At 45.8% G+C, this 281,601-nt stretch overlaps 21 protein-coding genes, 4 long non-coding RNA genes, 1 other non-coding gene and 1 pseudogene across 33 annotated transcripts in view; 14 read left to right on the top strand and 13 right to left on the bottom strand.

Annotated features, from left to right (window-relative positions):
- The first annotated feature begins 33,235 nt into the window (after positions 1-33,235).
- On the top strand, positions 33,236-35,190 carry LOC117836138 (BOI-related E3 ubiquitin-protein ligase 1). 2 transcript variants are annotated; one of them, XM_034715514.2, is made up of 4 exons: positions 33,236-33,619; positions 33,715-33,827; positions 33,958-34,244; positions 34,330-35,190. In XM_034715514.2, exons 1-4 carry the CDS (start codon positions 33,567-33,569, stop codon positions 34,900-34,902), a joined length of 1,026 nt encoding a protein of 341 aa, XP_034571405.1. In that variant the 5' UTR covers positions 33,236-33,566; the 3' UTR covers positions 34,903-35,190. The 2 variants fall into 2 exon arrangements, with proteins under 2 accessions (XP_034571405.1, XP_034571404.1); XM_034715513.2 differs by having other exon boundaries at positions 33,237-33,619; positions 33,712-33,827.
- A 10,668-nt stretch (positions 35,191-45,858) lies between these two features.
- Positions 45,859-79,228, top strand: LOC117836430 (uncharacterized). Its single transcript, XM_072291285.1, has 63 exons — positions 45,859-46,186; positions 49,051-49,154; positions 49,272-49,406; positions 49,490-49,540; positions 49,730-49,824; positions 49,893-50,010; positions 50,472-50,573; positions 50,804-50,986; positions 51,061-51,221; positions 53,226-53,396; positions 54,209-54,298; positions 54,376-54,691; positions 54,784-54,888; positions 54,964-55,059; positions 55,144-55,211; positions 55,753-55,873; positions 55,953-56,129; positions 56,237-56,446; positions 56,522-56,631; positions 57,064-57,158; positions 57,261-57,361; positions 57,495-57,644; positions 57,716-57,790; positions 57,865-58,359; positions 58,525-58,857; positions 58,947-59,078; positions 59,238-59,351; positions 59,423-59,607; positions 59,689-59,797; positions 60,091-60,234; positions 60,347-60,631; positions 62,216-62,869; positions 62,977-63,165; positions 63,828-63,931; positions 64,303-64,592; positions 64,670-64,754; positions 64,846-65,163; positions 65,259-65,603; positions 65,688-66,174; positions 66,301-66,464; positions 66,925-67,084; positions 67,227-67,487; positions 69,333-69,521; positions 69,651-69,693; positions 69,773-69,897; positions 70,028-70,954; positions 71,031-71,104; positions 71,203-71,542; positions 71,622-71,720; positions 71,792-71,944; positions 72,459-72,640; positions 72,721-73,236; positions 73,574-73,751; positions 73,838-73,974; positions 74,995-75,121; positions 75,794-76,015; positions 76,092-76,451; positions 77,269-77,427; positions 77,504-77,779; positions 77,872-78,072; positions 78,158-78,210; positions 78,295-78,403; positions 78,567-79,228. Exons 1-63 carry the CDS (start codon positions 46,090-46,092, stop codon positions 78,924-78,926), a joined length of 12,615 nt encoding a protein of 4,204 aa, XP_072147386.1. The 5' UTR covers positions 45,859-46,089; the 3' UTR covers positions 78,927-79,228.
- Positions 79,229-83,031: 3,803 nt separating this feature from the next.
- LOC117837162 (beta-amylase 3, chloroplastic) lies at positions 83,032-86,099 on the top strand. Its single transcript, XM_034716749.2, has 4 exons — positions 83,032-83,725; positions 84,454-84,664; positions 84,775-84,885; positions 84,986-86,099. Exons 1-4 carry the CDS (start codon positions 83,175-83,177, stop codon positions 85,784-85,786), a joined length of 1,674 nt encoding a protein of 557 aa, XP_034572640.1. The 5' UTR covers positions 83,032-83,174; the 3' UTR covers positions 85,787-86,099.
- A 150-nt stretch (positions 86,100-86,249) lies between these two features.
- On the top strand, positions 86,250-88,460 carry LOC117835593 (probable CCR4-associated factor 1 homolog 11). Its single transcript, XM_034714949.2, has one exon. The coding sequence runs from the start codon at positions 86,322-86,324 to the stop codon at positions 87,540-87,542; it is 1,221 nt and encodes a 406-aa protein (XP_034570840.2). The 5' UTR covers positions 86,250-86,321; the 3' UTR covers positions 87,543-88,460.
- LOC117837163 (metacaspase-1) lies at positions 87,804-91,373 on the bottom strand. Its single transcript, XM_034716750.2, has 5 exons — positions 90,817-91,373; positions 89,339-89,669; positions 88,577-88,697; positions 88,130-88,345; positions 87,804-88,040 (listed from the first exon to the last, which is right to left on the bottom strand). Exons 1-5 carry the CDS (start codon positions 91,142-91,144, stop codon positions 87,981-87,983), a joined length of 1,056 nt encoding a protein of 351 aa, XP_034572641.1. The 5' UTR covers positions 91,145-91,373; the 3' UTR covers positions 87,804-87,980.
- Positions 91,374-98,926: 7,553 nt separating this feature from the next.
- On the bottom strand, positions 98,927-101,772 carry LOC117840297 (uncharacterized). 3 transcript variants are annotated; one of them, XR_004636985.2, is made up of 4 exons: positions 101,204-101,772; positions 100,075-100,439; positions 99,669-99,965; positions 98,927-99,590 (listed from the first exon to the last, which is right to left on the bottom strand). It is a non-coding gene; the product is annotated as an uncharacterized lncRNA (long non-coding RNA). The 3 variants fall into 3 exon arrangements; XR_004636986.2 differs by having other exon boundaries at positions 98,927-99,375; positions 99,515-99,590; positions 100,075-101,772; XR_004636984.2 differs by having other exon boundaries at positions 100,075-101,772.
- A 3,784-nt stretch (positions 101,773-105,556) lies between these two features.
- LOC117839415 (uncharacterized) lies at positions 105,557-109,665 on the bottom strand. The gene is made up of 3 exons (XM_034719741.2): positions 108,608-109,665; positions 106,340-106,598; positions 105,557-106,247 (listed from the first exon to the last, which is right to left on the bottom strand). Exons 1-3 carry the CDS (start codon positions 109,546-109,548, stop codon positions 106,074-106,076), a joined length of 1,374 nt encoding a protein of 457 aa, XP_034575632.1. The 5' UTR covers positions 109,549-109,665; the 3' UTR covers positions 105,557-106,073.
- Positions 109,666-118,431: 8,766 nt separating this feature from the next.
- On the bottom strand, positions 118,432-122,809 carry LOC117838096 (putative casein kinase II subunit beta-4). Its single transcript, XM_034717977.2, has 5 exons — positions 122,509-122,809; positions 119,764-119,982; positions 119,378-119,487; positions 119,117-119,282; positions 118,432-118,808 (listed from the first exon to the last, which is right to left on the bottom strand). Exons 1-5 carry the CDS (start codon positions 122,660-122,662, stop codon positions 118,675-118,677), a joined length of 783 nt encoding a protein of 260 aa, XP_034573868.1. The 5' UTR covers positions 122,663-122,809; the 3' UTR covers positions 118,432-118,674.
- Positions 122,810-123,888: 1,079 nt separating this feature from the next.
- On the bottom strand, positions 123,889-127,176 carry LOC117838095 (calcineurin B-like protein 1). Of its 2 annotated transcripts, XM_034717975.2 has the most exons (8): positions 126,585-127,170; positions 126,224-126,306; positions 125,450-125,509; positions 125,237-125,345; positions 125,110-125,162; positions 124,820-124,900; positions 124,601-124,713; positions 123,889-124,263 (listed from the first exon to the last, which is right to left on the bottom strand). In XM_034717975.2, exons 1-8 carry the CDS (start codon positions 126,661-126,663, stop codon positions 124,200-124,202), a joined length of 642 nt encoding a protein of 213 aa, XP_034573866.1. In that variant the 5' UTR covers positions 126,664-127,170; the 3' UTR covers positions 123,889-124,199. The 2 variants fall into 2 exon arrangements, with proteins under 2 accessions (XP_034573866.1, XP_034573867.1); XM_034717976.2 differs by lacking the exon at positions 125,450-125,509 and having other exon boundaries at positions 126,585-127,176.
- Positions 127,177-129,368: 2,192 nt separating this feature from the next.
- LOC117840674 (serine/threonine-protein kinase SAPK3) lies at positions 129,369-132,561 on the top strand. Its single transcript, XM_034721193.2, has 9 exons — positions 129,369-129,750; positions 129,973-130,047; positions 130,454-130,555; positions 130,656-130,709; positions 130,790-130,882; positions 130,993-131,085; positions 131,660-131,764; positions 131,892-131,990; positions 132,082-132,561. The coding sequence occupies exons 1-9, from the start codon at positions 129,628-129,630 to the stop codon at positions 132,337-132,339; spliced, it is 1,002 nt and encodes a 333-aa protein (XP_034577084.1). The 5' UTR covers positions 129,369-129,627; the 3' UTR covers positions 132,340-132,561.
- Positions 132,562-132,898: 337 nt separating this feature from the next.
- Positions 132,899-135,910, top strand: LOC117840673 (phospho-2-dehydro-3-deoxyheptonate aldolase 2, chloroplastic-like; annotated as a pseudogene).
- A 1,842-nt stretch (positions 135,911-137,752) lies between these two features.
- LOC117840675 (polyadenylate-binding protein 1) lies at positions 137,753-141,601 on the top strand. Its single transcript, XM_034721194.2, has 6 exons — positions 137,753-138,445; positions 138,609-138,684; positions 140,150-140,229; positions 140,460-140,651; positions 140,736-140,809; positions 141,260-141,601. Exons 1-6 carry the CDS (start codon positions 138,296-138,298, stop codon positions 141,312-141,314), a joined length of 627 nt encoding a protein of 208 aa, XP_034577085.1. The 5' UTR covers positions 137,753-138,295; the 3' UTR covers positions 141,315-141,601.
- A 1,227-nt stretch (positions 141,602-142,828) lies between these two features.
- LOC117840892 (uncharacterized) lies at positions 142,829-144,612 on the bottom strand. Its single transcript, XM_034721428.2, has one exon. It carries the CDS (start codon positions 144,147-144,149, stop codon positions 143,196-143,198), a length of 954 nt encoding a protein of 317 aa, XP_034577319.1. The 5' UTR covers positions 144,150-144,612; the 3' UTR covers positions 142,829-143,195.
- A 28,370-nt stretch (positions 144,613-172,982) lies between these two features.
- Positions 172,983-175,677, top strand: LOC117838586 (uncharacterized). The gene is made up of 5 exons (XM_034718669.2): positions 172,983-173,390; positions 173,905-174,001; positions 174,078-174,156; positions 174,512-174,816; positions 175,386-175,677. Exons 1-5 carry the CDS (start codon positions 173,252-173,254, stop codon positions 175,393-175,395), a joined length of 630 nt encoding a protein of 209 aa, XP_034574560.1. The 5' UTR covers positions 172,983-173,251; the 3' UTR covers positions 175,396-175,677.
- A 149-nt stretch (positions 175,678-175,826) lies between these two features.
- On the bottom strand, positions 175,827-179,154 carry LOC117838585 (RNA-binding KH domain-containing protein PEPPER). The gene is made up of 6 exons (XM_034718667.2): positions 178,743-179,154; positions 177,777-178,032; positions 177,101-177,255; positions 176,749-177,012; positions 176,335-176,529; positions 175,827-176,257 (listed from the first exon to the last, which is right to left on the bottom strand). The coding sequence occupies exons 1-6, from the start codon at positions 179,031-179,033 to the stop codon at positions 176,060-176,062; spliced, it is 1,359 nt and encodes a 452-aa protein (XP_034574558.1). The 5' UTR covers positions 179,034-179,154; the 3' UTR covers positions 175,827-176,059.
- A 3,762-nt stretch (positions 179,155-182,916) lies between these two features.
- Positions 182,917-184,980, bottom strand: LOC117836380 (cyclin-P4-1). Its single transcript, XM_034715788.2, has 2 exons — positions 184,282-184,980; positions 182,917-183,512 (listed from the first exon to the last, which is right to left on the bottom strand). The coding sequence occupies exons 1-2, from the start codon at positions 184,653-184,655 to the stop codon at positions 183,203-183,205; spliced, it is 684 nt and encodes a 227-aa protein (XP_034571679.1). The 5' UTR covers positions 184,656-184,980; the 3' UTR covers positions 182,917-183,202.
- An 8,016-nt stretch (positions 184,981-192,996) lies between these two features.
- Positions 192,997-194,155, top strand: LOC117835594 (TPD1 protein homolog 1B). The gene is made up of 2 exons (XM_034714950.2): positions 192,997-193,669; positions 193,770-194,155. Exons 1-2 carry the CDS (start codon positions 193,630-193,632, stop codon positions 194,153-194,155), a joined length of 426 nt encoding a protein of 141 aa, XP_034570841.1. The 5' UTR covers positions 192,997-193,629.
- Positions 194,156-210,160: 16,005 nt separating this feature from the next.
- LOC117840904 (uncharacterized) lies at positions 210,161-211,254 on the top strand. The gene has a single exon (XM_034721445.2). The coding sequence runs from the start codon at positions 210,328-210,330 to the stop codon at positions 210,952-210,954; it is 627 nt and encodes a 208-aa protein (XP_034577336.1). The 5' UTR covers positions 210,161-210,327; the 3' UTR covers positions 210,955-211,254.
- Positions 211,255-212,397: 1,143 nt separating this feature from the next.
- Positions 212,398-214,695, top strand: LOC117840905 (nucleoside diphosphate kinase 1). Its single transcript, XM_034721446.2, has 4 exons — positions 212,398-212,558; positions 212,685-212,733; positions 213,000-213,231; positions 214,384-214,695. Exons 1-4 carry the CDS (start codon positions 212,508-212,510, stop codon positions 214,499-214,501), a joined length of 450 nt encoding a protein of 149 aa, XP_034577337.1. The 5' UTR covers positions 212,398-212,507; the 3' UTR covers positions 214,502-214,695.
- A 314-nt stretch (positions 214,696-215,009) lies between these two features.
- Positions 215,010-217,156, bottom strand: LOC117840903 (peptide methionine sulfoxide reductase A3). The gene is made up of 2 exons (XM_034721444.2): positions 216,444-217,156; positions 215,010-215,460 (listed from the first exon to the last, which is right to left on the bottom strand). The coding sequence occupies exons 1-2, from the start codon at positions 216,978-216,980 to the stop codon at positions 215,209-215,211; spliced, it is 789 nt and encodes a 262-aa protein (XP_034577335.1). The 5' UTR covers positions 216,981-217,156; the 3' UTR covers positions 215,010-215,208.
- Positions 216,174-216,255, top strand: TRNAS-GCU (transfer RNA serine (anticodon GCU)). The gene has a single exon. It is a non-coding gene; the product is annotated as a tRNA-Ser (tRNA).
- Positions 217,157-243,979: 26,823 nt separating the features above from the next.
- On the bottom strand, positions 243,980-249,891 carry LOC117840902 (uncharacterized). Of its 3 annotated transcripts, none has more exons than XM_034721442.2 (15): positions 249,289-249,889; positions 249,101-249,174; positions 247,755-248,741; positions 247,545-247,611; positions 247,393-247,455; positions 247,233-247,296; positions 247,046-247,139; positions 246,868-246,951; positions 246,687-246,776; positions 246,538-246,565; positions 245,141-245,611; positions 244,985-245,052; positions 244,794-244,903; positions 244,620-244,707; positions 243,980-244,537 (listed from the first exon to the last, which is right to left on the bottom strand). In XM_034721442.2, the coding sequence occupies exons 1-15, from the start codon at positions 249,734-249,736 to the stop codon at positions 244,241-244,243; spliced, it is 3,033 nt and encodes a 1,010-aa protein (XP_034577333.1). In that variant the 5' UTR covers positions 249,737-249,889; the 3' UTR covers positions 243,980-244,240. The 3 variants fall into 3 exon arrangements, with proteins under 3 accessions (XP_034577333.1, XP_034577334.1, XP_072147196.1); XM_034721443.2 differs by having other exon boundaries at positions 244,985-245,046; positions 249,289-249,887; XM_072291095.1 differs by lacking the exon at positions 246,868-246,951 and having other exon boundaries at positions 249,289-249,891.
- A 1,561-nt stretch (positions 249,892-251,452) lies between these two features.
- On the bottom strand, positions 251,453-258,608 carry LOC117835049 (uncharacterized). Of its 2 annotated transcripts, none has more exons than XM_072290664.1 (7): positions 258,292-258,608; positions 254,134-254,222; positions 253,943-254,018; positions 252,747-252,796; positions 252,357-252,653; positions 252,181-252,219; positions 251,453-251,905 (listed from the first exon to the last, which is right to left on the bottom strand). In XM_072290664.1, the coding sequence occupies exons 2-7, from the start codon at positions 254,218-254,220 to the stop codon at positions 251,720-251,722; spliced, it is 735 nt and encodes a 244-aa protein (XP_072146765.1). In that variant the 5' UTR covers positions 254,221-254,222; positions 258,292-258,608; the 3' UTR covers positions 251,453-251,719. The 2 variants fall into 2 exon arrangements, with proteins under 2 accessions (XP_072146765.1, XP_034570289.1); XM_034714398.2 differs by lacking the exon at positions 258,292-258,608 and adding an exon at positions 254,624-255,296.
- Positions 258,609-259,662: 1,054 nt separating this feature from the next.
- LOC117840699 (transcription factor MYBS2) lies at positions 259,663-262,187 on the bottom strand. The gene is made up of 5 exons (XM_034721220.2): positions 261,694-262,187; positions 261,203-261,426; positions 261,049-261,126; positions 260,557-260,604; positions 259,663-260,475 (listed from the first exon to the last, which is right to left on the bottom strand). Exons 1-5 carry the CDS (start codon positions 261,974-261,976, stop codon positions 260,275-260,277), a joined length of 834 nt encoding a protein of 277 aa, XP_034577111.1. The 5' UTR covers positions 261,977-262,187; the 3' UTR covers positions 259,663-260,274.
- Positions 262,188-274,274: 12,087 nt separating this feature from the next.
- Positions 274,275-275,184, top strand: LOC117840183 (uncharacterized). The gene is made up of 2 exons (XR_004636955.2): positions 274,275-274,752; positions 274,871-275,184. It is a non-coding gene; the product is annotated as an uncharacterized lncRNA (long non-coding RNA).
- A 2,549-nt stretch (positions 275,185-277,733) lies between these two features.
- Positions 277,734-280,836, top strand: LOC117835853 (uncharacterized). Its single transcript, XR_004635975.2, has 2 exons — positions 277,734-280,262; positions 280,335-280,836. It is a non-coding gene; the product is annotated as an uncharacterized lncRNA (long non-coding RNA).
- Positions 280,837-280,913: 77 nt separating this feature from the next.
- The window catches only part of LOC117835854 (uncharacterized), a 1,894-nt gene continuing 1,206 nt past the window's right edge, over positions 280,914-281,601 (bottom strand). Inside the window, exon 2 of the long non-coding RNA XR_004635976.2 lies at positions 280,914-281,102. This is a non-coding gene — a long non-coding RNA (uncharacterized lncRNA). The remainder of the gene's footprint in view (positions 281,103-281,601) is intronic.

A 281,601-nucleotide genomic window follows, 5' to 3' on the forward strand; every position in this document is an offset into this window, starting at 1 on the left:
AAAATGAAAGTTCCGAACTTATTGTACAAGCAAAGGCCAAATGGCTGTATGCCTATGTACAATGGGCGAAAAAAATGATTTGGTTTCGGCATTATAGGTAATTTCATCGAGAATTATGTTTTCAAGAAAAAATTACTTCATGACTAAGTGCGCCTACTCCTTCAACATCAGCAAGATATGGTGCGTGCATATAGTTACAATACTTATTTAACCTGATCGTTATGGTCATCATAATATAATGTGCGAGTGTTGATTTTTCTCATGAGTTGTCCCATATTTGAAATTTGCCGAGGAAGAAAGATGACAGGCTTTGTTACATATGCTTGTGGTTATATCCAATTATTTTTTTGAAAAGTTGTTATATACAATTACAAACTAAACAAATTCAACATAGCTCGTACATGTTTGTAGCGAGTTATGGTACCTGTACAAGCACCGACGGAGCTAGGAAGACAAAAATGAGGGGGCAAGGGGCAAGTGGTAGGAAATACATTGTAGTAGGGTTTATTTGAAGAAATTTACTGAATTTCTATGGTAAAAATAAGTGTATATACATGGGGTACATCAAAATGTATGGGGGCAGCCCCCTAGCCCTCATCCTTGGTCACTTCTTTCTCTTTTTATTGTGATTTCACCGCTCTAATTGAGCACCATTAGCAACTGGTTATGGCTAATGATTGCTAAGGTGGATGTCGTTTTGGTTTTACATAAGGCTACAATATGTTTAAGACTTTGAGTTGTCCGTGGTTATCTTTCGGTGAACACAAGACTATGGTGAGCGGCGAGCAAGTAATGTAAGAACATGTGAATCGCAAAAAACACACGTGCCTACTGAAAATACAGCAGGCCTGAATCCGCGTCCTTGTATTCTAAGAACAAGTGTTACTGTTATCTTCCAATGCACGTATCTTCTGAAAATTACAATGTGCCGCGCCCCGCTGCCAACCAAAGCTGGTCACGCATCATACGTGGCGAAGACCACGTCTCCGTCAGCGTACAGCTGGTAAGTAGCGTCTCTGTGTGGGAACCAAGGCTGGTCATACAATCCAGTGGCGTGATCGAAAACCACACTTGGAGCTGCATCGTTTACCTGTGCGGTTCGGTTTCGCCTCAAAGGAGAGTCTCTGATCCGTTCGTGTGTAATTTTGGCTTGAGTTTCCGTTCTTTTATTACTTGCGCTTGACTTTTCCTTGGTGCTTGCGCGACGCGAGTGTGTGAATTTGTGACTCGTGGAGGGCTGGCAGTGCGCGCGCGTGGGCCTCCTATAGCGGCTGCCGTGCCGGGGGCCCACGGAACTGCGGCCGAGGACGATCGAGTGGCTGGCTGGGTTGGTTGGCCGCAGTCCGGAATGGAATAGGATCCGATTCTAACGCTGTCGCCTCCCTTGCCTTTTCCGTGGGCAAAGCAATCGACTGTCCCGGCCGGTCGTTCTACTTGCACTTGCACGCACGCAAAAACCGGAGTAGCTGAGCATGTAACCATGTACGTCTCTACTTCCTGTACACTCATGTTTCAGTTTAACAGAGTAATACTCTTGTGTCATGATCGAGAGCCTAATGAATGTAGTCTCCTCTCTCGGTCTCGGATGCCATGCCAATTGCCAAAGCCTAGAGCGTGCGAGCAGGAATCATTGGTCTAGTCACTAGGCTTCTCCAGGAGCAAAAGAGCTCGGGGTAAAAGAAAGCTGCCGCTGTGGCCTGTATCTCCCCAACCCCGATGCACATCCTTCAGCGGGTTCATGATGAGGCCCATGAGCATTGTGGTCAGATGGACCATCGATGCATAATTGTATGGCGCCGCGAAGATACACACACACACACACTGCGAGTCTGCGCATGCACTAGGGCGCATTGCCTGGTGGAGCATAGCGGAGCAGAGGACTTGGACTAGTGATCCACTGATCCTTCCCTTCCCTCCCGGCCGGCCACGGCCAGCGGCCAGTTCCTGCGGCCTCTGAGCGGCTGCTGCTGCTGCTGCTTCCTCGGCCGATGATGGAGACAGACGGAGGGGCCGGGCTATAGTCACGTGCAACGCCTCCTGCCGGCCTAGATCCATCTCAGGCCAAGCACTCTGCTGTCTGCTCCCTCGAGACTGGAGTGCGCGCGCGCCCCCACACCGCATTACTCTACCGGCTCGGCGCCTAGTGTAACTGACATGAGGGTGAGGCAGTGAGGCCCGGCCGGCGTGGCTCGCATGATGCGTCAACAGTGTTAGTTCAGTCCAGTGTGTAGCCGCAGAGGAATCAGCTCGGTCGAAATCGATCGCTCGGCATGCATGCATATGGTGTGGGCTGTGATTTCCGTTTCGGTTCCCTCTCCCGTGTTGCTGCTAGCACCCATTTGTTCACAGCTCATTATGCTCCTACCAGCATCAGGGTTCTACTTCTAGATGAAAGCACGCTCTAACAAACTTGGGATCGTGCCCGATCCGATTCGCGATAATGGCCGCGCATCATGAGGATTACTACGCATATCTTTGGTTAAGGTTGCTTGCGCTTTAATCCTCCTGCGGTGCCGTGAATGATAACCGCTATATAAAATTATAAATTACTCGCAATGCGTGTAACAGTAATGCTGTTCCATATCCCTTTTTGAGGTGCTCCGAATCCCCGTCGCTTAATATCACTGTCAACGCTGCTTTATCGTTCAGCTGATGCGGGGACTGACCGACAGACGCTGCTTTTGTCTCGAGCTACCGAGAACCCTAGAACAGGATCGGCACACACACTGCGAGCGAACCTGAACATCGATCATGAGGAATCAGATCCTCTGCGTAGTACTAAAACCATGGACCTAAAGATTGAGAAAAGTAGCTGAGGCAGATGAACTAATGGGGTGCTGCATCTGAAACCCATAATGAACTAATGAAGTATGACGCACATGATTTTTTTTTTTGAAATAACTGACTCGGAAAATCACCAGCGGATCTGTCGGCGTGAATTAATTTCCCCAGCAAACCTTTCGTCGATCATCGGCTGGGGGATCGGACAACGGGAAGGGCCAGGGGAAGAAGCGAGATTCAGAGATGACGCGACGTCGACAGCAAAACCCTGTTCCTCGATCGGTGTTAGTTACGCCGTGAGAGGCCGTCCTTTCATTGCCGTTTTCTTCATCTGAATTATTAGTTTACCACTGACTAAACTCTGTCTTTATTTTCTTTCAGTCATTATGCATCTCGTGCCTCTGGTCGTTAGCACTTAGCAGCAGTGATGACGGTTTCAGTTTCAGACAGTGATGGATAGGATAGATACAGGTTCTGGAACCGAGGAACAGAACAGCTGTAGTACCATCAGTAACTTCAGAAGCGAAGGCGCACTGATTTTCTGACGTCTACTGTCCATGCAGCAGCAGAAGAATCTCGTGTCTGAAAATGCTCGCAAGATCTGGTGCCAACCACTTGGCCATCCACCAAATGCCCTGCTAATCTAAAGAACATCGAAATGAATTGGACAAAGTTTCAGTAAACTCTGGGATAGAAGTGACATGACACACACCACTGGACCAGTACATTTTGTTTGCCCGGTTTTGGAGAACGCCATGGAACCAGAAAGAAAAAGGCAAGATCGATAGGCGGAATCGAATAAACCTTCATGCCAAACGTTTGGTTTTTGCACTAGCCACCCCACAAACAAAGCATAAGCTAGCATTGCTAGCTAGAAGCTAGTCTGTTAAAGAGCTACCAGAAGCTAGTCCGGTATTATTGCAAACGTACAGTATCGACGTGTCGTAGGGTGACACTATAACAGCATCACCACACACTGCGTGAAACGCTGACGGCACTACCGAACCTGAACATCAAGAGGGAATCAGATCCTCCATGCTATGACTGAATTCCTGATGCTACAGGCATCCTATTGGATCGGAGAAAATTAGGTGCACACAAATTCACTCTGTTCTTGCCGAATCGATTGCTGGTATGCACCTGAAATTTATGGTACTGAATTACTGATGCATACAAAGGATCACCAGCTGATCAAGCAGAGGTAAACCAATTTCCCCAGTTGACCCTTTTTTTTGGATGGAACAGGAGGGGTAGCCCCTCACTGGTAATATATTAAAAGAAAAAAGTTTTTACATCAGAGTCAAGAACAAGAAGAAAGAAAAAGAAAAATTACAAAACAGCGTGTAACCATGAGTCTATCGCCAAATGATATTTTGCCTTTGCCTTGTATAAAACTCTGGAGAATTCCTCTCTGAAAATTTCTTTACATCTTTGTATTGTGGCTGCTTGATCTTCAAAGATTAAATCATTTCTTGTTGTCCATATACTCCAAGACATGATGACTATCACCTCCATGAAGAAGGGTTGTGCTAATTGAAGTTTAAAGGATTCCAAGAGTTTGATATTTAGTCATATTGTCATCAACCTGCAGACCAATCAAATTCCAACACTATTTGGAAAAGGAGCAGTATAGAAACAGATGCAAGACAGATTCCTCTATATTATTCTGACACAATACACATGTGTAACAGGGTAGTTGTATAGATTTTCTCTTAAGCAACTCCCTTTATTAAGCCTGTCTTTCAAAAGAAGCTAGAAAAGAAAACTGCATTTCTACTGCCATTTGTATGCTGGGTGGATTTGCATATGAACCTTCATTGCTCTGTATGCCTCACTGGCAATATATAGACCATTTCCCCAGTTGACCTTTAGTTACTTCATCGAAGGGTTGGGGATCAAACAACGGAAAAGAGGCCAGGGGGAAAAGAGATTCAGAGATGACGCGAAGTGGACAGCTAGGCTCTGTTCCTGGATCGGTGTTACTCCCTCCGTCGCATAATAAGTGCACTTCTAGAGTTTAAAATTTATCCCAAAATAAGTGCACATTTAGAAATTGGACCACATAATTCTAGTTGTCTTTTTTAATTTATCTCCTTCCAAAGTGCAATGATTACATCTTTATAGGATATATATATGTAATTTCTCACTAACATTAATTTCTTCACCCAAACTCTAGAGTGTATTTATTTTGGGACGGAGGGAGTACGCCGTAAGAGAGGAGAGAACGTCCTTCCCGGTTTGATTCTTGGTCTGAATCAGTTTACCACTGACTATCTCGTCTTTCTTTTCGCCAATCATACGATGCCTTCTTGCCTCTGGTCGTTGCTGCATTCATTATTGACTTATTGTTTCAGGAAAGAAAGGCGAAAATAAGTTCATTTTGCAATCCCGGCGAGGTGATATTTGGCAAATAAACAAATATAAATCACTGACGCTGAACATATGGCATACCGGTATGAGATGCAGTGATACAGGTTCTGGTCTTCTAGAACTGAGCCATACATCCCATGCTGCCATGCATGCAGAAGCAGAAGCTAATGGAAAGGCTCGCTAGATTTGGTGTCGACCAGTGAGCCAAGCCCCAAGCCACAGGCCACAGCCATCCCCTATCCATGTAGGGGGTGTTTGGGAGGAGGGGGCTAAATTTTAGCCCCCGTCACATCGAATGTTTGGACACTAATTAGGAGTATTAAATTTAGACTAATTACAAAACTAATTACACAACCCCTAGGCTAAATCGCGAGACGAATCCATTAAGCCTAATAAGTTCATGATTTGACAATGTGGTGCTACAGTAACCATTCACTAATGATGGATTAATTAGGCTTAATAGATTCGTCTCGTGATTTAGCCTAGGGGTTCTGCAATTAGTTTTGTAATTAGTTTATGTTTAGTCCTCCTAATTAGTACCCGAACATTCGATGTGACAGGGCTAAAGTTTAGCCCCCTCCTTCCAAACACCCCCGTAGTCATGTAGAGATGCTGTGCTAGTCTAGTTGAGCCATAGCCATACTGCCCACGCATGCAGTGTGACTATGGGAGTGACAACACAACAGTAGAGCACTGCATTTTGTTTAGCTGTTTGTAGAGCACAGGATGGAACGGGAAAAGGTCAAGATCGAGCGGAATCGAATAAAACTTCACGTCAACACCTTTGCTCTGACCGGCCATAGGCAAAGCTCTATTTGGTGGCTAGTACGGTAGCGCTACTCAGATTCGTGGTTGCCGAGAGCTGAGAGCAGGTGGCTGGACAAAAAGGAGAAGAGACTGTTGATCGGATGACCCGAACGAACTCTCTTCTTCAGCAGCAGCCGCATCATAGCGTCACGCAGCTGCGCACCTCAGCGAGCTCCGCTTCTTCGACACACAGCTGCAGCCTGCAGCCTGCGGATAGCAAATATACAAGCGCAAGTGCGCTGATCTGAAAGCTGAGACGTGTCCCTGGCATGGTTTTCCTTCCCTGACCTTTTCGTCTTTAGGACGCCGAGGAGCCGCCTCAAGTGGCCGGCCGGCCGGCCTGCCGTCTTTAGAGGCCTGGCTTCTTTGCCAATGCATCGATTCCCTGATTCTCTCTATCTTTGTCGCTTTTGATCGATCGGTCGATGCAAAAGTGCGCTTCGAGCTTCCATTCCCTCGCACCAAGTAATGCAGGGACCGGTGGTGTATGTGATAGGAAAATGGCGCAACTTCTACGGTTCTTTTATTAATCGGTGACCCCTTTTACCAAAAAAAGAAGAGAGCTAAGCAAGAACCAAAGGCATTGTTGCTAGCTGTGAAGGACAGAAGGGGCGACCAGAGGGGGTGAATGGAAGCCTATAAAAATTCTCAACGAAAACAAGGCCTATGTCCCAAACGCAACCCCAAAGCATACGGTGCGTCAATCGTCAAGATGACGCAAGTCAACGCGTGACTGGCTCACCCTAGGAACGATAAGAGACGCACAAATTACAGCGGAAATATAGCATAAATCGATTCTATCAAATTTGCACGGATGAGACAAAACAAGAACACTACTAATCACTTACTTAAGTAGGCATGGAAGGATTAGCAATTGATAAACTAAGAATGATTAACGCAAGAGACAGAATTAATTAATTAACCACTAGACATTGTTAGCAAAAGACAAACGTGATTAAAGTGCTAAACAACTTTACTGGCAGTTGCATGAATTAAATAAGACAAGATAAAGTAAAAAGACTCACAATGCTTGGCGCATGTCTGTAGGCCTGGTGCATGCGTTGGCCTGCCTTCCTTCATGCATGGGCCTGCAGGTCTGCTTTGCTCGAATGCCCAGATGGCCTGCTAGCTGGCCTGCTTCGCGTCCTGGGCTGCTACCTGGCGAAGCTGGGCCTAGTGCACTGCTGCACCTATCTACCTGCTGGGCCGCCTTACTGGGCCTGCTGTAGCTGGCCCGCGTGCACGTGCTACTCGCTGCTCTGGCTCGCTCGCTGCCTCGCTTCCCTGTTCCTGCGCACGAACAGACAGAGGGAAAACAAGAACTCCAAGAACACCACTCAAGCTTCAAACTAAAAATACTCCCTCAAAATTCCATGAATCGAGACAAAACTTGAGCTATAGATGCGCAACCACAAGTGCGAATAGATCCATGAAAAAGATCTCAAAAAGCTCAAGTATCCATCACAGATTTTGGAGAAAACCGAAACCCTAACTCAAGAACGCGATTTGGGAAAAACTCAAAATCAAACCGGATTCGTGAGGGATTTGATTCGTGAGGGATTTGAAAGGGGATCATATCACGAATGCTCTCCAAGGTCCTAGCAACATTTCCCTTCAACCAATCTCACGAGATTCGAGCTCAAACATGATGAACGAAAATTCCCCAAAAATAGTTCCGAAAATAGGGAAAAAGAAAAATGCTCGGGAATTAAAGATTTAGTACGATTTGAGACAACAAATAAAGCTAAATCACAAGAACCTCTTCTATACAAGATGAGGACTAGCCTCCTCCCTTCATCCACCCACTAAAGATGAAGAAATCAAGAGAAAAGAGTAATCACTCCCTAATCCCCCTCTCTCCTCTCACTTTAAGCACATGACTAGCCTCTAAGCAAATAGATAATGAGTTGCTAAGCAAAGAGGTGCTGAAATAACTAGCCCCCCATCCCTATTTATAGTCCAGGACGAAAGACTATACTACCCCTACAGCTACAACTAAGATAACTACCCACGCAGGGGCATTTTGGTCCAAGTTTTTATCCGCGCATCGGACGGACACGCCGCCTTCACGACTTTGCTTCGCCTCGACGCAAGCTTCGCGATGACGCCACGTGCCCTCCTTCTCGAAGCTCCGGCCGCACCGGGCTCGCCCCCGGTTTTGAGGCCCAAACCGGGAAACCTGCCTGCGCGGTTGTTTTGAGGCCCAAATCACCCAAACCGTCCATTGACGCGTGTCCGGCCTCCGCCAAGCCTCCCGCTTGACTCGACCGACGCCGTCTCCAACCTGTCATGCCCTCTCGCCATTCCGTGCACCATGTGGATCGCCGTGACTTCGCCCGGACTCCTCGGGTCCATCGGTCCAAGCCTACTCGCGTTCATCCTTCACCGCCCTTGGTCCATCGACATGAACCTTTCGCTTGACCTTCACCGCACGCCGTCGACCGTCACGTCGCATCCTACACCTGCACATCACAAGCCAAGAGAAACATCAAACCAACACAACGTTGTCAATCACTCATCATCCAAGGGTGACCACCATTGGTCCTCAATCTCCCCCTTGATGAGTGCATTGACAACACCCCACAAATTCATAGTATTGAAATAGAAAAATAAGAAACTCAAAATAGAAAAATCTCAGTCCCCTAAGATAAGGGCAACGGCTCTACACAACTGAGACAAAATCATGTGATCCCTCAAGAAGAGGCAGAAAACGGGCTCAACACCAATCATATGAAAATCCAAACTCAAATCAAAACCGGCTCCTCAAGAAGAGGTAAACAGCTCAACGCGACCGGTACAAGGGCATAAGAGCATAACAAGAGTATAACAACTCATAAATACTCCCCATGAACATACGCACTCCCCCTGAAATCATGCATACATGCAAAGTCTCCCCTTGATAGATGAAAGAGTTTGTGTAGATTTCTCTCCCCCTTGTTGACAATGCAACCATCAAGAAAAGCATGAAAGCACAAGGTGCATGCCATGGAAATGCAGAACCTAACAAGCTTCTCAAATATATCACAATGCACTCTCAAAGGCTACTAGAGAGATAAAGCTTGATAGATCATAAGAAACAATAGCATCGCCAACAAGATGATATCAAGTTACAACAGTGGAGGTGAAGCAAATATCAAGTTTTAGCAATGTATAAAAAGATCACCACATGAGCATTCACCTAGTTAAGAATCACCCAAGCAAGAATAGACTAGTCCATCAAGAGCTCGTACTAGGAAAATCCATTCTCAACAAGAGATCATTGCAAACACCCACATATGCATCACAAGTCATGTTTAAAGCTTGTTGAAATCAAGTGTCTACTTCTTTTGGTAGACATCTTGTAACAACTAAGCAAGCAATAATATCACATTAAGCACAAAAACTTGGTGAATTTATGAAGTTTTCAGCATATTTCTTTTCAGTATTCACACAAAGCAAAATACATGAAGTGCCTTTACGGCACAAAGAAGCCATGCTTCCCCAAGAGGTGCATCATGGGCTAAACATTTGCAATGATACCTAGATCTTTGACCCAATTGAAAAGAACATGGATTCCAAACATAAGCTAGATATGGAACCAGTATTCAACCAAGGGCAAACCATAACCAAGCATCTACTCATGGGTGATAAGCAAGTTAATAGAGTAGAATTTAGCATTGAATTTTCAAAAACAGTTATCTCAAGAAGTGTACAATATCATCAAGAGCATAACTGCACATTGCATCAAAATCACCTACCACAGCACTAGCTCACAAGTAGCATAAGGGAGTACACAAGATATATAGGAGAAGCTCATCTAGTGCAACATGATACAAAATGCAATATGATACAAAATGCATGGAAACTAAGCTAAAATGATACAGATGAACAACATGCCATACCCAAATGTGAACTAAGGTAAAGCATGACATGATGTTCATATCTATCATCCACCACAATATATCACAAAAATAGCATGATAAGATATACATGAAGAACTCAAAGCTATCATGAAAAAGTGGCTATCCTACCATGTTTTGTACAAAAATGATACAAGTATAATACAAGAGAAGCTCCAAAAACTCAACTCAGAATGGAAAGCAAACACCCAACTCCCCCCGCAAACGAGCAAAAGTGGCTTGATCCAGGGGTTTGGTGAAAATGTCCGCGAGTTCGTTTTGGGTAGCAACATAGCCAAGGTCAATATCCCCTTTCTCAACATGATCTCTCAGAAAATAATATCTCACATCAATGTGTTTAGTTTTTGAGTGGAGAACGGGGTTCTTGGCTACACTAATGGCACTCGTGCTGTCACAAAGAAGGGTACACGAGTAAAATCCAAACCAAAATCTTTCAAAGTGGAAATCATCCAAAGCAGCTGAGAACAACAGCTAGCAGCAGCAACATACTCAGCTTCGGTGGTAGACTGAGCAACACTAGATTGTTTGCGAGAAGACCAAGAGACCAAAGACGAACCGAGAAACTGGCAAGTGCCCGAGGTAGACTTGCGATCCAAGCGACACCCAGCAAAGTCCGCATCGGAGTATCCCCGGAACGTGAGTGTCGAGGAGGCAGAATACCACAAACCAAACTCAGCGGTAGAGCGGAGATACCTCATGATCCTCTTCACTGCCTGACGGTGAGATGTCCTTGGTGAAGCCTGAAAACGAGCGCACAGACACACGGAGAAGTGTAGGTCCGGCCTCGTCGCCGTCAGGTACAAGAGGGAGCCGATCATGCTTCTGTACTCCTTCTGGTCCACCGGTTCACCATCTTCATCCGCATCTAGTGCCGTCGTCGTACCCATGGGTGTGGAGAGTGACTTAGCATCAGCCATGTCAAACTTCCTCAACACGTCCTTCGTGTACTTCCCTTGGTGCACGAAGGTTCCTTCCTCGCTTTGCTTGATCTGTAGTCCGAGGAAAAAAGTCAACTCACCCATCATCGACATCTCGAACTCCCTGCTCATGTCATCTGCAAATTTGGCAACCAAAGCATGAGAAGAACCACCAAAGATAATATCATCCACGTATATCTGAATAATCAATAAGTCATTGCCTTGCCTGAGGAGAAAGAGTGTTTTATCAACTGATCCCATTTCAAACCCATTCCCAAACAAAAAGGATTTCAATCTAGCATACCACGCTCGAGGTGCTTGTTTTAGGCCATAGAGAGCTTTCTGGAATTTGAAAACACGATCAGGATATTTAGGACTCTCAAAATCAGGAGGTTGTTTCACATACACTTCCTCCTCTATGAAACCATTTAGGAAGGCACTTTTCACATCCATTTGGAAGAGCTTAAAACCTTTAGCCACAGAGAAGGCTAGAAGGATTCTAATTGCTTCCAAACGGGCAACAGGGGCAAAGGTTTCCTCATAATCTATCCCCTCTTTTTGGCTAAAACCTTGGGCAACCAACCTCGCTTTGTTTCTCACAATCAACCCATCCTCACCTTGTTTGTTTTTGAAAACCCATTTTGTTCCTATAGGATGGCAATTTGGAGGTGGTTCAACTAAAACCCAAACCCTATTTCGCTCAAAGTTCTCCAACTCCTCATGCATGGCATTAACCCAATTTGAATCAGATAAAGCATGTCCAATATCTCGGGGTTCGAAGGAGGCAACAAATGCAGAATGTGCAAAGTGTGAAATATGCCTAGAGCTGTGCCTAGTGGTGGGTTCATGTAAGTTACCGATCATCTGTTGTGGAGGATGACGACGCTGAATGTGCCGTGGAGCCTCTCGCTCTGAAGTCGCCTCCCCCTCAACAGCAGCTGGATCACTCCGATCTTCTTCTTCTTCATCCTGTAGTGGTACTGGTTGATGGCTTGAAGTAGTGGAAGTAGAGGTAGGGCCATCAACTCTCGTAGTAGAAGTAGAAGGTACAGGTGCAACAGCTGGAGCTCGGTCAATCTCATCATCCTCTTCCTCACCACCATCTACACGCTCTTCCTCTTCCTCAAATATGCTTTGTCCCATTTCATGTTCACCTGCAACTTCAAAGACAGGAGTTGTGCAAGGCATAGTTTCATCGAATGTAATCTCACAAGTTTCCACGATCCGATTAGTTTCAAGGTTAAGCACACGATAAGCACGACTATGAGAAGCATAACCAAGAAAAATCCCATCCATAGAACGAGACTCAAATTTATCCAAATTTCCTTGCTTGAGAATGAAACACTTGCAGCCAAACACCCTCAGGTGACTCACTTTGGGGGAACGTCGATGTATCAGCTCATAAGAAGTTTTCTTCAGGAAAGCTCGCAAAAAGATTCGATTGGACACATAGCAAGCAGTGTTGACGGCTTCGGCCCAATATTTTCTAGGAGTCCTATGCTCATCAAGCATCGTCCTAACCATTTCACAAAAGGTCCGATTCTTCCATTCAACAACACCATTCTGAGGAGGGACATAAGGCGATGAAAACTGGTGTTCAAGACCAAAATCATTGCAAAAGGCTTTAAAATGAGCGTTCTTGAATTCTGTGCCATTGTCACTGCAGATAGCTCTCATGGCATCTTTTGGTCGCTCGTTTCTCAACCTCAAGATCAAATCTCGAACAAAAGGAAATGCCTCATCCTTAGATTCCATGAAGAAAACCCATGAATACCTCGAAAAATCATCAATGATCACAAGCAATACCACTTCCCACCGACTGAACAAACACGAGCTGGACCAACAGTGTCCATATGCAACAGCTCGCCTGGATGTTCAGTCATCACCTGATTCACAGATGGATGGGAAGCAGCAACCATCTTCCCATGTCGACAGGGAGCACAAACAAGATCTTTCTCAAACTTTAATTTGGGCAAACCACGAATAAGATCCAAAATACTCAAGCGGGAAAGCAAATCAAAGCTCAAATGACCCAATCTCCTATGCCATTTCCAAAGTTCAGAAGATGAGCTAGCCACTAAACACCGAGAGAGACCAAATGACTTGGAAAAATCAACTCGAAACACTTGACCCTCAGGGACGATCATACACACAAGATCACCTCGAGAGTCTAAAATCCTTGAGGTCCCTTGCTTAAAACGGACCTCAAAACCATCATCAAGCAGTTGCCACACAGAGAGCAAATTGAAACCAAGAGAATCAACTAGAGCAACTCGCTTGAGCATGAAATTCTCACTCACCTTGATAACACCTTCAAACAACACCTTACCTTTGCTATTATCCCCGAAAGTGATGTACTCCTTGGTCATCACGGGGGTGAGGCTGGAGAACCATCTGTGATCACCGGTCATGTGTCGAGAGCAACCGGAATCAATAAGCCACGTGTTCTCCAGGCCTCCGACCTGCTCAAACAAAGGGAGACCAAGGATGAGCAAATGACTCAACACTGGGGTTAGAAAAACAAGTAGAATACCAGTGTCGAACCATTTGCTCAAGAGTGGGGTTATCAAAATCAACCATCTCTCGTCTCACAGGAGGACTACGGCCAACGCTAGGGGGAAAACGTGGTCCGTTGTAGCTCCGAGACTCAAAGCCACGGCCATATTGTCCTGGGCCATATTGATCATGGCGAGGAGCATGCCTAGCAAAAACACGCGAAGGAGCAAAACGCACACTATCCACACGACGAGGTGGAGGAGCTGCTCTAGGCGCATGTACACCATGAGAAGGGTGGTACATGTCCCTGTTGCCCCACTCACACTCATGCCTCAAAGCCTTCTTCTTGCGAAAGCAAAACTCCTCATGGCTCTTGCAATACTCACAGTGGAATCTAGCAGGCTGTTTTGGCTGAGGATTCACTCTAGGTTGTGGCTTGTCTTGGGGTTTTGGTGGAGGTTTCTTAGGAGCAATTTCTGGAAGTGTGTCAAGTTTGTTCTTAAGGTGGTTTGACTTTTCAACCCAAATGGCTTTCTTGGGTGCTTTAGGTGGTGTCTCAATGAAAATTCCATCTCTCACACACTCAGACAAGTTTTGCTCACAAACTGGATTGGGTTGCTCTCTATTTTTAGTGAATGACTCTCGAGGGGTGTAGTCAATTGGTGGCTCACACTGATTGTAGCTTGGTTTCTTTCTCTCACCACTGTTTTGACCCACCTTCTCACACAACCCATCAAAGAACTTGTGCAACCCATTAAAAAGACATCCCTTCATAACCGACCCAAGCCCAAAACCATCAGCCCTTTTGAACTCCTGAATCATCATGCCTAGCTGACATTCCCTACTTGACACCCAACTAAGAACAGTGCGCAAGTAGGAGTTTTCATCCTCAACATGTTGCAAATTAAGCTTGAGTTCAGGACAAATAGTGCATTCAGGAAGTTTAGATCTAGCAATAAACTCAGACTTCTCTAAAGCACTAAGCTTAGCACATGCATCATTCAACTAAACTTGCAAAGCAGGGCAAGACTTACATGCACCAAGCAAAATAGGCCTAGTCTTGACCTCATCTAAAGCAGCCCTAGTCAAATCCAATTCATCTACCAACAAAGCATGCTTAGATTGTAAAGATGCAAGACTAGCCATATGAACACCACATTCATCACACTCAACAACATCAGAAATAGCAGAAGCAGATTTAAGCATATCTATCTCAATTAAGGCACTTTCTAACTTAGCCTTAAGCTCAACTCGCTCTTTAGCAGCCTTCTTAAGCAGTTTATCTTGAGTGATTAGGCAATCATTAAGTTCTTCTACTTCTAGAGCAAGTTGTTCGGGAGTAGACTTTATCTCAGTTTCTGTGTCGGAGTCACTTTCCTTGTCATCCTTCTTGGAGTTGAGAGCCATGACACAGTACCCGTCACGGTTCTTGTCGGAGTAGAAGCAGAGGCCATTGAAGTTCTTGCCGTCCTTCTTCTTTGCCTTGCGGTCGTCGTCCTCCTCGCTTGAGCTTGAGTCGGTGTGGTTGTCGGTGTCGGAGTCGACGTCGCTGAGGGAGGCGATGAAGGCACGTGCTTTGGCCTTCTTGCGATACTCCTTCTTCTCGCGGTCGGTGTACTTCTTCTTCTTCTTGGTGCCGTCCTTGTTCTTGTGCTTGTTGTAGTCGTACTTGCTCTTGGTTTTGTTCTTGTCGGGGCAGTCGGCGGCGAAGTGGCCTGGCTTGCCACAATCGAAGCAGTTGTTGTTGTTCCTTCGCCTGTTCTTGCGGTTGTCGTTGAAGCGCATCAATCGCCTCGTGATCAAGGTGAGCTCATCATCATCAAGAACCTCCAGCTACTCCTCTTAAACAGAAACCAAAGAAGACAAGGCAAACGACATAGAAGAAGAGTTACTCAAAGACTTAGGCTGTCCAGAGCCTGACATGAGAGCCATACTATTTGGATCAGTAGGGCCTCCTTGTTTTGCTCGGAGCCTCTTGTCAACCTCCGTGGATTTCAACTTAGCAAAGAGTTCATCAGTGGAAAGTGTTTCATAATTCGGTGACTCGATGATAGCATCAACCTTCGTACCCCACACTTCGTGATCCAAGGCATGCAGGAGCTTTAAAGCTCTATCATGATCAGTGTAGGGTAAGATGGTGATATTTGCTTTCATCTTGTTCACAATAGCCAAGAAACGCTGAAACAAAGCATCGGCAGACTCACCAGGCAAATGAACAAAGTTCTCATACTCACGCCTATAAGTCTCAAAGAGTCTAGCCTTCACCTGATTGTTTCCCTCGTGGAAACTCTGAAGTCGAGACCAAATCTCATGAGCAAGAGAGAGATCTTCGACTCGATCGAACTCAGCACGACTCAGACTCGCAAATAGAATATCAACCGCCTTGCTGTTGGCGTGATACTTATCCCTTTCATCCTGAGTCACACGAATAGCAGGAATCACATAAGTCACATCCTGAGTGATTTCCCAAACCCCTGCTCCCCTACTATTTAGATGGGCTCTCATCCGAGTTTTCCAATACCGATAATCAGAGCCATCAAAGTAGGGTGCAGCGGTCGAGGAAGAACGCTCAGAGGTCGCCATAATAGGTTTCGAAACCGATTAGGGTATGGAGAAACCTTAACCGGCTCTGATACCAATTGAAGGACCGAAGGGGCGACCAGAGGGGGGGTGAATGGGAGCCTATAAAAATTCTCAACGAAAACAAGGCCTATGTCCCAAACGCAACCCCAAAGCACACGGTGTGTTCAATCGTCAAGATGACGCAAGTCAACTCGTGACTGGCTCACCCTAGGAACGATAAGAGACGCACAAATTACAGTGGAAATATAGCATGAATCGATTCTATCAAATTTGCACGGATGAGACAAAACAAGAACACTACTAATCACTTACTTAAGTAGGCATGGAAGGATTAGCAATTGATAAACTAAGAATGATTAACGCAAGAGACAGAATTAATTAATTAACCACTAGACATTGTTAGCAAAAGACAAACGTGATTAAAGTGCTAAACAACTTTACTGGCAGTTGCATGAATTAAATAAGATAAGATAAAGTAAAAAGACTCACAATGCTTGGCGCATGTCTGTAGGCCTGGTGCATGCGTTGGCCTGCCTTCCTTCATGCATGGGCCTGCAGGTCTGCTTTGCTCGAATGCCCAGATGGCCTGCTAGCTGGCCTGCTTCGCGTCCTAGGCTGCTACCTGGCGAAGCTGGGCCTAGTGCACTGCTGCACCTATCTACCTGCTGGGCTGCCTTGCTGGGCCTGCTATAGCTGGCCCGCGTGCATGTAACATCCGCGGATATCACCAACTAAAATCACCTGTTAAAAATCATCTTTAAAATCTTTTTACCGCTGAGCTCCCGGAATTCCAAAATCTTCCCGACGATTTAGCCATCCCGGCATCCGAGCCGACCCCTATCTTTTCCCTGTACCCGTAAATCTCGCCGCGTGCCGTCGTCAGACCGCCGCGCGCGTGCTCCGACCGCGTGCCGCAATCGCCGCCGGTTTCCCCCGTTTTCTTTTCCTTTTTCCCCTCCCTTTTCTTTTTCTTTTTCTCCTTTCTTTCTCCTTCTTCTTTCTTCTTTCTTCTTCCTCCTTCTCTCTCCTTCTCCTTCTTCTTCCTGGTGCCGCACGTCCGGTCCCAGCTCCTTAACTCCCCCCGGCGCCACCTCTACCGGCGCCACGCCGCTCGACCTCCGCGCGCCTTGGGCCCGCCGCCCGGCCCGGTGCCAACCACGCCATCGCCTCCCTCGGGCCGCGTGCCCGATCCGGCCCCCGGTCGCTGCACCGCCCGCTCCGGCGTCCGGCCGTTCCGACCCCGCACGCCGCCCCTCCCACGCCGACCGCCTCGGCCCCGCGCCACACCTCCAGCTGCCGGCCCCTACCTCCTCTCTCGCCCGCCACGGCACGGTGCCGTGCCGGCCACCGCCGGCCGCCCGGACCCCTACCGTCGGCCCCTCCCTCGCCGGCCTATAAAAGGGCCCCTCGCCGGCTCCTCTCCTCACCCATCAACAAGCCGCCCAACTCGCCACCGCCGCCAGAGCACCGCCACCTCCCGTCGCCGCTTGTGCGCCGCCGTCCCCGCCGCCACCTAGCGCCGCACCACCCGAGCCCCTCCGCCCGGACGCCGCCTCCACAAGACCACCGCCGGCCGCCCCACTTCCCGTTCCGAAACCCCAAGGTAAGGGGCCAAACGGAGCTCCCTTCCACCGCCGCCCCCGGCCCGTGGCTCGCCGCCGGCGAAGCCCCGCCGGCCGGCCGCCGCCGGACCCCCAACTCCCCACTCTCTCTCTCTCCCTTCCTGGAAGAAGAAGAGATAAAAGTTCTCCAATTCCGATCCGACCCCCAAATTTCCCCAATTTACACATAGGTCCTTCCACCTCTCTCAAAGGCTATTTCACAGATCGACCCCTCCACCTCCGAAAGTATTTACAAATAGGTCCCTGGTTTATTACAAATCAGTCCTAAACCTCCTGTTTAAGCCCCTAATTCATGCTTAACCCGTCATTTCATTCGCCAAACTTCCTCCAATTAATCCCAAATTTCACCACGTCATCCTCCAGAATACTTTCACCGATCCATATCCAAATTTCCCAAAAATAATCTTTCTACCTACTTTCCGTTCACGTTTTCTGTTCGGAGCTCACGGTTAAAAACCGAGTTGCTTTTATTTATTTGTGTGTCCGTTTGTGTGTGCCGTAGATCGCGGATTGCCTGAGGAGGATCCCGAGGAGGAGTTTGACCGCGAGCCCGAGCCTGAGGACCAGCAGTACGAGCCGGAACTCCCGAAAGGCTTTGAAGACGGCAAGTCCAATCTCACCCTTTGATGCATACTTAATACCTAGTTTTTCAAACACAACCTATTGGCCTGTTTTATAAACTGCATATTGTTTTATTGCAAGACATGGTTGGATAGCCACCCCTTGATTGTTATGAACATTCCTTGTTATCCTATGGTTGTCTCTAAATATGACATGCTCTATTTAGTCGATAGCCACCGCTAGAATGCTTAGGAAATTACTACTTAACTGCAATCATTATTACAATGGTGTATTCGGAAAATAATTATGCCGATTTTACTCGTGTCAAAATCTGGCGTCAACAGTGTGCAAGTGAGAAAAATGGCTTTTTGGGTTCAAGGGAAAGGATGTGTAGACTGGATGGATGGGTATTCCTTGTGTGGGATGCCAGGGTGTTGTGCTCATACCTTGGTGGTTAAGCAATGTCGGGAGATATCCATCTTGTCGTGATTAAGGACCGAGTTGATGTGTCATCTTGCCTAATTCCACCATCGTGCAACCACTCGACCGTTGTATGGGCAACGGCTTAGCATAAATCCCACTAGCTGAACTGTTAGCCGTCAGGGGTGCTGGTGAGCAACGGGAGCCCATGGAAAGTAATAAGATCTTGGTGACTTAGGTCCCGGTTACGGTCTCGTGGACGAGTCGTGAACCCCTTGGGTGCTTCCGTGAGGGCTAGCCAGTCTTAGCTAAGGTGGGTAATGGCTTTGTTAGGATCCGCACCGGCACTAAGGTGATCGTGCTGCGGTACCCTACTTGTGGGAAAAGTGTACAACCTCTGCAGAGTTAAAACCTATCCGGGTAGCCGTGTCCACGGCATTGGATGAGTTACGGCTTGGTCACATAACTAGCACTTGGGCATGGATGGTGTGTGTGTGGGTGTGGGTGTGGGTGTGAGTTGAGTTTTTGGAAGAGTCCGGCAGTTGTGCCGTGCGCTATGGCGGACGGGGAGTCTGATAGCGATAAAAACTTGGATCCTTTGTGTAGGATCAACCCCACTCCTTGCTCGGTTACTAAAGAAAAGTTTTACAAAAATGTATTTGAAAACGAGCCTATGCATGTGTTGAAAATTTAGCTTTATCGCAAATAAACTCTAGCCTATCCTTGTTGCAACCTGTGCATATACTTGTTTGTATCCTCCTCCGTGGATGGGGTTGGACTTGTTGAGTACGTTCGTACTCACCCTTGCTTCGTTACTACAGAGGAAGACCCTGACTTCATCGCTGAAGACCTTGAGTAGAGGTTGTGTCCGCACCCGACGCTGCCTGTGGTGTTGCCCTTTCCAAGATGCTGCTGCTGCCGTGTAGTCCCGAGTGCTGTCTTTTGGCAGTAGCTTGGTTAGCCGCTGTTGTTTATTTACTTCTTATCGCTGCGTGGCTTTCACGCCCGCTCCCTCGGGAGTTGTACGGTAACTGAATTATCTGTCGAATAAATGTGTTATCAGCCTCCTGGCACTGATATTTGTACCACATTTAGTATCTACTTATGTGGGGACGCTTCAGTGCATGTGCTACTCGCTGCTCTGGCTCGCTCGCTGCCTCGCTTCCCTGTTCCTGCGCACGAACAGACAGAGGGAAAACAAGAACTCCAAGAACACCACTCAAGCTTCAAACTAAAAATACTCCCTCAAAATTCCATGAATCGAGACAAAACTTGAGCTATAGATGCACAACCACAAGTGCGAATAGATCCATGAAAAAGATCTCAAAAAGCTCAAGTATCCATCACGGATTTTGGAGAAAACCGAAACCCTAACTCAAGAACGCGATTTGGGAAAAACTCAAAATCAAACCGGATTCGTGAGGGATTTGAAAGGGGATCATATCACGAATGCTCTCCAAGATCCTAGCAACATTTCCCTTCAACCAATCTCACGAGATTCGGGCTCAAACATGATGAACGACAATTCCCCAAAAATAGTTCCGAAAATAGGGAAAAAGAAAAACGCTCGGGAATTAAAGATTTAGTACGATTTGAGACAACAAATAAAGCCAAATCACGAGAACCTCTTCTATACAAGATGAGGACTAGCCTCCTGCCTTCATCCACCCACTAAAGATGAAGAAATCAAGAGAAAAGAGTAATCACTCCCTAATCCCCCTCTCTCCTCTCACTTTAAGCACATGACTAGCCTCTAAGCAAATAGATAATGAGTTGCTAAGCAAAGAGGTGCTGAAATAACTAGCCCCCCATCCATATTTATAGTCCAGGACGAAAGACTATACTACCCCTACAGCTACAACTAAGATAACTACCCACGCAGGGGCATTTTGGTCCAAGTTTTTATCCGCGCATCGGACGGACACGCCGCCTTCACGACTTTGCTTCGCCTCGACGCAAGCTTCGCGATGACGCCACGTGCCCTCCTTCTCGAAGCTCCGGCCGCACCGGGCTCGCCCCCGGTTTTGAGGCCCAAACCGGGAAACCTGCCTGCGCGGTGGTTTTGAGGCCCAAACCACCCAAACCGTCCATTGACGCGTGTCCGGCCTCCGCCAAGCCTCCCGCTTGACTCGACCGACGCCGTCTCCAACCTGTCATGCCCTCTCGCCATTCCGTGCACCATGTGGATCGCCGTGACTTCGCTCGGACTCCTCGGGTCCATCGGTCCAAGCCTACTCGCGTTCATCCTTCACCGCCCTTGGTCCATCGGCATGAACCTTTCGCTTGACCTTCACCGCACGCCGTCGACCGTCACGTCGCATCCTACACCTGCACATCACAAGCTAAGAGAAACATCAAACCAACACAACGTTGTCAATCACTCATCATCCAAGGGTGACCACCATTGGTCCTCAAGCTGGAGCCTGGAGACAGGAGAGTGCAGACCAGACTAGTGCCTTCGAGGTTCACCGCACCAGTCTAGCAGGGAATTGAATTCAGGCAGCTTCACTTCTTCGCTTTTCTACGGCATCGGCATGACGCCTTTCGTGTATGCTACACGTGAACCAGAAATGCACAGTGCTCGAAGAAAAACACCAGATGGTTCAGGCAGTCAAGTACTCTACTACCATATGGAATAAATATTTTGAAAAACACTGACGGTCAAAGTTTCAAAAGTTTTATTGGTATTTTGGTCAAATAGTCAAGTTGTAGATATTTTTTTGAGGGAATTTTTTTTTTTTTGGGAAACAAGTTGTAGATATGGCTGGCCATGCCTCCAACTCTCCACCATATGGAGGAGGCGCCAACTTCGGTCAAATTAATTTCATACCGCAAACTGCTGTATGGGCATAATTTTAACGCGCTCTTCCACATAGTGGTTTCTTCTTTCTAGTATTACTAAGAAACTGGCCCAGCGGACTAATGGCAAGAATGGCGAGGCCCAAACCGTCCGTGGTGGCTCTGAGAGTCTGAGGTTTAGCCCACTCAACAAGGCAGCCTATATCTTGGGCCATGAGACCATGAGACCTAACAGGCTTCTAGAGGGCTCTACTTGATGCACGCAGAACATGTTGCGGATCTTCGGCCAGTACTAGAGAATTAGTACTAGACAACCATTCAACCCCTCTAAAAGAAAAGACAACCATTCAACCTGATCTGATATCCATTGTACTGTTCTGAATATAGACATGTGGAATGACTAACGAGTCAATCTCAGCTCATAATAAACAAAGGTGGCGTTTGGTTCCCTTTGCTTATTTTTAGCACGTGTCACATCGAATGTTTAGATACTAATTAGGGGTATTAAACGTAGACTATTTACAAAACTCATTACATAAGTAGAGGTTAAACGGCGAGACGAATCTATTAAGCCTAATTAATCCATCATTAGCAAATGTTTACTGTAGCAACACATTGTCAAATCATGGACTAATTAGGCTTAATAGATTCGTCTCGCCGTTTAGCCTCCACTTATGTAATCGGTTTTGTAAATAGTCTACGTTTAATACTCCGAATTAGTATCTAAACATTCGATATGACGGGTGCTTAAAAATAAGTGAGTGAACCAAACCAGCCCGGGACAAGTCACACCTCTTCTCCATGACTGGATATTCAGAATCGCTGAATTTCTTGGAGGAATCAGAACATTTCGGACAGTACTGGTGAAGGAAGGGGGTGTTTGGTTAGAAACTCCTAAAATTTCTATCACATCGAATGTTTAAATACTAATTAGGAGTATTAAACATAGACTAATTATAAAACTAATTGCACAGATGGAGACTAATTTGCGAGACGAATATATTAAGCCTAATTAGTCCATGATTTGACAATTTGGTGATGGATTAATTAGGCTTAATAGATTCATCTTATGAATTAGCCTCCATATGTGTAATTAGTTTTATAATTAGCTCATATTTAGTTATTCTAATTAACATACGAATATTCGATGTGACATGAATTTTAATCCGGACTAAAGAACCAAACACCCTCTAAATCTGCTTTAGCCACTAGCAAGCATCGTTCATAGGAATTTGGTCCCTCCATCATCTTTTCCAGCCTCCTCCCTCCATGAAAAAGATCTAAACCATTACCGCAGCCATAGCCTCAAAGTTGTGCTAGCTAGCTAGGCCACATACCTTTGTTGATTTTGGTGCTGGTATGTGCTCGCTTTTATTTTCACCACAAAGATTGTTAGGACTCTCGAATAGCAGTGGCACCAAGGACAGAATTATTCCGAATGAGTAAAGCTAGGCTGATCCATTCCCAGCTTTGTTAAGCACTCCTGATGGCTTTAGTTCTCTCTTCTCTTGCATGCATATGCATGGGTCTGTCATGTCTCACTTTGATTCTCCCGTTGCTCGAGTCCTTTATAGTGCTTTAATTTACCCCTGATTTGCTTGTGGATGCCTCTTGGTCCTGATCTTCCTTCGGGTGAGGTGCACCGTGCACATCATCCACAGATGTCATGTACTCATATGAACACATCTGCCATCATGATATTCTCATTCAGGGTTTTGTACGAGAACCTGCTTTACTGGATGCTTTTCTTCTATTGGCAAGGCTAGTTCAAATAAGTCTACACCATATTGCTATGTCCCAGTGAAACAATCATGAGACACGAGGGAACACTTTAGCTATACCTTCAGGCTCTTTTCGAAAAATATTAGTTTATTTGCAAAATGAAAAATCTCATGTTCTTCACCTCCTTCCTCTCCAAGATCTCTTTTTTTTCCCGGGCAGCTATCGTCACCGCCTTCGGTTGTTAGGTCTGATCTGGAAGACATGCAGTAATAAATCATTCACGCGATTGAGCTGAACTGGTGGCTCTTCTCTATGTCACGCTTAAGGAATGGATGTACTCCTCCTCCTACGTCTACGTCCCACCAAAGGCTTGCACCAATAAACTGCTCCGCGAGTAAGGAACGAAGAAAGGAACCTTTATTTGTTCCTCAATGTTTTGGTTGCTTCATCAGTTGCAAGAATTGCTGGTGATGACATCCAACCCATTCCCGATGGATCATGCATGAGACCGCATTACGCGACTATCAATTTGTGGCAGTTGATAGATCGAGCTAACGCTAATTAATATTTCAATTTTTTTTCAATTACCAGGTCCATAATACGTCACATTGCATTGTGTTGCATGCTGTAGAGGACTTGCCCTCCTTTATTTTTTTACCTGCAGTACCATGGGGTGAAAACCACGTGCATGACCTGGAAATAGCATCAGAACCTGAAAGTAAACTCGTTGCAAAGTTGCTTGTGTTTCTTGTTGGATGGGTCGGAATTTTTTGTTTTTGAAACGAAATGGGTCGGAATTTAGTGCTCTCTGCAAAGTATTTCCTTTTTGGGCCTGGCAGGCTGATACACACAGCACGTTTTTTTTTTTTTGATAAAGCACAGCACGGTTATTTGAGTACTGACGGTACACGCAAGTAATGTTTGCCTGCTCAATTGATCGTTTCTCTTGCATTTGTGGATTGGACCTTTGGACCGTGAGTATTCGGTTGGCTACTTGGCTTGCCTATGGCGATTAGCAAATGCTTTTTATTGCGGATGGGTGCAAAAAGGAAGAGAGCAAGGGACGAAGGGAACGGCGAAACGGTGCTTCTGCTTCGAGGTGCGGGCGTCCTCTGAAAAAAGCAAGCGAGAGTACGAGACTGCGACGGCGTGACGCTGCGGCAGGCCGGGCCGACAGGCGACGAGATGGCTGATGCGGCGCTGGCTCTTCCAGGGCTCTCGTGAGCTTGACCGGAGAGCAGGGAGGAGGACGAATGATGACGGCGGGAATGGGGCGCTGGGTGGTCTCATCGCTGTCACGGAGTTGGGCTCCGCGCACCAGCGGCCCATTCAGATCTCAGAGATCAGAGGATTCAGATGTTCAGAGATGGACTGCGCCCATCCTAGTACTCCGTTCCTTCTTTTCCCTTTCCTTATCCGCTGCTCATGCTCTGTACCACGTCAGTAATTTACTATCCACCATTGTTTGCTCCGTCTTTTAAGTGTTTTACCGCTAGCTTGGAGGTGGACTATACGTAATGCATGGGGGTTGCTGTTGCTGATCTTCGGAACATGAAGATGCACGTTGCAGCGGGCGAGGAGATGGCGAAGGTAAAGCATGAATGATCGTTTGATCGAGGAGGGACAGACAGGGGCTAGTGGCGGTGACTCGAGAGTTCGGGGGAAAGGAGAGGTAGGGTAAGCAGGTGGAGCGGCGTCGAGGTCGAACAGTGGCAATGTGGTTGCGGTGGACCGGCGGCAAAGCGAAAGGGAAATCCGATGGGAGAGAGGAGAACGCTTGGGTGGGAGCCTGGGAGGTGAAGCGTGTGTTTGGAATCAATGAAATGGGGCGAGTGGCTAGCGGCACCTGTACCTGGTGTGTGGATCCGATCGGGGTGATCGCTTGCGCCTTGGTGTTGTTGGTGGGATCGGATCGATCGACCATTCGACCTAGTTATTCACGAGCGCTTCGAATTGTGCTCCCTGCAGGGTGCCGGCGGTCAGCACCTGCTATTGCTGGCACATGAATATGGCGTGGGTTATCGGGAGCGGCACTTGCGCGGTTGCGCCTTGGTACCTTGTAGGGAGTGTTGGTGCCGACGTGAGCTGCAAAGTAGCACTAGAGGAAACTGTGCCGGAAAAGTTGAAAATCAAGCAAGCAAGCAAAGCAAAGCAGAGGAGTACCGGGCAGCAGCGCACGTCTCCGTGGTCCGTACGTTTGCTAGTTGCTGCGGACTCGGGTGGAGTGTCTGTGACTGGCGCAAGCGTAGCGGAGCAGTCGAGTCGGGTCCTGACTTGTGCAGCCTCGGCCGTTGTAACGAGGGCCCACTTGACACTTTGGCAGTGGCAGGAGAGGGCAGTGCATGGTGCGCTCCATGCATCGCCGGGCACCCAACAGTGCGCGCTGCTCACGCTGTTCGCGTGACACTGATGAGCACGGAGCATGAAGCGTGATCGCAGACTCGCGAGCAGTGACCCGATGAACTCAAATAAATACCGCGCGCGGGGACACTTTTGTGTGTTTATTAGTGGTTCGAACCAAAGGAACCATCTCGAATTAGAGAGGCCAAGAAGCAGAGCGTGGCACCTGCACACAAGCACAGCACAGCACATGCAGTTGCAGCGATGGATGCGGCACCAACAACTTACCTGCCCGCCTGCCTCCTCTTGGCTGTAGGCTTCGCTTCGCTTTTCATGATGTAGTCGGCTGCTCCGTTCTAGACAAGCTGGCTCCACGGCATCGATCTGACACGCACTCTCTCGTCGGGGTCTCGGCTGCTCAGAATATACAACGCGGTGTGCGGACAACCACCTGGTCCCTGAAGGTGGAAGCGCAACCGAATCAAATTTTATTGAGATTTGATATAGCTCAAATGATTGATTTTTATGTGAGTTGTCTCACCCAGCTCCGGCAACGGCGGCGGCGAGCTTCGGCAATGGCGGCAACGAGCTTTAGTGTTCAGGTTCTGGGTTTAGGGTTGGGGGTGAGGTTACCTGTGGTTTGCGGGTTTAGAGGAGGCTTTAGGGTGGTTCGTCAGCCAGCGGTGGTGGCGGTAAGATGGCGGGAGAGCGGAAGCGGTGCGGGCACCGCCGGAGCTGAGTTGCGAAGGATTCCGGCTGGACGGTGGAGGCGGCAGGAGCGAGCGCCAGGTTAGCACGGGAGCGGTCGAGATGACGGCGGTGGTGAGCGGCCATTAGCAGAGGAGGAAGAAGAGGAAGAGCAGTGAGGGGAAAGTGATTGAGAGATAATACATATCTCAGTCGATTGAGATATAGGCCTCGTTTGGTTACTTTGACTTATTTTTAGCACCCATCACGTTGAATGTTTAGATACTAATTAGAAGTATTAAGCGTAAACTATTTATAAAACCCATTACATAAGTGGAGGCTAAACGGCGAGATGAATCTATTAAGCCTAATTAGTCCATGATTTGATAATATGTTGCTACAGTAAACATTTGCTAATGATGGATTAATTAGGCTTAATAAATTCATCTCGCCGTTTAGCCTCCATTTGTGCAATTAGTTTTATAATTAACTCATATTTAGTCCTCCTAATTAGTCTTCGAATCTTCGATATGACACGAACTAAAAATAAGCAAGTTGAACAAACGCCCCGTAGAAACTCCCGTAGACACTCCCAATTTTATTTGGTGCTGTGGGGTGCCGTGGCGTGACCACCATCCAGGTCAAGAAATTTCCGTTGATGAAAAATGGAAACGCTAGCCAGCAGTTCATTCCTCAACAATCTCATCATGTTTGGTGTTGGTCAGACTCAACCATGCTTTCCTTTCCCGTCGTAGTACGTGCTCCACCTTCCATATACACCAGTTTCCGAGCAAAGTTGGTTGACCACGAGACTGGGGCAGCGAAAGCCAGCTTCACACGTACAGTACGAAAATCCGCTGAAACGGAAAATGCTCCGCGGTCCTCGCTCGCCAGAAACACGCGTCGTTGAGCTCATCCCTCTGCCGACACGACAGGAGCCCTGGGCAGAAAAAAGAAAAGAAAACTGCTTGCCGATGCCCGATGGACGAGTTCGAGTTGGTCGCAGCTGACTTGTCTGAGATGCAGGATGCATGCACGTTGTGCCGAGCAGCGCTGTTTCTCTGCCCCGCCACGTACGCCTCCAACGGCCGGCGCAAAAATGAGAGGAACGCCATTCCGCAGCTCCCCAGTCCCAAGCCAAGGTTAGGTTCCTTTCCTTCCTTTCACCGGGCTCGGCGTGCCGCCGTCCTCGTGCAGGCCCTCGCCGGGACGCGAATCCTGCAGGAATCCAATCCATCCCTTGTGCTCTTTCGCTCTGCATTGCCTTTCCTTTCTTTTCTTTTCGCGTATCTCGATGACGAGACAGAGACGGGGCCGCCGATAACCCGGCTCCAGCCTCCCCGCACGCCACTGCAGGTCTGCATCTCAAATTCCTGACCAACTCAAGCATCAGTCACGTTTTGCCCACAGCAGCGACCCAACCGAGCGGCGAGCGGCTCGCCCGTCTCCTACTCCGATCGAGGAAGTGACGGCTCACTAACGAGTCGATCTGCGCGACCAACGCAATCGCCGATCGAGATCCGGACCAGATCGAGTGCCCAGTTGAAGGCGTGCGAGGCAAATGGGCACGCCACCTTTCTGCCGTGCCGATCCGAATGGTGAGACATCACGGGCAGCATTACTGCAGGGCCGGGCACTAAATTCGGCCTGCACGTACTACGCGCGTAGGCGATCCACGCACATCTTGTCCGAGTGAATGTACAGGTACAGCAGCAGCACGGAGATCTCGTCTTCATGAGCTTTTACTCCTACATACCAGTATTATGATGCAGGAGTACATGGATCTATGAATCAGTGAGGGATCAGCGGCGGTAATGTGGTATGGCATAGGAGTGTCCATGTCTATGTGGTACAATGAGCACTTCTAGGGTGAGGAATGCATCCAGTTTTAACCAGTTCCATGGCAGAAAACTTGGTGTTTGCTGCTGGGTCATCGCGCTTTGGCACCATGGAGCACTAAAGGCGTGATTGGTTGGTTAGACGTCCCGGCCTGGCTGAACATCAGAGCCAGGCCAGCCACAGCCAGGTCTGGTGCGTGCGGCATGCACTTGTTTAGACCTGTTTGGATATAGTATGATAGTATCCTAAAGAATCTTTAGGACTCCACTTCTAAAAATTAGGGATTCTACTTTTAAGATACTTTTAAACATATGTATCCAAATATGAGTCCTAAAAGTGGAGTACTAAAGTTTAGGAGGGTTATTTTCATTAGGAGGTCAAGGGGTACTAGTGGATCCTTTTTCTTCTAAAAGTGATCCCCAAACCCCATTTACCCCTGTTGCCCTCCCCAAGCATTTAATGATGTGAACAATGCATAGGCATTTAGAGAAGTAACTGGGGGTAAAAAAACATTTCCCTCTAACATCCGAAAGATTAGCATTCCATCCAAGTAGCCCTCTTCTAAATTTAGGACTACCAATTTCTAGATCTAGGATAATCCTAAGGAATTTGTATCAAACATGGCCTTAGTCTGCTGATCACGTTGAGCCAGGTGCGGAAGGGATGCTGATTGGTTGCATAAATTCTATCGCGAGAAAAGAATCAAAATTTCGTTTCTGCGAAGCCAGGCTCCGAGGGACCTTTTGCATCTACAGCGACAGGCTCAGACTGTTGTGCAGGAAATCGAACGCCGAGATGTTGCACCCCGCGAGCCTGTCTCACCCATATGCAATCATCCGATCACGCCCTACGCCCTAACTCGCAGTCTCGCTCGGTGACTCACTCGCAACCCCTTCCAGCACCAGAGTGGTGGTACAATTATTAGGTGTTTTTTGATCTACTGAGAATTGCACTGCAGTTTAGCAAGAATAATACAGTAAAATCCAAACACCTTGGATTCTACTATGGATTTTAACGTGGTGTTTGGTTCTTTAGGACCTCCTAAAATTCATGTCACGTCGAATATTCGGATGTTAATTAGGAGGACTAAACATGAGCTAATTATAAAACTAATTACACAGATGGAGGTTAATTCACGATACGAATCTATTAAACCTAATTAATCCATCATTAGCACATGTTTACTGTAGCATCATATTGTCAAAACATGGACTAATTAGGCTTAATAGATTCGTCTCGCAAATTAGTCTCCATCTGTACAATTGGTTTTATAATTAGTCTATGTTTAATACTCCTAATTAGTATTTAAACATTCGATGTGACAGGAATTTTAGGAGGTGCTAAAGAAACAAACACCCCCTAAGAATACCACCCATAATCCCACAAATCTCATTCAACCTAGTAATTTGAAGATTATAGGTTGAAAAGGACATTTGATATTCACAATCAATTAATTAACTATATCGTAATCCGTGAATCTAAACAGATTAAATTATTAGTATTTAGATTCGCAAAAAAAATTATTAGTATTTAGAATCTAAATCCTCGTAATCCTTGGTAATTCAAACGGGGTGGTAAGAACGTACGGGCGACGAGGTCGACGGCAGCTGCGACTCCTATGCATATTAGTGTTCGAAAAGAACTAGTATAAAAACATCCAACGGTAAAGATTAATTGCATATTATTGAAATCTTCATACGTGGTTCACATGTGGTATGGGTATTATACATGAGTAATATAGGTAGTATAAGAATATCATGGTAAAAGAACACAAATGATGTCACTGTAATTTTATTTTTGATACTAGATCATTCCATTTGAAACATCACTTTTTACAATGTAATAATTACTAAATTATCCAATTAGATCTTATGTATACTGTATACTACATAGTACTGTGTATCGTAAAAGATCATCCGCTCCCCTATTTTTTGTGCTTTCTACCTCGTTGAATTGATAATGTAGTCGGGTATCATTTGTAGAAAGGAATGGCAAAACGTGTTGTCATTCATACGGCCGGAAATCTCCACCCGGTGATATGGCGTGCATGCACGCGTCATTGGTTCATACACGGAGAGGAGCCCGTCCAGTCGGGCACCGTGTCTGGGCATATCAGTGAGTGCATGCACCTTGCATGACAGCACGAGGCTGCAGGCTGGCTGTTGTGTGACACTACAATAGAAAGAGGTTAAAAAACATGGCTGTTTCACTGCTACAATACTGCTACTCCACACCACACTACAGGTCGGAAGAAAAGAGGGGGACAGTGCGCGGCCCGCTGCACGACTCAACGGCTTTGTATTGTCCCTTCGCTTCGGTTCAATTGATATTTGCTGATGGAAAGGATGGTGCATGCATGCAAATGGGGCAAGAGGTGCAATGCAACTGGTTCTGGGTGCCAACCAAGACCAGCAGCGGTCAACTCGTTTTGGCTTGGAAACTGCATCTCCTGACGCACAAAGCACTAGCGTTAGAGTACTAAACAGCCAGCTAGCTATCAATAAATCAACGCGAGTGTTTTGAATTAGTATAGTTTAACCATAGTTCTAGTGTCAAGCGCGGGGAAGATGGTCGACTGGTCGTCGTAGCAGGCGCTACTCGTTTCTTCAGAGGGACTGCACTTCACTGGACGGATCGTAGATGTAAAGGTAAAGTAAAAAAGATTGCCTGCCGGCCGACGGCCGTGCGTCCAGGACATTTGACTGTTTCACTTTGGAGAAAGCGCACCGGTCCTTTCACTAATCACCTCCAGTAACTTCCTTTGCATCGACCATCCAATCCAAGTGGTAACCTTCGAGGCCCCGTTGTCCGGAACAGGGGTATCGCATCGATGCATGCTGCTCGAAAGAGTTGCGGAGGAATCACGCTGCTTCACCCCCCGCCCGAATTCCTGCGAAACCTTGCCGGCGGAGGCGCCCTCTCGGCCACTCGTCGCGCCACCGCTGGCTCCCACAGGTCATCGACCACCGGCCCGGTCCGACGACCGACCAGACCAAGCATGTCACCGAGCCACCGAGGAGACCGTGGGACGGCCGAGCCGGGGGAAGAAATTCAGAAACGAACTGTAGCAGCAGCAGCAGCAGCTCCAACGGCATCTTGACCCGATCGGCGAAAGTGACGGCGAAGTTACCAGCAGCTGCTGGTGGCTGGGTAGGGTAGCCCGTTCCCCGTAATTTCGCCGTTCCAGGACTCGAGACGCAGGAGCAGACGCATTTTACTAAAGGAGAAGCGTCTTCTTGTAGTTTGCCTGGTTGTAAAGCGGGGTGCCCCGGCATGCACGGAACGTCCGCCGCCCGCTGCGTCACCGGCTGCGCTGCGTCCTGCACTCTGCTCCACCGTGGGCTCCTGCCCACCGCAGCAGCAAAGGAAGCCTTTGGGGTGAGGCGGCCGCCGTGCCTTTCGCGTTGCTCGTCGCGGGAACCCGACGCAGCCCTCGCTGAAGAAAAGCTTTTGTCAATTTGTGTGACGCTGTGCTTTGTTTTCGCCCTCCGTTCGCGGCCAACCCAGCTCCAAAAATTCTGAATTCTTCCCGGCCCGGCTGCCACGCCCGCATCCTGCAAACGCAACGTCTTTGTCCCGCCCACCTACCCGGTGCTGATTCCTGAATGAATAATGCGTGCCTTGGTAACGTAGCGCTACGACGCGCCTAGCACCTCCAACGAAAAAGCTACGAGAGGAAAACGAACAAGGCTACGAAAGAGTCCACCTCTGCCTGTCTGGCCCTGCCGTGCCGTGCTCCCGTCTCGAATTTTTCAACGCGAACCGATGCCACAATAGAAAATGCCGCATGCTTATCTAGCAACGCGAGCATCATGGAGAGAACAAAGGAATCGCGAATAGACAGGCAGCGGCTCGCCGGCTCTTGTGCACCTCAATCAAGACTTGAAATCGCGACGGTCCTGCTGGGCGCCCGTTGATCTCGATCTTAAGTTCGTCGGTAGAGCGTGTAAGAAATGGAAGGGCGGCTCAACGCAACTTGCAGAGGACTCCGGCTAGGTGCTCTGTCCGATACTCGATCGGCGTAGTATGAATCGGAACTGATCAACTGCACACTCCAACGTCTGAAACTCTGAATTGAACACCCCAACGCTCCATTCATTCTCCCAATGCAGATAAAGACTGCAGCAAACGTAAAGTTAAGAAACTGACGATGGTGTGAATGCAAAGGAGCACCACCAAACACAAGTTGTTGGTTTTTCTTCAACTTTTTTTTTTCAGTTCCTGAATTCTGAGGGCTACTACCTAACACGAGTTGAGAAACTGCAGGCGGGGCCAGGTCAGGGAGGCTCTATCCTTTCGGGGTCAGTTTTAATTGTGCAGCCCCGACGTCGCGTTCGTCGTCTCCGGATTAGCAGATTTTTGACGTTTTGCTTTTTCTCTCCCCATGCCTCTCTTCCCAAGAAAGATTGATTTCCTTGCCTTGCGGTGGATGCCACGAGCCCAACCATTTCTGATCACGCCGAAAATGCGCGTCATGGTTCGGATGGCAGGGCACAACCGCGGACGCGGACGCGAACGAAAGAACCCTCTCCATCATCGACAACAATGTGAAAACTCCGGATTGGCATTACGGTCTGGAGCGACCACTCATCAATCCAATTTGATTTCACAACCGAAACTAGTTGCAGTACTAAAGATTTAAGATTGGTGAGGGATGAGAGGCTGGTGCATGCATCGGCATGACGTCGACCCGAGAAGGATTTTGGGACAGCAGAACGGCTCCAGTGCTTAGTAATCAATCAATGTGTCTTCTTTTCTCAATCACTTTTTGTGGGTTTTGGGTTAGTACCAGCATGATAAAAGGCGGACACGTTCTTTTCAAATCTTTTTTTTTTCTCGGGAGGATTCCGTATGGGGCCTCGGATATTTCACCCACCCATAGCCGTTCATAAAACAAACATGATTTGCTTACAAAAGGATATGGCTCCAACAGTCCTGTGACATGATCAAATATGTCATCCATCCGCAGCACCAACCATGCCCACCGTTTTTTGTAAGCGTTTTCGCCCCCATTTCTCACTAATAATTAGTGCTTGCCACTAAGGAACAAATACCATCACAAAGAAGGAAAAGAAAGAGAGGGAAGTCGTCTAGCAAAATATGGATCAAGTGTCGCATGTCAGTGTCAGAACAAGTCTGCCACGAAAAGCTAATGTTGAATACAGGCGCTGAATACTGCCGGTTCAGTTTTCTTGAGGGTGAACAGAGCAGTTTTTCGTACAGTTTTAAATGCAGAAAGTTCCAAATTCCTCTTCACATTGGAAAGAGAGATTGAGAAATCAATCGTGTCCGGTTAAAACAGAAATTACCAGTCAGTTTTCACATTAGGCCGGCGGTAACGCTAAGCATCTCCTTAAATTAAATATAAAAAAGGGGCGCTTAAAAGGAAAATGAAAAGGCACAAACGCCGGTGCGCCACCCTCTCCTCATCAACCGAGCCAGCCACGCCACGCCTCCCCGCCTGCCACCCGTGCTCTCCCTGCATGCGCGAGGCAGGTGGGACTTGACAGAGAGGGGGAGAGATACAGAGGCACAGAGCAGGCAGCCACGCTGCCCATGGCGCCCTCATAAGACGAGGAGGCGGTGGACCAGTTCGTTCGCGTTGCCCGCGACTCTCTCGGTCTCTCCTCCTTCCCTCCCACCCGACTCCCACACGCTTAGCGCGCGCGTGCTTCCACCCGTTCGTTGCCTCGTTGATTGGTTTGGTTGGCCCGGCTCCAGCAATGGCGGTGCAGGCGCATTATCACCACCACCGCGAGTCCCCGTTCCTGGCCAGGTACCCGTCGCTGCTGTCCATCTATTCGTTTCTTCCGTAGTGATCGTCAGTCGGTTGGATCGGATGGCTGATTTGAGCGTCTGGGTTCTCAGCAGAGGCGGCGGCGGCGGCGCGCCGGAGAGCAGCCCGATGGAACTGCAGCAGGGGCAGAAGGAGGCGATGGCGCCGCAGCAGGCTCCGCCGCTCTTCCTGGACTTCGCGCATGGAGGTAATCCGAGCGAAGCGCCGACTTGGCTCTGCTTTTGCAAGATTTCGTGTTCTTGTGCTTCTCTGTTCTGCTTTCGGATGGCGAGATTGATAGATAGGACTGATTTGTTTCCGTTGCCATCGGCACGCAGATTGCGGCGCCGGAAGGAAGCGGCAGCGCGAGGCGGAGACGGCGGCGCCTTCCATGTCGCCGCACCTCTTCTCGTTGCAACCGCAACCGCAGGCGCAGGGGCCCAAGGTGATAAGCCTGGCGCAACTGCACAAGCGGCCGGCCATGGGGCTCAGGCTCGACTTCGACGAGGGCTCGGAGCACGTGTCGTCCACATCCTCGGCCTCGGCGTCGTGCCTCCTCTCCGACGAGCTCGCCGCGCAGCGCGATCAGCACAGGAACGAGATGGACCGGCTGATCCAAGAACACGTGAGGGCCGCTTGATTGATTCCGTCGTTGCCGCCACCGACATAGACAGGCCTCTGTTGCTGACGGGCTTCCTTGTCGCTTGCAGGCGGAGAGGCTCCGGCGCGCGCTGGCTGACACTCGGCGGCGGCAGTACCGGTCGCTGCTCGTCGCGGCTGAGGCGGCGGTGTCTCAGCGGATAAGGGAGAAAGAAACGGAGGCCTCGGAGGCCGCGCGGCGCGGCGCCGACCTGGAGGACCGTGTCGCGCGGCTGCGAGCGGAGGCAGCGGCGTGGCAGGCGAAGGCGCTCGCGGACCATTCCACGGCCGCGGCGCTCCACGCGCAGCTGCAGCAGGCGGCCGCCGCGGCGCAGGCGAGGGGCAAGGCCGAGGATGAGGACAACGCGGGCGCCGCGGCGGACGACGCCGGGTCGTGCTTCGTGGACCCGGACAGGGTGGTGGAGATCGCCCCGCCGCCGCCGCCGCCGCCAGCCAGGCCGTGCCGGACGTGCCGGCGGGCGCCGGCCTCCGTCGTGTTGCTCCCGTGCCGCCACCTCTGCGTCTGCGCCGACTGCGAGCCCGCCGTCCTCGCCACTGCCCCCTTCGCCGCCGGCGCCGTCGCGCCTGCCTGCCCCATGTGCCGCGGCGCTGTCACCGGCACGGTGCAAGTGTTCTTCTCGTAGCGGCGGCCATTAGGAAAAGGAGAGAAAAAATGGGTACTCCTGCCAAAAGGCGAACTTGAAATTGCCGATGAAAATCAAGTTAGAACGATGAAAAATTGTGTAGAGTGCAAGTGCATTACTCTTTTCCTTTTTTTTATTTTCTTACATTTGTTCATTATTAATCCCTTTATTAGGAATAGTTTTAGTCAGTCTCTTCTAGCACTAGTGTCCTGCCGTCTTTTGCCTCGGTTCTTGTGGATTTCTGGAAGGCAAACGATCGATCATTGACCAGCACATTTTGGAATGCAATGATGCTGTCAGCGCGCAAATTTTCACTTTTTACTGCCTGATTAATGACATCTCCAGTACAAATCTGCAGTTGCTCTACGTGATACACAGTGCGACGCTAAAACTGCAGCAGCCAGCCACCACCACCAGCGCCTTGGGGGCGATGCGGTTAAAGGCGCGGCGCGGATTCGCGTGATGCGGAGTGGCGGGAGACGCGGCCGGTCACGTGACGGGGACGAGAGCCTCGCCCGCCCGGCCGCCGTCCGTACGCGGCCGCGGTCGCCGGCCGCGTCGGCGTGCGATCCCGATCGGGCGCGTGTAGCGGCGGCCCTGTCGGTTGTTCGCCGCGCAACGTCAGTCGTAGAGGGTGGTGGGGATGGGGATCGCCAGATCAGGGGCAGCGCGGCGGCGTGCGGTGCGCAGGCAGCGGACGTGCGGTTGCAGCCTTCGACAATTCAATTCGGCCGCAACCGCGCATCGCTCATCGCATCGCATGATCGATCGGGAACCAACCGATCACGGGATCTCGGGCTTTGGGTGGGGAGTTGGGCCGCGTAGGGCCCACCCGCACTGATGGGCTGAAACCGAAGTTAGTACTGGGGTCTTCCTTGCTGCCTGGTGGGGCTCGCCGCCCGGGGGGTGCGCGACCGTTGGTTCCCGCGCATTCTCCCTCGCCTCTGTCCGCAGCAGCACAGCAGCGCCGGTTGCTGTGCTGTTTACAGTTTCCTGCCGATGCGTGTGCGGTCACTGCCTTCGCTGGTACCCGACTACCCGTGAATTAGATGCTGATGGTAAGAAAGGCATGGGCACCGAGAGAGACCGCACGCTTCTTCACCTCCCGATCACACGGCACTGTACTAGAAAATGGTGCCTGCCGATCGCAATTTCATACGGAAAATAAAGGGAAAAGGCTAGGGAGGAGTACATGCCAACGGCAGTGACATCACGCATGGCACCACACCACGGCTGGTTTGCACTTGATAGATGTATTGTAGCCAGTAGTCGTGGCCGGTGGGACGGAAGCATCAGGCCGAAATATCCGAAGAGATATCATTTGCGGGGCTGCAGGTGGGCCTACGATCGCGGCTAGAATTCGGCCGTGGTTGCCACCATTCAAGCGCCGCCGGGATGCACGAGAACAAAAAGCTAAGGCTATAGCTACACCGCACTCGCTGTTCCTCTCTGGCCCTGCGGTATGGCACCGTCAACATCTGACTCGTCTTCAGCGGGAGCGGCTCGTGGTTGGAATGATGCGAACCCGTGCGCGCACGCACTGGTTGCGCCACCGAGCGGTGCCGGCCGGCCTCGTTTCGCTGCTTATATTCCTGTGTCTAGTGGTACTCCGTTGCACACGACACGCTCATCCTTTTTTTTTTTTCACCTTTCAGCAGGCTGCTGATTGCGTAAGAGGTAAGAAGTAATTATACCGCCGGTGAGAGCGAGACAAACACTGTCAGTAACTGACAGTATCTGCTCATCTCGACATCTGTCTCCCCCCCTCGTGTCTTTGTCTCGAGACGCTTGGGAGTGTATGGCACGGCAAAGATCTGATCCGGCCGGCGAGCGGCATGGACACGAAGCCTCCAACAGGTTACCCAGCATTGGTGTGGTACTGTTGGTGGATGCATCTCTGTCGCACGGCGTTGGACATGCCAACACGAGGCCCGTACAAAAGACATTGCTATCGGCCGCGCGAGGACCAGTACCGTTCCACAAGACGGAAACGATACGGTGGTACGCGCGTGACCGCGACCACGAGACTACGATAGGAGCATATGCAGCCGGGCTTGGTCAGGCTCAGGCGGGCATATATGCTGGACGCCTCAGGAGTGTACCGAGCCACCGCAACCCGGCCGATCGCTTGCGTACGGCACCGTGCGAGCGAAGCTGCTGTGCAATACACGACACGCAAAGCAAACACACCCAAGGATTCCCCCAGTGGTATTGCATCATGGCGTTCGGCGGTGGACGGTTGGGACTTGAGGAGGCGCGCTCGACTCGAGAGCAGCTAGCGGTCGCGATCGGCGGACGGATGCACCCGCAGGCAAGCAAGGCACGGCAAAAATGGTGCGTCATGGATGCAGGAGTAAGGAGAAAGGAGTTAATAATGGGTAGCAGGAGATACATGCGCCAAGCGGGAGGGACTGAGGGATTTCGAATCGCGCAACTGCGTGACAGCGTGAGAAGTGCCTGCTGGCGTGCCGCGCGATCTCGCCATCGACAGGTGGGCCTGCCTGCCTGTGGCCACCACGTGGATGCTGACTGACTGGTGGGCCATCACGCGCGCCTCTCCTGTGGGTCTCGAGGTTAGACGGATGACGACTATCGACTCCCTGGTCGCATCTAGACAGCGATTATAGATTGGTAGTAGATGAGATCCAAGCGAGCCTAGAGGAAGTTGAAGAGTAAAGAATCGTTTACCCGGGCCATGGTCGCTTGTGTACACGTCGTCGATCTCTGCAGGGAGCGCGCTTTGAGGTGTCAACAAGACACCACCACCTAGCGTGCCAGTCCGCGCGCGGATCTTTCATTTGTTTTGGCTGATGATCCGTCAGATAAGCATGTACCACCGCTACTTGCCCAACTAATGCAATGGAGGTCGGCAACCCAACAAACTCTCACCTACAAAGCACACAGGAGTTGCGCTCAAGCTCAGCCGTGCGGTACGTGCCAAAGAGCAGCGTCATTAATTGTCGCTCAGCTTCTACCTGGTGCTCTCTGCTCGTGCTGCCAGCGAGAGCCCAGCTCCAATAATCAATTCTTTTTTGATCTTGAAGCCACGGCGATCGATAGGCGCAGCTCGTCTGTATCCCGACGAGTCTGCAGAGGCCTTTCTTGGCTAGACACACGCTGATGTGTGCGGTCTCTTCGTACACATGCGAGGCAGATCCGCGGATGAGCACCTAACCCATTACTGCCGCGATCCAGGTCGATCCCGCTACCTTTACTGCTGAACCCGTACCCTGAAACGAACGCAATCCCAGGCCGAATCGATCGAGTTAACGTGCAGTGCTTTGACACGAGGATGATGCAGGTGTAGTTAGTAAGTTACAGTAACAACTACTAACAATACTTGATCAAGAGGAACTGGCCTTGTGAGCCGACTTGTAGTTTGTTTGATACAGCATCCTAAAACACAGTTCACCTTTGCCTAGAGGTGTGTCTTTGCCAGGAAGTTTGGATACTCATATCATCGTGGCCTTGGGGTCTGATTCAGATGCTGGAACAAGGTAAAGGGATCGAATGGAACATTTAGAAAGAGAGAAAACGGCGCATCTTTGAGGGGAAATCGACAACGCCTCTGCAATTGCTCTTTTAGAGGGTGTTTGGCAGGGAACCCCTGTCACATCGGATGTTTGGACACTAATTAGGAGCATTAAACATAGTTTAATTACAAAATTAATTGCACAACCCCTAGGCTAAATTGCGAGACGAATCTATTAAGCCTAATTAATCCATGATTTGACAATGTGGTGCTACAGTAACCATTCGCTAATGATGGATTAATTAGGCTTAATAGATTCGTCTCGCGATTTAGCCTAGGGGTTCTGCTATTAGTTTTGTAATTATCTCATATTTAGTCCTTCTAATTAGCATCCGAACGTGTGATGTGACAGGGCTAAAGTTTAGCCCCTGACATCCAAACACCCCTAATCAAGGAGGCGATTGGCTTACGGAAGACAGCAGTGAGAGGTCCCCATGAGCCATAGTTTCTTTATGATTATTGTTGTTTTAATTGAGTTTCGAGCTTCTAGCATTTTAGCTTGCTATTCCTTCATAAATGATGTGGCAGTGCTTCTACCCTTACTTTCAAAGTGCTCCTACCCTTACTTTCAAAAAAAAAAACTAACAACACTCACAGTCTAATAGTGTGTTTGTTTCTTTAGTGCCTCCTAAAATTTCTGTCACATCGAATGTTTAGATATTAATTAGGAGTATTAAATATAGACTAATTACAAAACCAATTGCACTAATTTGCGAGACGAATTTATTATGCCTAATTAGTTCATGATTTGACGATGTGATGCTACAGTAAACATGTGCTAATGATGGATTAATTAGGCTTAATAGATTCGTCTCGTGAATTAGCCTCCATCTATGTAATTAGTTTTATAATTAGCTCATATTTAGTTCTCCTAATTAGCCTCCCAATATTCGATGTGACATAAATTTTAGGAGGTCCTAAAGATCCAAACACCCCCTAAACTTAGGGGAAACTGTTTCATTACATCGGTTACATTTCACCTGTCGCAAATGTTGGCTGATGACTGATGGCTGCAGGAAATCGTTCAGCCCAATATTGCGACCAAAGTTAACGGTGCCGGCGCTGTTCTTCGTGTACAAGTGAAAATGGTTATCGAACAGAAGATGTTATGCATGCAAGGTTGCAGAGCTTGGATGTGCCAGCGAGCACAGCGAAGAGTCTCAAGACAGACGGATCACGCCTTCGGTGTGCCCCCTGCGGCCCTAGCACTCAAGCATTGATTCCTCTTCCACTTGTTCTGTTGCCTATAGCCGTTTCTGAATTGCGTTTTGTTGGAACCGTCGGAAAGTTGCAGCCGTTTGCCCTATCCTCGACGGGTAGCCATACAGTTGTCAAGAGGTTCAGAAGGCGTATCAGTCAGACAAGACAGGCGAATGCATAATGAAGCTTTGCGGTTATGGTAGGATGACACAATACCGTCACACAGGCGAACGAGAAAAATCAAGGGTCGGGATCAAAGGCATGGACAACTGCTTCGTACGGTGCATCGACCACTTGGCCTTTCCACTTTCCACTAGGCGAGGTCGGTTGGCATCAGGAGGTAGGAAAGAGGGAGGAAAAAAAAAGTGACGCTGACGCCGTGTCGTCGCAACCAATGGCCCCTCCTTCCGGCTGCAAAATGATAGTGAAAACACACCAGTGACAAAAGCACTGACGCCAAAAGACCTCCAGCGATACCCACACCGGCGAAGAGAAGGAGCAGTCGCTGGGCACTGGCACGCAGTAGTAATTAATGGGAGATTAAACCAAGGCATCCCTATTGTCAACGGAATCGTGCGAGTGGACGATGGGGAACTGCTGAAAATTACGGATACCAAACTTCCACTCCTCCGCGAGCTGGAGGCTAGAGCTGGCACTTGGACCGTGCTATTTGAGGGCTGCTTGAAGCACCGTACTATTTGTGGGCCACCCGAAGCACGACATTTTGGCACGGATCAGAGCGGCACGACACGATAAATTTTGAGTCGTGCGGACACGGCATGAACGTGAGGATCGTGCCGTGCTTAGGATCTCGGCACGATGGGTGGCACGGCATGTCACGTATTTTGGATCGTGCCGGCACGGCACGAAAATGGCACATTAGCACATTTATAGACTGTATCGTTCTAATATTATTGGTTCTATATGTCCTGTAGCATAACATAGCTACTACCATGAAGAAAATCACAAAATCTACCTTAATCATGATAACGATCGTTCATAACATAACAATGTTGCATTTTCGTATGGCCACGTACAGTCATAACATTCATCTACAACATCTATATAATAATATAATAATGTTTGTTTCCTCAATTAATTTTAGATTTTTTTTCATACGTATGAGAGCAAAGTACGTGCAAGCAAAATGAGCACCAATAAAAGACAAGCACGTGTATTATAAGGGTTGTGCTTGGACTGTCACGGCTTAAAGTTGTACTGGCGTGCCACGGGCCGTGCTAGTAAAAAGCATGTCGAGCCGTGCCAACACGGCACAGCATGCCTAACGTGCCTAGAAGTCCAGGCACGATGGGGCACAAGACACAACAGGGCCGGGCCGGCCCAAGTCCCAGATCTACTGGAGGCTACTGGATGGATGCGATCCGTTTCGATGTCAGAGAATCAAATGCGTGCACGGGGAAGGTACGAACCCTCCGCAAGTGATGCTCTTTCTCGGTGATGAAAGAAAGAAACGGCGAGATGAGATGCCTGTTCAGCTAGGCTACGAGAGCGTGGCTTTGGAGTGGATCAATTCAAAGGATCGTGCGGGCCAGCCAGATGTGGCAAGAGAACCAATCCCCTGCGACCTGCGTCGTCGCCACTGGGCAGAACATATCCAATGGACCTTGAGATCTGTGACAGGCTAGGTAATAGGAAAAGGAAATGCGTATGGGATTTCTTAACCAAGAAGTAGTGCAGCCGATGCACTGTGTGGGCAGGTGGTGTGGACTTGATCGGAGCTGGAGGCGATGCATGTGTGCTGCCTTTTTATAATTTTCTTTCCGAAGCAAGATCATGGTGGTTTAGGCACGGGAATGATGCTTTGCTGCTTGTCCGTGGCCACGAGAAGTGCATGAATGATGGATATAGAGATCGGGTATTGGATGCGTCACGCGTGTGATTTTGAGCTGCGGGAAAAAAATATAAGTGGAGTGGCTTTAGCCTTTTAGGTCAACTAGTCTGGTTCATTGAGCACTAAGATGTGAGTCAGCTGACGTGTTTGTGTTGTTGCTGTTATTATTAGGTATAACTGTATATATAAGTATAAGAACATCATCGGCGAAGACATTTCGAGCGGTAGTACATCATCACACAAATCCTTTTATTCGCTTCGAATGATTCGCAAAATGCATAGTGTGTGCATCGTTGCATTCCGCGCATGAGTTCGTGTTCTCTTTTATATAAAGGGTGCCGCGCATGAGTTTAATAACAGTTTTTTTTTTGGAGCAAAAGTTTAATACATGTGACATTGGCCGACCCTCTCTGTTCGTGTTGTTGTGTTGGTGGGCATATCCCTTATTGATGGGCCTAAACAGAAACCAGAATAAATGGGCTTTTCTAATATGAAGTAGTAACGCATCCCAGGCAGGCCACGACTCCTTATCTAATGGGCCAAGAAAAAACACGTTGGACCCATTAAAAAAAGGCCCGTGAAAGAATTATGAATAGGCCTTCCATTACGGCCTAGTTCACTCAGAGTACCACACCATCTTATCTCAACTGAAAAGATTTAACTCTTAACCTTCGCAAACAAAATTTAAACTCAATTTACTTCTATAAATATTTTAGTTGGTCCAATCAACCTTCAAATGAAATTTATATTTTTTCCCATGTGCAAGTTGAGTTTTAAGTTCAAAATTTTTAATTCGTGACTTATAACATGATGCGTATGTTAAAAAAATACATTAGGAATTTACTCCCTCTGTTTCAAAATGTAGATCGTTTTGATTTTTCTACATACATATATTTTACTATGTATTTATATATAATCCTATATTTATGTGCATAACAAAATTTATATATTTAGAAAAGTTAAAACGTCCATATTTTGGAACGGAGGGAGTAGCACGTTACTTTTCATGCAGTTTTGTATATTTAAGATCAATTTCATATTAAATATTCTTAACATATAGAAACAACCATGAAAATTTCTCAATGCATTTTTCTAATATAAAACATCAAGTTCTCTAACCATATCCATCAAATTTTGAATTCAAAACTCAATTTTTACACAAATCTTGTTAGAGGTAGATTAGATCAATAGTTTGAGAGATTAAATCGAACCAAAATTTTGTTGGAGGGTTAGACCGACATAGTGTAACGAGGGTAGTAACTTTTATGAAAAAAGTTCACTCGACCATTTTCTTCGAAAAAGAGAAAGTTCACGATCATATCCCTTCGATCCTAACGAACATCCTTCTGATTGTAACTGATAGGGTGTGGCTGAAGAAAGGAATTAAAGAATTCGAAAAGAACCTTGGCCGGGCCAAGGGCGGCAGATAGGCATCGAAGAAAACGGCACCGTGGATCGCTCCGGAGCCACCTGCTGATGGGCCCGAAAGTAGCTCGTCTCTTGTAGCTTTTCTGCCGCCATCCTTTTTGCCTCACTGTAATCAGAATCGTTGCTCCTGCAAGTCAGGACTCAGGATTTCAGACTAAAGCACGCACCCTGCACCCACCCTAAAAAAGGGGCAAGTTTCCACAGGCTTTTTCGTCCATGCATAATATGCTAGTACTACAAGTAATAAGCAAGTCATCAGCCACCAAAAATCGGTTTGGATCACTTATCCACCTTGCCTAGCTAGGCCAGGTAGGCAGGTAATACTAGCTCGTATCGTATGGGCATAGCCAGGAGAAACTTGCTAGGAATTGTAGCATGTGTTCGGTGTTCGGATCTCCTGGCCGAACAAGCCGTTTTTTCCCCTCAAAAGTCAGTTTTTTATATCTTCACAAATATCTATTTGGAAAAAGTTCACATTCTCCCCTTGTCTCTTCAACGAGTCTAGAATCCAACCCCCAAAGTACGAAACCGTCTAACTAACACCCCACACTAAACAAACCAAACCAGATACGCAACCTCCGATCCCACTCCAGGAGGTTTTGGTCCGCGCTGGCGTCGACGTCGGCCCCACTCCATCCACGAGATACGCGACCCCCGATCCCACTCCAGGGCGGTTTTTGGTCCGCGCTGGCGTCCACGTCAGCTGCCACTCCATCTACGCGACCTCGCCGGCGACGAGAGGGAGTGGCGCCGCGCGTTCCGGCGTTTGCCCGCTCCGGCCGCGTCCGCGTCGGCCACCCCCGCGCTGGAGTCCACGACCCACCGGCGGAATCAGCACGCGGGGCTCAGCTATTTGTCGGCTGGCGGCGGAATCAGCTGGAGGCCGAGCTCTGCCTTCCCCGCTCTAGTCACCACGGCCTTCCACCCCGCGCCGACGTCGACGGCCTTCGGAGAAGCCTCAGCGGCGTGTCCGAGTTCCGGCGGACACCAGCGGCGGCCGGCCGATCTCCGATGGATAGCAGCGCCGCTCGGGCAAGCTCCAGCAGATGCCAGCGGCCAATCTTTACCTCGCCGGCGGTAGTCCAATTCCGGTGATGAGTGCTGCTTCCGCTCGTCCGGCGTCTCGTAGTGCTCTGCTTCCGGTTCCAGTTGCGAGCTGCCGGGCCCACGGTGATCTGCATCATCTCCGGCGGAACCACGGCGCCCCTGGAGTAGCGATGCGTTGCAAGGTGTTCGTATCTCAGTTCTGAACAGCAGACTGTCTGGAAGTGTAAGTGACACCGGCGCCTCTTTGCAGTGGGAGCAAGCAGCCTTGCATCGCCCAAGCATGGGATCAAGCAGCCTTGCATCGCCCAAGCATGCACAATCCGACACAAATTGAACCTGCTGCTCTACGCAAATCAAACAAAATAACACAAGATGCCACAGACACCAAGCTGCTCCACACAGAAATCCATCTTGGTGCCTTCCTCCTGCAATTGTAGCAGACGACCGGTGGCCGCTCGTACAAGGGAGCAAGAGATCCCGTCATCTCTGGCGCCACATATTGAAGACGCGCTCGAGCTGGACGAGCTCGCTCTCAGCTCCCATTCATCACGCTCGCCATCTCCCTCCATTTACCTCGCCTCGCCTGGAGTTCAAGATGCAAACTAGTCTGAATCTATGGTGCGGGAGAGAGAACTTCCAAAGTCCCGAGAGAGGGAGGGAGAGAGAGAAAGACGGTGGAGGGGCCACGGCTTAGCTGATGTGGATGGCCGACCGGCCAACGTGGACCCCGACGCAGATCAAAACCAGCCTCGAGAGGGCTTGGGGGGGTTTGGATATCCGGTTTGCACAGATTGGGGGTGTCAGTTAGACGGATTCTTAGTTGGGGGTTGATATTTAGGCTCGTGTAAGAGTTGAGGGGTGTAATATAGACTTCTTCCGTCTATTTTTGTTGTAGCCTTGTTCCTGTTGAAGTCTGATGCTCAAATCATGGCCCAAGCTTCCCAAGAAAAAGAAATGTGGGGGTATGGATGCGCATCCAAGACCCTGATGAGTGACGGCACCCGAGAGAAGCGCCTCACGTGTTCCCGTGCGCGACGACAGCTAACAGGTGTCGCTCGCGGGGCGGGGCACCGTGGCACGCTGCCACCGTCCAGGACCGGGTCAGAACTCGGGAAATTGGCACTCCCACATGCGGTCCCCATGCGAACCACGCAGGCGCGCGTCGTGGCCGCACTGCCGCGCCGCCACCTTTGCGTGCTCGGGGATAAAGCGGAGGACCTCGCCTCGCCTCGCCTCGCGCGTCCACCCCTGCGGCGCCGTACGCCGGAGTGCCTCAGCCAGCCGCCGTCGCCTAGTCGCCTACTCGATGGTGCCCACCGAGTTGCCACCAAATAACAACGGGCCTGTTCGCTTGAGCTTATAAGCCGGCTGAAAAGCTGAAACGGCTGATTTGTTGTGAGAGAAAAACACTGTTTGGTGGCTGATAAGCCGATTGAATAAGCTGAAGCGAACAGGCCAAACAGCACCACGCGCCGTTCTGTCCATCGACCTCGACTGTCGACTCACGTGCCCCTGCCCTTGTGAATCTGTGGTGCTAAAAACTAATTCGAATTAGAATTAGACTAAGCATCTTGCGTGCGATCTGGCAGATATTTTACTCACGAGACGACCTAACTGCAGTATTTTAATGTGCAGTTACCATACCTAATTGCGTTCCCTTTCATGCTTGAACTACTCCAGCTGTGCCTTCTCTCGATCGTGCTGGACGGTGGAGTCCCCTTGCCAAACCGCCACGTCCCACGAAGAACTCCGCGACCCGAGCGCAATCCCTGCGGTTTACGAAATCGTGGGCCCAGGCAGGATCCGTAGATACCCCGGATACGCGAGGGCATTCCGGGCATTCGTCGCGCCACCTGCATCGTTCTAGCGATCTCCTCCGCCTCTCTTCTCCTCCCCCCTTTCTCCTCCTCGACTCGACTCGTTCGAGACAAAAAAAAAAAACCCGGTTCCTCCTCTCTCTGCCTTTGGGCTGGCTGCTGTGTGCTAGCCCAGTCCTTCCTCTCCCCTCTCACTCGACACGCCGGGCGAGGGGACCGGCAGCCGGAGCGCTTCTCCGTACCTCCGCCCCCCCTTCAGGTCTCGCGGTGGCGGTGCCGGCGGGCGTCGCCGATCGCCGGCGGCGGCCGAGATGTTGGAGGACCAGGTTGCCTTCCTGCTGCAGAAGTACCTCGGCAACTACGTCCGGGGGCTCAACAAGGAGGCGCTGAAGATCAGCGTCTGGAGAGGTGAGCCAGGACGCCCCCGCCGCCACTTACTTCCCTTTCATCCACCCGTCGCTGCTAGCTGCGTATTAATGATGTGATTTGTTATTTTTGATTGGGCGTCGTGCGTGCTTAACTAGTAGTGTTAGTGCTGACAAATTGATGAGGAGCAGTAGTTCCGTGAGGTTTTGGATGTTGGGGAGTTCAGTCTGAGCGTGGGTTGACGTGTATGCTACATTGTGGTACCCCGATTGCTGATTCTGTTCGTAGTGCGATCGGGAGTGACTGGGGGGTTTTAGGCACTGACCGACGCTTTTTGTCAAGCTTGTTTGTTCGAAAGGTTCATGGTTACAATGGATGGGGTCAGCAGATAACAATTTGAGGTAGTTATGTTGTAGGCTTAAGTTGGTTTCGTGAATGTGACTAATCTGCGACTCTCCCTTGTTACAGTGCTAGGTTCTAGTTTCAGTGCTCAGAGTTAGGAAATTAACTTGGTGATGCACTGCTGTGGGCAATTATGTTCTGGGGCTGCAGGCTTGTTTCTAAGTATTTGTGTCAGCGATCGTAGTGTTGAGATGTCTATCAGTCACTAAGCATGTCTTCGAGGAACATAGCATTTTGTAGATCAGGCCTGGAAATTTGTCAGTGGAAGCGCAAGTGCTGTGGCTTTGTGTGAATTGTTCACACTTCTAGCTTCAGATTACAGAATGATGTGCAGTGGAGTATCTAGATAAATGAATATGAGGATTCTGTTATTGAGATACTACCATATTGGAAACTGACCAATATGAAACTGGAGATGCAAATTGTTCACACAAAGCAACTATAAGTGGAATACACAACTGATGTTTCTGAATCTGTGCAGTGTGCGCTCACTGAACTTGTTAAATATGCTAACATTTAGTCAAGGGTCAGATTTGAACTGATGTTTGGGCTAAGAATCCTTCATTGAGCTGAATTCATAATCCAGTGGACACACACATCTGCAATGCACTGTTTTTTTTTGGTTTTGCTTAGGGTTGCAACTGTAATATACTTAGGAATGGAATGAGGAGGGCGTGGAAGATGAATTATGTTTGTCATGTGGGACAACTGTTTGCCTCAAAAGGAATACCCCAGCAGATACATGTGGCCTGCATATGGGAACACAGTCAATATTTTTGGACAACATGGTTTGCTGATTTTTTGGAAAAAAGGGAAACTGTCTCCATCCGCAGTGATAAGCTGATCATCTGGACTGTGCTTGAAAATGGAGCATACGAGGATGCATATGTTTCCTGCATATTCTAAATAAAAGTGCCTAAAAATGAAGTACAATCTTGGTCCTGATTGTTTATAAGAGCTTTTCAGCCTCATGTTAGGCACTGTCTGATGATAAGGAGTCCATAGGATAAATTGAGAGTTGAGTTATTTTCATTTGTAGTAGCTTATGCGCATGGTAAATCTGTTCCTCTCTGATGTTTTTCTTTTGGGCTGGGGGCGTACACTTATCTGCCAGGTACACAACTTCCAAGCCATACCTGAGAAAAACAAATACAGCAATGGTTGGCACTTGGCAGTGATATTATCAATCGATATTTTGCAGGAATTCACATAGCAGGTGATTGCATAGGGGGTGCATTTGTGTGCCTGATTTTTCATCAGACATCTATATCAATTGTTTACATGTTAGTTAGTGTTGCATTTGGAAATTAAGGTTGGCATTTGTCTTCGACATTTGGTGAGAATATTAGTGGAATTTATTGAGCTTGTAAGGAAGACTGTGTGTCATGAGAAGCGCATGGGATGATAGTAGGTATCAGATGGCTTTGTGTTAGTGACTTCAGGGTGTGAGTAATATTGCATCATGGATAGATGATCAGGGTGTTAGTGACTCAGCATAACTAAAATTGAATATATGAGATGTGACTTTGGCACTACTACACGAGGAGGGAGATGTCAGTTTGGAAAGCCAAGTAGTGCCCAGGAAGGATACATTTCGATATTTGGGATCAATGCTACAACGAGATGGGGATATTGATGAGGATGTTAGTCATAGAATCAAAGCGGGGTGGATGAAGTGGTTCCAAGCATCAGGAATTTGATTGACAAGAGGGTACCATTGAAGCTAAAAGGCAAGTTTTGTAGGACGACGATTAGACCTACAATGCTGCATGGTGCAGAATGTTGGCCTACAAAAAGACAACATGTCCAGCAGATAAGTGTTGCGGAAATGCGTATGTTGTGTTGGATTTGTGGTCATACGAGAAGGGATCGAGTCCGGAACGAGGATATACGTGATAGGTTAGGGGTAGCACCAATTGAAGAAAAGCTTATCCAACACCGGCTGAGATGGTTTGGACATGTCCAACGAAGGCTTCCGGAGGCACCGGTGCGTAGTGGAACCCTAAGGCATGACAGTAATGTGAAGAGAGGCAGAGGAAGACCAAAATTGACATGGGAAGAGGCAATAAAAGGAGATTTGAAGGGATGGAATATACCCAAAGATTTAGCCCTGGATAGGAGTACTTGGAAAACGGCTATTCATGTGCCCGAACCCTGATTTGTGGCTCTTGTTGGGTTTCAACTCTAGCCTACCCCAACTTGCTTGGGACTGAAAGGCTATGTTGTTGTTGTTGTTGATGGATAGATGATCAGGGAACTGAGGTCGCTTGCAGAACAGTTCTGGATATTTGATGCAATTAACAGTGGCTTCATGATGAAATAAAAATACAATGTGTAGTCCATAGTACTTAGTAAGTGTCAGCTAGAGCTTGAAGATACCCATATTCATTCATGCTCATACATGATGTCACGCATTTTCCTTGCCCCAGCAATTGACCATATTTTGATACTGTCCCTATCTTCTGTTACATAATGATGTTATCTTCTCTGCGACATTGTTCCAGGCGATGTAGAGCTCACAAACATGCAATTGAAGCCAGAAGCGCTCAATTCATTGAAGTTACCTGTTAGAGTCAAAGCTGGTTTCCTTGGTTCAGTGAAGCTCAAGGTTTGTAGTAATTTCTTTGCTCTAGTATACATGCAGAACTATTTTGCTGTATTTGTGATTTTATGATTCTTTGTAATAAGGAGTGGGATAAAGGATGTTCATGTCAATGATTGTTAGGTTCCATGGAGCAGGCTCGGACAGGAGCCAGTTTTGGTTTATCTTGATCGAATTTTTATACTAGCTGAACCAGCAACACAAGTTGAAGGTTGTAGCGAGGATGCTGTCCAGGAAGCAAAAAGAAGTAGAGTTCGGGTAATAAACTTCTGATGGTAGCTAAGTGATTTTTGCAATTAAGGCCAGATCCGTGCAAGTACTGATTTGTTTGTTATTTGCAGGAAATGGAGATAAAGTTATTGGAGCGCCAGCAGCAACTGAAATCTGAACTAGTATGTGCTAGTACCTAGTTCTGTATTATTGTTTATTTGACCTGCTGTTGAAATCTGAACTAGTATGTGCCAGTAACAAGTTCTGAACTAGATTATGACCATGGACCAGTAATGGTGCATATTTTACCTGCTGTTGTGTGGTTTTTAGATACTTTGTTTATTTCTCACTGCAATTTTCTTTCTTTGAAGAATTCATCATGGCTTGGATCTTTCATTAGCACTGTAATTGGAAATATCAAGTTATCTATCGGCAATATTCATATAAGATACGAAGATGTAGAGAGGTAATGCAATTCTGTTTGGTGGATTTATCTTTCGTGATGCATATTAAAATACCACGACTTTCCTGTAGCAATCCAGGCCACCCTTTCGCAGCAGGTCTGGTACTTTCAAAACTTTCGGCAGTTACTGTGGATGACCTTGGCAAGGAGACTTTTGCCACTGGTGGGGATTTGGACCGAGTAAAAAAGGTACCTTGTTCCTAAGTTCTACATTTTGTGTGCACGTTTAGTCAGATATTACTTCATGTCTGCTGTCAACATCTGGTAGTTCAGTTTTGTTTTTGCTATCCATGGGTAATTCTTTTATTCAAAAGATACATGAGCAAATGCTTGTGGCATTTCTTTGACGTATCCATCTTCCATCTCCAAAAATAGTGATTTTCTGTTTTTGCATATCAGAATATTAGGTTCCAAAGTAACAACTATGATTAATTTTTCAGTTTTGTAATTTTGCTGGTATATTTGTTTGCGCAAAGGTTTCTGCACCTAGAATGAATTGTGTTCACTTCAACAGTGAATACATTATTTTGATTTTGGGAGCATTTGGCATATTTTTTTTTTCGGTTTGGCTTTTCTTTTCCTTTCAATCATCTTGCACAGCTTCTTTCTTACTTGCCTTTGGTAGCTTACTAGTAAAAATATTTCTGCAGTCTGTTGAACTTGAGAGTCTGGCGATGTATTTCAACTCTGATAGCAGTCCTTGGACTGTGGATAAGCCCTGGGAAGATTTATTGCCATCAGAATGGAGTCAGGTATTCCAGTTGTGTTCATTTGCAAATAAAGACCCTGGGCCTGAGAGTAAAAATCTGCATAGAGACAGTTGCTCCCTCCTTTTTTTTACAATATCTGCCAGAACAGCCACATGGTGGATTGATGGGTAGGCATAGTGCTATACTGAGGTTTAGTGGGAGGTCTTCTATTCTTCCATTATTTGCATCAAGTTACATGACAGATATTTGTTGTTTTATGAAATGTATTTCAGATTTTCGAGTTTTCGGAGCAGGGTCGTTCCAGATCTGCTTCAAAAAAGCACAGTTACATTTTACAACCTGTATCTGGCAAAGCAAAATATACAAAAATACAACTTACTGAGGCAAAGAAAACAGGACAGGCATTGCAAAATGCTGCTGTTGATTTGGATGATGTTACTCTTTCATTATCGAAGGTCTTTACTCTTGTCTTTTCTCTTTGAATCTTATCCAAAGTTCTGTGAACATTAATACTTTTTCCTCTAACCAGGACGGCTACAGGGACATCCTGAAGATGGCTGATAATTTCTCTTCTTTTAACCAACGGTTGAGATATGCTCATCTCCGGCCTTCTTTACCAGTAAAATCAGATCCACGGGCGTGGTGGAAGTATGCATGCAAGGTGGTGACTCAGGAAATAAAGAAATCAAGGTATTTTGCACATTCTTCTCCGACTTCAAATTCATATATGGGTAGAGGTGGGAATGGATTGAGGTCCATGTCCAATATAGAGAAATCCAGTTAAAATCCAAGAAAAATCATCCAATATCCAATCCAATCTTAATGTAAAATGACTAATGTCTAATCCAATCTAACTAAGAAAAGATCATCTCACTGGGGACATCTTATGGGGTAGACGTACGAAAGAAAATAACCGGTGAGTTAGTAGAGTAGATCCAACTTCTTTTTAGTCCAAGTTCATCCAAAAGATCCAATAATAAAAATTTAGTATAACTACTATATATAGGCCAAGGTCAAGAGTCGGACCCTAAAATTTAAACCTCGCGTTCACACTTCAAAGTTTCAGCAAAATTGATTGAAATTTGTTAGAGATGGTTCAGTATGATAGTCTAGTCTGCTACTTCATGTAATTAGTGTGGCTAGATTCACGTGGGCCCACATCCAGAGCCAGACCCATAACTAAAACCTCGCTTTCACACCTTAAAATTTCAGCGAATTGACTGAAACTTGTTGGAGATGGCTCACTACATTAGCTAGCCAGCTACTTCGTGCAGATTAGCATGGCTAGAGTAACATGTGGGACCTGCATCAAGAGCTGGACCCTAAAACTAAAACCTCGCGTCCACACCTTAAAATTTCGGCGAAATTGACTGAAATTTGTTGGAGATGGCTAACAAAATCAGCCAGGTACTTCGTGCAGATTAGTGTGGCTAGATTCACATGTGGGCACCGCATCAAGAGCCGGACCCTAGAACTAAAACCTCGCGTTCACATCGAAATTTGTCGGATATGACTCACAATCACAACCAGCTACTTCGTGTACATTAGGTGGCAGGATCTACATGTGGGCCCCATGTTAATATTAGACCCTCAAGCTATATAAATCCAAGTTTATATATACAAAGTCCAAAAAATCCAATGAAGGTTGGATTTTGACCTCATATAGAACCCAAATCCATATTAAGTTTGGACTCTTAATCCACGTACTATCCAAAGTCCAAATAGATCCAATCCATTGGAGTCCAAAGAGAAAAAGTCCAATTGGATATTAGACAATCCAAATCCATTACCACGTTCATATATGGATTCTATAGTTTATTTAGTAGCACAAATCTATTTCCATTCCCCAGATGTGATAAACCTTGTTCATCAATGGGGTAAGCAGTAAGCACAACTGGGAGGATAGCCTGATGGAGTTCTTAGCATGGGAGATGGGTGAGTTGACCCTTTGGCAATAATCTCTAAAATTAAGGAAACAAACCAATCTAATCTTATATCTAATAACAACGAAATCCTAAGGCTGCTACAGTGCACCAGCCCTGAAGGGTCTGGTGCTGCTCCTCCACCACATGTGCCCTAATTTGCTGCACATGACAGAACCAGTGTTCATTTGGTTTCTGGTTATGTTATCCTCTTGCATAGCTCGGGCTACCTATATACTGGAGGAGTTATTGTATTTTGCTTTACTTCACAATAAATCCAATGCAAATCCCAATATTTGTTTCAATCATGTTGTGGGTTATTTGCTTGTATTTTGCTTTATTTGGGTGGGGTCACTAATTTGTTTTTGTAGTGTTGTACCATATGTAGGCTACTTTTATGTAAGAACAAAGAAAACAATTGAGCAGTAACAGGTGACTCAACAGCTGACTATCCTGGCAATTGATTTGATGCTTCATGTCTTATCATCACTTTGCACTAGGTTGGGTGTTCAAGTAGTATCACTGATATTTTGTTAGACATTTTCTTTAACTTTGATATCATTTATGTCTCATCATTTCATGTGCTTTTATGTCAATACGATGTTGTCGATTCCATCACTTTGTGCTAGGATGGGTGTTCAAGTAGTATCACTGATATTTGTTGGACATTTTCTTTAACTTTGATATCGTTTGTCTCATCATTTCATGTGCTTTTATGTCGATACGATGTTGTCGATTCTTTTGCGGTGATACATCTAGCTTATATGTGCAGTGGGAGTCTATCTTGGGAGCAATTGTTGAGATATGCACGACTTCGGAAGGAATATGTATCTTTATATGCATCTCTGTTGAAATCTGACATGAGCCGACTGGTTGTTGATGACCATGAGGAGATTAAGAGGCTGGACCGTGAACTTGATATGGAGGTTATTCTACAGTGGAGGTGACATGCTTTTATTTGAATACATCCTCCAAGGGGGTTATCCTGCAAATCATGGATGCAAATATTAAGTGAAAAAGCTGGTAGCAATGTCCCATGATCTGTGCTAGAGGTTCCTTAAAGAGTAATATAGAATTTAGGGTGGTTGCCAGAATGTTTTGCCTTCACAGTTTTGTGCATGGTGATCATAGATTAATCCACAAAAGAAGTTCACCTCATGTCCTCATTGCACTGTTTTTTTTCCTTGAGCGCTACACTGTTATTGCCCCCCCACCCCCCACCCCCTACCCCTTTCCTAACAAACAACAGCGACAGCAAAATAAGTTCATCTTGTTTCTTTTCTTTTTCACTTCTGGTGTGCTTTTAGTCGCTCATGTACCCTCTTCCCCAGGAAAGATCAGTGAATATCACCTGCTCTGCCCCCCCACCCCCACCCCCCTTTCTTTCCTGACGAACAAGAGTGACATGCTCGCTTGTTCCTGAGCATGTTACCATGTATTGAATCTTCTCAAAATTATTTCTAGTCCATGATGTTTTGCATGCAACTGTGCCAGAAAATCTCTGATTCTTAAATAGGTCATCTTTGCTGTTTGAGCTTTCTTTCCCTTTTTTTGAGCTCAAGATGTATTGCATTATGTAGTCGCTTGAGCAGCACATGTTTTTGATTCTTCACTTTTTCAATTTATAATCCATGAAGCAGTTTGGATGCATTTTGCACGTGATTCAAAATTCATGTGCTTATACTGCGCCATTTATCCCATTGCTGATTGTAGATTCCTTTATTCAGTTATATTTAATCTTCTTACTTTGTGTAGGATGCTGGCTCACAAGTTTGTAGAACAGTCAGCAGAAGCGTATCAGTATGCTCAACAAAATAAAAAGCAATCCTGGTGGTCATTTGGATGGTTGATTTCTGGCCCATACAATCTTATTGTTTCTGAATTGTTAAATATGTGGTAACTAATCTTTGTTCTTCATACAGGACTGGCTCTTCAAAGGACGAGGAAGATTCAAAGAGTTTTACTGATGAAGATTGGGAAAGATTAAATCGGATCATTGGATACAAAGAAAACACCGAGTATATCCCTGATGAGCAGGACATGAAACTGATGCAATTTTATTTTGAGATACGTATGAAGCATAATGCATCAAAGCTTACCATTGATGATTCGGAGTTCCTTGCTGATCTCTCGTGTCAAGATTTCAGCTGTAACTTGAAAATGTATCCGGAGGCAAAAATATTTGATCTGAAGCTTGGTTCCTACAGGCTGTTATCTCCATATGGCCTGCTTGCTGAGGTTCCTGTGTCTGGTTCTTCAGTTAGCCTTTTTACACTTTCATAGTAAATTATGGCAGTCACTCAAACGATTCTATGTTCTGTATGTACCAGAGCGCAAATGTTGTTGACTCTTTTGTTGGTATCTTCTCCTACAAACCATTTGATGAGCAACTGGACTGGAGTTTGACAGCTAAAGCTTCTCCTTGTTATATAACTGTAAGCTATTCTTGTTATACCTTAGTCTGCATGCATTTGTCTACTCGTTCATGATTTGAGTTCCTGTTCTGATAGTATTTAAAAGATTCGATTGATCAAATCGTTGGCTTCTTCAAGAGTAGCCCTACCATTAGCCAGAACCTGGCACTAGAAACTGCTGCTGCTGTACAGGTATCTACAAGTAAATTTGATTTGAAGCAAGACTGTTTCGTGGGATCGAATGATTGATTGATCATTCTTTGTTGCTTTGTGAAGATGACACTAGATGAAGTTAAACGGACCGCTCAACAGCAAATGACTCGGGTGCTAAAAGATCAGTCCAGGTTAGTATATTCCCCCCCACCAATTTTGTACACCGAAAAGGTGAAAAAATATTGACGTGGATAAAAAAATAGTAAAAATCATTTTTTTTGGAATTGTGGGTTCAATAAGACTTCAGTAGCTTTTCATGGAGCAATCTGTGCATTATTAGCTTCCTACCAGTAATTTTTTATATGGAATAAGAAAAAAAAGATGTAGCAACAACAGTTAAGTGCTTATTAACTGCAATAAGTTGATGAAATATTTTGCTAGCATTTTAACCTCAAAAAGGAATTTGAAAAATGGGGTTGTGGTTTTATGTAAAAGTAAGGATTTGTTGTCGCTTTTTCTATAACATGAAATTACGTGATGTCATCGGATAATAAATCCAAAGGAAAGGTCGATAAAATGATTCAATCGACTATATTTGAATTGCTCTAGATGTCTACATCATTTTCTTTACTCCTTTGCTTCTATTATAACGTCACACTAAAGAATTTAGTTACATTTTATTTTGTCTATCCCTTCTTCGATGCTGACTAATGTATTACTTAACCCTACCAGGTTTTCACTGAACATGGATATTGCTGCTCCTAAAATTACTGTTCCTACCAAGTTCCGACCAGATGATGTACATGAGACTAAGCTTTTGCTTGACCTTGGAAATTTAGTTCTTCGGACAGAGGTTGTGTCCGCTGTTTGCAAGTATGATTTTATCTTAAGCAGTTCGTTTAGATAGCTACTAATGCCACTTGTTGCTTCAGGAAATATGGGATTCCTATTCTTCAGAAGAGCAGGATATATATCTAAACTTCAATTTGGTGCTTAGTGATGTATCTGCATTTCTGGTGGATGGTGATTACCATTGGAATGAAACATCTGATGGAATCAACTTGTTGCCAGTAATTGACAAGTGTGGGATTGCTTTGAAGCTTCAGCAGGTAAAATAGTACTCCACCTACCTCTCACACAAAATAATTGAAAGATAAAAGGAGGGAAATTAAATGTTATCCACATGACATGGTTCGTTGCTCCTTTCGTCGCACAGATCCAGTTGGAGAGTCCTCTATATCCTTCCACAAGAATGGCGTTACGGGTTCCTTCCCTGGGGTTTCATTTTTCTCCAGCACGCTATCATCGTTTGATGGAAATTTTAAAGATTTTTCAAGATAGTGATAGTGAGAATAGCACTTCAGATCTTGAACATTTGTGGGATCAGGCTGATTTTGAAGGATGGTCGTCTCTTCTTGCGTGGAAGGTTTACATTCTTTGTAATGCACTCACTAATGATTGATCATTTAGGGATTATGTCATATTTTTTATATGCTATTAGGGTGTTGGAAACCGAGAAGCTGCTTGGCAACGCAGATACTTGCGTCTGGTGGGCCCATTTCTCTATGTATTTGAAAATTCAACATCCACTACATACAAGCAATGGTTCAGGTTATTAACTTTCCTATATAGTTATGAATTCTAAGTTATTGTCAGGTTTTGAGTTTATAGTATCTACATGCATGTTGATTTGATGTTGTCTGGGATTCCACGGAATACTACCCCTGAATTTATTGTGTTTACCTCAGCAAATTACTCGACTTTCCAACATATGAAACTTCAAATACTTGTCAGCATTGTCATCATGAGCCGTTGCTTCAGCAATGGTAGAAACTTATGAGGCCTCATGGTGATTCGTGCTTTCGGAACCAGAGGCCACCAAATATTTTACATTGCTTAACACCTTTAACGTTTCAATGACAACATGATAGTGAAATCTATGTCTGTTAGACATAATCATGTGATTATATTCATGTTTTCTAATCATTTTGTTTTTTTTTGGTGCCTGCACACTTGTTTTTACCTGCTTGTATTGAGTTGCAGTTTACGTGGGAAACAAGTTCATCAGGTCCCTGCTGAGCTTACAAATTGTGTGCATAACATCCTGGCACTGCACGATTCTGGTCAAGTTAATCCCAAGGAATGTTCAAGTAGTATAGTTCATTATTTACTTCATCAATATTTTTCTGCTTCAGTCTTCCTGACATAAATTATTATCTTAATAAACTTTCTTCTTTTACAGATTCTGGAAGACACTGGTGCTTTAATTTTTTTGTTTGACAATGAGGAAGGACGGAAGATATGGCAGAGCCGCTTGCAGGCTGCTATATACCGTGCATCGGTACTCCTTGCTCTTTTCTTGTTTTTGGCCGCTTACATTATTTATCTTCTTTTTTTTATGTAAATACAGCGAGGGAGGCCCCCGCTGTTTATTTATCTTCTGTTGGCATCCTTACAATTTAGCCTTCTTGCAGGGTTCTGCTGCAGTTTCTAGCTTTCCTGAAGTTGCTCTCCCATCAGAGAGCAACTCATTCAAAGGCAACTTTGCGGATGTTGACACAGAAAAATTATTTGTTGCTGGCATTCTTGATGAGCTGAAGATATGCTTTTCGTGTGGCTATGAGGTATTTCTTTCTTAACTAATATTCTTTGTAATCTTGATTTAATGTTAATAATGTAACCCATGCTTCTGTAGGATGACCACAAACTAAAAAAGGTTCTGCTAGCTAAGGAGAGCAGCCTATTTGAATTTCGGGCAGTTGGTGGCCAGGTACCAATCTTTTCTTCTGTTTTGTTCCTTGCTTTACAACTTATTTTATATATTTTTTCTTTTGGAACAAACAGGTTGAACTTTCAGTTAAAGGTGGCAATTTACTGATAGGAACTATTTTGGGGTCACTAGAAATTGAAGACCAGTATTATTACCCAGGAAGTCCAGTGCCAAGGTTCTTGGCAAGGTCTTTTATCAATAGCATGCAAACCCAAGAAGTCCCCTCACCTAGTCGAAAGAACAGTGCAGGACCTAAAGGCACTCCATTGAAGAAAAATGACAGCGAGGAAAACTTTTTTGAGGCATCAGACGATTTTGATGAATTTGAAACACCTATGCTTCAAGAGAGGACCATATCAGATTATTTTAGTACCCAGAATTTCTTGCCTGCTAGTCTTCCTTCCCTACAGCCCCCGACATTTAGTCGAATACCTGGTTTGATACCAGACAGTGAACTTCAAACAGTTGGATTCACTTTGGATGGTAATGATACTATCGATAGTTTTGTGAAAGCTCAGATTGTGATTTATGATCAGCATTCTCCCCAGTACAACAACTTGGACAACAGGGTAATTATCTCAAATCTCATTACATTATATGCTTATGTTTTTTTGTACGGATGTACCTGTTCCTTCTAGAGTCTTGATCATGCTTGGGTTTATTGTATGGATGTAGCTATTCCTCCTACCACCTTGATCATGTGTGATAGCTCATATTTTTCTTCGTTTTACCAGGTAGTTGTAACTGTTGCTACTTTGACCTTCTTTTGCCATCGGCCAACTGTTATTGCAATCATGGAATTTATGAATGCCATCAATCTTGCAAACGGGCCGGACACTAATAAATATAAAGACACATATCCTGCTACTGTAGAAGATGGTACAATTGAGGAATCTAAGTCTGATCTGGAACCAGAGCCAGCCATAAAAGGGTTACTGGCTAAAGGTAAAAGCAGAATAGTTTTTCATCTTACGTCTAGCATGGCAGAGGCGCAGATATTACTGATGAATGAGAATGGTGATCGGCTTGCTACTTTATCACAAAATAACCTCTCGACTGATATAAAGGTAATATGACTGTTTCTAATCCGTGATAGATTTTGCTTTGGATTTTCTAATGCATACTGGGGTCTTGACTATCTGTGACATTACTCAAGGTGTTCACATCATCATTCAGCATAAAGGCTGCACTTGGAAACCTTAAAATAAGTGATGATAGTCTCCGTAGCAGTCACCCTTACTTTTGGGTTTGTGACATGCGAAATCCTGGAGGACGTTCATTTGTGGAGGTATTCATGTTAATTGATTTCACTTGCTTGTTGGAGGCTTTAATTTATTATGCTTGAAATTGTTCCTTTCTTTTTTTGAATGCAAGAAATTGTTCCTTTCTAGAAATAATCTTTTTATGAATCATAGAAGAATAATCAGTTTTCAAAATCATGGTGCAGATTGACTTTAGTTCATACAATGTTGGTGATGAAGATTATTGCGGTTATGACTATAGCCTTGTAGGGCAGCTTTCTGAAGTTAGAATTGTTTACCTGAACCGTTTTGTTCAAGAGGTATGGTTTTAGAGCTCAATATGTTTCTTGATTCTGCAAATAGTTTAATCAGTCTCCGTCCCTCTCTGCAGATTATCAGTTACTTTATGGGACTTGTCCCAAAAAGTTCTGACGGTGTTGTAAAGCTGAAAGACGATGTGACTAACTCAGAGAAGTGGGTTAGCAAAACCGATATGGAAGGTTCACCTGCTCTCAAATTGGATGTTTCTTTCAGCAGGCCTATAATTGTTATGCCCCGTGAAACTGATAGTGCTGAGTAAGGATGCTTTCATGTATATGAACATGGTTTATTCATTTACTTGTATCATATCTTAAAGATGATCACATTGGTTTGCAGCTTTTTGGAGCTTGATGTCCTATACATAACAGTCCAAAATGAATTCCAGTGGATAGGTGGTGATAAGAATGAGATGAGCGCTGTTCACTTAGACATTTTGACAGTTACAGTAAGTTCATTTTGTCAACAAATATATGCCATTGTGATCTTAGTTTATAAATGCATATAGCTGATCTTCTTGTAAAATAGTAAGAGGCTGCAGCTTATATTAGCCATGACTGATTGTATCTTATTATGATTATTATGTTTTGGGCTCGCAGGAAGTTCCTGTCATGTTGATCTTTTATGATTTAGTTTCCTATTTAGAACACTGGGCAAACAAACACCTGTTTTGCACATCTTATTCCTCATGCCACCATGCTTAAAATCATTTTTATAGAACGATTAAACTTCCTTTTGTAGGTAAAGGACATAAATTTAGTTATTGGTATGGATATGGTGCGTGGTGAAACCATAATTCAAGATGTGGAAGGCCTCTCATTTGAACTTCGTAGATCATTGCGTGATCTCAGGCATCAGTTGCCAGCGGTGGAGGCAGCAATTAAGGTAGCACATTTGCTCTGAACACATCTTTCATTGGAGGTCCCTGGTTAGATTCATTTGTTTTTCTTGTAGCTTCATTGAGACACTCATTTCTTTTACCAACAATATCTCTTAGGTGGATGTTTTGAAAGCAGCACTATCCAATCGAGAATATGAGATCATATCTGAATGCGCATTGTCTAACTTCTCTGAGACACCACGTACTGTGCCAACTCTGAATGACCCTCAATATGGCACTTCCACTACTCCATCTCATGCATCGGCATCTTCTGAAAGTATTCAGGACTTGTCCCAAGATGAGGAAACATGGATATCTAATAAATTTTCTGTCTCAGTAAATCTGGTTGAGCTTTCGCTGCATTCAGGATCGACAAGAGATTCTCCTCTGGCTAGTGTGCAGGTACTCAATTTTTGTAGAGAAAAATACTTTGGAACTGCATTGACTGCTCTGTTTGTTTTTCATAGCTTTTCCTTTTCTTTACCTGGGCTTGTCTCATAATCATATTGAAAGCTTGCATGAACACAACTCCGTACAGTGACATACCACTTCTGACATTATCCCTAAAACTTTGGTTAGCATTTCGTTCTCTAGCTGACTGGTATCAGCAAGTGTATTTTTACAAGTAAACTGAAGTAGCCTTGTGATAGTTTTGCAAGAAAAATGTAAATTCTAACGAAAACTTCTTAGGTTTTAGTTCGTTCGTCCAAAGTCTAGAAAAATGAGGTGTGTATTAGCATTTAGTACCAGTTCTCATCACTAGACAGCACAACAACTTTTAAAATGGACGCCAGCCAGTCTTCCATGAGGAAAATTAGGTGGACTCCTAGCCCAACAAATAAAAATATTAAACTACATTCAGTGGGTTTGCAGTCTTGATATTTGGTCATTTGTAAGGAGCTGCTGAGCGAAGAGGCCTGTAACGTAGTAGTTGCAGTGACCTTAGTAGCACCCTAGGTCCTGGGATCGAATCCCCGTGGGAGCAAATTTCAGGCTGGGTATGTCGGTGTTTAGACCCGGCAACCTACTGAGGGGGGTGCCCGAGGTAGTGTTTTGGTTAGTGGGGCTCGTCGAGATCAGGAACTCTAAACACCGACACACGATTTAGACAGGTTCGGGCCGCTAGATTGCGTAATACCCTACGTCCTATGTTTTAGTTGGATTGAATTGCTTTGTAGGGGGTCCCTGCCTCGCCTTTTATAGTCGGGGGCAAGGTTATAGGTCGGTTGGTTACAAGAATACTAGTCGGATACGACTAGAGGAGTTCTACTCTTATTACAACGAGTACTTTTCTAATCCTCGACTAGTTCCTGTCTTTCCATGTAGACTACGCCGTCCAGCTCCATATTTAGGACTGTCCAAACCTTTTGGTGGGCCCATAGATGTATATACAACAGGGTAAAAAAAATCACTCGCTGATTCTCTTGGCTGGCATGGGTGAACCAACCTGTGGTGGGTGGTGGGTGGGCCCTCGTGTAAGGGGCTGATTGTGTGGGTTGGGCCTCAAAGCACGGGTCAAGGCTCGAACCACAAGGGGTGCATTCCCATGTATGAGGTGGCCAGCTTTCGTGACTTTTCTTGGCCGGGCTCCGGTTGAGCTCTTCTTAGTGAAATACCGTGGGGGCTACTGCGGTGGCGGTCTTTCCCCCCACCGGCCAAGTTCTTTTAAGGAGCTGCTGAATCTCAGCTATGTGAGTAGTGAACACAAACAAAGGACATCCTAGAGGGATGGAGGTACATCTGTCCAAATTTTGATAGAATATAAGACTGTGGAATTGGTATAGGTGTCTATAGTAACTTGAGAATCAGATAACAATTTTTATGCTGTTTCTGTGTGTGTTAAAGTATTCTTCTGGTGTGTCCTATTTACTGACTCTGGGTCAGATTTTAAGTAAATGTTTTTTTTTCCTTTTGGGGATTTCTTTCATATGGGTCTATAGCTCTTTGTTGGGATTGGTTTACCTCTCATATATTTTCTGTATGCAGGCGAGTGGCGCATGGCTTCTATACAAATCAAACACACGAGAGGAGAGTTTTCTGTACGCTACCCTCAAAGGCTTTTCTGTTTTTGATGGTCGTGAAGGAACAAAAGATGAGTTAAGGCTTGCCATTGGGAAATCTGCAACCGTTCGAGACACATCATCCGTTGATGGCTATGATAATCATAATGAACTTGATTCAGGTGAACAAAGAATACAAAAGGATCTAGGTCTTGAGCCAATCCCCTCAATGCTCATTCTTGATGCCATCTTCCGGAAATCTTCGTCATCTCTCTATCTATGTGTTCAGCGACCCAAGTTTCTTGTGGCACTTGACTTCTTACTAGCAATAGTTGAGTTCTTTGTGCCATCTGCTCGGAGTCTTTTATCCAATGATGAAGACAAGGATCTTCTACACATGATTTCTCCAGTAATATTGAATGATCAGATTTATTATCAGGAGGGTTCAACATTTAGTCTTTCACCTCAGAAGCCCTTGATTGTTGATAGTGAAAGATTTGATCACTTTATATATGATGGGAAGGGTGGGAAGTTATATTTGCTGGATAGAGAGGGGAAACTCCTCTCAAGACCTAGCTCTGAGAGTTTCATTCATGTGCTGGGGTGTAAGAGGTTGCAGTTTCGGAATGTCACTATAGTGGTAATATTCTGTGCTTTCAATTCCTATTATTCTCACTTTCTACTTACCACACCTATATAACTCCCCGAACCTTTTTGGTCTTGGCAATTTTCAATACCTTGCCACAGAATGGTGAATATTTGGACTCCTGTGTCTCTCTCGGTGATGATTGCTGTTATTCAGCATCAGAGAATGACTGTGTCTACTTCATAAGAGAAGATGATGGTCTCTTGTCGGCTCCCAGCAAGGAAATTGCAGAAGACACTGTTAAAAATGCAAGTGTTGACATATCGACGGAATTCATATTGGAGTTACAGGTATTGCTTTGTACTTGTAGCTATAGTTCAGACATGAATTCATAACTCTTTTAACACAGTTTTCCTCTTGTACCACACAATGTCATATTCTATACACCCCCCTCGTCATGTATGTACACCAATGTCACTTATTGAAGCAAGCTCACATTATTTGCTTTGAAATTCCCCTAAGCTACGAACCCAAATTCCCCTAAGCTACGAACCCTGCAGATTCATGAAAGTTCAGGAATATCTAACTTTTGATTTTATGTTTGAATGTAACTGTTGAAATATCAGTCTATTTCCCACCTGCAGTTAGAAGCTTAAGCTTTTGCATGATTTGATGCATTTTAAATAGAAAAAAGTTGCAGCCCACTCTATAGCACATCTTTTTAGACCTGCGGGAGCTGAGAGGGAGGGTGCGCTCCTTCCCTCATGAGCACTTAAGCTTTTGGATCAATGGGCTGGTGCATGCAGCTTAACAATAAGATTCCTAAATCTGTAAGGTTTGCGTCCACCAGCTGTGTGTGTCAGACTTTTGAGTAGTGCGGTTTCCAGCAGGTTACAACTTACAAACTATGGAGCAACTCCATGATGTGATTTTTGAAACCACTGCATCCGCACGAGTGCCATTTTGTAACTGTATGATCGAAGTGTATTTTCTGATTACCTGATTGTTTCAGGCTATTGGACCAGAGCTTACTTTCTATAGTACATCGAGAAATGCTGGTGAAAACTTAGCATTATCAACAAAAGTTATTCATGCACATACTGATGCACATTGCAGGTCAGGTTTTCTAGTGCCACTTTGTTCAATGTAGTTCTCAATTCTGTCTTAAAACTATTTTTTTGTTGATGGTTATGATCCCCGCCTATATTAATTTTGTTAGTAAATATTGATATACCATATACAGGATGGGATAAATTATGTTGGTAAAAAGCCAGATTGCTGATTGCATTTTATGTTGCATCATTTTCCTTTTACATTTACTTCATATTTCCATCTGACAAGAAAATCATACAATCATCTGTGCCGAGAACTTATTGAAGCACACCATTTCTTGTAAGGGGGAAAGGGTTCTGCCAACATGTGGCTGACACATTAAATGATGTTCTTTCTGTACTCTGTTGGGGACTAACCCCCTTTTTATGCAACAGGCTTATAATGAAAGGTGGCAGTATGGAGATGAATGGAAACATACTTGGTTTAAAGATGGAGAGTAATGGCATCAGAGTTATAGAGCCATTTGACATGGCTGTGAAATATTCCAGCGCGTCTGGAAAGACAAATTTACATGTGCTGGTTTCTGAAATATATATGAATTTTTCCTTTAGTATTCTCAGACTGTTTTTAGCGGTTGAGGAAGAAATTTCAGCATTTCTCAGGATGTCGTCAAAGAAAATGTCACTTGAGTGCTACCAGTTTGATAAAGTTGCAACAGTGCAAGGTACTATAAAACTTGTGGTCATGTTAGTGTACAGTTGTAGTCATATGTTATAATTTGCATTCATTGACTTGTTTTAGGCAATACGAATGATCAAGTGTTCTCTTTCTGGCGACCACGTGCTCCATCTGGATATGCCATTTTTGGCGATTATCTCACACCAATGTTTGTGATTACTCTTTCATTCTCCTGTCTCTTTCTTAACTTGCTTTTCTGGTGGAAGGATCTGTAACATTTAATTATTTTTTCATCTTAGGAATGACCCTCCTACTAAAAGAGTCCTTGCTTTGAACACAAATGTTGTAAGGGTCAAAAGGCCTTTATCATACAAGCTAGTATGGCAATCTAGTTCTCCAAGAACAAACGTTTTTCATCAGAATGAGAGAGACTCGAAGAATAAGCTCTCTAATGTTGGCCAGCTCTGCTCTGTTTGGTTACCTGTAGCACCCACGGGTTATGTTGCAATGGGTTGTGTTGTTTCACCTGGAGCTGCTGAACCGCCTTTGTCTTCAGTTTTCTGTTTAACTGCTTCCTTGGTTTCATCATGCAATTTAAGGGATTGCATTGCACTGAGGTCAAATATATATTACCTGAACTTGTTTTCATTTTTGTTCTATGGCTATAGAGATTACTCACTCATGCATTATGTCCTTCAATTGTCTTTTTCAGGGATAATGGTAACATGATATTCTGGCGTGTTGACAACTCTTTTGGTTCCTTTTTACCTGGATATCCTTCAAGCATGAGCATGCATGGACATGCTTATGATCTTCGACATATGCTGTTCAACAGTGCAGGCTCATCTTCCAAGACTATCTCTAGGAGTCAAGATTGTAGGAATGATGCCGCTCAGCTAGAGAGATCAGCATTGACCTCAGGTCGGCTATTTGAAGCGGTAGCAAGCTTTAAACTAATTTGGTCAAATAGCGGGACCTCTTCACCAAAGAAGCTCTCAATATGGCGTCCAATGTTGTCTGAAGGAATGTTTTACTTTGGTGACATAGCTGTTAACGGGTATCTTTTATATAATTAGTCTTTTTTATTTAAGAACCAAGCTCCGATTGTGACATACAACTTAATAATTAACTTCATTTGTAGGTATGAACCACCAAATTCAGCTGTTGTCCTTCGTGATACCGGTGAAGACACTTTTCTCAGAGCTCCTGAAGGTTATGACCCTGTTGGTCGAATTAAGAAGCACCGGGGTACTGAGGGTATATCATTTTGGTTTCCTAAAGCTCCTTCAGGTTTTGTGGCATTAGGATGTGTTGCATCTAAAAGTTCTCCAGAGAAAGAGGACTTCAGTTTGTTAAGATGTATTAGAAGTGACATGGTGATGGGAGGTCAATTTTCTGAGGAAAGTGTATGGGATTCATCTAGTGCTAGAACATATGAACCTTTTAGCTTATGGACTGTTGATAATGATGCCGGTACATTTCTTGTGAGAAGTGGATATAGGAAACCTCCCAAGAGGCTTGCTCTGAAGCTTGCTGGTCCACCTACATCAAGGAGTTCAGATAACATCGTTGTTGATGCTGAAATTAAAACATTTTCAGCCGTTTCCTTTGATGATTATGGAGGAATGGTGAGTCTTATACAAAGTACATGGCTTGCCACAATTATTTGAACATCTCAAATGATTGTTGACTCATGTCTTTATTGCAATAGCTCTTCTGATGTTATGTTTTGATTTTTGAACTATTCCGTGCAGATGGTGCCGTTATTTGGAATGTCCTTTGACGATGTTGGCCTTAGATACCATGGGGGTTCTCATCATCTAAATGCAACTGTGAACTTGTCATTTGTGGCTAGATCCTATAATGATAAGTATAGTTCATGGGAGCCCTTCATTGAACCAACGGATGGATTTCTCAGGTAATTCCTCTAGGAACTAAATTCTTCTTTTTGAGAGCAGTTCAGCAGTATGGGAGGACCGTACTGAATAATTATATAATATTTATAGAAATAAATGTGTATACAAAGATAAATATGACTGAGGGATGCACACACAAAAAAGTACAACGTACATGAACTGAAAATCTCATGAGAAACAAACCATTCTTATTGGTATCCTGCCTAATTTACAATGCCCATGCTTTAAGAGTTCTTTTTCTTGGTTTAAAATCATAAGTACATTATAGATAATACTTTCATTATTTTGTGTTCATAAATATTTAGTAATAATTAATTGAGCTTGGATAATCCACAATGTTTTCACCTGTTTTACTTGCCTGTTAAGCCGCCACATGCAACGCCATATTATTTACAAAATCACAGCTTCTTGTTGAATTGTTATTTCATAATTTGGTACTCATTCTTTTGTGATGAATATCAGGTACCAATATGACATGAATACACCAGGTTCTCCTGGCCAACTCCGTATTACCTCAACTCGAGATCTGAATGTGAATGTATCAGTTTCCAATACAAACATGTTATCACAAGCTTATGCTAGCTGGAACAATATTAGCCTTGGTGATGAATTATACAAGAAGGTATATCTACTTTAAGCTTAATGTTTAACAATTTCGTTGCCTTGCCATCTATAAAAAAAGGTGGAAACTACACTTAAGCATTTAGTTAACATTTTTGCCATCGTTTATCTTCTGAGTTAGTGTTCTTTTGTTCTATTATCAGGAAACATTTTCTTCCACTGAACAACCAGTTCTTGATGTTCATCGAAGAAGAAGTTATTATGTTGTCCCACAAAACAAACTTGGGCAAGATATATACATAAGAACAACTGAGAATAGCAGCTCACTTGTAACTCTGTTGCCATCTGGGGATGATAGGTCCATAAAAGTTCCTGCTTCAAAGAATCTATTGGATTCTCATTTAAATGGAAAATCTGTTAAATCATATCGGTTGATGGTAACTGCCATTCTCGCGGATGCTGAGGTAGCTCTTTTCTTTTGCACTCAACTATGTACCTTTTGATCTTTTAGGTGAATCTTCAGCATCTTCTGCTTCATCTGTACGCCTGCATGTTGCTTGCTCTGTGATGAAGTGGTAGTGGTCAACTCTTTGATCTATACTTTTTTTTTCTTGAACTACGCAGGAGAGCTGCGCGTCATTTCATTAAGGTAGAAAAAGAGTACACGAGTCTGGAAAGACCCTCCCCGAGTACAGAAACCACACACCCACACACACCCACGCCTCAACTAAAAAACAGCCGCGCCACAGGCTAGTAAAACTGCAACAGCCGACCAGAACCTTACAGGATCTTAGACTCCCGAGGCAAGCGACCTGGACAGGACTTCATGGAGCTTAGTAGCACCTGCCAAGCACCATAAACCCCCTTCTATGTTGTTTGAGGGAAACAACCCCCTTCTATGTTGACAGACCCTAATTACCTCTTGGATGTTGGGTCTAATCTTCTCAAACACGCAAGCATTCCGGTGTTTCCAGACTTCCCAGGCCACCAGAATTATTAAAGATTTGAACCCTTCCTTAGTTCCTTTGGTACTGCTGCACTAGCTTTCCTCCACCAACTAGCGAAACGGGTGTCAGCGACACCAGGCGCCAGGTCAAGGAGGCCCAGGTGTTGAAGGATCAAGACCCAGACTTGTCGAACGAAAACACAACCCACCAACGAGTGATGTATTGTCTCCTCTTCTTGATCACAAAAAAGGGCAAACCTCATGGTGGGGCAAGCCCCGCTTCGCTAGGCGATCAGCGGTCCAGCATCGATTCTGAAACACCAACCAGATAAAAAACTTACAGTTTGGAGGAGCCCAACTCTTCCAAATCCTTCTCCAGGGGCCAACTTTGATGGTTCCTACAAAGAATGCAGCATAGGCTGACTTGTTACTATATGCACCAGATTGGGTTAACTTCCAACTATAATGATCCTGTAGCTCATGCTGCAAGACCAGACCATCCACCAAATCCCATATTTGCAGATATTCAACAAGAACTTGCACTGTGAGGGCTCCTGTGATGTCCTCCACCCATTTTCGGTTCTGTAGTGCTTGAGCTACTGTCCGCCTCTTGGCTGTGCATGTAGGGCCTGATTTGAATAAATTAGGGGCCAATTCCACCATGGTATGACCAACCAGCGATCAGACCAAAAGCGAATTTCTTTCCCATTGCCCACAATAGCATCCACCGTAATGTTGAACAGGGTCTGGGCGCTCTGGGGGACCTGAATCGGGAGGCCTGCCCAAGGCCTATCAGGATCTGTCTTTTGCACCCACAGCCAGCAAACTCTTAGAGCCCAGCCCAGACGTTCAAGATTATGGATCCCAAGTCCTCCATATTCCAAAGGCCGTTGAACCTTTTCCCATGCTACTAGACAGTTGCCACAGCATGCTTTACTATTTTGCTTTTTGTTAGCACATGTTGAAATGCCCTAGCATTTAAAGCCAGTGCCAACAGACACTGCAGAGTGGTATTGACTGACTGATTATTGACTATAAACCGGCCTCCAAGACTCCAAAATTACCTCAACCGGAAGTGGGAAACTTGGATGATGATGATGATGATGACCAGTTTCTGCTAAACTGTATTGGATCTATACCTACTGTTACGATGTCCAAGCCCATCTTTTCTGACCATAGATGGGAACTAGAGTGTTCACGTATAATATGCTAGTGAAGGATATCAACTGATTCCAATTTTGAAATGTAGCCAGCCCATGTCTTACATTATAGTCTGAACCCAATATTTCAATTAACTTGTCTGCTAAATAAATTGTTGCAAAGGACATTTTCCGGTCCTTCTAAACTTAGTTTTCCTTCCCAGATCAAGGTTGATGAAGGATTAGCAACTGGTGAATATATGACTGCAGTGCGGCTCTTTACAGAAAATCATTCTATATCTGATCCTCGGCAACAGAGTGCCCGTACTTGTGCTGCTGCTGGAGAACACTCGTCACAGAACATTAGAAAGGTGAACTGGAACGAGATGTTCTTTTTCAAAGTCGAATCTGAGGTATGTGAGATGAGCACATCTTGTCCTCTAGATATCCATGACAGTTGCTCTAACTATGGTTAGTGGTAACTTTTTCAACAGCCGTGTTTTCATTTTATTAACATTTTGTTTTCACCTGAAAAACTTCAGGATAGTTATATTCTGGAGCTTCTTGTGCTTGATGCTGGTAGAGGTTTGTGGTTTTAGTGCAAAACAATAATTATTATATTGTTTGTTTTCCTACACTAGTTTATTATCTATGCTCACAACAGGTCAACCAGTTGGAATATACTCTGCTCCATTGAAGCAAGTTGTGCAAAAGCTCCCTCCTACCTCAAATTCGGACTCTGCTAAATTTGATTTGACTCTAGGTGACCTTATGTCAACCAAGACAGTGGTGAGAACTGATACTTTGAGAACCATGTATTGATTGAGTCACTATTTCAGAAAAGAGTGCACACATGGTGCTTCTGGGAAATTTGTATTTACATATTTTTTTATGAAATTGTATTCACAATTCTTCGCAGGAACCTGAAACTGTTAAACCTAGTGGGATAATAAGATTTGCTGTACTTGTTTCTGGTAGAGCTAGTGTACAACAAGGGAAGACAACCAGTCCTGGAAGAAGTAAGACTGGATATATCCAAATTAGTCCTTCCAAAGAAGGGCCTTGGACAGACATGAAGTTAAATTATGCTGTACCTGCAGCATGTTGGAGGTTTGGCAATTGTGTGATTGCTAGTGAAGCAACAGTCAAGGAGGGCAACAGATACCTTAGCATACGTTCCCTTGTGTCTGTTACTAACACAACCAATTTTGTTGTTGATTTGCGTCTAAAAGGAAGATTCGCTCAAAGTGCACAATCAGATGAACAGGGAAAAGACAGTTCTGTTAAAGAGGATCAAATCTTGATCGGAATGTTGGAACCCAATTCTGCGGTTCCAGTCCCACTACCAGGCCTCTCACATCCTGTTGCGCCTTATATGTTGCAGCTAAGACCGGCAACTCATCATGAACACATTAATTACTCCTGGAGTGATGTCCAGGAGAGACGCAGTCAAACTGAGTTTAGAAAGGAGGAGATCCTAGATATATGTGTATCAGATCTGTATGAATCAGAAAACTTGCTATTCTGCTCACAGATTGATGGCACTTCCAGTTCTTGTCATGGACTATGGTTTTGCTTGAGTATAGAAGCCAAGGAAATAGGCAAAGATGTTCACATGGATCCAGTATACGATTGGAGCATCATTATCAAGTCCCCATTGTGTTTGGCATACTATCTTCCCATTTCTGCACATTATACTGTAAGTTCTAGCCACCTCGATGATGAAGATTCAAGTTGCTCTCGTGGTGCCTTAAATCCTGGAGAGGCTGTGAAGGTTCACAATGTTGATCCAAGAAACCCTTTGTACTTGTCTCTCATTCCGCATGGGGGATGGGAACAAATGCATGTACGTATACAGTGCTTTCACAAATATATGCTTTGATTTTTTTCCACACTATTGAAATAATTTTTCTGTTTTCCAGGAGCCTGTTCTTATATCACATCCAACCCAAGCACCTTCAAAATTTATCAATCTAAGAAGCTCTTTATCTAGAAGGTAACAATGCAAACATGAAAAATTTCTGGTGTATAACATCCCATAACTATTCATTAGTAGAGCTTCTCTTATCCTATTCATCTTCCATTCTTCTGTAGGATTGTACAAATTGTGCTTGAACAAAGCAGCGATAATGACTATTTGATGGCAAGGGTTATCAGAATATATGTTCCCTATTGGATATCTTTTGCTAGATTGCCTCCACTTACTCTGCGACTCATTGATACCTCTGGAAAGAAAGAGAAGAAGCGGCTTCTTGCACGTTCACATTTGGAAAGGAGTGAGAAGCACCTCTATGATATAAAACACGATGAATTGGTTGAGGGATACACTATAGCATCTGGATTAAATTTCAAGGGCTTAGGACTTTTATCATCTGTGGGTGGACATGGAGGACAATTTGGAGCTGTGAAAGAATTATCACCTCTTGGTGATATGGTTAGTTTGGATCTTCTTTTATTTGTATATCTTGTTTTGAACCACTTCGATTTTAATTACGTTGTTCCTGTCTATTAAGGATGGCACCGTTGATCTTTCTGCCTACGATGATGATGGAAAATGCATGCATATTCTTCTTTGTTCAAAGCCATCCTCATACCAAGCTGTTCCAACAAAGGTAGCTGCATGCTAATCTATAATTTCATATAGAAAGTGTCAATAAATTAATTTCATGTCATGACACAACAGGTTATCAATGTACGCCCGTACATAACATTCACAAACAGGTTTGGACAAGATTTGTACATAAAACTTAGTGCTGGAGATGAGCCAAAGGTTCTACAAGCATATGACTGGAGGGTTTCCTTTATGTACTCTGAGGGTGATACTGACAAACTGCAGGTACTATATCATTCTCAATGATAACACCATTTAGGTTAATTGTATGCTTGAATTGTTGATGGATCTGTTATTAAAAGTAAATCACCATGTTAGTATTTTCTTTTTATCAAACCTTTTGTTGTGGTGTCTTTTACGTAAGAGATTCTGTTGGCCATTTGGTTCAACTGTCTTTTTCCTGCTCTTTATATGCTCAATGTGGTTTCTGTATATTGCATTGACTGTTGATCTTTTTTTTCTTTAATTTGCATTCATCAACTTGTTTATGTCAATTATTCTATGTGAAAATATGCAGTTTTTATATTTACCTTTCCAAACATTTATCTATCTTGAGAAATAAGAGTGATATGCGTATGCATGTGTTACCTTGCACAATGAGTAATTGATGTCAGGTAAGGATATCATTTGGGTTCTGCTCTAAGAAAATAACACAATTTTCCGTCAATGTTACTTTTTGCTGGTTAAATGATTTGGATGAATATATTTGAACTGCAATTGTCTTCTGCCCTATTTGAAGGTCCGACTGGCGGATACAGACTGGTGTCAACCTCTGGAGATAGTAAAAGAAGACACCATTGTTATAGCAATGAGAAAGCAGGATGGTACTATGAAATTTGTGAAAGCCGAGATACGCGGCTATGAGGAAGGTTCAAGATTCTTGATTGTATTCCGTCTGGGGCCAGCATATGGGCCAATCAGGTAGCATGAAATGGTAATAACAACATGCAGACATTTGTTTCCCCCTTTTATGACTATGGCCATTGTATGGTTGCTTGCAGGATTGAGAACCGGACAAGTAGTACAACAATCAGTACTCGCCAGTCTGGTTTAGGTGAAGATACTTGGATCCAAGTGAAACCACTTTCAACCAGAAAATATTCTTTGGATGACCCATATGGACAGAAAGCTATTGATGTTAGCATCCAGAAAGGAGATGTTGCTTGTGTCCTATGTGTTGACTTGGAGAACCCTGTTGGAAGTTACACCAGTTTTAGGGAACATGGCCTCAAGTTCAGTATAGTTGAGACTAGTGATATTAAGATACTGAAGTTTACCGATTCCCTAAGAAAAGAGGAAGTATATGGATCGCCTGGATCTGAACTAATTGATCACCAAGCATCGGCATTGAAAGAAAACGAGATAGAGCCAGATGCCAAGCCCTTGGAGCTTATTGTTGAACTTGGAGTTGTTGGAATATCTTTGATTGATCATAAGCCGAGAGAGCTTTTATACTTGCATCTGCAGAAGGTTTTCATTTCGTACATGACTGGTTATGATTCTGGGACCACTAGCAGGTACGGTTTGCAACTAATGTTTTGTTTCGTCAACATCCTGTCCAGACATGCGCATGCCTAGAAATCACCTTTTTCTTCCCTATGCAAAAGAAATGCCTTCCATCACTGGGGGGACACGGGAATGTTGAGCTACACTTAGTTCTTCACCATTTCTTGTATGTCATATTCTTGAAGCCACTACCACTGCTCCTTTCCATTTATTGGCATCATCTTTGGACAACGGTCAAATACATAACTGATGGCATACCTATGAACCTAGCTTTATAGCATCTCATTTTACTAATCATGGCTTTATCTGCTCTGAATCATCTTTATTGATACATATAGCGTTCTGCAGGTTTAAGTTAATTCTTGGCCAGTTGCAATTAGATAATCAGTTGCCACTGTCTACAATGCCTGTTATTTTGGCCACTGAGAGCAGGCCTGATTTAAATCGTCCTGTGTTCAAAGCAAACATTGCTGTTGGCAATGTAACGTCAAACGGCATTCAAGTTTACCCACATGTCTATATCCGGGTAATGTTATTGCTGTGCATATTTCAACAAGCAAATTTATTTTATATCAACCCATACTGAAATAATGAAACTCGTGTTTTCTCCAGGTAATTAATGAAGCATGGAGACTGAATATTCATGAGCCTATTATTTGGGCACTAGTTGACTTCTACAACAATCTTCGTTTTGTGAGTGCCAGTAGTAGCACAACTGTCACTGAAGTGGATCCTGAGATACGAATAGAGTAAGCTCCTAAGTTGCAGCCACTTTGCCATCTAAATTTCTATAGCAACTGTTAGGCTTTCCTACTTTTTGGACATACATTTTTGCATCTGAAATTGCTTTGCCGTGTTTCCAATTTGATGCATCCTGTCATTCATCAGTAATTACTGATGAGATCTAGTGCTACACTTGTTATCTAGATAATGATAAATGCTTTACCCATCCTGGAAACTAGAATGAGGATTCAACCCTAACTTACTACCCTATTTTTTGAATGATTACCATGTTATGAATAGCACCTGTATTAATCATGACGGCTCTAGGCCCGAATATAGCCACATACTAGTGTGTCCAGATATACACAAAACCCCTTATACAACAGGGAAATTCCTTGATCATTCTAGTCACGTGGGAGCTTTGGATGCATCGTAAGGATTGCATGTTCAATGGTGCTAGACCAAATGCCTCAGGGATTCTACGAATAGTGGCTGATGAAAGTTAGTCTTTGGTGTTTAGCTGGAGCCTTGGCTCTCCATGAGCTTCTGCTATGGTCGCTTACCCCGGATTCGTAGCCCATTTATGGGTGATCTGGCCATTTGTAACCTTGGTGTGGCGAGCCTGTAACTCTTTCTCTGGTGTGTTTAGGGAGGGGTCCGTTTTGACCATTCACTAAGTTTTTTCCTGTGTTGAACTTGCCTTTTTATTCCTTCTATAATGAAATAATACAGAGCTCCTCCTGCACGTTTGAGAAAAAAAATGAAATGAATGGTCCTGGTATTTACAATGGTAAGCTCCAGATTTGTATTCTGTGGATTGCAACCCCTATAGTTCTCTTATGTATGGAGTTTCATGATCCTGTCAAACATTATTGTGCGCAAAAGATCGATAAGTGGTATGTTTGTGCACCCTATAAAGATGCACAAGTATTTGCATGTAGCCATTTTGGATTTCTCACATACCATTTGGTTTGGTGTATAAGTCTTCTGCAATGGTATAATTCAACCAGAAATTACATGTCACATAATAATTGTATAATTTGCAGGCTTGTTGATATTTCAGAGATAAGGCTCAAAATATCTCTGGAAACTGCGCCTACTCAAAGACCACGAGGTGTCCTAGGCGTATGGAGCCCTGTCCTATCTGCTGTGGGTAATGCCTTTAAGATTCAGGTAACTTGAACTCAGTTTATGTATGGAACATCATGTTTCATGGCCAGTGCCTGATTAACCCAGTTATATTAGGTTAGATTTGCGCATTTCATCAGAATCCAGGAACTTTAGTTTATGAACTGTGAAATTATGCTAAAACAAACAATAGTTACAAACTCCCCTTCTGCTGGGTCAGGGTACCCACACATACATTTTTAGAGTTGTCTGTACTCTCGCTGGTAGGTTCTCTGGTGGAGGACATTTTTCAATCAATAGTTACAAACACAGCAGCCCCTGGCAAATCCAGGTAGAGATCTGGTTAGCGCACTCCCTAGGAATTCAGTTCCGCAATCTTTATGGTGTTTGGGTGAGGTACAACGTATGCAGCATTAGTTCAAAGTGGAACTCCTGAAAGAATATGTCCAGTCAGTGCACTACCCTAAATACAGTACTCAAAAGTTCAGCTTAGTTTTCATTGGACCTAAACAATTCACCTTAGTGCTGATAACAGAGGCAAGTTGATCTTTTTTTTCCTTTCATGTCTGCCAGAATTTTATGTTATCAGAAGTTGGGGTCATGTATTCATGGTCCAATTCAAAACTATTGGGCTAGTCTTATTTCTGAATTCTTAAATAAGAGATTTATACTTTGAGTCCAATGAAATGTAGTGTCCTCCCTTGATATTTGCCTTAGGTACATCTGCGGAAGGTCATGCACAGAAGCCGGTATATGCGGAAGAGCTCCATCATCCCTGCTATCATGAACCGAATCAAGAGAGATCTGATCCACAATCCCCTGCATCTAATCTTCTCTGTAGATTTTCTTGGAGTGACAAAATCAACTTTATCATCACTTAGTAAAGGATTTGCGGAGCTCTCTACTGATGGGCAATTTCTTCAGCTGAGATCAAAGCAGGTGAAATAACTTATATGGTTTCTTTTATCCTTGTTTCTGTTGACTCAGTGAAACACTTAAGTGGAATGTGATTCAGGTCTGGTCAAGGAGGATCACTGGTGTTGGCGATGGACTAGTTCAAGGGACAGAAGCATTTGCTCAGGGTTTGGCTTTTGGGGTTTCTGGTGTCTTAAGAAAGCCAGTTGAGAGTGCCAGACAGTATGGTCTTATAGGCATTGCTCCTGGTCTTGGCCGTGCTTTTGTAGGTTTCATTGTACAGCCTTTAAGTGGGGCTCTGGATTTTTTCTCGCTGACAGTTGACGGAATTGGTGCTAGTTTTATGAGATGCGTCAACATTCTAAGTAACAAATCTGTCCCCCAGAGGATAAGAGATCCTCGTGCTATCCACCGAGATGGTATAGTAAGAGAGTATGACAAAGTTGAAGCTGCTGGTCAGGTACTGTGCTTGTTTTCATATTGTTCATTTCTTTTTCTTTTGCCTTTTGATGACAAAAATAAATGTACAAAAGGATCCACTGATTCCTGGAAGGCAGGTTGCCAGTCTAATATCTATTATGAAACTCAAATAAAACTAAAAAAATAGAAAGAAGAGTAAGGTAAACCTAATGAATAAGATGAAGCGTCCTGAAGATTTTTCCTATATGTCAAGAATTATTATGGTTCATTCTTTAAGGCCCTTTCCTTTAGTACTAGCTGACATCACAAGCAAGAGACTCAGTCCATAAGTCCATATGAATCACTTTGATGAACGCTGAATAATGCATTTTTGTAAATCCAAATATGCCAGCAAAACGAAATTACCAATTCCTTGGAAAATGATTTGTAACTAGTGGCCAGTGGCCCGGCCTGACTTCAACCAGCTTACAATATGTCAAAAGTTATCTAATCACAAATACCGTCTATATTTTCTTCTCCCATTTGGAATTGTGAGAAAGGACGAGTGATGCAGAATTTGTGAAGTGTTCTGTGAGTCAATCAGGAAAGTTGTACTGTGCACTAAAATTCTTTACTTGGAAGGATCCAATTTAGACGTTATGGTTACTACATGAGCAATCATATCATGCATTTACATAGTGATGTACTTTAGATCAATCCAGCTCTGTTTTAGTTAGACAAAACTTCACCTTTGTTAAATTGATCAAGCATGCAGGCCAAGTTAAATGGTTCTAATGGTTCTGATGCTAATATTATTAGTCAGAAGAGAGTGATTTTTTGGTATGCTGGCAACTAAATTCGATTACTCTCTGCTTCAGATGGCCCTTTACCTGGCAGAAGCAAGCAGATATTTTGCATGCACGGATTTATTTCGAGAACCTTCTAAGTATGCATGGTCTGATTACTATGAGGACCATTTTATTTTGCCAAACCAGAGGATCGCTTTAGTAACTAACAAGCGGGTGATACTGCTTCAGGTGAGGCTTATTCCTTTCTGATTGTATCATGTTACTTCAAAATTTTGATTAAAACTCACATTCTTCATTTGTTTAGTGCTTGGATCTAGATAAAATGGATAAGAAACCTTCCAAAATACTTTGGGATGTTCCTTGGGAAGAAGTACTTGCATTGGAGCTAGCAAAAGCTGGGTATCAGAGGCCTTCGCATGTGATCATACATCTAAAAAATTTCAGGAGGTCTGAGAACTTTGTCAGGCTTATTAAGTGCAACGTTGATGAAGACCGTGAACCTCAGGCTCTTTCACTTTGTTCGTCAGTTCGGAAAATGTGGAGATCTCACCAGGCAGCAATGAAAGTTATACCCTTGAAGGTCCTTTTCCCTGCTCTCCTGAACTGTACTTTTTTTTTTTAGATATCAACTCTCCTGAACTGAACTTGTATTTCTGAACAAAACCATAATAGGTTCCATCAGGCCAGCGCCATGTGTATTTTGCATCAGATGATGATAAAAGGGAATCCCACAGTCTTTCTAGGTCTTTGATAAGCTCGAGAGGAACTTCTAGTGATGTTGAGCAACGGCTCATGAACCACACGGTTAACTTCCGGAAAATGTGGAGCAGTGAACCAGAAATTCGGAGCCGATGTAAACTAGTTGCCAAGCAGGTAATTCATCACAATCTGAATGACTGAAAAATATTTTTTCCCAAATACCATCATGATGTTAAACAACTGTTGATGTTTATTTTAGGTTGCGGATGATGGAAGGGTGTTTAGCATCTGGAGGCCTTTGTGCCCTAATGGGTATGAAGCTAGACAAGTCAACGTGTCCCCCTAGTGTAACATTTTTTTATGCTGATGCTGAAGATACAGAGCGAATTATTTCAGGTATATCTCAATTGGAGATGTTGCTCATGTCGGCACCCATCCACCGCAACTTGCTGCTGTCTACAAAAATGCCAATGGAAATTTTGCACTGCCTCTGGGCTACGACCTGGTCAGTATTCAAAGGACTTTTTTGTGCCAGAAGCTCTTGGTCAATGTTGAGCTTATACTAAAATAGTATAACTGTTTTGTTACTTTTATGCTAATAAATTTATTAATTTTATGGCAGCTTATTGTTAATGTCGAGCGCACGCTCATATTTGCTTTGCGTGCAGGTTTGGAGAAACTGTGCTGAGGATTACAAGAGTCCTGTATCAATATGGCTTCCAAGGCCACCTGGCGGCTACGTAGCTCTTGGGTGCGTTGCTGTGTCCGCTTTTGAGGAGCCCCCTCTTGACTGTGCTTTCTGCGTGGATGAGAGACTCGCAGAGGCTGCGGAGTATGAGGAGCAAATCATATGGGCATCAGCAGATGCCTACCCATGGGGATGCTACATCTACCAAGTTCAGAGCAGCTCACTGCAGTTCATGGCACTTCGTGTCTCAAAAGAACAGTCTGAGCAGAGGCCCAAGAAGATAGTGGAGTCGCTTATGCAGCGAGCACCAGCGACTCCGCGACAAGAAAAGCAAACATGACGTGCATGAAAGAGGATGTACATAATACATATACGTGCGTGCAAGAAAACTCGGCTGGGGCAGAGTTGGACCAGCGTTCTCGTGCACGAAAGCTCGAAGAAAGCCGCATCTTTCAGTCCGCTCTTCGTCTCTCCGTGGTCAGAGCATACACACAACCCTTTTGTCTGGGTGTAAATGTTGTAAACTACCAGTAGTAGGTTCAGGTCAAACGTTGTAAGTTGTAAATGCGAAATTTTGTAACGCTCGTCACAGTTTTTGTCCAGCCTTGGACGATTAAGCATGCTTTTTTTTTTGTGGGTGAATGATTATGAATTGTGAGGTTCTTGCTCTACATTTTGTTGCCGTCTGAATTTGCAGCTGTGCCCTTTTGCTAGGGAGTGCAGAGAGAATGGTAGAGCTGATTCAACACACAACAGTAACCTCATATGGATATGCCCACCAATCTAGTGAAAATTATTGCAACCAGTAGTCTAAAAGTTTCTGGCAACACGTTGTGCCAACCCTGGAACTTTGAAGCAACCAAACAATGCAATCTGCCATTGCGCGCACCCTCACTGCGCGCCATCACCGATCCAGGGGGTGCCACTCCCCGGGCGAGCTCCCGGTCGACCAAGATTTTTTGACAGGAGCTTGTTGGAATCTTGGAGATAAGCACGCGGCACGGCGCCTGATGGACGTGCCACACCGGTGCTTGACAGTGGCGTTCGGGATCAGATCAGGCGACGGCTCGTCTCGTCTGTCGTCTCGCATGCATGCACCCACGCGCCTGCGGAGGAGCGCTTCGTCGAGGAGCCAACACGTTGCATCGCTTCCCCCCGTTCAAATGCAGCAGCGAGGCAACGGCTGCCCGGGCCGCGCAGGTTTGGCACGCAAACGCCGCCGTGGGAACCGACGGGGACGGCCGGTGGTTGTGGTCCATGGCGAGGCGGACACCGGAGGGAGAAACAAAGACCGTGACTCGATCCTGTGGGGGCATGGAAAGCAGACCACTGTTGGTATCTAGATATGCGAGTCTCCAGGATGGAAATATCGGCTGCAGGGAGAGATATTTCGTGAGGTGCTTTCTCTTTTAGTTCGCCGAGCGAGGACTCAGCTGGAAATTCGGTCAGCTCGACATTGGTTCACATTTTTCAATTTTTTTAAAAAAATTATACACAAGAACTCCAAGCTGTGCATCTCCAAGATGCCCAAAACCTATACCCAGAACTAGATTTTTGGCGTGATTCTAACACTCTTGGAGATGTAGATGTGCTACTTTATTTTGTTATACTCTATTTTGTTATACTCTATGTTTCAAATTATAAGTTATTTTAACTTCTAAGTTAAACTTAGTTTTGACTAAATTTATAAAAAGATACACAAATATCTACAACAACAAACTAGTTTTATTAAACGTTCCATGAAACTTGCTTTATTAAACTTCCATGAAATACGTTTTAATCGTGCATTTATTGTGATAGTACAGATGTTAAATACTTTTTTTATAAAACGCACCTAAAATTTAAAACGCACCACTACTTGTCATCTTACTCAATAGCGAGCCATGATCATTGATCAATAGTGAAGTCAACAGCAAGAATGTTAGACCATGGTGTACGTAAAAAAGCTTCTCTTGGCATATCTTAGGTGGTAAAGTTTCCTAACCTGTCAATTAGGCTCGAGTCCTCGACAGGACTCGACTTGACACTGCTCGCTGGATTATTCTTGGATTTAACGGGTACTATTCTTTCAGTGGTAGGGTACTATTCTTTCAGTGGTAGGCGACGTGCTCGTCAATAGCGAGACGCTATTGACGCTAATGGTGACTTCGTCAATCTCGAGGATCTGCGTCCATCTCGAGGATCTGCCGGCTCAGTCTCTCGGAGGTGATCATAAGGATATGGTTGCGCGCGTGTGTTCGTAGGGGCGAGTGTGTTCGTAGGGGCGAGTGTGCAGTGTAAGAAATTAAATTAAAGCTTCTCTTTGACTTCACAATTTTTTTAAAAGAAAACAGATTTTCCATTTAAAATTGAAACCCGTAGGGAAAGCAAGCTTCTAACTGCGGGGGCCTTTTCTTAAAAATCGTTTTACAATTCTTTTTTAAGCTAATGTTTAAAGATGAGCATGGAGTTGCACTTTATCGAATTATTACACAGGGTCCACTTGACACTTGTGATAGTCTTCTTTTTTTCCCTCGTTACTTCAATGAAAAAGTCTTTTTTTAAAAATAGAAAAATGAAGTGGACGCAACAGAGGAGACAAGTGAAAGTCGGTGTGCGCAACAAGAGCCACAAACACAGACCGGAAGACGGGGCCCCAAAGGTCACCGGCGCCGGGGCCCGCGGGCCAAACCTGGCAACAGAAAAGCGCGCAAGAAACCAAAAGCCTAGGGCGAGAGCAGGCGAGCAGCTCGGCCCCGCCGTCCGGAAGCATGGGGTGGAGGTGGCGCGGCGACGGGCGGGGCGCGGATAAGGCCGCCATGGCAGCCACGCGTTTGCTCTTGGTGGCCGCGCGCGGCCGCGTCACCACCAGCTCATCGCCTCACGCCGCGGCACAAGACCACAAAGTAATCGGATCCGAGGAGCTCCCCGTGCTCTAGGGCCTTGGAGCCTCATGCATGTGTTGCAGGAGAGCGTGACTATAGTCCGTGTAGGATTTGTCGGGTGTTGGTTTGTTAAACATCATCATATTGACCATCAGTAAGAATCATCTACGTGTGGCTGTACAAGGCTCTGTCGGTAGTTTTCTTTTGTTTAATGGTCAGTTGATCACGTTGACCTGTACAAGGCTCCGTGTAGGATTTGTCAGCCTATTTTTACTGTAACCATCTGATAAAAACGAGCAGCTGAGAAAACGAACGCATGTGTTTTCTCCCCCAAAAGAAAAAGAAAAAACCACCCGTTCGCATATTCGCATGTGTGAACAGCTGTAAACTATAGTGGAATAGCATTCGAACAGGACAAATCCGGAGAAAGGACGGGCATGATGGCAGCAGCACCGTAGGAGGTTTGCTGGTAGGTCGTTTACGTCCGCGTGTGTGCTGACTCACTCGCGTCTAGGCTCGTTGCCCCCGATTCCCCGAGGGCGCAAGCCTCCAAACCGACCGCGCACCAAGGCTGGAGTGGCTGTCCATCTTTACACGCGTTCTCCGTCTCGTCTACCAAGTCCGGACCTCACCGTGCTCCAAGGCCTTCTCCATCCACATTTCACCATTCCTACTGTTATTTTGATTTTTGAGTAAAACAGAAAATGCACTGAACGCGTCAAAAAAGGAAAATAAAATGGAAATACGGCAAGTTGCACGAGGGATTCATCCGGGGCCATGAATCCTCCCATTGGTCGCGTCGTGCCATGCCAAAAGCACAAGACAGGGTTCGCAACCACCTTTGCCTTGGACCGGCCCCCGCGCAGCCCGGCAGGACCCGGGCCGCACTGCCAGCCTCACGGGGGCGATGGGCCTGAGCGCGGTTTGAACACGTCAACCCGCGCGCCACGCCAGGCGGATAATACTTTTCTTATCCGTTGCCAAGCCTTTTTCCTCGCAGCCTGGGAGCCAAGTGAAAGAAGCGCCGACGTGGCGCGCCTGCCCGTCCACGCGCTGCAGTACTAGCACGCATCTGGATCTCCGATAGCGTCGTGGATCTCGTGCTACACTAATCACACTCCCTAATCCTCTTGTGGCTGGGTGAGCACAACGCTGGTTTAGCTCAGCAGCTTGTCGCCCGCCACGTCAGGCATGGTACTGTACGGGTCGTGTATTCTGATACTGCCGTATTATACATGCGAGTACGCGATCGATAAGTGTTTAAGCAGGGCAGGAGCATTTATCTGTTGCCTAATGAGACAAATTAAATGAATAATTTGGATAAGACCACCAGCGCCGCCCATCAGGCATCAGCAGCAGCAGGCAACGGAACGGATAGATAGGCTGATGCAATCTTCAGTCTCCAACTAGCTCGCGTCCATTTTATCTTTAGTCCTAATCCTGATCGCTGATCATTCTATTAGCGATAAGCACCCGTGTCATCCGTCGCCGTCAAGGCACCGCCGGCGATTCCTCTATAAATACAGAGCCCAACCCACGCCGAGCCTCTCCTCCCATTTCCCCCATCCCATTTGCCCAGCCTTTGCAAACGAGTTGAAATCAAATCATCTTGTTCAAATCCTCCCCTTCCTCTTCCTCTCTCGCCAAGCGCAAGCACCTCTCTTCCTCTCTTGCAGCCTTGCTGATTTGTTGGTCGGTTCGTCCCTGATCCAAAAGGCAGAACCATGGCGCTCACGCTGCGTTCCACCACGTCCTTCCTGTCGCCTGTCGACCCCAATTCCAAGCTCCTCCACAAGCCGGGCGCCGACGACGCGCCGCCGAGCTGCGCCGCCGTGCCGGCCCCGTCCCACGCCGCCGCGCCGAGCCGCAGGCTGCGCCTCGTCAGGGCGGCCGCGGCGGCGGCGCCGGCGCCGGCGATGGACCGCGCGCCGGCCGAGGCCGCCGAGCTGCTGCACGGCGGCGCAGCGGGCCAGGACCACGGGCGGCCCCGCGGCGGGGTCCCTGTGTACGTGATGCTGCCGCTGGACACGGTGGGGCCCGGCGGCCAGCTGTCGCGGCAGCGCGCGGTGGCGGCGAGTCTGATGGCGCTGCGGGGCGCCGGGGTGGAGGGCGTCATGGTGGACGTCTGGTGGGGCGTCGTGGAGCGGGAGGGACCCGGGCGCTACGACTGGGAGGCCTACGCCGAGCTCGTGCGCATGGTGGAGCGCGCCGGCCTGCGGCTCCAGGCCGTCATGTCCTTCCACCAGTGCGGCGGCAACGTCGGCGACACCTGCAAGTAAGCCATCTCCATCCCATTAGCCCTGTGCTCTCGTAGCGGTAGCAATCCCGCAGATCAATTAGCTACTGTCTTTCATCAAAAAGATAAATTGGCTACTAGATTTGTGGGAATTGAACTCATGATGCTTCAGACAGTTCAGAGTTCAGACTCCAGTGCGAAACGGGATTCACTGCGTTCTTTCAGTTTTTTTAGGAGCCAATTGATGTGCGTAGCTTCAAGGGGGTGTCCACAAAATTAGGCGAACAAGTTAGGCCCACACGGGGGTTACTAGGTTAATCCTCCACTAAACTAGACGATTAGAGCCCTTAATCAAAACTTGCCCCCTTTTTTTTCCTTTGGTGATCCCTTCCCTTGCACGCAAGGGCTTGGTATGGCTCGGCCGGCAAGCAATCAGTTTTGTCCAAGTGCTTCTTTCTGTCTTGAGAAGGCAAGCACAAGTGGCAAAAGAAAGGTTAAAGCCTTAAAGGTGTGAGATGAATAGATGATTGAGTAGTTGCTAGCAGAGCAGAGATGTTGCTACCACTGGAATTGAAGGGAAAAGATCCATAGATTAATTCCCCAATCATCGGTTTGTACTGACCGTTAACAGCTAACCAATTGCCTGATTTGGTTGACATGATTGAGTAGTTGATAGATGCTCCTCTGATTGATGCTAGGTCTCTGGACAGTTTTATCTGTTGCTGGTACTCTTTTATTGACGTTTGTTGCTCTGACGACGTTTGCAGCATCCCCTTGCCGCCATGGGTGCTGGAGGAGATGAGCAGCAACCCGGACATCGTGTACACGGACAGGTCCGGCCGCCGGAACCCCGAGTACATCTCCCTCGGCTGCGACACGCTGCCGGTGCTCAAGGGCCGGACACCCATCCAGGTCTACGCCGACTACATGCGCAGCTTCCACGACAGGTTCCGTGACTACCTCGGCAACGTCATTGCGGTAATCATCAATTAACCTGCCCATTTCTTATTGACCACTGGATATTGCAATAGCACTTGAGCATGATGCTGTGATCTTAAGACTAAACCACCTGTGTATCGTTGTTGCAGGAGATCCAAGTGGGCATGGGGCCCTGTGGAGAGCTGAGGTATCCTTCCTACCCAGAGGCCAACGGAACATGGCGTTTCCCGGGCATCGGCGAGTTCCAGTGCTATGATAAGGTAAGAAACAATCAAACAATACAAATACACTTGATAAGTGTTAGTCTTTGCAATTGTCGATGGACGTTTGCTGAATTGTTGTGCGTTTTTGTCGGTGCAGTACATGCGGGCGTCGCTCGAAGCAGCGGCGGTGGCGGCGGGGCACGAGGAGTGGGGCAGGGGCGGGCCGCACGACGCCGGCGATTACAAGCAGATGCCCGAGGAGACGGGCTTCTTCCGGCGCGACGGCACGTGGAGCACCGAGTACGGCCAGTTCTTCCTGGAGTGGTACTCCGGCATGCTCCTGGAGCACGGCGACCGCGTCTTGGCCGCAGCCGATGCCGTGTTCGGCGGCACGGGCGCCACGCTCTCGGCCAAGGTCGCCGGAATCCACTGGCACTACGGGACCCGGTCGCACGCGGCGGAGCTCACGGCCGGGTACTACAACACGCGGCACCGCGACGGGTACGCGCCCATCGCGCGCATGCTGGCCAAGCGCGGCGCCGTGCTCAACTTCACGTGCATGGAGATGAAGGACGAGCAGCAGCCGCAGCACGCCAGCTGCTCGCCCGAGCAGCTCGTGCAGCAGGTCAAGGCCGCTGCCAGCGCCGCCGGGGTGGAGCTCGCCGGCGAGAACGCGCTGGAGCGGTACGACGAAGCGGCGTTCTCGCAGGTGGTGTCGACGGCGCGCGGCGCGGGGCTGGCGGCGTTCACGTACCTGCGGATGAACAAGGCGCTCTTCGACGGCGACAACTGGCGGGAGTTCGTGTCCTTCGTCCGGGCCATGGCCGACGGCGGCGCGAGGCCGGCACTGCCGCGGTGCGACACGGGGCACTCGGACCTGTACGTCGGGTTCCTCGACGCCGCCAAGGAGAGGAAAGCGCCGGAGGCCGAGGGCGCCGCCACCGCCGTGGCATTGTAGGCCAAGGGTGGTGCCCCCATGCCTGTGCGTGCGGACACACACATGCACCGTGCTGTTGTGTATGTGTATGGTACGTGCAGCGGCGAAGGGGGGAACTGTATAGATTCAGGGGGCTTGCAGGTTGCAGAGTTTTATAGGCTGTAATCGAGCAGGTAGGTAAGCAGGCAGGCAATGTGCAGAAGCCTAGGCTGTCTTCTGTTCCTTTGTTCATTCGAAACTGTATTATAAGGAGCAGCTTCGTGACTGTACACCGTGTCGGGAATTCAGCTGAAAAGAACTTGCAATGCCAATACTACTAATTAGACTCTTTTTACGGGCTTGTGCAAATATTTTCAGAGTGACTGCAAATTTTATAGAATTCATACGAAATTCTCGCATTTCAAGAGAAAGGAGGCACATATGCCCATATCTGAACATGCGCACCTCTCTCTCTGTTGCTGATAGCCGATTTCCCTCGTGAAGCACTTGACTGGGCCAAAGCTGTAAACTTGCTGGGCTGTCTAGGTTTGATCCAGTTGGATGGAACTTCGACGCTATGAACTTGCTGGGCCGCGTGGGCTTTCTTTCGGTTGTCTTGATCGATTTTGAACTTCCCGACGCACGCACGATGACGTCCTGTCCTCCCTCCTTGCAGGATGTTGTGTTCGTTTCTCCGACTCGTAGTTGGATCCCGAGTTCGAAACGGATTCAGAACCGACCTCGCATCAAACAATGTCTGACGCCCACAATATGTATGTGCACGAAGTGGGCAGGAGGCTTTGTGGTTTACGATCACGTTTCACGACAGCTGCAGCAAACGCTAAGCCGGAGGAGCGCCATGATCCCCGCCGGAGCGTTCTACCACCCGCAGGGGCAGCCGCCTTTCGCCATCGCCATGACTGCGCCGGCAGCTTCGTACTCCGCCGCCGTCCCTATGCAGGCGCTGCCGACAGCTTGGTACCACGCCACCGTCCCCATCATGCAGGGGCCGCCGCCGCCGTTCGGCGTCACCGTCCGCTCGGTGTGGGCCGACAACCTCGGCGCCGTGCGGCTTGACATGGGCTACTTCGCGGCGCACGCGCGCTGCGTCGCCGTGAAGGTCCACTACCCCGGCGTCGTCGTCCACGGCGCCGGCGGCCAGCAGGACCCCGGCGCGGAGAAGCGGTACGCCGTCGTGAAGGCGAACGTGGACGCGCTCAAGCCGCTCCAGGTCGGGCTCGCCGTCTGCACCGACGACGGGCGGGTCGCCGCCTGGGAGTTCAACCTGTCCGACTTCGACCCGGCCGCCGACCCCCACGCGGCCCAGTCCCTCCTGCACCTCCAGAGCCGCGGCCTCAACTGCCTCGAGCACCGCCTCCGTGGCATCCCCATGGAGGAGCTCGCCATGCTGCTCCGCTTCAGCGGGTTGCTGGGCAACCGGCCGGGGGTGTCGTGGGTCACGCACACCGGAGCTTACCACCTCGCGTACCTGATGAAGGTAATCAATGGTGGTAAACCACTTGCCGGCGACATGGACGGGTTCCTGGGTTCGGTGCGGAGGTCTCTTGGCGAGGACGTCTACGATGTGGCGACGATGGCCGCTGACTGCCCAGACATGCCGGTGGGGCTGGAACACATCGCGGGCAAGCTCAGGTTGCCGCCGCCGCTGTCCACGAACCCGCTCGCGGGCGCCGGCAGCGTGCTCGCTCTAGAAGCGTTCTTGAAGCTCAAACCTCAGAGGTTCCGAGATGACGTGACCAGATACAGAGGCGTCCTGCAAGGACTGCACACTATCTGAACTTCTGGAGGAACGCCAATTCACCATATAATTTTCAAATTTCTTCTTGTTTTAAGAAAAAGAAAATTTCAGGAACGTGTGCTAGTATTAATGTTGTGTTAGACAACTTTCTACTCAGTATGATATAGGGAAAGATTTGTGTTGAGCTCATTGGTCCCAAAAAATGGGATAAAATTATTAATGAAATGTAGAAGTGATGGTACATCAAATTGGACTACTCCTTTTCCAACCGTTCACTGAACATTATGGGGACTGAACAAGTAATAAAGCGCAATCCCTCGTATTGTGAAACAATTCAAAGGCATAAATGTGCGTCAAATCCACAAGCATACACGTTAGCTCTAGTACGATGGATGGACCATATCCAATATTGAAAATGTACACCATGATATCGTGAAATGGGAGCAGCTATATAGCTTGGGGAATACCAGGACAACGTCATAGCGAGAAGGGCTTCGCGTAGACATCAAATGGATCGCATGCTGTCAGCTGTGGCTCCTGCAGCACACAAAGCAAACAGCTACCAATTGAAATACTGATGAAAAGTCGGAATAAACCAAAGCCAAGTATAATGCCAAAAAAATTACCTGTTTCAGACCACCAGTAGAAAGGCTCCCTCCCGTCAGAAGCATTGAAATTAGTGATGTGACGGCACCACCACCAACACCTGCCGAGTCACCTGTATTGCGTATTGTCGAACGCATGGAGTTCAAAATACTACCGTAGGTGGTACCCTGGCCCCGTTCAATAGCTTGGATGAAGCAGAATGTCATTGCGCCGGTTGAAGTGATCTTTGACAAAGCCTAATCACAACAGTTCCAATTGAATCAAATACTAAGAACGACATGTCAGAGGAAAAAAAAAACTTGATCAAACAAATAGTAAACAAGAAACTGCATTAAAAAATGATCTGGCAACGGAACTCGACCAGAGACTATCTCCTAACAAAACAGACAACCTTACAATTGCAATTCTAAAAAGCACATAAATATAACTGCAATAATTTGTAGAGAATGAGCAAATCTAGAACTTACAGAAGTATCTGCAGAGGTCTGATCATCGTCACAACCACTAAATGAAATAGCCTCCCCACCACTAGTGCCTTTCCAGACACCAGATCGTGGCCGGTGATCTTCCCATACATATTGCCCACTCCTGTAATATCAATATAGCTAAGTCACCTTAGCTGAAGAGCTCTACCATAACCACTCTTTTTATAGATGTATGCTTGTAAGCTACACTTAAGGAAAGAAACATAAGGCTACAATCAACCTAATAAAAATCACATCACTAAGTCTAAGCCAGATAAACTTTTACAAATGCAGGGATAAATTTAGCAGAACAAATTATTGCAATGATGTGCAGCCAAGGTATCTACAATAAAAAATGATATCACAACTGTTGTAAACAAATGGCGGTGTGCACACCATTCCCAGGTCGTTGGCAACTCATGGAAGTAATAAGAGGTATACTAGCAGGGATACAGTTGGCTTAGAATTTTAGCTCATTGGTACTTTGTTATTCGTCCAGATTGTATTTCCATAAAATGATATAAGATGATTTTAAACATAACAAGACCAATGTGAAATTCACATTAGGTTCAGAGATAGGTAGCAGTTTTTTTATGGTTTATGGGATAGGTAGCAATTTCTTTTATGGGACATTTCTTGCAGTGTTAATTTCAGATACCAGAAGATAAAAAGATTCACATTACGTTCAGGAACAGCTCTTCATCTGCCAAGAATAAGAGAGATAAAACATAAAAGACCAAATGACCATGAGTAACATAAATTAACCTGTTCATTCTGCAGAGGAAAGGCAAATCAAGCGCAGTCCCACTATGACAAGCATCAATGAGTGCATGAAGTTTAACTCCATGAGGAAGTGGTCTAACAAGTGCTGCATTTATCTCATCGTCGACGATCATTCCTTGTGTCTCAAAATCCAATGGGCAGAGCGTTTCATCAAACCCATCAACCTCATCCCCACTGTAGTTTCTTTGTTGTGCTCCATGCCCAGAATAATGGAACACCAATGAGTCTCCAGGCTGACAACCTTGAACAAGCCAATACATGGCCATCCTTATGTTATGCTTTGTTGGGATTTTGTAGGGGTCGGTTTGTTCTTCTGCAAGAATGTAACCAAATGTGTTTGATTTTTTTGAGAGTTCGAGAGTAGAAGCACAGTACACATTATCAGAAAACTTACACTAAGTACCTAAAATTTCTAATCAAAACTCAAATCCATCAGGCCATCTAAACTGTACCTAGTATAAAAGTGCCTCTACATGTGGCACCACAGTTTTAACATCAATCAAAAAGAGAGAGAAAAATAAGGAAACAAGCTCTAAGGTACGATTTGCACTTCAATTGGTATAAAACGTGGACAATCTCTTAACTCAAGTTGAGCAGAATGCTCGCAAGGAGCTAAAAACATGCAAATGCAAAGCCATGGGCAGACAGAAAAGGTGGTAAGCTATAGTTGTGTTAGCATTGTAAACTGGCACAGACAAATATATTGAATATAGAAAACATTCAAAAGCAAGTTGCATATCCGAAAGTCCCAATAGTGGAATTGTATTTATTCTTCTTTTTTTAGAAAAAAAGTTAATTCCAGTATTTGGAAGGACGAGCAGTACAAAAGCCTTAACTTTTCTTTACAGAAACTTGCAGGACACGTGATTTATATAACCACCCTAAACGGTCTGAACTTTCTGTGACTCTGCAGTTCACATTTGAGAATCAGTATGTGAAATCAAAGCGAGAAAACAAAAATTCCTGACTTGGAGAAATTAGCGGAAACCAAAATCTTCTGATTGTCTCAACCTGAACAAGATCTTCGATCATTCAAAATGGCAAGGCAAGCACATATTCAGATGTTTGTTTGTTTGTTTCAAATGGCTTGAAGCAAAACAATTAGGTCAGACAGGTGACATTGACAAATATATCCCATAAAATCGGAAGAAACATTAACTCATTCAATCCTCTTTCATCGACCCTAATGTATAGTGATATCAATTTCCTACAATTTTCCAATAAGCCAAGAATAAGAATAACTGGAACGAATAAAGGTACCCAACCGTAAAGCCTTCTCCAATCATCATATTCCACCGTATCTGCCCTTAGCAAATCAATCGCGTCACACGACGAACCACATATAAAGAGGATCTGATGCTAACATAAAGTTGACCCGAAATTGCGGACAGCCAATTCGATCGATTCCCTAGGAGGTTGGTCAAAGCAGCAATGGAGAATGGAGGTGCCGGGTTACCGACCGTTTAGCATGATGATGGAGTCGTCGGGGAAGTTGAAGCGCGTCATGAGCAGGTGGCGCATGCACTTGGCGTCGTTGATGCAGCCCTTGAGCTCGTGCCGCGAGTACCGGTACGAGATCCCGCACACGACGGCGCGCTTCCGCCCGTGCGCTGGCGGCGGGGGCGGACCCCACCCCGGCGCCGGCTGCACCGCGCCGCGGCTGGGCTCGGCGTGGGGCGCGGGGGCGACGTGCGTGACGGCCCCGCAGATGGCGCAGCGGATGCTGGGCGCCCCGTGTGGCAGCTGCAGCGGGGTGCGGCAACCCGAGCAGTCGATCAGCATCATCATCCCGCCCGCCGATCTCGGAGCCGCGTTGCCCGTGTCTGCCGGCGGCGGGGACGCGACAAGAGGAGGCGGATCGCCGGGAGAGGTGGATTGGTTGGTTGGTGCGGTCGTTTGCTGCTAGTGGGTTCGGTTTCCGCGTGGCTCGTCTTCTTGTCTCGATGGGAAAAGCACCGCGCCAATGGCCCAAAGACCTCGCGCCTGCGCGTTTTCCTTTCCTTCCGCGTGAAGGATGACGACGGCGTCGCTCACGGGCCCAGTACCGGGCCAGAGATCGGTTCAGGTCTCGACGGTTTAAAATGGGTGTGTTTGGACGAAAGCAGGCGTTGCAGCATGCTGCGGGTTGCAGCATGCTACGGATAAGTACGATTTAGGACCTGTTTGTTCTAGCCTTCTAACAATTTTAATTTTAAAAAGAATTAAACCGACTAAAGGATGTTTAATTCAACTGATTAAAAATGACTAAAGACAATAAATAATATGATAAAAGGACTATGTTGCCCTCCCCAGTTGCCCCTAGTGCTTCTTTGCTACTATCCACACATTCTTCCACGGTGCCCAAGCGCAGCTCACCGATGAAGGAAGTAAGGAGGGGCCGCTCATCTCCAGCGAGGAGCTCTTGCCCCACTCATGGATAGGAGAAGAGTGGTGCATGGCTTGAAGAGATGGAGCCGCGCCACGGAGCTCCTTCTTGCCGTGCTCAAGCTTCCTGCCCCGAAGCTCCTCCCTGTCGTGCTCTAGCTCCCCGTCCTCCTCCGTGCCAGTGGAGGGAGGTAGGAGAGGGGCGGCGTGGCCCATCGGAGGAGGGAGGCAGGGAGGATGGGCGGCCCCCTGGTGGAGGGAGGTAGAGGAGCACGACGCGCGCCCTCGCCGGTGGAGGGAGGGAGGAGAGGGGCGGCCCGTCGGCGAAGGGAGGTGGGGGAGGATGAAGTGCGCCTGCCGGAGGAGGGGGTGAGGGAGATGAGGGCGCCAATGGAGGAAGGCAGGGGAGGACAGCGTGCGCCCGCCGGCGGAGGGAGGCAGGGGATAGCGGCGCGGCTGGCCGTCGGAGGGGGCACAGAGGAGAAATCGGGCGGATTCATCATGGGGGCGGCGGACCGGCGGGGGAGGGTGCGGGCGGCGGTGGTTGGGCGCGGCCACCGGCATGGAGGACAGATCTAGCGGCGGCAGGGTTGGGGTGGACGGGTCTGGCAGCGAGGGTGCGAGCGGTCGGGACGCGGGTGCGGGGGCAGGGGGCGTCCACAACCAATTTTAGTCGCTTTTAGGAGGGGGTGAGGGGACTAAAGAGTTTTGGGCCTCGTAAAGTTTTTAGTCCCCCTTTAGTCATAGTGTTTGGCTCTTTAGTCCCCTTTTAGTCACTTTTTAGAAGAAAATTTTAGGAGGTGGGAACCAAACACCCCCTTAATCAATTTGCTTGAACCATATAGTTCGCTTCTCTCTTAGAGCATCTCCAGGAGTCTAAGGACTCGTTTGGCAAGGCTTCGACTTCTCCTAAAATAGCACCGGCTTTGACTTCTCTAGTGGAGCTAAAGTCATTTTGAAAAATATTTGGCAAACCGGCTCCACCCTATTTTTTCTTAATGCCGGAAGATGTTAAATGTCTAGTGTGCCCCTGATTATCTTAATTGATTGTAAAAATATATTTTGGTGCACTGAGTTTTGGAGGCACAGCCACGAGTTTGGTACATTGAATTTTGGAGGCAATAGTCACAGATTTGATGCACTGAATACTGGAGGCTCACAACGGCTACACTCTAAGGAGGCACAAATCCCATGCGCACAACACACACTCTTCTCGCCAAAAGGCAGACAAGCCCCAATAACTACTTTAAGCGCAATCACGCTCTCTTTTTTATCGCAATGCTGACTACTTATGTCTTCTCTTAGTCATTGATAATCTCCTTGAGCAGAACACGCCTTAGGCGGTCTTCTGGCCTAAACGCTAGCATGCATACATGAGACATAAAGATCTCAATCGTGCAAACAGCAGAGCCAGTACGCATACATGGGACACAAAGATCTCGCACATGCAATGGCAATGGCTAAAACAGGGACTGAAAGCCTAAACGTAACAGGCTAACTACTCGGGAGAAATATGGACAAAACAAGAGCGTGACACACAACATTAAAATTACATTTATCACTAAATAAAATTTTAGTAGTGCCAAATTCTACAAAAATGTTACGTAATGTATGCATTTCTTTTTCCAAGTCAAGCTTCGGCGATGACTCTCCAGGACGCTCAGCGTACCTATACTGGCTTTGCTAGCTCTCAAACTCGGGGGCTAAAGCACCAATTATTACTCGAAATATCTCCAGTAGTTGCGCTAGCTCTCAAACTCGGGGGCTAAGCGCTAATAACTACTCGACGTGGCTCCTACGGCTCACCTGGCGCATAAGCTTGGGGGCTGGACGCCGCAAAACTACTCGGATGATGACTTGTGTGAAGACTAAAGACCCTTGGATTGATTAATTAATCATTCCAAGGCTCGGGGGCTGATAAGCTACACCTAAGATTTTCTCAAGATGAAAGAAGAAGATTCAACATTTTATTGACCCTCAGCCTGATTCTTCGATTCAACCTAAGGCTTGGAAGCTGCTCCATATGGAGTGCGACTTTCGTCGCAGCTCCATATCACGTTCCTAAGATGAAAATTACAAAATCAAGACAATCAAGGGCTTGAGCACACCATAGCCTCATGCAGCTTTGAGTAATTTTGAAGATTCAGCTAGACAAAGTACTCGAAGAGCACCAAAACTACTCGGCGAGAATTTGCAAATTACTTGAGGACCGCTGCATTCGACTATGAAGTGCTCGGGGACTTATCGGGGATAGATCCCCAATATCCGTAAGGAAGGAAGAAGATGGACTCCTACTAGAATTCCTTTGTAATCCTACTAGGACTCGTACCATGTAATCCTACTAGGACTCCTCCTTATAACCAACTAGTAATCCTACCCCCTGAGTATATAAAGGGGGCCAGGGGTACCTAGATCGGTAGCTTGAGCTTAGACCAACAAAGCTCAGGATCATCAATTAATACAATCAACCAACACACAGGATGTAGGGTATCACGCGACATAAGCTGCTCGAACCTGTATAAATCATGTGTTTAAGTTCACCTTCAAGTTCATGGTCTTCGACAACGCCCCCAGCGAGGTGAGCTACGTCCAAAGACGCAACTGTTGTCGACCCCGGCGAATGCCCGACCAGGCTTTCGCCAAAGACCCCCAAAACCAACTTCGCATAGCAGACCGCCGAGGCTTGGATGATAGCCAAAGCGACGGGATGGCAGTGAGTATCCACAGTGACAACGATGAGGAACATCCACAGGGGTATAGTAGAAAGGGTCGCCATCACGACGACCAAAAAACAACCATGGAGCGACCAAGAAGCGACCAAGCGACCTAAGGGAAAGCAGACCTAAGGGAAAGCAGACAGGCTTGCTGAGGAGCCTACGCCGGCGAGAAAATGTGACATAGGAGAGATCGGAGCGCAACTTGGTTGTGGTGGGGTGAGAAGCACTACAAAAGAGCTTTACATGTAGAGACACTATTTTTGTCTTGTAGAGATATTTTATGCTATCCCTATAGAGGAATAGAGTCATTTTTCAATATGTCATAGAGGTGACACTACAGATACTCTTTGAACAAAGAGACATTTTTATAAGCGTCCCTATATTTTCTAAGACAACTTGTATTGGCACAATATTATGTCTCTATCCCCTACATGAACTAGAAATATATTGCAAAAATATGTTAATTTTGGAGTGATGGATCTTTAAACTCACGACCTCATACAATACTCCACCTACTAGCTAACTCAACCTCACACCAATTGTTCCATATTTACTTCGTATAATTCTTATGAGTATGCCTCAATAGTTTAAATAGTGTCTCAAGATATTATAGTGAATATCTCAAACTATGTCTCTATGGGGTAAGGTCAATTTTTTATGTGTCTAAAATTTATCCCTAATATTCTATATTGGCATTTTAAAAATGACTTAAAAAATATCCCTATGGTTGAAAATGCCTCAAATAGTGTCTCAAGATATATGACACTCTCTAAAGTGCTATAAAAATTGTCTTGATAATATGTTAAGACATATTCATAAGGACCAATCATAAAATATCTATATAAAAGTGTCTCTACTTGAGGTTTATGTTGTAGTGGAGGAGCGCGACCTGGGGAGGAGAGGGCGAGGTGGAGGGATGGAAGGGAGAGGAGCCTGTAGGGGTGCGGTGGTGGAGAAAGGAGCGACCTTGCAACCTAGCTGACGTTGTAGGGGTGCCAGCGAAGGACTGCGCCATGGGAGCATCTTTCACGTGTCCATGCTATTGTTGTCCAGTAGCCCGACAAGCCAGAACAGCCCCAACGACGCCCCGCTAGCATGGCCGCCGCCGCCTCCCCTAAGCCAGAGGCCCTGCGTCTGCACGCCCGCATCGCCGGCGCTGGCCACGGGCCCGCCTGGCACGGGCAACCCGAGGCTAAGGTCAAACAACCCCGCGCTGCAGCCCTCCAGCATCGGCGCCGTGGGGCCAACGAGCAGTGCGCTGTGGCGCCGAGAACGAACAACGAGCCGAGGAGGTCGCCTGCCTGCGACGACGACAAGGATGATATCGGAGGGCCACCCACACGAGGGCTGGGGGAGGGGGCGAGGGCGAAAGCAGGTCTACCATGGCCCACACATGGTTTTTCTTCCTGAGGGGTTGGTTCTGTGCTGTTGATTTCAATTTTCTCCGATTTTAGATCTAATCCACGCATGAACACTTGACGATTTTCTCTAATTCCTGCATGCCGGGAGCTTGTTCGACACGGTTTTGAAATCCTAGCACCGGTTTCGCGTGGTTTTGACGTAGCAAAGTCAACAAACGACATAATCAGTCCCTAGATTAGGATCGTGTTTGTGTAATGCTACAGACAATAAAAGAATATGATTCATTCATATGAGAAGTGTACAACATGTCAAAATGAATTAAAGTTAACTCATGAGATTCCAAATCAATAGTATATAATCATCTGCAAGCAAAGAAAGAACTATGTGTAGCTTTTATCTGTATTTTATTGATTTTTAAAATTGTGTTATGTATTTTATTCCTAATGAGTTGAAAAAATGAAGTTATAGAATGGACACTCTCTCTTAACACATTTTTGAAATGGTTGTAAAAATATACACAAGCTGCTTTCATAGCTACACACAAATTGAATAGTAATAATAATTTTGATTGAGATAATAGTAGGGAACTGAGTTCTACTTAGGCCATCCCAATGGGAGTTTTATAGGGATTTCACCCTAATTAAATGAGATGTCACATAAGCTAAAGTGGTGATGGGGTAGAAAATTCATGAGAAAGATGGGAGGAGTTTCATCGGGATGAAACTGCTGCTCATTGTTTCTAGCATGTTGGAAACCGTATGAATTAAACTCCCATTGAAAGGTGACGGGGCGGGGGGCCAAAATGGCTGGTGGCCACCACTGCACACCGCAAGCGCTAGGGCTTGGCTCGGTTGACAGCAAGACGAAGAAACACTATAAAAAAATTGTAAGCGCATCCTAATTTTTTTTCTAAGGATGTCCAAAAGGTCACCCGCTCCTACAAAAGGAGCGGGTTATTGTAGGTTCCGACCCACTTTTAGAGAAGAATTTGCAGGACCGGGCCATGGGGTGAGCCGCCCCTTGAAATAAGGTTATTTCCAAGGGCGAACGATGGGGTGACCCGCCTCTAAAAAGATCATTTTTAGGGACGGGTCACACCATTGTCCGCCCTGGAACCAAAAAATGATTTCTAGAAGCGGGTGATGGCATTGCCGACTCCTAGAAATGGTCCCACGCAATAAATTCATAACCTTTCATATGATCTCGGATGAGGACATATTTTATATCAAAATTGTAGAGCTCGATGAGGCATAAAACTTTGCGGTTGGTAACTTTTTCATTTAAGATCATTTAATAGTTCAAAAATCAAATATAAATTACCTAATTTTGAAATCTAAATTTTTTGAATTTTTCAAACAACCTCGGATGTAGAGCAACTCTATATCAAAGTTGTAGTGGTAAATAAGATCTAAAATGTTATAGTTCATGCATTTTTCATTTAAGGTGGTTTAGGATCACAAGATCATTTAGGCATTAGTTGTACCCTACACGACTATGACTATGGATATGAGATAGTGTATTTATATATACACTATATATACTATTTACCATATTATACGTGCAGATCTAAGATACCCACGATTGAAGTGTTGTACTCTGTAGTATATGTGTTGTACTCTATAGTATGAATGTAATATATGTGAAAGTGAATGCAATTTGAACATATGTATTGCGATTATGATATTTTGACCATTTGAAAAAAATACTTGAGATATGTGAAATATATCTTGTGTGAGTGTGCGTCATCCGGTCTTAGAAATGATTTTTAAGGGTGGGTCATGGCATCATCCACTTCTAGAAATCATTTTTAGAGTTAGTATAAAAGAATGGCGTACCTCATAGAATTACAAGTGATCATGGTGTGCTGGAGAGGAGGGTAAGCACGAGGCCTAAGGTAAGCGGTTCAAATTAACCCGGTAAATCGCAAGTGTGCAGATTTCGTCCAAAAATTTTACCACCATATCAATAGCATTAGGGGTTGTCCGTGGTAGCTAGTTGGATGGGATAACTTTTTATTTTTATTTTTCTGTTTTTGATTTTTTTATTTTGGAAATTGATTTTTAGGGGCGGGTCATAGCGTCGCATGTGCCTAGAAACCAATTTCTATATGCGGGTGACGTCATGACCCCATCCTGAAAATAGTTTTATAGGAACGTATATGTTACCAACTCTTGCAAATGACGTTTCAACCAACCTGTTTCGTAGTAGTGAAAATGGAGTGCATAGTAGAAAGGTGAATTCTCGAGTGTGGCACAATATCAAAGGTGCCTAGTTTGATTGAAAAAATTGGACCGACGTAGATAGGATTGGTGAAAGATGCTGGCAAAGAAAAATCGGCAAAAAGCACTTAACAACGTTGGTGACGTTATGCATATAAATTATAATAGCCCCCGAAATAGAGACTACTTGTGCTAGGCCGGAAACCGAAACCGGAACGTACTCAACGACTCGAGAAAACGAAATAGGATCGAGATCAGGCAACCTTCGCAACAAAAAGAAGAGGGAGAGACGCCGGGTACGCAGCGTATCAAACCGAAACCTAGCTGCGTACATTGATTCCGCAGATACCTCGCCGTTTCCGCCTGACTAGTCACTACTCCAACATCGAGCCTACACCGATGGCTGCTGATCAGCGTTTCTGCACCGCCGCCGCAGAAGTCGAGGTTGGCAGCCGCTCCAACGACATCGGTGATGGAACGCGGCGTTCAGTCATCGATCCTCCTCCGTGCAGCACAGCCAGACGCCTGTGCTGCCACCTCCTGGTGCCGTTCCTCGTGCTCACGCTGTTCTGGCTTTTTGGAGCTGCACCGACCAGCCATGGCTGACTGTTTCCGGGATCTCTCATGTGTTCCTACCTGCACTTTTGGATCATCTCACTGTCCCATGCCATGGGTGTGGCTGATCTCTTCAAACGGGTCTTCTACACCACGCTGCTGGCCTTCCTCGTGAACTACGCCGTAACGCCGTTCTCCGGGATGGTAGCCTCTACTTCACCACCGTGCACACCGCCAATTTACTAGGACTAGAGTCTGCGGCGCGCCGGAGGCGCGCCAATCTTCTGACCAGTTATGTAAAACTTTCATTAAAAAGATTGATGTTCAACGAACTACAATGTAAAACAATACCGTTAACACTTAACACAGCAAGTTAATAGAATCCAAAACGTGTACAAAGCATCTCAAATTACATGGCATCTCTCTTTAGTGGCTACCTAAACGGTCACGGGATGATCAGCTCACAAAATATAAGGATGATCAACTATGAGTACAGGACAAATGTGCTGCGACTATTGGCCACTAGAATGTGCAACTTTGTGTATCCAACTCATGCTGCGAAGGGATCCAAATTGCAGGGTCTGGACTGGTTCTCCGAGTCAGGATCCGGATTCACAGAATCTGTTGGCTAGACCAGATTGTGTGCCTGGAATGCTAATGGCCTCACCAAGTAGCATATACTGATTGTTACATAACAAAAAAAAATCAAATTTATTACCACGAGAGCTGAATGTTTAATGAAACACTCACCTTTCAGGTTGCTCATTATTCACACTATGTACAGACTTCCCAAAATAGTTCCCTTGAGTGCGATCAGGAGATCGAGAACAAACAACATTAGCCATGGGCATGATGTACATCGAAGAAATAAAAACATACTGCAGAATCAATATATGAACAACAAAAATTGTATTCAAGTTTATCTAACATCTGCACCATACCTCATGCCCAATGCTACTTCATAAATCTTGAAATTTCTGTAAAGCAACCTCGATGCTGTGAAGCCCCATGCATTGCCTACGTAAATAACATGCACAATCAATTTGGATCTTTGTGGCAACTGGAAATTGCAATATTTGTAACAGAGTTACCTACTTTTCTGAAGTTAATATCTCAATAATTTCACCCTTCAACAGCAAAGCTTTCTTCAGACTTCAGGTAACATCATTAAGGCACAAAACAACAAATGTCATGATTTTGATAGAAACTGGAGATCAAATATATGCAATTTATTTTAACTTAGTTAACGGATATTTCATCCAGTTGGGGAATAAAAACTGTTGTTACGCTTCTCAACCTCAAGGCGATCTTTCAACTCATATATGATCCTTGCCATATTTCGGAGTTCAAACCGGTAAGCACTGATTTTACTTTCCAAGAAATTAAGTTTCTCTGCATAAATAAAACGTGAGACTTAGTGAAAAATAGAAGATGAAAATGATCCACTAATACATATGAAAATCACAAACTGATCATGCAAGACTACAAGAAGCTGACACACCTACAAAATCTTTCTGAATCACAGTAACCCTTTGGACCTTATCCTTCCAAGTCACAAACTGAAATAACAGTGAAAGGGACAATAATGCATAAAGAATACACATCAGAGAAGCATGGAAATATAATAATCAAAATGAAGTTGCCAGATGATGGGAGAATGCAAGTGCCAGGTGTGATCATAATCGTATCTACACTTTCCTTCTCACCAACCAGACAATGCACATCACCTAGTACTTGTTTCACTGCTGGAACTTCCTTTTCTACCAAATTAAATAAAACAAGATGAGAACTCAACTTCTCTGAAATTACCGCAATCTATTTATCCTTCATCTGGATTATCCATTGCATAGACAAGCAGAGTCCTGCCTATGAACATGGTACATGGGGCAAATGTCAGTTTGTTTCCATGTCTGAAAAGCGAAGTTGAGGCCTGCCATATGACAGGTAGCAGGAAAAAAAAACTTCAATACTAAGGTTGTCAAGTATAGTTCAAACCTTTCTATCCGTAGAAGCTTAACAAAAGAACAGGAACATCAGTGCCCACACTAAAATTCCAACAGTTATCAAGGCGTGGAAAGTTTGTTAGACCAGTATGTTTAACAAATAAAAAATGACAAAGCCTTCCTCAAGTAGTAGATCCAGGATACAGACCCTGTGTGACCTAAACAACGGGGTTTCCTATCAAGTTTGATGTGTCACTGAAGAAGTATTAACTTCCACAAATTTTTTGATGCCTAAACTATAGCCCACACTTACTCTCACACCCACCACATCATCCATTGATGGCCAACAATGTTCACTAAAGCCTGCAAACTTTATTTATCAGCCTCAATTTACCCACATCACAAGTATCTACCAATAGAATTTTGAACCAAATAGAAGCTCAACATTGCAACACTAATCTGTTAGTTCCAAACTTTCCTTAAATAATGTAGAACTACTATGTATAACGTGTGCACAATTTTGGTAGACGAACCCCACCTCTCAAAACGAATTCTAGGCCATGTTGGTTTGCAGTACTGCTTGCTCTCCGCATCGAACACCCAAATAATGCAGATTAATGATAACCAGGGTCAAATCTCACCCATCCAAGCGTCACTTGCCATGGAGAGAAGCAAACAGAAGCTAACCTTGGTGGTGACGGCCTGGTGCACGGAGGCGAAAAGGCCTCGAATCCCAAGAGGTCGGGAACCAGCAGCAGGTTGTGCAGCTCCCACTCATTAATGGCGATGGGGAGGCACCTGCTGAAGATAGTGAGGATCTCAGCAGCGGTGGCGGTGCGAGGTGCGTCAGCACGCAGGATGATCGTTGATGCCGGGGCTGGCCGACGCAAGTGGCCACTGCTGGTGGAATGCGTGTATGCCGGCGTCTAGGGTTCGGCAGGGCTGGGTCGTGAGGAAGCATAGGCAGCGAGGACGTTCGCAGGGTTGAGCAGTGGGGAGATGGAAAGCAGGAGGGAGGGAGGACGAATGGAAGACGGGGGGCAGCCGTGGCGGCCGCCGGGGTCCGGGGAGGGAGAAAGAGGAAAGGGAGGGGGCGGCTCGGGGTCGGGCACGTGGTGCGGCACAAGGGTGTAGGGGGTTTCCGGAACAACGAGCAGGGGAGGAAGGACGGGAGAGTGGCGGTGGCGCCGTAAGGCTTGAGCGGCGGCGGCGGCGCTTGGAGCGGACGTTGGGCGAAGGAAAGAAGAGAGAGGAAGGCCGACTTTTTTTTTTTGTTTTTTAGCTGCGAAAAGATTCTCATAAATAGGTCCCTGGCGGAACCAATTCCAAAATGGACCCTTAGCTTGGCGCTATCGGCGTGGCTACAACGTCTCGGCGCCAGCCATCCTGACGCCAAGGTCTATACATAGCTAGCTGCTGACGCGGATGCCGACATGGCGGGGGCTTGGCGCTATCCATGATGGCGCCAAGCCTTGGCGCCATGGATCTTGGCTCCAAGCTTGGCGCCGAGCTATCTACCCCGTGCCTCTACGCGTTTCGAACTAAACAAGTATAATTATTCCGAGAAGTATGCAACAAACTAAGTTGTGGTTCAACTGGTTAGGAGGTGGGCTTCTTATCTTGAAGACTTGAGTTCAATAGTGGGGTTTGAACTCAGATCTCCAGGATAAGAAGCCCACTTCCTAACCAGTTGAACCATAGCTTAATTTGTTGCATACTTTTCGGAATAATTATACTTGTTTAGTTCGAAACGCGTAGAGGCACGGGGTAGATAGCTCGGCGCCAAGATCTACGGCGCCAAGCTTGGCGCCATCATGGATGACGCCAAGCCCCCGCCATGTCGGCATCCGCGTCAGCAGCTATGTATAGACCTTGGCGCCAGGATGGCTGGCGCCGAGACGTTGTAGCTTGGCGTCAGCGTGGATGGCGCCAAGCTAAGGGTCCATTTTTAGAATTGGTTCCGCCAAGGACCTATTTGTGAGAATCTTTCGCAAAAAGGGCTAAAAACAAAAAAGTCGGAGAGGAAGGGAAAGGGAGGAATGGGAGCTATCCGATGTCTAGAGTTTGGCCGGGGTCGGGTCGCGGGGCAAGACGACCCAGAGGGGCAGGAGGAAGGACGAGAGGGAGAGGGTGCCAGTCGCTGGAGCTGCCGGCGGCGCGGGGAAGGATAGGAGAGCGGCAGTGACGACGGGCAGCGCGGCATCGGAGGGAGGCGGCCGTTCAGAAGAGGGAGGGGGGGGGGAGAGAGAGAGAGCGAACGAGAATGGGAGTGGGGCGGCAGGTTAGGAACGACGACGCGGCGCAGGCATTGAGCGGCGGGGGTTCCTTGCAAATGTTACAACGGGCGGTTTTTTGCAAAGCGACGCGAAATCGGAATTTTCTCTTCTTGGTGCTGAAATATTTTAGAATCCATGGGGCGTGGCGCAAAGAAATCGAACGTGTTTACCGTAGGACAAGGACCTGGGTGGATCTATGTACTATTATAGAAAAGGTGAAGGGTTTTTTTGCAAAATTGTGTGCGCATGTGGCAGCCTCCCGAACCACACGATCGCCGCGATCCAGCGGCCGCGAAAAAAAGGGCGACGTGGCCCGCGCGGTTGGTCCCGCAGGACCCCCGGAACAGGGGGTCTTGATACGCTATTGCATAGCACCGTCAGCGCAGTGGAAGCGACGACGCTGCTGGCAATCAGGGGCGGATCTAGGGCCCGGGCTGCCCGGGGCGAGCCCATGTAGTCCCTTTAACATATGTGGTATTTAGCCTAACAAAAGGAGGTTTATGAGGCAAGATTAGACTGTTTTGGTGCTGATTCAGCAACTTAGCCCGGGGTGCAGCTCCGTTTTGAATCCGCCCCTGCTGGCAATGAAATAATCTTTGGCGACCCCAGGAATAAGCCGAGGACACCCCCACCGACCTATCGTCTCCCTGTCCATCCTATCGCTGTTGTGCGCCATGCGTGTGCTCTGGGTTGCCTTCACCTACGCCCAAGGCGACGCAGCAGCTGCCATCGTCGAGTTCTCTCTTGTGACGAGCGTGTGCCTTATTCACGTCTGGCTGCTGCATTCTGCACTCCTGTTGGGCGATTGCTTGACCACGTTGTTATCTGCTGGTGCGATGATGGTTTTCGGCCCGGTAACAGGCATAGTTGGCCATCTGTCTGGTGATCCTGGCTTCGTCTGTCTCATCTGGCTAACCGTGATGGCCATCGCTGGATGCTTGGGGTACACGGTTGGCATTTACCACCGCTACCGGCAGAGGCTTCATCATCTTGGAAGGTAAGTGCGCTTATTCTAGATAATAGAGATTAGTTGCTTTCCTAGCTAGCACGTACTTAGTGTTGCTCACACATTTGGAAGGGCAGTTATCTGGTTGGGGGAGGATGCTTTGAGCCAAGAAAAATCAGTGCATCAAAAAAAGAATGACAAAATGATGTAATTTTGTGTTTTCAAAGTTCTAAAAACGTTTAACTAAAATCATCTAATATTCATTGAGTTAGGAGGCTGAGAACTTATCTAAGACCCCACGTGGATACCCCTGCTAAAGTTTAGCACCTATCACATCGGATGTTTGGATGCTAATTAGGAGTATTAAACAGATGCTAATTACAAAATTAATTGCACATATGGAGTCTAATTCGCGGGACAAATCTATTAAGCCTGATTAGTCCATGATTTGACAATGTGGTGCTACAATAACCATTTGCTAATTATGGATTAATTAGGCTTAATAGATTCATCTCGCGAATTAGCACAGGGGTTCTGCAATTAGTTTTATAATTAACTCATGTTTAGTCCCCCTAATAGCATCCGAACATCCGATATGACACTGTTAAAGTTTAGCGACCAGTATCAAACACCCCCTAACCTAGCCCCTAACCTAGGCACGCTTCTAGTTTTCTGTTGTAAATTTAGTGGTGAGATGCTTCTTTTCATGTGTCTACATGACTAAATTACTGCCAAAGGCGAAGAACAAACAGTGTGAGGGGGGCAGAAATTAGTGGCTTTCCAAAGCCATTACAGGGCAGCGAGGAAGGCGAGGCAAATTAATTAAAGGAGATAATGCACGGCTTGAGACCGAGTGCGACGCGTAAGTCTTTGGAGAGCAACAAGGTAGAGAAGACAGGAGACAGAAAAATGAAACACTTTCGCGAAAAAAAGGAGCAAAATGAAACACAGGAAGATGGGCCTATACTATACGTTGCAATTGCAAGACTATATGTATCTAGCTAGCCACGTCTCTATATATTTTTAGTAGCATAGATGCATGTAAAAACAGTCATAAGTGCGACGCATCAAGTACGGTTTAATAAAGGGTACGCAATTAAATATTTTAATATTCTCCTTAATCTATTGAAAAAGGCTAAACATTGCTATAATCTGGAATGATGGCAGTATAGTAAATAAAAAAATTGTATGATAAATTTTAAACCCTAAACTTAGCTATATTTTAGGATAGAAGAGAATTAATCCAACTCGTAGGATTTCCTTTTCCTCTTCCCATTCATAAGCATCGTGTGCTCTCGCATGGGCTATTAATTTTGAAAGTTATAAGTATTAAAAAAGAAAAAAATTGGGCACATAGGATTTCTTTTTCCTCTTCCCATTCATTAGCGTTCTGTGCTCTCGCGTGGGCTATTAATTTTGAAAGCTATAAGTATTAAAAAGGAAAAAAGGCACATAATTAACAATCGAAATTACTATCTCTCTAGATATTTTAGTTAGCAATTACTCTATACACTTTTCCTTCGTATTTATTTTTTTACTTTACATCGCATTTCTCTGTGTTTGTATTTAATATATGTTTGATTGAACCCTTAATTTAAACTATGTGCTTATCATGAAATCCAAAATTTTCATCGCATACCTGTATACATGGCTACACACGTCGTACATGCATACTTAGTGTTTTCTATATTATTAATGTCTGCGCTGTGGCGCCTTTTCTCCCCCGCCCGCTGCCGATCGATGATTTGCCCAAGAAACTTTATCGCAGCTTAACTTAGTAAACAACCAAATACTTCCAATTTACAACACATCAACCACTAAAACGACAGAAGGCACTCATGATCATGATATCTTTAAGCGTTCTGGTACAACGTACAAACAGTGGCGGGCGGCACGTGAGGTTTCCCCAACCAGCACGGCCAGCAACCGCGAAACATGTTGGTTCTGTACATGCTTGAAGAGAGACAAGAAACATGTTTTGTCTCCTGATTTTGGGGTGTACATCATAGCTCTAACATAGGGTGAGTATTACACTGAAGAAAAAAGCAGGAGGAACCTACTACTGACCTCAACCAGTTGCCTTCGACAATGGAAAGTTCTCCGAGCAGGAGTTCTGCTACGTCGCAAAAGACACCACAAAGATGTATGTAAGGGGTGGCGGCAAACTTGGCCTGCTCCCAAAGCTTGATCGCAGCGGGCAGTCACTCAGGTGTCGCCATGGCCCGATGGCGGAGCAGTGGCTTCCCCTACTGGGAAGCCGAAGGTTTTGTCAGGCCATTGGTGAAGCGATGGCATCGCGAAGCAGCTCCATGCCAACCTTATGTTGGCTTCATTCTCACACTACTGACAGTGGTAGATCGTCACCATTATTGGGGATGCGCTTTTGTGCAGCCTTCACGGCAGCCACCCTGGCTGCATTGGCTGCTTTATTAGCTGCTGCAACGGCCCTATTCACCTTATCATCTACTCTCGGGATGTCATAGGCCTTCTCTGCAGCTCTTCTCGCTTCCTGCTTAGTGCAACATGATCAGGAATTAGCAAATACAGTTATACCATACATCATGAGAGTCTGACAACTAAGGTGATTGTCAAGTACAGTACCTGCACTGCATTGAGGACCTTGGAATGGTTCACAGCAATAGGAGATCCAGGGATAAAGTTCTGGGTGCTTAAAGTATCAAGAACTCCATTTTGCCAGTGCCCAGCTTGCGTCTCTCCATTCCTGAAACTATACATGCCTAATCCCTGTCTTCTGCCTTCATGCCATGCTCCCTCATATCTATGTCCATTGGCAAAACTGTAGACTCCAAAGCCATGCATCCTATCAGCAAAGTACTCTCCAGCATAGGTATCACCATTCCTAACAGAATTTCACAAAACATTAGTTCAAAGCTCCTATTAGTTGTGATTTTACCTATATGCAACAGCATATAGGTACAGATAACAAATACAAATGGAGCAGACCAAACAAGCATGAAGGCATGATGATAACATACTGCAAATCCTACCATGCAAGGTTTCTTATTTTTACCTGCATTTAATTAATTAATGTTATAGAGCACAAACACAAATGATATCTTTAGTTTCTGCTGTCCCTATAAATTTACCAAAGCAAAAGATGAATTCATAGTGAAAAGAACGAAGTATGAAGAACTGACAAAGAAAAAGTAAATGAAGATAAACAATAGCAAAGGCTAGTCCTAAGCAAGTTGGGACAGGGTCATGAGTTTAAAAGCAGAAGCTGGTTGCATTGATAAGATGTACCAACAGTCCAACACAATATAACTAACACACATCATGTATGATTTACTCTATTTCTCTTCATAAGGCGTGCACACATTTCGAGATTCAAACTTCACAATCGTTGAACGACATTTAGCCTAAGATATTTGAAAGCACTTTCATGTGATGTTCATCTAATTCTCTTGAAATATGTAACATAAGAGATACTAATGGTCAAAGTATATTGCTGGAGACCATGCTGAATCAAACCGTTGATTCAGACAATCCACAGATGAACAATCTTATCGCTGGAGAGAGTGATATACTACATTGCAATAGATGCCGAACTGAAAATACAATTATTTTACCAGCCTTCTAAATGAAGACGCAGGGTATATTACTCCCTCTGTCTCAAAATAGATATAAAATTGTCATCTTTAGATGTAGACAATCCACAGATGCCAACAAAATATGACCAAATGCAAACATGACATGATGCAATCATCAATGGCTAATATAGCCCATACCCAATCAGACAACATGATAATAGAATATCGAGTTAATATAAATTTCAAACACATGTCTGCATTTCTATATTGAGAGAGCAATATGGACAAGAGGCTGTAAAAAATGGGCACAATGATGCTGCCAAGCCTTAACTCCATGGGTTCAGAAACTTTGTTGAACTAACTCTGATAAAAGAGAATGGATGATTATAATAAACCACATGGCACACTTAAAGTTCAGAGGAACAGCAGAGGCGCAAAATAACCAAACGAGCTATCTAACCAAACGATGAGCTTTCATAAGAGGTACGTGCCACCAGAGACCAGTAGACCACTTTCATAAGAGATGCCGAAAACAGGGAGCTGTCTCCTCCTTGAAGAAAGGGGAGATTTCTATTAGTTGATTCACTATCTCTTACAGAGAAACTAAGCACATAGTGCATGCATATAAAAGGTCCAGAGTTGCGTTCCAAACTATACTATTAATAATTGGCGGATTGATATCAGTACAAAGAGGTAATAGCAGACTATCAATATGTTTTCAGAATCACCACAAACAGCAAATGGCAAAACTCAAATTGGCTTCTCAGTAACCATTTGTCTCTTAACTCCTTGGAAACAACCATCTAATCAAAGTCTTTTGCTTTAGTCAAAGTAAGTATTCTATTCAACAGAAAGCAACGAAACAACAAACTATCACAACTAATGTATCAACTAATTGGGTGGAAAACCATCCACGGATGAGTTGATAGTGAACTAGCGCATAACGCCTGCCCAATATCACAGCGTTAATAACAATCCATAGGTTATATCATGGTATCAACAACACTAGGGTGGATACACACATTCCACTTCCCACAAGTGACAAAATGTGCAAATGCTAAATGACTAGGAAGTAAAGCATTGAAAATAGCTATGAAAAATTACACAACTTACTTTAGTAATCATATGTTATCACCAACAAACTCATCAGCCTAATTCAAATAAGCAAAACATTTCATAAAAAAACTGTATATCTATGTAGCAAACTGATCATTTACTACTTACTAGCAAGTAGCACAGCAGTAAGTTGCACATTAACTCGATTTCACACAATCACAAAATTTTGAGAAGCATAGGAAATATACGTTCAATTCCACACCTGAAATGGTAGTGGCCAAGGCCATGCTTGACGCCCCTCTTGAACTCTCCGATGTATCGGCTGCCGTCCTCACAGGTGTGCACGCCATACCCATGGCTCTGGCCATTGGACCACTCCCCGGCATACACATCCCCAGTGTAGAACCTGTACACGCCGTAGCCATGCCTGAGCCCCTGCCGGTACTGGCCCCTGTATCGGCTTCCCCTAGCCCAGGTCTCGACACCAAAGCCGTCGTACTTGCCGTCGACCCAGTCCCCCTCGTACCTCCCGCTCATGTAGTAGTAGTAGACGCCGCTACCCGTGCAGCGGCCGCGGTGGAACTGGCCCTCGTAGACGTCGCCGTTGCTGTACACCTGGACGAAATGGCCAGTGGTAGGGGTGGTCGCGGATGCGGAGGGCGAGGAGCCGATGGACCAGAGGATCGGGGATCGGCGCGCGCGGCGGAGAGGCAGCGGCAGCGGCAGCGCGAATGGGAGGCGGGGCAGGGAGAGGCAGAGGAGGAGGAGGAGCGCGCAGGAGAAGGCCGCCGCGGAGAGGAAGTCGGCGAGTAGGGAGCGCGGGAGGATGGCGGGGGTCGGGGAGAGGAAGTAGAGGGTGGGGAGCGAGATGAGGAGGAGGATGCGCAGGCGGAGGTGCAGGCAGCGGAGGAGGTGCCTGGCCGCGGCCGCCCCGGCCGGGGCCGCGGGCGCGGGGACCTTGCGTCTCCGCGGCGGGGTGAAGGGCGACGGCGATGGGCGGGTGGGGGTGGACGAGGAGGATGAGGAGGTCATGACGACGGGGCGCTTGTGCGGGGTGGAGGGCAGCGCGTGGTGCGGGCTCGACGGGATGTGGATGCGGAGGGAGGAGGGATCGGGGACCGGCGGGGGCGGGGTGTCCGTCGCCGCGGCCGCCGGCTCCGGCGCGGAGGCGGCGGCGGTGGGGAGGTGGTGGTGGTGGTGCATCTAATCGGAAGTGGGGTTCGGGGTTGGTCGCGTCGGGAGGGGGTGGTGGCCGGCGGAGGAGAGAGACATGGGCCGATGCGCGAGGCGAGGCGGAGATGGGCGGGGAAGGGAGAGGGAGGGAGGGTGTGGTGTGGTGGGGGCGGCCGCCTTACGCTTTTTCTTCCACCCTTTTCCTGCACCGATTTTTACGGGTCTTCTACCCCTTCTACCCTCTCTTCTCGCTTGTTTCTTTTTACGTGGTACGATTTTCTGATGGGTATATAATTTATTCGTACTCAAATGCACACATATCTCAAATGGAGAAGGTATGATTAGAAAATTATATACCCATTAGAAACAGGAAGAGGAGGATAGGGAGAGGCTACAATTTATCCATTGGATATATATATAGCATCTAGTACAAAATTAATTATCCATTGGATATGGGTGAGAATGGAGAGGGTAAGGATTGGATAATATATATTTGGATTATGAACAAGAGTGGGTTTGTCCATACCCTCCCCAGTGGCAGGCCTATTTCTTTTTTTCTCTTTTTTTTTATTTGTGCAATATTTGTGCAAATCAAGCTTTAGTACTGTTAATGCCATGCAAATCATTCTGATGTGATAAAACATTTCCATGCAAAATTACATAGTGATTGCTTGACCATGGCGTACGGAAAGATTGAACGTTCAAATTTCAAACTTACAAACCAATTAATAGTGTAGAGTACAAGATGTGCTCCTTTTATGGCAAGTAGTTAATGTGCTGAAATAGCAGCCATGAAGGAAATTTTCGTAGTGTAGTTCAAACTGCAGCTCAAGCTCTAATTATTGACGCTTTCTACTAATCTTTGATAATAAATGAAAGAGAGCCACAATCGTGGGTATGATGATTTTGGTCAAAATGCGTAAGGAAACATTTCTATTTGGGGACATGTAACGCTGAATTCCGACACCGTGGTGACCAAATCAATGTTCAATATATACGATTGCATCAATGGATTAGACTTTGTAAAACAGTGGAACTAGCATCTATTTAGGCACCAAAATGTAAACAAATTACTACAAGATACTAGATTGGGCAGATCACAGAAGTCGCTAGCAAGAATTGATCCATCTCAGCTTTGCCTTTTTCTTTTCGCTCGTAAATTGAGGGTCTCTATTTCTGCCAAGCTGCCTTTTATCGTACTTACTATAACCCCACGCAATGGTCCTCTCAAGGCTCTAACAACCTTCCTCTCTGTGCTGACGTGTTCCATATAATCCAATCGAGCTGAATGATTGAGAACGCTTATCTAAGGTGGCATTGTCCATTGTATATAATAACGCTCGAAAAGACGTTAGCAAAAGGCACTAGCACTACATCACATATCCTGCAAAATACTAGTGCAGCATCAAGTATCAACAAACTTTTTTTTTTGCACAGGTCATTTCAAAATACTAAAGCAAAATCAGAAACATAAAATCTCTCCAACTATGGCCGATAAGGCCATATGCATGGGAAGTGGCGGCCGGAGGCCGGAGCGGAGCGGACCACCAGTCCACCTCCACCACCAGGCAGACAGACATGCACGGCAGATGCAGTTGCACACAGGTGCTGCGTGCCTCGCTTGCGTTGGCGTAGCTTTGCTCTGGATCTGAACGGGAGCCCGGGAGGGGAGGACGAAGGCGAGGCGAGATCCGGTCGTCCTCTTCCGCAACTAGGCGCCTGACAAGAGGGACCCCGCCAGCCCCAAGCGAGCATCTTCGTTTCGCTTGCTTCAGCGAATATTCGAAAACGTTTATCCTGGGAAACGATAATGTTTTTTTTCGCTCGTATAATTCGTTTGAGCGTTGGCGTCATTGCGCGTAAGGAAGAAGTGCCGCGACGGGCTGTGGCTGTATGCGTCGACAGGGACGCCCGCGGGGAGCGAAGAAAATTCGCTGGGGGGTCCGATGGGCGCGGTGCTGCGTCCATTCCATTCCATCGGCGGCCGTGCTTATCCGCGGGGGCGCCTTGACGGTGACATGGTCCGACGTGGAGTCATTGGTCAAGGGGGATTACGCTAGTTTATTGTGTAGAGGATAGAGTAACACTGCATAAGTAATTGCGTTGTCAGCCAAAACAATATAATGGCGTATCTTGGCATTATCCCGGTTTGTGCTAAACTTATTGTGCAGAAAATCGGCCAGGGCAGCACACAGGATACGCGATTTTCGATCAACCTACATGCGCCCGAATCCAGCATGGAGCATGGCATGGAAGAAAAGTAAAAGAGAAGAAAAAATACAGTGCTAGGCGGTGGTTAGGGAGGGCAGGTCACGGCGTAACGGCGGCGAATGCGGTGAACCCGCCCGGCGCAAGCGCGTACAGTGCTGTTCACTCCGCCTGTCCGGTCGCGCTCGTTCCGTCGGCGGACGTTGATCCATAGCTCGACGCCAACACCGCAACACGCACCGGTGAAACTGAAGAGGGGACAGGACAAAAAGTAAGGACACACATCAAGAGCAAGAGCAATTTAAGGGATATAGGTACCCCATGGATCCACCGACAAAGATACTAGCCGGTCCTGACAATGATAAGTGGGTCCATCCACCCGATCAGAACGTGCGGACCAAGACATGAAGATACTTGGAGTGTAAGTCAAGAAGGCCGGACGATTCAAATCAGCCCGGATATTGCGGTATATGTATTATAATCCGACTCAGATCACCTTTCATGTAACAAATGTGTATTCAAATCGACTTATAACCCTATAACCCTAGATCATCAGCCTATATAAGGCGGCCTAAGGCGCCCCCCGAGGGTATGCGATTCCACATCTCAATTATCAGGCAATACAAACCATCAACATACAGGACGTAGGGTATTACTCTCCGGAGGTCCGAACCTGTCTAAAACCCTCGTGTCCCTAAAGTTCTCACGATCACCTTCGAGTTCTTGATCTCGCAATCGCCTCCACCTACAAATCAACTACTTGGGTAACCCCCTGGTGAACTGTCGGGCTTATAAATCCAACACAATTAGCATGTGTTTAATTAGCATGTGTTTTATGTGTCTGTTACTGCCGATGCCACCGTTATCATATCAGCACACCAAGGAATGAAAAGTGGGGTTTCGAGTTAGCAGGTAAGATTGGGAAGGTTGTGTTGAAAGTTGATGTGGATGAACAGAAGAGGGCGGTGGGAAAAGATTTAAGAGCAAGAATTATTATTCCGTTAAATGAACCATTGCTTGGAGGAGTATCTGTGTTCTCATCAAGTCAAAGGATACAAAGGAAAGAATGGTATGATGTGGTGTATGAGAGAGTTCCATATTTTTGTTTCTCATGTGGTATTATTGGCCACTCAGAAATTGAATGTCCCACACCAGCCATCCATGATGATAAAGGATGCCTATCCTACAGTGAAAAATTACGTGCACCAGAGGAAAGAAGATTAAAGAACCAAAGTGAATAGCATGGTCAGGGAGATAACTCTTCTAGGAAACATAATTCTTCAAGAGCAAGGGGAAGTTCTGATAGCAAAAGGTCTGTTTCAAGAAAAAGTGAGGACAATAACAGGGTTTGTAGTAAGGGAGAAGGTGATGATGATGATGTTGTTGTGTCCCAAAATCAAGAGTCCAAAGTTGTTAACAGATCATCAGTAGAATAGTCCATCAGACGTCAATGAAATAGCTCCCTTCACAAAGAAGCATAAGTCTAATGAGAGTTTTATCAAGAATATTTTTGAGAAGCGGGAAGGAAACAATATGGAAGTTGAAAATCTGTCCATAACCTTAGTGCCACTCTCACAAGAAGGAAGTAATATTTGTGGAAGGTCCTAATGGTCCTAAGAAGATGGAAAGGAGAACGTGGGGCTGCCAGAGCAGCTCCATGTGCAGAAATGAAGCTAATACGTTGGAACTGCCGAGGGTTGGGGAATGCCTCGGCAGTTTGTGGGCTTCTGGACCTCCAGAAGCGTGAATCTCCAGACATTCTTTTCCTGTCCGAGACTAAGATGGACCGGAAGAGGATAGAAAGGTTTCGCTGGAGTTTACAAATGCCAAATGTAGTGGTAAAGGATTGTATGGGTTATAGTGGTGGCCTGGCTCTGTTCTGGAAGAAGGATGTAGATGTGATAATTAAGAGTATTTCAAAATATCACATTGATGCATTAGTGAAGGAGGAAGACGGATGGGCATGGCGGCTTACTGGGATATATGGAGAACCAAAAGCAGAAGAAAAGGAGAAAACACGGCAGATGCTCTGGATACTGAATAATCTGTACAAGAAACCGTGGCTATGTTTGGGAGATTTTAATGAAATTCTCTTTGGGCACGAGAAAGAAGGGAGGCAGCCTAGGCCTAAATCATATATGGAGCTCTTCAGGATCACTTTGGAATATTGTGGCCTTGAGGATCTAGGTTATGTGGGCGACATTTTTACTTGGAGGAATAACCATCATAATGCTGCAGGATACATAAGAGAAAGGCTTGACAGAGCTATTGCACGTAATGAATGGAGAAGTATCTTCCCATTGGTGCGTGTTATTAATGGAGACCCACAGCATTCGGACCATCGGCCAATAATTGTGGAATGTGGAGATAAGGAGAATTGCAATACTTGTTTTATATGTGATGTCTTCCAAATTTGAGGTAAAATGGCTAGAAGAAGAGGGATGCTGGGAACAAGTGCAGAATGCATGGGTTGAAGCTATGGAGGCTGGAGATGTTCATATGGTCCATATACAAAAGAAAATCTTGGGGGAGTTACATGACTAGGATAGGAATGTTCTTGGCAAGTTGGAGAAGAGAATCAACAAAGCAAAGAGGGAGCTCGAGAGATGTAGAAGGGGGGCAGGTGGATCAGGAAAATGTGAACCGAGAGCACGTGTTGCGGTACAAATTGGAGAGATTACAAAATCATCTCCATATTTATTGGAAACAAAGAGCTCATAAGGTGTGGCTTACGAAGGGAGATCGTAACACAAGGTTTTTCCATGCAAGTGCTCCTGAGAGAAGGAGGAGAAATTTTGTAAAGAGCCTAAAGGGAGATGGTGGTGAGGTGGTGGCTGGAGCGAGATAAAAATCTTTTATCGCTAACCACTACAAAAATCTCTTCTCTTCTTGTGCAGATCAGAGAACTGAAGAAGCCCTCCGCTATGTGAAGAGGAGGGTCTCAAGACTTATGAATGAGACCTTACTCGAAACATTCACGGGAGAGGAAGTAGAGGAAGCCCTAAGGAGCATTGGGGATCTAAAAGCCCCAGGACCAGACGGGATACCTTCGATATTCTACAAAAGGTTCTGGTCCTTGGTGGGCAATCAAGTAAAGAAAGAAGTTCTAGATGTGTTGAACGGAAGTCCTATGCCACAGGGCTGGAACGACACCATCATTGTGCTCATCCCTAAAGTAAAGAATCCGAATAAACTTAAAGATTTACGCCCTATCGGCTTGAGCAATGTTTTATATAAATTAATCCCCAAAGTCCTCTACAATCGTTTGAAGAAAATACTACCAGATATTATCTCTTCTTCACGAAGCGCCTGCCGGGACGATTAATAACTGATAATGTACTCCTTCCTTATGAGATGACCCATTATCTAAGAGACAAAAGAAGGGGCAAAGAAGGTTGTGCAACTATCAAACTTTACATGAGTAAAGCTTATAATCGAGTTGAGTGGCATTTCTTGGAGAAGATGATGAGGAAAATGGGATTTGCGCAGAGGTGGATAGAGCTTGTTATGAAGTGTGTTACCTCTGTATGTTGTAGCATCAAAATAAATGGGGAGTACACTGAATCGTTTAAGCCACAGCGTGGACTTAGGCAGAGAGACCCCTTATCTCCATACCTTTTCATCATGTGTGCAGAGGCTCTCTCTATTCTAATTAAAGATGCAGAAAAAAAATGGCAGCATTCGTGGAATTCGCAAATGCCGGGAGCCCCTAGAATCAGCCATTTATTTTTCGTAGATGATACATTGATGCTGATTAATGCAACAACCTCTAGTGCTAATTGCTTGCAGCATATTTTGAATATGTATGAGAATGTGTCAGGACAAATGATTAATAAGGAGAAAACCTCTATTATGTTTAGCCCAAATACATCGTTACATGTGAGGGATCAAGTATTGACAATATTAGGGGTGGAGCATACCGCCAACAATTAGAAGTACCTAGGCCTGCCAATTTACATTGGCAAGTCAAAGAAGCGCACGTTTGAGTACATCAAGCAAAGGATTTGGACCAGAATTCAAGGTTGGCAAGAGAAACTCCTCTCAAAAGCAGGAAAGGAGATTATGATCAAAGCAGTTGGACAAGCCATACCAACCTATGCCATGTCATGTTTTGATCTAACGAAGGGATTATGCGAGAAAATATCATTAATGATTGGGCAGTATTGGTGGAGTCAACATGATAAAGTAAACAAAATTCATTGGGTATGTTGGGAGAAAATTACAAGAACAAAGAGAAATGGTGGTATGGGCTACCAAGACCTACACGTGTTTAATATAGCCATGTTGGCTAGGAAAGCATGACGGTTATTAGTGTGTCCAGATACCTTGTATGCTCAAGTCCTTTGTGCCAAATATTTTCCTGTGGGCGGCATACCGGAAGCCGGGCCAAGGGGAGGAATATCCTACACATGGTGAAGCATCCTGAAGGACGTGAAACTACTGAAGAAAGGTTTGATCTGGAGGATTGGTGATGGAAACTCTATTAATATTTGGAGGGATGCATGGATCCCTCGAGGAGATACAAAAAGAGTCATCACTCCAAGGGGTGCATCCATCCTTCAAAACGTGTCAGAACTGATCAATCCGGTTACTGAAGACTGGGATGAACAGCTCATACGGGATACTTTCTCTCCAAAAGATGCAAATATCATTTTGTCACTACCGATCTCTTTTCAGAGGGAAGATTTCCCTGCATGGCATCCAGATCCTAAAGGAAACTTTTCTATTAAATCTGCTAATGTTCTAGGCGTAAAGACAAGGGATCACCAAAATAATTGTGATGCATCAACCTCATATGTACAAGGAAGTGGTTTTGATTGGAGTAAGATATGGAATCTGAATGTACAAAAACAAAATCAAAATGTTTGTCTGGTGTGCGGCTCATAATGCTTTGCAAGTGAAGTTAAATATTGCCAGCAGGGAAGTGAGCCTAGATATATTGTGTCCAATGTGCTCGAGGTTTGACAAAGATTCAGGCCACCTCTTTTATAAATGAAAGGAGGCTAAACTTTGCTAGCGGCGGCTAAATATGGAGGATAAGAGAGTTATGCTAATGGCTGAAAATTCACCGAAGGTAATGTTGGAGAAAATTTGGAGTTTTGATGCTGATTGCGAATGTAAAATAATCTTATTTATGTGGTGTTGGTGGTTTGCATGCAATAAGGCTTATGTGGTGTTGGTGGTCTGCATGCAATAAGGCAAATTCAGGTGAAAGGAAAAGAAATGCACAAGAGGTGATTAATGACACTTTGTTCCATTTTCAGGAGTGGAAAGATACAATTCATTCGGGGAAGCAGACTAAGGCCTCAACTGGCTTACCAAAATAGAGAGCTCCACCAGAAGTTGTCTATAAGATCAATTGTGATGGGTCTTTTATTCTTGGATCAAATAAGACTGGGTGGGGTTTTATCATCAAAGACCACGGTGGCAATTTCATTGCTGCAGGTCTTCTATTGTCTGCTCAACATGCTGAAGCAGTTGCCTGTATGAAAGGTCTCGACGATGCTGCTGAATTAGGGATGAGGTGCGTTATTTTATAGACTGATGCAATTTCAATTGTGAATGCTTTATCCGCACCAGGCATTGACAGATCGGTCATAGGCTCTTTGTTAAGCGATATCAAAGCTATAATGTATAAAGAATTATCTGACACTACATTTGGATGTAGATATTTGGTCTCAGAATTTGGAATTGGCAGTGATAACACCGAATAGCAGCTGTTTGGATGCTTCGGAATTCGAAATTGGAAATCATCCCCAATGCCGATCGGTATTCACGAGACACTCGCTCGCGGAATCGTCCTTCACTCGTTCCCTCCTTCTCTCCCGCCCCCACCCGCCCGCCCTCCACCCCCCGCTCCTCCTCTTCCGCGTAAGCAGCGACGCCCCTCTCCTTCCTCCCTCCCTCAGCATGCCGCGCGTCGCACCCCCTGCCCTGTCTGCCGGCGAGCCATGCTGCCCCTCCCCAGCCTCCCTCCGCTGGCGAGTCGCGCTGCCACTGCCGCAGCCTCTCCCCTGCTCCCTCCGCCGGCGAGCCACGAGGCCGCGCCGCCCCTCCCCTGCTCCCTCCGCTGGTGAGCCGTAAGGCAGCGCCGCCCCTCCCTTGCTCCCTCCGCCAGTGAGCCGCGGGGCCGCGCCGCCCCTCCCCTGCTTCCTCCGCAAATAGGAATAAAGACCAAATTTCAATTCCATGCTTTTGTATATCCAAATAGGAATTGAATTGAGCTGCTTTACAGGATTCCATAAGCCAATGTAATGGTCATCCAAACAGCAGAATTTGAATTGTGCTCATTTCAATACCATAGCAGATTTGGTATTGAACCTAATTCAATACCATGCCCTCCAATATCAACATCCAAACATAGCCTGAATGTATTATTTCTCGTGTGTCCGGAGATTATAATATGATTGCTGATACTCTGGCGGCCATGGGCCTGAACTGTATAAACGGTCCTCTGTTGCGGCAACTTGCCGTCTACCAGACTCTGTAGCTTTGTTGGTGTCCGGTGATTTGCCAGGGGCACACGTCTAATGGAACTTTGTTTCCTTCTTAAAAAAGTACACGCAACAGTTATGCGTGCCGGATGGTATCGCTGGTAACCAGACACGATTCCAAACATTTGCACGACACAATGACCAAACTGCTAGCCTTCTCTTACCCATGACCGTGATGCGATGAAAACATCCAAATACAAACAGGAGCAGGTGAAACACTTCGTGTAAAATTACCTGAAACGATGCAGATAGACATAATTTGATCGAGTGAGCGAGCGAGAGAGAACCTAAGGTTACAGAATAGCATAATATCAGAAAACGGATACAAGTTCATCAGTTTACAGCGAGACCCAAGCTCGCGAATTGGTACATCTTTTGGCCACAACATTTGCGGGCCACGGTGCTCTCCCTAAAACCTAGGTAAAAGGGTGCTTCTGCTGAAAGTACAACTCTGTCATGACTTCTTGTGAAGTTTGAAGCCGAAGACCCTTGGGGTGTATTGCTGCGTCGGCTTCTGCGGCTTCAAGTGTGGGTATGTCATCAGAAAAAGATGAGGGAATGTCGTCCCAAAGTATGAACCATCAATGTCTGGGTAAAGTAAAGGGCGTGCAAGGGCAAGTAGTTGCAACTGGTTAACAAATATCTATCCAAGAAGGGTTTGCCAAAAAAGCAGAAATGGAGGTAAGTAATAATTGGAAAAAATGTTCGATGTGATACTAGGCTGTTGGCATGGAGATGAGAGAGAACATAAATGACATTGCAAAAGAAATATTTTTTCAATAGTTTAAATGGGTGGTTAAAATATAAAATCACTTGAAAGAAACAGCACAAAAATGGAATTATGAAAATATCATAATACCAAAGTAATTTCACAAAATAACAGATCAAAAGGATACTGCCTTGGTACTTGGATCTTGGATAGTGAAGTTCTTCGCATTTCGGACAATATATCTTCACTGTGCTCGATCTAGGAATATCTGATTGTCCTGCTGGAAGACAGGGCTGACCACAGCAGTACACTCTGGGGCATCTACCGAAGTCATAGTTCTTGAACTTCTCCAACTGTGGCAAATGAAAGCAGGGTAGTTCAATATCACACTGAGATAAGAGAGCAAAACATATTTAGATGTCATTCATAGGATCAAAAGATAGATTACCATTGCAGCTAGACCCTTGCTGGTTAAGACGTATCGTGCATGAATTAATCCATAGAGCATCTCTGCAGATGACTCGATCAATTCATTTTGTTCCTCAGTGAACACATCGCCTGTACAAAAATGGTCCCGTTTCATGAGTGCAACAGTACAATAATCTTTACCTATTTGTAGATTTCAAAAATACAAGGGACATATCCACTGGTTGACAGAATCAACTCTTTAGGAAAAGATTTATCAACACAAATAAAGAATGCAAATAAGATAAGGTCAGGTGTCTTGAAAATAAGATACAGATGATAAAAATCAGAAAAAAACAAACCAATGGTATACCTATGGCCTATAGTAGGTATTAAACTAGTGGCTTTCTTAAGTTAAAATAATCTCACCATTAGAAGACTCAATGTCTAAGATGAGATCAAGAGCATAATCATAATATGGCACTTGGTTACTCAGACCACATAGGTTGAAATCATCCTGTATATAGTCATCATCAATCTCGCAGAAGAATTCATTGCCTCGCAGGCTGCAGAACCATGCAATCCAAGATGTGTCCTCTCCCTCAGAACCACTGACATCAGAATCTTCACTATCGGATTCGAAATCCTCTGCAGTCCCAAATGAAAAAAAGAAGGTTAAGGGGCGCTTTAGTAATGCAACATTGAATATGCTCATAATCGCAGCTAGTGTTGATAAGAAATAACAATCATAAGCAAAATATAAACAAATGCTAGAAAAATCTTTAAAACATGTTTTAACAAACAAATGTACTTCAGTGCTGCTTCGATCAGTGACTGATGAGTGTGTTCTTTGGGGCAGTGCTGGAGCTTCCAAGCTCCAGGAACTCCTAGTCCGGTCGGTAACCACGGCGGTCTAGCCTGTGGGGTTCTGGTCGAGGTCTTGTTCGGCTCGGTGGCACGTTGGTAGATCCTCTTTTTGTGTGTGTGTGTGGGGGGGGGGGGGGGGGGGGGGGGGGTCTTTGTACTCAGGTTTTGGTCCTTAATCGGACTCGTTGTACGCTCTTTTCTATCTTAATGAAATGACATGCAGCTCTCCTGCATTGTTCGAGAAAAAATATATCATTCCACAAAACAAAAGGCACAGCATACCGCATCATATACTAACCATAAAAATCTTTTTTTAAGTGCTATCAAGTTGTTCCTAAGGTTGATCAAAGGTGCAGCCATATCCTGCATCATCAAGGCATGACGGTACCCACCATTACCAGAGATGAGCACAACAACAGAGGAAAAACAGTTCCACCATTACCAGAGACGAGCGCAACAACAAAGGAAAAACAGATGGAAACCCGCGGACTGAGTACAAACTACATCTGGGGTAGAACACCTGGTTTGTAGATCCCACTTCGCTCAAGTCTGAAAAAAAGTGGTCATTTGTGCACATAACTTCTCTTGTTTCAATGGTTAAGATGATGGTTTCATGGCATGTTGTCTTATGTCTGACATTCTTTGCCCAATGCTTCTAAATGCAAACATAATGTATCCACATTCTGCATAACAGAATTTATCTTTTTCTCCTTACCCAACCCCCTTCAGCCATTCCACAAGCTCATTACTCTAACCTGGCTATATCTAAAGGCCAGCAAAGAGTGGAAAGGTAAATCAAACAGAACAGCATCATCTTGTTTGGTCAAATGCCTCAGTGACATGGGTCCCCTCTGTTCGATTCAGAGAAAAATTAATGTGACTATGCATCTTTTCAGTTTGTTGATCAGCTCCACATGTGCCAACATCGATCCTATCACAATTAACAACAGGCATAAACGTGAAGACCAGCTAATGCTTCCCACAACATAAGATGCTGAAACAGAATATTAACTCCACAGCACCACTTAATTTTCAAAAAAAATAAACTCCACATCACCACTATGCTCATTTCCTGCTGCCTCGCATCCTATGACCATTGCTTTAGTTCATCATGATTCTCCCCCTATAATCTAAAACATTCGACCAGAAAGCTAATTTATTACTGCTTCAAACACCTTTTTTTCAAGTCCTCATTTTCTCATCATAAGGATCTGTATACTGCTAGTTCTTTTTCAATGTCAATAGAGCACCCCATACAGAAGTATAATACTATACAAGTATACAAACTCATGCTGCAGCAAGTTCTTTCTTGCTTACAATACCATATTAAAGATACTCACAGATACCAACACTCTTGTAGTGTAGTGGTATGCTCCCCAGTTGAGGAAGACACCAACCAGTGTTCAAATCTTAGTGGCAGCAAAAAAACACCCCTCACTGGCAACCCGAAAAAATAGTGGCAGGGTGCCGGCCTGTGGCACCTATGGTTGGTTTGGGCCCTCCTACCAGGGGGTAGTTGCAGTGGTCGCCAATCCAGTTGGTCGTGGTCGGCTCAAGTTACCATGCAGCCCTATAGGGTGAAGCCGGGGTTTGGGGGTTTTCTCGGCCAGCTTGGCTGAGATTTCTTCTTAGTGCAATGCTATGGGGGCGGTCTTTCCCTTGCCGGTCGGGTTTTTTTAGATACTCACAGATAACAGAAACTTGAGAATCCACTGGCCCAACTGACAGATTGGGTAGCAAGCAGAAAAAACAATCACACAATCTCCAGCAAACAAGGTATTACACTATTAACCAATAATGAAAACATAAAGCATTCATTTTCCGATTCTATGATAAATGTTTGGTAGCCTTTGATACATCTCGTCCTTAGAGCAATCCAAATTATTTGCAACTAATACCGTTACACTTCCATTTGTTTCCTCATTGCTCGTTTCCAGACGCACCTCAGCTTCTAAATCCTATACCATCCAACATTTCGTAAACTCTATAGTTTTTACTCATTTGCACCAGTTTCCTAGATTATATTGTTTATAAACAACACTTAGCGCAAAAGAACCAGCACACAAGCGGGAAGCACACCATCTTCAGAGATGGCAATGAAGTGAGCTTCTCATTCAAAGGGGACACAAAATACGCCACGAAATCTAATCATAGCGCATTAAATTTCAACATAAGTTTCTGCCCCAAAAGATAGAAAAGTCGCATCTTCCAAAACAAAGCATGCAATGCAGCAGTACGTACACAATGATGAAGGTAAGCAGAGGAGGTAAAGAACAACGAAGGTTCGCGAACGGTCTAGGCTCTTACCACCATCGGACACCTTCCCAGCCTTGCCGAGCGACGCCGGCAGCTTCCCCGCAGCGAGGCGCTCCCTCTCCTTGGCCGCGACGCCCCTGGAGGTGGATGGAGACGACCTCTCGAGGTGCTTCTCGAGCGCGTCCTTGATGCGCTTCCGGTCCATACCCAAGCCGCCGCCGCCGAACAACCCTGATCCACGTAAGGCGCCGCTGCTCCCGCTCTTCCGATCCTTGCGCGGCAGCTCCGGTCTCCGCTGCTGGGGAGCCTCGGGAGTCGCAGGTCGGCGCTTGTGGGCTAGGGTTTCTTGGCTGCGCAGGCGGGGGAAACGAGAGAGAGAGATCGGAGAAGTGACGAGGCGCGGGGCGAGGGCCGAGGGGGAAGAGAGAGCCCGTGGGCGTGCGGCGTGCGCGCGGTGGGCGGGCGGCTGCTGAAATTCGGACAGGTACCGGGGGTTTCCCGCAAAAAGGGACACCCCACATCTGCAGATATTTTACTCTGAGTGCGCGTTCCTCGGTGTCGGCTCTTGGGCTTAGAGAGTGAGTGGTGGCCCAATCGGACTTCTCTAGTTTTTTGTGGGCCAAAGCTACTTTCCTCTCAGTTTTTTGGACGCGGAATTATGGTTAAATTCTCACACAAACATTAATTACTAGGCGTTCCAATAAATAATCATACTTCCACCATATTTTGTAAGACATAAACGTATGCTAATATTCAATTTTTCTAATCATTGCCTAGTAATTAGGCTAGAAGTTTGTATGCTGAGATACAAATGCAGTACCATTAGATTCACATTTGAAAGTGATGCCGAATTTATAGTCAGAAGCTAACCGTGCCTTACATTTTTTAAATTGAGGGGTAGATCTCAAGCTGACCATCTAAATAAGAAAAATGTGAGCTGAACTGACACGACTCAAGGCAGCAACTTTCATGATGCTGTTAGCTTGCACAAATTGTAGCAAAGGTCACATTCGCGATCCTCCTGCAGCTTACTTGCTTCCATGTCATGTTCCCGTCACACCCATCAGAACATTGCTCCATATCAACTTGACAGAAAACAGAAGGTTCTACAAGATAATGCTTTGCCACCATTCAGATTTCAGACGGCAGAAGAAAATGGAAACCGATTCATCGGCGTGACAGTATGTTTTTTGTCTTACTCCATAGTCCGTATGTTAACAGCACGTTACTGCAATCATTTGGTCCACGTCAAATAGTACATACACTGCAAGAAGCTGATCTCGTTGAGCTGCTTTGCTGCAGTTGGCTACAAGCTACCACAACTCACATGCAGCGATGCAGCAAATGGCTCCTTAACCGCGAACAATATGCAATTGCAAACCAAACAAATGCAATAAGAAGCAGTGGTACTTTGACACGAACAAAATGAGATCAGCACAGGTAAAACCGCAGACTTCCCACTTTTTTAAAAAAAATGAGGAAAAGTTCCACTTCTGCATGCTGCTACTAACTCGCAATCACCAACACAAAAGCACCAGCCTCGTGCGTTAAAAATACAATACGTCAATACCACATTTGTTGCATTGTCTGTGGCTTCCGATTTGACACACCTTTCTTGGCAGCCGCATAAATAAATCCTCCCTCCATTTCATAAGGCCAGTCCCGTACCAAGCTTCTGCTTTTTGCGCTTCAAGGAAAGCAAAAACTCTTTTCGTTAACTATACATCTATGGGAGAATCTGGTCACGTGACAAGATCATCGACTTCAGAGTTAAACACAAAGCTTGGGAATGTTGTTGTTATGTCCCTGAAATATTGACCAAGCTACCGGTTAGCGGGTACCTTTGTTGCTTCAAATCAAAGTTCATGCAAAACATGAAGCAAATATTTTAAGCTGGCAGTGGCGCTTCCAGTTCAATGTAACACGCTATGCCAGTTAAAATGTGCTCGTTACTTTGATGCTCCCTATTATCTTAGCAATCATATTTTGCTGGCAACAGCATCAGTTAATCTTTAAAATGACGTGGCCATAACTTATTTAAGAAGGAGATAAAAATTGACATGTTTCTGAATTTCTGTAGTCTATCATACTCACTATAGTTTCCACAAACTGCTTCTAATTTTTTATTTTATATCCTACTTACTTGAGGTATGGCAGAGTCATTATCTTCATCAAGGAAGGATTTCTTGTGACAAAATTCTCCCACTCTGCTCTATCTATTTTTCCATCCTGATTCGCATCAGCATCCGAAAATGTCTGCCATCACCACATAATTCTCTGTAAGTCTTAACTCCATGACAGGTCACAAGAACGATCTACAATTGAAGCAACTATTTAATTTCTGATGAAAATGTTTAAAAACCTTGTCCAGGATTGTCTCAATGATCTCATCAGATAACCTCATCTCTGATTCCCCTAGAAGAGCAATTAACATCTGCTTAACCTGCACAGGAGGATTACAATACAAGTTTTAGATAGCCAATAAAGGGCAGGAGGCTTTCCTCAGTTCAGCTGTACATAAGCGTCTATGCCACTGGCTTATCAGTTGCACTAACAAATATCTTGTTTATGCCTATTTTACTAATTTTTAACTAGAAGTTAAATTAAGAAACATGCGCAGAAGCATAGATCCAGAAATAGTCCAGCAATTACCTCCTTCCGTTCAATAAACCCTGTGCCATCCATATCATATAGCTTGAACGAGACTGTCAGGTAGTTCAAGCTTAGAAAGATAGCACATGAGAACAGATAAAGTTGAAACAAAAAGATAAGAACCTACAATCAATTTTTTCTTCCATTGGTATGTTTGGATGAAACACATTCAGAGCTCGGACAAAGTCACCAAAATCAATGACTCCCCTTTTCTTGACATCGAAAAGGTCAAATATCTGCAAAGTCAATTTCATGTAAATTTAATTGAAGGTGATAGTTCTTGAAAGCACAACACAGTAGCGAAATTTAAACTAGAATAAATTGTCGAGGAGATGCATACCCGATTAGCAAATAGATTTTCCTTTCTCTGATTTTTAAATAATGCTAGCTGGAATTCTTCCTGCGCGGTAAAATGATGGCAAAGATTAAACATTCTAGGTTTTATGTCCAAAAATTTAGTTTCCTATGGCATCGAGTTTTTTTTAAAGATGGCATCAAGATTTTATCTGTAGTCCTGTATCTGTCTGAGTTACTTAACACGACAGTTCATAAACTTGATATAACACAATGTGTAAACTAAATCTAGAATATAGATGCATTCCCTCTAGTTGTGTAGCACATATTTGGCTTAGCTGATATGAATTGCATGGCATGCAAGAGCTTATTTTTCAAACAGCTATATCCTTGTTTAAGTTCATAAGCTGGGTAGCCAGGCATCACACTTAAGGCTACAGCGATAACTTAGGAATATGGTTAACCAATCACATCTTCAATCAATTAAAAGTGTGTGAGAATTTCGTGTAATAAAAGTAAAGTACTTTATCAAGAAGTATCATCGGGTTGCTTTATAAGAAGGAAAGTTTGGGAGGAACCACCATGTGTAGAAAATACATACACATGTTGGAGCATAAATCTTGGTGGCTACAACAGTACACAAAAATAGCATTCCTGCATAAGTTCTGCAGCTGACGACAAAATGTATGATTACAAGGTTCAACTTCCAGTATCACAATCAGCAACTAATAAAGCTAAATAGGTATCTGATGTTCATCCACACAAAACTGAGTAACTGACGATATGATAAAGGACAACAGATATGGCTAACACAACATACCTTGTTGATCAGGCCATCATCGATGACCGAACCACTTATGCTCTTGAACAGCTCAAACAGGGCCTCAACTTCACTAACGCTGACTACATACACAGAACAAATGCACGCGTTTAAGCAAAGATCTATTCAGGGCAATGAAGCAAATACAGAGATCAAAAGGATCACGCAGCATTCATCCAGCACTCCTGCACAGACATCAAAGATACCCCCTAGTATCCTACACCGATATGTAAACAGAAACACTCGACATTTCTAATCAGATTCCAACCACAGCGATCATTCAGAAATGAAATCAAAGGTTGAACAAGAACACGCGAGTGGCTCGCACGCATAGGGACCGGGATGGGAACGGCGTACTCACAGGCGGTCTGGGAGGCGAGGTGCACGGGGTCCTCGTAGCCAGGGTGCTGCCGCTTCGCCGTGGAATGGAAGCACCCCATCGCCGCGCCGCGAAACGGCGAGCCAACCACTCAAACCAACCAATCTGGCAGCCCCGCAGTGAGGAACAATACCGCCGCCCGCGGTCCCGCCTAGAAAATGGGGCCCGCCCTCGCAGCTGCCTTCGCCGCAGAGCGGCGGCAGCGCGGGCGGCGGCGGCGAGGCGAGTGAGTGAGGGGTACGAGCGGATCTGGGCCGGCGGCGCGGGGTCGGAGGACGGAGTGGCGGAGGCTGGGGCTTCGGGTGGCGGCTGCAGCCTGGCTTCTTCTGGCGACTTGGCGAGGCGAGGCGAGGCGAGTCCGGGCGGGCGGGCGGGGGAAAGGAGGCGACGCGGCGGTGATTGGTTGGTGGGGGCGGGTAGCGGAACGGACCAGACAGTGTGGGCGCACTGGTCGCGCACACGCGTCGAAGCAGAGACGAGACGCGGGCGGGGAGCTGAGCCCTGGCCCCCGGGTCGGCCAGGGGCAGGGGCTCCTCTCCCTCCCTCCCCCGCGTTGGCTTCGGCCTCGGGGTCAGTCTCCGCCACGCCGGCGCATGTGCCTCGGGGCCTTTCGACGCTTCTTCTACTGGAAAAGAGGCCAAAACGTGCGGCGAAAAGGGGTGCCGTGCCGAGACGAAGCCGCGCGACGGCACGAGCGATTCGGCACGCGACAGCGCAGCCGCGCGGATCACCCCCCACGCGGCGGCGGCTATTCTCGGCCTCGCACCCGTCGGCCGTCGCTGGCTGGACACGCCCAGAATAACGGACGGGAGGAGGCAGTGCGGCGCACGCGCGCCCACCTTGAAGGTCACTCGGTCGCGGCAGCCGGCGGCTCGGTTCCTGGTCGATTATTCTGCTGGAATTATTTGCGTCTGGTCAGCTCCGGAGACGGGATTCGCGAGACTTCTTGATTTTAAACTAGTATACTCAATGTCTTTTCCTTTGGGGGAACCAAGACTATTCTGAAGTCTGAAAATATGCTGTTCCGACTCCTCCTTGATAGCATTATCGACCCGGCAGGCGTGCGAAATTATGCCCATAAAGATCTCTCAGTTAATTGAACTAGTTTGTGTTCTAAAATGCGGAGCGCTATCTAGCTTTTGTGCGATATAAGATTACAACCGGCCAGATTATTATACTACAATCATTGCACTTGCACATGATTGCGATTGATGATGGAAGATTATCACAAGTGTTTGATTTTATCTCAAGTCGCTTGGTTTATGATACCACTGATTGCCGACGCTTCTCAAGACTACAAGGACGATACACGGGGGCCATTGATTTGGAACGATCATGGGTTGTTTGTTCTCACTTAAGCCACCAGGTATCACCCGTACGAGTAATTGCAATATTTTAGAGGCCGAAACACTGGCCCGCCGCTATGGTGTTCAAGAAGCTATGAAATTGGGTCTACAAGCGCGCATAGCAATGTTGGAAACAGACTATGGGGAAGCTAAAGAGATCTAGATCTGAATCGATGGGTACTTTTGCTGAAATGGTGGACTAGCTTGGAAGAGTCTAAGTGGGTGTTTGGCTCAGGTGGTTAAACTTTAGCCCTGTCACATCGGATATTTAAATACTAATTAGAAGTATTAGATATAGTCTAATTACAAAACTAATTACATAGATGGAGACTAATTCGTGAGACGAATCTATTAAACCTAATTAGTTCATGATTTGATAATATGGTGCTATAGTAACCATTTGCTAATGATGGATTAATTAAATTTAATAGATTCATCTCGCAAATTAGCCCAGGAGTTCTTCAATTAGTTTTAGAATTAACTCATGTTTAATCCTGTCACATTGGATGTTCGGATGCTAATTAGAAGGACTAAACAGCCCCTAATTTGGGAGCTCGTCTTTGTGCTCGCCAAGCGTCAGAAAGAAAGAACGGGTTTCTTGGTCAATCTTTGTACTTGCCATGAATTAATAGGCCGGAGTACTCATTACAAGAAAAGAAGACGAGGCTAGTCCCTGAGTTTTTTTCTTTTGCAAAAGAACAAAAGAAAAATGCCTGATCAAGTTAAAACCATTTGCTTGGACCTGTTCTGTTATGGAACATCAACATTTTCCACAAAGTTAAGATTGGCATTTATTAGACATGCAATAGTTTCTTAGGCGAGTGTTTAGTTCTATGTTATAAACCGACATGGCTTGTCAATTGTCATACCTTTTTCCTATCTCGCCCCATCTTTTTCCACTTGGTGCAAAAATATTCTGTTTTTCAGCAATTCCATGTGTTTTTAAAGGAAAATCACGGTAGGAAAAGGTCAATTTTTTTTGCTTTTTTAGAACAGTCAAATCTTTTGCTGAGAAAATGAGAAACAGAACTCAAGAAACGAAACGCGTAATAGGCCCATAAAATCAGCCCTGTGCTTCGCATTTTGCTTAGGAATTTCCATATGCAAGCAAACTGGGCCGACAACTGGGCCTGCATGGGGTCTACGTTGAACGGACCGGTGGTGGGCCCCGGGTAAAGGCCACGTCGCATTCGGTCGATGGGTATGTATGCCACGGACCACCAGCCAGCGGGCCGCCCACCTGCCGGCCGCGGTTTGGCTCAACGCGCCACGCGCGGGCCCACTAAACAGCGACGGCACTCCGGCCGGGCTCACGCTCACCCACCCCCGCGCGCTTCAGGAAGAGCACTGCTTTCTCCTCCACGTGTCGAGCATATGGGCCCTCGCCTCGCCGCGTCGCGCCAGGCCGCGCATTGCCGCACTTGCGCGGCCACGTCACCCCTGCCGTCGCCGACGTCGCGTCGCTTGGCCTCCAAGTCCAACATCCCTTCATCACTTCGTCGCTTTCGCGTCGACGCCGCGACCGCGACCGAGGAATTCTCTATTCGGCCTAGTCTGGTTCAGTTAGAGCTCGCGAGCTTCTGATTGGGTCGGTCGCTTGGTTCTTCGTTCTCCGGGAGATTCCTTTGCTCTGGAGTCACCATTTTCGGGAGGTCTTTGGGCGGGTGTGGGGGCTGCAAATGGAGGAGAGGTACGAGGCGCTGAAGGAGCTCGGCGCCGGTAACTTCGGGGTCGCGAGGCTGGTCAGGGACAAGCAGACCAAGGAGCTCGTCGCCGTCAAGTACATCGAGAGGGGCAAGAAGGTACGCAGTAGTCGCGAGGCTTTGGGCTTTTGATTCCCGTTCGTGCTTAATTTTGGGGTTTGGTGGAGTCGGAATTGGGATTTGGTATGGTGTTGGAGGGTCGTTTCATGGTGAGGAAATTGGGGGTTCCAGTCTAGAAAGTGCCTCTGACTTGAGTTTTTTTTTTTTTTGGATTTGTGTGGTGTTTCCTGGATAGTTTTTTTGAGTAGTGTATCTGTGCAGATTGATGAGAATGTGCAGAGGGAGATCATCAATCACCAGTCGCTCCGACACCCTAACATCGTACGGTTCAAGGAGGTAATTCAGAAAATTTTAGCTCATTTATCGATTGATTGGTATCTTTATCGGTTGCTTTTGTCGAATTTAATTGATGAAGGTTTATGGTTCTGAAGTCTGAACTGAAAAGTGTGGCTACAAAGTAGAACTGGTACCTTTTGGGAGATAAAGGATAGTGTGTTGTTTTGTTCGCATGATGACTGTATCTGCCCTATGCTTAGCAGCACTGAATCCACTATTAGCCGAGCTGCACAAAGCCACAAACTATGTCAATTGATAGTTGTCAGAGTAGTTTCAGAGGCATCCTAGTTTATTCTAAGTACGAGCTTAGCTGAATCATTTTTCAAACATTGAACAATTTATCATCTTATTAAGACTAAATTGCATCACAAGCTCATAGTTTGTTCTGTGAATCAATTGCTAACAGGTTTGTTTAACACCCACACATCTCGCCATTGTAATGGAATATGCTGCTGGTGGAGAGCTCTTTGAGAAAATCTGCACCGCAGGGCGATTCAGTGAAGATGAGGTTCGTTTTGGCCCTACTTGTCCTATCATGAGCTTATGTTCATAGCCCCAAACCATGCCTGACTAATATTGTGTGTTTCTTTTGTTGTTAATGTCAATAGTCCAGGTATTTCTTTCAGCAGCTAATATCAGGGGTCAGCTACTGCCATTCCATGGTATGGTTTTGCTTCAAACAGTCTACAATGTTCAGGAATAGCAGTGCACAAGAGTTAATGAACTGCAAATGTGAATGCAGGAAATTTGTCACCGTGATCTTAAACTTGAGAACACCCTCCTTGATGGGAGTCCAACACCTCGCGTAAAAATTTGTGACTTTGGTTACTCAAAGGTGCAATATGTGGATACTGCACTGGCTCTGTTCTGCATCTTAACTTTACCAGTTACTGACTTCTCTTGTGTCGTTGAATCAGTTACAAACTTCGCTTGTGTGCTTTTCAGTCTGCTTTGCTGCATTCAAAACCAAAATCAACAGTTGGCACCCCAGCTTACATAGCACCCGAGGTTCTTTCAAGAAAAGAGTATGATGGCAAGGTGAATGACTTATTGCCTTTTTTTGACAGTCCTAAGCTCTACACTGTATTTTGTACTACTATTCCATTAACTATACAAAATTTTGAATTCTTTATATGAGAACTGAGCTATAGGAGTTTGCTAGTTTAGTAACTTCAAATTTCATATCTATTTGTTGACTGAGGATTTGAAGTTTGAATCCTTCACCTTTTTTGAGAATACGCAGCCTGCGCATCTTTGTATTAAGAAGAAAGTTTGAATCCTTCACAGAATATTGTTTTGTCACTGAAAGAAAGCAGTAGTCCTTTATGCAGAAAAAAGCACTGACTGCTGAGAATTTGGTTCTGGACATAGAGTGCATTCTTTTTCTAACGTTGCGTGACCACAGTAATATAGCATTTTTTTATGAAGACAGTAATATAGCATTTAGGTACTAGTTGCTTCATTGGGTCACTACCACTGAAACTGCTTACACTGAAAACAAGCAGGAATATGAAGTCGTTCCAGTGTTGCGTTTAGGCTTCTGAACTTTCTGAAACTTAACATAGTGTTTGCAAACTTTGCATGTTGTGAATAACTAATTCTTCGCATCCAGGTAGCAGATGTTTGGTCCTGCGGCGTGACACTGTACGTAATGCTCGTGGGGTCGTATCCATTTGAAGATCCCGAGGATCCAAAGAACTTCCGCAAAACGATCAGCGTAATCATCTCATCCATCTCCCTTTCCCTTCTGTCGGTTATCACAGCTCGCTTCAGTTGCTTGTTTGGTGAATCTGGAAGCATGGAACTCTGAAAGCAACGCAAAATGTGCGTCTTGTGCCTGACAGAGGATTCTTGGCGTGCAATACTCCATCCCGGATTATGTGAGAGTGTCTTCAGACTGCAGACGCCTTTTGTCTCAAATTTTCGTCTCCGATCCTTCAAAGGTACTTCCTCCTTTTCTGTTCAGGAAATCTAAGTTATCCTTGAGATTGACTGACAAAGTGAACCCTTCTGGAAACTCTTGTCTGGCTGAAGAGGATCACGATCCCGGAGATAAAGCAGCACCCTTGGTTCCTGAAGAACCTGCCGAGGGAGATCTCGGAGAGGGAGAAGGCCAACTACAAGGACACGGAGGCCGCCGAGCCGGCGCAGGCCGTGGACGAGATCATGCGGATCGTCCAGGAGGCCAAGACCCCAGGCGACATGTCCAAGGTGGTGGACCCGGCGCTCCTCGCCGAGATGGCCGAGCTTGAGAGCGAAGAGGAAGAGGCTGACCCCGAGGACACCTACTGATCAGCTCTTGCATGCAGAGGCCCTTGGGCTGCAGATACAGGATCTCGGAACTGGATGTGGTGCCGTCGGACCTAACCAACCATAAGTAAACCAAGCGAGTGTGTGTGTTAAGGAACGTTGCATTGTTACTCTGTATAGCGCTGTACAATTGTACGTTGCATTGCACGGGATTAACTATAGGGTGCAGTGATTGATTTAAATAAAAGTAAAGATGTTGAATCTCGTCGAACGTCTACGAAGCTGCCCTCAAAATTAAACTGCTAGCGAAAGTGAAATGGGGAAAACCCTTCAAACAAAATCTTGTGTTCCAACTTCCAAATCTCGACGGTCCATTTCATTGTGCGGTTGTGCACTCTGCCACGCGCCGCGGCGTCGCCACGTGCACACACGAGCGGCGATGTATTGCATGCGAAGCGTTTCGCGCGCCGCGCCCGCCTCCTTTCCTCTCGCGGTTCGCTCCCCCCGATTCGATCTCCCCTCCCTGCCCACCGCGCCGCCGGCTCCCCCCAGTGCCCCACGGCTCCTCGTGCCGCAGACGAGGCCGCGGCGGGGCCCCACGATGGTGCGCGCGGCAGCTGCGGGGTCGGCGGGCGAGCGGGCGCCGGGCAGCTGGCGTTCGCGCCCCGCGCGTCAGATCCCGGACTCCCGGAGTACCCTGACCCGGCCGCGCTGGAGGCCACGGAGCGCGCGCTGGAGACGTTCCCGCCGCTGGTGTTCGCGGGCGAGGCGCGGAAGCTGGAGGAGCGGCTCGGGGAGGCGTTCCTCCTGCAGGGCGGCGACTGCGCCGAGAGCTTCAAGGAGTTCAGCGCCAACAACATCCGCGACACGTTCCGGCTCATGCTGCAGATGGCCGTCATCCTCACCTTCGGCGGCCAGATGCCCACCATCAAGGTCGTCCTCGTCCAATCCCTCCATGGTTCACCACTCACGACCTCTCGTCCTCTCCTCCTCCCTGATCTAATCCAAGCATTGTTTCTTCTTACTAAAAGATCGTTCTTCCGTTTGGAAATCCGCGCCTAAATGCACGATTTGCACTGCCCTAACGAGAATGTCTGACTTTTGTTTGGATTGTTATGGATATGACTTCTATGCGCCTCCATATCTATCATCATTTAGCATTTGGCACGTTCGTGACATTTAAACCTATGTTTTCAGTTGATCTGTTTTAGGGTCCCTTTTGTCATCCTCCCAAGTCCCAATTTCTCTTTAGATAACATTACAAATGTCCCTGTGTTAAGTTTCGGTGCTGTGTAGTTCACTGCTCGGTAGCAGAATGATTGTTTTCTGGTATTGTGAATTGCTTTTAATTCATCATCAAACTATAAGCGAAATGAAAATTGGAAATTGAAAATACGTTGAAGCATCTATTTTCCATGCCGTGTTTTTAGATATTTCATATTTGTTCAATGTGCGAAAAGAGGACTCAGGTTATCACAAGATCAGAGATGGGTGTCTGACTGTGGAGACTGTGACAAGATGCAGATTGGACATATGCAAAATATTAAGTAAAAATAAAGAAAAACGAAAACCAACACAGTATTGACACTAGGATCACATCTGTTTAGCATCACTGCTGTGGATATTTACAAATAAGAAAAATACATTGATGATGTCCTGAAAACAATATTCTGTATTTCAGTCTCTTAACTTGCTCTTTTGTTACGATTGGAAAAATGAAAAGTGCTACCGTTAAAAAATTTTATAAGTTTGTCCATTTGTGAACCTTGACTTATCATTCCACATTAGCAAAATGCAACACTAGCCTGTTGTTTGAGCCAGCAGGTTATTTAGTAGGAGTAGTTTATATTAGATTAGAAGAGGTACTCCCAAGTAGTTTATACTTTATAATAGGTGTTGACAATGTGTATTTCAGGTTGGAAGGTTGGGTGGTCAATTTGCTAAACCAAGATCGAACCCAACTGAGACTAGAGATGGGGTAACGCTTCCCCTCTATACCTATAGAGGGGATATCATCAATGGGGACACTTTTGATGAGAAATCACGTGTACCAGATCCTGAAAGGCTGATTAAGGCCTACAACCAGTCAGCAAGCACACTGAATCTTCTCAGAGGATTTACCCATGGAGGGTTTGCAGATCTTCAGAGAGTCACCCAGTGGAATCTCGATTTCTTGAGGCACAGCACACAAGGAGACAGGTACTTAGCCAGTGTCATCGAGTAACTATGCCTTCTGCTTTTAGTTTTATCCTACTATTTTTCACTTGTTTTATTTTCTCAATCAAAACTTCACCTGTTACTGGCTTTGCTTCAGGTAGAAAATCCAGTGAGCAAAATAACAAATATAACGAAGTAGTTTGTTTATCCAACTGTTTGTGCTATTCATTCTTATACACTATACTACAGATCTATATGATAACTCGTGCTAGCAGGTATCTGGAGCTTTCTCAGAGGGTTCAGGATGCCGTTGGGTTTATGGCTGCTGCTGGTCTGACTACTCGACACCCCATCATGACCACAGCTGAGTTATGGACATCCCATGAGTGCCTTCACTTACAATATGAGCAAGCACTGACTAGGGAGGACTCCATTTCTGGGATGTACTATGACTGTTCTGGACACATGCTTTGGGTCGGTGAGAGGACTAGGCAGCTGGATGGTGCTCATGTTGAATTCCTTCGTGGTATTTCAAATCCTCTGGGTGTAAAGGTAATAACCATGCCACCAGAGTATGTGTGGGTAAAATCTCCGGTTAACATCTTTTCATATAATATAGAAATCCTCAAGCTACGTGTCTTATTGTTATTGATCGATGTATTTCTCATATATGGTCATAAGTAACATTTGAAAGTACATTTTATATGTGAACTTTTATTACTTAGCTATCAGATCTCATCCTTTTTTCTCGAAAAACTATAAGAGCTGCAGTCTTGTAGCCTTTAGTATTGTACTGGTAGTCAGTGCAATGTCTAGTTTTCAGCAGTTATGAAGAGAAGCATATTAGTTACTGTTTTGTTGTTATCTTCCTCTGGCCAGTGTTAACTTGTATATGCTATATAGGTAAGTGATAAGCTTGATCCATCAGAGCTGGTGAAGTTGTGTGAGATTCTGAACCCTCACAACAAGCCCGGTAGATTGACCATTATCACAAGAATGGGGGCTGAGAACATGCGTGTCAAGCTTCCACATATGATCGGAGCAGTTCGCCAAGCTGGGATGATTGTTACTTGGGTTAGCAATCCAATGCACGGGAACACCATCAGGGCACCGTGTGGGCTGAAGACAAGATCATTCGATGCAACCAGGTAAGAGCAGGCCTTCTGCTTTCGTTTGGTAATAAGCAACCTTCTGACGTATGTATTTTCATACACTTGACACTTCTTGTATGTTCAGGCTGAGCTCAGGGCTTTCTTTGATGTTCATGAGCAAGAGGGAAGCCACCCCGGAGGTGTTCACTTGGAGATGACGGGGCAGGACGTTACAGAATGTATTGGTGGATCCAAGGCAGTGACATTTGATGATCTCGGTGATCGCTACCACACACACTGTGACCCCAGGCTGAACGCATCGCAGTCCCTCGAGCTGGCTTTTGCCATTGCTGACAGGCTAAGGAAGAAGAGAAACATGACATGGAACAAATTGATGTCCAGGGCTATTGCTTAAGAGGATAAGGGATGAAGCTTGAATTTTGCCACTTATAATTAAGGCTATAAGCTATTGACAGCCGCTAGGGAAGATATATTCACATCCCTTAGTTCTTCTTTGACAAATAATAGGCTCCAATTGATTTTTAGCAGTATAGATATGAAATGTCTTCATATTTAACTAGCCGTTCTCAAAACAATATACTGCCATTTTTCTCTCAAAATAATGTCTTCATCTTTAACAGGGGTTCAGTAATCAGTCCAAAGCGAATGCAATATGGTGTTTTCTCCGTTTTATTAATTCATGAAAAAATATGTTGGTGGATGTTGCTATCATCTTAATTGAAAAAGGAAGATTGTTTTGTGCATCTAAAGTTAGATTTGTGAATATGGCCGCGGAGGTTATGCTAGCGTGGCTTCAACTGTGTTAGTGATAGTTAAAACAACAAACAACATTTTTCTTCTAATCATGTTTCTATTTTTCTCATGGTGATGAGCTACGTATAGGTTATTTGAGTTGTTTATCTATCAATGTATTTTTCGGTAACACCTTCATGCGCCTTGAGCCAGCTGACTTCCTCGATCATGATCGCGGTGCACGCGTGATCGACGTATGCCTTCCCTTGATATGCTCTAGCTCTTTTTTGGCCATGTTCAGCGCAGCCCCCAGTCCCCCATAGCCTATGGACATCATGAACGGGATCGCCTTGACATTCACTACTGGTTCTTCTTTGGCTACGTTTAGCTTGACCTCCATAGTATATGGACAGCACGAAGTGGACGTCCCTATCTTGAATATATACCCTCTAGCTCTTTATACTAGCCACGTTCAGCTTGACGATCCAATGATGCTCAATCATCTTCTTCCTCTATCTCAAGATGTAGCCTCCTCATATTTGCTCTCAAAATTTTTGTAAGTCTTGGTACACACCGGCAACCATCCACCCACTCTAAGGACCTCTTCGGCGGTTTGGATCCAACTGACTAAAATTTAGAAGCATTAACGTTATCGCCTCATCACCATGCCTGTCCATTTGCTCTCAAACTCTTCCTAAGCCCGCGAACACATGGGCAATCATCCATCCTAAGCTGGACGTTCGAATTGAGCTTGTGCGCTTGAAGTCACTATCTAACAAGTAACAAGTCGAGTAAGATCCATGTTTCATGCATTTCTTTCCGTTATGATCTTATTCATGATATTATTCAGGCAATATTGCTTCCTGTCAGCTTATGTATCACCGCAATTCACGAGTTTTTGGGCTTGCTAGATTCCTTGCGTCTCGTCTAGGGCTGATCCGAGCCGTTCTAGCTGTCACCTGTACACTTGTGACCGTTGGATCTGTCCAATTGCCTTTTCCCCTTCCCTTCTGGTCTTCCCCAGAGCAAAAGTAAGAGGGTGTTTGGTTCCACCTCCTAAAATTTTAGCTCCTAAAAAGTAACTAAAAAGGGACTAAAGAGCCAAACACTATGACTAAAAGGGAACTAAAAACTTTAAATTTTAGGAGGCCCAAAACTCTCTAGTCCCCTCACCCCTCCTAAAAGTGGCTAAAACCGGTTGTGGACGCCCCCTGCCCCTGCACCCTCATCCCGACCGCTCGCACCCCCGCCGCCAGACCCATCCAACCCCAACACCGCCGCCGCTAAATCCGTCCTCCACGCTGGCAGCCGCGCCCTCCCCCGCTGGTCCGCCGCACCCAAGTCGCCGGTCCACTGCCCCAAGACGAATCCGCCCGATTTCTTCTCCGCGCCCGCTAGTCGTGCCGCCATCCCCTGCCTCCCTCCGCCAGCGGGCGCACGCCATCCTCCCCTCCCTCCCTCCGCTGGCGCCCCCTCTCCCTCCCTCCCTCCTCCGATGGGCGCACTTCGTCCTCCCTCGCCTCCCTTCACCGACGGGCCGCCCCTCTCCTTCCTCCCTCCACCGGTGGGGGGCGCGCGTCGTGCTCCCCTACCTCCCTCCGCTAGGGGGCCACCCATCCTCCCTGCCTCCCTCCTCCGACGGGTCGTGCTGCCCCTCGCCTACCTCCCTCCACCGACGCGGAGGAGGACGGGGAGCTAAAGCATGGCAGGGATGAGCTTCGGAGCAGGAAGGCGGTTATTTTTAATCACTTGAATCAGACACTCTTTAGGTGAGATTAAAACTTTTTTAAAATTAAAATTTTAGGAGCTTGGAACCAAGGAAGTGCATAAGCATCTCCGGGACCAACCAAAACCGCACCACGTCGTCGGCCACGCTCTCTCCCACGCAGAGTCGCAGACACGACAAGCGAGCGAAAAGAGGTGGAGGAGTTGGGACTTGGGAGGCGCACCGAAGCGAAGCAGCACTTGCGGCGGCGGCGGCGGCGGCCTTGGCGGCGATGGCGACGACGATGACGGCGAAGCGAGGCCCAAGCGGCGGCGAGGTGCGCGGCGCCGGCGGCCGCGCGCGCGCCTGCCCCATCCAGGGCGGAGAGGCCGACCACCCTTCCGCCGCCGCGCTCCGCGCCAGCCTCTCCACCAGGGATCAGGTGCGTTCGTCTGGTGTGCGCCTGCGCGGCGCGCACGCGCGTGTTTTGCAATGTCGCCCCCTACCTACGTGGAGGATGGGGCGATTATGGTTTTGCTTTGTTTGGTTCTGGTGGTGTGCGGTGCCCTGTGCTCATGCGTGTTAGGGTATTGTGGGCGCTGCAGGAGATTGAGGAAATGCGGAGGCGGCTGCGGGAGTTGGAGAAGCTGGAGTTCGAGATACCACCCGCTGCATCGCATGGTAATCCGGTCGCTAACACGCCATCTCTGTTTGCCACTTTGCCTTGTTAGCGGTTTGTTTCGTCTGTGCGAGCCGGCACTGGATTGAACTGTGGAGGTTGGCTGGATACTGGAGGAGGAGGACAGCATGCTAATTCAGCCTTTTAGGTGATATGTGCTTGAACTTGCGGTGCTGTTTGTTTGGAGCATGTCGGTCCTTCTGGTGCAATGTAGTTGGCTTCACTTTTCTGCCAATAAATGGCTATTTTCTATTCTATTTGATCATGTTCGAGGAGATGTTTTGTTGTGCGGTTGCAGTAAACTAATATATTTGTTAGAGTGGATTGATGAATACTGGATGCCACACTTCAGCGTTCTCAGGTGTTACGTGGATTGATGAGTATAATGTCTGTGTCCTGTCATTATTTGCTCTGTTGGTCAGTGATAGTATTTTTTTTATTGAAATTGATCAGCTTTTGATGAGGTCTAATTGATTGATATATTGTGGTCAAAGTCAAAGCATGCCTAGTTTAGTTACAATTCAGTAGGTAAGCTATCTGAGATGAGGACTGATTGATTGATATATTGTGGTCAAAGTCAAAGCATGCCTAGTATAGTTACAATTCAGTAGGTAAGCTATCTAAGATGCTTTAAGCAAGCACATTCTGGCATTGAACATATTGAGAATCCTGCATTCCAATGGAGACCTTAGAGGGCTATTTCCTGTGGTTAACAATTGTGTTTCTAGATAGAATCATCAGCTCATCAGACCGGACCTGCATTTTGATTTTTGCCTAATGGTACTCCTGTGTCTCCTAGGATTCAATTATGATCCAGTACAGCTAGGAAATATGTTCATCAGGCATCTAGTTCAGTGATGAAAGCATCCAAGTAAACGCAAAAGGATCATTGCAATGTATTCTGTCCCCTTGCTAGAATTTATTGGTGTAAGAGTGGAGATTTCAGATGCATAAAATTCTATTCTGGTTACACAGTTGTGCTTGCATAGGGCACCATGATGACACTAACACTATATTCCATAGAAACCACAATTTGTACACATAGACACAATGTGACTAAAGCTTATGCTCAGCTTAATTTCTTATAGCCATCTCCTTCACCCTATTGGTACTTCTGCTTCTGAAAATTGATTGGCAGTGAAGACAAACTTTCATATGATCTTGTTTAGTGTATTTTGCAAATATTTGAAGGTGTGCAAACTGCAAAGTAAGATATGCATCATACCATACCTCTGCTTATTTACTTAATTCGTAAGAACATCTATACTTTACACGACCATAGTATTTAGTTGGTTCATTGCTGTGTTTAAGTACCTTTTCTTATGACATGCTTCATAATTCTGATTGCAAGTGCTGTGCAGTAATTTGTTTTCCCCCACCCTAATGCTTCAATGGAGTACCGTTTCAGTTTTCCATTATACTCTATAGTCTGTTTACCACTCTTTTTCTTTTTGTTTGTATTCCCAGAAGAAGAATCTGAAACAGCAGCAGCAGCAACAACAGCTGAAACGGCAGAGGTGGATGCCCGCTCCATCTATGTCGGGAATGTGAGTTTTCTTCTCCTTTTGTGCTGCTTGTCCTAGTGTTATTCAAGCATGTCCAAGACACTTGTAAATATCCTGTAGCCCTTGAGCATTGATTCTGTATTCAAAGGGAGCACTTCAATAAACTTTAATTATTTCTTCCTGTGGCTGGGATTAATGGTGTTGTATATATTTTATAAGCAAACACTTTTCAAAAATGTATTAACATGGTGCCATGTGTCACCTTGCTTCAGGTTGACTATGCTTGCTTGCCAGAGGAAGTTCAGCAGCATTTTCAGTTTTGTGGAACTATCAACAGAGTGACAATCTTGACAGACAGTTTTGGTCAACCTAAAGGATTTGCTTATGTGGAGTTTGATGAAGTTGAGGCTGTTCAGAATGCTCTTCTTTTGAATGAAACGGAACTTCATGGTCGTCCTTTGAAGGTCCAAAAGAACTTGCTGTAATATTTACGCGCGATTGGTTTCAACTTCGTAACATTTCTTTTATCTGCTGCTTTTTACATTTAGGTCTGTCCGAAAAGAACCAACATTCCAGGAATGAAGCAATCTAGGGGAAGGCATCCTTTCTATCCATCATATGGGTAAGGATATTTCATCATGGAGATACATTACGCGTGGATGTGGAAAGATGATAAACGTGGAAGTGCTATCTTGATTAGGTGCAATCATCACATTATCACTTTTGAGGTGACCTAGCTCCACTTGACTGGCTCATTTGCCTAGCTTCTCCAGAAGCTAATCTTATCTGTTGAAAGGAGATAGAATGTGTTAGGAGTGTCATTTGTGGCTTGTCGAACTTGTGCCCATCACCATCTCCCTATCTCTCACCTTTGCAAGCTAATATTTACCAAATGAGATCTCCATCTTCTCTGCGAAGCTTGCTTGTTGGCTTCTTCCTGGAGAAAAACATGACTGAAGCGTTCTTAGTGTAGATGCTGATCTTGAAAGCAAGCCTTATGATTCTTCAAATGTGGTGGATTTTCTGATTCTCCTGAATAACATTTCTAATTTTGGTTTTATCTTCTCTGCAGGAAGGTACCAAGGTTCAGGAGGTTCCTGGGGTACAGCTACAGCCCTTACTACTGATCCTACTGGGCTGATGTGATTCGCTGATCCATTCAGTTTTCTAGACCTAGCAAATCTCCCCCCAACAAATCGTGGTATAGAAGTATAGTTCCAGCGTTGTGCATCCCGAATAGGCAGGAACCGGAAGACTCAGCTCTTACATAGTTTCTTCATTGCCGTACCTCCCTTGAAGTTCAAACTGTAATAACATCCTTCAACCTTAGAAAATGACTCTTTTTTGCGCATCCATGAGTTTTTCTGCAATTATCTGAAATCAACCGGATTGGCAAGAACTGTACTTTTGTTCAGAGCCCTCTTTTGACCTGAAAGTTGCAACGGATTAACTCTAGTTATGTGATGTCCAAAGTCCAATATACATGAAGTATGACTTTTGATTTTCGGTTAATCTGGATGTTCTATTGCTGCCTTTTGATGTTCAGTTAATCTGAATGTTCTGCTGTTCTGTACGGAACGACGGTTGTGTTGCATTATGTACCCACAATTGCCTGGGTGAAAAATTTGTTCCTATTTTATTTCAAAAAAAAATGTTCCTATTTGTCTTGTCTCCATGCTTTGCAAGGCTCTGTTCATGTGTTCTTGGAGATTTCGTATTTCTGGGGTTTCTACTTTCGAATACTTCAGAGTTTGGTGCAATACCTGAGTTTATAGCTATCTAGGATTTAAGGCAGTCCATTTCCAACTGAGATTTCGGATTTCATATGCAAGAAAGCTGATATACTATATTGAGAAGCTTGGGGTTTGTGCTTTGCTATTATCTTTCTTTGTTCTGTGTTATCATAATGCTTCTGTTTGTGTGGCTGTTTGTAACCATAGCTTAGTACTCCATTCAGCGACAAAGCAGGGCACCTTCAGAACTGACCCATCTTGATGCACACTGCAAAGCTTCATCAAGCATTCAAGGTACAAGCTGTACAATCGTGGTACTCGACAAATCAGCAGAGTACCCGGTAGCAATGTTTGGATCTTTAGTCCGGACTAAAATTCATGTCACATCGAATATTCAGAGGCTAATTAGGATTAAATATGAACTAATTATAAAACTATTTACATAGATGGAGGCTAATTCACCAGACGAATCTAAGTCTAATTAATTCATCATTAGCACATGTTTGTAGCATCACATTGTCAAACCATGGACTAATTACGCTTAATAGATTCGTCTCGCAAATTATAATTACGCTTAATAGATTCATCTCGCAAATTAGTCTCCATCTGTGCAATTGATTTTGTAATTAGTCTATGTTTAATACTCCTAATTAGTATCTAAACATAATTGATTTTGTAATTAGTCTATGTTTAATACTCCTAATTAGTATCTAAACATTCGATGTGGAACTAAAGAAACAAAAACCCATTCCTGACTGACTGTACAACATCTTGTCCTGACTAACCGTATAATCTATTGCAGTTAACACAGAAAACACATACTCAGTAGAATTGATATGCCACATGCTTGCTCACCAAATTTCAAGGACGCAGTGGCAAGCAAGCACCTGGGAGGTCAAAACAAGACAAGAATCAAGCAAAACTCAATAACAAAATCCACAACACGAGATGCTATTTGAACAAGCTGCAGTGTTTCAACATAACACCAGCAGCCAGCTCATCATAACATAACAAGTAGTTCACTGATTACAACTGAGACTTTTCTAAATTCTAATTCAAACCTCCCCCCTTCCACCCTTATCCATATCCTACACCTACATCCTTTGCCCCAAACCCCTTGTTGAGTTCAATCCACCATCCATACACAAAAGAGTAAATTGCTACTAATATCACAAGTCAACGACTACCAAGAACTACTAGCATAAAAAGCAGTTAACACGGAGCAAGTAAGCATAAACACATTGTTCACAGAGCAGAAGCGGAGCAGGATCATCATCAATCCTCTTCCATAGCGTTGGAAGCTGGGGAGTGCCTGGCTTTCTTGTGCTGCTGCTGCTTGCCGAGGAAGGCTTCAAAGAAGAGCTGCTGCGCGTCGAGCATCGTCTGGGTGCGCTTCATCTCTGACTCCATCCATTCCTTCTCCATCTGGAGGGAGAGCTCCAGCCTGCGCTCCTCCATCCGCAGGAAACCCTCCCCGACGGCCCGCAACGCATCGGCCACCTCCGCCATGGCCTCCGACTCGGCGTCGTCCTCGCCGCCGTTCCTCTCCGGCTTCACAGCTGCCACCCCGGCGGGTTTGCTGCGGGAGGCCTTGGGGATGGTGAAGCGCAGGCCGCTCCCGGCTCCGCCGTTGGAGATGAGCCCGTGCAGGCTCCTGCTCCGCACGCCCTCCTCGGAGGAAGGGGAGGACACGGGGGAAGGCGTGGACGCCAGCGGCGCGGGGCCCTTGGTCTTGATCTTGACGATGGCGTTGGGGCTGGGGTCCGGCACGCCGCCGCCGGCGAGGTCGTGGAGGAGCGGGAAGAAGGGCCACTTGGGCCCTTTGGACCTGCCCGCGGAGCGCGACCGCTCCGCCCGGTAGCGCTTCCGGAGCTTCTCGATCTTGTGGCGGCACTGCACGCCGGACTTCGGCGTGGCGGTGGGGAACCGGCCGCAGCGCGCGGTGACGGCGTTGGCGACCCTGTCCCAGTCCGCGGCCCGCAGGTTGCCCTTGCGCAGCGCCTCCCACCTGTCGCGGTAGGCCTCGATGAGCGCGAGGGTCTCCTCCTCGGTCCAGCACGGCGGCGGCAGCCTCCGACCGGAGGCCCCGCCCCCGAGCCCTATGCCTCCCCCCGAGGAGGCCGCGGCCGCGGCCGCAGCGGCGGCGGCGGCGACGGGCGCGGCTAGAGGAGGGAGGTCCGGGGAGGAGACGACGTCGTCCCTGGCCGCGTCGGAGGACGAGGAAGACATGGCCGGTCAGCGGCGGCGGCGGCGAGGGGAGGCGGCTAGGGTTTGGTGGTGGAGGAGGAGATGGGGAACGGAGGCGGAGGTGGGGAGCCGTCGGTCATAAAAGGAGGAGGAGGAGGAGGCGGTGCGGTGCTGCGGTGGGCCCGCGGGCGTGGGCCGCGCCCCCGCGGTGAAATGACCGGCTGGGGAGGGCAGCATCATCGCCCACCGCTGCGGCCGCGTGGGCGGGCGGAGCGGTGCGGTGGTTTTGCGGGGTTTGTCGCGTACTCTCGCGGCGCGCGGCGGACGGGTGCGGCCGTGAGGGAAGGAAGCCAGGAAGGAAGGGGGGACGTGATGGCACGGGCGCCCCCGCCTCCGCAGCCGCGCGGCGTGGCCGTGTGCCGTGTTGGGACGGGATGGGTGGTTGGGTGGGTGGCGAGTGGCGGCCGCGCCGCGGGGGCCTTTTCCCTCGGCTCCGCCCGCCCTCGCCCTGATTTTTCCCCCCTCTCTGAAATCTCAAGCCGGAGGCTGTTCGGTCCGCGTGACGGTGGAGCGGCCACGCCGATGGATCCGGTGAGCCGCTCCTCCGCTTAATTATTCTTTGGCGCGGCGGCGGCCGCGCCCACGCGCGTGCCGTGCCGGCGTGACTGGGGCAGCTAGGCCGCACTGATGGCGCTTGGGTCCCGGTCGTTGGCCCGCGCGGCCGCGCCCCGCGCCTATCGACAGGAAGGTCACGGACTTTCAAAACGTGGGACTATTTTAGTTTTATTTGAAGTTCAATTTTTAAATATATGATATTAAATATATGTATTCTTGGTACATATTTTATCTTGGATTCAATAAGACTAATTTGATATCATAAATAATTAGTGTATCATTTTTGTAAACTTGATAAAGAATAATTGGTCTTTCGCTTGGAATGAAGCAATGTATATCCCGTTGGCCCTTGGATTTTTCTCCCAGCTCTGACTCTGATTAGGACATAACCGAAATATTTTATATATTTAAACAAAGAGGTACTTAAATATTTTGTTAGCTCGAATGGTCACCGCTAGTTTCCATACCTCTTCTTCATGTTTAGAGTGAAGTAGTGAACTATGCCATGGTTTGATCATTTTGCATGAAATTCGTTAGGTTACATAAATGGATATTATAAGGTTGTGTGTAAAATATCATCAACAGCTTGGAGTATGATGTTCATGTAGTGCATAAAATGCTCGGGATCCCACGATTTTTTTGTTGGAAAGTGGAAACTGAAACTTTAGATTTCATTGGCAATGTTTTAGCCACTATATGCACAACAAAAAATGTATAAGTATCTTGAGACTATTGGTAATTCACTACGGAAAGGTCACAGTTTTCAAGAAAAGAGTACCATTATTGAAAAATCGTTGCACAATTTTTTGCGAAAAAAAATAAACTGTTATAAAATCCCGCTTTTCTGTTGACTCTCCCTGGCTATAAAAGTACTATTATCTTTTCCATTTTCTCTTATAAACACATGTGAAATAGTATTATTTTTACCCTTTTGTGGCCATTGAACAAAAATGTGTGGAGCCTCCTTGCATTGTGGGTGACTTGAGCACTTCTGGTTGGAGTGGCTCAAGCAGTGCTTGTATGGAGCAGTTGATGCCTTGGAACTAGGGGTGGATCCAGGTCTCGAACATAGGGGACTCATCTTCCTCTTCTTTTTCATCCCTCCTCTCTCTCTTCTCTTCTTCTTCCTCCTCCTCATCTATGTACGAAATATTTTAGGATAGATTTTAGGGTGCTCCATGGGCTGCATGGTAGTAGTGGGGCTCCAGCTCCCACGCTAGATCCACCCTTGCTTGAAGCTCCTCATCGTACACACATACATGTAGAAGGACATCCCCAAAGGTATCGCCATTTGCACTAAACATTTGGCCTTATGCGTTCTCTTTTGCGTGTTGATGGTTGTCCAATTAGTGAAAGCAACGGTGAGATACAAATATAGCCGACGAAAAGAAGCTCGTGCTATACTACACCATCTTTCTTATCACACTGCTCGATGTCGATTCAGTGGCAACAATAAGATAGCGGATATTGTCCAACATGAAGAGTAGGTCCCCATGGAACATCGGGTCTATGTCATATTTCGAAGGTACTGTGAGAAAGGCATTTGATGTGTAGACCATTATATTTTGTTAAGATGGGTGTACCAAAGGAAAAATATAGGTACACTTTATGTACTCAGTCTCGTGAATGAATACATTTTAAAAATCAAATACATGCATTAGCATAATAATAGAGAAGATGGTTGCTCACTAGGTCAACTAATCAAAACATCTCAAGCATGAAAAAATGTACCAAATGAGCGCATATTAGCTTTAAGACTTTTGCAACTAGCCACGAATATCACAAGTTATACTATAACAAGCAAGATAAAATTTCTTCTCTTTGTTATAAAATTGTTTTAAAATTTATGAATAAATTTCTTTCGGCTAATTTTGGTTTAGAAAGGATTGGAAGTGATTAAGAGGAATTAATTCCTTAACAGAGTTAGTAGGGGAATATCCTCCAATCTCTTTTGGAGGTGATAACTGAAAAAGGTTTAGGACAAGTACATTGTTACATGTAAAGTAACCCTATTAGTCATCTCATACAATAGGTGGGAGAAAGAGATTGTTGTTTCGTGAAACAACCATCTCAAAAACTATTTTTATACTCCCTCTTCCCTTTTATACATAATGTTGGATAGTTCAACTTTATACCATCCAACATCATGTATATAAAAGGAAGAGGGAGTACTGTATAAGTCAATCCATTCAGCATCATACGAGTTGTTAGTATGCAACTTATAAAATTATTTTTTTCTATTTATAAAATAAATAATTATAGAGTTATTATGAGATAATTTCAAAGATAATACTTTTTTGTTAAGTGGTCCCAATAGTAAGCTGAGACTGCTTGGATGACACCTTCTGCAGTGTTTTAGGGGAAATCTGAAAATCGTGTCTAGTTCCTTCTCTCTCCCTCTCCACCGGCACCAGAATTTGTTTCTCCTTATCGTTGGTGACACGAGGCAACTAACCAGGCTCGTTCGACACAAGGCTTCTCTGTTCATTCCCCTCCTCATCCTCGCCCTTTACTGCTGATCTTCTGTGGAGTGGAGATCTACCCGGACTCCATCGATTGTTTGGGCGGTGGGGTTCAAGGAGTGGATATCTACCCGGACTCGATCGATTGTTTGGGCAGTGGGGTTCAACTACTTGAACTCCCATGTCTGACCAGTGGCGGACGTAGGATTATACAAATAGATGTACATACATTCCTAATTTTATTCCTAAATATATATTATTTTATTACATTATTTTTAAGTAAGTGTATACTTTATTTTCAAATGAAAAATAAAGTTTTCTTAACTATTTGTTGAAACTAACAATCCTAAATATATAGAAGAACATAATCTTCATATGTTTTGCAAGTTGTGTTTGTTTAAATACATTTTTAACTTTTTAACTAAAATATACGCTCCACATGTCACCACATATTTTGGGAGATATCATGGCAACTCCCTGATAAGGAAGTCGCTGGTTGATTGTCTTCATCGAAAATTTAATAGATCAAAGTGTAGTTGCGCTAGCCAAATGACAAAAATAACTAGTGATTTTATAATATCATATTTAAAAAATATTCACTTTCTTTTTCATGTAGCGATGGCGATATTTTTGTTAAAAAAATCTTTTATCTAGAACCATCATTGAAAGAAAAAATTCTTTATATTATTTTTATATTATCTTGAAAGAAGTATATATCTATTTGATTTCAATGATATTTGAAAAGTATTCTTTACAAGGTAAAAAATTTTAAAGGTGAAAACCGGCATATTATGTTAAGGTAATACTTTAGAAAAAAAATAAAAGAATAAATATTTCTATCAGATTTGGACCGCTCGTGCTCGCTGGACATCCCGCCCTTGTTGTCGTCCATTGGTGCCGCCTCTGCCACGCGCTGCGGAGCCCCGTGCACAACTTCCCGTTGTGGCTTCCCGTGCTCATTGTGAGCGCTCATCCCCACCGCATCCACCACTATAGCCTATCGATGTCGTCTATCTCCACCGCGCGCTGCTAGTGCTTGCCACGGCGGCCCTCCAGCTACTCACTTTGGGGAAGAAGAAGAAATAAAAAAAACTAGCATTTCAAAAATGTTGATCTTTTCTTTGGAAATTGTTGAATCTGTTCTACTCATATGTAGCCTATGGAAAATGTTGACTGTACTACTTTCTACAAAATTTTGATATATGTGTTGAAAAATATTGATTATATTATTTTCAAATGTTACTTTGATTTTTTAAAGTTGTTAAATTTTTTACGTTGAAATATTAATTTATTTTAGATTTATTGGCTAATGGACTTTAAAATTATGGAATCTTTTCCCTCTCTTTCCCATGAAATCGGTCGAACCGGTTCGGCCCGTGTGACGTCTACTGTAGTTTTCTTTCTCCCCACGACCCATCTTGAAAGGATCTAGGATATCTACTAGAGGGAGGGGGCGAATAGTTGAACCTAAAAAGTTTTCACAACTTCGAACAAGTTTATCAACAACTTCCAGAGTTTCCAGAATTTGTTCCGAAAATTTCGCAACTTGCAAAATTTATGGAGAAATCTACGGATTCTCCGAAGAAACAAGATTTTTAACTACGACCTTATGAAATCCTTGCTCAAATGTAAATCACCGAATATAGGTTATGCAACAGGATATTCTTAGCCTTTGGCACAAGATAGAACAACTGAAAACTTGCTAGAAAAGTAGATCAAGCACAAATCCTAAAAATATGTTCTATGCTTGAATATGAACAAAATTAAGAACAACAAGCACAAGAGACACAATGATTTATTTATCGGAGTTCAGCTTCACACCTTGAAGCCCACGTCTCTGTTGAGGACCCACGAAGGGTGGGCTTTGCACACCTAAGCCACTTTTCTCACTCTAGCGACCACAAAGATCAAGATAGAGTCACTTACTCAATCATCGGGGTAATACAAACTTCCCGTAGGCAGTCACAACCTTGGATGCTCTACGGGCAACGCCTAACCGGCTAGGAGCTTGAAGCTCCAAGATTAACAAACACGAAATCACCGACTTGACGAAGAACAAAGTGCTCAAGAGATGGGAAATCAGCTCACTAGCACTCTCTCTTGCCCTTCGCTTGAATCCCTCCTTAAATCCCTACCAAATCTCACCAAAAATGCCAAAGGGGAGTAAAGAGGGGGACTTAAATGCTATTCAGAAGCTCAGCATGAAGTTAGGTCAAGAGAGTGACTGTGGGAGGGGGTGAGGGGGTATAACCCTTCAACCCGAAACTAGCCGTTGGGGGTTAAGTTCTGGAGTTTTCCGGAACTTTCTTCGGAAACTCTAGAACCTTTGGTATTTTTTGGAACATTCTTTGGAAACACGACAACTTTCGGAATCTTCTGAAACAACTTTCAAAAACTCCAGAACTTGCAGAAAAATCCAGAACTATTTTCGGAATACTCCGGAGCTCTCAAGTTAGCACCATTCTAAGTATCCCTATGTGATGTGCAGGTGCAAAGGTGTCTCTCATAGGTTGGTTAGATCATCTTGAGCACACCATTCTAAGTATCCCTATGTGATGTGCAGGTGCAAAGGTGTCTCTCATAGGTTGGTTAGATCATCTTAAGCACCTTTTTTAACGTAAAGACCAATGTTTACGCGTCCCTCTTAATAGTGCGGCATTCCTATTATACAAATCAAACCAAAAATAAATTTAACCTTTATCTATTCATTTCCTTTTTGTGGGGTCAATCATAAATGCTCCATGTCCATCATTCCTTTAAACTTGCTTATGCACTTGAAAGTTCATTAAACACATAAGGTTGCATCATTAATCCATCAAAACCCACTTAAGGGGCTAAGATGCTTTTCACATCTCCTCCATTCGCTCCCCTTCACGCTCCCCTGGGGTGTGCCTATGCATCACCGAAGGTAACAGATTCAACAATTGTCGCCTGAAGACAAAGTAGTCTGTGCTGCAGCAGCTTAGCCCATCGGGCACCAACAACACATTCAATGTGTTATTAGGGGGTGTTTGGATATCATGTGCTAAACTTTAGCACGTGTCACATCAGATGTTCGGATGCTAATTAGGAGGACTAAACATGAGTTAATTATAAAACTAATTGCAGAACCCTTAGGCTAATTTGCAAGGCGAATCTATTAAGGCTAAATAATCCAACATTAGCAAATAATAACTGTAGCACCACATTGTCAAATCATGGACTAATTAAGCTTAATAGATTCGTCTCGCGAATTAGACTCCATCTGTGCAATTAGTTTTGTAATTAGCCTATGTTTAATACTCCTAATTAGTATCGAATATCCGATGTGACACGTGCTAAACTTTACCATGTGGGAGCCAAACAGGCCCTTATACAATGAGATGCAGGAAGCACATTCAATGTGTGCATGCATGCAATAGAAGACAAAAAAATGATGACATCATTCACATGCATACATATCCGAACCTAAAAAAAGCTATAAATCTCAAACTAATGATCAAAATAAAATTCTGATTGCATCACTATATTTCTTATGATAAGATCTTCAAAGAAGACCACATATGACTATGTTTAGGTGAATTTTTTTTAAAAATATATTTTTAAACAAAATATTAATTTTGATTACAGCGAACAGGTACTTGAGTAACTAGAACAAATGATTGTTTCATGCGAAAAAAGTAACATGGTGAACAAATAATATAAATAATGAATAAAATATTGAACATCAAAACAAGTGATTGTGTGACGCGAACGATAGATTGAAAATTTGGTCATGTAGGACAAAACAGTAGAATGAACATTAAGAACAAATTATAATTATACTTATCGAACAGATTATATGAATTCATGGAACAAAAAATTATAAGCCCAAAACAAACTATATAAACCCACGGAACAAAATAGTTGTACACATCGAACAAATTATGGAATAAAATATCTATATATCTCGAACAAATTGTAGAAATTCATAGAACAAATATTTATACACCGAGAACAAAATATATGAACTCATCGAACAAAAAGTTGCACACTTGGAACAAATACATTATGGATATGGAACATATATAGAACAACTAACTATACTAAGTAGTAGCCAAAACTCTCCAGTGGAGTAATTTAAAATATAAAATTAGAAGGCACCTTTTCGCTAATTATGTACTAAGGAAAATATATGCAAGATCATAAATAATAAAAAGTAAAGGAGTAAAAATAAGAAAAACAACAGAGAAAGGAAAATTAAAAAAAGAAAAGAATGAAAGATAAATTAGGTATTCGGAAGGAATATTAAATAAATATTAGAATCTATGAAAAATTTAAATAGACAAAAAATATATATCAAGTAAAGGAGGGATGAAAACGTACTAATGATAATAATGGAATAAGTGAAGAAAGAATGGATAAAAAAGAATAGAATAAGAAATACGAGGATGAAAAATGAAAACATGAGATGGGGAGTAAGGGAGAGACAAATAAAATGATAGGTTAGGGAAAGAAGACAAAAACATAAAAAGAAATAATAAATATGACCTAAAGAAGATAGAAGAGGAAAAGAACACTTTAATATTGTGAAAGAAAATGATATAAACAAATATAAAGTAAGCATGGAAAAATAAAAAGGAAATAAGAACACAGAAAGAAATAAAGAAGAAGAGTTAACAGCACGATGCTTTAAGCATTTAATCTCACCTAATAATTTTCTATTGCTCCCGACTTAAAGAAGAGTCGCTTTCAATGTACAGGAAAGATGCTTAACTAGTGTAAGTAAAGTCAGTCTGCAAGAAAAAATATTATAAGACACGGTACTTGTTATTCGTAGAGAGGCTATATCGTACAAACATCTATGGGCCCACCAGAAGGTTTGGACAATCCTAAATATGGGGCTGGACACCGAGACACATCTGAGATGGAGACCATGGCGCATGACAGCGTAGTCTACATGGAAAGACAGGAACTAGTCGAGGATTAGGAAAGTACTCGTTGTAGTAAGAGTATAACTCATTTAGTCGTATCCGACTAGTATTCTTGTAACCAACCGACCTGTAACCCTGCCCCCAGTAATATAAGGCGAGGAAGGGACCCCCTCCAAAGCGATTCAATCCAACCAACACACAGGACGTAGGGTATTACGCAATCTAGCAGCCCGAACCTGTCTAAATCGTGTATCTGTGTTTACCTTCTAGTTCTTGATCTCGACGAGCCCCACTAACCAAAATACTACCTCGAGCAACCCCCTCAGTAGGTTGCCGAGTCTAAACACCAAAAGCTGGCGTGCCAGGTAGGGGCACTCGCCGAGAATCCACTGGCGAACTCGATGGCGCAAGTCATCATCAAGCCAATTGTTGCGTTCGAAGCAGTCGCGATGTTTGTCGTCGGCTCTTGGGTTTACATCGCAGATGGTGCTGGAAATTTCCACCGCCACATTGCGTCGACCATGGAGAAGAAGCAGCAAACCATGAAGCTCCAGCGCCAAGCTCTGGAGTATCTCATCGAGAATTTTGGTGAATTTTTAATTTCTGACCTAGTTAGAGGCTGGGGGGATGAGTCCGAGTTCAACTCGACTTCTCCTACCAGTCAGATTGACTTTCATGAGCCATCACTTAAGCCATCCTGCAAGTCGGACTACCACCCGAGTCGATTCCCGTTCAGACTCCGCAACGTGGCCACTATTTATCAGGCTGCCCTATCCAGATCACAATTCGATACGGATACGATCGAGGACCTTGACTACTAATCGGATTCGGATGAGGAGACTTCTTTATCAGGTCCGCAGCAGGCCTGGTAATTACATCAACTTCGCAAGGCAGATTCATCTACTAGCCCAACATGACCCCACCCGCTCTTGCCAAAGATGACGATTCACACCTCATCTCCTACCTTGACACTCTCCTGTACTATTGCCCATCTACGAGGAAGGCGGCACCTCAGAGGTCATCACTTCAAGCTCGGGAAGCCACTCTTTAGAGCAAGAACTTTTCGCCATCATTACTGGACAAGAGGATGAATAAGAAGAGCAATGGAACAGAAACCCGCAACATGAGTGTCACCCGGATGACATCTCACAGGATGAACTCACCGCCAACAATGTTGGAGAAGAGACCGAAGCTCAAAGAACTTGACGACGAGCAGGAAACGCCACAAGAGCCGAGCGCCGCCGCTGCCTTGCAGCAGACCTACCAATCCAGAACCTGGATAACACCTTTGAAGCAGTTCAAACGCGTCACCATCGTACTCCCTGGCTACCGTCGTGATGCCTCAGAACAAGTACACAAGACAGTTGGCTGAACTGGCAGAACTCGCGTATGAACAACTCGATCAACAAAATCCAATACAGTCAGTCCAACGCTCCCTATCCCAGCGAAGTCAACATGGCAGCAGCCATAGAGGCCCTCTGTCCAGACCAAGTCAACTTGGAGGCGCCAGACCAAGCCAAGCCAGAGCTGAAGCTAGTCGGGTAGGACCCTCGGGAGGTCGTGGCCACTGTGGGGCTAACCTAGAGCCTAAACACCCAGTAGAAGACCTTCGCAACAAGATCAACGCTAGCCGCGATGCCCGTACGATCATTGACAGACGCCACCGCGAGCGCGAGCAACAAGTCAAACACCCATGAGATGATACTGACGGGTCCCCCGCCTTCTCAAGACGTGTGAGGAGAACGACTCTACCCGAAAAGTTCAAACCCTCAGGTATCAGCAGGTACGATGGCAAGCAGGATCCAGTCCAATGGCTCTGGTGCTACTCGCTATTAGTACAAGCAGTTGGGAGAAACGACAACGCCGAAGTCATCTACTTCCCCATCTGCATGAGGGCGGTGCCACTCACATGGCTCGAATCTTTGGATAAGAACTCCATCGACTCGTGGAAGGACATCAAGGAAGTGTTCACCAACAACTACGCAGGGGCAATGCAGCGTCCTGGCAATAGGATCGACTTGTCTCAAGTTAAACAACAAGAATGCGAGACCCTACGGAGCTATTTACATTGCTTCTTCGACAAGAAGGCTACAATCGTGGATGTTACGGAGCGCGACGTTATTGACTGCTTCCAAAACGGCCTCCATGACCGCCAGATGTTCCAGGACTTTGGCAGAAGATGCCCCGCTGATGTCAAATCTCTCAAGATCATGGTACAGACGTGGGAAAATGAAGAAGACAGGGAGATCAAAAGGTTCGAGTCCAATCGCAACAAGGGCTAGAACAACAACAATCAGAACAATAGCCAACGCAACAACAAGAACCGCAACGATCGCCCCAACAATAACAACTGAAATAACTACTTGGGAGGTCACAACCGCAAGTGCAAGCTAGACAATACTGTCGCGGCAATTTCACAGTCGTCCAAGAAAGGTGGCGACAGGAATCAAGACAGGCCCTTGTTCAACGAACTCCTGAAGAAATAGTGCTCATGGCACCCATACCACAAGCACTTTGTGATAGATTATTTCAGTCTACGAAGAGTTATGAAGGACCTTCCAGAGCCATCTGGCACCAAAGACAAGGGCAAGGCCAAGGAAGATGAAGATGATGGTGACAATGGCAAGTTCCAGAACCCATCCAACACTGTCACCGTCATCGTCAGTGGATCCTCAGGTACTGCTACTAAGCGGTCCCAGAAGCTCACTCTTTGAGAGATAATATCCATTGAACTTGCTATGCCAATGTTCCTCAAATGGTCCGAGGTACCAATTACCTTCTCCAGAAAAGACCAATGGACTAGTTTCTCAGATCTAGGACGGTATCCCCTCGTTGGCTCTAGACTTACTAAAGTACTCATCAACGACGGTAGCGGTCTCAACGTCCTGTTCGCCAAGACACTGAAGAAGATGGGTCTTGACGTCACCAATATGCTCACCCCAATGAACTCTCCATTCTATGGGATCGTCCCGAGCAACGCGGTTGTACCTCTCGGACAGGGGGTTTTGCCAGTTACCTTTGGGACCAAAGAACACTAACAGACAGAATACATCCGGTTCGAGATAGCGGACTTTGAAACATCATACCACGCCATCCTCGAAAGACCAGCATTGGCCAAATTCATGGTCATCCCGCACTATGTGTACTTAGTACTCAAGATGCTAGGACCCAAGGGAGTACTCTCTCTGCACGAAGACTTGAAGAGGTAGTATGACTGCGACACAGAAGCTGTGGAACTAGTAGCAACTACCCAAGTACCAAACTCGATGATGCAAGGTTTCACCGTATTCAATAAGCTGTCTCCATCAGATCTCGAGATTCCTAAAAAGAAGTCGGGGGCAACCAAGGTCAAGCTAGCAAGTGAAGTAGATATCAAAGCCATTAACCTTGAGACTGGTGATAGCTCCAAAACAGCCCTGATTGGCACAGGGCTGGATCCTAAATAGGAAAACACGCTCGTCACCTTCCTCCATGCCAACCAAGACATCTTCACGTGAAAACCAGCGAACATGACGGGGGTGCCCAGGGAGTTGATGGAGCGCTGACTCAACATGACTCCAAAAGCTACACGATAAAGGCAATGCCTAAAATGATTTGCTCAAGACAGAAGGGAAGCCATCAAGAAAGAGCTGGCCAAACTACTTGTAGCGGGCTTCATGAAAGAAGTCCATCATCCAAAGTGGCTCGCCAATCCCATACTGGTGCAAAAGAAAAATAATTATGAGTGGAGGATGTGTGTCGACTACACAGACCTCAACAATCACTGTCCAAAAGATCCCTTCGGGCTCCCTAGGATCGATCAAGCCATCAACTCCATAACTGGATGCGTCCTACTCTGTTTCCTCGATTGTTATTCGAGGTATCACCAGATAGCTCTCAAGGAGGAAGATCAGATCAAGACCGTGTTCATCACCCCATACGGAGCTTTCTGCTACACAATAATATCTTTCGGGTTGAAAAACGCAGACGCTACTTATCAACGGGCAATCCAGGAGTGCTTCAAGAAGTAGCTACACCACAATATGGAGGTGTACATGGACAACGTGGTCGTAAAGATCAGAAATCCCGACGACTTGATTGTGGATCTAGAAGAAACTTTTGCAAATTTGTGAGAGTTCCGGTGGAAGCTTAACCCGACAAAGTGCATCTTTGGCGTGATGTTTGGGAAACTACTCAGGTTCAGACAAGACCGAGGAAGAACAAGTCTTATGACGCAACAAGAATTATGTTCTAGTCGGAGACAAGCTTTACAAAAGAGGCGCATCGTCAGGAGTAGTCGTGAAGTGCGTATCACGGCAAGACGGCAAGGACATACTGGAGGAGATCGACACAGGAATTTATGGCAACCACACGTCCTTACGCACAATCATGGGTAAAGTTTTCAGATTAGGGTTCTATTGGCCTACAGCTCTAACTGACGCCGAGGAACTAGTCCGCCGATGCTAAGGATGCCAATTCTTCGCCAAGCAGCAACATGTCCCTGCCTACAAGCTGATCACCATACCACCGTCTTGATCCTTCGCATGCTGGGGGTTAGACACGATTGGACCACTACCCACCACGCCTGGAGGATTCAACCGAGTTCTGGTGGCCATTGACAAGTTTACCAAGTAGATTGAGGTGAAGCCAGTTACCTGCCCCAAAGCAAACAGAGTACTCAACTTCCTCGACGAGCTTGTTCATCGTTACGACTTCCCTAATCGCATAATCACAGACCTAGGTTCAAACTTCAACAACCATGGGTTTTGGGCATACTGCGAAAACAGTAGGATCGATGTCCGGTATGTCTATGTCGCTCATCTGCGGGCCAATGGCTAGGTTCAACGCGCCAATGGGATGATACTGGAAGCTCTTAAGAAAAGGCTGCATGATATCGGAAACACGAAAGGAGGCAAGTGGCTCACAAAACTACCCAATATCCTCCGGGGGCTATCTACCCAGCCGTGCAAGTCTACAGGGCAATCATCCTACTTCCTGGTCTACGGATCCAAAGTTGTTCTACCTGCCAATGTCATGTGGAAATTTCCAATAGTCGAGCAATACAAGGAAGGCACAGAAGAGGAAATAAGGCATCTAGACATTGGCAGCCTCAAAGAGCTCGCTACGCAGCACTCGTCCAGTTCGCATGATACCTTGAAGGCCTTCACTGCTACCAGGATCGAAACTGTCGGGTTACGAGGTAGGCTACACTAGCGCAATTTAAAAATTCTACCGCGTATAACCAGGAAGAACTGCCGTATAAGGATCACGGGATTACCACTCGACGCACTACTGGTGCGGAAGATGTAGATATGCGTCGATGCAGTGAAGACGATCACGTAGTCGTACGTAGTCGATCAACGTAGTCGTACGTAGTCGATCACGTCCAGCAGCTCCTCAGCAGCTCGTCCACGTGCAGCAAGATCGCCTCCGGTGCCGCGGCTTGTCGTCGGCTCGTCGTGGCTCGTCGGCGGCTCGTCCAAGTGCTGCAGGCGCAACACCTCCAAGGTATCCACACGTGCAGGGAGGAAGCGTCGCAAGCCGGACTGCTAGATCCGCGAGTTGCAACAGGCGAGGGCGTGGGAGGCGCGGCAGGTGTGTTTCGCCAAAAAGGTGTAAACCCTAGGGCGCCCCCACCCCTCTATTTATAGAGGTTCCTAACGGGCCTCTGGGTCCGAGGCCCATTAGTACTTCTAAACCTAATCCAGCTCGGATCAGATCCGAATTGGGCTTCCAGCCCCTTAAGTGTGTGACCCTATGGGTTCGGATACGTATAGACATGGCCCGAGTACTCCTACTCGGCCCAATAGTCGGTAGCGGCCTCTAGCAAGACGTGCCAACTCCTATACGCACACGAAGATCATATCAGACGAACCATCACAACATAATATACATGCTATTCCCTTTGCCTCACGATATTTGGTATAGCTTCAAGCCGACCGCTCTTTCTCGATCCTGTGATTCGGAATCCCTTTGTAGGTTAACTCTTAACCGTACGTAGCATGGCCATGCATTTTCGGATCCGATCACTCGAGGGGCCCAGAGATATCACTCTCAATCAGAGAGGGGCAAATCCCATCTTGATTGACCATGTCTCATAGCATGCTTCTTGACAAACCCGAAAGCTACCTTTATAACTACCCTGTTACGGCGTAGCGTTTGATAGCCCCTAAGTAGGTCGATCCACATCTACAATACATGCGACAATCTCAGGTCTAAGGACAAAGCGTATATGTTGTTTAAAGAGAGAACTACTTCTCGTGTTGGGTCAGTCCTAGCACATGTCTCCACATGTGTCCACATTATTAGTTCAACATCTCCATGTCCATGACTTGTGAAACATAGTCATCAACTAATACATGTGCTAGTCTAATATTCATGTGTGTCCTCACATGAACTCCGACTAGGGACAACTTTAGAATAACCATACAAGTAAAGAGTTTCACATACAATTCACATAATTGCAAATCAATTCAAGTAGCCTTCAATGGATATTCAATGAACATAATATACAAATCATGGATACAAATGGAATATCATCATCTCTATGATTGCCTCTAGGGTATACCTCCAACAGTCTCCCACTTGCACTTGCACTAGAGTCAATCTAGAAGGTACCTAATACCCATAGCTCTTACATGCGCATCATGCTTAGCCTGCGGAAGTGGTTTTGTCAACGGATCAGAAATGTTCAGATCCGTATGTATTTTGCATATCTTGATCTCACCCCGGTTAACGAAGTCTCGAATGAGATGAAATCGCCGCATTACGTGTTTGTTCTTCTGGTGGTTCCTTGGTTTCTTTGCTTGCGCAATTGCCCCATTGTTATCACAGTAGAGATTCAATGGGCTGGACGCATTCGGTAACACACCAAGCTCAATGAGGAAATTCCTTATCCAAACACCTTCCTTCGCGGCTTCCGAAGCCGCGATGTACTCGGCTTCTGTCGTAGAATCGGCCACCGTCTCCTGCTTGGAACTCTTCCAACTAACAGCACCACCATTCAGTGTGAACACAAATCCTGATTGTGACTTTGAATCATCTCTGTCGGTTTGGAAACTAGCATCGGTGTAACCTGTTACAACGAACTCCTCCTCACCTCCATAGACGAGGAACATATCTTTAGTCCTTCTCAAGTACTTAAGAATGTTTTTCACCGCTGTCCAGTGACTCTCACCTGGATCAGATTGGTGTCTGCTTGTCATACTTAGCACATATGAAACATCTGGGCGAGTACTTATCATTGCATACATGATAGATCCAATAGCCGAGGCATATGGCACTCTACTCATGCGATCCCGCTCATCAGCAGTCGAAGGATACTGAGTCTTGCTGAGATGTATGCCATGTGACATAGGCAAGAACCCTTTCTTTGCCTCTTCCATGCTGAACCGCTTCAACACTTTGTCAATGTAAGTATCTTGGCTTAAACCTATAAGCCTTCTCGATCTATCTCTATAGATCTTAATGCCCAGAATATATGCCGCTTCCCCTAAGTCCTTCATCGAAAAACTATTTTTCAGTGAAGTCTTTACGGACTCAAGCATAGGAATGTTATTTCCAATCAGTAATATGTCATCCACATATAAGATTAGAAATACTACAGAGCTCCCACTAACCTTCTTGTAAACACAAGACTCTTCTTCGTTCTTGGTGAAGTCAAACCCTTTGACCACTTCATCAAAACGAATGTTCCAACTCCTAGATGCTTGCTTCAATCCATAAATGGATCTCTGAAGCTTGCATACCTTTCCAGCATTTTTCGGATCGACAAAACCCTCGAGCTGTATCATATACACGTCCTCAGCTAGGTTTCCATTCAGGAAAGCTATCTTGACATCCATCTGCCATATCTCATAATCAAAATATGCAGCTATAGCTAGAATAATCCGAATGGACTTAAGCATCACTACGGGCGAGAAGGTCTCGTCGTAGTCAACTCCTTGAACTTGTCGGAAACCTTTTGCGACAAGTCGTGCTTTATAGATGTGAACATTTCCATCCATGTCCTTTTTCTTCTTATAGATCCACTTGCACTCTATGGCTTTAACACCATCAGGCGGGTCAACCAAGTTCCAAACTTGATTGTCTCCCATGGACTCTATTTCGGATTGCATGGCACTCTGCCATTTTTCGGAGTCTGGGTCCATCATTGCTTCTGCATATGTCGCAGGCTCATCATTGTCCAACAATAATATTTCCAGCATTTCGCGGAGCCTTGCCGACCTTCGTGGTTGTGGCGGTGCTTCTCTTGCCATGGGTATCTCAACTTGTTCTGCTACGTTAGCATCACTCATTGATTCTTGCCCGATCGGCTCATCTTGAACTTCTTCAAGATGCACTGTCTTTCCACTCTTTTCTCCTTTGAGAAACTCTTTCTCTAGGAAAACACCGTTCCGAACGACAAACACTTTGCCTTCTGATCGGTTGTAGAAATAATATCCCAAAGTTTCCTTTGGATATCCCACGAAAATGCACTTATCCGACTTGGGTGTGATCTTGTCCGACTGAAGTCGCTTGACGAAGACTTCACATCCCCAAATCTTTAGAAAAGACAAACTAGGAACCTTTCCAGTCCATATCTCATATGATGTCTTAACTACGGATTTAGATGGTACCCTATTAAGTGTGAAAGCTGCTGTTTCTAGAGCGTATCCCCAAAATGACAATGGTAGGTCCGACTGGCTCATCATTGATCGAACCATGTCTAACAAAGTTTGATTACGTCGCTCGGACACACCGTTTCTCTGAGGTGTTCTAGGCGGCGTAAGTTGTGGAACAATTCCGCAACTCTTTAGATGATTGCTAAACTCGTGGCTCAAATACTCGCCTCCACGATCAGATCGTAAGGCCTTAATTTTCTTGCCACGCTGATTTTCAACTTCATTCTGAAATTCCTTGAACTTTTCAAAGGTTTCAGACTTGTGCCTCATCAAGTAGACATAGCCATATCTACTAAAATCATCAGTGAAAGTTATGAAGTATTGGAATCCTCCTCTAGCCGTCGTGCTCATTGGTCCGCATACATCACTATGTACGAGTTCCAACAAGTCTACTGCTCTCTCAGGAAATCCTGTGAAAGGCGTCTTGGTCATCTTGCCTAGCAAGCAAGCCTCACATGTCTCGTATGATTCAAAATCAAACGAAGTTAGAAGTCCATCAGAATGGAGCTTCTTCATGCGCTTTTCACTTATATGACCCAAACGACAATGCCACAAGTAGGTAGGACTCAAATCATTAGGCCGAGGCCTTTTAGCACTTACATTACAGACAGGTGAACCATCAAGATTTAAAACAAATAATCCATTCACAATGGGTGCAAAAGCCATAAACATATTATTCTTAGAGATCACACAACCATTGTTTTCACTCGCAAATGAATAACCATCCTTCATCAAGCATGAAGGAGATAAAATGTTTCGACTTAAACTAGGAACAAAATAACAATTATTCAACTCCATAATAAATCCTGACGGGAGGTGGAGTTGCATCGTCCCGACGGTCAACGCAGCAACTCTTGCATTATTGCCCACGCGGAAATCAACTTCTCCTCTTTCCACGCTTCTACTTCTTATCATTCCCTGCATCGAATTGCAAATATGAGCAACCGATCCGGTATCAAATACCCAAGAATTAATAATTGTATCAGCGAGAAATATGTTGTCTATAACATTAACAACAAGCGTACCTGAGGTAGAAGTACTCTTACTTCCGCCATTCTTCAAGGAAGCTAGGTACTGCTTGCAGTTTCTCTTCTAGTGACCAAGTTCATGACAGTAAAAGCACTCTTTGTCTGGAGCAGGTCCAGGTCCAGCTTTAACCTTGGGCGGTGGGTTTGGTTTGGACGTTCCAGCCTTGCCCTTCTTCTTCCAAGAATTGCCCTTTTTCTTAAAGCTAGGCTTGTTCTGTATCGCCATCACATGGCTGGTACTAGCGCTTTTCTTGATGTCAGCCTCTGCTGTTTTAAACATGCCACACAGCTCATTCAGACCCTTCTCCGTCCCATGCATATGGTAGTTCGAGATGAAGTTCCCATAGCTAGGCGGAAGAGACGAAAGAATGAAATCAGTGGCCAACTCTTGGCCCAGTGGGAAGCCTAGCTTCTCCAACCGTTGAGTGTAACCAACCGTCTTGATTACGTGTGGTCCTACTATTGCGCCTTCTGCTAGCTTGCTCTCAACAAAGGCCTTAGACACATTTAACCTTTCAGTCCTGGCCTGTGTTTGGAACATGTCTCTAAGCGCCACGATCATATCGTGCGCCTCATGGTTTGTTTCGAACTGCATCTGCAGCTCGGGTTCCATGCAAGCAAGCATAAGGCAGCTTACTTCGAGGTTAGCATCACATGCTTTCTTGTAAGCATTCTTAGCAGCAGTGGGTGCATCATCAGTAGGTTCTTCTGGTAGTGGGTTGTCTAGAACATCTTCATTTTTCTCAGCCCTGAGAACAATTCTCAGGTTACGGATCCAATCCGAGTAATTTGTTCCATTCAACTTGTCCTTCTCAAGGACCGAACGCAAAGCAAACGGTGTAGTGCTGCTAGGTGTCATTTAATCTACAACAAAGTAATGCAAAATACACTAAGACAAACGTATCCATGATAGAGCAAATCACATTAAACTATTTTAACAGAATCTACTCCCACTAAAATCAATATCCCTCTATTGAAACTTAGTGATTCAGGATCCACAACTAACAAGTCCACTAGTGAGCTTTAGCATCACCGCTAGCAAACAAGGTAGATCGGTAAGCAACTTTTGCTAATCATATCACCTATGACTCCTGTTGTTGGGTGACATCTCTATGTCTCGGCGCCCAACCTTTATGCCCCAAGATCCTTAACCGTTAAGATAACCTTGTTAAGCAAACCAACCCTTATGCGCGTAAGTGTCCGACACAAACCCGTCTAGTCAAGGAAAACTAGTGGCTCCCTAATTTCATAGACCCACCACTAATTGTACAAGACATGGGACGGTGCAAGTTTTAGTTGGGAGGGCATACTAACTTAAACTTTGTGAGGGATCGTTCTACTTCTAACATCACAGCATGCAGAAAGTAAAACATAAATAGAATAGCATTCACATAGTTGTTACACAGTATGGCCCGTTTTCATATGGCGATCTCCATCTCCATAGAATATGTTCACCATGGTGATCTCCATCTCCATGTTCCATGTGCGCCATCCTTCTGGTGATGAGTCCTCCAAGAACTAGAACATGCTATTACGCCTAATAGCTAGTAAGGAAGCTAGTAATGAAGATTACATAGTTGCTTGGATCATCACAGATTGTTACGCAGACCATTAAATACATTAATGTGACAACACTTATGGCTCCTGCCGTGTTGCCGTACGCGCGACACGCAGGTCACGAATGAGTTACACTCATGCATCACATACACAAAGGGGGCCATACTGATCACAAGATACATACATACATCCTGCAAAACAGAGTTAGGCGTTCTAACGTTCCAAACTTCAGAGGCCCGAAACTCCATCTTAGAGGCCGAATTTGGGAAATCTAATTTCGCCAAAACCGACAAAGTTCGTCGTAATCATGTGTAACTTTTTCTGTAGATCAATTTTCATATACAATTCACCTCGATCCGAGATCGTACCGAAAAGTTACGGCTGTTTTACCGAAGCATACGCATACGGCAAAAATCCCGACCCCGGCAGTAGATCTCATCTACTATTGCACATCTAATGCGTCTGGCGTATGACCCTGGATTTCGATTCGACCAATCATATTGATCTTCGCTCACTGTAACTGGATTTACGTGTATCACTTAACTCCGATGGCGGAAACCGACCGGTAGGAGTATGTCGTTACACTACCATTGCAGCAAGGGCACGAAACCAGGACATAGATCAAACGGAAAACTCGCATATCTCCATATGCACACATCCCGAATCCAAAACTAAGCAGCTACAGCTCTGATACCACTGTTGGGTTATGAGGTAGGCTACACTAGCGCAATTTAAAAATTCTACCGCGTATAACCAGGAAGAACTGTCGTATAAGGATCACGGGATTACCACTCGACGCACTACTGGTGCGGAAGATGTAGATATGCGTCGATGCAGTGAAGACGATCACGTAGTCGTACGTAGTCGATCAACGTAGTCGTACGTAGTCGATCACGTCCAGCAGCTCCTCAGCAGCTCGTCCACGTGCAGCAAGATCGCCTCCGGTGCCGCGGCTTGTCGTCGGCTCGTCGTGGCTCGTCGGCGGCTCGTCCAAGTGCTGCAGGCGCAACACCTCCAAGGTATCCACACGTGCAGGGAGGAAGCGTCGCAAGCCGGACTGCTAGATCCGCGAGTTGCAACAGGCGAGGGCGTGGGAGGCGCGGCAGGTGTGTTTCGCCAAAAAGGTGTAAACCCTAGGGCGCCCCCACCCCTCTATTTATAGAGGTTCCTAACGGGCCTCTGGGTCCGAGGCCCATTAGTACTTCTAAACCTAATCCAGCTCGGATCAGATCCGAATTGGGCTTCCAGCCCCTTAAGTGTGTGACCCTATGGGTTCGGATACGTATAGACATGGCCCGAGTACTCCTACTCGGCCCAATAGTCGGTAGCGGCCTCTAGCAAGACGTGCCAACTCCTATACGCACACGAAGATCATATCAGACGAACCATCACAACATAATATACATGCTATTCCCTTTGCCTCACGATATTTGGTATAGCTTCAAGCCGACCGCTCTTTCTCGATCCTGTGATTCGGAATCCCTTTGTAGGTTAACTCTTAACCGTACGTAGCATGGCCATGCATTTTCGGATCCGATCACTCGAGGGGCCCAGAGATATCACTCTCAATCAGAGAGGGGCAAATCCCATCTTGATTGACCATGTCTCATAGCATGCTTCTTGACAAACCCGAAAGCTACCTTTATAACTACCCTGTTACGGCGTAGCGTTTGATAGCCCCTAAGTAGGTCGATCCACATCTACAATACATGCGACAATCTCAGGTCTAAGGACAAAGCGTATATGTTGTTTAAAGAGAGAACTACTTCTCGTGTTGGGTCAGTCCTAGCACATGTCTCCACATGTGTCCACATTATTAGTTCAACATCTCCATGTCCATGACTTGTGAAACATAGTCATCAACTAATACATGTGCTAGTCTAATATTCATGTGTGTCCTCACATGAACTCCGACTAGGGACAACTTTAGAATAACCATACAAGTAAAGAGTTTCACATACAATTCACATAATTGCAAATCAATTCAAGTAGCCTTCAATGGATATTCAATGAACATAATATACAAATCATGGATACAAATGGAATATCATCATCTCTATGATTGCCTCTAGGGCATACCTCCAACAGAAACATCAAAGAACGATCGTTCAACATAAGCGACATGGTCCTTCGCCGTATCCAGGACCCAAAGGGCTGCACAAACTCAACTCACCATGGGAGGGACATTTTATCATCTCCAAAGTCACTGGACCTTGATCACATCGATTACAACACCCCTCAGGTGAAGACGTCGACAACTCATGGAACATCGAGCAACTCTATCAATTTTATCCCTAATTTAGATTTGCATATTCATGTAAATCGACTATTGGCCCTAGCTATAGATTTACAATTCAATAAAGTAGTCATATTTTCATCGTAATTCAACTACGTGTTTCTGCCTAATCGCGACTTGTAATAACAAGTCTGCACAACTACAATGAGCTATTCGGCTCCCTGGGCAAAATCGCCCAAGTACGGCTTGTAATAGCAAGTCTGTAAAATTCTAATGAGTTATTCAACTCACTGAACAAAATCGTCCAATTGTAGCTTGCAAAGCAAGTTTGTAGTAAATTTCATGAGTTAGTTAACTCATCGGACAAATTTGTCCAGTCGCAGCTTGTAAAAACAAGTTTGCAAAATTTCAGGAATCTTCGAGCAAACGTCAAAGTGAGCCCATTGAGGACTTGGAGACAGGCTCTATACATAAGACCTTGAAGAGACCTCTATTGAAAGAAGTCTACAACCCAGGCAACTTGAGTACTCGTGCATCACAATAAAGGAACACATAACAAGAGTACTCACAACTAGTGCCTGCTGAGGCTCATCAAAGAAGCCTTGTGCGCAGACACTTACATCTACTGTACGAGTAAATATCAGGGAAGATTGCAAGTTGAAAACAGCAGAGATTGCAACAAGACATAGAAATATTTACATTACAATTCTATCATATCATATTTTTAATACAGAACTAAATGTTTGCTTCAATATAGAACTACTTAAGGACCAGATGACTGGCTAATTATTCTACAATGGAGTCCATCTCCTGCATGTACTACTTAAAGAGTTCATCACAGCAGTCCTCCATTATACCTTTCATATCAGGAGCCAGATCAGCTTCAGGATAGAAAGTCTTGACAAAGCTCAGCAGTTGCTTGGAGATAGATTTTGTCATCTTCTGAATGTAGCTGGTGAATTTTCCTAGCACGTCCTTGAGTACTTCAGATACGGACGGGGCTCTACACCTTCAACTGGAGGCTCCACCATGTCCGCTATTGGCTGGGTCACTTCAGATATCTCCTTCAGAGCGAATTTGGCAGCTTCCATCTTAGCTTCACGCTCTTGGATGGTCTTCATGGCATTGACTAGATCATCCTAACCATCCTCGCGCATCTGCGTCTCCTTCTCCAGATCATGCTCCAACTTTTCAACATGAAACACTAGCTTGTCATGTTGATCTGTCACCCGATAGAAGGCATTTTTTTCAATTGGTGATTGACACTTGAAGCTCTGGTTCCAACTTCTTATATACTGCACAACATCAGAATGGGATTAATAAGAATCGGCATATAATCAATAGCCGATGAACATCAAAGGAGAAGGGACTACCTTTAATTTTGGGATCGAGAGACTTATTGCGAGCAATAAGACGCTCGTCCTCATCCTCAAGATCTTGAACCCGGTTCTAGAAGGCCGCTATCAAGCCGTCGTGCTTCATCATCAAGCGGGAGATGTACAGTTTGTTGATGTTTTAGACCGGCAACCCGCCTAGGGGGTACCCTAGGTGGTCTTTTATGCGGTAAGGGTTGTCGAGAATCAAGGAGTCGATGGTGACACAAGGGATACGATTTAGATAGGTTCGGGCCGCTAGATCGCGTAATACCCTACGTCCTGTGTGTTGATTGTATTGATCTTAGATGAATTGGAGTTGTTGTTTTTGAGAGGGTCCCTGCCCGCCCTTATATACTCGGGAAGGCAGGGTTACAAGTTTGAATCCTAGTCGGGTACAGTTACAGAGTTCTACTCGGTGTAGACCGAGTAGTTTCCATAAGCAAACCTAACTAGTCCGAGTGGGATATGCCTCTTGCTGCGTAGCCCCTTGTCCTGATCATGTCCGAGTACGCCCCTTAGTGGGCCATCCAAGGTCTACTTGTTGGCCTGGGGTGCATGCCCGACAAGCCCCCAACTACTTTGTAGTCGTGCGTCACAGTTTTGAGTACTGAGGCCACCATCTGAGTAGTTTTTCGTAGCGGGTGTAGTGTCCAAAGTGCTCGAGTACTGTCCCGTGGCTGGAAGGTACTCTTCTTTTTCCTTCGAGTTGTTTCTGTCCCAAGAATTTCTATATGGTAGTGCGATGACAATCGCACTCCATATGGAGTAGCCCCCAAGCCTTAGTTTGAGTCGAAGAGTCAGGCTTAGGGTCAATTCTGCTTTTTGGCTGTTTCTCTCTGGTAATCTGAAAAAGAAAACTTTGTCCATCGGGTACGGTACCCCCAGCCCTCGAGCACTTTAGGCGATTTTTGTCGATGAAGTGGTCAAAAACCCGTTGATTTGAGTAGCCGTTGGGTGTTATGGCAATAAATCTATTTTATGCCTGACTGTTGTGTAATTGACGCTTGGAATCCGGAGGTGGAGGAGATATAACAGGAGGGCCCTCCTTTTGGTTAGGGTTACGTTTCATTGTAGCAGATCTGTTTTGCCCCATCTTCTCCTTTTTCCTGTTCTTCTTCACGCCGTCGCAAATTTCCAGTGTCGCCACCGCCATTGTTGTTGTTCTTTGAGAGAGATCAGAGGTTGACTCCTTTTTCCTTGTTGCGGCTGAGATCGTCTGATGCGCACCAAGAAAATGGGGAAGAAACCCGAGAAAACTCAGGGCCAAGCTCCGGCGGCGGGTAAGTTGAGATCCAAATCGAAGAAGGGAAAGGAGCTAGTGTTGCCAGCGTCGAAGGTTGGTCCGACGAACCAGACTGCGCCGCCACCGCCTGGAATCACGTGGCAGAATTCCGTGATGAAGGAGGCGGCCGTTCAGGCGCTTGTTGATGCCAAGCTACTCCAGGCAAAGGAGGTACTCGAGTGGAGGCCTGCCTTTGGTAACGCGTGGCAGTTCGAGGAGCATCCGAACGAGACTGTCATGCTCGCACACTTTGTGGAGAGAGGACTAGCAGTGCCTACATCCGACTTCTTCAGAGGTATCCTCGAGTACTATAAGCTTCAGCTGGTTCACTTGAACCCCAATGGTGTGCTTCATATGTCTATCTTTGTACACCTGTGTGAGGTATACCTGGGTGTTGCTCCTAGTCTTAAGCTTTTCAGAAAGTTGTTTCGTTGCAAGCCTCAGCCTAGTGTAATTAGGACAGAGGTTTTTGGAGGCGCCAGGTTTCAACTAAGGAACTCGGGCGCTTATCTTGATTATAACTTAGTGGGCCGTCCAATGTCTATTCCAGAGCTTCAGCACAGAGTATGTTATCATCATACCCCTCGAGCATCTCTAAGTTGCAACGGGAGCATTGATAAGGTTCTGGAACCCAAAAATTAGTACTTGTATTGTCACCCAGGTACAAGTTAGCACATATTTTGACTGCAGAGCAAGGCAATCTCAACTAACCTTTGCATAATTACCAAGATGATGATGCATCTCCATGATACTGGCTATCATATCCGGGTTAAGTAGCGGATCATCGATCAACTGGATGTCCTCCATTGTGATCCTGCTAGCTTTGCCAATATCAGCATCCGCGCTTGCATGAGAAACCATGGCAAGACCAGCAGACATCCCAGGTTCAGAAGATGAATTGACAGCCATGGTCCTGTGGGTTGTCGCCACCTCGACTTCTATCTTTAGCTCAGGGGCTACATCTGCAACCACGGTGCTAGAGGTAGTCATTATTTCACCCTCAATCGGCTGCGCAGAGGATGCAGAAGTAGCCACCATGTCCTTGGCAGCCACTGTCTCCTCGGGTACTTGTAGCTCGGGGGCTGGCACCATGACATCAGTCAAAGATGATATTACTTTCTGCATCAACGCTGCTACAAAATACACAACACCTGGACTACTTGTCATCGCGGATTGATTTTCTGGCTGTGGACTTGCTTGGGCCAGGGCAATGTCTTGAACTGAGAGGCTACCACCATCATTCATGGGCCTAAAGCCAGGTCCTCCAAGGTCGAGATGAGAGGATTTCCTGCACAAGACAAAACCTTAGCAACAAAAAGTTACAATAAGTACTCAAAAAGGATAGGAAAGATTACTTTGACGATCTGCTCAACTCCAGCGTGGGTTCACCAAACAAACATAGTGGCTTGACAGATGGAGACGGCGCTTTCAGCGGGGCCTGCACATCCACAAGAGGATCTTGGCCAGCCTTGAGCTTCGCCTCTGCTACTTGAGTTGTCTTTGCGACATTGAGGTTTATCACCTGTGGATCATCCTGAACTACATCTTGAGGCTCTGTTTCATCCTCAATCTCAATCAGCTCCTCGGTGATTGGCACCTTACTTTGAGCAACCATAGCAGCCTCCTTCTCCACTTCGGTCACCTCTTTGAGTACCTGCAAACCACCAGTGTCATCCTCAGTAGATACAGTGGTGATACTGGAAACACCTTTTGGGAGTACACGATACTTAGGATCTTGTCCCTCGTCATAAGTAATTACCGTGGGAGGCAAATCTTCCGTGGGTACAAACTTATTTATGACCCGTTTCGCAATAACGGATCGCTTCTTCTTAGATGATGGAGGAATCACAGCTTCAATCTCATCAGCAGTCGAACGTTTCCTTGCTCCGGACTGAACCTTGACTTCATCTACGGCGTCAGAACTAGTGCTGCTGGAGGACTCGACTACGTCCTCCTCCTAGTCATCACCTATCATGCCTTCCCGCGTAAACACACGAGGAGTAGCTTCACAGGATTCTTCGGATCCGGGAGGAGGAGGAGGAGCAGAGAAATACAAATCAACATCTTCTTGCAAAGAAAGATAAATTAGCAAACCCAACAACTTCAAAGAAGTACTTGGGAGATACGACCATGGGTACTTACAGGCTTTGGCGGGTTTGCGGCACTGAATTCCCACACAATAGTTGGGATCTCACCCACATTTTTGAACATCCGTTTGAGCTTTGCCATAACTTCATCAGTGGTAATCTCTTCCGGAGAGAATCTGGAGGGATCATCCAGGGCAGTGTATTGATAGCCATAGTGGCACCTCTGCTGCAGGGGCTGGATGCGTCGCTTCATAAAGCTGAAGGCCACTCCAATTTCAGTAAGGCCCTCTTATTTCAACTGCACTATTCTACTCATCAGCTTGGGTAGTTGGAGGCAATCTCCATGTTTTGGTTCATCAAGCCAGTGATTGTTCCATGAGGGGTGATGCCCTGTCAGTTTGGGTAGTTTCGGATCATGGTTGCTAATGTAGCACCACTTTTCCCTCCACTCGGCATTGGAATCTATCAACTCGTAATCCAGACACTGGCCGCTCGCTGTCTCTCACATCTGGATCCCAACGCCTCCAACCAAGAGAGTATGATCTTTTGAGGGTCGTGGCTTGACACGGAAAAACTTTCGAAATAATTGAAAGTGCGGCCTAATCCCCAGAAAGGCTTCGCAAAAATGAACCTAGATTGCAGTACGGAGGATCCCATTAGGGTTCAGATGCACCAACTCTAATTTATAATAATGCAGTAAACCCCGGAAGAAATCTGAAGAGGGCAATGCAAGACCTCGCTTGATGAAGTGGGCAAAAATTATCGTCTCATCGGGATAGGACTCCAAACGGCAGGCGTTGCCATATGCTGATTGCCAGTTGATGAAGTCCTGATCTTGGAGTAAATTAGCGGCTACGAGCACCTTGATATCCTCCTCCTTCAGAGCTGACCGCTTCCAGGCACAAACAAGATTTTGCGGCGCGGTCTGATCGATTTTCTCATACTTGGGCGCCAGCAACTGCGGCTTTTTCTTCTTGTCAGATGTTTTTTTCTTCTCACCTTCGCTTGATTTAGATGTAGCAGCTTTCCTACCCTTCCTTGATGTCACTAGCTTCTTCTGTCGCATACGCTCGGGGGCTGCTTGGTAGGGTGATGGCGGTGCTAGTGTTCGGAGATTGAACAGTGGCAGCGGCGCTAGGGCTAAAGTGTGGAAGTTGGAAAGGCAAATGGCAAGGATAAGATAGAAGGGATAACTTCCTCCATTATTTATCACAGCAGCACGGTAACAACGACGCAAATGAAGGGATTTCGATTTAAAGTATCCCTAGAATTTCGAACACCTGATTGGCAGTTACCTTTTTTCAGGAGGAGATAAAATCTCTTCTCAGAGATGGTCACATTGACCAAAGATTGACCCTTATACCCACCAAACTAGTCGACTAAATGTTCGGGGGCTGTGTGCCACGTGTCCATTGAAAAAAAGGCTTTTCTCCAGATTTTAAGGGGAAAGTGATGCGAATTACAGATTGACCCTCAGGCTGATTCTTCGATTCAACCTAAAGCTCGAGGACTACTCCATATAGAGTACGACTTTCGTCGCACTTCCATATAAAATTCAACATTGAAGGATATGAGACTAAATTAAATGAGGCTTGAGTACATTCTAGCTGCATGTCAATTTTTGGGTAACCAAAAATAGTCGGTGAAATCTGCAAAAGTACTCGGAACTGCTGCATTTGACTAAAAAGTGCTCGGAAGCTTGTCGTACGTACATCTATGTACCCACGAGAAGGTTTGGACAGCCCTAAATATAGGGCTGGACACCGAGACGCATCTGACATGGAAACCATGGCGCAAGACGACGTAGTCTATATGGAAAGTAGGAACTAGTCGAGGATTAGAAAAGTATTCATTGTAATAAGAGTAGAACTACTCTAGTCGTATCCGACTAGTATTCTTGTAACCAACCGACCTGTAACCCTGCCCCCGGTAATATAAGGCAAGGGATTCCCTCCAAAGCGATTCAATCCAACCAACACATAGGGCATAGGGTATTACGCAATCTAGCGGCCCGAACCTATCTAAATTATGTGTCTATGTTTACCTTCGAGTTCCTAATCTTGACGAGTCCCACTAACCAAAACACTACCTTGGGTACCCCCCTCAGTAGGTTGCCGGGTCTAAATACCGAGAGGTTATTTCTAGTGCAGACCATCATTTCAGCAATAGTCCAATCTGTAGTAGTCCATCCTGCATCAAACTTCCTTGTCTACTTTTGGTGGACTGACAGTCAGAGAAAGCAGACATGAAATGATTATTGGGCTCAAATAGACAGACCAGCCATGCGGAGATCCTTCAGGCAATAAGTTGATATCCATCGCGTACATGATGTATAGTCGCGGGTCTTCCCTGCCCAGCTGCAGCTCGAGTCCGACTGGTGTGGCAGCACCCTTATGTCAGGCTAATGTCCTGTTTGGATACGCTTCTTCTAGCTACGCTTGGATTATAATCTTAGTGTTTTTCGCTTTTTGTAGTTTAAATTTCTGAAGTGGTTTACCATGTAAGTGAGAATCGACGGAAATAAACAAAACGTTTGGCAAGATTCTTGTTATTTCCCCGGATAAACCGATTGTAAGAAGAAACAAACGGGTGGGGTACAAGTTATCCTGTGTAATGCTCGGGCCAGAGGCCATGTCAAGAACTGGGCTAAGCCCATTGGGCCACCACGCCGGCCTGTGGCGTGGATAAGAACCCAATCTCTGTAGTGAAGGGGCATGAATGAACAGAATACCGAATCCTAACCCTTCCTGCTCATCTTCTTCCCCAAGCCGCCGGCAGCGGCGATTCTCCGACCAAAGCTCGCTGGCGTGCCGCGCGTAGTCTAGGGTCGTCACACCTCCCTTCCCACGACTTCTCTGTTCTCCCTCTCGGCCTCGGTCTTCCTTTCCTAGCGGCGACGACAGGGCGAGTTGCGCTGCCCGTTGTTCGTCGAGCGACGGGCGCTTCGCCGGCGACGAACATCCGACCATGTCCTATACTGGGTCCGCCCCTGTGTCCGACGTCGAGTCCGCCCCTGGTGAGGGCGAGAAGGGCGAGAAGCCGCCTCCGCGATTCGAACTCGAGTTGGAGTTCGTGCAGTGCCTCGCCAACCCTACCTACATTCACTGTACTGTACTCTTCCCCATTCTCTCGTTTCATATCACCTGTCAGGGTTAGCTACTTAGATGCTGCGCGCTTCTGTGGAGCCAATATTAGATTCGCATCTGTAGCTGCGTTGGTTCGCGATGACCAATTTGGAGATGGGTTGTGCTACAAGTAATTAGCAATTCATAACAAATGCAGAGAAAAACGCAATTCTAGTATGTGCTCGTCAGCAAATTTCTGTTTGGAAAGCGAGGGATGATGCTCTAGGAATTTTTGGCATTAGCTTAGAACTCATTTCCTGATATTCAAACTGGTCCCAAATGTGATGGCCTCGTGAGCGGATCTCCACCAAGAAGCACGACTGCTATGTTAATTGTTAAGGCTGTGGTATTTTTAGTGGTATTGCTTGAATCTAATCATTTTGTGTGCTTCACGTTTCATTGTTGTTCCTTTTTCACTTGAATTTACTTGTTCCATGAGTATTGTGCTTTGTACCACATAAAGATTTGTAACCCCTTTCTTTTTTTCTCGAGCAGATCTAGCACAGAATAGATATTTTGAGGATGAGGCATTTATCGGATACCTCAAGTACCTAAAATATTGGCAGCGTCCGGAGTATATCAAATACATAATGTGTGTGACATCATATCATTTAGATTTGTATTCAACTTAGAAAATAGCTTGCTCATGCTTGTTGCTGATGATGCAGGTATCCACACTGCCTTTTCTTTCTTGAGCTCCTCCAAAATGCCAATTTCCGCAATGCAATGGCACATCCAGCAAGCAAGGTGATCTTTTGACCTTATGTGCCTAGAATCACACTCAATTACAAGTTTTTAGCGTTTGTTTATACTGCTTTGCAGCATCATTACTCCTTTAAAAACCCAGCTGGAATTGCCCCGTCGGACTATATTATTTTGATTGTAGCTTGTTAGAACCTATCAAGAAACAGAAAAGTGGCTAAAACTTTATGTAAATGATCATATAGATATGTTGTTGATAAATTTATTTGTGAAGGAACTGGTTAAGGAAAGAGCTTCAGGATGCTTTATAAATTTTCATAATTTTACTTGGCACTGTATTTTTTTTGGTCTGTTAAGACCACTTGTATGAAACTAACACTTACCACTCAATGTTTGACAGGAGCTTGCTCACAGGCAGCAATATTTCTTCTGGAAAAACTACAGGAATAATAGAATGAAGCACATCTTACCACGCCCTCCTCCTGAACCAGCTCCTGCGGCACCTTCACAAGGACCTGCAGTGATGCCCCTACCACCATCAGTACCGACACCTGTGGCCCCACCTGTTCCCGCGCCGGCATCATCTATGCCAGCCGTGGCAACAGGTGGTGCATCTGCAATGTCTCCTATGCAGTTTGTAGGAACTCCCGGCACCAATATGCCGAAGACCGACATGAGAAATGCTATGGGCAACAGAAAGAGGAAGTATGCACCTCTGTTTTGCAATCATTCAACAATTTGTTTCATGAAGTTGTTATTGTCCATTCATGTTTTTTCTTTTCCGCTTTGTCTGTGCTATAGAATCAGTACTGAACCGTTATTTTGTTAGAATACGATCCAATTCCGGTAGATTTATGGTTACACTTTCGGTCTAGATTATTGATATTCTTTTTATGCTACATAAAAATGGTAAGAGGCTCTCAACATGCTTTGCAGGAGAGATGATTCCTCTTTACCGTAGGAGTTGTCAATTTAAGATTGAGTGGAGCAACCTTTTTATTATTTCCCATTCTTTGATCTGTCACCTATTGTGCATGTATTTATCTGAAATTTTGTCAATAGCACATACAATGTCTACAGTATAATTGTTACAGTCGATTGTTCGGTAATCAATTGAAATGTCTAAATTGGAAAGGTGGCATGCTCAACCTTGTTGATCTGCTAATCTGAGATTGCACATTTTCTTTACTATAGTTTGAGCTCAAGAGTGTGGTGCCGATGTTAAACAAAAACTACCATATGATGACTGATATGCGTTCACGTCTTCACTGCAGGATGGGCTAGCTGAACATGCTGGGCAGCTCAACAGCGGACAACATGGGATCCAAGCCAGAAGTCGATGCCTATGGAGCCTTGCCATTTTTTAAATGTTCTTAGGCCTTGTAGTTGAAAACTCATGTTATATCAAATACTGATCTTAGGAGCTGCAGATGTAACTTTAGTGTTGTGTTGGTAATGTTTTAGTCGAACTTTTATTATGGTGTATAAACGCCGGCAGCTGGAAAATGCACGTTCAGCGCCCTATTCATGAACCATAACATATGCTGCCACTGGTCCATCCGTCCATGATCGCTTGCCAATATTTCAGTCGTGCAAAAATTAAGTGTTTGGTAGCAAGAAATATAGCAGGCACAGATGGACACGTTAAATTTGATGATCTGTTGCATAAAAGGTGGTCATCGAATTGCATTAATCACAAAAAAAAACAGGCACCGTTAAACCACGGAAAGCCAGTACAGATTTCAATTCCATAAAAGAGAAGACCTATAAACTGTCTGTTTGTCACTCTAACATAGTACAGCATACCCTGAATGCAGAAAGAGATACAATACGATCCACCAGATTCCCACCTGGAAGCACACGAAGTCAGCAGGAAACTTGCCGACCTGTACTGATCATTCAGGAACAGATACACGGTGCACCAAACATTCCTAGCGATGAACTGTTACTAGTACCGGTAGCTTGACCCATACCCGCCCAGGCCTGAAGACGGGTACCTACCGTCATCGATGCTAGAATAAGATGGGAGCGATGATGACGAATAGGTGGAGCTGCCATATTGTGAGTAGCTGGACCTGTACACCGGATCTAATCCTGCTCCCACATAGCTGCTTCTGACAGGTTCTCGGTGTGCAGCCAAGGAGTCCTAACGGAAATGATGGTGTCAAAATATATACACTCGAGAAAATCTGAATTTCAAAGGAACAGAAGACATGCTATTACCTGGATGAGCTGTTGGGCGGCTTGTACTTGCGAAGATGTCCCCTTTATTTCAACGGTAATATCATCAGGGCTGCCCAAACTCTCCTGAATTGTAACAACGGCCCCACTATTAGCTCGAATGTACGCGATATTTGCTCCTTTTACTCCTATAATGTCCTCTGCGTAGGTAAGTGGGATTTGCATGGTTTGAGTTATCTGCAAAAGATTTCTTGTAAGCAGTAGTTCAAGGGCCAAAATGAAAAGCTCTGCTTCCTAGGAAGAATTGTTGGTAACTGGTAAAAGGATCAATGAATGGACAGCATAATAAATAGGCCAGAAAGAGACCCATACTCTAATAGAAAACAAACCCACAGATTGTACTCAATCCACCAAACATCTTATGGAAAGAAATGAAGATGGAAAAACAATCCTGACCTGTGTAAGTAGAGGTCCAGCACCATGCATCCCAGAGGGTCGTAATGTTGACAAGGCAGGATCACGCCCATAAAGTGACACGCCTGAGCGATGAATGTTATGATCTACTAGAGGTTCTCGTTCAAGATACAAAGAATCCCTCTTCACCGGAAGAATATACTCATCAACTACTGGAGGTGGTTGATTTACTTGTGCAGAACCTATTGAAGGATGTGACATATCGCTCCAACCATCACCACTGCGATCTTGGCTCACTGTAGTATTCTGAAAGGAAGAAAAAGGGAAAAGGTGAACTAAAAATGATATGAATGGTGACTAGTGAAGTTTAGCATGAGTTAAAATTTGTGCTTACAGTCTTTTCAAATAATGGAAGTACACTATGGTCAACCAAAAACTTCCGAAGATGGTTAGAAACTGCTTGAAGTGCTTTTACAACTTTCTCTGTTTCACCTTGTATCTCAACTATCCTTTCATCGTCAGTTACATAGAATGGTCGCTCTCGTTCATCTACAAATATTTATAAGCCAAGAATAATCATCATTCATTTTTAAGAACGTTTAATTGATATCGTCCTCAATCCTTGAATTTTATCATCTATGCACACTATAAAAGGTTAGCCTTAAATTTTACTATGCCATAATGTTCTGAGCTAGTGCTAATTTTAAATTATCAAATCTACTAAGCTTCTGTGACTAGGAGTGCAAAATAGTTCATCGAATCAAAGCAAAGCTCCTAGCATTTTGGAAAAGGGAATGGACAGCCAAAATGTGCGCTGCTGCACAACAATAATGATTCTGTTTCTTTAAGGCCAGCCAAAATTTCAAAAACTCTAAAAGGGTGAGTGGGTGACACACTTTTGTGCCAAGAATGTGCAGCTTGGAATTATAAAAGTTAAAGCTTGCAGGAAATCAGCCATTAAATTTGTAGGATATGAAGATAATATACTACAATCTAACAGCAAGAGAATCAACTACTGCACCAGAGCAATGGTGTATTAACACACTATACATCAGCCAAGAATACTTTACCTACTGATATAACACGAATTGTAGCACCAGTGCTCTCCTGGATTGACTTGATTGTGGCACCTTGCTTCCCAATTAGGTTAATAGCTTGAGCTCCAGGAACCAACAATCGAGCAGCACATACACCAGGTGCAGCAGATGCCTGAGTGCCCTCAGCAGCTCCATCTGCTATTCCAATGACACGTTTGAAAACTCTTATTAGAGCATCCATAGCAGGAGGCAGCTCTAAGCCTGGATCTTCTTTCCCAGAAACCAAAACCTGGAACATTCCGAGATTCGTGATTCAGTCAAGACTCAAGAGAGCATGTACGATTACTTTGGCAACATAACTAAACAACATCAATCAAAAGAGCTATCCAATATATAAGTTGAATTCATTCCGGGCACCAAACATCATACAGAGATAGTGAGCTTGCCTAACTATATACCAAACAAAATAGACAACTACCATCCATATCCCCTATACATAATCATGCCCTCATCTCTTCACATATATCTCATATAATCAAAACAATTTGGCATCTGAAGACATACACCTCCCTGGTATTAACAGTTGTCACAACAAACATACACACACCAAATATAACACGAGAACAAATTGTAAAATGACTTGAACTTCCAAGCACATTAATAAGTTTGTTACTTTCACATCCACCTATGTCGAATTAGGATAACAAACACCCAACTTTATGCCACTAGCATAAACCTGAATCAAGTAAGAGTAGCAGTTGGAGAGATCATCCTGCAGTGAACTCATGTCACAGCATACATAGGTCACAGCCCAATGAAACCCCAATCTTTCTTTTTCATCACAAGCCGTGCAATCTTATCTCATACTAACCGCCACCCCAACAGGAAAAACCGTTAACAAAAATTCTTAGCCGTACTACAGCTGAACCTAATTATTCTACCAGGAATTCCAATATCTAATAAATCAATTCGACGTCCGCTAACTAGTGGTGTACTCACAATGCGCTCGGTGGCGCCGACGGGGCCCTCCAGGATGCGGACCCTGGCCTTAGTCTCCTCGACGAGGCGCTTGATGAGCTCGCCCTTACGCCCGATGATGCTCCCGACCTTGAGCACCGGAACCACCAGCCGGAACACGCTGTCCCCGGGCCACCCGGGCCACCTCTTCGCGGCCGCCGCGGCCTCCTCCGCCGCCGCCGCAGCATCGGTCTCCTCTGCGGCCGGCGGGGGCAGCGAATCGGGCGCCCCGACCTCCACGGCGGCGACGGCGGCAGTCGATAGGTCGGCCATGGTGGTGGAGGTGGAGGTGGCGGTGGCGGTGGAGCGGGCTAGGGTTTGGGCCTTTGGGGCGTGGTGCTGCGGGAGCAGTTGCAGAGGCGTTGCGAGCCTCGGCAAGTGGAGGAGGAGGAGGAGGAGGAGCACGAGATCTGTCTGGCTGGTTGGATACTTTTGGATATTGGGTTCGCGATTTGATTTCTCACGGGCTTACTTGTGCCGGCCGGTTCAATGGGCCGAAAGATTAGTTACACGGGCTGGATGAAGTTTAATTTCTTTGAAGGCTGAATGCTATAGATTAGGCCCATGTTTGTACTTTTCATCCTTCTGCTCAAATAAAGAATCAAACATTTCAAAAACTGCAGCTCTTTTCATCAGTATTAAAAAAACATATTTAGATTTTTTTTCAGTATAGAAAACGGACTTGCATGGTAGCCCGACTTTAAAACATACGTTTTTGTCCTCTTTTTTTTTCACTTTACATCATTGACCCTATGCTCGTCTACTCCTAAATGTTGACAAATTAGGCGCGATTGTGCAATCACCAGGGGTAATGGCGCAAATATTTAGAAGAAAGTAGTGCAATAATGCAAAGTGAAATAAAGGGCAAACTAATACTTTTTTTCTTCGAACTTTGACCAATTATATTTATTTAATTAACTTATTAACTAAAGTAAAATAATCACTACTAGATCTATAATAAAAAATACTTTAGTGTTAACTTTTATGTATTTGCATAATTATTTGGAGAAAAGACGAATAGTAGAGAAAATCACTTGTGTCATGTATTTAAGGAGGATGTAGCATGTAGTTACTTGGATACGGTCAAAGTATGGACAGCTCCCTGCGGAAAACTAGATCGATGTATGCAAGCTAAGGATCGATTTGCATACCGCCCCCTAAACTTTAGCACCTATTACATCGGATGTTTGGATACTAATTAGGAGTATTAAACATAGTCTAATTACAAAATTAATTGGACAGATGGAGTCTAATTCACGAGATGAATCTATTAAGGCTAATTAATCCATCATTAGCAAATAGTTAATTGCACAGATGGAGTCTAATTCACGAGACGAATCTATTAAGGCTAATTAATCCATTATTAGTATAATTAGCTCATGTTTAGTCCTTCTAATTAGTATCCGATGTAACCTGAAAAGAAGCCTTGCTTCAGCCATGAATTAGAGTTAGGTTAGCTGTCAGTCACACCATCATTCAGGCCACGATTACTACTGTTACCACACGCCTATTTGTTGATACTTGAGAGGCTAACACAATGCGAGCCATAAATAGTGACGCCACTGAAGTGCTATCCCCACTCGTACCTTCAGCTGGGGTGTGTGTGTACGCTCACATGCCAGTGTTTCCCTCCATGTTACGTGATGGTGCCCCCTCCCTATTCCATCTCCAGCTAGTAAAATATCGCCCTGGATTCCTCATACAATAATGATCACTGTTTCTAGACACCCCAATAAATAAATTACGTTGCTGCTTGATAGTCAACTCCTCTTGCGAGGAAACAGTAACGAAGCGAAATTATGGCCCTTCACCTTTTGGGCACGCATGTGGCCTACTATACCTACCTTAAATCGCAACAAAATTTTCGAATGATTTGTCTTTCTAAATATGAAACCATTTCAGGTTCGCGCGATTCAACGTGTGGGGGAATAAAACTGAGGTTTGTCCGAGTTACTTGCACCGGTCTTCGCTACAGTGATTTTAAAGAGTGATGTCAGCATACATGCAGTCATCAGTCATATGTTGTTGCTCATCTTTCCGCTTTAATTTTCTTGCGCCTCAGGGCACTTGGTTTATCGATTGCAACTGGTCACTGTTTTCCTTTTGAGAAAATCTTAGCCACTATTCTAGATATGTGATAAGAATAAAAGCCAGTAGTGAATGGCGAAACATGTACCAGCGACTCAACAAGAATGATTAAAGGCACACACATGGATGGGTACCAAAGTACATGTGAAAAAGGTGCCTCCCAACCAAAATCCATCTCCGTTTCACAAGGAGAACGCCGCCAGAGCGATTGATCGAAAACCTTTTCCGAAAAAAGAAAGAAAGAAAGAAAGCAGCACCCAGAGAATCATCAGTGTCCCCAACTGGTTTACTTCCTGTGATTCCCTCTTGGGCTATAGATTCCCCCGCATGGGGTAGGAATCACAAGGTTCACATATATGCCACTGGCTTTACTTTGGCTCCACTTGATTGAGTGCCCACATGCCAGTTCCCAACCCGTCTGGAAATACAGCTACCTTGAGGGTGTTTGGATATGAGGGGCTAAACTTTAGAAGTGTCACATCGGATGTTCGAATGCTAATTAGAAGGACTAAACATGAGCTAATTATAAAACTAATTGTAGAACCCCTATACTAATTCGCGAGACGAATCTATTGAGCCTAATTAATCCATGATTAGCACATGTTTAATGTAGCAGCATATTGTCAAATCATGGATTAATTAGGCTTAATAGATTCGTCTCGCGAATTAGACTCCATCTATGCAATGGGTTTTATAAATAATCTATGTTTAATACTCCTAATTAGTATCAAACATCCGATGTGATGGGTATTGAACTTTAGGGGGTGTATCCAAACACCCCCTGAGACCTGATCCAAGTGTATGCAGGGTATGGTATCCCGTAGACATAGAGGTAGACTAAAGCTACCAAGTAGTACCCCAAAATTGTCATGACCTCCAATCCAACTCCTTCAAATTCATATATAGAATATCTGCTAGTTAATTTCTGCCAACAACTGGCTTAATGCACATAATTTTCCATCTTGAAATTTTCAAATGTGTGGAGAGGGGCTCATTTGCCGGTTCTCATCTGACTTCTGCAAGTCCACTCCCTCTCCCTCGTGCTCGCTTATCCTGCTTCACAGGTCACTCGCCATTGGCAGAGCAGCTGCGTGCCGAATTTCCCGTGGCCATCCATCCATGGCTCCATGTTCGTGTCCAGCTCACCGCATTAGTGCCCGGGGCGTTGTATATTGCGACGCTACAGCGCAAAAGGGGGGCAAGGTGCTTGCCCTCCGCAACCGCAACCCAGCCGGCCAGCCCTACATCTACATGCACACCACGTTCTCATCCTTGTTCTTTACTGGCATCCCTCCGCATCCGCATCTACTGTTCAGGATCACGTCCCGGCAACTGTTTACAGCACCCAGCCTGCGACGACTCATGTTGCTCGCCACCGCTTGCTCTGAAAGATCTCAAGCGTGGATTGCCAGTCAGATTTTACTTTTACCCTCTTTAATTTTGACAGGCATCAGAGAAAAGATTATTGGCATTCCAGATACTTCTGCTCCTGCAAATACCAGAGACAAAAACTGTCATCATTTACTGAGCAAATCCAGTAACTTGATGCTGATGTCTTGCGGGCACTTTACTGCGAGCAAATCCTGGAAGAAAAGGAGAACAAAAGGCCAAAACTGTGATGCTTTCCTTTCTGGTGATGCACCAAACCAAACCATGATACTGCTTGCTTGTTCTAGTAAATCTTTCCACAATGGTCTGCCATTACCAGTAGCTCGATCCACTGACATTTCTGACTGAAACTTTCACTGACATCCTGCAGTTTCAACTTTCAAAGCCTGCTCTGTGCATTCAGAGCTTCCAGTCACCTGGACAACACATTTCTGTTCCAGCGACGCACATACAGTTTGGGATCGACAGCGCGGGAACACGCCATGTTCTGACCAATAATCACCCGGTTGCCTAGTCCTTCCTCCACCATCCCACGACGCCCAGCCCCGAATTTACGTCGTGCGGTGCTCTCCGGAAAGGGGGGAAAATAAGAGGAGACGACAGGAGACAAGCAGTGTGCTGTGACTCACATGCGCACGCACAGGCGTACGGCGAGTGAGAGCATCCACCGAAATAACAATGGCCAAATCGAATCGGATCCCAGGCCGATCCATCCATTTCAATCCACGATCCGTCGAACAATGGCAAAAATCCCGAGCCGAGACCCCATCCATGATCCAATCCACCTAAACGAGACTACGTACCCCGGAGGTCACTAGGAACGAGAACGACCAACACCTATGTACCAAGAAGAAGAACAGCGGGGCGGAGAGGGGAGGAAGGAGACGAAGAGCAGGAAGCCGAGCTGACACCACCAGGACAAAAAAGGGAAACGGCTCCGTCGAGCGACCGGTCTCATCGGGCGATCATACGGTGAGCTGCGGCTGCTGCTGACTGTGACGGTGGCAGCCGGCGGCCGTGGCGGCGGTGGCGGGATCGTCGTGGTGGTGATCGGATGTGCCGGCGGAGGAGTAGCAGTGCAGCCGCGGAGCGTCGACGGGCGACGGCGGGTCGAGGTAGGCCATCTCGCTCTGGAGCACGGAGCAGTAGGAGGCGAAGGCGGCGGGCGTGACGTTGAGGTCGAAGGCGATGCCGAAGAGGAAGTCAACCTCCAAGTAGTTCATCTCCACCAGGCTGATGCCACCCACCCGCGCGAAGTAGGCGTTGTTGTAGCATCTGCACCAACAGCAGCAAGATTCAGACGACTGACGAAATTCGTGGCGCATTTATCACATTACTATCACAGAGCACAAAAATATTTGAATGAAGCTTAAACTATGATGACATTTTGGAAAGCAAGAATTTCGCAAAAGAACCTGGAAAATTCATGTATTTTAGCGAGCTGTAGAATTTGTAGCTTGTTTAGTTGTTTTTGAAGGCGATGCAAGAGAGGTGGGTAGAGGACAAGGCGATGCGCTTTGGTAAGAATGGTGAATCGGCGGCAGGCACTGCAGCGCTGTGCTGTGGCTGTGGGCGCATCAACCTCGGGTTCGACAACTGTCCTTGTGACCAACCCAGTGGCTTGTCTTCGATGCAATGCCAGTTGGAAATAATGACAGGAAAAAGGTTACCCAGATCGATCTGGGGCCCATGTGCATTCCTGCGCTGCGCTGCACACAGTCATACGAGTGTGCCAATCACGCCAACGCCAGGGTGGGATCAAGAAGTCGGATCAGAGGCCAAACGCAAGCACCAAGCAACAAAACTCTGAATCGCCTTTCTTAGTTTTTGAAAGTTCAGCTATACCTCTGAACTAAAAAGGACAGTTTTTTTTTTGAATGAATTCAAGAAATCAGCAGAATTCAACTTGATCAACTGTTTTCCCGCACCTTTACTAGAGTCATAATATTGAATTATGGACTGTGAATTTCGGTGGTTCCTGAGGACGATCGTTAGCACTTGAGCACCAAATTAAGTGTGGCAAGTAACGGAGGGTAGCACGTACATGTCGTCGACGAACTTGACGGCGGTGAGGACGGAGGTGATGAGGAGTCGGTGGACGTTGAAGGAGTCGACGGCGAGCGCGGGGCGGCGCCGCAGGAACCGGTCGAGGTAGATGTAGGCGACGACGTAGCAGGACGGGCTGCAGCTGGCGAAGCGGAAGATGCGCTCCAGGTACCCGCCGATGGAGATGGCCGGCTTCGTGAGCCCCTGGAACGCCGAGACCGGCCGCCGCCGCCCCTCCGCCGTCGCCAACGCCCCGGCCTCCTCCACCGCCGCGGCGGCGTCGTTGCGCTCCGCCACCCGCTGCAGCAGCGCCGACAGGATCGAGACCACCCGCGGCACCGCCGCCGCCTCCACCATCTCCCCCGTCGTCATCGGCCGATCTCGATCAGGTCCGGAGGATTCTTCTTGGTCTGTTCTTGGCTAGTGGTTGCGTGCTGCCGTGGTAGGAGGAAGGAAGGCTCGGCTCAGAAGCGGGAGGGAGGCGAGGTGGTGGTGGTGGTGGTTATAAAGGGAGGGAAAACGCAAGAAAAGGGCGTCGTAAAAGAAGAAGCAAAGATTTGAGCTCTGCAAGTTGGCATGATTAGCTAGCCAGCCAGCCAGCCGGTGTCCCTCTCCATCTTGGATGGAAATGGAAGGTCACTTTGTTTTTCACCTCTGCAGATCAGATGGAGGATTTGTCGGCTGCCAGACGAGCCTGCCGGCACCCGGCACCAAGCCACCAACAACTAATAGCGTTCTAGGCTTAGTGCTGCAGCCAGTAAGTAATAGCCTGGCAGCAGCAGCCAGTTTCTGGCGATGGCTGGAGCGAGTCAGGTTGACGGAAAAGGCCAGGTCCGTCTCGTGGCCTCCACGAACCCGCCGCCCGGCCGGGTGCTCTTGATCGATCGATGACGCGACGCCTGCTGCTGCTGCGCGGTACGTGCGGGCGACGGGGTTTGCAGCAGCGGCGGTCAGCGCCTCAGCGGACGCGTGTCGTTTTAATTAGAGTTGAGAAGGGAGAACAGCAGGGCACAAGTCGGCTAGCCCGACGATGTCCAGGTCCTTTTCGGCGCTGTTAGGCAGTGATCTCGATGCGCTCTCCGAGTCTCCGGTTCACCGAGAATTAGGTGGTTTGCAGCCTCGGGCTTCAGCCAGGTGCGGTGCTTGTGCATTTCACACGCCCATCTCATGCGCGTGGTGGGGTTCGCACAGCTGCCAAACATCACTATCCTCTCCGTGCGCAGCCCACAGCGTCGGGGTGAAGTACCGTTCAAACCATGGTCGACTGCGAGTAACGAATAGTCAGGCAGTCAATTCTCAGTCTGTTACTGTCGGCTCCAGCGTACAGTAAAATCAGAGAAGGATCGCCTCTCTGCAGCAGAGGAAAGTCCAGAACCAAAAAGTTGTTGGTAGTCGAGCTGGATTAGCAGTAGATTATAATATTGATATAATAATGTTGCATCAGCGAGGAAAAGGGAAGCATGAGAATATGACATGCCTGTGTGGAGCAGACATCTGATTCGGTCAGTCACGCCGCGACGAGACGACACACACAGGCAGGCCGAGCCACCACTCCAGTACACCTTCACACCCCGCTTGGCCTGGCGGCCACGCCATGCCGCGCAACAGTACGGCGCGTGCTGCAGTAACATGCACGCTGTTCAGCACGTCGCCCTGCTAGGCTGCTGCTCATTGGCCAGCGTCCGTCCACGATCCATGCATGTGGCTGCATGCGCCATCACTAGCTTGCTCTCTCCATTCCTCTCCTTTCCTTTCCCATCTCCAACAAGAAAACGAGAGAGAGGAAATGCCGGTCCGTTCTGAAAGAGGAGCAAGCAAGCTAGCGGTGGATGGATGGGACAGTTGTTAAAGATTACTGGGCGGCAGGGGCCGTAGAAGAGAGGAGGAATATGCCCACAAGAGAGCACATGAGGGACACCTTGGCACGTTGCGGTGTTGGGCTCATGTGTCAGCAGTCAGCTCAGGTCCTCCTCTTGTCGCCGCGACTGCCCCCCGGCCCTTTCCGGATTCAATAGCCGATTTTATCGGATTCGTGGGTGGTCCACCTCCATCCCCGCCGTGCTCTGATCCATGTGGCCAGGGGCGGATTTCCGCTAGTTTATCCCTGCAACTAACCAAAAGCTTGTTAGCTTCCTCAGCACAAGCTGCCTCTCCGTACTCGCACATCGCAGGAAAGCCGGCATGATCATGCTCGCGCTGCATCGGCCTCAGATGCTAATCATCGGGCACATGCAAAGAAACCATTTGTTTAAGTGCATCCTTTTTTTTTCTAATTAAAGATGGTGAAAGAGAGAGGAACCGGGCTGGTGGTAGTGTGCTGCGCTGCATGACACCCTGATCCCATCTTTGGACGTGCTTTGCTAGGCGTAGCGTTAGCAGGAGCAGCAGCGTGCACCAACAACCCATGATCCTACCCTATCATGATGAGCAGGGACAGACAGCATCTTTGTGCCGCGTAGGGAAGCCACGCTTAGCATCTCGCCGTGCTCCGGGATCGCTTGCTTGCTTGTTTTAGCTGCCCGGCGCGAGGGCGAGGAGTGATCCGAGTGGATAGAGTCCCCGGGGGGGGGGGGGGGGGGGGGGGGGGGGGGGGGGGGGGCACGCAGCAGGTCCGATTTGTCACCTCAGGGCGCCTGAATTAAGCGGCCAAGCTGGAGTGCTCCTGGTTGTCTTGCTGCGCTGTTGCTTGTACGTTGTCACAGCCTTGAGATCGCAAGAGTCAAGTCTCGAGTTCAGACGTGGCGAGAGACGGGAGCTCACGGCATTGAGCTGCATGCGGCAGCCCAATCATCTCCTAGGCTAAAAATACATGTCCCTATCCTTTTTCCTAGCGCCTGCTATCATTTTTATCTGTGGGCCGAAATCATCAATATCAATACCTCTATATTAAAGTTCCTGGCCTCGGCGAAAGATGAGGGCCTTAGATTACTGTAGCTAAAGCTCGGACGCTGACATGCAGGGCCCATCGAAAAAGCAGTCTCGCCCTTCTGGAGTTCTCCAGCGGTCTCCTTCACCCCGGCCCACGCCGTCTTGCCTCGGCCCGGCGCCGTCGTCTCCCTGCACCGCTTCTGCTCCACGCCGTGGCCTCCTCCTGCGCATCGCTTTTGTTGGTGCTGGCGATCCCACTACCCGCGCCGTTGATGAGGTCACCGCCGCGCCTTCCCCTCCTCCGTTCCCCTCACAGGCGCCGTTGTACATGGCACCGGCATGGAGTACGTTCGAGGTACCACCCGTGGCACTAAGCCCCGTCACCCGTGCGCCGTGGCCTGCCGCGCGCACCGGCATGGCACCCGCGGCTCGCGATTCTGCCCATCGACACGCCGCTGCAGCCTGCGCACGGATCGTTGTGATGCCCGCGGGCCGCGCCTGACGGCCCATCGCCGAGGGCAGTACAAGCTCACAACGGTGTCGTCGATCCAATTCGCCCGTTCCTAGCAGTAGCAGGCCACGACAGCTCCACCATTGTCTAATGCGACCACTTCACTGCTAGTTCCACCAGCCACGATGCCCAACCTAGCCTAAATTCCCAGTCTCAGGTAAGGAGTTGGGCAATACGATTCTAATTCCTCCCATAATGTTTCCTTTTTTACTAAGCACCTATTGTTCAGAGTAATTGGGTGCTAAACTCCTACAACCCAGGTTTGCTTGTGATCTACCAGTTTGTTCTCTTGCATAGGTGGTATTGGGCAATGAACAATTCAGCTATCATTTTTCTATTCGCATGTATACTTAACGATGAATCGCACATTTCTTAAATGTTTAACGATGTTGTTCTTTGTTTATTTGAGAGACTTAACTCTTTAGAAAAGGCAAGATAGAAGATATCTGTTGTTTTTTTCATAATTTTGCACATCTGAATCTAAAACCTAAAATTAATATGGATGCATACAAGTAATACACAATAGATTGATCTTCTGTCCAAATGCAGTTATTCAGAGGTGCACTTGTGTAATAAACTTAGCATATCATAGGCTAGGATCCATTTAGACCGAATGTTATGACAACAAATCTATATGCGAAATATATTTAGTTCGATTTGTTTCTGCCAATAAGTATATGATTTTCATGAAAATAAGTGGTGAACCTATTATTGGATCTTGAAGCATAAACATTTTCATTTTTCCCATTTATTATCTCACAAAAATGTCATATACTATGAACCAACCTCCACCTGAACATGATGGATACAAACGTTCTCTATCAGCAATCTCCAACGCAGATTCTACTTCCTACTCAAGTATGACTACAACACATCAACTCTTTCTACTAAATATTTTCTTTTGCTTCCTCCTGCAGAGTTCATCTACTGGTACCAAGGTAACACAAAAATGTCAGAAGAAGTCTGAACATGAATGTTATCTACGAGAAATGAAAATAGTACACAACCATGTACTATATAACTTCCTTTGTTGTCAAACTCCTTCTATAATTCCTGAAATGAACTCCTATATTTCAGACAGTGTGATCTGAAACTTAGAAATCTGTACTCCCCAGCTACCTCTTAACTTATTGCTTTATGTCGTTTATATAAATTAGATATAAAATGAAAAAAATAGCACAACTCATATTCCTCCACTTCTTTTTTATTTCTACCTGAACTCTTTTTCATGATTCATGAACAACATAACTATGGATCACGCAACGTAGCGCGCCTATCCGCCTAGTTGTCTTTGTTCGGTCCATCCTTGAATCAACGACCAGCATCGGCCCATCCTAACGATTGCTCAACACATAGAATTTATAAAGGTTTTGCTTCACTCCTTTCCATCGAGCGGAAGCGGATGACAGCTTCAAATAAGATAAACCCCATTTTTGGCATATTAATAATTGTGGATAGGTGCCTAAATTCAGATGTGTGCCAAATTTCGCGTCACCTTTGTCCTACCCTGTAAATTTTGAAATCATTGATCCACAAGGAGAGCTTAACTCATCACGTTTCGCATGGTTTTGCAGGGATTCTGTGATACGATGTGGCTGAGACAAGCAAACAAACGGAGTGATAATTGTCCTAAAGCAATGCTCTCTGACTTATGTGAAGAAGAATTGCTATAACTAACTAATTTGTTCCCTGTCTAAATCTCTGTTTTTATGGTCAATCTTCAAACTGGGGTTGAAGCAGCTCCTCACTGAAGACCATCATCTTTGGATCGGACTTTGCCTATGATATCTGAACTTAATAAGCATTAGAGATGCCGTTTCTCTTATGGTATCTAAAACAGGATATATGACCTATCTAGCTATGATGATGAACCAGTTGTTATTTAGGACAAAGCCACAAAGGTTGTAGTGTGTCATTGTTTTACTACTTAGCAAGGTGATCGATCGAGAAAGTGTATCATACAAAGAAAAAAAACCATTGCAATGCCCTCTGAAATTTTGCATGCAGAGTCCATAACATCCCTTAACTCCATTTGTTGCTTTAATTCATATGTACAACTGAATCCAGTGTTTCAGGGATTAATTGATGCATTTTCCTCAGGGTAAGTTGCTTCTAATGTATATACTAGTATAGCACTCCTTCCGTATCGAAATATTCGTCGCTGTTGACTTTTTCCCGCAATGTTTGACCATTCATCTTATTCAAAAATTTATAGCAAGCGTACAAAAAAAAAAGTTATTGTTAAAAGACCTTTGATGACAAAGTGAGTCACAAACAAAATAAATAATATATATATTTTTTTAAATAAGATAAATGGTCAAACGTCATGATCGAAAGTCAACAGTGACAAATATTTTGATATGGAGGTATTATCACATACGACTCATGAGCAAACACTAGAGAATCTGGCAAGTCTCTTAACCTTGTTGCTTCAGTGAAGAGCAGCTAGCAGTACACTGTGAAGATTATTCCTTGAATTAATCCCAGCCACTGCACAACCAGAGCTTTGCACCTATAATTAGATGAACACAGTACATGCCATAAAAAGCAACCAGGAAATTTCTTTGTTATCCCATGTCAATTTTTTTTCTTCAAAATGAGGCTCGACCCATTTCCATTCATCAAACGGAAATTCCATAAGTTTGAAACCTGCTAGACCATCTAAACATAGACGGAAGACTACTAGACCATCTAAACCTACTTCATGCTAGACGATCTACGACATGATTAGGCACAAAAGTACAGAGTTTTTTGCACATCAGCTGCTACTAAAGACTTGGCCACTCACTATTTTTTTCAAGGGAAGGCATTTTGAGACAGTGCAGCGTCAGTCTTCATTCGTTAGGTCTCCTCATTGGGTCTTGTCTTACTCTTAATGAAAAACGTGCTAAGTCATGGTCGCGAAAATCAGGATCTTCTTGTACTTCAGGGACCGCCGGCAGAATAATAATCATGCTTGTATGTATATAATAGTTTCGTCACAAGGGATACATAGTTACCGTCTTACTGACTTGCTGCCTGAAGCTGCTTGTATTGATGGTAGACGGTGTAGCCGAGCAATCCGGCCGTCGCCATAGCTGTTAGCCAGGGGACGGTAGCTGCAACGGCTTACCGAAGAGGATGGCCAATGCGAAGAGCATCACGTAGAGAAATATGCATCCGGCGACACCGAGCATGCCGAGAGCTTGGCCTGAGAAGAGCGCGCAATGCAGGAGGCACCCATCCACGAAAAGCGTCCACGAGAAGAGGCACGCGGTCACCATGAACGAGAGCTCAAAGACGGCGGCCACCGCGTCCTCCGGGCCGATGCTGAAGCACATCCACAGCACCCGCACGGCGCACGCGAGCGACAAGAGGGGCGCCGACATGGCAGGAGTGGTCCGGTCGGCCTTGTCGTTGATCTTGACGGCGGCGGCGGACTTCTCGACGCCGTCGCGCTGGCGTCGCTCGGCTAGGGCGGAGCCGCATAGCCCGGCGGTGGAGATGGTGCTCAGGTACAGGACCGCCATCCCGGCGAAAGGGCTGAGCGTCCGGGTGATGGAGAACGCCAGCAGGGGCAGGTGCGAGACGTATCTGAAGACCGTGAACGCGCCCATCGTCTGTGACAGTGATACGAATCTACGATCACCAAGAAGAGGTACGAGCATACAAGGAGGCAGATCCTCGAAACGACTGAGAGTGGCCGGTCGGTGCAGCGCCGCAGCAGGAACGGCGCGAGCAGGAGGAACAGCACCAGCAGGCACGATATGCGTTTGGCCGGGTTGCTCGGAGGCTCGACGGACGTCGGCGTCCTGTTGGCAGTGGGCGTCGTCCCGTCTCGGATCGTGGACGATGTCGTCGTTACGGCCGCTGTGTCCGCGACGTCGGCTTCATCGTCGGTGGTCCAGGAGGACGAGCCGGCGTCGGCGTCGTCGTCGGTGGTCCAGGAGGACGAGTCCGAGTCGGTGGTCGGCGGGGAAGGGGACCTCCTGACGGGGCGCCAAACTTGGTGGTTGACGCCAAGCATCGTCGCTCGGGTCCTCTTCCTCCCCCGAGAGGACAGCTTCTCGTCGATCGGAGACCTGGGAGGCTACCATCTTGGTCTAGAGTTACTATGTGATAACTGCGGTGAGAGGCGACGGCGGGTGACCCGTCCGGCGGCGTCGATCTCGCCTTTCTTTTCGCGAGTCCCGCCTGGCCGGCTGCATCTCCCGATGTGCATATCTATATATTCTCATGGGGGCTAGGCTGCTAGATGTCCTTATCTTCGTCGGTTTCGGACTTACAGGTGGGACACCAACGGCAAGCGACAAGACATTCCTGTTAGACGATCATACATCAGATTAGTAAGTCGAGTCCTCCTAGGATAGTGTACTGTACTTATGTTATTTCAACAAGATGAACAAACAAACCACTACGCACAAGTATAAATATGCATGCACATGGATGCCTAGACAGAGATCAAATGCGCTTACATGAAGCATGCGATCCAAATACTTCCTTCTAAGCAGGGTTAAAACCATCCATCTTTTTATCATGCATTGGACATATCCCTACCTTTGTTTTAACATAATTTTTTGTGACAGTGCCATGCATCTTTTGACTTGTCAACGCTGTTTTCAGGTCAAACTGGCAAAACTGTCAACACTCGGTTTTGAGAACCAGGCCAAGAACCATCTTGCCCGCCTCGCAAGTCGGAAGGCATGGCGCCTATGTTGACGCGTGCCTGACCTTCGAATATTTTCCCAGGCCACTTAACTTGAACTTGAGATCGTCATACTCCTTGACTTGGCTAACATCGTCTTGATCATCACCACAGCATGTTTTGTTGACGCCAAGCCTCCAGCTTCCCCATCGCCACCGCATGGTACTTTGCAACCAAGTTTTGCTCGCGTTTGACCACTCGTGGTAGTTAATCACCATGTCGCATTCATACATTTACATATCATAGGCCAAGAGACATGTTTTTCCAACACGTACATTTTCTATAACTAAAGCATAGTCATACACACACACACACAACATGTTATGCACACCAAAGCTTTAAACCTCTTGACACATCTGTCGATCATTCGTCACGAGTAGAGTAGACCGAGTCACATTTTTTCTTGATCTCTCATAGTCATGCAGAAACAACACAGGCGCTTGGAAGAAAGCAAATAAAAGGGCCACGTGTTCTAGTGGTTACATGGCCACCGTGCGATGGTTTCATTAGAAATGCGCATGCGAAATGTAGGATTATTGTAGTAGGATTTGTGGGAAATCAGAGCAACGTCGTACGTCTGTCCAATTTGGTCGCTCTCCGATATGTGTTGAATCTCTCCATCCGGCCGGGGTAATGAATAAAATCATTGTTGCACAGTACTGCAGCCGTGCCGTGGGCTGGACCGGGCCGCAGGAAAGCGCAAGGAGGCTGCGGCACTTGGCGCGGCTACAGCTCGACCTCGACGTGACGTAGCTGCCTGCCCACTGCCAACGTCGTCAGAGGTCAGAGACCCGTATGGGTTTGAAAGAGCGCTCGATCGAGTAGCTACACGGTCTCCAAGGTTGGAGTTGATGCTCCGATCCCTTTCCCGATGATACGGCGTGACTGTATCGGAGGGCGTGTGGGATACGAACCAGCATAGATGGGTCGTATACTAGCATAAATACGCGCTCAGTTCAGGCGGTGCGGCAAAGGAAACCTCAACCTACTAGCTGCTGAAGAAGATCAGATACCGGCCGGCCATGGATCGCCCTCTGGAGCGAGCTACCCCGGCGACTGTCATGGTCGCCTTGCTGTTCCTGCTAGCTTGCCACGGTTCGTGAGGCGTCCTTGTTGCTCTCGTGCCATTTCCATTCATGATGCTAATAATCTCTCTCGATCTGTTGGTTGCATATGATGGCTAACCAAACAAAGCTACTTGCATTGCTGACCAACGGTCACCAGCTGGAGTCATTTCCGGCGGCGAGCCTCCACATTCCTCGGCGGCGGTGAAGCATCGTGAGATGGTTCAAGCCCGCAAGATACTCAACAGCAATGCGACCAGTAAGAACGAACTCTGCTGCCGATCTAGTTCGCCAAACATCAGGGTAGTGTTCCACTCACCACTGCTTCGTGTGCGCATGTGTGTTGATCGATCGACCAGCCGGAGGCGACCCGCGCGGCGTTGCTGCTGCCACGGTACACTACACGGCGGAGCGGCCGGCCACCACGGCGCTGGGTGACTGCTCGGAGGAGGTCGTGCAGGTGTCCCAGGTCGATGCAGGCCTGCTGCCGAACGGCATCCCCTCCTACAGCGTGACCATCACCAACACGTGCCTTGACTGCACGGTGCGCGACGTCCACGTCTCCTGCGGCGAGTTCGCCTCCACGGAGCTCGTCGACCCTAGCAGCTTTCAACGCCTTGCGTACGGGGACTGCCTCGTCAGGGACGGCGGGCCTATTGGCCCCGGCGAGACGGTCTCATTCGAGTACTCCAATTCCTTGATTTACAGCATGGATGTAGCGTCGGTCTCATGTGGCGATATTTAGGCTCTGCGTTGTGGTGTGTTAGTGTGTGTATGTCTTGGCAACACCATCTTTCTTAGTTTGGTGTTGGCAAATAAAAGTATCAGTGTAGTCTATTAGTTCTTTTCAGTAACGCCTTTGGGTTTGTTAAGAACTTGGATGATGAACTGTGTGAGATTGGTTTTGATTACCCTTAGCGAAGTGACTCAAATCACAAGCTCAACTAGTTTCCTCGCGAGCGTTTCCCAAGTGGCTTGGTTATTTGTTATTTGAACTCTGGAGGTCTTGTTTCATGACAAATTTATAGTTGACCTTTAATTTACATTTCACATACAAATAAAGTACATGACGGTTGATGTGCAATCAACGGAATCATGTAGGTAAGAATTCGAATGAGTAGGTGAACCCATGCATGCGTATCCTGCTGTTAGCGGTTTTGCTTGACTACAACTGTACTTCTAAGTGATGGTTAATATTGGTGTTAAAATTTATTAGCCTAGGCTTTGGTAATTTGCATTGGGGTTAATTGCGGTGCATGTTGCCCAAGTTACAAGGAGATCGAGTAAAATGCATGTCATTTGTGCGACGTGAGTAATCGACGTCTTATACTTTATGCACTTTTACGTTAGACACAGCTAACGCATGAACAAAAAGTGAAAAAAATGCATATGCTCAAGTGAAAATTCAGATCTAGGAAACCAAAGAAAACCAATGTCAACTTGCAAATTAGCCCCTAGATCTACGATTTAATTGCGCAAAGGTCCCTGGATTTCTCCCATAACCCCCTATCTTTTCTCTTTCTTCTCCACTCAACTCCCTCACGCACAGATAGACAGCCACGGTACAGAACCGAACCAAAGCCGGCCATGGCCTTGGGCCGAAGGTGGGGGAAAGAGAAGAGGCAGCTTACGGAGGGAGAGGGGCGGCACATGGGGTGAAGGAGGGGCTCACCGTGGACGGGGTCGCCCGGCGAGGAAGGGAGCCCGGGAAGCGGCAAAACGGATGCGCTACGTCGAGGGGAAGGTGTGGCTGCAAGGAATCGAGCCGGGAGCTCACCACGGCGATGAATTTGGCCGGTGAAGATGGGGATTTTGGAGCTTTGGGGGTGCTGTAATGGTGGGAGGAGGTGGTGCGGTTTGGGGGAGGCCGGTGCTGCTTATATAGCCGGGGCGAGGCGAGGATAAGAACGGGTGGAGTGACATACCCCTGAGCGCAGCCATTGGAGGGGAGGGGAGCTCCGGTGGGCACCGACCATGTGGCGGCCATGGCGGGTGCACGGAAGCTCGCCCAATGGAGCGCGAGGAGTGGCGTGGGGAGGAAGGGAGAGCACATGGGAGATGCTTGAGGGACCTATGGGTGGAGAGGGGCCTGCTGGTGCGGTCAGAGGTGCCCAATGGCCATCCTCGGCATCTGTGCTGACCAAGGGGAGGCGTGCAGGTGGCGTGAGGTGTTGGAGGAAGGAGATGACGAGTGGGCCCGCGACATTTTTCACTATTAAATGTTTCCCTTGTTTGACATAGCTATAGGTGTTCAAAAATTACCCAAAAATACTCGTTGAAAAGATAAAATCATCAAGAATCCAACACAATAGGAATAAACTCCAAAGCTATTATGGTTTGCACACAATTGACAAAACAAAATAGCTAAAATTGAACTTTAAATGAATTTTTAACCTAAGCAAACATCTCTAAAAAATTTTGTAAAAATATTTTAAAATCATTAAATGGTGTCTAATATTTGAATAAAATATTTGGGGTACAGTTGTGTGGCAAATTTGGGATTTATTCACAATTTGAATTTTTTAACAATAAACAGTAATTGTGTAAATTTAACAATGCATAACTTCTACTCGATTTTTAACATATTATCCTCAAAATTAGAAAGAGTGCTAATAACAAAAGTTATTTTTTTAAAAAATTTCTACAACTTTATATTGACCAAAATTTGAGTTGTTATATGAAATTTGATTTTCCACTGTTACCCCTTTTTAGTGCTTTGGAGGCATTTTCCAACACTTAGGGAATTTGAATGACTTTTGAGTTTGGCACTTTGCAATTTGGTTTGTTTCTAGTTTTTCCCTTAATTTCTCTTATTTTTACCCTTTGACTCTCGTCTCGCCCCTTTTTGAATTTGCATTCCCCTTCCGGGGTGTTTTCAACACTCGGACAATTAAAGCGCATCAGAATTTGACAAGTGGCAATTTTGAGTTTAGGGGTGATTTGTTTGATTAAACACTTTTGATTATTATTGCTTGGCTTGGTAATACTAGGGATGTTACAATGGCATTCGCCAGAGCAATTTCCCCATCAAGATCAAAGGTTGAGCTCGAGTTGGTGGAGGAAAGAGGCCTTTGCTAGGCATGGTGGTGAGCCGAGGTTTCTGGTGTGGATCTTGGTGGACTTGATGGAGGTGAGAGTGGAGTGACTTCTCTCATTGAAAGATTGGGATTCAACCCCAACGGGTTCACATCAGTTTGATTCTTCACTTTATCAACTTCTATCCCTATCTCTGAGATGATATGCCCTAGCACTATTCCTTGCTTCACTATAATGTGGTACTTCTCCCAGTTTAGGACTAGATCAACTTCTCCATATCATTTAAGAACTTTACCGAGATTCTCCAAGCAATTATAGAAACTAGTGCCATGTACTGAGAAGTCATCCATAAATACCTCCATAATATTTTTAATAAAATCCGAAAATATAGCCATCATGCAGTGTCGAAATGATGTGGGCACATTGCATAGACCAAAAGGCATTATTCTATAATTGATCACCTTTCTTCAGTGTGGAATTAGCTCATTCTTCTCATTTGTCACAACAGTCAATCCTCCTTTCTTCACCACGCAATGCACTGGGCTCACCCATTCACTGTGTGGTACTGGATAGATTATTCCAGCATTAAGCAATTTGATCACCTCCTTCTTTACTACATTGCGCATAGCATGGCTCAATTTTCTCTGGTTCTCCACAACTGGTTTGTATTGATCTTCTAATTGTATTCGATGAGTGCAGAAGGCTAGATTGATTCCTTCCAAGTCTTTGATCGTATATCCAATCACTTTCTGATGTTTTCTTAATAAATTCAGTAGCTTCTCAATTTCTTCCTTGCTCAACTTGTCGCTAACAATGACTAGATACGTCTTGTTGTTCCCCAAATATTCATATTTTAATCCCTTGGGTAATGGCTTCTGCTCAACATCTGGTGCTTCGGGCTCTTGCTGCTCTAAATCTCTAATGTCTTCAAATTTTTCTGCTTTCGAAGTTTCATATTGCAGTGATAATGCTTCGGTTACTTCTCCCAGCTCATCATCTTCACCATCCTCATTGTTTTCCATCGCTCTTAGTAGAGGATCCCTGAAATTTTCAGCAAAGTATACACTCTCTACTTCCTCATTATCAGAAAGTAGAGGCAGGATTTGTCGAGAAGCACGCAGAAAATTACAAGTGTATTTAGCACCATTAAGATTAATCATTACTTTGCCCTTCCCAGCATCAAGCACAACATTAACCAACTTAAGAAAAGGTCTACCAAGGATAATATCATCATGTTCATCATGGCAAGCATCAATAACAAAGAAGTCGGCTGGTATAACTTTTCCCGAGATAGTAATATCTAGATCTCTAAGCACACCTAGAGGTTTGGTTGTTCTACCATCTCCCATGATTAAATTTATCGGGGTTAGAGCAAACTGTAAAGTTTTATTATAAAGCTCATGATAAAGTTTTGAAGACATAACACTTACATGTGCTCCAATATCGCAAAACACTTTGTAGACAATCTCTCCATTAATCATGCAATTGGTATGTGGTGTAGGCAAAGATTCTCCTTCATCTTGATCAGCCCCAATCGCATATACTTTTCCCAGTCTAGCAAATGGTGATGCCTCCGGCTTCACTCCCATGATTCTCTTCACCTTGGTGACATAGTCTGGAACTACTTCTTCTTCATTACAGAGTTTTTGAATTATCTCTCCAGTTGTTTCCTTGCAAGGACATAGCTAGTGTTTCTCTCTGGTGGAAAATCTGTCTCAACAGCTCTAGCCGACCCCTTTTGATTTGGATATGGTCTATGCTTATCAAATATTTCACTGAAGTCAATAGAAATCCAATCCATTTGTTCAAACTCCGCAGGGGCTTCGCATTCGCTAGGTTTCGAGCTTCAGATGTTTCTTGTTTGTCATATTTGATGCACCGAGTAGCTGTTGTTGTACGAGAAATCGGCTATTGATAGACACTTGTCCCAGTTCTTGTCATAATGAATGACACAGGCTCGTAGCATATCCTCTAAAATATGATTTACCCTCTCTGTTTGCCCATCTGTCTGAGGGTGGCATGTTGAACTATGGATTAGCTTGGTGCCAAGTGTAGCGTGCAGCTGCTCCTAAAAACGTGCTACAAATTGGGTGCCTCGATCGGAGATGATCATCTTGGGCACTCCATGTAAGGAAACGATACGGTCTAGGTATAGCTCCGCATATGTCTGAGTAGGTTGTTCTTACTGGGAGAAAGTGGGCCATCTTAGTGAGTCTATCCACTATGAGCCATATGGAATCGTGCCTCTGGGAAGTGTTGGGTAACCCAACGATGAAGTCTATGATGATATCTTCCCATTTCCATGAGGGTATGGGTAGTAGTTGAAGTGTACATGCTACCTTCAAGTGGCTTGCTTTCACTCTCTGACATGTATCACATTCTAACACATATTTAGCAATCTCTGGCTTCATCCCAGACCACCAGAAATTTTGTCGGAGGTCGTGGTACATTTTGGTGCTGCCAGGGTGAATAGAGAATTTAGAAAGGTGTGCTTCATCAAAAATCTGCTTCCTAAGATCGGGATTGGCGGGAACAACCAATTGGTCCTCGTACCATACTACTCCCTTCCAATCCTATCGTAAATCCTTGTATTCCTCTGTTGACGCCAGATTTTGACACGTATTTTGAATCGGCGTCAGAGAAGGAAAAGATTGGCCAATGTGGCGGATTAAAAGCTGCAGTTGGGAATCGACCGATTGGTGGTACAGTGTATCGGCCGATTGGCAAATGAAGTTGATAAAGGTCGGCCAATTGGAAGGTTGGGGCAGCTGGGCCAACATGGGCTTAAGGTCATCTTGGAGGAGGGTCCATATGCTCTCAAGTTTGGCACGAACGTCATTAGGGATTGAACTCAGTGCGACTTGGCGTGAGGCAACCTCTTCATCATCAGAAAGTGCAACCGCAAAGGAAAAGAGACTATTGTTGGGGGTGTCTTGCTCCTGAGAAAGAATAAAAAATAAAAATACAGATTAGCTGATGGTAATAGGAAATCGGCCGATTTGGGTGTCAAGTTTTCTTACCTCTTTAAAGAGGATTTCTTCTGCTTGCGCCGGTGGGAGTGCTACCCTCGTCTTGGGAACTGACGCGGCTGGTTCATCGGAGGAAGAGGATTCAACGATTATCGGTGCCGTGCTCAGGCCAGGTTCCCTGAAAAGATCAAGAAATGGATCTCTATAAGTATGAGGCAAATGATTAAGTCTAATCATATATAATGACTGCCATACATCGGTGAGTCGCCCGGCCGATGGTTGTTGGAAAGGTACAATCGATGTGCCCAGGGTAGCCTGCATCAAAATCGGTTAGCTTTTGGTTAAGTGTTAAGAAAATTGAGTTAAACAAAGACTCTCTACCTCAGTGGGAGGTATTGCTGGCGTCCCGGTCTCTACCTGGAATGTAGCCGATTGCTGCGAAGATTGCACTGGGGCGATGTGCACAGCCTAACAGAAAGAAGAAGTTAATACCGACAGAATACTTAAAAGAACGCGCGGTATACGAAGGTACCTGAACGGCTTCTACCAACAATGATGCAGCAGCTGCTCCAGCCTTTATAGCAGCCTGGGGGTCGACTTCTTCGATAATCGGCAGAGTCGACGCAGCTAGAGATTCAGCCGATGCCGCCGCCGACTGATCGGCCGATTCTACACGGGCGCGCACCCGACGGCTCGTCTTCTTTGAGGAGGTTATCTTTAGCTTCTGCTTCGATCGGTCGGTGGTGATGTCTTCGACGGTTGGGGCATGATAGCCGATAAGTGGGAATAATGTATATGGATAGCGATTTTCTATCGGCCTACCACTTCGGCTGCGTGTTGGAGGAAGTTGACTTTTGAACTGTAAAAGGAAATAAAAGTTAGAAATAAATTCATAATATAAAAGGAATGACATTGAAATCGGCTGAAAAGGGAGCAGTACCACTACGTTCGGGTCGATGTTGTCAGGATCTAGATCATTGCAATATGTTGCGGGGGATACACAGAAGAGGTGCTGCTTCCACTCTCCACACCATAATTTAAATTGCTGGACAGCAAAAGGAGCCACCACCCAATTGTTCAGATCAATGGTACTGGAATCTGGCACTAAACTGCACAGCCGATTATAATCAAGTCACTTGTGAGCTCATCCCGGAATTTTGCGCGGCCGGCAAAGTAAACCTGAATCGACAACTGACCAATGCCGAATTGCTGTGTTGTAACTGATGGGTTATAAAACTCATAAGTTGGGGAGTCCTTCCCGGAGAAGAAGTTCGCTGGTAAGATCCCTGGTTTGATCAAGGCGTCTATGAGATCATTGTCAAAGGAATTGGACGTCGAGTCATAGAAAAAGGGAAGCTCACAGAGTGGTTCTGTTCTTTGGTATGGATACCAACTTGTGGTTTCTTCATTAAAGCCGTTGTAGAAGCATTAGAAATACTCAGTTGTTTGGGTGGTGGTGAACGAGCTGCCAGGAAAGGCCGATGCCGCCTCACAAGAAGAGGTACACCAATGAAGCGTTCTCACATAAGTAGAGACTAAATGTGATAGAAATATCAGTCCCAGGAGGCTGATAACACATTTATTCGACAGATAATTCAGTTACCGTACAACTCCCGAGGCAGTGGGCATGAGAGCCACGCAGCGATAAGAAGTAAATAAACAACAACGGCTAACCAAGCGACTGCCAAAAGATAGCACTCGGGACTACACAACAGCAGCAACATCATCTTGGAAAGGCCAACACCACAGACAACGTTGGATGCGGACACAACCTCTACTCAAGGTCTTCGGCGATGAAATCCGGGTCTTTCTCTGTAGTAATGAAGCAAGGGTGAGTACGAACGTACTCAACAAGTCCAACCCCATCCACGGAGGGGGATACAAGCAAGTATATGCACAGGATATATCAAGGATAGGCTAGGGTTTATTTGCAATAAAGCTAGATTTTCAACACATGCATGGGCTCGTTTTCAAACAAGTTTTCGTAAAGCTTTTCTTTAGTAACCGAAAGATTAAGTGGGGTTGATCCTACCCAATAGGATCCAAGTTTTATCGCTATGGACTCCCCGTCCGCCATAGCTCACGGCACAACTGCCGGACACTTCCAAAATCCAATACACACACACACGTGACATCCATGCCCAAGTGCTAGTTATGTGACCAAGTCATAACTCGTCCAATGCCGTGGACACGGCTACCCGGATAGGTTTTAACTCTGCAGAGGTTGTACACTTTTCCCACAAGTAGGGTACCGCAGCACGATCACCTTAGTGCCGGTGCGGATCCTAACAAAGCCATTACCCACCTTAGTTGAGACTAGCTAGTCCTCACGGAAGCACGCAAGGGGTTCACGGCTCATCCATGAGACCGTAACCGGGACCTAAGTCACCAAGATCTTACTCCTTTTCCATGGGCTCCCGTTGCTCACCAGCACCCCTGAAGACTAACAGTTTAGCTAGTGGGATTTATGCTAAGCCGTTGCCCATACAACGGTCGAGTGGTTGCACGATGGTGGAATTAGGCAAGATGACACATCAACTCGGTCCTTAACCATGACAAGATGGATAGCTCCCGACATTGCTCAACCACTAAGGTACGAGCACAATATTCAGGCATTTCACACAAGAAACACCCATCCATCTCATCTACACATTCCTTGCCTTTGAACCTGAAAACCCATTTTCCCATTTGAACGCACTCACGCATTTATTCTCCAAATAAACCATTGTAATTATGATTGAAGTTGAGCAACGAAATCCTAAGCATGCTAGCAGTAGTTATCATCTAAACAGAGCAAATCATATTTAGAGATAACATAGGACAACAAGGAATGTTCATAACAATGAAGGGGTGGCTATCCAACCATGTCTTGCAATAAAACAATATGCATTTTATAAAACATGCCAATAGGTTGTGTTTGAAAAACTAGGTGTTAAGTATGCATCAAAGGGTGAGATTAGACTTGCCGTCTTCAAAGCCTTCCGGGAGTTTCGGCTCGTGCTGTTGGTCCTCAGGCTCGGGCTCGTGGTCAAACTCCTCCTCGGGCTCCTCCTCGGGTAATCCGCAATCTACGGCACACACAAACGGACACACAAATAAATAAAAGAAAATCGGTTTTTATCCGCTGAGCTCCGAACAGAAAATGCAGACGGAAAATAGGTAGAAGAAATATTTTTGGGAAATTTGGATATGGATCGGCGGAAGTATTCTAGAGGATGACGTGGTAAAATTTGGGGTTAAATGGAGGAAGTTTGGCGCATGAAATGACGAGTTAAACATGAATTAGGGGCTTAAAAAGGAGGGTTAGGACTATTTTGCGATAAACCAGGGACCTTTTCATAATTATTTCTGGAGGTGGAGGGGTTTATCCGAAAGAAGTGCTCGAGAGGGGTGGAAGGGCCTATTTGTAATTTGGTGAAAGTTGGGGGTTAGATCGGAAAGGAGGGGCTTCTTCTTCCTTTCTTTCTGCACCGTATCAGAGGAGGTGGAGGGGAGGGGCGGCCGGCCCGGGGGCGGCGGCCTGGGCTCGCCGGCGGCGAGGGGAAGCGGCGGGGGAGGGTAGAGGAGGCCGTGGAGGCCCCATTTTGCTCCTTACTCTGGGGATTTGGGAAGGGAGGGAGGTGTGGCCGGCAGGAACTTCGGGCAGCGGCGCACGGGCGGTGGCGGCGACGGCGGAAGTTGGCGCAGGTGGCTGGGAGATGGAGTGCGGTGGGTTGTGACGGTGGTGGCTGGGGCGTTGCCCCTTTTTATAGGCTGGCGGTAGGGGACCGGGCGGCCGGCGGGATGGCTTGGCGGCACGGCACCGGTGGCGTGCCGGGGCGGGGAGGTAGTGGCCGACGGCGGTCGGCGTGGCGCGGGGTCGAAGGCGGGGAGGTAGGTGCCGGCGGCGGCGACGTGGAGGTGGGCGTTGGAAGGGGCCGGCGGGCGGCGCGCCGGCGCGCTGGGGCCGGCGAGGTCGGGCCGGAAAGGGGCCGGCGCCGGACGCAGGCACGGGGCCCGAGTCGCGCGGGGGCCAGGGCGGCCAGGCGCCAGAGCAGCCGAGGCGGCCGGGGGAGTAAAAGCCCCGGGGGGGGGTCTGGGTAGGGGGTGGCGTTGGGGTTGACCGGGGGGAGTGGCGCCATGAAGAAGAAGGAAGGAGGAGAGAGAGGAAGGAAGGAAGAAGAAAGAAGAAGAAGAAAGGAAAAAGGAAAAAGAAAAAGAAAAGGGGAGGGGAAAAGGAGAAAGAAAAAGAGGGGGACCGGCGGCGGACAATACGGGCATGGATAAAATGATGGAGGTCGGCTTGGATGCCGGGACGACAAAATCGCCGGGAAGATTTTTGATTTCCGGGAGCTCAGCGGTAGAAAGATTTTAAAAACGATTTTTAACGGGTGATTTTAGGTTGGTGATTTTGCGGATGTTACAACCAACGACGGACTGTAGGATCTTCCTCTGATTCAATGTTTGGGAATGTTTTGGTCTATATCTGCTGTTGGAAGACCTTGCTGATATACAAGTTGAGCCAGAGGGTAATGAACCACCAGGGACCACCTGGATTACCAATTGGCTCTCCGTTTGACAATTTAACAGCAATCTGGTGCATCATGTGGTAGGCCGATCCTAATAGGTGTTTCCCTAGAGGGACGATGGATCCTCTTGCCAGGGCTTCGGCCAGAGCTTGTGTGTTAGAAGAAGGGCCGACTGCTCTGCCACAAAAAAGGTGCTTCTCTAGCCACATCATTAAGAAGGCTGCATATTCTCTCTCTAAAATCGTCCTGGTCCTCATGTTTTTATTGATATACCCCTTCCACCCGCTGATTCCTTTCATCTCGAGCCGATGGGTTGGCTTGATCAGATAATTAAAAGGGGTATCAGGGGAAAAAATGTCGAGACCAGTCAGCATCAAAACATCTGCCAGAGTCGGGGTCATAGGTCCGTGCCCAAAGAGAAACGCATTGAGCGCATCAGACCAGAAATAAGAGGCTGCTATCACCAGGGGTTCATTTTTCTCCATCTGGGATAAGGATAGATTTATGCATTGGCCGATTTTCAATTTGTCCCATTGAACTCTTTTGGAGTTGGCCATTCTTTGATACCATTCTTTCCAGCCGGGAGTTTCGTTCGTCCAAGATTTAAATGTGCCTGCCCACTGGCTCAAATCCATAGGCGATTGCTTAAAAGGGATCCTATGGGTTTCTAGGTTGATCAAGTCAGTCTGGTCTGGGTTCCCCATAGGGCCTAGACAGATAAGACCAGGAGCGTCGGAAAGGCGGATGGTGATTTGCTGTCTGATCGCTTAAAGAAGGTAAAAAAGGAAGAACTAAGAATAGATCTAAAAGATGCATGAGCGGTAAAAAGTAAAGAGGAAGGTTTCAGGTGTTTACCTCCGGAATGAAGCTCATGGTCGCCGTTGGAGTTGCTGGTGAAGCCTCCATTGCTGATGGAGTTGCCGATGGAGCCGCCATTGAGGGGAAAATGAAGCGGGATGTAGATGAAAGGAAAGATCACCGGAGAGGTGAGATTGGAAGCCAAAGGGGTGCTGGGAGGAGGTAGAAGATGATTCGTCGGAGAGGAAGTTACTTGGCTCGTGGAGAAGAAGCGGCAGGGGACGCCAGTATTTAAAGACGGTCCGAGAGAAGGGGTAAAGGTGGGATTTTTACCGCGCCGTCTACACGAATTTCGGAGGAGCGGTTGTCTCAGGCGCCCAGTTCGAAAAGATTGCAATCATCAAGTAGAAGACCACGAAACAGAAGGAGATTTTTGCCACGTTTGTTTCGGAGAAGAGATTAAAAAAGAATTTCGAAGCAAAAGTGATGTTTTACTCCGAAACTGGGGGGCATGTGTTGACGCTAGATTTTGACACGTATTTTGAATCGGCGTCAGAGAAGGAAAAGATTGGCCGATGCGGCGGATTAAAAGCTGCAGTTGTGAATCGGCCGATTGGTGCTACAGTGTATCGGCCGATTGGCAAATGAAGTTGATAAAGGTTGGCCGATTGGAAGGTTGGGGCAGTTGGGCCAACATGGGCTTAAGGTGGGCTAGAAAAGAACATAAAGAGAGATTGGCCCATGGGGGTATGATAACCAACTCCGATACAAGTTGTGTTTGTAAATATTTCTTTTCGTTTAAGATTAGAGATAGATCCTAGTCGGTTAGGAAATCAGTTGTAACAGGCTGTAAATAGCCATCTCTAGAGATTTGTAAAACAACACATCAATCAATACAAACAACTTATTTTTTCATCGTACTTTACTTTCAAGTCGGCGACTTCGCCAATACATCTTTTTCTTTCACGAGTTCGTACAAGTTGGTAGGGCTGCATCGACACGATCTCCGGCCGATTCTGTAAGTTTCGTTTATCGAGTAATATCTAAGCTTTAACTTTGGGCGCATCGCTATTTTTTCGTTTAGATTTATTCACAAGTTATCGATATTAACTAGAATTATAACTTTTATCTATTATTTTAGTTTTTATCACCAGTTATCCAGCTTGAGATTTGAACTATCGGCTTTATTACTTTTCTTCTTATTCATCGTCATATAGCCGATTAGATCTATTTCAAGTGTTGCATTTGTGGCATTGTTTAGCCTACTCTGGTAGTTTCTTTGCAATCGCTACGCGATTATCGGCTGTTCTATAGCCGGTCATCCTCATAGCAAATCGGCCGATTCGCTGATACGCTTTTCGAGATAGATCGGAATTTTAGCCGATTGAAACCCCTGGAATTTAATACGTTTCTTTCCTTGTCAATTAACAGGTCAGATTGATTGGCACGCCGCGCGAACCGCACCAGGGCGATCACCCGAACAGGAGTTAAGCAGATTCCCCCGGATCGTGTGTCCGACGCTGAAGGTCATCGGCCGATTTTTAGCACCAACACCCTCATCTTTCTGTGCCAACTTCTTCTTGATGAGCTTTATCTCCTTGTCCTCCAACCGTGCCAAGATGATTTGGTCATCCAAGGTGGGTTCGATAGCTATGTGGGTCAATGTGCCGTGAGGAATAATCTCTAAATTCAGCTTCCTCATTTCGGAACACAAAGTTTCTGCAAAATTCTTTGCGGATTTCTTTTCTAAAAATTCCGGCAAGCTTATGTTCTTGATTTTCTTACTTTTGTGCTCCAAATTGATAACTATCCCATTCTCTGTATATGGCTGCTCCTTTGCTGATCTTCTGTAACAATTGAGCGGCCTCCCTGAGTGTTTTCTCCATAAGATCTGCTCCTACACATATTTGAACAAACTCCAGGTATTTTTGAGTTAGTGAAAAATAGAATGTATGCAACGACGCATCACCTGAGAATCCAAGCTTAGGTCCTTGTTCGAGTAGTCTGTTAAATCTATTTCAAGCTTGATTTATTCCTTCATCTTTTCCTTGCACGAACATGATTACTTCCTTCTGAAGGTTTTGAACTTTGCTCATCGAGAAAAATCTCCCATAGAACTTTGTCATTAGTGTCTCCCAGTTCCCCTTCACATCAAAAGAAATTTCTGCATACCATCATTTTGCTTCACCTGCAAGTAAAAACGGGAACAGATTCCACCTGAACCAAGCTGGTGGAATTCCTTCTTGTAGTAGTGTGTTGCAAAGTATCATGAATCGCTCAATGTGTCTGTATGAATTATCAGTCTGCACTCCTTGGAAAGGATTGCTCTTAGCCATGTCGATTATTCATTTATTCAGATCGTACTCCTTGGCTAAGGGCACTGAGTCGGATTTCTGCATGTTGAATTGATTGGTTAATGGAATTGCATAGTTCCTCAGCGACTTTTCTCCTTCCTCCTTGTAGTGATTGATCAGAGCCATCTAGACAACATAAACAAAATAAAGATTTTCTTTTCTAGCGAAAAATTTAGATGTTAGAGGTTAACAAAAATTAATACAAAGTTAAACGTAGCAAAACTGACTTGTTCCTCGGCAACGGCACTAGAAAGGCTTGTTGACGGCAGTTAGCACGCCAAATTGTGAATCGCAAGCGCACATATCAGTTATAGCTGTTCCCTTAGAGATTCCCCTAAGATTTATCAATTAATAAGGAATTTGCACGCTTAACTAAGCACTAATCGATGTAACCGAAAGCTCTTTGAATAGGATATGATTATGCTAATAAAAGAACTAAGCAATATAGATTAGGATGGATAGAGAGTAAAGGTTGTGAACAAGATAGGTTAAACGCTTATCCTAAGGATCTAGGATCACTTGTAGATACAATCGCCATGCATGAACGAATTAGATCTAGGTGTTATCGTGAGTGGTTGTGAACCATACCCGACACTTTCCCACTCGCAATACTGTCACTACAAAGGGGTGCTCAACTATCGGAACATAAGAACACGTCAAGATGATTATTCTAGGTAAGCAAATAAGCAACCCAAAGTAGCGCTGGCTAGCCTTTACATGAAAGAGTATCATCAAGATATGATTGATAACAAAAATAGATCTCGACCAAAGGTTTGGTGATTACAAATCAAGGTCTCCATACAACCCGGAGGACAAAAAATAGAGGTATTACACCATGATCTTACACATGTTGACAAATTTTGGGGTAAAGGACGCCCTCCAGATCAACTGAACTGAAGATGACGATGAACGGGGGCAGGGGAGACCCATGCCAATCGGCCTGGACACCTCTGAGCCGATCGGCTGGGGGTTTTCTCCTCCCCTGATGCTCCTTTTCGAGTGGCTTCCTCTGGATCCAATCTTCTCTTCATTTTTCCTACTTGTGGCGGTGGTGGATGGTGTTTGCGTGATGATTTCCTCTTCTCTCCAACTCTCTTTCCTTGAAGTTCATGAGAAGGTATTTATAGTCTCCAATAGGCGGCGGCTCTAGGTCAATGTCGGTGAAAAAATCCTAAAGATGATGGTAGACTTCACTCTGAAGAAATAGGAGGTCGACCGGACCCTAGAATGGGCCAAGCCGATCGGCCTAGAGGGTCCCAGGCCGATCAGCCTGAGCCCTTCCTAGCCCTTCTGGTCCTTTCCTTCCTCGTGCTGGCTTCCCTCGATGACCCATGTCCAAGTATCCATTAAGCTCTTTATATAAACCTTCTTGGTTATATTGTATTTCCTGCCAAAATACAATATGCTCCAAAATACAAAACATATGTAACAATGGGGTTATTTCAGGTGCCAAGTGGCGGATTAGTATAAAAATAAGCATGAAAATACTGGTTAAATAACACTAAAAGTGTATCAATAACGAGCGTCAATAGTAGTAGTGAATTTGTTTTAACTATAGTTCCTGTATGAGAACACTAGTTATTCTTATATTTGTCAAAACAACTAAAATGTTATCGATTGTTAAATATCCATACAACCTACTAAGTGATCGGTGACTTTCTCATTATTGAAGTCTGGGAGTTAGCGGGACATATAGTTAGATGTGTCATGACACACATGTGAAGGGAGGGTAGAATCACGAACTCACCTTCCATGCGTCCCCTTTTATCCCGGTTTAAAGTTGGCCCAGGACAAAAGGGAGCGCGTCACGGTAGGCTGGAATGGAGCGAAGCTTTACTCCCGGTTGGTATTTGCAACCGAGACTAAAGGCTCCCCTTTTTGTCACGGTTGTAATGGCCAAATTCCAGACGTCGGCGGCGCCTCCTTTTGTTCCGGTTGGAGCCTCCAACCAGGACAAAAGCGCCACCCTTTTGTCTCGATTGAAGTTACCAACTGGGACAAAAAGTTTACTCTCGGTTGGTAATTCCAACCGGGATAAAAGGGTCGTGCTTTTGTCCTGGTTGGTGGAGCTTCCGTCAGCTTCGGCTCCGGCACTGTAGCTCCACTGTAGCACGGAGAAGCTAAAAAGTACCAGCTCCACCGATTTCTCTTCGTTCCCAGTTTATTTTGACCCTAGATTAGCAAACGGCTCTTTCTATGGTTCCTGAAAAATATCGCTACAAGGATGCGTCAGGTGGAGTCGGAAAGAGCTCAGCCAAAGGGGAAGCTAATAACCCGGACTTCCAGAAAAAGAGACGTCCAGCGAGCCCTAGTATGAGGGGGTGTTTGGACACGAGGTACTAAACTTTAGGAAGGTCACATCGGATGTTCGAACGCTAATTAGAAGGACTAAATATGAACTAATTATAAAACTAACTGCAGAACCCCTATACTAATTCACGAGACGAATCTATCAAGCTTAATTGATCCATCATTAGCAAATGGTTAATGTAGCACCACATTGTCAAATCATGGACTAATTAGGCTTAATAGATTCGTCTCGCGAATTAGACTCTATCTGTGCAATTAATTTTATAATTAGACTATATATAATACTTTTAATTAGTAAAATATCCAATGTGACAGGTATTAAAGTTCAGGAGTTAGTTGCCAAACAGGACGTGAGTTGATGCCTCCACGGGTATGGGCCTGCTGGTCGTGTACGGTGTACCTGCACTTCACCTTGGAGTACACTTCTGCGCACGACCTTTGCTGCCGGAGCGAGGAGCCGAAAGAAAAGAAAGAAAGCAACACGCAAACCACGATCCACGGAAATATTCGTAGTAGCATCCGCCGAACATTTGGGAAGAACGGCACCCACGGTCCACGGCTCCTCCGGTGGGTTCGGCGACGGACCCCCAACGCAAACAGTAGAGGAGGCGAGGCCGGGCAGGGCCCCCCACCAAAACCCAAGGGAACGGACGCGGACCAAATGGAAAGTTCACGGTTTCCGCCAACACACGCCGAGTGGACGGGCCCCTTATTCTAGACGCCGTCTCCTCCCAGCACCACCAGCAGACCGTGCGACCCGTTAAAAAACCGCGTCTCGTCTCGCGTCCTTGACCCAACGACCCGAGCCCTTTGCGTTGCGTGCGTCTAAAAATAGCGCCCACAACGTACGCCCGGATCGCGGCGGCAGGGGGCGGGCGCATCGAGTAATTTATCAAGGCGGGCGCGCGGCGCGGGGGCAGATCTCGCCGGCCGGGGCCAGCCATGGGTGCTGCCGGCGCGATCCGGCGGGCGGCGGCGTCGGCGGCCGACCGGGCGTGCGCGGGGGCGCGGGGCTTCCGCCGCGCGCTGGCCCGGTTCGCACCGCGGCCCTCGGCGTTCGTGCCCGCCGCCGACGCGGAGGCCACCGCGGTGCGCGCCGTGCGCAACCTCCGCACCTTCCGCTTCCACTACGCCTTCCTGCAGTGGGCGCTCCTGCTCGCCTCCCTCGTGCCGCGCCACCGGGCCTCGGTCGTCTTCCTCATGGCGGCCTCCAAGGGCCTCCTCGTCTACGGGGGGCTCCTCAAGGCGTTCCCCAACTCGGCGCTGCTCCGGAGGCTCCTCGACAGCCGCCTCGTCGCCGCGGTCTTCGTCGCGCTCGTCCTCGCCGACATCGTCGCCGCGGGCGCCGTCGCCAACCTCCTCGCCGCGCTCGCAGCGGGCGTCCCGATCATCGTCCTCCACGCGTCCTTCCGCGTCCGCGACGACCTCGAGGGGGCCTCCCCCGAAGCCGCGGCGGAGAACGGCAAGGAGGACGAGGCGTCGGCGGTCGTGGAGAAGAAGGAGGACGGCGACGTCGAGGCGGGGCCCACGCGGCGGTCCATGGCGGCGGCACCAAGATCGCCCAAATGAGGAATTACTAGTAACTAGTAAAAACCATACATTTTCATAGATTAATTACGGCTCCCGTTGTCTTGGAATATAGGAACAAATTCGTGGTCAAACCTGCCTTCCTGCATGCTTCTTGATTCATACTGTGAGAGGAGCCTAGGAATTTTTGGGGGAAATTCAATTATTAGAATGTAGTGGTAACTGTGACAGTGAATGTGGAGGTTTAAGGAGACTTATTCATATTCCTTAAGTACTGACATGTCTTTGATCAGACACACATTTACAAGAAATGGCTTACAGAATGCCGAATGCTTCAAGTTACAGTATGCTCCACTGATCGATTCAGTTACTGCCACTTGTTCTAGTATCTCCATTTGATCAAACAGATTATCGTGTTGGGGAGAAATGGGCGCCACTGCTTCGGAACAAAGAGATAAAAAGCCATGGATGAATTCACGGCCGGTGTTGGCTGATTCCCTAGATCTTGGAGACGAGAGGAAGTGACGAAGAAGTGCAGCTCCCTCCAACCCATGCGCGCCCACCTAACAAGCCAACCGACCTGCTGCTGGAAGTGCTCTTTTCACCGACAGCTGCCACGCCAAGCCACCGCAAAAGACAGGTGAAGCCTCGAAAGAGTAAGCAACTCGCCTTCCCCAGTTGTTCACTTCGCCGATGTTGATGCGTTGCCCGTCTCTCTGACTGGGTAGCCTTGCAGGTGAAGGGTTTGCAGTTCGCAAAAGAGACTACTCATTCACACCGGAGATTGAGCAATCACAAGCTGATCCATCAGACGTCATATGCACAGGTCAAGAAAAGGCACACATTCTGTAGATCGTACTCAACAATCTTAAAGCCCTTTCCCCCTCTTCTTAGGAGAGGAAGAATCTCTCTTCAGATAGGCACAGACAGTTAATATTGTTCTAGGGGAAACATCAGCTTCCATTTTAGATGATTATGTCTGATAGGACACTTGCAAGAATGCGTCAGTTTCTAGGATAATGACTGATGAAGGCTTTTGTAAGCAGTTATCGGATCTGCCTGTAATGCAGAAGCTGTATGTACAATGTTCCCAGCACCAACTGCCAGTGGCCTCTTTCGTGCAAAAAATCGCCATCCTCCGGTCCTAGTATCAGGATAGAACGAGGCATCAAAATTGACCTTATAGATCTCTCTGCAGGTTGCGCTTTCCACATGCTTCAGTTTAAAAGGATGAATCTGAAACTGAAAGGAACGGTAAAGGCAAACGAACCAAGCACACCGGCCTGCCCATGAAGGCCCATTACAGCGCCTCGTTTAACCCTCGACTTTTGGCCCACAAGGCCCATCAGTCGAATGAATTCCCCGCCGAGACCGCCGGCAGCGCGACCGGCCTGCGAATTCGGTGGGTCGTTGAGCCCACCCAGTTTCGCGAGCCCTAGGGTTAGCACGCACGACCGACGGCGTGGCTCACGCGTCGGTGTTGGGCCCTATATATGAAGAGAGAGCCGTCGTCTAGGGTTTCCTCCACGGCGCCGACCATACCAGACCAATCCCCCAAACCGAGGAAGAACTAGCGCCCTCTCGCCGTCGCCGCAATGGAGCACACCTTCATCATGATCAAGCCCGACGGCGTCCAGAGGGGCCTCGTAAGCAACGCCTTTTCTTTGTTCTGTTCCATTGATTCGATTCGATTTGGTGATGGGCGCTTCGGTGCTTGAATTTGTACTTGGTAGGGTTAAGTTTAATCAGTTTTTCTTCCCCTTTTTTCTCAGATTGGTGAGATCATCAGCCGCTTTGAGAAGAAGGGCTTCTACCTCAAGGGTAATCTAGCGCCCATCCTTTCATTTAAGCTTGTGTTAGATTCTGGAATCGCCGATAATTTCTTTAAGTGAAAAATTTGAAGCTTATAACTGAAGCATGTGGCTTTGTACTGAAATTTTACTGTTTGGGTACAAATCAGTTGTTACTTTACCTAAATCTGTGATAAAATTAGATTGTTGGTTTAGCGTAATTAAGTGTTTTTTATCTGACGACTTTTTGTAAGTAATGTTTGCCTGCTGAATTGCTGTTCTGTTATCTGAATGCAGCCTTAAAGCTTGTGAACGTGGAGAGGTGCTTCGCTGAGAAGCACTACTCTGATCTGTCCGCCAAGCCCTTCTTCCAGGGCCTTGTGGACTACATCATCTCTGGCCCTGTGGTTGCCATGGTCTGGGAGGGCAAGAGCGTTGTCACAACTGGCCGCAAGATCATCGGTGCCACCAACCCCCTGGCTTCCGAGCCTGGCACCATCCGTGGTGACTTTGCTGTCGACATTGGCAGGTCAGATCTCAATCTGATTTCTATCTCTGGTTTCTAGTCACCATTATGCATCTCTGTGGTGCAATTATTATGCTTGGTTGCTTGTGCTGTTTGTAAGTGTTACAAATACTCTCTCCGTTCCAAATTGTAGGTTATTCCAACTTTCTTGGAGCGTTAAACTATTTTATGTTTGACCAAAATTATAGAGATGATTACAAAGATTTATGGCACCGAATAGATATACTATGAAAATATATTTAATGAAGAATCTAATAGTACTTATTTGGTATAATAAATGGTAATACTTTATTGTATAAATTTGGTCAAACTTGAGATGCTTTGACTTTCCAAGAAAGTTGGAATGACTTACAATTTGGATTGGAATGGAGAGAGTAGCTGCGAAATTCAATAGGAGCTGCCATATCATGTAAATAATGCTCACTGTGAGATCCTTCATAGTACTGTAATATCCTGAAATTGCTCTATTTCATAGTTATGCTAAAATGTTTTGCCAGACTTGTTAAGCTATTGGATTTGTCAAGAGAAACAGTTGTTTGTTTTGTGTAGTCAAGTTAGATAAGATCTGTATAGATTTGAGAAAGTATTTAGCATGGTGGGCTCCCAGATTGTTAGTTCGGTTCTAGCTTGGGGCATTGAAATCATATCTGAGGCCGTCTCATGATTGCAACAGGTACTTCCAACTGTCTTAATGTTTGCATCATGACATGTTGCATCCAACTCATGGGGCCATCTGGTAAAGCGAGTGGCATCTGGTCTCCTGAGTTTACATTTGTTCTGAATCTGATGTGGAGTCCACAAAAACTTTAGACATCAATAGATTCATGTGATGTACTTTCTTGATGAAATGTGGGGGCTTGACTCTGATATCCATTTAACCTTGTATTAGCGATGAATAGTTGTGGGTACTGTATCTGGTTCTGGTTAGTTGTATGAGGGTGCAGGTATGTCAATGGAAATGAAGATAATATTTTTAAGGACAGATTGCATGCATTGATCCTTGTTTTATTGACCAATTTATGCACTATATTAATTGAATTAGTCCTCAAGACCCAATTAGCAAATGTAGTGTCAGATCTTTTGGATTATTATGTTTGTTGTCTCTAATTTACTATGGTGCTGAATTCTAATAAAACGTCACTTTGTGCTATCCAGGAATGTCATTCATGGAAGTGACAGCATTGAGAGTGCTACCAAGGAGATTGCCCTGTGGTTCCCCGAGGGCCTCGCCAACTGGCAGAGCAGCCAGCACCCCTGGATCTATGAGAAGTAAACCGTGTCGCTTCACTCCAAACCTCAAGAGCCTGAGAGCGTGGCACCAGCCCTACTTTAGTAATATTTAGAGTTCCAGGAAATTATTATCTGTATCGTTGAACCGTATTTTCATGAACCGAATTTCCTTCCTTGGCTCGCATGCTATGCATGCTTGACGTTTTGTTTATGGTATTTGATATGGTTTTGCTTTTATATGAGCTACTGCCAACGTTGTTTATTGAATGTTGCACGTCGCGTGGCTGCCGGTTGACGGTTTTTTTAATGAGGGAATTTGCTGAATTGAAGGTGAAACAAATACGGACGCAGTTACCTCCCTCCAGGTTCAGGGAATGTATTTTTCTCTTATATAGACAGCCATCCACTCTAGTAGACATTTTCTTCAAACTTGCTGACATTCATCTCCATCTCTCCATCTCCGACGTTCAAATTGTCGTCCGTGCTGGCAGACATTTTGCTGCGATATATCTCTGGCCTCCATCGTTTCTGCGTTTACAGAATTTGACAAATTTAACAAGGATCTGCTTAAGCTTCCATTGCACTCACATGGACTATGTTCTCAAACCTGACACACGAATCGTTGCAAGTACCATGTATACAGCCGTTCAATGGTAGCAAAGCAACGCTAGGAAAAGCTGTATAACATCTGGCTCTGATGCATCCTTATTCATGCACGATTCGAACCATGCAGCGTAGTGGTCCATTTGCTCATCCGTAGCAGCGGATGGGATCGTTGCAGCCCTTGGCTGCAGACTGCCTGAACCCGAAGCGGCCTCCCTTCTCGAGGTACTGCTGGTGGTACTCTTCTGCCCTGTAGAACCTCTTGGCGGGGAGGATCTCGGTAACAATCGTCCGATTCAGAAGCTTCTGCTGCTTCTCCAGGGATTCTCTCGCCGCCTTCTCCTGCTCCGGGGTGTAGTAGTAGATCCCTGACCTATACTGGGTTCCAACGTCATTGCCCTGCATGCAAGTATGCCGTCAGAAAATTAATTCTTGTCAAACATGTTCAAAAAAATTACTTGACTTGAGATTTCCAATTGTCCAGAGACAAGTTCAAATGCTATATTCAAACAATGTATGGTCGTTCAAATGTTCAGAGATTCAAGTGAATACTTGACAAAAGCTTATCTAGTGCAGAAGTTGGATGGGCTGAAGTGTTAGTACATCATCAACCTATATACTGATCAATGTGTTTCTACGTCACTCTTGGCAAAAACATTTTGGCAACATAAATCAGAACTAGATATTGCAGCTCAATCTCAAGGTCAACCATCAAACTACTCGTTAGCTTAACACAAGAACTAGCAATGGCACTCCCACACTAGTTCATGGTGCGTCGTTTCTTCAAATTATATAAGGGCTGCTGTAACTTTGCAATCAACTAGTATAATAATAACATAACTGGGCTCAAGGGAGCCAGAGATGGCTGAGGCTGACCAACAACAACCCCACTTACATGAAGCAGCGCAGGTGGCATGAATATCATTACCCATCCACTGAAACCAACCATGGCAATCTTACTTCTAGAATTCTAGTGCTACACCAGCCATTTTTGGCCGATCAGGATTAGAATTGCAGCTGGCATTTTACACCGAGACACTGCTTCTGCAACAGACAATATCCTTGTTCTTCCTGAGCAAGAACAGGCCACAGCGATCAGAGCTGTCAGAAGCGTCGCTTTGGCCGAGTGGTTAAGGCGTGTGCCTGCTAAGTACATGGGGTTTCCCCGCGAGAGTTCGAATCTCTCAGGCGACGAATATTCGTTTTTAATTTTTTTTTATCTCATTCAGTTTGCAACATAAGCTATCTGTTCTAGACTTCTAGCGCCTCTCTCGAACCAAATTCAGCAGGCGGCCTAATTCAGCAGTTCCCCCTAAAATTTCGTAACTTCGCATCAAAATCCCCTAAATTTTGGTTCCAATCCAGCACCAGAAATCGCTTACCTGGCGATTGGGCGTCGTGGGGTCGTGGCGCGCCCAGAAGACGTCGAGGAGGTCGTCGAACTTGCAGGCGGTGGTGTCGTACTGCACGCGGACGACCTCGTTGTGGTTGGTGGCGCCGGTGCAGACGTCCTCGTAGGTCGGCTCGTGGAGGTTCCCCTGGCTGTATCCCACCTCCGTGCGCGTGACCCCCGGGACGCGCTGGAACGCGAGCTCCACGCCCCAGAAGCAGCCGGCGCCGAACTGCGCGAACTCGTTGCCGGGCGCGGGCTGGTCCTCGTCGGGGCCCTGCGCCAGCGCCGCCGACGCCTCCGACGCGCGCGGGCTGCCGCCCAGCCCGCTCAGGCCCAGCTTACCCAGCCAGCTCATCGCCGGGCCCGGGCGGGTCTTCCTGCGCGGCGCGAGGAAGTGGACTGAGGAAGCGCCGGCGCCGGCGCGGCGGTGGTGGTGGAAGAGGAGGGGGGCGGGGCCGTGGAGGGCGCCGAGGCGGGAGGCGAGGAGGAGAGGGGAGGCGGCGGGTGAGGTGGGGAGCGGAGGCATCGGGGGCGACGGCTTTGTCTTCCTTCCCCTTTTGTGGCGGCGTGGCCCAGAAGCTTCGACGGCTCGGCGCCCTTGGTCGGTTGGTGGTTGGGTTTTTCCTCGTCCCGTCCCTGCTTCCGATTCCTTGCTCGGCGGCCTCACCTCGAACTGCTTGCCCTGCCTTTGCCTTGTTCGGCGATAGACCTCGCTTGTGCTCTGTAGCCTAGGGCTGTGGCCTGTGGGTGTACTAGTGTGGACCCGGGCTCCATACGTGATAATTTCACAGAAATTTTGCACAAATTGCACCCGGTATAGTTCAGTTTTCATCAAAATGACGGAATTCCTGGTGTTTCAAAAAGTGTGCAAACCAACGTGCTGGTTTATCAAACTTGTGATATGCTTTGCGTCATCCTCACCTGTTTGGAGTCGAGAAATAAAAAAAAGATCACATATATTTTTTTAAGAATTGCAGCCAAAACCTTGCTCCAAAAGGCTTCTGTGTTTGAAAACTTGGAAGTCGCTGAATTCGTCTGGCCGCACCGGCGAAGGGCTCGAATTTGAATAGGTTTGCTTGGTGGGATTTGCTTGTCCTGCACCGGGGGAGTGGACATGTGGTTTTGTTTGCGCCTAGCATCTCCCGGATAGGGATGAGAGGATTATGTGATGGAGATTGCGAAGGCGTTGTAACCTTCCGGGACACTAAGGACGAAAGAGGCAGTGTAATTGCTGCGAGACGGTATCGTGGAAAATACACGAGTATATGATGTTGACAGATGACTGGGTGTTAATTAACATATACAACTTACAAGCACCCAACGCTCGTCTTGACTGAAGCACATCTTTTGTGTGATCAAACAAAGGAAAACGTAGAAGTTGTGATGCACATAAAAGTAGAGTAATGAGCACCTCATGAAGCAAAGCTACGGATTGCAGAAGCAAGTACACCAACAAAATTTGCTCCGAAAGAAAGTGTTCACAGTTAAAAACACGCACACACCACATACTCGCTGTACATGAGTCAGTATTGGTGTTTACTTGGGATTAGTCCGGTCCCTATCCTATATTTGATTGAGTTTGCCGGAGGGGTTAACGCTGGAATTTTTGTCGACGAGGTTGAAAGGCGTGCCGTGGATATTATTGAACCTTGTCACGAGATTGTCACGAGAATGAGTACGTATCTTCTCGCAAGCTTGTTACACACGTTATTCGGGTGAACCATGTATTTTCAGAGATGGGTATTGATGTCGAGCCTCGCGCCAAGCCTCGCAAGCCCTCTAAGCGGATGCGTGAGCCTGGTGCGACTGGCTCAGTTGAAATTGGGAATAGGGGCAAAGAGAAGAAGAAGAAAGCTGAGGACTTAGCTTCGAAACCTGTGGTTGAAGCTGGGAAAAAGTTTAAGACCTCCAGCCTCGAGACTCTTAGCAAAAAAAGATGCTTGGCCAAAGTTCTGGTGACTAGGAGTTCGAGAGCCTGCCTAGTGTTATAAGTGGAGCTAGCGATTATGCTGCCTCTTTTTACATTGAAAGTATGCTTAAGCTTTTGGAGAAAGAGGGATGCTCTGATTTTCTCAAGTTTGGGGCACGCAGCTACTGATTTCCCTTAGCTTCGGAGATTGACGAACAGGAGAAGTCCAAGAATATAAGGATTGTTTCTACAAGCAACTCTGGGCTGCTTCTGGGCGTGAACACGCGAGGCTAGTTGCCCAAGATCATCTTGTGAAGGTTGTGGTTTTTTGACTTTGTTGTTTTCTGACTTTTCTTTTTCTTTTTGGTTGCTTTTTAACTGGTCCTGCTTTGATTCTTGAACAGGCTAAGGAAGAGGAGTCAAGGGTTGATGATGAAGGCGATGGCTCTGGGCGTCAAGAGGAATAGTGCTCGAAGCTAGAAAAGATTGTTGCATTGTTGTTAGGCTTTGTGCAACAAAACATTTTGTGCTTGCCAGATTTGTTGGCTGTAGGCTTTTTTGTAAATGATGGATACTTAACTCTGGCTGTTTCAACATTGCTAGGTGCTTGTGTTGATTATCTTTGCTTTCGATTTATGCAGTTGCGTGAATCCTTTTACTTCGAGGTTAATTACTAGCAAGATTTTTTTTAGATTTATAACAAAACTTTTAGCATAAAGGAACGAGCGGTGTGTTTCTTTAGAAAAAAACGTCACCCCCCTTGTTCCTTTGAAGTTTTGCTTCTTTGTGCGAGGCTGCCAAGTATTCACGGTCTCCACACTTTAAATTGTTGAATTTCTAGGCATGATGTTTGGTTATATGGTGAAAAACCACCATCGGATTTGTGGCAAAACCCTAAGAACAAAGGGATGAACGCCGTTTTCCTTTTGAAAAAACGTCAACCCCTCCCCCCCTATTCCTTTGTGTGAGGGTTTTGCTTGAGCAACCAAAGCTCTGAAGTGTTTGCTCGTGGTAGAGGAAGCTTTTTCACGTATAGGGATGAAACACTTTTTTCTGTTAAAAACATTACCCCCTATTCCTTTGCGTGAAAGAAATTGATTTTTTCCTTTGAGGTTTCTGGTTAACTTATACCTTAGGAAGCTTCAGGATAAGTCGACAAAAAACTTGTTCTCGAGTTTTGTTGACTTAAAAATATAGCGAGAGCTTGGTCGATGTCTCAACTCTTTGTTGCTTCAACCATAAAGTTTACAAAGGCTCGAGGATAGGTAGATTTTTATTAACTTGATTCCGTGATTTCTAAACCCACGAGGTTGGATAGGAATTTTTTAACGTGAAAGAGTGCAAGGCTCGGTTTCTGAGGACTGTTGCTGTTTTGTTGTAGCTTTTGAATAGAATCGAATTTTCATGTTTATAAGGCCCATAAAAGATAAGGTTATGCAACTTATTGTTGCTTTGATGTAGCTCTTGCGCAAGTGTTTAACTGCACAGAAATGCGAGCCTAGGCATCTTGTTGTTGCTTTAATGCACTTGCGCAGAAACACAAGGTTTTTACGCACAGGAATGCAAGGTTAGGCAACTTGTTGTTACTTTAATGTACTTGCGCAGAAACGCAAGTTTTTCATCGCACATAAATACGAGGTTAGACAACTTGTTGTTGCTTTAATGCACTTGCGCAGAAACGCAAGTTTTTTATTGCACAAAAATGCGAGGTTAGGCAACTTGTTGTTACTTTAATGCACTTGCGCAGAAACGCAAGTTTTTCATCGCACAAAAATGCGAGGTTAGGCAACTTGTTGTTGCTTTTGAAGGTGTCTGTGATTGCAAGGTAGAGCAAGTTAATAGTCTCTTTGAGACAATAATCGAGAGTCATTGGGGGAATTGCATTTCATTAAATAGAAAAAAGTTTACAAAGATCTACCTCATTAAAAACCTTGCCTCTAGAATGGAGCCCCCCTAGCAAGGAAAAGAGTGCAGTCCGTTTGTGAGAAAGTAAAATGCGATGAAGTAAATTTGCTGCCCTCGACATTGTTTATAGTTTCAAAAGTCGAAGGCGCTGCTAAATGTGATGGCTAAGGGTAGTACTTGTGCAAGTGAAAGTGCATTTAGCCTCTAAGTGGGTTTTAATTTTGATTATATGCATGGTTGGGGGACTAATAATTTTATCAAGTGGTTAACAAGTTTTAATGTTAAAGAAGTGCAAAGGTGTATGAAAGGAATCTCAAGAACCCCCAGATTTCAAAGAAAGAACGGTGTTGAGGTCAAAAGAAGACTTTTCTATAATTTCTAATTTTGAATTTGATTATAGGAACGCCGTACTATAAGGGGGATGCGGATGGATAGCTTGTAGATGCTAAAGCGCTTAATTGAGATGCTAACCACCCATTGAGATACACAACTCACTCATTTGCACGCTTGTTTTCTCACATTGTCTGAAAGTGTCAGAAATTCCGATAATGTATTAAAAGTTCCGACACCGGCCGGAAGTTTTCATAAACTTCCAACCGGGGGTGCTCAACCATGTTTATCTGGCAGTGTTGAAAGTTCCGACACTATGTCAGAAGTTCCAATAAAGGACACCAGAAGTTTCTTGAAACTTCCGAGGAGAAGCTCTCAGCTGCTTTTATTTAACTTCGTCGGAAGTTCCGACCCTATGTTGGAAGTTCTGACAAGCACATAAATGTACTGTAATGGCTAGTTTTGGGGGCTCGGGTATAAATACCCCCTCAGCCCCCCATTCATTGCTGCTAAACAACTCGAGCTAAAACAGGCCCCAAGCATTCAAATATTGCCAAGTCTCTTAGCATGAGGATGAACAAGAGTGTGGCTCTCAATGCTAACTCTAGTGCCATGATTGAGTCAAGTCCCAAAGCTCTTAAGTCAAAGATGGAAGACTCAAGTGAAGAAGGAAGCACCGATGAAGAAACCGCATTTGCCATTAGAAACTACAAGAAATTCTTGAAGAAGAGACTTTCAAGAAGAATGGTGATGATAGAAAGAAGGCATCACAAAGAAGATGCTATGAGTGCAAGGAAGTTGGTCAGTTCATTGCCGATTGTCCTTACAAGAAAAAGAAGGAAATGGAGGAGAAGAGATTCAAGGAGAAGAGCATGGACTACAAGAAGAAATATCAAGCTCGAGTTCATGTTGGTCAAGAATGGGATTCTAGTGATGAAGAGTCCAACAAAGAGTGTATGACAACACTAGCCATACTAGCCTACTACACCAAGTAGACTCTTTAACAACACCTCTGACAATGAAGATGACACTCCTTTTTGTCTCATGGCAAAGGGAACCAAGGTACTAGATGCCACATGCTCCTCATCCATCTCCTCCTCTACATCTAGCAATATGCAAAATGAGTTGGATGATGAAGAAGAAAATCTTAAAGCCAATATGATAAAAGAATTTGGAAAGAAAGGCTATAAAGAAATTAAAAAGCTTTTGGAGAAATTGGAGAAAAATAAGGAGTCTGTCAATAGGCAAGAGCACTTGCTCATTCTTGAAAAGGAGAGAAACCTTGCCTTAGAGAGGGCTCTTGCCGAGGAAAAGGCTAAGGGCGAAAAATTGGCTATTGACTTATCTCTAGCTAATGATTCACATGAGAGGATGTTGAAGGAGCTCACTTTGACAAATGAATCTCTAGCTTCTCTAAAGGCCACTCATAGTGAACTCTAAGAAAGGTTCTCATGCTTAACGGTCAAATTCAAAGATCTTGAAGTTAACTATAGTGCTCGTAGGGAAAGCTCCAAAGCTAATCCAAGGCAAATCTTGACTCCAATGCCTCCACTAGTGAAGGTTGCTGAAGATGCTATAAATTGTAAATGCTTGTGTCGATAATGTTGCTAAGCTAGAAGAATCAATCAAAGCAAGGGATGTTCAAATTAAGAGATTGAACATGGTAGTGACACAAGGATATGAAGGTAAAGCCAAGCCCGAGCCTAAGATCAAGTATAAGGATGGGAGGCATCCTAGACACATGGACAAGCTTGGACACTACAAGGGGAGCAAGGTAAAAGATGGGAAGGTGGTGAATGGTAAGGAAGTCCTCAAGTTCAACAAAGGTGCAAACCTTAATGACTTGATGGACACGGCACATGGCATAACAAAGACCAACACAACTCAAGTCAAGTCAACGACCAATGCAACTACCAAAGGTAAATGTCATGGAGAAGTCCATGACCAAGTCAAAGGATAAGGTGGTTGCACATGAGACCTCATCAAGCTACACCACCAATTACATGGTTACAATAGACCACAATGGCAAAATAGTGGTCAAATATGTTGGTGCCTACACGAAAAAGGCTATCTTTAGAAGTGTGTGAGTTCCAAAGATATATCCATCTAACCAACAAGGACCCAAATCTTTTTGAGTACCTAAATTCCAAGCTTAACTTGTTTTGTAGGCCATGGTTGCTTGATAGTGGATTTTCAAATCATGTGACCGGGGAGAAGGATATGTTTTCATCCCTAGAGCATTTTGACACACCCAAAGAAAGCATTGTCTATGGTGACGATAGCAAAGGGGATGTAATGAGAATGGGTAACATTGCTATCTCAAATAACAAGTCTCTCTCAAATGTTTATTTAGTTGAATCTTTAGGATACAATTTGTTGTCCATATCACAACTTTGTGAGAAGGGCTACATCATGACCATGTCAAGACCATTGAAGCTTCTACACATGTATTTATTTGGACCCATTGCTTACGTTAGCATTAGCGGTAATAAATACAGTCTTGTTATTATTGATGATTTTTCCTATTTCACTTGGGTATTCTTTTTGCAAGATAAAAGTGATGCTCAAGAATAGTCAAGAAATTCATAAGAAGAGCTCAAAATGAATATGAGTTGAAGATCAAAAAAATAAGGAGTGACAATGGCTCGAAATTTTGCAACACCAATGTTGAAGAATTTCTTGATGAAGAAGGAATCAAGCATGAATTCTCCGCTCCATACACACCTCAACAAAATGGTATTGTGGAGAGGAAGAATTGAACATTGATTGAAGCATCAAGAACCATGCTTGATGAGTACAAGATCTCAGATATCTTTTGGGCCGAAGCAATTAACACCGCTTGCCATTCCATCAACCACCTCTACCTCCACAAGTACTTGGGGAAGATACCCTATGAGATAATCACCGGTAACAAGCCCAAGGTGCATTACTTTAGAGTTTTTGGGAGTAAATGTTTCATTCTAAACAAGAAATCCAAAAGCTCAAAGTTTGCACCAAAGGATGATGAAGATTTTCAACTTGGTTATGGTACTAACGAACACGCCTACTGTGTTTTCAACAAAACCACCAGTTGTGTTGAGATCATGGTAGATGTGACTTTTGATGAATCCAACGGCTCTCAAGTAGAGCAAGTTGATAAATACCTTGTAGATAATGAAGAACCACCAAGCCAATCAATCATGAGGATGGGCTTGGGCGAAGTAAGACCGCGTGAAGTTGAAGCTCAACCACCGGAAGAAAATGGCAACAATGATCCACCATCATGAACAAGGGTTGAACCGCCAAGTTCTCATCAAAGCCAAGATCATAGTCAAGTTCATGGTGACGACCAAGCTCATGGCATTGATCAAGGGGGAGAATAAGGTGGTGAAACTCAAGAAGATGCTCCACAAGTTGAAGATGATGATGATGGACATATTCAACATCAATCACAAGTGCTTTTTCTTAGATTTCATCAGAACATTCAACGGGATCATCCTGTCGACAACATCATTGGAAGTATCCAAAGAGGGGTAACTAATCGTTCACATTTAGCAACCTTTTGTGGATGTTACTCGTTTGTTTCCTCTTTGGAACCTCTTAAGGTAGAAGAAGCACTTGATGATCCGGATTGGGTGATGGCCATGCAAGAGGAACTAAACAACTTCATAAGAAATGAGGTATGGGAGTTGGTTAAGAGACCAAAGCAAAATGTGTTGGCACCAAGTGGGTTTTCCGCAACAAGCAAGATGAACATGGTGTGATCACAAGGAACAAGGCAAGGTTAGTTGCAAAAGGATTCACCCAAATTGAAGGTTTGGATTTTGGTGAAACCTATGCACCCGTAGCTAGGCTTGAGTCAATTTGTATTTTACTTGCCTATGCTACTCATCATGATTTCAAGCTTTATTAAATGGATGTGAAGAGTGCATTTTTGAATGGCCCCCTATCCGAGTTGGTGTATGTAGAACAACCGCCGGGCTTTGAAGACCCAAAATTTCCAAATCATGTGTACAAGCTCCATAAGGCGCTCTATGGGCTTAAGCAAGCACCTAGAGCATGGTATGAATGACTTAAGGATTTTCTTCTCGAGAACTACTTTGTAATGGGCAAAGCTGATTCTACTCTCTTCATTTACAAAGTTGATAAGGATATATTTATTTGTTCAAAAATTTTGTGAGGAATTTAGTAGGATGATGACCAAGAGGTTTGAGATGTCCATGATGGGTGAATTGAAGTTCTTCCTTGGGTTTCAAATCAAGGAAATGAAGAAAGGGACTTTCATATGTCGAACCAAGTATACAAAAGACATGCTCAAGAAGTTTGACATGGCCAACGCCAAACCCATCAAGACACCCATGGTGATGAATGGACATCTTGATGTCAATGAAGAAGGAAAACTAGTTGATCAAAAGGTATATCGCTCCATGATTGGCTCTTTACTTTACCTTTGTGCATTTAGGCCTGATATTATGCTTAGTGTGTGCATGTGTGCAAGATTTCAAGCCAATGCTAAGGAATGTCATTTAATGGCTATTAAGAGAATCTTGAGATATTTAGTTTACACTCTTAACCTTGCCTTGTGGTATCCCAAGGGCTCCACTTTTAATTTACTTGGCTACTCCGATTCGGATTATGCCGGTTGCAAAGTAGATCGAAAGATCACAACGGGGACATGCCAATTCCTTGGTAGGTCGTTGGTGTCATGGAGCTCTAAGAAGCAAAAATTCAGTTGCTTTATCCACCACCAAAGCCGAATATGTGGCAGCCAGTGCTTGTTGTGCTCAACTATTGTGGATGAAGCAAATGTTGAGCGACTTTGGTTGTGAGTTCAGCAAGATTCCACTCTTATGTGACAATAAAAGTGCCATCAAGATAGGTAACAATCCGGTGCATTGTCACACTTTGAAATTTTCAAATTTCAGGATGTGATTAAGAAGGAATAATTAAATAATGATTTTCTCATAATTTCAAAAATTTTGCCAACATTTATTTTTCTTTATAGGAAATTTAGTATAGGAAAAATAATTGTGTGTTTTCTAAATTAAATAATGTTGTTCTGTGTCTCTGCATTCATGCTGATGCATCTTGGTGTTTCTTGAGTGTAAAAGGTTTTGAAATGCGTTTAGACGTTGTCCAGACCCTTCTGAGAATTTTTCAGCTTATTTTCTGGAATTTATTCTCCTTTTCCTAGAGCTAAATCCAATTTTTGGATGGTTCTAGAATCCTTTTCATGAGCTCCAAATATTTTATTTGGACTCCTCGTGTCCCAATCTATCTCCAGAATTTTTTCTGGAATTTTTGGGATTTTTGGAGTATTTTCTTTGAATTAAATGAAATTTTATTTCGTGAGAAATACATCCTATCCTCGTGGCCCAAGCCCGTGGGCCCGACCCAATCCATTCAGCCCACCAAGCTAGCCCGCTTGGCCTATCTAGACCCAACTGACGCTAGGCTCCCAAGCCGATTTGGCCATGGCACCGCCAGCCTCTTTCCCCTGGGCGTGCGTGCGTCCCTAGGGCTCCGTGCCTATAAAATCGAGCCCTTGTGTGTAACAACCATGGGTTAAATAAGTCTTGCTTAAGCCTAATAGAAGCAATCAGCAGCTAATCTAGCAAATGAAAGGCCAAATTTGTCCCTAAAACCTCAAATTGGGGTTTAATTCAAAATATGAAATTTTGTATAGAAACTTAAATTTTTTCCAAACTAAAAGTTGTTGATTTTTACATTTCTAACAACTTTCTTTATTATCACATTTGCTAGTTTGGAGTGGAAGAGGTTCAAAAACTAGAATCAAAATCAGTAGCAATTGAAACTCACTTCAAAAACTCCGAGTGCTAAAATCAGTGAAAAACCTTAACTTGGCAGCCCTGTTTCTCGCAAATTCATCTAAGAACTCAAGTCAAACCCTTTATACAAGTTTAAGTGCTTCAAGTCCTTTACAACTTCACCTAATAGAGTTTGGCAAAAATCTGCATAAAAACCCTTCAAAAATTGGGTCAAAGTCTGGAAGCAGTTCAAAGTTTGTATCTTGGCAAGCAAATTACTCACAAAACATAAACTAAACTTAAGCAAAACCCTTTATAAGAATTTGAGACCCAAGTGTATACAACAACTTTGTAAATTAAAATTTTCCAAATACATATCAGATGCCTTTCAAATTTTAAGATAAAAATAGCCAAATCACTGGAATCAGCTCAAAACTGCAGAATTGCCGAAGTCAGGAAGACAGGCGTTCTACAAAACTTTGAACCCTTATAGATCCAAATCTACCTCGTTTTTTAACTAGAAACTTTTGTAAAGTTTAAAACCTTGACCTAAGGACAACATATCTTAAAAAGGGAAATTTTGAAGTGTAGTTCAAAGTTTTGGTTTAAATCTCGCTTAAACCCCAACCCTTCACCCTGTCTAACGTCACCCCCGCGCCAGAGCGCGCATAGCGCGTGCCGGCCCAGCTCGCCGCCGCCGCGTGGACGTCCCCCACCAGCGAGACATCATGGCCTATCCGCACCATGACGAGATGAGTCGACACGCCGCCTTGCCCAATGACCACGCGACCCAATCCTCCCCCTACCCGAGCATTTCCTTCGCCCAATGTCGCGCCGCGCCTCGCCCGTCTCCCTCCACCATGCCATGGCCGCTCACTGGCTGACTCTGCTCCGCCCAACCACGGCCCTGACCGCGACATCACGAGCGCCCACTCACCAACCCGCTCGCCCGGCAAACCCACTCTTGCGCATTTCCAATCTTCCTGAGCCAATGGCCGGTAGATTCGCCCCCGCAAGCTCGCTCCGCTCCGCCAATGGTGCCGCCGCCAATCACTCACCCGCCAGCTTCTCCCTAGCACCCGTCAGCCACGCCGCTCGCCTCCGCTGGCTCCACGTAGCCCCGCAGCACCTCCCCAGCCCCCATGAAAGGATCAATTGCGCCGCCTGCTCCATTCCCCTTTACCCGAACTACGCGAAGCTCTACTCAATTCAAGCTCTGCTTTGCCGCTGCTCACCATGGAGACCCCATCACCGTGCTGCCCCGCCGCTCGACGCTGCCTCCGCTAGCTTTGCCGCAGCCACGCTAATCCTCCGGCACCCTCCATTGGCCGCCGGAAGCCTCGCCGGCGCCAGGACGCCGGAATCCTCCGCCACCGCCCGTGTTTTCATCCCCACCGCTGTTCTTCGCTGACGAGCCCTCTCCGTCGCCACAACCTTCACCAAACTTGCTCCAGGTGAGCACGCGCACACACCCAGCCCTCTGTTCCTTTCGGTTAGCCCCTAGATCGCCGGAATCACCCTCGCCTCACCGCCGGCCGCCATAGGGACCAATTTGAAGAGTTTTAGAAGTTGCAAGGGCCTAGTTGTAGAACCTGAGGGTAGATCTGTGAATGTTTGAGAAGTCCTAGGACCTATCTGTAAAACTACCATGGCTTTATCTGTTTTAAATGGTTTTAAATGAACTGTGCTTTTCCTTTATCTGTTTTAAATGGTTTTAAATGAACTGAACTTTGGAAAAGCACAGATAAATGTAGAAAAATCAAAAAAATGTCAAACCACTTTTGTTAGACTCAGTGAGCAAAATGGTTTCATAGAAAAATAACTTTGCCCATGTACTATTATAAATAATGCTCTAAATTTTATTGCTTGTTTAGGCCTTTTAAATCATAGTAAATCACAAAAAAATGTAAAAATAACAAAACCACCTTTGAGATGTTTGTTGCAGTGAGAAGAACCCTAGGAAAATGCTTTACATCCTAGTTTGGATCTTTAAATCATAGTTTAAATTCTATCTATGAAATCTATGGTTAAATTTATTTTTTTTGCCTAGAGATTAATCTAGAGCAGAGAAAAATGTGAATCCACTTGGAGTAGCTCAGTTCTAAAGTATAGATCTTAGAAAAAATATGAAACCTTGGATGTCTTTTAATGAGACACACCTTCCTTTTATGGAAAAATAAATTGGGGATATATGTGGAAAATAGATGTCCTTCACTAAAAATCATGAAAATTCACCAAACTCTCTGTCACACACAGTCAACCCACTACTAAAGTTTCACCCTCAAAATCACTGTAGATTTTGAGATAAAAATGGTTAAGTACATGCTACCTTTGTTTAATGAAACAATTTTAATTATTATTGTACTATTCCAATGGATCCCAAATTTTTACTTTAACTCAGTGGTGACATGATTGAGTTATTGCTAAATTCTCAGTATCATATGTTGCTATTTGAATACGGAAACAAATTTGGAAGATGAACCGGTTTAAATGAATAAAAGAAAATGTTAAGTCATAGTAAGGTTAAAATGGTAATTTATGGAAGAGTTACAAAAAAACATTCAGAAACAGGATAACTTTCCAAATGAACCTTGAGCAACCCAGAGTGACCCCACTTTCTTTGCGAAGTCTAAATTGTAAAACCTTAAATGTGTACACAATCACCATCAAAGTCAACCCCGAGTTTTATACCACAACACACCTTACTTCATGAAGATAATGAAAGTTTAGAACCTTGCTTAGGTGAATGTGGTTGAAATGCAATTTACACTTCAACAATAACTTATGTCTTGCTTGCTGCATGTGAAAGCATGGAAAATTGAACCACATGCATATGCATATCGTGTAGAAGTTAATATCGCCGACGGAACCTACGAGCTCCACCCCATGCTGGAAGAGGAATACGCCGCAGAGCTACATCACGTGGAAGCTGAGCCCGAGCCAGATCAAGACCCCGAAGACTAGCTAACTTTCTCTTAACCTTAAGGCAAGCCCTGGTGCATGGTTTTCTGTGTTAAACTTATGCAATATGTTGATGCTTATGATTGTGCATTTACATTTCTAAGAGTTGATTGAAACCATAGATGCATGAAACTTAGTACCTTGATCTGAACACTAGTTGCTAGAGTCAAGTAGATGCAATGCTTAAATAGGACTCATTAAAAGTTGAGTGATTGTCTGCCACTCGTGAGCTATAGGAGTTGATTGCTTTACTTATGTTATAACCATAAGGACGATGGATGGGGCCGGGCTTTATTGTTCGGTACTCGGTGGTTTGCCCCATCTATCTACTTGAAATGGACTAAGGTTGAAAAGTGATAGTGTTCATGATCAAGTGTTTAAAAGTACTAATCTCATACCTAGTATGGGATGGAGAAGCCTAGTACCTGATTGAACCAAGACGTGAGCGTTTCATTCCACTGTCTCTGGAAACTGAGTTTTCCCTTGGTGCATCATGTGGTGACAAGTGCAGTCACAGTACGGCAGAGGTCGGGACTGTGGGGCCTTGTACAAAGGGAAGTGGACCCGACACGTGCCTGGGAATTGATGGGGACGGCTGACAAGTGAAGCGACCCTTCGTGGTGCGCGGATGTCGTAGGATTAGGTTCGCCACGCATGGTTAATAAACTCGATTTGAATCATCTGCCTCTCACAGTTTGGGACTACTTAATCGCTATGCTGCACTGAGTAAAGATGGAACATGATGGAGTTATTAAACTTGATGCTTGTCATTAATTGTTTGAAAACTATGTTTGCTTAGTATAAGTTGCTAATTTAGACTGGTTAATGAACGTATAACCTAAGCTAAAATATTGAAAGTAAGGATCAATATTAGTCGCTTTTGGCAAAAAAAAAAAACAAACCCATAGCCAAAGAGCCTACATGAATAGAAGTTAATGGTTTAGCAACCACTGTCGGGTCAGTCTTGCTGAGTATTAGTTGCTGAGCCTTGCTTGTGACTTAACTTTTCAGGTAATGTTAATAGTTTGGCTGCTAGCGTCACTTCGCCAACCCAGCTCCCTTCGAGTTGGACGGTCGAGTGGGATCCCTCCTCGAACGGTGAGGACAGGGGTCATTGATGTCATGATCGGCTTCGTCATGATATCGTGTATTGATGTTTAGCTTGAGCATGTTTACTTCATCGTTGTTTATAACCTTGCAAACTCTGCCTGAATTTCGAAAACTCTGATGTAATAAATTGTTGAACTACGTTAATTTGATGGGAATGTTGTAATCTCTGTAACCACTCACCTTCGTGTGAGCAATGCTTCTCGATCCTAAGTATGTGATTTATCGGATGAAATCCAATGGACGACCTAGTTGGCTTGTTTATAGCGCATGATCGCGTGTTAGACGACTTAAGTGCATTTTAGTCAGGTTAATTTGTGCAGCTCTGCCACAGAAGGTGGCATGGAGCCCTGGCGGACAGAATGCAACCGACGAGACGCAACCCTTCGCCTCGTGAAAGACGGGACCCGGGAGGGGCCCACCTACTTCTGCAGCGCAACCGTGAAAGACGGGGCACAACCGCATGCAAGCGCCCCTTCGCCTCGCGAGGCAAGGGAGCGGAGGGACCCACTGTCAGAGCCTCCACCGAACCGAGGTTAGTTGGCACTCGGGTTAGTCGGACGGAGCAAGGGGACCCACCGTTAGAGCCTTCATTGAGCCGAGGCCAATAGGCACTTGGGTCGGTCGGACGGTTCAGGCATCCGACGGGAGATAGGTAAAAACAGTGGAAAGCTAACATGCAGGACATGCCGACCTCGTCACGAACGATGGATATGGATTCCACTCAGGCGTACCTGCTAAGGGTGCCCCGAGCCTGTCACCCGAACAAACTAACATGCAGGATGCGATCAACCCTGTCACGAACGACGGATATGGATTCCACTCGGGCGTACCTGCTAAGGGTGCCTCGAGCCTATCACTCGAACAAACTAACGTGCACGACATGACCGACCCCGTCATGAACGATGGATACGGATTCCACTCGGGCATACCTGCTAAGGGTGCCTCGAGCCTATCACTCGAACTGTCGAGACAAGGAATGCTAGCTTAGCCCCTCCTGTTGTGAAAACCGCGGATGGGGTGATTCACGAGAGTCCGATCGAGGTAAAATAACTGACCCCCCCCCCCGTTTACTTGCTCTGCAAACAAGCACTCATCCATTCATCCATCTCATGCGTGCATGCATTCATTCATGCATCGTACATTCATCCCATACATGCAATCATTGCATTTCAATTACTTTGCATCACGTCATGAAGCAATAGCGGTTCATTCGATATGAGCTGCGACCGACCGAGGTTCAAAGGCCAGCCTGCGAAGGGCTCGAGGCTGCCTCATGTCAAACAGAGCCAAGGGAAAACTCAGATGAAGCCCTAGCGGCCTTCGCCCGACCCGCTCAGAAGTAGACAGGATCATCTCAACCTTCTCATTCGATCCTGACCTTGAGCCATGTGCACAGAATCTCCATCGAGGAGAGGCCAACGGGCCATGTGAGTCGATCTCCGAAACAGCTCGGGCATTGCCAGGAGGCGGGTTAAGGAGCACTGGAATGCCACATGAGGGCTATGCCGACCCCATTACGAACGACGAACTCGGATTCCACTCGGACATGCCCGTTAGCGAGCTCACCAAGTGCGTCACTCGATCCATCAAGGCAAGCGATGTTAGCTTAGCCCCTCCGGTCGCAGAGACCGTGGACGGGGTGACGCATGAAACTCGACCGATGCCAACCGAGCCCAACAGGACTCGAGGGCTCGAGCCATCATATCTCGACTCAGGAATACGACCGACAACACAAGTCACGGCCGGAACAAACACGGGCAAGCACCCCGACTTGCAAGAAGGACCACATCACCCCGAGCGATGGGTACGCTAAAGTCCGCAGCCCCAGAAAAGAGTACCTAAGTGCTCAGCCTCCGACCGACTCTCAAGTCGGCCGCAGGCTTAGGGGCTACACCCACCGGGTGTGCTCGCGCGCACCCGGCGGAAGCCGGACTGACAATAGATCCCCTCCTCGGGAGAAGGGCGCCAGTGTACACTCGACTCGCTTCTGGTCAAAGGGGTACCAAAGTGCTCAGCCTCCGACTGACTCCTTAGTCGGCTGCAGGCTCGGGGGCTAGACCCACTGGGTCCGCTCGCGCGAACCCGGTGGTAGACGGACTACAAATCAGTCCCCTCCTCGAGAGCCGGGCACCCTCTGCTACTCGGCGCGCCCCTGCAGCCCATGCCAGCCATCTCCTTGGGAGCTTGGTGTCAGTATCTATCTAACGCGCCCCTGCGGCCTCTACCAGTCATCCCCTCGAGAGCTGGACGCCTGCACGTACTCGGGGCTAGAACGCCTGAACCACTCAGCTACCCTACACAACGCGGCGAACAAAGGGAAAAATGCCAAAAGTCCCAACGACAACCCACCTCAAAGGTGTGATGGGCACAAGACTCACATGTCGAATATAAGCTTTCATTAAGCTAAAGACATAAGCCAAGGGATTTATAATATCACGCAAAGCGTGCGAACACAGGATCCCAAAGGTTTTACAATGTCACGCAAAGCGTGCGAGCACAGGAGCCCAAAGGCTTTACAATATCATGCAAAGCGTGTGAGTATAATCCAAGGACTACCCTATGACTCAGGAGTGAAAGAAATAAAAAGAGGGAAAGCAATGCAAGAAAGTTGTGCTTGAAACCTCTCTCTTCGACTCGTCCTCACCGATTCTTAATCAACCTCCCCCCTCCCCGAGCAAGGGGCGCCAAGAGGAGAGGAAGGTAAAAGAACTGAGGCAGCTCAGCTGCAAAGTTCTCTCCTCCCTCTGTGGTGACCTGGATGAAGAAGAAAAGGCATGGAGGGAGTACGAGAACCGCGCCTCGGACACCTAGCTAAACTAGCTCTCCGCTGCCGAATCCGCCGTGCACGTGGCAGACCAGGATGATGACCTCTAGCAATCGGCGTCCCAAGGTACGAGCGCAGCATGGAGGACAAGGAGGCCATGCTCCCCCTTCCTCCCGAGGCGGTGCCCACGTCCTCTCATCCAGCCTCTCATTGCACGGCGGATCCATGTTACAAGAGTTCTTCTTGCATCATGAGGTACGGCCAAAGCCACCCATGGCGAAGAGCAACAATCTCAAACCTACTGGATCTACAACCCAAGCCATGGGAACTCTAGATGCGGAAGACCTCCTATTTATAACCAGGCGGCCGGCAACCGTCCAGAAATGGTTACGATGCGCGTTCATGGATGTGCGATAAAAGCGCCCGATGTCGAAGCAATGGTTCAGCAACCACGCACTAAAGGCGCCTGGCTTTGAGGCGATGGTTCGACTACCGCGTGGTAAAATATGCCAGAAATTGAGGCAAAGGTACTAGGCCATGAGGCAACGGTATGATCCCCACGTGGGAGCTCATCCTTATCATCTCGGATATAGGGCTGGACCCAATGCGGCCTGCCCACTTCGCAAACAACACCCCCATGTGTTCCCCCTGATGGTACATTCTGACCGAAAGCCCCTTCACGGCTCCAACAAAGTCCCAAAGGGGCTCGGGGCTCCTGACAGGTCCGTAGACCTGGGGTCCCCAATAGGACTGCCTTCCCATGACACTTGGCCCAACGAAGGGCACATCCACAACGTACACCTGGACCGGCCTGGCTACACGTGGCCAAACCGAGGCCTCGATCCAGCCACTAGCCGATTCCTCCGACCAAGAAGACTAGTCGGCACCCCAACCGGAAGGTGCCGGTCAGGGGTGGGGCCACAGTCCAACCCCGACCGGGTTGTCCCAACTAAGCTCTCCCGACTGAGTTCTCCTGACCGGGAATGCACTGTACCGCTCGTACCGCTCCCCCTCCCCCCCCCCCCCGACCAACTCAGTCGAGGCTGACTGGGACAACCAACCGGGGACGTCTGCTCGATGTGAGCCTAGGGAGCAGGTGGGATGGATAACGAGGAAGCACCCGGGTCAGCCGGCTATATGCAGAACTGTACCACGTCACGCCCTGCGCACGCCTCACACGGTGCCACCATAAACCTATTCGCTACGACGGAGTGGCCTGACAAGGAGAGCAGGGACCAAGGACGGAGGCCATACCGCACCAGACGATGTAGGCTTCGACAAGACTAGGCAGTGCCTGTACACTCACTCACTTATCCTCTCCGACTTGTAAGGCCGTTCCCTTGTACTATAAAAGGGGACGGACCCTCCACTCTGAGGGAGACGAACGCTTTCACACTCCCATACACTTAGTGCACGTCTGAACTCCTACCACTCTCTTCCACTGAGATGACAACAAGGCCAAGACTCAAGCACCCCCCCTCTCATCCTCCTCTAGTTTGTACCCCCACTGCAAACTTTGAGCACCTGGGCTCAAGAATAAAGTCGACCGACTGACCTCGACTTGATGTAGGGCACGTTTCTCAAACCAGTATGCATTATGTGTCATTGTGTGCTAGGCCATATCCGATCTAACGCACGGCAAAACTACAAATATTTACTTGTCGGCCAGATTCTGCACCGACACCACGATTCTATGACCCTCGAAGTAATGCCTTAGCTTGCATGCTGCCATAACTATAGCATATGCAATTTTTTCCAACTCCGAGTAGAACAGTTTTGATCCTGATAGCGCCTCCGATGCGAAGTAAACTGGAATTTGTTTCAGCTTGCCATCAATCAATTTTTCGTAGACTAAGGCAACGCTAACTGCTGAGCTTGAGGCTGATAAGTATACTAGCAAAGGGGACTTTGGCTCGGGCGGGCACAGTTTTGTCATGTTTGTTATGTAATCCTTTAGCTGCTGGAAGGCTTTGCTTTGTTGCTCTCTCCATTCAAATTTTTTGGAGCTTCGCAACACTTGGAAGAATGGCAAGCTTCGTTCAGCGGCTTTTGGGATGAACCTGTTGAGAGCTGCAATTCTCCCTGTCAGCTTTTGCACGTCCTTCACTGAGGTTGGCATTTTCATGTCAACAAGGGCCTAAATCTTGTCTGGGTTAGCCTCGATGCCCTATGTTGAAACTAGGCACCCTAGGACTTTGCCTCACTGGATTCTGGATACACACTTTTCCGGATTCAGCTTTTGATTTGTTGCTCTCAAGTTAGCAAAGGTCTCTACGAGGTCGAGGATGTGATTCTTTGGCTTGTCACTTTTTACTACAATGTCATCAACATAAGCCAGGATGTTTCTTCGGAGTTGGCTGCATAGGACTATTCCTATCATTCTCGTAAAAGTTTGCCCCGCATTTTTTAGCCCCTCGGGCATTCTCACGAAGCAGTAGGTTCCAAATGGAGTTATGAAACTTGTTTTTTCTTCATCTTCCTTCCTTATTCTAATTTGGTGGTAGCCTAAGAACATTTCACTGTTTGCAGCGTCGTCTACCACTTTGTCCATCCTCTCTAATGGATAATCATCTTTTGGGCAAGCCTTGTTCAGGTCAGTGAAATCTATGCATAGTCTCCATTGGATTCTTCTTTGTTACTAGAATCGTGTTGGCTAGCCGTTCCGGGTACATGATTGGGCGTATGACGTTCGCATCAAGAAGTCTTTGAACTTCTGATTTTACAACTTGCGCTTTTTCTTCTGACATTTTTCAGAGTTTTTGTTCTTTTGGTATTGCGCCTTTCTTTATTTTGAGCTCGTGCTCGATTATACATCTATCGACCCCTTGCAGGTCACTAGCAAACCAAGCGAAGACATCTTTGTTTTTATTTAAGAACTCGATTAGCTTTTTCTCTTCTGCAGGCTCAAGGTTAGCCCCTATCGTCACATATTTGTCCAGGATGTAGTCATCTAGCAGAACTCTTTTCATTTCACCATCTGCGCTTATTTTTATTTTTTCTCTATCCCTCTTAGGCTCGACGTAAGGCTTTTTCTTTTCCTGTTGTTCAGCCTCGATGGGACTTGTCAAATGATGCACATTTCTTTGGCCTGAGGTTGCACCTTTTTCAATGTTTCTAGCGATTTGCTGATCGCCATAAACTGTGATGACCCCTTTCAGGGCTGGGATCTTCATACATAGGAACAGCTACCTTATCGCCACATCGAACTTGTTGATGAACCCTCTGCCAAGGATAGCAAAGTATGGTAGTACATTTTGACAACGTCGAATGTTATGCATTCCGTTCTAGCGTTGTCCAGATTTCCAAATGATATGGGGAGCGAAATTTTTCCCAAGACTTTAACTGGCCTTCCCCCGAAGCCAAGCAATGGCACTTCTGCCAGCTCTAGCAAATGAGGATCAATCTTCATTTCTCTAAATGTGTTTGCGAAGATGATGTCCGCAGAGCTTTCGTTGTCAACTAGGACCTTTCCAATTTTCCACCCAGCTATGATGGCCTCGATCACCATCGCATCGTTATGCGAGGCTGTCTTTAGTTTGAAATCTTCTTCCGTGAAAGAGATGGGCATGTGCGCCCACTTTGGCTTGGCGGAAGGCCCATCAGGTATGATTGTATTCACTTGCTGAAGTAATCTCTCTTTTGTCTTTTATTTTGAACTCAAGGGAAGATCCTCCAGCTATTGGCATTATCATGCCATAGGTGGGCAAGGTGTTTGGACTGTCTTCTTGGTGTTCGAGCTACGAGGATCCCCCTAATATTGGTATTATCATACCGTAGGTGGGTAAAGCTTTGGGGTTGCTGTTCTGTGTGTTGTTAGGTTCGGCTTTAGGAATTTGGTTAGGCAGATTTGGTGGAGGTAGCAGTATCTCATGTAGAGGCTTGGAGGACACGAAGCTCGGGGTTTGTGAGGCTTGCTGAGTTTGAGGGTGGAATTATGGTGAATGTTGCCACATCATAGCGGCTTGAAAGTTTGTGAGGTTAGTGCTTGGGAAGTATGGCTGTTGTGGCTAAAAAGAAGTATGGTGGATGGTTTTGGGTGCCGCAGATGTTTTTTCCTCTTCGGCTATTCTTTCAAAGGTTCTTTTTGGTTTCTGAGCAAAAATCAATTGTGTGTCAAACTGCTTGCCATGGAAGGTATAGTAGAACATTCAAGGTTGGTTGTTCTGGTTTTGCGGCCTCGAAGGCCCTCGGCCTCAGCCTCTTCCTCTTCCGGCGTAACCGCCTCTCTGCCCACTACCAAAATTTGGCGGTTGCTACTGTTGAGGCTGCCTATTGTGATTTTGATTTTGTTGCTGCGAGGATTGAGCACCCTCGATCGACAGTACTTGTTGAGCTAGGTATGGGTATTGGTGTTGCGCGTAATTGTACCTTGAGGCTTGCCAGTTCTGATCTTTTTCGGCCTGCCTTTAGCAGTTTCTTTCCGTCGCTCTCCTTCTATGATCTTCATCTGATCCACAATACTTTTCCAGCTCAAAAAATAAAGCGTCCATAGTTTTTGGTTTTTCTCTTGTTAGATGCGAGGCTGTTGGGCCTCGGGTTAGCCCTTCGATGCATGCAGCTATGGCTACACTTTCATCCACATCAGGAGTTTGTGACTTCAACTGGACGAACCTCTTAACATAGCTGGCGAAAGGCTCTTTATCTTTCAGCTGTATACTGACTGTGGTGGAAGTAGCGAGTACCAGTTCAGCGCTGCTCCCTCGCAGGCTATGATTAGAGATTTGGCTAAAACCACATCATCTCCTCCAGTAGACGCTACCGCAGCCTTGTAGCTCATCAGGAATTGGTGAGGGTCATTCTGCCAATTGAATTTTGGCAATGTGACCGTCTTGTAAGTTGTAGGCCACGGAGCTATTTGTAAGCCCAGGGATAATGGAGAGTTCTTGTCAATTGTTGTATAGTTGTTTGTTATCGCTGAGGTGTTGTGTCCAACGAGGTTGCGGTTTGGGTGTGGGATAGGTGTATCATTCGTGGCATGTCCTGGAAGTGGCGGTTGTGGTGGCGTGGTGTACAGGTATTGCAGCTCGTCCAGCTCTCTTGCAACTCTGCTAGCTATCTTTTTGCTTCATTTAATTCTGCTAACTTGCTGGCTGCTAGCCTCTGCGCTTGTAGCTCTTGAGCAAATTTTTCTTTTTCTTTTTTCAATGTTTCAAGTTGTTTTAGCACCGAGGCTAACTCCCTCTTTGTGTCTCCAAGTGGATCATTTTGCGCGTTTGTTTGTGGTTGTGCTTGGCTCAACGTCTCTACCTCAATTCTCTTTTTCTCACTCCTTATTTTTAGGTTGACTTCTATTCTTTTAGTTTTTCTAGAGTGTTCGTGTTGTCTTGCTCAACAGGGTTGAGCTGCCTTTCCTGCTCTTTCTCATCCTCAGCAATCTTCTTCTTTTTTTGTGGTAGCATCATGGGTTGTTGGGCGCCCTATTGGTCTCAAAAGGATTCGATCACAACAGATGAACGGGTGAAAAACTTGTAATCTCTTGAAAAACATCCTGCCCTTTACAACGGGTAGGGCTCCCCTTTTATAGTGACTCGGAGGTCATTTTACATACCGTGAATGTAACACCTGCCATTTTAGTCATCAAAGTGACTTTGAAGAATTGGAAGCAATTCGTGAAGAAAAGAAAAAGAAATTGGCTAAAAATCAAATTCGGGTCAAATTTGACCGAAATTTGAATTTTGAATTTGAAATTCAGAAAAATTCGGCAAAAATATGGGATGAAGGTGTAAGGGTAATTAGAACTTGAGGATCAAGAATTTGGAACAGAACTGGTCCTAAATATCTCAAAAGAATCAAAGAAAGGAAATGGAAATTCAACATTACTGTTCATCGTCCGAGAATAGAAAATTCAGAAAACAGCAGCAGAGTCCATTTTGGAAATTAATTTCTGATGAATTTTTCGAATAAGTGGATCAAAACAACTACACCATATTAAAGTGTGGACTTTGGACTACTAGATTTGGGTGTTGTTGATCAAGAATAGCAGAGGGATCTATTTCAAATAAAGGCTTAAAGTCAGCATCTCGTCACTGTAATTGCATCACTGAAATTAGCTAAGTCTAAAAACAGCAGTACATGGCTGACTTTGGAGTTGATTTCAGAGGAATGTAGACCAAAAGGTATAGGTGTTTTTGGGCAAAATGGAAACCTTGAAGATAGTAGAACACAATTGGGTAGAAGTTGGACTACAAGGAAAGGATTTGGATCACTGAACTCAATCACAAAGTGAGGTAAATAGCACTGTCAGATAACTGACGAACTGAACTTTGAGTTCAGCGAAATTCAGTTGAAGCAGAAAGAAAAATTCAAATTTCACTGTGCTCGGATGTTTATCTCGGGGTAGAGCCAAAATAGTTGAAGGATTCAAGTTTATCTACAACTTTGTTTAAGCGACTTGGGGACCGTCGGATTTGGAATCGGCCGTGGTGGAGCTCTAAAGTTTTGGGCATCAGAAGAAAGGAGGGGAAGGATGACAGAGCAAGCAGGGCGTGTCGCCGCCGCCGTCGTCGGTCGCTCACCAGCGCAACAGCTACGCCACCTCTTCACCACGCAAGCCTACGAGTAGACCACGGTGGCAACCATGCGTGCGGTGAAAGCTTGAATAACTACCGCTCCCGCGCCGCCGCTTCTACCGCTGTCCTTTTTACCGCCGCCATCTCCTCTGTCCAAGCCACCGCCGCCGGGTGAAATACTCCCACCACACCGCAGCTCCCGTCGATTCCCTCCGTCCACACCTCCACCCACACCCCACCAGCAACCCTAGCAGCTTGTTGCCCAGCCTCTCCGCAGGCACGCCTTAAACCGCCGTCGTTTCTGTCCACCGTCGCCGCACCTTCTGCTCACGGTGAGCACCCCCTTGCGCTTGTTCTCTTCCTTCTTGGGTAGTCTTAGGCAGGTCCTTAGGATGCTAGGATGGTGTAGTAGTAGCTGTTGGGGTAGGTTGCGCCGTCGTCGCGCGTAGCCGCGACCGGCCGTAGGTGCCGCCGCCCGCCGCCGTGGAGGGAATGGCTCCGGCCATCTCCCGAGGAGCTGTTGCCACGCATGGGTGTGTGAGGGCACGGAGGTTCTTTCCTGGCCTAGCCCCGTCGCCGGTAGAGCACCGGCCGGCGAACCGCGCCGCCCCCTGTCGCACGCGGGATTTGGCGGGAGGAAGAAGAAGGCGCTGGAGCCTTGGGCCCGCGCGTCAGTGGAAAAGAGGAGAAGGAGAAGAAGGCCGGTCGGGCGCGGGCGTCTATTGGGCCAGCACTCCAAAGGCCCAGGAAGCCGGAGTCGGACAGCCATGAGAGAAAGGCCGGAGGCCCAGAAAAGCCAGCAGGCCGGTGCTACGGAAAAAGAAGAAAAAGGAAAGTGGGCCGTTGGGCCGTCACCGGTAGAAAGAAAAGAAGAGAGGAGGAGAATCAGCCCAGTAAGGCCCGACCGGGGAAGAAAGGAGGTCGGCGGGTAGAAGGAATAGGAGAAGGGGTGGGTCCGCGCCACGGGCCCAGCGCAAGTGAGAGGGGGTAGAGTAGAGCCGCGTGAGAAAAGTTACCCGGCGGTGTTTTTCGGAAAAATTTAGATTTCCTTTATAGAATAATTAGTTTAAATCCGAATCTCACCATTTAAATCACAGAAATTTCTAGGAGTGTCCAAAATTAGTGAAACCAATTTTTTTAGGCTTGTTTTATTTTCCTTTATGCATTAAAATTTTTATACCCTAGGAAAACAATAAAAATTTAGGTATTTATTTAATGCCTTTCTTTTTAAGGTAATTAAATAAATACTTAATCTTTATAAAATGCATAAAATATGGAATAACATTTTCATAACCACAAATTATTCTTAACTTATAGGAAATTAGGTTTTCAAGTTAGAAAATAATTATAACCTTTTCTAAAAATAAAATAAAGGCCTTAAGTAAGGTTAAGTAGGAAAATAAAAATTGTGGGCTAATCTTTTCGGGTTTCTTTTGTGTGTTGGCTTGCAACTTTATCATGATAAATTGTATATTCCTTGTTGGCTTGCAACTTTATCATGAAGAAAAGTTGTATAGTCTTATATTCAAAATTTGCATTCCTAACCCCTGCATATGTTGTGTTATAGACCCCGAAGCACCAGAAGGAGATTACTTGGAATTTTCAGAAGGATCTTCAGAGTTTGAAGAAATCTTTGAATTGGTCCCCTGCGAGGCCAACCCTTCGGACAGTACTAACTTTTTAAGCGAACAAGGCAAGCCCCGGTGCATTACACCTATTATTTTGAAGTCAATATTTCATGTGTCCTATATTCAGTTATTTGCTGTATGTATGCACTAAGTCTAGGAGTTGCTTGAAACCTATTCTTGTGCATAATCATACCTTGTTTTAAGGACATCTTTGCCACTTATTCAAACCTTTAGCAGATAACCCAAGTCTAGAATTGCTTAGTTGCTTAAATACTTGGTTTACCAACCTTAGGGAAAACTTTTGAGTCATACCTCTAATTATGGAAAGATGGCATGGAAATTAAGAAGCGGACAGAAGCTAAGGATGTAGTTCTGTCTGCTAGATTAATTTGGTTAAGGCCCGATTCGTTGTCTTAACCTTTGATCAAGTGATAATCATCTGATCACTTACTGGGTATGGGACCAGTAAAGCCCAGTAGGTTAGTAAACTCTCTGATCGGGAATACTTCGTACCCGCGCTTGACGTGCTGGAGATTGGCAGGGGCGTACCCTGAAACTCACATGGTGATCGGGCCAGACGTGGGGTCCCATGTGGGGGTGCGTCCCTGGGTCCGGGTAGTCTTATTCCCAATCATTGATTTTGCTAATCGAAAGGTCGTTGTGTACGACCTGGACAGTCGTATATAACTGGTGATCGGGGTACTCTCCTGCAGGATGTAATATGATCCGGATCGCCGCAATTCTCGGTAATGAATGCACTTGATCACTGTTGAGCATCGTAGCATAAAGTTATAAGTGTTATACCTTTCTGTTAATGATGGATGTATGACTTAATACCTTAGTGTTGCATTTAATCTTTTCTCATCATCTAGAATGGTTAGGTAATAACTTAACCTACATAAAAGATAAAACTAAGGCATCACTTGTAGTAAGCTTTTCGGCAAAAATGTATCAGCCAAGTACACCAAAAAAAGCTAGCATATACTTCCAAAGAAAAACTATTATATTGGTTAGTCGGGTAAGACTTGCTGAGTACCTCGTACTCAGGGTTATCCCTTGTGGCTATCTTTTCAGAAGCACCGCAGGAGTCCACCGAGGAGGAAGCCCCGAAGCCCTAGGTTATTGTTATGAGTCTCACAATACCCTTAGAAGAAGTTTTTAAATGCTCCTCTCCACCTGAACCATTTATGTTTTAAGTCCTAGAACTCCTCCTAACACTGCACTATTAAGTTTGCTTCAACCTATGTTCTGTATTAACTCGTACCTTTTGTATATATGTAAAAATGTAATATTTGTTGATGCTATCCCATCGCGGATACTATCCTGATGTATGGCTATGAGACACGACGTGGATCTTTCGAAGAGTCCTAGGGACACTCGACGGACGATCGGGCTTATACTGTTTTAAGTGCGCTTTGGATAATTGCTGCGTCGGCAGCAATTAGGCGCATTTAAACCAGTTTAAGTTGGACGGTTCCGCCACAATGAATACCCTTTCTCATCTACTACATTCCTAGAATATGTCATACATAAATGTCTTTGGGGTAACGTGTACAAATTGAACTCTCCTGCAGAGTCACGCATCTCACACCTCCTTGTAGTCACACTTCTTACATTTTTATGTAGCCATGCTTCTCACGCCTTCGAGCCCTTAACCTCGAGGCTTCTTCTTTTCATCTAAGTCTTCAGCTTCGCAACCTTAGCTTCGCGTTGAGGAGACTCCTTAGCCTCGTGTCTTCATACTCGACGCGTACAACTCAGTCCTCACCCTCAGTAGAAAACATAACGAAAAACTCGGTGCTCGAGATTAGCTTCGAGCGTTCAAGGGTAAGTTAGTTCATATCTTAGCCATCAACAAATAATCTTTAGCCTCGAAGTCGAAATGACAAAGAAGATGCAAGGTCAACGTAGTTTACACACCTGTTTAGAACCTGCGAGGTTAAGTGAGTTTTGTATGTTGATCTTGCGAGGTTAACTAGTTTTTGCCGATGAACGCCACTCGAGGTTGATCGGAGTAGCTTCTCGTGGGCAGGGCTTGACTCCGACGAACCGAACCCGTGACAAGGGTCGCCCTAAAAAAAGCGTCACCAGAATATGCCGACTTATCCCGAAGATGTTACACCACATACTCGCTATATTTCTAAGGCCTTGTTTAGTTGGCCAAATTGGGAGGTGCCAAATTACTGTGCTGGCACTGTAGCACACTGTAGCGTTTCGTTTGTATTTGTGAATTATTGTCCAAACATTGACTAATTAGGCTCAAAAGATTCGTCTCGCAAAGTACAACAAAACTGTGCAATTAGTTTTTAATTTCATCTACATTTAGTACTCCATGCATGTACCGCAAGTTTGATGTAATGGGGAATCTTCTTTTTGCATAGTGCCAAAGTTGGAAGTTGGGAGTGAAGTAAACAAGGGCTAAGTCAACAACACGGACTGTTGTTGACAGCAGTGTAATTGCTGCGAGACGGTATCGTGGAAAATACACGAGCATATGATGTTGACAGATGACTGGGTGTTAATTAACATATACAACTTACAAGCACCCAACGCTCGTCTTGACTGAAGCACATCTTTTGTGTGATCAAAGGAAAGCGTAGAAGTTGTGATGCACATAAAAGTAGAGTAGAGTAATGAGCACCTCATGAAGCAAAGCTACGGATTGCAGAAGCAAGTACACCAACAAAATTTGCTCCGAAAGAAAGTGTTCACAGTTAAAAACACGCACACACCACATACTCGCTGTACACGAGTCAGACTCGGATATTGCAGGAATCCTAGCACGAGGGATCAGTACATCTTCAGTATTGGTGTTTACTTACATCAAGGGGGAAACATTTAGGCTATTTTCTAGTCTGTAATTAGCTAGCTGGTCACAATCAGCTTGCAGGTGTTAATACAGGTCTGTACGGTGCAACGAGCGCTATGATTGTTTTGCTGTAAGCGCTATGTTCTGGGGTGACGATGAAGAAGCAGCGTCAGAACCAGCTGAAATCCTAAGCATCTTGGGCTTTCTGAAGCTATCACGGCATGGAGAAAAGAAATCATGCTTGAGCGCATCCTCTGATGTGAGCCTGCACCTGGGGTTGACAGCGAGGCACTTATCCAGCAGGTCAAAAAATGATTCAGGTATCAACTTGAGGAACTCTGGCCTGCGTGTGTTGGCTGTACACCACTGCCTCAGATCCACAGAGTGAAACGATTTGAAATCAAACAGATCCTGACACCGAAGAGTGTTTTTAGGAATCAGACTCAGCAGCCTATTCAAAGAATGTAAGAACTTGAGGTGAGAGTTAACATACCGATGGGAACGAAGATTCGCAGTTGTGCACTTTCGCTACCTCCCACAGTTCTTCACTACCTTTCAGCTTTGCTATTTCCTTGATGTTCCTTTATCATACAAATGCAACATATTAGCAACATTCTTCAGTTAGGGACTGAGGATACACATTGCTGTAATGTGTAAGTTAACTCACTGTTCAGGATCACCACCAAAAGGTGTTCTGCCAATTATCAAGTACAGGAGCGTCACCCCAGCGGACCAGACATCAACTTTACAACCCTGGTGGAAAGACCTAAAGAGAACCTATAGGAAAAACATCACCTTCAGTATATGAAACTTCAAGGATGAAACACTCGACTCTCACAACAGGAAACATAATCAAACCTCTGGAGCCCGGAATCCTTTAGTTCCAACACATGGACCTTCTCTTCGATGTTTTCCATGTCCTGCAACTACCAGTTAGTTAGATCATTCTAATAGCTAGGGATGTTCAATTGAATATCAAGACATGTGCAAGACACAGTTACTGGGAAAATCCACCTTTGTTGTTAAATGTGCCAGAACCAGCAACAGCACTACCACCAGAATGCAGGGGCATTGGAGTCAGCATAAAGAGCTTTCGATCCACACTACCAATAGGAGCAGCGACCCTCTTCCTTTGGGAAGCAGGAGCAGGCACTGTATTTTTGTTGGGACTTTGCATTGCCTCATGCAAGAAGTTCATTAATTCCTTTCGCCCTTTGTAAGGCATTGGCTGCTTTAACCTATCTAATGATGTTTTTGTGCTTGTAGGATCCTTCGCAGAGGTTACACCAGATACATCAGCAGCTTGGGTACTTTTATTGTCGATCTTAGGTGCACTATCCACTGGGTTTTTACTGGATCTTTTCCTCTTCAAAGGAAGAGGTTGCTTTGAATCATCAACTGCTTCTTTGGCGTGAACTACTGGGGCAAATTTTGATAATGTTTGAGATGCTGTATCCTTCCCACATGAAATTGTCTCAGATTTACCTAATCAATTAAACCAAAATTTCATCTCCATCAGTCAGCCATAGTACAGTAGAATAGAATTGCGGTAATTTGAATGTTCAAAATTAATAAGCTTTTTCTAGCTTTCCAATAAGTATAACTTCCAATGAATCAGATAGTGATTGTTGATGACTACAGCACATATACATTGCTGAAACATTTCAGTAGCTACAGTTCACAATCATTATGTCAAGGAACAAAAGGTACATGCAGCAAAACTTTTCAGCACATATATCAGTCAGATATCTTATGCGTAAATGTAGGTGTTCAAGCTAATGAAATTCACCACCTTGTCAGGATCATCACCAGGATAACGCTTTTTTGACAAAAACACTGATCTGATCTAGTGGGTCCAACTCTTGAACTGAACTATGGGATATATTTGAATTCTATTCAACCCTCTTTTATGCCAGCACGACTATAAACGTTCCAAAGTCATTCTTTTTTCCCCTAAGATCGAGTAACAGCATGAAAAATACCGGTATGGACTGTATTCAGCGCACAGTCCAGAACTGGGACAATAAACTATTCTGACAGAAAACTATGAGCAGAAGTTCACTATCAAACACCATGTAAGTTTGTTTTGGGTAAAAACAGCCGGGAAGATCACTGGCAGAGTCTGATTGGAAGGGGAGTAGACTTTTGGGGAGAATTGGGATTAATTCTTCTTCATTGTTTACCTCCCTTTATACATCACCTCCCTTTTATATAGAAAGGAAAGAGGATTCATTGACCCCTGAGGAAGATCGAATCAAATCCTAACAAATCATATCTAATCATATCCCTAACTGATCCTATCTCTCTAACTAATGAGGAAGGGCTGGCTGTCTGCCGCCCCCATAACACACCAATTAATAATGCCCACCAAAAAACACCAATTAATAATTCAAATTTAGGAAGTGACTTACTGTTTTTCAAGAACTTCTGGTGGAGATCCTGCATGCAAAATCAGGAAAACACATAGTGGCAGAATTCCAGACTCAGTTAGCATCAAGCAATACAGGAAATATTCATAAAAAAGTAAGCATCAAATAGAAAGAACAGTACAAGCACTAACATTTGCCAGGTTGAAGTCAATAAGATACCCCTTCTTCAGTTTGCGACAGAAGAGGAAGTTTCCAGGTTTGACATCTCTATGCACTACCCCCTGGAGACAAGCATACAGTTATCAGATATCCACGATTAGAATCGGCAACAGAAATCAACAGTTGACCAGGGTAGCATGCACTTATAAAGACCTGTCTATGTAAGCTTGCAAGAGCTCTGAACAGACAGTACCCATACCACTGCAACTCAAGCAAGGCTATTTCCTTTTTCAAAATCTAGGAGACAAAAGAAATAATTCAAAAAGGATGATTAATTATGGGTACTGAATAAAAAGACAGATAGCTTCAGAGCTAGTAAAAGTCACTATACCTCTGGTCTGTCATGCTCAACATGTTCTAGAACAAAGCACTCTAGTTCGCCACTTTTCAAAGAGCATTCGTATTTAATCACACAATGTTTCCCTCTGCATGGAAAAACATGGCAGTCGCATTAATGTTACTATGGATAACAAAAACAACTCTTAAAAGTTTTAGTGAGAGGGCTAGGTAATTAGTACCCAAAACGCTCCAGCATCTTTAGTTCATTGTTAACATGGTGTGGATGAGCATTTGGGTGAGGACCTGTAAGTAGAAACATAGAGTTAATTTCTTTCTCACAAAAACCTTTATAAAAATGGAGAAATAAATACATCAAGACTTGTGGCTTGATGTTCACACATTTTATAGCGAATATTCGTCCATCTTTTTTTCTCAGCGCCCTATAAACAGTCCCGTAACCTCCTGAGTAAATAATGAACATGACATATTAGTCTGCATTCAGAAAAAAAAAACTAAGTGACAGTTCCAAAAGAAATATACAGGATTCTTACCAGACCCTTCCTCCTCTTCTATGACAAAACCCTTGAAGCTAGGAAGTTGTTTTGGAACTACATGGCTCTGAAAACGATGGCAGCAGAACAGCAAAATAAAATAAAAGTTAATAAATAAAATCTTGAATAGAAGGCTGGGATAGGTACAGGACATAAATGATTCATACAAGACTTAGCAATCATTAAGTGACCATATGTTGACAAACTAACCTTTTGAGCCTTTGCTGCAAAGCGGTCCTTATCTTCTTTGGGCAGTGCATTTTTCTTGGTCTTCTCATTTTGCTTCGCAACCATTCTATCCTGCCCATTTTTAGATACATTGGCCTCCACCTCATTCCAGGGCTGCTTTCCATTATTTAGATATTTGCTTTCTCTATTTTCAGCAATAATGTTCAGGTCCCTCATGTCCATACAGTCATACCTTGTAGCTTCCTGCGGCAATGCTTCAGGTTCACTATTTCTGTTCATTTGAGATGCTATAGGTGCAGCCTTGGTGTCCATAGGAGGTTGGAACAAAATTTGTGTTGTCTTATCCTTACAAACTTCTGCGCATGCATTGGCACATAGTGGATTCTTTTCCTGACCACAAGTTGGGAGATTCTCATGATGCCCAGCATCTGGGCAGTTGTATTGTAAAGCATCTGCTTGATTTGGAATAGTATCAAATGCTTCTATACTATCATCTCTCTTTGTATTATAATTAATTGGGCTGCCTGGATTTTTGCAAACGAGATTTAGATCTTCAGCCTGATTCTCTCTTTCCCCAGCATGATTTTCTGTTTCCCCAGCTACAACAGCATGAATGGTCGTGGGATGGACAGACTCTTTTTGTAGATCATCACTATCCTCTACTGTACAGTTAAGGAATGCAGCTTGTTCAGATTCACCAATCCTACTACTTTTACCATCAACTTCTGCATCGATGTTTTTGGATTTCTCAGCATCCAGTGGAGGAAGATTGACAGAACAACAATCTGACAGATTTGTTGGAACCAGTGTTAAAGCCATGTTCCCGAGAACTGTGCCATCATCACCTTTAAGAGACTGCGCAAGTTCAGGTTGAAGACAAAGCGTGGTAATTTTAGCATCATTGGGAACAAGAGTAGCCCCAGTTGGAAGTCCTAAGGAAGGTTCACCGATAAATGTGCTGATAGTGGGAAGCCTATCCTGCAACTCTTGCATAACCTCCAAATGTACCTGAGTATAAGATATGACAAAAGTTCAACGGTTAATTTCAAGCTATCTTTCATGCCATTTACTCTATGGATGGACCAAACCAATCAAAATTGTGGCAATCTACTGATGAAAATTAGTAAGCCCTATGGAACAGATTATTCATGCGTAAGAGCCTAATATCCTAGGGATTTTGTGCCCATGGCCTATAAAAAGAAATAACATGAAATGATTTCAAATGTCCAATCAGACTAACTACAAGCAAATAAAAGAAAGTAGGGCTAGATTGGCAATTTGTTGGGTCTTCGCATCTTCGATTTCTTTAATTTGGACATGTTGCAATGAAATAACAAGCGTACAGCAACTAGGAAGAGACATCATACCTCTCCAGTAGCAGCTGGGGCACAGGTTTGTGCAACCAGCTGATTCGACTCCTGCTCGCTGTGTTCCATCAAATCTGCACAAAATGAACCCAAATGAATATAGAAACAAGGATAGCCCTCCTGAACCAGCACGCATACAGTAAAAACATGTAAATGGAACAATCTGGCTTCTCTGAGAAATTAAACACCTGAGTCCGGCGCTAGTAGTCGGTGCCTCTTCGTGCTGAAGCAGCTCACATCCGACACTTTCCGCTTGCGCTCATACCGAATCGTCACTTCCCCCGACCACTTCCTCACCTCGGGAGGTCTCAACAACACCCTTGGGGCCGGGACATCCAACCCCGCAAACCTCATAAACGCCAGGACGGCCGTCTCAGAGGCTGTCACCACGCCGCCGCCGGAGATTCGCAGTGGAGACCCAGGGATACGACACATCCGCTCGACTAAGTCCGGTGAGACGGAGAGGGCCGCGGCGGAGGTGGAGGCGGAGGCGGCGGCGGTGAGGGCCGCGGCGGAGGCGGCGGTGGCGAGGTCCGAGGCGGCGACGGGGCGACCGAGGCGGACGAGCACTGTGAGGAGGTGCCAAGCCAGCTCCATCTCCACCGAGAGAGCGGCCGCGGCGCCGTCCGGAGCCATCGGGGAGGGCTAGGCGCTCGGATCTGCGCGGCTAGGGCCCGGAAGGCATGGGATGGAGGTGGGGAGCCGGCGGCGCTTGGCTTCGAGCGGTGTTCTTCTCTCGCTTGCCTCTTCTAGAACAGAAGAGGGAACGGTGCTTTTGCGATTTGGTCCTCGGAGGTTCTGAGTTTTGTGGATCGGAGGGCGGCGGGAGGCGGGAAAATTTGTGCGGGAGGGGAGTTTTTGGAGCGGCGGATCTCAGCGCGGTGCGAACACGTGCCGTTTTCCCGCCCGGGCTTTCCGCCTCGGCTCGTAATTGCTACGCCCACAGCTAGTGTACGCACACAACAGCAGCGTAAACACCGCGTCGCAGTCGCTTACACATTGGACCCACACACCTCCGAATGGTCAACTATGTGTTGTTGACTCTTGCCCACCCTTGCAGGCTTTGCAGTCCTCACAATGCATACAGCACTGCAGAACAGCTGATTATGGCCCTCTTTTATCCGCTTATAAGCGGCTTATAGGTGCAAATAAGCGAAAATCTCACTCAAACGCCTCGCTTATTTCCCGCTTGTGTGCTAAGCGGCTTAGTCTAAAATCCACAAAACAATAGCAGGTTCGATTTTCTCGTACGCGGTTTGGGAGCCACTTATTGCTTAAGTGAACCCTCTTTTCTCCCTATACCCTTTCCACCTCCACCTCCTGGCCGACGGCGCCGCTGCCTCCCTCGACGCCCGCCGCCTCCTGCCCTCCTCCGCGCGTCCCCTGCGGCCTCCTCCTCCCGCACGTCAGTCCACTACCACCAGCTCCGTGGCGGCATCCACCACGAACACGTGTGTGGGCGGCCCCGGCCCCCCTCCTCGGCCGGGTCCGGCGGCAGTGCGTACTCGACGCTGGAGTGCATGGGGAAGAGGTCGGCGGGGAGCGCGTCGGGCGCTAGGTGTCGCTGGAACGGGTTGGCGCCGGCACCGCAGAAGGGGCAGGACCATCGCGCGGAGCCGTGGTGCACGCGCGAGAACGGGTTGAGCGCGGCGCCGCACCCGCGGGTCGCGCAGCGGAGTGGCGCGTAGGGGAGCAGCGAGAGGAGGTCGGGCGCCGTGGGGTGCTGCAGCGGCGAGCAAACGATTTGAGAAAGGAAAGATTGCAAAAAGTACCTGAGCAGGGAGAAGGCGAAGAGGGTCTTGCTTGGGTTTTGGCGAGAAAGGAAAGCTTCATGGCCTTGGACTTCCAGAACATCATATGTTTTACAGGATAGGCGATTGCTCTGCTCCTGCTCTTAGGCAATGTAAGAATAATTTCCGTGGCTCATTAAAAACTATCGGTAGGAAATTTGAAGAGGTTCTTGTTTCCATACTAGACCAATCTATCATATGAATTTCACATTATTGTAATGCAATTTCTATTTAACAAACTCCAAAGACATTAGAATTATTGTCTTCTCATCGTGTTCACAACAAAAATGAGCTATTATCAGCCTCAGCGGCATTCAGGTCAATTTACCAGCTAGGACAGACAATCGACACAAAATAATCAAGATTGACAAACACCCTGCTTATTCAGAATCAGGATTGCCAAACACCCTGCTTATTCAGACAGCGGATTCTCCAGACAGTGGGCTTATTAGATAAGCTATAGATAAGCGAGTTCCAAAAAAGCGTTTACAAGTAAGATTAATACGCCTCGCAAAAGAAAAGTAAGATTAATACATTTCTGCGCATTTAGATATCAATGGAATGAGAAAAGGAGCAAAATGTCCTTCGTAGATTCAGACTTCAGAAGCCGGGACAAAGCGTTCTGCATCAATCAAATGGAGAAACAAATGTTGCAGATGAAACAGCTGATGGATAACGTTACTGACAACTGTACTGAACAATCACAGTTGATCTGCAATTTCTCGAGAGGATATTGTGGACAGCATTAGTACTGTGGCTCTCTACTGCACTGGTCGCCTACTGAATGAACTACCAAAATTGTGCTAAACTACACAGGCAATTCCTGCTGCTATCTTGTTTTCCGACTTCGACGGCGGCATTCGAAGCAGTCCGAGCACGGATAATAGGCCTTCACTCCGTTTTTACGATCTATTTGTAATTTGGTCGGTGAAACCTTAAGTTCCTCTACAAGTATCTGACGCAGATTTTCATTTTCCTCCCGCAGTTCTTCAATAACCCTTTGGTGCTTCAGTACCTGAAAATGCATAACCGATTATAATCAGCTACGAGGCTTGCATTGCTATGAAAAACAATCAATTGTGAACCAATCTTTACATGAATACAGTATGATTAATATAACCAACAAAGCACTTCTCTACTGCCTTCCTACATGTAACGAGAACTATAGCTTAAAAGTCTAGAGGCACAACATTTTCGGGTTATATTGGGATGAATGAATAAAACACATCTAACACAGAAATGGATGGAACTGCCAAGCAAATGTCATAAGTATAACTGAACTGAACTCACCAGCTGGAGTACATTATCCATTCCTTGTAAATTTCCAGGCTGAAATGAATAAAGAAAAAATAGTTCAGGACATCTGGTGCATAACAATTCAGCAGCCAAAGACATAGTTGAAGCTACAACTGCACAAACAAATGAACAATATGTATTGTAAAGTTTAAGAGTGTTTTAGTGCATACCGCATCTCTGGAGTCCATCTTTGTATCATTCTGGAACAGTGGATTCTGTAGAAAATTGGCAATGACCTTTTCAGTTCGACTCCCAGTTAATGCTTCTGGCTGATTAGGTTGCTGTACTCTTGACATTTCATAACTTGTAGTGTTCTTCAAATTACTTTCTGCAGTCTTAGCCTCTAGATCCATGGGCATACCATCGTGAGTTTGTTGATTGCTAGACAAAGAACGAGCCATAGGATTCGATGCAGACGGCATCTCAGGGCTATCCTTTAGCCTTGACGTCAATTTAGACATTATTTCCTAGAAGAAGAAAAAAACTAGTTCAATCAATGTTAATGCACTGAAAAAGGGAAACGGAAGAAAATGGGGGCAAACTACAGTTCATATATGTACCCCAAAAGATGACTGAATTCCATGAAGTACTCGTGGCTTCAGTGCAATTCCTGAAAGTTGAAGAGAAATAAGGTTTGCTTCATCTCACAGGAAACAAGTGCACAAGTTGGTGCACAAAAAGTTATCTGGTAAAAACCAGCTTAAAGCGCTGCAGCAGTTGAAGAAATGGCCATACACGCAACATATGGATAATCCCAATTGCAAGAGAAACTTGGTCCAGTTTTCAAAAAAAAAAGAGAGAGAGACTTGGTCCCTGTTGTATAGACACTATGGTCTCCCCAGTCTATCACCCCAATCTTCCGCATCACATTTCTTTGAATGGTGGTCCAGTACCATCACTTTGGTGGTAAGTTCAATGCAGGCTGGAATGAACTCCTTGATAACTTTGGGTGCTTGGACAATATGGAAGCACCAGAGTGGTTTTGTCCTCATGTTCGCCAACATTCAAAAGGTTCTACAGATCATTAGGGATGAGTCATGGTAGTGAGTCATGGCCAGGGCCAAAGGATTGGAACCAGGGGCGGAGCTACGGCTATTTATCAGGGTCAGCTGATCCTGAAAAGCTTCAGTGAATTAAGTGGAAAATTAATGTTCTGGGCAATCCCTGACCCAGTGGTATGGAGAAGACCCCAGTGAGTCAGTGACCTGTTCACCTAGCTCGGCCCTTGATTGGCACAACTGACCAAGTTTGAGTCCTAGTTGGTCTTGGTTTTGCATGTAGGTCGATTTATCCTTGTCTGTGGAGCGGAGCTAATGTTTTAAGTGCTGCGTATTCAAAGAAAAAAGACATATGGATAGTGCTAGTCTGCAAAAATGAAAAAAAAAACGTTGTCCTCCATTATCATTATTATGGTATTAAAGTTACATCTTTCGTTCAACCAAAGCAACTGCGCATAGGATAGATGAACTAACTACACGCCTACAATGAACAGAAATGCAAGTGGGGCATAAAAGTGAACCAAAGTATCACCATGCAATAGCAATTACACAAGTACTCTGCATTAACTTTAAATGAGGAGGAATAGATGAAAAAACATGCTGATGCGTATACACTGCTGCACTTACTTAACAGGGAAAGAACTAAAAAAGAAAACTTAATGGAGACAAGGCATCATAATTGAACATAAGTGAGGACAGTTCATATAAGGATGGACAGGAATACAAAGTTAATTTTTTGAAATAGCTGCAATATGTACCTATTCCAAAACCATGGCCCATACCAACTCCACAGCCAATTCCCGCTTCAATGTTCTTTAACCCAGATGTCCTCAGCTAGAGCACAAACACAGGGAGAGACGAAAATAGCACCATCAGATAAGCACCAAATACAGGATCAGATTTACAGAATGGGCGTTTATGCACTGAAAAGTGCTAAATCTTATCGTACCGCAGAATTGACATGCCTTGTGACACCAGAAAAGGCATCTGTTGCGCCTCTTGTAGCACTCATAACTTGCTGAAGCCCAGGTATCATACCTGAAATAAATATAGAAGGTAACTTCTTAGACAAGAAGCCGATCGTGAAATTAATCCATTACTCTAAAGGCAATTTGCCAAGCTTTGGACAGCATTTGACGTGCAGGTGCCAGAATTAGCAAGCATGAATCAACCACATATTTATATATTTCCAAACGCGGGTGTTTAAGTAATCACCAAGTCAAATAATGTAGCTCCCGTTCGATTAATTTACACACAACACGAACTGTTCGACGAAATGCCACTGTGAGGAGGCAGCCCCTACGTCGTCATTAATCTGTTCAAAGAAATGCCAAACCCAAAGAACACCCCCACCTACCTATGACTGATTCGATTCCCCTGAACCCACCTCGGTCATCTAAGAACGAAACCAGGATAAGGTCCTCCAAAATTCACATTACCTAGGTAGATGGGTCGGCCGACGCCGATGCCAACGCCGCATCCGACACCGAATCCGGTGAAGACCTGCAAAACCTTCACGCTGAAGGGGTTCTCCATCCGGAACGCGGGCGGCGGAAGCCTCCGCTCCCGGGGGCTCGCCATCGACGCCGGGCGATGGACGCCGGCGACGGAAGGGAAGGAGTGGAGGTCCGCGACTTTGGATCGGATCGTTGCTTGGGCTTAATCCGGGGCCGGACAGCTTGATCCACCACACACAATGGCAACGGGGGTATAGCCCATCAGAAACGCCGCAAGATGGGCTAGCCCATTTAGAGGCATGTCTCTGGCATAGGCCTGGTAACAGGGTTAAATGCCGTATCAAGCTGACAAGGTGCATGCTGACATGCTGTGGCATATCGACTGCAATTTTTTCAAGAGAGCCGGCACGTTTTGCAGATTATCATTATGCTTTTGGCCTTCTCTAAAACCTGATGTAAAGTTTACAGTAATCTTGCTTCGTAACAGTAGTTCTTTTTAGAGCAAACGCCCTCACACCTCCATGGCAATTTAAGCAATACAAGGTGGGTCCTCTTCGAATAGAGTTTCAGAAGAATTGCCTGTTCGATGCTCCGGCCCTGGGAGAACAGCCCACTGGCCACTGCGGCACTGCCATCGGCTTTGTGGAACTAGTCCATCCACGCCGGCACGGGTTAATATTTTTAAAAGCTATTGAATCTAAAATTATTTAGAAATTAAATTCCTAACTAATAATTAAAATTGTACCTACTGCTCTCTTATTTTTTTCAATACTTCAATATAATACTCATATAGATGTACTTATCTTTATTCAGTTGTGATTAATTTTTAATTAGTAATTACTCTATAAACTTTTTGATCCACATTCACACTTTTTTCATTTTGTATCACACCTCCATACATTGTGTTTAGCATAAAAATTGATATTTTTCATCAATTCCTCACATACATGTATAAATGGTCTAAATGGTAACACTCATCATGTGTATATATTTAGTATTTCTATATTAATAATGACATAAATAGTTAATTTAGAATCATATATTAGTTTACTTTTGGACATTTATATGATGCACACGAAGATAATTAGATTAATATTTAGGTGATTACTTTATGTTATTTTTAATAACAACATATGTGGGTAACTTAAATACAAATTTAGAATGATATTTTAAATTATGATTTGTAATGATATGTATGAGTAAATTGGATGAAGATTATTAGGTTATCGTAGATTATTTTTTATAATGGCTGACCTTAATAATTTAGATATAGGATTAGAGTTTATTTTGAATATTTTCATAATGATAGTGGCGGGTAACTTTTTAGAAAATATAATAGATTAATGACTATTATTAGAGTTTACACGATTGGTGTTTGATGTTTTTGATTTTTTTGAGAATTTTTTAGGATTTATCTTTTTTTTTCTAGCGTGTCTCGTGGGAACTAATGCGGAGTCTCCAATGAAAAAAATAATACTACATCGCTACAAAACTATTACCATGAGCTACATCTCATTTGTAAAATATTCGAACACAATACTTATATAGATATATACTTATTATCTTCATCTGATTTGTGATGGATTTTAGTTAATATTTTCATCCATATTTATAATATTTAACTTTTCACTTTGCGTCGTAGGTAAGCGCTTGAATTTGTTTAATGGATCCTAAGTTTGAGCTATAATTTTAACATAGAAACCTATATTCTCATCACTTGCTCTATATCTTTATAAATGGTGATACACATCATGTGTATATACCTTAGTTATTATATCATATACCAATGTGTAAGAAATAAGCGATTTAGACTCATATATTGTTGTATATTTTTAATTAAGGTGATTGGATTCAAATGTAGGGTTACCCCATGTTACTTTTAATAATAACATATGTGGGTAATATATATGTAAATTTAGTTGCAAATTTAGGGGTTATTTTAAATATTGTTTATAATGGAATGAGTGGGTAATTCTGATGAAGATTAGGGGGTTACTTTAGTTAATTTTTTATAATGGTGGAGGTGGGTAATTTAGATATAGATTTAGGGTTACTTTAGGCTATTTTTATAATGGTATGCGGTGGGTAATTTTTTAGAAAACATAATAGATCCAATGGGTATGATGATTTGAATCTACCGATTGATGGCTAGATGTTTTACTTTTTGTGAGAATTTTTAGAATTTCTCTTTTTTTTTCTAAGTGTTCAATTAGGAATCCTAGGTGGTTTTACCCGCAGGTTTGAAAAAGGAACTTACCCTAAGATTCTGGACGCAGGAAGCACCGCCCTGGAAGAGTGGGAGCGGAACAAGCGAGTGTTCCAACAATCCTGGAAGAGGCAAAGCTCTGACAGGAAGCCGACGTAACGTTATGGCCAGTCAACTGTGAAACGGGGATGTTCATGTCGACACGTCCGCGCATATTATCAGCTTTTGGTATCACGATAACTGAGCAAATACACTACCAATTTTCACCGACAGATACACAAAATATGTTTACCTGACCATTAAGACACATGTACACCCATTGCTCCCAAAAAATTACTCATTTAGTTTTGTCCTAGCTTAAATTATCTTTAACTTTGATCACATTTATAAAGAAGACTATCGACATTTATGGTACAAAATAGTTAAGCTATGATAACATTGTATCAACATATTAAGCATATTTTCTAATTTGGTCAAACTTAGTTTGACTTAAGACGGGTGGAGTATAAAGCCTATGCACTTCCTCTTCTACTACTATTAACTTAAAAAATCATTATTTTTTAATTAAACCATGATTAAGTTGTTGACTCAAAACTCAGAAGAAAAAGGAAAGCTGATCAAGTAGACAATGACGTGGGGATTAGGACCTGGGAGGAGACGACGCCTTCGTTTCTCTCAGGATGGGGCATTTGCATTTTCTGACTAGATCCTTGTGCTACCCAGGTCGCTCGCTCGTGTCATCACAAAGACACCGACTTGACCTCGTACTAATACATGGATCAGTGCAAGGTCTACAGGTTACAGGTAGTAACCTTCCACTGCATTTACTCGTAACTGAACTCCGAATCTTACTAGTCACTACTAGTCCTACCTACATCGCCTGTGATCCTTGCCGTGTGCCTGGCAGTTTTTTTGACCGGATCGTTTTTTGCTCGATCCTCCGATGAACAATCGTACGCGTCGTCCCTTAACAATTAGCACTTGGGGCACGATGCAAAAGAAAAGCACGTCCACCACGTGAACTTCCCTTGCCTTGTGGCCTAGCTTCTACGTAAGTTGGGTCAACTAAGATCTATCTCGATCCCATATACGCGATTCATGCACTCTTTGACTATCTTTAATTTTCCATCCTTTGCCTTTGACTATGGCACTACATTATCGTGTGTATCTACAATATCTCTAGCTAACAACGTTGGCGCACCAACAAGTGTGCCGTAGGAAATTTTCGCCGACTCCTAGGTTATAAACTTGGCATATCTTGTATTCGTTCGGTCGTTCCAAGTTCCAACCTCCTAGGTACACAGGAGGGCACCCTGATTGGCTGGCCACCTCGATGGCCACAAAGAGTGCTCCTGATCCCAAGCAACCCCAAGAAACGAAATCAAATCAAATCAGAACAAATCAAAACCAGAAGGAAAAGAAAAATGGAAAGGAAAATCCGCACCTTATCTTCCGTGATCACCTTTCCCAATCTCGCGAAAGGTCGCCGCGCGCTATATCATGATCCTCACGCCCATTTTTCTATCCTTTCGTCCATCTTTTGCCCCAGCTGAAAGCATGATGAAAAGCTTGCTGCTGCTGTGTGTGTGTGTCGTCGACCCTCCACCAGCAACGGTGGGGGCACCGGCCGGCTACGGCTGCCGATCGACGGTGAGAGTGAGGCGGCGGGGGCAGCAAAGTCGCCGGGACCCGAGGGCAAAACAGCCCCGGCGGCAAAAAGGCTAGCTCGCTCTCGCTCTCGGTGGCCACGTCCGCATTGCACGATGGGTCGCCGCGCCTTGCCCTTCTCTGTCGCTCCCTCGTGCGTGGACGGACCACACTTATCCTGGCGAGATCCACATATCCTGTTCCAGATTCGGACGCACCCTTCATCTTTACCCGCCTTGTAGAGATAGACTCTGCTTTTTCATTTTTTTTCAGAGCGGCATATATGATCTGATTTCTGCATCCGGCTGCAAAATCCTCTAGGCATCTCTGCATCCGGCTGCAAAATCCTCTAGGCATCTCAGCTTCTCTTCTCTATCACCAATTCACCATTCACCAGCAAATGGGTTGCTGAGTCAATAAAACAGTAAAAAGTATTCCTTGTGCAATTTAGCCAGTGTGATTCACGCAAAAGCGAATGGAGCTACGCACACATGTAACCAGAGTGACCTGAGACACCGGCAACATAGCCGGAATCGGAGCAGTTTCTGCAATCATTGGACGTAGCCTTGTTTACTTCCCTTCAAACTCCCAACTTTAACACTATGCAAAAAGAAGATTACCATCACATCAAACTTGCGGTACATGCATGGAGTACTAAATGTAGACGAAATCAAAAACTAATTGCATAGTTTTGTTGTACTTTGCGAGACGAATCTTTTGAGCCTAATTAGTCAATATTTGGACAATAATTCACAAATACAAACGAAACGCTACAGTGTCGCATTTATGGCAAAATGCCAATTTGGCACCTCCCAACTTGGGAAGTAAACAAGGGCTAGTTACACAACCAGTGTTAGAAGGATACTGATAACATGATTGGTGTGTCTTGGACGACAGGGGAGTGAGGGAATTTCCCTGGCCCTGCCCTGGTTTATCATATGGTCACATCGACGACCGAATGGTCCAATTATTGGGGCATCGGAGCCTCAGCAGAGCCACACAACCTGAAGCGGCTGCCTCCTCAGATTGGAACAAGAAACGAACCCACTTGAAGGAGACAGGGACGGAGGGACCCTTCCCAGCCCAATCCCAATTGGTTCCCCCTTGATTTCATATCATCATATGCAATGCACCTCGCAATCAACGCCACACAGTACAACCGATCGAGTACTGAATCTGGTTTCTGCTCAATGTCTTTTACAAACTGACAAAAACTTAGCATGCATTTCACAAATATTCTTCCTGTAGCAGTAGTACTAGGGGTGTTTGGATACCCTGCTAAATTTTAGCATCTGTCACATTGGATGTTTGGATACTAATTAGGAGTATTAAATATAGTCTAATTACAAAACTAATTGTACAGATGGAGTCTAATTCGCGAGACGAATCTATTAAACCTAATTAGTCCATAATTTGATAATGTGGGGCTACAATAACCATTTGCTAATGATGGATTAATTAGCTTTAATAGATTCGTCTCGCGAATTAGACTCCATATGTGCAATTAGTTTTGTAATTAGTTCATGTTTAGTCCTCCTAATTAGTATCCGAACATCCGATGTGATCCTACTAAAGTTTAGCACCTCGTATCCAACAACCCCTTACGTGAAACTACCGAAATATCGACGACCTTACATGAAACTGCCGAAAACCGGCATGCCATCGACGAAGAACACGAAGTTAGCATAACAAAGACAACAACAGCAAGATCGAACAGGCAGGAGGTGCCTGCAGCTGGTACAGGTTGCGGCAGCTGAGCCAAGCAGCCCGGCGTCTCGAGTCACAGCACTTTTATTGCCCCGGCAGCGCCACCGCAACCGCAGAGAGCAGGAGGCGCGATGCTGAGCTCCAGATTGTTGATGGCGATGCTGAGCTCCAGGCTGTTGACCGAAGAGGCTGTTTCCAGGCCGGAGGCCATGGACGCGAACGACGTCTCGGCGTGAGCCATTGGTCTCTCGAAATAATTAGTTAGTTCACTAACCTGTCGGAAAGAATCAGTTTTGTCAGTTCAGAGTGTTGCTACATGAAGATGTGCTTACCAATGTAGAGGTGATAGTTTTACCTGAATGTTATTGCCTAAAATCCCTCCAAAGCCTCTATAGCTTGGTATCTGAAATGAGGTTAAAAAAATTAACTGTTGAGCTCTTCAGTTAATACATGCTTGTTTATTTCAGGTCTCAATAGCCAGCAATCGGTAATTATAGGCCTGTTTGGTTTGCATTGCTTATGCATAAGCAGCTAAAAATAAGCAACTTTTAGCTCTAAAATACCAAACACCCTTGCTTATAAGGTTGTTTATGGGGCTGCTTATTTTTAACCCATAAGCAACATAAGGGTTGCTTATGGGAGCTAAAAGATGCACTTTACACCTTCTGCCCTCATTTAATGAGGAGGGAGAAATGCTCATAAGCAAGAGTATCCAAGCAGGTAGGACTAAAAATAAGCAACTTCAAATAAGCTAGCTGCTTATGATAAGCAAGTGGAACCAAACACGCCCTGTAACTCAGACTGTGGTAGAACAAGAAGCACAGAGGAATGAATCTGCAGAAATTACCGGGACATCGCCACGGTCGGTATGAATTATCTCCTGAGTGGGAGCAGGCTTAGTGGCACTATTTGGAGGGCTTGGCACCTGAAACAAACGGATGGAGGGAATAGCATCAGCTGCAAGATCTGATCACCCACTGGAATCGCATCAAAGTGCTCACCTGATCGTCACTGAAGTCGGCGATGCCGACGTCGAAGAGGCTGGCCCGGCGCTTCTTCTTGCCGGGGTTGGTCTGGCGGAGGAAGTACTTCTGGGCGTGGCTGGCCACCTGCGTCGCCGTCCTGGTGGTCACGAAGCCCTTGGAGATGCCCCTCCAGTCCCCCTTGCCCAGCTGCCTCAGGCCGTCCAGGAATTTCCTGTGCTCCTCCTCGGTCCATGGAATCCCTGCACGGATTTCACCAATCAATCGAACAGGGTTAATCACAGAACCAAGTACTGAATAGATGCTACTTTGTATCTCTGGGGCGAGCGCCTTGTGGATTGTGCGAGCTGGCGTTGACTCGCACATAAAGGGGCCGAATTTTTAGTCGTTTTCTTGATTTCAGAATCCAGGACAGCTTTTTTTGTTCACGAATCAGTCGTCGGATCATACGGAAGAACCTCGGCAAGAACAAAGCAATCGAATCCGGGAGGGAGAGGAAAAGAAGTCACCTTTCTTCCTCTCCTGGGCCTTGCGGCGGCGGCGCTTCTGCTGCCTGGACGCCAGCTCCAGATCGTCGGAGGCGTACGCCTTGCCGTCGCCGGCCTCCCCAGGCGGCAGCACCGGGTCGATGGAGTTGACGGTGAGGTTGGGCATGCTGGAGATCTTCCTGAGCTCGAACCCGTTGCCGAAGTCATCTAGTTCCTCATCGGCGACGCGGCGGACATCCACGCCGAACAGCCTGAAGACCACCGGCGCCACCTTCCTCCCGTTCTCCTCCTCCGGCCGGTCCATTCCCTCCCTCCCGCAGCTCGCGGTTGTCTGCTGCCTTGTCGCTGTTGATGGTGTCTTGTTGGAAGTGGATTGGTCGTTGGATGGGGATGCTTTGGAGGCCACTGCAGACGGCACTGCAGCAGAAGAGGCCAACAGGCAAGAGGGAGAAGAGGAGATTAAATACTGGTGGTAGTTGCTGCTGCCTCTGCCTCCCCTCCGGGGCAGGGATCATCAGCCGCGCTTATTTATACAGATTACCACTGATGGGGTAGCATGTGTGTTAGGGGGAAACGGTTTTGTATCAGCAAGATTTTAATCGCTTTTTGATTTGTTATTGCGCGAATATGATTGGTTCCGAGCTAAATTATGGTTGACTGATGTTGCCGAGGGAAGATACTACCGAAAGATTTTAAGTCTGTAATGATGTCAGACCTACCGAGAGACCTAGCTAGAATTTAACGATTCAGCAACGTCTGTAATGATGTCAAAAACCAATTCCTGGCTCTCTTTTTTTTGTGCGGCGTGACTGAAATATCATCAAACGGACCTGACGTGTTTGTGTCATCGCCACCGGAATAGAATGCAACAGGTGAAAGTATAAAAACAAGTGTTCATTCTGGTCCGGCCGGTATATCAACCCCTGGCACTGGCAGGGCTGAGACAGTGAAAACACCTGGAAGTCCACAAAGATTGCTACAGAACTAGCTAGAAGGAGAGGTGCTAGCGTGCAGAGATGCCCGGCATCGGTTGCAGTCTTAGCATCAGGCAGGGAATTACGTGCAGGTTTCCCCTTCCATCGCAGCGTTGACAAGCAGCGCGGCGCCGCGGCCGCGCCAGTATCAACGTCCCGGACGATTCCCTCCTCTTCCACGCACCATCATCACCTCAGCTGCTTCGCAAATCCCAAGCGCTCCATCTGGGATCGTCTGGTCTCTGCCAAAAAAAACGCGGTGATTTCCGGGTACTCACAGCTACTGGTAGTAGCGGAGGATGCATGTTTTGACATTACGGTGACTTGGCGGGAGTTGGCGCGTGTTGGTCGGATGGATCGCAGATGCCGTGGGAATTTCGGCGCTCGCTCTCGGTAGTGCTCCTGCCCGTTCTCCTCCAGGGCATCGGTCGCGTTTCGTGCTGGTCTGGGCTCTTGCTTGTAGATGCCGTGGGAATTTCGCCCGCCCGCCCGCACGTGACACGTAATAACGTAACCCCAAACGCTGCCGCTTGGTCGCGCGCGTATTCCGTCCCGTGGCGATCCAGGCACGGACCTGACCCGCCGGTGGTCACGCTCGCGCGCGTTCCTGCACCGGGCGCACGCGCACACGGGCAGAGCCAGCAGGCAGGCCCAGCGCCTGTCCGTTGCATTCATCCAACGGTTGCTGCTGGCAGAGATACTACTGCATCATGGTCTCTACCGCTCTACGTACGTACGAACGCACTAAGATATCGGTCGGGTTCGCTCCGGCCACGCGCTTTCACCGGCCAAAAGCTAAAATATCGCTGCCGCCACGCTCTGATCGGGAGCTAAAGATTTTAAAACCTTATCATCTCAGAGCCAGCCGGGTTATAAAAACCAATAATCAACACCGAGCGAATGTGACACCTATTGGTTGAAAGGCCGGTAAGGTGCAAATCTTCTCAAAAACTATCCGGATAAATCAATTGAGACAAAAGGGGAGACCTTTTGTCCCAATCAACCAACCGGGACTAAAGAATTTTTTTAAAAAAAATTATTGCGCCAAAAAATATTAGAAATCTCTGAGAGGCCTCCCCACACGCGCACATCGCAAGTCACAAGTCATGCAATTTTTCACGCGAAATATGCGCGTGCGCAGTTCGTGGAATTCGAACCCATGACCTCAAACCTCGCGCATAGCTTCCTTGCCATCCCAACTACACACCACATCTGGATGCAATCCTTTTGTATTAACTCGTGGGGACCCTTTTATCCCGGTTAGAAACACCAACTGGGATATCCCACTTGGTGTTTCTAACCGGGATAAAAGGGTTTGAGGGCTTTAGTCCTTTTTTTTCAACTAGCCATGGGGGACCCTTTTTATCCTGATGGGAAACACCAACCGGGATTAAAAACCCCTTTTATCCCGATTGGTGTTCGAGGGTAGTTCCGGGTGGTAACACTAACCGCGATTAAGGGGAGTCTTTAGTCCCGGTTGATCTTACCATCCGAGATTTAAAGGATCCCCACGGGTAGTTGAAGTTTTCACCTGGGATTAAAGGGTCTCCCACGGGTGGTTGACTTTTGACCTAGAATTAAAGGGACCTTTAATCCTGATTGCAAATACCAACCGGCAGTAAACCGTAGCACACCTCTTTTCTCCTGGGCGTCTTTTCTCCTTGGCGGGACTGAAGGGGACGTCTACAAGTGGCACCTTGGAAGCAGCTCCCGATCCGGCTCGCCATCATCGTGTGATCGCGTCCCGCCGTGCTTCTGTGCGTGCGTACCCTATCCTACCTGGCTACCTTCCAGCAGCATTCCAACTCCAACACACCCACAGCCACAGGTCACACGCCCGCGGGCACACACAGCTGCCTCCCGCTCCCACTAGCCCGAGGTCCGCTCCTCCTCGTAGCCACCGTTTCCTTCGAACCGGCCGCGGGAGCAGGTAGTCAGGAGGCCGGTAAGGGAAAGCGGTCGAGAGAGCTCGAGACGCCGACCGGGCGCCGGCCTTGTCAGACAACCAGGAACGGCAAGCCCCGGGGGGGGGGGGGGGGGGGGGGGGGGGGGGGGGTGGTTTGGGTTTGCCTCGTCCCCGTCGCCTCTCTCTTGTTGGGGAGGCCGATCGGGCTTGGCTATCTACAAATGGATCAAGAGAAGCCTGTCGTGGGCACTCAGGACGGCTGATCTCTTCGAGACGCCACGTCCCTGTTACCGCGTAAGTAACAAGCACCGCCCAGTGCATAGTGGATATTAATCCCTTCCGCAGTTCCACTTACCTGTCGCAGTTACTTTCGTTGTTCGTGTCCAACAAGACGTGCTAAGAATCTATAAGATTACCAGTGTGCTGTTATCTGCACCAAGCCTGATGAACTGGTTTACTATATATACTTTGGCTGCTGGTAGAGTTGTATAGTAGTTAAAACCTTTGCGCGCTCGCCACTCGCCAGAAAGATGCGCAGAGCGACAGGTGATGTGAAGAAGAAATGCAAGGTGATTGACGTAGCCGTCTAGGCAATGCGATTGTCCGCGTCAGGTGACCGCATTTTTGGCAGATGAGAAGTATGCGGAGATTCCAGGATGATCCCTTCGTCGCGTACGGAAGGATTTACAGCGAGTGTACTGCCAGCAGTAAGTACGGTAGATAGAAGTGTGCTCGGCTGAATTGGATAAAATGAATCAAACCCAACGTCTGGGCTGTTAAGTTGGCCTCGCCTGCATCATCAACGAATCAAGCCCATCTGCTGGGTTCTCGCATGGGCCTAGCCCATATGCCGAACTGACGATAATGTGCATTTTGAACCGTCCGTGTGAATGACCTTTTGACGCCTAGTTGTAGTGAGTTGAGACGAAAGTCAGATTAGCTGACCCTGGTAGAATGTGTTGCATTATCTCGATTTCTCGCTGATTTTGAATCCTCTCACCCTTATCAAATCTCTTTCTCTCGTCAAGCTGTGTCATTGGGCAAATGTTTCGATCTGATTGGAAAAGCAACTATTTCCTAGACTTCTTTAACTTGAAAAATTTGTGCACGGGAAATGAAGGAAATTGAACCACCTCGCCACGATCTATGGTAAAGATCGAGCCTTGGCTCAATTATTGAAACCTGCAAAAGCTCAGTGCAGATTATATAAGCTGGATTATGGTCCAAGAGTAATAAGATAAAAGATCATCTTGGGAAAAAAAATCTGAAATAACCTACCTAAGAATAGCTTATTTGAAATTATTTGTGGTCCAAGTGTTCTTCTACCGTACTACCTATGACCTATGATTTAGATTATATAATTTAGATGGATTATAATATGAAATAAACAGGATCTAACTCGCTTTGCCTGTAGGTACATGCGTGCACCATCAATACTCTCGACCAAACAAGAAAAATCCGTGTTAGTCCCACTCCAAATGCAATGAAAGCAGAAAATTTCACCGACACACGGAATGTTTCCAGCTCCTTTGTGATGCACTGGCCTCTTCTTCCTTTTCTCATTGGCGCTGTATTGATAAGCAAGCATCACTGTCATTCGCGTCGTTTACCCAACTATTCTGATCTGACCAGGCGATCATCAGGTGCTTTCCCGAGGTGAGCGAGCTTGTCATGTACTGTTTCCTTGGCATGAATGCAGCAGCGGGGAAAGGATCCATGGCAAGAGCCGTTGATGATAATCATGGGTAGGTCGCGTGTGACCCAGCATCGTCCCATGTTGCAAACGCGCATGTAACGTGTTGGACTGCTCGGCTGAACTGATTACTGAAATGGTCTTGTCGTCGATTAGGTGAGACGCATTCGAATCTGATGAGGAAACTTCCAAATTTCCAATTCTATTTCTTCCCGAACCATGCTACGCCAGGTATAGCCAAATCAGCCAGTGCAGTGCCTGTGACTCTGTGAGAGCCTGCCATGGCCGGCGTGGTCCTGATATGCCTCCCTCCCTAGCTAACCTTTTGCCGGGACCGGGAGAGATAGAAGATGCAAAGCTAGCTGTAAGCCAGTGATGCTTGGCCGCTGCATCCTTCCTACGTCATGTCACGTCAGTGACACGTTGGCCAATTGTTCGAGGGGGTGAAGATCTCGGACCGAAAAGCACGCGAGCCACTCGATCGTTCTCTTTTGCGGCGCTGTGCTTAAAACCAACGCGAATGGCCGCCGCCTCGATCGCTCGATTTCCGGCCTCCCCAGGGTCCGTGTCGTCAGAAAATAAAGCACTCGATCCTCCCATCCAGCGTCATTCACTCATTCTGCCTCGTTCTCTTGCGATCCACAGTTCCACACTCCTCGAGTGAGCTAGCTAGTTCTTCAAATGGACACCCTCACGGCCGTCCTCGTCGGCATCATCAGCGTCCTCGTCACCGCCTGCACGGTGGTCATCGTCTGCAGCTGCGTGCAGAAGATATGCGCCGGGCCGCCGGTGGAGGCGCAGCCCCACGCTGGAGGGCTCCCCAACGGGGGAGGGGTGGCGCCGCCGGCGCCATGAGCTTAGCTGTTGCAGGAGCGCGAGCGCATCAAGTCTAGCGTCCAACTTCGTACCGATCATAAGCTGCTTCCGTCGTTCCTTTCCATCTTCTGTTGGTACGGTGTGGGTTTGAGTCGTCGTATCAAGTGTACGTACGCTGAATTTCCGATCAGTAGCATATGCAGAAGGGTTAATTTGGTCTGTGTTCCTCGTCTTGTTTTTGCTTCTTTGGAAGATGATCTAGCTAGTTCTAGCCAGTGCCCAGTAGTAGAGCTCCTTGTTAGAGACCCTGAGAGCTTTCGCCATGACCGCGGTTCCATCTAGCTTCCATGGCCGGCCGTCTCCAGGGTAGGCTCAGGCATGCATGAGAGAACATGTGGTCCATGACAAAAAAATAAAAATAAAAATAAAAATGGTAGCACGCACTGACGTGAGATGATCGAGCTAGCCGCACTGTTTCTTTCGCATGCAGCTCTGTAGACGTACCTGCTGCATCGGATCAACAAATCAAGATCAAGGCACACTTGCTAGATTAATTGTTCGGACAAGCATAGCTGGCTAACAAACTACTGCAGCATTCATTCATTCGTATCATCGATACCAAGGACAGTAGAAACAACCGTCAAAGAAGCAAAACGAAAAAAAAACATATTGGTTATCCTCAGTCTACTAACATGAAAAGTCCAAATTTCAGCCAAGGAAAGAAAAGCGTCCGGAGTGCGATACAGAACGTACTCGTACGTACACCGTACACACCAACACTAGCTTGTCTGTATCTAAAAACAGTTCTTAAAATTCAATGAAAAATCAATTATGGATAAATTAAATGGCGCTTGATCGTCCTATATATGCAAGTTTCGTTCTGGAAATGGCAAAGCGTTCAGGTCCTGCGCTACTGCTCCGACCCCCAAGCCTTTCCCTTTCTGCTTCCTGGCTTCCTGCTGCTGCTTTCAGGGCTCAGCTACCGGTAAACGGTAGGCGTGATCTCCTGATCGGCGAGAGGATGGCAAGAGGGCACGAGACGTGGATCGTGACGGTGGCCCAAAATGCTGTTCCATCTCTCGCAAGCGTACGTGTTGCGCACTGCTGGGCTTGATGGATGGCATCATGGCAAAGTTGGCAACCATTATGTCCTGACCTATCTAGGGCGACGCATTAGATTTGTGAAAATTTTCCAGATTTCCAATTCAGGCTGCTTTCCCGCCCGGATCGCCACCCACCTCGCCACTGCCTGTGAGCTAGCCCTGATGCCACGCGTGTGGTACAGGCGAAGCTGTACTCCAGCTAGCTACTCCGTTGCTCCCTTAGCTTTGCAGCTGTAGCCTTGCAGCTAAGGGATAACTCTTTCTTGCCGTGGAGGTGGTGAACTCTCCGGCACGGTATAAAGCGAGGTGAATGCGCGGCTCCTTTTGCTAGTTTTGGCCGCGAGTAAATTCGTGGCGACGGGGGCCGGTCGGTTCCTTTTGCTGATCTTGCTTCACTCCGTTCACACCGTGAGAGCCTGAGCGTTGCAATGCAAGCCCTATCTTAGCTCTGCCCCCTGAAAGCTGCAATTCGATCGATTGGATTGGATGTGACCAATACGATATATGCGCTCAGTGCCTGATGAGCGAAATCTAAGTCTGGTGATCTGTTGTTTTCTTTGTCCTTTTTGGAATAGTCTGATGATGATCGATGGTGTGGTACGTGTGGGTTTGAGTACTACTTGAAGACCTGTTTTACGGTAATTGATGCCCGGTTTTAGTTTTTCTTTAAAAAAACGGTTTTAGCACTTAACGTGCAAGTCTTTGGGTCTGTGCCAGGTTGCATGCACGCAAGCATATTCCGGCCTTGCTGTGCTGATCTATGCCGCCCTCCATGCCACCCGAATCTCCGAACCAATATGTGGAACACCAGTTTGCCAAAAGACGCCACCAATGATGTCGAGGACGAAGCAAGGTGTCTCAGGTGGACTGCTTGGCTACTCGTGTTCGTGCGGCCACCACTTCATTGATCCAACAGTCCGCTGCAAACAACGATCGGGTGCCCCACATACAAGCACCTAACTCCCGGCTGTAGATGTGGCCAACTACGACAACACACGTGCGTGCCCCCGAGGTGGAGTCGTGGAGATCGAACGCATCCAGCGATTCCCTCCGTAGATGACATCAAGGTCATGTACTAGTAGAATGTGTTACGAATAGCTACACGGGAGTTACCCTTATACCATATCCAATACTACCCTTACCCATTTGAAATTGTAAACCAATGTGTGAAAGAAAATTGGCAGGGATTACAATGAAATTATTCATGCACATCTATTGCTGCCCATATGCACATACTTTTTATAGAGCATATGTGGGGCCCAAGTGCTGGGCATACTCTACAAATTTGCACGGACTAACCCCTCAACAAATTAAATCACCCATGACATTTTAATAAATTTATAAATACTCGTGTTCGAACGTGATTAACAAATTTTAAATATTGATTATCAGACAAGCACATCGGGCCCACCTACCGCACATAGTCCTAAAATTTTCACAAATGAGTTCTTTTGATGCTTCTTATATGGACAACAACTCTGTGGTGTTTTTCCTTCTCTTGTAAGACCTTATTTGTTCCTTCTCTTGTAAGGCTTTTTTTAAACCTTCAGCTTTTGCTTTGGCTTGGGGTCAAAAGCAAAAAGTTGAAACAATAGCTAGCTTCTCTGTCTTTAGAGACACAAAAGCCATATTTGTTTAAAAGTCAAAAGCAGGTGTGGAGTGCTTTTCCTAGCTTATGTAAGATGATGTTTTGAGAAGTGTCACTTGGATTATGCATTTAAGCATTTAAGTAATTACTTGTCTTTTTATGCTTCTTGTGCGAACAATAACTCTAGGATCATTTTTTCCCCTTGTAAGGCCTTTTTGTTCCTTCTATAAGGCGATAAAGCCCTATTGTTTCAACTTTTGCTTTTGTGGCTTCAGATCAGAAGCAAAAAGTCGAAATAATAGTCACCTTTTGAAATTATCTTGGGTGACGCAAAAGCCGTATTTGTCTTAAAAGTCAAAAGCAGGTGTAGAGGTGCTTTTCCTTGCTTTTGTGAGATGCTGTTTTGGGAGGTATCACTCAAATTATACATTTCTTATCTAAATGGTAACTCTAGGATCCTTTTCCTTTTCCTGTAAGACTCCTCTACAACTCTAAGTCTGTAAGGCTTTATTGTTTCAACTTTTGCTTTTGGCTTCGGATCAAAAGCAAAAGGTCGAAACAATAGCCAGCTTTTGAAATTATCTTCGGTGACGTAAAGCCGTACTTGTTTTAAAAGTCAAAAGCAGGTGTGGAGGTGTTTTTCCTAAGCTGCTTAGGTGAGATGCTGTTTTGCGAGGTATCGCTTGGATATACGCCTCATTAATTCAAACGCCAATTCATAGAGACAATTATTAAGTTTTTCAAAAACTAGCTTTTGTAGCCCTACAGGAAGCTCATTGCTTGTACATCCTCACGAGGAAATTCACCCAGCGACGTCCTTAACTCCTTATAAAGGAAGTGGGCTAGCCACACTTGCTCCTTCGCACGCACAATCGCCAGTGCCCGTCTCGTTTTACGTCCTCGGCTACAGCGCGCGCCTGATCCATCCCTCGTGGTTCGAGTTCGACGATGGAACCCCTCGTCTGGGTGCTCATTGGCCTTCTCCTCGCCCTCGTCTTCGCCTGCATCATGCTCATGATCTTCGAGAGCTACCTGAAGAAGCGCGCGGCGCAGGGCGATCTGCTCCCCGGCGGAGAAGCTGGCCGTCGGGGTCGGGACGAGCCACTGCGGACATGATCGAGATGCGGCCTTCTGATCCTTTGGTCTGGTTAGTTGCTGGGGTGTGGGCTCGGGCCTCGACGCATGCATGTGTCATGCGTGCTTGCTAACTAGCTGCTTTACTGTTTCCTCTGTCGTTTGTTCATTGTGTAGGGTGTGTGATGAGTCTGTAAGGTACTGCTAGATATGATAAGGTTGACAGATGATCGTCGTTCAGTGTGGTGTGGGTGTTTGACTGTTTGAGTAGCAACTACTGCGATATTATTGTGTGCTAATCATGGCCGGTTCTACATTCTAACAGCAGCAGTTTGGTCAGTGTTTCGCTTGTTTTTTTTTATTTCTTTGGAAGATCGTCGCCAGTTCTAGTGTCACGTACTACGTGCAGCTATTTGGTCTGTCTTCTTGGTTTGTTATCTGGAACTGGAAGATCATTTGTTCTGGTAGTTTTATTTCCTACAGATCGCGAGAGGGCGATTTTAGTGAAATTTGAGCATTTCCTCTCTCCTCTTTCGTGCTGAACGATAACGTGTTCATCAAAGTTTCAAAAAAAAAGATAACACGTGCATCCCTTTTCCGACCTCGACGTACGTGTTCGCGGACGCGGCTGCATATGCATGACCGAGAGCCAGCTGGTCCCCTGCTACCTGATGCAGTATGCAGTCGCGGGCGCGGTCACGCGTGCGAATGCTCGTCATGGCGACGTCGCCATATGTCCCAGTCCGAGTCCGATGGACTATCCACGTGGCCGCGCCAGGGCTAGCACACCGCGCTCGCGCTCGCCATGGATCGGACATTCGGACGCGCTGATATTGAGTAGCACAAAAAGGGAAAAAAGAGAAATGAACGGCGCGGCGGTTGCTTGAACGCAGGTAGTATGTGTCCGACAAACCGTTGTGTGATCCGATCCAGGGCCGCCCATGAAACCTGACAGGTGGGTCCAAGGGCCCGCATGTCATCGACACATGAGTTGTACAGCGAATTAAGCAGGCCTGCTACTAGGAACTTAGGATCGATAACCCAATACCAGGCCAACAAAATTGAATGGGCATACCGCAGACCGGGCAGCTGCGCCTGCACGACGGAGTCAAAACGTCAAAGGCGCCGCAGTGAAAGCACAGCAGGCTCCTCGCTTTGTTTAGGATTTTAGGTATACGTTGCGTGCAACGAGCAAGGGACCCACAGGCCAGAGCCCGTCGTCCTCCTCTCGCCGTGTCGATCATGGTGCCCTCTATTAGATGAAAAAGTGATATCATTGTAATCTAGCGCATGAGATATTGGTGACCGGTTGTTAGTCAATGTTGTTAGCTGTTGTAGATAGATTTGGTTAGGATTGTAGGTATCCTGTTTGTATATCACAACAACCAACACCTGGTCTCCTAAACCTTGTGCACCAAGTTGTACCCCACGCGAGGGGATTTTTCTCGCCTCGTATAAACGCGAAGCCGCCGATGACGAGAGTCACGGCGTTCCACCAATACTTTCCACTCCTCTGGTTATTTTACATGGTAATCAGAGCCAAACACATCTACACATCTTAAATCCAACCATAGCCTCCTCTACCGCCATTGTTAACCCCTTGGTTGGCATTGCTGTGACCTAGAAACTCTCTCGTGCAAACCATTCAGTGTGGAAGGCCCAAATCCTCACTGCCGTTTGAGCATCTCGTCTTGAAAGCCATCTCACCGGCTCTACTCTAGCACCTGCCGCAGCGATAGATGGCAAGGATGCTGTGCCATGTGAGTGTACCATGGGTCCATGGCATGTATTCCTAGAAAATGATAGTGAATCGTAGGGAAACTGAGTCACATGAATGAAAATTTTTTGGCTGACTGCCAAAACACTACCGTGCCTCTCCAGTCCAAATTTAACCAATCCCTATTTTTTAAGCGAACTATCTCGGACGTGTCTAGGTATTACTGAAGGTGACAATTCTACTGCTGTCGTCTTCTGTCTAGCATCCGTAAGGAGCCTTCCCGCTTGACCGCTGCATGCAATAACTAGTATAAAGAAAATACGAGTTAGTGGATAGAGCATGCATGCATGCATGCAAATAAAGAAAAAAATGATGATGTGACCCACATGAATACGGATCGAAAAACTAAAAAAGTCATAACTCATAAACCGAACATCCAAATTAAATTTTAACTACACCATTACGTTTTTTATGATAAGATCTTCAAAACAAGATCTCACTTGACTATATTTCGATAATATTTTCTAAAAATATTTTTTAGATACGGATTAATTAGTTCTGACTCTTGCGAACAAGTGATTGAACATCACGAACAAATGACTATTTTCTATGAAAAAATTAAACATGATGAACAAAAAATGGTATAATGCGAACAAAAAGATTGTGCATTATGAACATTTGATTGTATAGGAGAAAAAGGAACCGAACATTATGAACAAATAAACCACAGCATCTAACAACTTAGTCTGCTAAACTAAACTAATAATTTAGAACAAATTAGTCTAAAAAATTAATCTAGTTATTATTACATATGAATAATTGAGTTTATGTGATGAATAAATATTGTAACATCACAAACAAATATTATAACATCACGAACAAGCTATTTTTATTGTCGAACAAGTCAGTATATAAAGTGAACATATATTATTTAGCAAATCCACAACTTTGAACAACTTATCTACTAAACTCAACAAATTATTTAGCATCGCAATCAAATTAATCTAAAAAAACTAGAACCACATGCAAACTAGTTATTATGACAAACTAATAATTCAGATTATATAGAGAATAAATAATTAACATCACGAACAAATATTATAACATTGTTGAACAATTTAGTTTATAAAGAGAACATATTATTCTTACTGTCGAACAATTTAGTATATAAAGCAAAAAAATATTATAACATCACGAACAAATAAATCTATAAGCGTGAACAAAATGTATACACACGTGAATAGATAATTTTATATATAAAGAATACATGTGCATTATAAATAAATTATTTTGATGCAGTAGAACAAGTTGATATATAAATAAAAATAAATTTTTTAGAAGTGAAGGAATAAATAAATAGAAAGTTAAAATCAAAACCAAAATATAAATATAATTTAATAAATAAAGAAAAGAAAGAAAATAAAAAATAAATGAAAAAAGGGTAAGAGATAAAAAAAGGAAAAGAAAAAAAATTGAAAGGGAAAAAACAAAAATGAAAAAAATAGAAAAGGTTAAAAATAAAAAAATACATTTGAAGAAGTAACGGAAGAACAAAATAGTGAGAAAAAATGAAAAGAAACAAAACGGGAAAAAAGGAAGCGGAAGAAACCTAGGCCAAAATACGAAAAGAAAAAAAAAGCAAGTCACCGTCGAAGAAATAAAACAAACCAACTCAATGTGAGCTAACAAATAATAAAGAAACCCACCCTAAAATAATAAAAGAAACCCACCTACGCATGCATGGCGCATGGAAAAAAATAAAATAACAAAATTAACCCACCTACGTATACATGCCAGCATGATGTGACATCTTTCTCCCAGGCTGCAACCGATATATAGCATTCTCCCAGCAGGCTCTCCGTCTCCTCTCACCGGCTCTCTTCACTCTCTCCTCTCCTCCGATCCCGGAAGGCCTCGGCTCAGTCTTCTCTCTCCCCTTAGTTCCTAGCTGCATGGCGTAGAGCAACGACTGGTAGGGCTCCGCAGCGAGCGGCGTGGCAGCCGCTGCGGCTCCGGCGAGCTCACGCTGACGTTCCGAGCCGAGAGATGGGTTCACGCAGAGCGAGCGGCGAGGCGGTGGATCCGGCCGAGCGAGCAATACTGCTAGCGTATCCCCGCGGATCGAGCGGCCTGCGCGTCCTACAGGCGTGCAGGGCCGACGCGCCCGCTCGGGGGCAACAGGAGCCGTGCCGCTGAGGTGCACAAGAAGGTGGGCGCGTGGCCCTTTCATGTGTTCTTGCTTGATTCTTTTTTCTTGTGGGTTTGTTGTGTATTTCGTTGGAACCTAATTTTGCTGCAGCTTTTGTCGATTGATTTCACAAGTGCAGATGGACAGGGTCTCCATGCTTCAGCAGCTTCAGCTCTAGGGGAAGGAGACCGAACTGACGTGCGAGGGTGCGTGCTGGACAAAGCGAAGCGGCGGCTGCGGGTCCGGCGAGCGGAGGCTGCAGGTCTAGCTAGCTGTGGTCTCCGTCCGCTTGGCCGGTGGTGGCTTCATCCATTGGCCGGCAACGGCAAGCTGTGGGAGGGGCTCTTTTTTCTTCTTTTTACCTCCTTTTGCATGATTGTAGCAAATGAATCTTGGTGTACAATTCAATCAAAAGAAATAGATATTGCTGTCAATAAGAATGTTCTCATTTAATTGCAGTCCAATAAACCGTTCTACCAACAAGCACGACAATATATATAAAAAGCGAATATTGAATTAGCAATAAAAATAAAATGCTGTATTTGAACAACAAAACTGTTGCAGTCAGTTTCCCTAGGAATATAGAACCTAGGGAAAGTACCTTTCCACGTAGGATGTACTGACATGTCAACTGGTTCCCTACAACTCCAATCTTCTAGGGAAATCTTCTTTCCCTAGGGTTTTACTAGGGCACGATCCCTTTCCCGTCAAAATCCTCCCTAGAAATCTTTTCCCTACAAAAATTCCTAGGGAAAACGCTTCCCCACAGTTTTTCAGTCTTTCCCTAGGATGTGGAGTTGTAGGGAAACCTGCGTTTTCCAGTAGTGCTGGGGCTGGAGCGTGACGACTAACGAGCCACCAGCCCACCATGTGCCATCGCAGTCGCACAGTGCCGTCGCGGTCGAGACAAGTAGCTAGCTCGTGAGGGTGGCCCCCGACGTGTTGCCACTCCTTGCAAACGCATTCGATTTCCACGGAAAAGCCCAGGTTTCCAATTCGAGCTAACCTGGAAAGGGTAGCGCAGGGGTATATGGTCCTTGGTCAGAGATCGTCAAAGGGAGGCGAGTGGGTGGAAGGGAAAGGTAGTAAAAATTCACTCGTCAGCTGGGTCCGGTCCTGCGGAGAGCTGCACCCACTCCTGTTCTTGATGTTCTTTCACGATCAGTTCTCCATCTGCAACAGTAGTGCTGCGCACGGCTGCATGCTAGCTGTGCGAGTTGCATGAAACGGGCAACCAGTCCACTGCAAGCCTCGCACGCGTCAATGACACGTCGGCCCCACCGTGCCTCGTGCACGACGCTTCAGCGCGTGAGCTCCAGCTCAAGCTAAGCTCATCTCATTACGAGTGCCGCCGATTGCTGTAGAGCGCAAACTGAAAAGGTGCTCTAAGCCTCTAAGCCGCTTCAGTCACGGTCTCACTCCTTCATCCCCTGTGAGAGCTCGCTCGCCTCGCCTCGCCAGCGGTTTTGTCCGTCCTCTCCTCGGTCCCTTCCGCTCCTCGCTCGAGCCGAGCACAATGAGCGAGCACATCGGCCTCATCGTCGGCATCTGCATCGGCATCGCCCTCGTAGTCCTGCTCCTCTCCGTCCTCTGCTGCATCATGGGGTGGAAGGGCCGGGACGCTCAGATCCGCCGCGCTGCCGCTGAGGCAGCGGCCGCCGGCAACGCCGGGGGAGCGCCAATGGCGCCATGACCTGTATGAGCGTGCGTGGCCTTTTCTTGTTTCCCAGCAATAGCGTACGGTGGTGTGGGTTCGATGCTCCCTGTTACTAGCGTGTTCTCTTTTTAATCGGTCTGTGGTTTGTACTTGCTGATTAGGATGCAAAGATCCGTGTTTGTTCTACCAAGTGCTTGCTGGTACGTGTGGGTTTGAGAGACTTTGAGTAAGTAGTACTCCTACAACGTAATAGACTGCCACCTAATAAGCTAATTGCCAGTGCGTTCGATCTAGTGTAGTAATGTGTATCGATTAATTTGGTCTGTTTCTCTTGTTTCCTGATCTCTTCACAAGCGATCATCTCTTCTTTCGATCTTGTCCGAGATCGCGTTGAAATCTGCGTATAACAAATGTGTTGATCGATCGATGTGTGATCAGGAGGAGTAGGTACCCGTGTAGATTTCGCTTTGATTGAGCCGGGCGGCAGCTGGCGCACACGGGACGAGCTACAAAGGCAGCAAGGAGGGCATACGTATACAGCAAGTGTGTGTTTGCGTGTGAATCCAGCCGAACTAGCTAGCTGCTGCAAAGATTACTGAAGCTGGCCGGTGGAGAGAACTAACTGACGATGCCAATGCCAGTTAGTACGACTATCTTATGCACACACGTATGTGTAGCATCGAGCCGGATAAGTCAATGCAATGCGTCAACAATGGCAGATTGGAGAAAGAAATAAAGAGCACTTGGCAATGAGAAGTCCAGACGGTAGAGAAAACATAGAAATACGTCTTACGGCGGTGAGCAGCATCTAGAACCGGCGGAAACACGCTCATGTGCCATTCACGCCGAGCTCGGCGGCGCCATGCCCGTGCCTATCTTATTGCCAAGTGCATTTCGAGGTTTATCACTGCTTAGGTTTTAAATCTCTGGCTATAACTCCACTATATAACTATTTGCTATTTGAGGTAGGAAACCGCTATTTGTACTCACGTATAATTTAGCTGCTATAGCCTGCTACCAGCTGATTTAGAGTCTGACTGATAAACCTCTTTAGCCCGCTATTTAGAACTATTTCACTAAAGAACACATCTGCAGACGCTCTAATTCGAGTTTGCAGTGACCAAGCTCGTCAAACGTTGTTTGATTTTGAGGTATCATACTGCATTCACTACTACAAAATAATTTTCACCAACATTATATATAACCGTCGCTTTTTATGAACCGACACTATACTTTTTATGAACTGACAATGGTGTCTTTTCACCACCAGTTCTGGAGTTGGTGGGGGCAGCAACCATTAGAATCAACGGTGACGCTCCATTTCACAGCAGGTTGGTAACTAAAACCTAATTAAACTCGGTGGTGATGGACCATGAACACGAAAATTTTATCACCTCTAATTTTGACGAACTCAGGTATATGACCTCTCTGCTCTCACTCTTATCCAGCCTCCCATCCGCTTCTCTCTACATCTCTCCCTATCTCCCATCCGCTTCTTTCTTCCAGCCTTATCCACATCCATCCATCCTCATATCTCTCTCCATCCCCCAATAGACGACGGCGGCGGCTAGCCGGATTCGCTTTGCTGCTCCTCTCCTCCGCCCTCCGCTCACCCCTCACTGGCAGTGAGGAGTGGTGGTGGGGCAAGGTGCGGGAGCAGTGCTCGAGATAAGGCCGGAAGCGGCGGCACGCGAGAGGGAGAGGCACTGGGATGTGACGCAGCGGCGCACGGGGGAGCAGCGACGGCAATGTGACGGCATGCGAGGGACTAGTGGCGGGTTGCAGCTCGACGGCGCGTGGTAGACCGGCAGCGTGCGGGGAGGTGGCGACGGCAACGCGTGGCACACGGGGGACCGGCGGTGGGCTGCAACTCAGCAGCATGCGGGAGACCGGTGGCAGGCAGTGATTCATTGGTGCGCGGGGGACCGGTGATGGCGACGCGAGGGACCGATGATGGCAATGGCGACACAAGGGACCGATGACGGCAACGGCGACGCGTGCGGGGGAGCTGCGACGGTAGCTTGCTGCACGGCGGCAGGTATTTTCTTTTCTTTTTTATTTTCTTTTGACGGTGCTCATCACCGCCGATTACACATCCGACCGTGCAGGTCTCCAAACTAATGGTGATCTCCAAACTAATGGTGATGAAGGTTTTGGGATCAATGGTGATGACCCATCATGTAATAGTGATTTATGCTTGTACCTGGGCACAGGACACCTGTTCGGCTGTTCGCCGGGTTTGATTATGGATGTTCACCACTTCCAAGCATGAAGTACATCGTAGTGAGCAAGGGCGAGGCCATATTTAAGTTCGGAAACGCGCCATGGAACTTTGCTGTCGTGAGTGAAGTGGACAACAGTCGATCAATGCAAAGAGGATCCTTTTCCTGCTTTGCCGTATCTTTCTTGCCGATGATGCTACAGAACATAACTGTATCGCCGCTCAATTTTGTTGTCTCCTAGTCATCCTTGCACATTAGTATTGCCGTTTGCATCCCCTTGTAACTTATAATTAATCGCTGGCCACATGAATTGCCACAGTCACTTGGAAGCAGATCCAATACAGTTTTTTAAGGAAAAAAATGTGTAGACTATCAATTACGGCATATTGCTAACCAAATCTCTAGTAACTTTAAAGAAAAAAAATGTGTAGACTATCAATTACGGCATATTACTAACCAAACCTCTAGCAAGGATGGTAGCGTTGTCATGTCCATCACGGCACAGTTGGCTTCATTTTAATTTCCATGATCTTTTTCTTTCCGCAAATAGACATGACAACGTCATATGTTTGTCCATATAATGAGAATTGACATGTATGTTTCCTTTCTTTTGTTATTACGTATTTGACATGGACTTTTTAGGTTATTGCAGGCCATAAGATTATCATAAAATCCAACAGAGTTGTGTTTGACATTGACTCTTTCGATTACTCTAGATTGTTTGATCTTCATAAAATCCAACGATCCATATCCTTCTCTTTTTTCGATTAACGTGACAATTCCTTTCGATAAACGTAGTGGCTTCTTTTGACATTATTGTATTAAGATAATCAAGAACCCCAATTCAACCTCCTTACTCCTATTTACTAAACCGATCGAGTAGGGTAGTCCGACTTTTTTTTTATTTTAGCCCTTTTCGTGAATTTTTTTCACAAATACACCTTGGCAGAACTAATTCAAAAAATGGACCCATAGCTTGGCGTCGGGGTGGCTGGCGCCAAGCTAACACCTCAGCCGTCGTGGCTGACGGGGCATTTGACGTGGCGGAGGCTTTGGCGCCAGCTGGCTGGCGCCAAACTTCGAACATAAGGGCCCTTCTTCCTCCTTTTTTCTCCTCCCTCTCAGGTTTTTTTCTCTCCCCACTTCGCCCTATACTACGAATCGGCATATTTAACCTAAGAAACTTTGATTTGGTTCGTAGATCTCGAAGAGCAAGGTATCCTCTCTCCCTCGTAGCTTTTTTTCACATCGATTCGCTATGTATTAGTTGGATTTTTGAACTTAGGGTTTCATGCAACCGTAGGATGTCGAGGTGTGGAAAAGCTAGGAAACTAAGGTAACCTCAGCACGCGTAGTTATGTTATGTGTTCATTGTTGTGGATCAAATGGGAAACCCTAATTGTAGGTTTATTTTTAAGTGCTTTCGGTTCTTACAATGAAATAAACTAAATTGTAGTTATGGCGCCAAGCTAACCGAAAATGCCTTCGACCCATTGCCTCTGCCTAGTGGTGTTCCAGTGCCTATGTGCTTTTGCGGCGATCCTTGCAAGCTAGCCAAGTCCGATGAACATGACACGTATACGCAGAGATATTGAATGTGTTCCAACTTTGAGTTTGAGCCTACACTTCGTCAGTGCCGCATTAACAAGTTGGTAAGAAATTGTTGTTGTGTTATAATTATTTTCCATGTTTTTTTATTTTCTAACAATTTGCATTTGTTGCAGACCCCTCCACCGCTCTGTGATTTTGAGCAGTGGATCAACACTGATATCAATCCTGAAGACAAGGAGAAGATAAAGGATATGTTGCGCTGGGATGCAGAGAGGAAGGAGATGATGGAGAAGAGCCTCAGAGAGGAACCTGCAGAAAAGGAGCACAAGGAAGAGGAGGAAATGAGGCGTGTTGCTGCGGAAAGGGAAGACAGGGAGAGGAAGTCTGAGCATGCGCGTCGAGCGAAAGCAGCGATTAAGGAGAATCCCAGTGCCTTGAGGAAAGGAAAGTGGCCACGTTGCACTCAGTAGTCTTCATTAGTTTCTAGTTCTATGGTTTATTGATGAACAATATTGTCTACTGTGGGACTTTTCATTATGTTGTCATGTAATGCACTTTAAGCATAGGCATGCAAGTGGTAGACGACGTATGTTTATTTTGCGACGTAATGCACCTTAAAGTTGTACTCTTTAGTGAAATTTTCGCAGAAAATGAAAAGGGCACTTCTTAGTGAAATTTCGGTAGAATTTCCTCTATTTTTTAATACAATCCATACACAAGTATAAGATGAATATTTAACCTAAATACAAACATACAAGCATATGACACATTCATATAAAAATCCACAATATTTCACAACGAAAGTGCATATACACAATAGTTCACAATGAAAGTCCAGAATAGTTAACAATGAACATCCACAAAGTTCATAATAATAATCCTGTAGCATCATTGTCATCTCTCCGAAAGGCAGGTGAAAGCTGTGAGTCTCGAACCGCCACCTACATTTTAGACAAATATTACTTGTCAAATAGGTAAGGACAAGATGTAATCACCAAAAGCAGAAAACGTTTAGGCGAAATCATCATTTCCTCAGTTTAGCGATTTGCTTCAATTGAAATAGAAAAAGACACTATCATCACTTCATCACCTACTTGGCATCGTCAAATCTTTGCGACAGCATAAAGTAATCTAAAGTAATCAGACTACGAGAATTAAAATGACAATAGAAACAAGTCAAGCAACAGATCCAAGAATAGAATTTAAATTTGTTTGACAAGTACAAACACGTAGTTTGCGAAAAATGCCGAGTGCTGACAGACTATGAACTCCTTGAGTTTAAAACCACAGCTTTTTATGGTTGTAACGGCAATACAGCAACATAGTCTGCCACTATTTATTGTCGTATGCAGTGCGGATCCTACTCTCATGATTTGATAATATAACTTCTCAAGAAAATTCCACGTTATTCTAGAATTTGATCTTGTTCCAGTGTAGAGT

This window comes from Setaria viridis, chromosome 9, assembly GCF_005286985.2.
Source record: "Setaria viridis chromosome 9, Setaria_viridis_v4.0, whole genome shotgun sequence".
Taxonomy (NCBI): domain Eukaryota; kingdom Viridiplantae; phylum Streptophyta; class Magnoliopsida; order Poales; family Poaceae; genus Setaria; species Setaria viridis.

Bases quoted from the DNA above. Each gene is read 5' to 3' on its own strand.
- LOC117836138 (XM_034715513.2), top strand. From the start codon at position 33,567: ATGGCGGTGCAGGCGCATTATCACCACCACCGCGAGTCCCCGTTCCTG. The intron at 33,828-33,957 runs GTAATCCGAGCG...ATCGGCACGCAG, and splicing joins CCTGGACTTCGCGCATGGAG to ATTGCGGCGCCGGAAGGAAG. The intron at 34,245-34,329 runs GTGAGGGCCGCT...TGTCGCTTGCAG, and splicing joins ACCGGCTGATCCAAGAACAC to GCGGAGAGGCTCCGGCGCGC.
- LOC117836430 (XM_072291285.1), top strand. From the start codon at position 46,090: ATGTTGGAGGACCAGGTTGCCTTCCTGCTGCAGAAGTACCTCGGCAAC. The intron at 54,692-54,783 runs GTTCCTGTGTCT...TGTATGTACCAG, and splicing joins CATATGGCCTGCTTGCTGAG to AGCGCAAATGTTGTTGACTC. The intron at 67,488-69,332 runs GTAGCTCTTTTC...TTTCCTTCCCAG, and splicing joins CCATTCTCGCGGATGCTGAG to ATCAAGGTTGATGAAGGATT.
- LOC117837162 (XM_034716749.2), top strand. From the start codon at position 83,175: ATGGCGCTCACGCTGCGTTCCACCACGTCCTTCCTGTCGCCTGTCGAC. The intron at 84,665-84,774 runs GTAATCATCAAT...TCGTTGTTGCAG, and splicing joins ACCTCGGCAACGTCATTGCG to GAGATCCAAGTGGGCATGGG. The intron at 84,886-84,985 runs GTAAGAAACAAT...TTGTCGGTGCAG, and splicing joins AGTTCCAGTGCTATGATAAG to TACATGCGGGCGTCGCTCGA.
- LOC117835593 (XM_034714949.2), top strand. From the start codon at position 86,322: ATGAACTTGCTGGGCCGCGTGGGCTTTCTTTCGGTTGTCTTGATCGAT.
- LOC117837163 (XM_034716750.2), bottom strand. From the start codon at position 91,144: ATGATGATGCTGATCGACTGCTCGGGTTGCCGCACCCCGCTGCAGCTG. The intron at 88,346-88,576 runs GTAAGTTCTAGA...TGTTGTGATTAG, and splicing joins AGACCTCTGCAGATACTTCT to GCTTTGTCAAAGATCACTTC. The intron at 88,041-88,129 runs GTAATTTTTTTG...TGTGTGCTGCAG, and splicing joins CTACTGGTGGTCTGAAACAG to GAGCCACAGCTGACAGCATG.
- LOC117839415 (XM_034719741.2), bottom strand. From the start codon at position 109,548: ATGCACCACCACCACCACCTCCCCACCGCCGCCGCCTCCGCGCCGGAG. The intron at 106,599-108,607 runs GTGTGGAATTGA...AAATTCTGTTAG, and splicing joins CTTGGCCACTACCATTTCAG to GAATGGTGATACCTATGCTG. The intron at 106,248-106,339 runs GTACTGTACTTG...TGCACTAAGCAG, and splicing joins AGGTCCTCAATGCAGTGCAG to GAAGCGAGAAGAGCTGCAGA.
- LOC117838096 (XM_034717977.2), bottom strand. From the start codon at position 122,662: ATGGACCGGAAGCGCATCAAGGACGCGCTCGAGAAGCACCTCGAGAGG. The intron at 119,283-119,377 runs GTAATCTATCTT...CATTTGCCACAG, and splicing joins GCAAGGGTCTAGCTGCAATG to TTGGAGAAGTTCAAGAACTA. The intron at 118,809-119,116 runs GTATCCTTTTGA...TACTTTACCCAG, and splicing joins AAGATCCAAGTACCAAGGCA to ACATTGATGGTTCATACTTT.
- LOC117838095 (XM_034717975.2), bottom strand. From the start codon at position 126,663: ATGGGGTGCTTCCATTCCACGGCGAAGCGGCAGCACCCTGGCTACGAG. The intron at 125,163-125,236 runs GTAGGTTCTTAT...ACTACCTGACAG, and splicing joins AATGGAAGAAAAAATTGATT to TCTCGTTCAAGCTATATGAT. The intron at 124,264-124,600 runs GTAAGTAGGATA...TCAATATTTCAG, and splicing joins ATGACTCTGCCATACCTCAA to GGACATAACAACAACATTCC.
- LOC117840674 (XM_034721193.2), top strand. From the start codon at position 129,628: ATGGAGGAGAGGTACGAGGCGCTGAAGGAGCTCGGCGCCGGTAACTTC. The intron at 130,048-130,453 runs GTAATTCAGAAA...AATTGCTAACAG, and splicing joins ACATCGTACGGTTCAAGGAG to GTTTGTTTAACACCCACACA. The intron at 130,883-130,992 runs GTGCAATATGTG...TGTGCTTTTCAG, and splicing joins GTGACTTTGGTTACTCAAAG to TCTGCTTTGCTGCATTCAAA.
- LOC117840675 (XM_034721194.2), top strand. From the start codon at position 138,296: ATGGCGACGACGATGACGGCGAAGCGAGGCCCAAGCGGCGGCGAGGTG. The intron at 138,446-138,608 runs GTGCGTTCGTCT...TGGGCGCTGCAG, and splicing joins GCCTCTCCACCAGGGATCAG to GAGATTGAGGAAATGCGGAG. The intron at 138,685-140,149 runs GTAATCCGGTCG...TTGTATTCCCAG, and splicing joins ACCACCCGCTGCATCGCATG to AAGAAGAATCTGAAACAGCA.
- LOC117840892 (XM_034721428.2), bottom strand. From the start codon at position 144,149: ATGTCTTCCTCGTCCTCCGACGCGGCCAGGGACGACGTCGTCTCCTCC.
- LOC117838586 (XM_034718669.2), top strand. From the start codon at position 173,252: ATGTCCTATACTGGGTCCGCCCCTGTGTCCGACGTCGAGTCCGCCCCT. The intron at 173,391-173,904 runs GTACTGTACTCT...TTTCTCGAGCAG, and splicing joins CAACCCTACCTACATTCACT to ATCTAGCACAGAATAGATAT. The intron at 174,157-174,511 runs GTGATCTTTTGA...AATGTTTGACAG, and splicing joins TGGCACATCCAGCAAGCAAG to GAGCTTGCTCACAGGCAGCA.
- LOC117838585 (XM_034718667.2), bottom strand. From the start codon at position 179,033: ATGGCCGACCTATCGACTGCCGCCGTCGCCGCCGTGGAGGTCGGGGCG. The intron at 178,033-178,742 runs GTGAGTACACCA...GGAATGTTCCAG, and splicing joins TCGGCGCCACCGAGCGCATT to GTTTTGGTTTCTGGGAAAGA. The intron at 177,013-177,100 runs GTAAGCACAAAT...TCTTCCTTTCAG, and splicing joins TTCCATTATTTGAAAAGACT to AATACTACAGTGAGCCAAGA.
- LOC117836380 (XM_034715788.2), bottom strand. From the start codon at position 184,655: ATGACGACGGGGGAGATGGTGGAGGCGGCGGCGGTGCCGCGGGTGGTC. The intron at 183,513-184,281 runs GTACGTGCTACC...CTGTTGGTGCAG, and splicing joins GTCAAGTTCGTCGACGACAT to ATGCTACAACAACGCCTACT.
- LOC117835594 (XM_034714950.2), top strand. From the start codon at position 193,630: ATGGTTCAAGCCCGCAAGATACTCAACAGCAATGCGACCA. The intron at 193,670-193,769 runs GTAAGAACGAAC...TCGATCGACCAG, and splicing joins ACTCAACAGCAATGCGACCA to CCGGAGGCGACCCGCGCGGC.
- LOC117840904 (XM_034721445.2), top strand. From the start codon at position 210,328: ATGGGTGCTGCCGGCGCGATCCGGCGGGCGGCGGCGTCGGCGGCCGAC.
- LOC117840905 (XM_034721446.2), top strand. From the start codon at position 212,508: ATGGAGCACACCTTCATCATGATCAAGCCCGACGGCGTCCAGAGGGGC. The intron at 212,559-212,684 runs GTAAGCAACGCC...CTTTTTTCTCAG, and splicing joins ACGGCGTCCAGAGGGGCCTC to ATTGGTGAGATCATCAGCCG. The intron at 212,734-212,999 runs GTAATCTAGCGC...ATCTGAATGCAG, and splicing joins GAAGGGCTTCTACCTCAAGG to CCTTAAAGCTTGTGAACGTG.
- LOC117840903 (XM_034721444.2), bottom strand. From the start codon at position 216,980: ATGCCTCCGCTCCCCACCTCACCCGCCGCCTCCCCTCTCCTCCTCGCC. The intron at 215,461-216,443 runs GTAAGCGATTTC...ACTTGCATGCAG, and splicing joins CCACGACGCCCAATCGCCAG to GGCAATGACGTTGGAACCCA.
- LOC117840902 (XM_034721442.2), bottom strand. From the start codon at position 249,736: ATGGCTCCGGACGGCGCCGCGGCCGCTCTCTCGGTGGAGATGGAGCTG. The intron at 246,952-247,045 runs GTATAGTGACTT...TTTGTCTCCTAG, and splicing joins TTGAGCATGACAGACCAGAG to ATTTTGAAAAAGGAAATAGC. The intron at 244,708-244,793 runs GTGAGTTAACTT...TGTATGATAAAG, and splicing joins TTTGGTGGTGATCCTGAACA to GAACATCAAGGAAATAGCAA.
- LOC117835049 (XM_034714398.2), bottom strand. From the start codon at position 254,765: ATGGCGAGCCCCCGGGAGCGGAGGCTTCCGCCGCCCGCGTTCCGGATG. The intron at 252,797-253,942 runs GTACATATTGCA...TTCAACTTTCAG, and splicing joins GGGCCATGGTTTTGGAATAG to GAATTGCACTGAAGCCACGA. The intron at 252,654-252,746 runs GTACATATATGA...TTCTTCTTCTAG, and splicing joins GAATTCAGTCATCTTTTGGG to GAAATAATGTCTAAATTGAC.
- LOC117840699 (XM_034721220.2), bottom strand. From the start codon at position 261,976: ATGGACCGGCCGGAGGAGGAGAACGGGAGGAAGGTGGCGCCGGTGGTC. The intron at 260,605-261,048 runs GTAATTTCTGCA...ACCTCATTTCAG, and splicing joins CCGACCGTGGCGATGTCCCG to ATACCAAGCTATAGAGGCTT. The intron at 260,476-260,556 runs GTAAAACTATCA...TCTTTCCGACAG, and splicing joins TTTTAGGCAATAACATTCAG to GTTAGTGAACTAACTAATTA.